The sequence below is a fragment of the Athene noctua genome, chromosome 4 (assembly GCF_965140245.1).
Source record: "Athene noctua chromosome 4, bAthNoc1.hap1.1, whole genome shotgun sequence".
Classification (NCBI taxonomy): Eukaryota; Metazoa; Chordata; class Aves; order Strigiformes; family Strigidae; genus Athene; species Athene noctua.
The window spans coordinates 72,146,749-72,435,106 of NC_134040.1; the positions used below are offsets into that span (position 1 = coordinate 72,146,749).

The 288,358-nt window shown below is 35.9% G+C and overlaps 1 protein-coding gene across 2 annotated transcripts; it reads right to left on the reverse strand.

Annotated features, from left to right (window-relative positions):
• Positions 1-7,849: 7,849 nt before the first annotated feature.
• Positions 7,850-221,508, reverse strand: SPOCK3 (SPARC (osteonectin), cwcv and kazal like domains proteoglycan 3). 2 transcript variants are annotated; one of them, XM_074905727.1, is made up of 12 exons: positions 221,399-221,508; positions 221,049-221,222; positions 146,347-146,355; positions 146,202-146,247; positions 128,807-128,921; positions 96,774-96,900; positions 75,459-75,573; positions 30,191-30,310; positions 18,959-19,180; positions 12,395-12,457; positions 11,019-11,156; positions 7,850-9,992 (listed from the first exon to the last, which is right to left on the reverse strand). In XM_074905727.1, exons 2-12 carry the CDS (start codon positions 221,220-221,222, stop codon positions 9,820-9,822), a joined length of 1,302 nt encoding a protein of 433 aa, XP_074761828.1. In that variant the 5' UTR covers positions 221,399-221,508; the 3' UTR covers positions 7,850-9,819. The 2 variants fall into 2 exon arrangements, with proteins under 2 accessions (XP_074761828.1, XP_074761827.1); XM_074905726.1 differs by lacking the exon at positions 146,347-146,355.
• Positions 221,509-288,358: the final 66,850 nt, after the last annotated feature.

Sequence of the window (288,358 nt, forward strand, 5' to 3'; positions counted from 1 at the left end):
GCACTGCTTAGGCATAAAACTTCTTACCAAATGGCAGCTGTAATGGTCTTTCATACAGTAAAGGCAAAGTCCAATGGACATCAGTGCCTTTGGTTCAGCGTGTCCCATTTTAGATGCGTTGGTATTCTTACACTGAGTTGACGAATATCTTTAATGGCATGTGAAATTGCTCCTCCAGAACTCAAGATTTGCATAACTGATATTCACTTTCTCTAAGGCACCTATGATTTCATCATAATCTATCATATCTCCAATTATCACCTTTATGCCAAGACTGAGCATCCCAACCTTCATCTTCATATGAATCAATCTTACCTTTGATTATCCTTGTCATCCTTTGCGGTAACATTTATACTCTTTGAAAACAGGGAAGACACAGAGGTTAGAACAGAGAAGGAGTAGCATTTACTTATACAGTGACATAAAAGATGTTCTTTGGGTTACGTTCTCTATTTCTTTCCATTCTTCCCCAAATAATTCTTCATGTAATTGGCTTTCTTTGACTGTCACTGAGCATTCAAGTGATGTTTTTAAAGAGCTTTGTGTATAAATCTATTCTAAGTCATTATCCATTTCTTAACTAGTACTATTTAATTTAGAAGTTGCCATGTATATAAAGTTAGTACCTAAACCTCATTTTATATTTCAGAGATGAGAAAAACACCTTCCAAACATCTATTGTTGAGTGGAAATTAGTAAAGCTACAAGAAGTCTGTGAGGTGGACTGTGAAAATCAGGAAAGGATTTCGACTCTGACAAGTAACTTAAACCAGGATGGAACACAACACTGGATCACATATCTCTGCCTAACTGTAGCTGATAATCTTACTAAATGTTTCTTAACTTTCAGTTGGGATGAGTTTAAATTTAAAGTTGCCTTGAAACTGCATAATTTACCTCATTTCTTAGTAACATAACTATGAAAAAAAAATCAGGGAGCTCTGGAAATTTCACTGCAGCGTTTTGATGCAGTAATCATCTGATGACACCAAGCTGAATGGTGCAGTTTACATGCCCAAGGGACAGGATGACATTTGTAGGGACCTGGACAAGATTAAGAAGTGGACCCATATGAATCTCATGAGGTTCAACAAGGTGAAGTACAAGGTTCTGCACATGGGTTGGGGTAACCCTTGATATGCATACAGGCTGGGCAATGAAGGGATTGAGATCAGCCCTGCAGAAAAGGACTTGGGAGTACTGGTGGGTGAACAGCTGGACATGATCGAGCAATGGGCACTCACAGCCCAGAAAGCCAACTGTATCCTGGGCTGCATCAAGAGAAGCATGGCCAGCAGGTCAAGGGAGATGATACTCTTCCTCTACCCCATTCTCGTGAGACCTCACCTGGAATACTGCGTCCAGCTCTGGGGCTCCCAACATAAGAAGGACATGGTCTGCTCAAGCAGGTCCAGAGGGCCATAAGTATAATCAGAGGACTGAAGCACCTCTCCTGTGAGGACAGGTTGAGAGAGTTGGGGTTGTTCAGCCTGGAGAAGGCTCTGGGGAGAGCGTATTGCAGTCTTTCAATACTTAAAGGGGGTTTATAAGAAAGCTTGGTTTTGGTAGGGCCTGTTAAAATAGGACATGGGGCAACGGTTTTAAACTAGAAGAGGGTAGATTCAGACTCCCTATAAGGAAGAAATTTTTCACAGTGAAGGTGGTGAGGCACTGGAACAGGCTGCCCAGAAAGGTGGTAGATATCCCCTCCCCGGCAGTGCTCAAGGCCAGGCTGGACGGGGCTCTGAGCAACCTGGTCTAGTTGAAGATGTCCTGGCTTATTTAGGGGGGGTTGGACTAGGTGACCTTTAAAGGTTCCTTCCAACCCAAAGCATTCTATGATTCTACAATCATTTCAAGTATCAACATTTTTGGTTCCTGGATTCAACTGAAGGAAATTATTGGAAGCCATTGCTTTCTAAGCAAAGTACCTGACATGCTCTAATGTCAGCATTCTTAACATGAAATTAAAAAAAGTGATACTTTGGTTTAAAACAGTGATTACAATACAGAACTCTCACCATGTGACTTTTTAAAGCGTTTTTATCACAAAAAGGGGTTACACAAAGGAAAACTGCAAATTTCGAATCTTTTTTTTTGTGTGTGTAAATATGCTGCAGTATTATTTCTTCCATCCTGAGGGAGAGTGGTTGGAATCTCTCCCCATGTGAAAAATATAGCTTTGGTAATTTACAGATGCTTGCTTCATGAGCAGGTATAATCACAGAAGTATGGGATAAAGCATTGGCTACAGACTTATACAGATAAAGATCACAACACTAACAGAGACTTTGGAAAAAGAAGCGGGGAGCAAGAGCAGTGTGACGCTTTCTAACCCTCACTAGGTTACTACTTTTCAGAACTCTGCCTTGGTATTTTACTATTTTTTTTAGACTTCTACGTTGTTTTTTTCTACCTTTTGCTATCATTTATTTTTCTAACAATAGCTGGACCAAGAACACTTGAAAAGTGAAGAAGAAAAATTAGAAACAAACCTCACAAACACAATATTTCTTTCTTTTTGAAAGAGATAAAATCGTAGGGAAAAGCAGCTAGCCATTCTGTGCTTATAGTCTAGCCAGGAGAAATGGAAAGTTGACACACCTGACAGAGCAAATTTCATTTATGAAGACAAAATACAGAGCCCAAAGAGGCCGCAGTTGTGGGACTATACAGTTTGCATAACCTCACTATGGAAAAATAGAAGAACCTTTCCCTTTCTTCCATCATGCTCAGGCAGGCAGCAGCAGCAGCAGCTCTACCATAAAGCCCTTAGGCTTATGCAATTGCCCTTCAGCAAACCTTTACTCTGTGGCAGAGCTGATCCCTCTGTGGTCAGATCTCAATATAACTACATCAGCTGCACAGGAGCACACAAAGAATAACATTGAGATGTGCCAGTAGAGGTTTCTGAAACCCTGTACTGATCATGATAGCGACATCCACTCTGTTGTGTCGAAGAAGATGGGGGATGATGGCAAGGTTACTGTCTGCACATAGAAAAAGACTTATCCCTGTACAGCAGCAAATAGTAGGAATTTTATGCAATTTTACTCCTGTTGAAGATTAATAGTTCTTTTTTTCTCATTATTATATAGTGGCATTCAAGGAGCAGTGAAGTGGGAGAGAGTTTAATAAATTGACCTCTAATTAACAGTAAAAGACATGTATTACAAACCTGAGAGGGAAAAAAAGAGCTGCTTTCACTCGCTTTCTCATAATAACTGAAATCTAAATATGGCCAGAGAACAGTTAACCAGGCAGCCAGTGCTTATGGTGTAAGCCAGATCTATGAATCATAGGAGTGAACTGTAAATGAAGGGATCTACTCATTACCTGTTTGGCATTAAGATGTACCTTCTGCCAGCACTGACATTTCTCTTATCTTTACAAAACTGATACAGGAAATTTACTTAGATGGCAGTGCTTTTTCTGCCAGTATTGATGTCTGAAACGAAAGCTACTATGCAGAGACATAAAACAGTAATGCAATTTCTACTACATAGAAATCAAACTATCTTAACAGAGAAGATATACAACTTTCAGTGGCATTATTCCATTTTTACATCAGAATCTAAGTAAATTACCATTTATATAAACAACAATTCTGGACAATTCCCTGCACTGAGTCAGGCAAGCATTTGTAATGGACGTGATAGATTACATCCTGGGCAAACATGTGCTATAAACTGCTTCTTCTGAGGAACTCTAATGTGCCAGTAACATCTTCTCAGCTTCTAGGCTGGTCAATGGTGTAATTGCTACAGATGCTTTGTGCCATGATGCCACTATGGGAGCTGAAGTCATCTCACCACTCAGATGTAATTTCTGATGTGAATGATACACTATAAAGCTACATAGCCTAATAAAAACATGTGGGATGGAAATTATGAGGGGAAAGAGCATTATGAGCAATGAACTTAAATTTCTCACACTTTTTTATTCAGTGACAGGATTACTCAGTTACTCAGATACATAGATGCTGCCCCAGTATTGTCTCATTTCAATTTTTCTCCTGTCTTTCTTTCCTTTGTGCTTGCCTTACTTGCAGCATTACTACTTTTTTTTTTTTTTTTTTTTTTTTTTTTTTTTTTTTTACTAATAAAGTTGTCTTTCCATGAGCAAAGATTATATTCGGGTACATTTTCAAGGTATAAATTAAAACTGTTGGAAGGCTTCCTTTATAAAATTATTAAGAGTCATCAGTCTTATTTAAACCATGCATTTTAAGCTGCTGTGTCTTCAAAGAAGCCTCCTTACTATGTTCTGGCAAGATTTCTAAGGACAGCTCCTAGAGATCTCAAAGCTGAAGAAAGCAGCCCTTCTCAACATTTGTTTTCCTCTTTTCATTGGAAACTAGTCAATGTTTCAGAACATGTGGGGGAATTGAGGGAAACAAGTTCACCTGCATGTGAAGAAACATGGACTGGTATCATCACCTTGTGCTGTTACAGTGTTATTTCACATTGTGTATCCTTTCATTTGAGTTACACTAACATATAAACTTGTGACATCCGTTTGATCACAATTAATTACAATGAAGACACAGCCCAGTGACATTAGCTTTGCACAATTTTTTCATCATACTGAGCAAACATGAAAACTACCCAACACAAAATAAACACATAAACTTCCATATAGATACAACTGTACTTTTCAGGTAGCTGTCACAGATGTTACAGCAGTAAGTATTCTTAAGACAGTTTTTAACCATTTCAACCTCAATTTTAAAATACATGCCTCATATGAACCAAGCATGTTTTTATAGTAGTTTTACTTTGAGGGATTTGGCTTGGATTTATATGGGTGACATTTAAAAAATCATCTCTAGATTGCGTTTTCTCCAAGAATGAAAGCTTACACTAGAAAACATAAACAATTTCACAACAGATTCTGAATTAAAGCGTGCTTCAGTTCCTTAACACTAATGCAGCACACTGGAATATACAGAAGTGTAACAAAACTGAGCAAGTTCCATAGGTGTTTTGCATAATGCTCAAAACCATCTGATTTTGAATTACAGTATTCTTTCAGATAACTGCATTATTCTTAAGAAACAAAGAAAAAGAATCACAGTATTATGGCTGCAAAATTGCACTCTTACTATAGACTGATGTTGCTTTTTTTTTTTTTTTTTTTTTAAAGAATAGAAAACTTCAGTAATCTTTGCTAGCTTTCAAACAAAAACAACCAAGTATTTTGTTAATCACTGGTCTCTTTTAACACCCCAAACTTGGTAAAGCCTGGTGTGGTCCTCCAGCCCCCTCAGGCACACAGAAATCAACCAGAAGCATTACAGTTACAGTAGAAGAGATCCAATCTCCTCTTCTTCACAGGGACTAAAGTCCGGCAGACAACTTAATCTCATCAAAACCTATTAGTACACAAGCCTGTGAGACAAATAAACTATGTAAAGGTAAAGGAATTTGAGTCTTTCTAAAAACAAGCATCTGACGTTAATAGCAAGACCTACAGAGCACACCCTCAGTGCCATGTGCTGGGTATAGCCAGCTCTTTTAAAACTGCACTTGCCTGATGAGCAGCATAACAACCTGTGATGGAGGGGTATTTTTTTAATTCAGCAGACTGCAGAATATTCTATGAGTTTACAAAGTAGCTGTGAATGTTATGGGCAGACAGGGACAACAGGCCCCTTCTCTGTCCATCTTGACTTTAACTGATAAAATTTCAACCATCTTGGCAAAAATAGCTACAGGCACGAGCACAAGTTTTGTGGATACCCTTGTCTGAAGTTTAAATAAAATTTTTCTATGGGGTCATGTGGAAAGCTGGAGAAGAGATGTAAAATGTTCTGCATTACTACTAACGCTGTAGCATGGAGATTCTTTTTAAAAATAGGCATGCACATTTCACTTGTAAAACTCACCTTCAAGAGGACCTACAGATACTGAGCAGTAGTCTCTTTTTCAGGGTTTGGCTCAATTAGCATCTGTAATGCAACAAAAAAATCAAGCAGAGGTGTCATATTTTAGGCTAGGCAACTCTGTTTCCCATTCTTGCTCTGGTTCCGTAACTTCCAAAAGTCACTTCTACTGCCATTTCACTGGATGAATTAACAAGTTAGCAAACTGCACCCATCCTGTACAGTGAGTACAATGACACTGTGTTAGCAGAGATCTACTCATGACAAAGGGCTCCCTATTACTTCAGCATGTCCAATATGGTGTTTGCCTTCAGGACTGAGTTGTTTTTTTTTTAAAAAAACTTTTGATATTTTAGTTTTAACTATTTACACAGTGATAACTAGTTAAGTTGGAGATTCTTCCAATGCATTATATTGTTCGTGTTTATTCCAACCTGTTTCTGCAAACAGAAACTTGGTAACAAACTACCTAGTGTCCACCAAACTATAGTGATTTGCTACTATTATATTTAGATTTATATTTTATTTTAGTAAAAAGGATTACTGTATTTCAAATAAATTTGTTCTGCCACAGGTCTATTTAAATCCAATTTTTAAAAGCTTCAGTATTAAGAAATTATATACAATATCCTAACAATATCCTAACAAAGAACCCCAGTAAATACAGGTATTTAAAAATTTCCTCTGAAGCATAAAATTAATCCACTTTCTGATAAACTTTTATTATTCCACCTAGCACTGGATTCTTTAATAAAATAAATCCTGTTCTTGTCCATGTTCATGAAACAAGTAAAAATGTTCCTACTATCATTATGGTCCATATTCCTCAGTCTTCTACAATAATACAATTTTGTACAAGCAAACTAATGATGCTAATTCATTTGCTTTTAAACTAAGCATATCTGTGTGTCCTGACCTGAAATATTCCCTTCAAAGATATAATTTAATTTATTTAACTTGGTATTCCTTACTTTTCAATGAAACAGAATTATTAATCCAGATTCTCAGAAGAGTACAAGGGTTAATCACCATATCTGAAAATGTCCAAATTTGTCAGTGTCTCTGCACATTTATAGTACATATGTATGTGCACAATTATAAGATCAAGAAAAAACAACAACAAATGACAGTGACACAGTAAAAATAATGAAGTTTTAAAATCAAGGGCTCCCTACTTCTTTCTGCCTGACTGTACCCATGAGGACATACCTCTGTGCAAATTTTTGGATATGACATAAAGAAGGAAAAAGTTTCTGAATGGTTTAGTTATTTAGTAATTTTGTATTATCAGTCTTTGCCTTTATTTATTCTACCTGCTCCTGATTTAATTGATTTCTTCAATGATGCAGTGAAGGAGTTTCCACTTCATTTGGTATCATGAAAGCAAATCAACACCATAATACTAAACCCTAGACAAATTTACCTATTTTTTTTATAAAGGATGTTTTCAAAGGAAGCCTCACACTATCAATCTCTTCTCTGGCTTTTCCTCACGAATGAAGAAACAATTCAAGTGTTTGCTGTTGCTGTTTGAGCTTTGGACCACAAAAATTCTCCAAAATCATCCTGAATCTCCATTGTTACTGTTCTTTAGTAAATTAGGTATCTTGACTTACTTCTGACTTTATGATAGGTAGCTTTGATACTCAGGGACTAAAATCCATGCATATTCCCTCCCTTTCCAGTTCAGTGGGGAATTTACAGGGAAGAAAGAATATAAACTTCTTCTGTGCTCTTCTGCATGACAGTTCATTTCAGAATGTTCTTCATACTGTAATCCCACTAGGCTAAACACATTATGAATTCTGTTTCCATACATTAATTCTCCTAATATCACAAATTTTAATGAAATCCATTTTTAGTTTGTCATCTAGTGACCATTTGTCACATAAGGTAAAAAAAACGCCACAACATTACTTGCTACATCAGCCAATAATGACAACATTTTTTCTTTAGCTTCTTTATTTAAAATCAATTTATATATCAGTTAATTTCAGCCATAAGAAACTGTTCTCTGATAAAATCCCACTATATTGTAATGGTAAACTCTTAACTGCTTTTATTTAAGAAAATAATACAACTATGCCCCACAAATTATGACAGAGTTTGAAAAGAAGTATCTCTTTACTATGTAATGAAGACAATGTCATAAAAGTACATAACAAAGCTATATAAAATTCAGGATAAAATACAGAAAAATAAAAGCTGCCTATGGGTTTTGCCTTAGTCAAAAATTCTTTACTGGAAATAAAACAATAAATGGCTTTATACAAATAAATATATATTTTAATAGGTGAAATGTATCTGAAACATGAATTCTTCCTGTTTCAAAATTTCAAACTATGCAAAAAAGTCAAAATGATGGGCTATACTGGCCAAAGGTTGGTTACAAGAGTCTTTATTTTGCAAACTATACAGAAACAGTAAAAAAGAAAATGCATTATACTTTTTAATATTACATAGGATAAACATTAAATTTAGTATTTAATGTGTAGAAATTAATTCAAATAAGATACTGGTTTTCCTTTTAATTAATGATGGGAAACCAGTGATCCAATTTTGAAATTATACAACCTGTAGTATTACATTGTACAGGTCACATCAATTTTAGTATGGGCAGAAAGCAATAGATATGATATGAACAAAGATGGTGGAGTCCCAAAATGTCTACACAATTAATTAACATGCTAACATAAATACAGTGATTAAAGTAATTTTGTCTACAGTCAAATCTTAAGTGCTACTCTACACAATAATTATAATCTAGTCCACATGGTAATTACATAACAATAGGAAAAAAATTAAAATAACCCATATTCTTCATTCCAGCACCAGTTCCTATACTGGTATTAATTTGGTAATTGGGTGTGCTTAGCTATTGCCTAACATCCTATACTGGTATGCATGCTAAAACCTCTCTATATCTATTTTGCAAGGCACCTTTACAATACGTTCTCTAAGTTTCTGCACTAGTAACAGAAAACAACGTGAATTAAGATAAAGATGCAAAACTATTTCCTGAATTAAGAAAATAAAAAGTATCATTATACATTTATTAAAAACTACTTTGGGGCAAGTGCCAATACTCCGAAATACAGTCATGTATAAAGGTAATATAATTTTAAGCAATTTTTTTCCCAGTGTAAAATATTTTATGCTAATCTGGTTAGAGAGATATATGGAGAAACAACAAAGGGTGAAGCAATGTTTGAGTAAATAATGATAAAGCCTATACGACCTTGACATGAAAGAAAAAAAAAAAAAAAGAAAAAGGAATTACAGAATTGGTGCTTGTCCATGCTACTGCTTTTGAAAAGTCCTTTCAATAACCTAGCCGTTTCCTAATAAAAACCATAAGTACAAATGCAAACACAAAGGAGAATTTTGCTTTATTTTTCTCTCCCAATAATTTTTCTCCATACCTTTGGTTAATTAAAGGCTGGTGAATTGCTACTTGTACACCAATGCTTTTGTACTGTAACACATTTTGATTTATTAACTGGACAATTTGCAAAGCCTGCAGGGCATAAAACACCAATGGAACTAAAGTTAAGTTATAGTATGTGTTCTGAAGAGGACATGCACAGTTCTAAGTAAGGGCAAATATCTTTTTACCGGAGTTTTAAAGAGACTGGTTGTTTTTATAGTATGCTTTGCACATTTATATTTTCAGTAGCACATAACATTTCTTTCTTCAGGCTAGCCTTCCAATGTGTTTTCTTCAGCGCAGAGGCATTTAAAAACTCAAAAGCACATAATATAATTATTCTTATTTAAACAAAAAAAGTCTATGACTCCAGCTGCAATGTTTGAAGTAATCATACAAAATATACATGTTTGTTAGAATCCTTTTGATCTTGGAGAGCAAAAGGGATTTTATGAAATGTCATCTTGTGAACTTTAGAAAGGTACAATTCATGGACCCGATAATATCATCAAATATATCCATCATGATCATCATCATCATCAACATCATCATCTCCTTCATCTTCATCATCATCTTCAATTTCATCTTCATCATTCATTATTTCATCTTCGTCATCTTCATCATCTGTCCATTCATGGAAATCACCAGAGGCAAAATCACCTGAAGTCTCTATATCAATAGCTAAAAAGGTATGATAGTTACAGAAAAGACACACAAGATAAACTACACATTTATAGTATAATATACATAAGCATACAAAACGCACACCAGAATATTTAGTTTCAGGACAATTACTTTTTTTAACTACACAGTGTGACACAGAAATAAAACATAAATAATATGGACTATAAAAGATAAAAATTCTTTTGTCTTGAAAGAAAACCACTTGAATAGGGATGAATTTCTCACTGTTAACAGGAGGAGACAAATACTATGGGTTTGTAGAACTATAATGAATGCCAGGAACAACTGGAAGAGATTTAAGTCCAACTTAAAAGATCACAGTAAAGACTACTGATTATTGTTCAGTTCTTGCATACTACCTTGGACTATCTAGAACTGTCTATTTATCTAGAAAGGATCCTGGATTTGATGGACAACAGGCCTGAGCTTTAATGTCAAATACTGTGTCAAATTTACCCTTTGTTTCACGCTATGTTCTTTTGTTGCAAATAAAGTGGAAAGGAGTAATGTAAGACATTTTTTTATAGAAAAGGAAAATATTTTATTGCCATTCTTTATATCTGGGACATCAAATAAAAGTGACAGGGGAATTCTTGGAAGAACTTGCACAGTGCTGCAGGGAAGTGAAAAATAAAAGATTTGGTGTGCTAGGAACTTCTGGCAATTACCTCAGACAAAGTGAAAAAAATGTCAAATTGAATTCAGTAGCATGCTGATTACCCAAAGGAATTTCATCAAGCATTTTGGGGCTTGTCCAACGGTGATCTAGATAATTAATTTTCCCTTGATTTATACACACTATATGCTAAGCACATATATGAGGGCTATTAATAGCTGACACAGTGATAGGAGTTGCAAAAAATAATGAAGTAATAACAATAACAATTTTTTTTTTTTTTTTTTTTTTTCAAAATCCATGTTGTTGGGTCCCACATCTGTTCTTACCAACCAAACTTGATCTGGTTGGTAATCAAAGGGAATAACACCTCTAAAACCAAATGCCACAAAGGATTCTCAACTTACCGCATTCTGCTGCACCGTTTGTTCTGGATCCTGTTACCTCATTGCCGTATCTGTCCACACACCAGCACTGCCCTACACTTCCATGGCACTGACTTGGTTTGTAATAACCATCTTCATCACATAAGGGGATATACTGCCCTGCGATAAATAAATATCAGAGTACTAAAAACTGCCTCTTGGACAATGTAACAATTATAGCCGAAAGTAACTACCTTTTGCTGTTTCCTCATTCCAGACTCTACACTGACTGGTTTAGTATTACTAAATTCAGTTAAGCAGAAAGTGACTGAATATATCAAATGTGAGAGGGAAAATAACACATATCAGTCTTGGACTGATTTCAAGAATAAGTGACCAAGCTTCCTTTAATTTTTTCATTGATCCTGTGATACATATTCCTTACTCCCTGAATGTCTCAGTCAAGATCTTCACTGTATTCTGGGGAAACAGCTCAAATGTAGCACCCAACCCTGAATGGTATGTTCTGTAATCTGTGGAGTACAAAAAAGTCTGAATGAGGGCCAGGCTTCCTGGATTAACAAATTATCTGCTACAAGGCTCAGAAATTACTTTTATTTAATATATATTTTACAATCCATTTAATTACCTACTAACATTTAATTATTCCACCACGGAAGACAAATGCAGTTCAACACACCAATTTTATCAATAACAAATGTAAAAAAAGAATGTTAAATTTGCATTTAGATACCTAGGCAAATTAGGCTCTAAGCCTAGTTCCCCACCAAGAGTACAAGAGACACAAGCAGGGACTTATTTTGTGGGGCAGTGACTTGCCCAAGGCCGAATAAACCACTGTTTTTCATCTGGAACAAATGGAGACTTTTTGAAAAAAACCATAAAATGTAGACAAGCCACAATAAACAAAACATTCCTATGAAAGCATTTTGAAGTGTACAGCTGTTTTTAGAAACCATCCTTAGCAGAAATACAGTTTTGACTACTTTGGGCCAAGCCTTTTATTGCAGCTTTTATACAGTGGCTAACAGTAAAATGAAGATTTTACATTTCAGTAATTTTGATACCGTATAAACTGATTCACAACAAAGATTTCAATTACTTAAAGAGTATTACAGGTAAAGGATCAGCAGAGATACTAATTCAGGAGTGCATTAGACTGTCCCCTTTATAACTGTAAAAACATACCTTCTATTGGGGTAATAAAACAGATGTAATATCTTTTGGTAGGTAAGGTAATAAAACTAAGTTTAATAGCTTTCAAAAATTTCATAAATTTTGTTGCTGGAATTTACTGTGGTCTATCTTTGTTGGATTAATATTGATTTTATGTTGCTGTTTCACTAGGGTTATTTATGTAAGCAATAAAACCTTCAAAAGAATGATCTATGGCTCACCTAGGAGCTTCTTTCCTCCTTGCTGCTTCTGAATGTTGCTGAGTTCTGTCTGGCAAGGTGGGTCTAAAATGACATAAAAAATGTTAAACAGATTACACTGTATCTAGGAGAGAAAGATGACTAAGTTTTCACAGTTTGCTACATTCTAAGGTAACTCTAACTACCCATCTTAAGAAACACAAGCATCCTGCATTAGTAGTCATGTTCTCAGCTCTGAAATAAAAGAATTATTGCATCTTCCTACAGCTCCAGAATTATGAATTAGAGAACCACCATGGATTTTTGCAGAAGGCCACTCCCAGTTAACCCAGGTGAAAGTGAGCATCTAGTCACTAGTCTGGAGGATTGAGGAATGCTAGACCATAATAGTAACTCAATCACACTCCATTTTATCAGTCTACAGAAATCAAGAGTGTGACTGTGAAGCTTGCCTCATGTGTTTGTTAGAAACAGGATGGCTCTTTTAATTATTTCTTTTTTTCGTCCTTGTTAGAAGTCATATTCAAGTTCTGTATTTCACGTACTACACTAAGAAAATAAGAATTTTCTCCACTGAATTCTACAAGATTGTGATTCTATTGCAACAATTTAGGACTGAATCCCATGGGTACAAAGCCCCATGTTCAGCAAACTTTCAGTTAAAAACAGTGGCCAAACTTATGACGGCTCTAAGAGGCAGAATAGGTATTAAAATTCAGTTTTCCATTCTTCAGAGTTATAATTTACTACAATTCTGAATAATTTAATTCTCTGCTGTCAATAAAAGCAAATCACAGCATGCCCAATGAATAGGAAGGAAGATGTGAACGTGTATACATTACTGTTGAATAAGTGAAAGAATCAAAGACAGCAAAGTACTAATCTCTGAATATTGATACTGCATATTACATTAGACCATTAGCACAAAGGCATTTCTCATTCTGAATCAGCAGTAGTACTGAGTTTACTCACCTGTCTTTAACTTATACCATTCCCAGACAATATTCTGATAACATCTCACTAAAATCCCACGTTCTATGAATATTAAATGCATTTTCCATTTTGGCAAACTCTGATTATTTAGAACACACATTTGCCATGCAATTAACTCAAGGCTCCCTTCTGAAATATAGTTAAACTCTAGTTTAAAGATGAGTAAGACTGGCTTAGCTTATTGATGAAGCGCACAATTCAACCAGAACCCAGTCATTTTGTAGGGCAACAGCTAGGCAAAAATCACTTGAGTGATGATAGTCCCAAGCAGCCTTTCCTGAATTCCTCCTAAAAGAAAACAAGAGTGCTCACCCTTTAGCCAGATGAGAGCAGCACAAGATGCACAAAGGAATGCAGGAATGGCAAGAATACATTATAATACATGTAAGTGCCTTTTTTGAGGAAATGCTCAGACTCTGGTGATAAATGCCTAGATGAACTGAGTATCAAAAAATATATTTCTGGTGAACACAGACCCTCTTGGCTGGCATAGCCTAGATATACCAATAGGCCTTATCTAACAGAGCTCTTATCTAACAGAATAAATAAAAACTAGAAGACAATAATAACCGCTTACTGAGAGCAGGCTGTTAATTTCTCTTGGCTTTACATTTTAAATGCTATTTGAATATCCAATACATTTAAAGAAGCTTATAAACGTTTAGAGTGGCCCCAACTCTGGTAGGCCAGGTTTTCACACTAAATCTATAATGGCTCTTTTTAGAATGAAGGCCTAAAAGGTAGGCTCTGCTTTTAAAATACTGTTCACATGAGTCTTAGTGCCATAAAAAATTTTCAAGAGATGTCTTCCCAAACAACCAAGCAATTTTGTGTTTGTGCTCTTGAAAACCACTGGGACTTGACATCATTGGATGGGTATCGGGTTTTAAGTTTTCAGTCTTTGAATATTTGCTGAGGCTAAATAAAGTTTTACATTTCTTGTTGTAAGAAGTACTTTGATGATGATCATGGTCACTATTTTGCCAGAGACGTTCACTACCTTTCAAAACTAAGGTGTCTGTCTTTCCTGATATTTAAAGAGTTAACATTCTGAGGATCAATTATTTATTGAACCAAAGGTATTTCCAATTAATCAGTAATCTAAAAAATGACCGCCATTTATGCACACAAGTACCACAGGCTAGAAGGATCTAGGACTGTGGCGGACTTGGCAGTATTAGATTAACAGTTGGACTCAATGAACTTAAAGGTCCTTTTTAACCTAAATGATTCTATTCTATTTTATTCTATCTTTTAAAGAAGATGCAAAGTATGCTGAAGGAGAAGAACTAGTCAAGTAGGAAAAATACAGGTATTTAGTTCTATGGAAAAAAATCCTAAATTTGCGCACATGATCATTAACATGTGGAAATGAAAAAATGATGGACTATGCCTAAAGAAAAAAAATCCTCATATAAGCTCTAAATCTTTGGTGGTATAATTACAAAAAGGAATACCACTAACCAAAAGGTAACAAGGCAATATGAGAAAGTTACTTACCCAAAACTCTCTTCTTCTCAGAAGCTACGTCTTCAAGATTCACACTTAAGCTTTTCCTCTCAGGATAAAAGCAGCAAAAACTCTTAACAATACTAAATCACTCTGGTGCTTAAAACTGTCAAAGAAAATGGCAGGCTAGAAGTTCAACCAATTCCTTTTGGTCCACAGCATATCCTTTTTCCTCTCTCCCCAAATCATAATGCTCCCCTCTTTATTTTCCAGTTAGTTCCTGAGTTTGGAAAAGCTTTCTTTAACTTATTCCGGTAAAAAAAGTCAGTGTCACTGGACAACTTTTGGTTGTCTTGAACCAAGGAGAAAAAATTCCTTTACAAAAATCAGTGTGGTGGCTTTCTTTGAAATAGAAATGAAGCAGACATCAGTCTTACTGATAATCTGAATACAAATAAGACACCTAATCATATTCATCCTTAATCTACTTCCATAGATGTGGCAGGAATTGTCTTTTTGAAAATATCACTGCATTGTTATGAGTGATTCACGAACCACTTAACAGCAGCCATCCACAGTTCTTCAGTGCTCAAAGTACTGATGTACACCAGAGTATCCCATGTTATTAATACTGGCCCTTGAGACATCAATATTCAGTTGTGTCAAGAGGTGCTGCAAGGCTAGTATGATTAGGCTTTGATTTACTAAAAAGAGGTATATTAACAGAGGAATCAGAGCAAAACTGGTAGATTTAACAAAGAACATCTAGGATTTTTAACAGATATGTCTCAAGGAGCTGCTACCCACACAGTGAGCCTCGAGCATTCACAGATTCTCCATCTTATTCAATTACAAACCAGTGATTTTCCATCTATCAAGTAGATAATATTTGGCAAAGCCCATAGCTTCTGGCATATGGTCCTCTGCAGATTAGGCTGCTGTGCTGCACCTTGACTGTGCTTGGGATCAAGTATTACATTTGATCTTGGTTGGAGACTTGAACTTTAGGGATTTAAAGCATCAATACTGCACTTCAAGAAATCTTTCTGGGGACCTTGATTACGTGTTAAGGCATGTCAAACCTCCCTTTAGAACCATCTATAAATATATTTGAAATCCTGCAATCTGAAGAGACTGATGTAACAAATACTAATTATGATAATTATAATTATTCTGTAAGACGAACTAGTTTTAACATCATAAAGATTTCTTCTATCCTTGACAGACAGAAGACCATGTAAGAAAAAGGCATTTAGAAAAGTGCTGGACTAATAGATCCATGCAGAGGCCTTAGGTGCTAAGCATTAATATTCCCAGCAAAATTGGCTGCTCTCCTACTCTGAAGCAGTGATGCAACAAAAACATGGCTGTAATAATGATGAAGTACTGGCAGAAAGAAATTCAACCTCCAAAAAGGCCAACACTGCAAATGCCTCAGCATTTAGATAAGCGCTAAAGTGTTAAGTTAGCATCAAACTAAGTTTTGAAGATGGGCATTGAAGCACTTTCATGAATTGTAGTTGAAACTAGACAGCAATAGTGACCAAAGCGTACAGGAAGACTTGTAAAGAACACTGGCAAAGTGCAAATTTTGAAGTACTGCAGAAATGAATTATAGTCTTTTGAATGTATCTCAGAAATACTGAACTACACTTAAAGCAGAATAAGGCCAAGAAAAAATGCAGTAAGCACCACTGAGCCATAGTTTAAGCATTAGTCAAGGTGGGACAGCTACTACAGAAAGATCTTTTTCCAAGCAAGAAGATCTGAATTAAGTATTCGTAAGAAGTTGTTATATTGACTAGAAGTTGTGAATAATGTGCAGTAATGGGTCTAGTGTACTGTAATGCATCATGACAGACCTCAAGTAGGAAGGAAGAATGAAGAAGAATTGCAAGTACTTGTCTGATCTTAACGGTCTTGAACTGTGGAGCTAAGATCAAAGAGCAAGAGGGCTTCTCAGATAATGACTCAAGCAAATGTTTGGCATTTTTAAAAAGTACAATGCAATTTCTATCCCAGTATGATACATATTGTTGACTAAATTTTGTATTCGCTTTGAACATTGTTAAGCAACAGCAGTGCTGTAAAACTGTAGATCTGCCTGGAAAGCACTTACTAAGCTCAATGAATAGAGATCTGTCTACATAGTGTGAAGCATTCTGTTAATACCAACTTATTTTAGCAAACATCAGAAGGAAGCCACTGAATTTCTCTACCTAGCCATCTCTTTGCTATTAATAGCAAAGGTTTAGTTAAAGGTTTTATTTAGATTGTTTGATCAAGTAAAACATAACCAAACATGAACTTATTACAAGGTTTGGCATAACACTGAAAATTATGAATAGAGAATTCAGTGGGTCACGAATACACTAGGGAGTTAGGATTCAGATAATTGTGCAAGAGCTAATAATAAGATGTGACAAAAGAAGACTACAACCTTCTTTTTCTCCTTACACCTTCAAAAAAGGAGAATACAGATTTTGTTGACATTGATCATTTGGAGGGATGGAGTGCATGCCTAATGTGCAAGGATTGCCAAAACTGAGATTTCATCTCATTTACAATGTTGAGGATACATATTTTCTACTATATACTGAATGGGGTTCTAGAGGTACGCTGAACAGAGATTTTAGACAAACTATTTATAGGCTACAGAATGCAAACCCACTTGAAACTAATCTGTAGAAGTGCTTTCTTAATGACTTGGTTATGCTGTACACACATTATATGAAATTGGTAGAAGAGCCAATTAGTGGAAGAACCTTGGACCATACTAGGCCACATGTTATGTGCTGTACTTTCTCTGACAACTGAAAAGAATTATGTTGCCCTCCAAAGACTGAGGGTGTTTATATATTAAGCTGAAATGATTGTGGTGGTGGTTTTTTAGTTTAAAGACAACTGAACAAAACACGTTATGTTCTTTACTTTAAGAACTACTTTACTTCTGGGATTACTTATTTTTCATTTACTAATTTTGTTAGATGTACATATATGCTTATAAAAATAAAAGTAAAAATATTGTTCTACTATAAAAAAAAAGGTGTCCTGAAAGATTAAATGTTAACTTTTTAACTACAAAGTTACCAAAGAAAATAAGTCTGCTATTTAGTATGTATCTACAGAAGTACAGCTTTATTTTGTTGAGACTTACAACTGACAGTTGTGGCATGATAAAAATCTTTATTTCCACAGAAATCAGCATCAAACCACAGATGCTGAGTGCCAATAGGAATTGATCATGAGAGTTTTAATGTCACAAGTGAGATTTAAAAACAGGTATTAAAATTTTCAAAAAGGTTGAACTGACTTTGCAAACTGTCCATCAAATCAGTCTTATGTCCTTTATTGACAGTAGAAATTTGGACCCTGGTTGTTATTTATCCCTTTGAAAATCTCCTTCATGTTAGTAAGAAAAATGAAAGGGCAATTCTGCCCAGTTTCAGACAATATTTAATAAGTAAATTATTTGATTCGTTACAACTTATCTAACTTATATGGTGTATCACCTAGATCTAAAATTGTTATATGATCCTCAGGGAAAATAATGCTTGTTTAGGTTGTGTTTATTTGTTTAATGAAATCACATTGGGATATTAACAAGAGATTCATCTAGGCAGTAAAAATCAATTGGTTTTAGGTCCAAATGACTGGAAATAACATTATCCATAATGTTCATTCAGATATTTTAATAGGCTCACAAAATAGAACATTAAGATGCCCTACTTTAGCAATAAAAAAGTTTATTTTATAATGTAGGCGAAGTAGATTGGGAAAGAAATAATTTAAGTCATTTTTTTCTTTATTTTGGTCTCTTTCCTCTACATACTTACTGGAATTTGGCAGGAGAAACAATATTGCTGTAAAAGCATTAGCCACTGTTTTGCACTTTATTTAGAATCCTTGAATTTCTAGCAAGCCTTTCCATTTAGCTTGGTGGGTTGTTTGGTTTGGTTTTTTTTTTTTTTTTTTTTTAACTTCTTTTTAGGGATTCATGACAGGTCAAGAACCTTAACGCAAATTCATGGTACAGCATTTAAAAGCTTGTAGTTCACTGTAATCTTCTTAATACATTAAAAAAAGATAAAACACTACAAAAAGGTCAGTCATATACATATGCAGGTTGTTCTCATCTTTTACCTTGCTGTCTTTGGAAGCAGTAGCACCACTCATTGTTAGATATCAAACTGTCCTTGTATGTGTCACAAGAATTGAAGAATGCCCTGGTGCATGGCTCATTCTTGTCAAGGTAAATGCTTCCAAGCTCTGACTGGTCCAACAACAGGTCATAGTTTGTATCAAGCCTGTTAAACATCCAGCCAAGGGAGTCTTTGCAAATGGGCAAAATGCTGGTATCAAATCCTAAGAAGCAAGAAAAATAAAAATAAAAATCATATAGCAGGAAAGATACAGTAGTTGCTGAGCTCAGCCACACGAAAGAATGCTACTTCATCAAAATTTCTCCAGTGGCACACAGATACAGTACATAAACAGTGTATACTATTGAAATATTATGTATAAATTATGTCAGCTTCATTTTAAAATATCCTTGAATTGACCTGCTAAAAAAATTAACCCTGCCATCAGTCTCAAAGCGTTTAGAAATGTAAGTTTTCTTGTCAAATGTTACACCTATAGCACACACATTATGTAAAGTAATAAATGATCTACAGTGATTTCCTGGAAAATAATTATGTTGAGGAATTTTAGTGATATTATAAATCAGGACAGTGAAGCTTAAGTGGTCTGCAATGTTTACAGAACTAAGACGATAATAAATTCCAGGTAACATGATGAAGGTGTTCATTTTTCCTTTGTATAATACATTTAATTCTGTAAAAGGAACACAATACTCAGCCTCAGCAATGCCCTGAAAGTTTTATTTTATCTGTACATGATGTACTCTACATCTTGGAGGAGGCCATGGAAAACATGACTGCTAAGAGCAGCCAGCTACCAGTATCAGACCTACTAATACAGCTTGCATCTTCCTAAATTATTGCTTGGAAAAAGGGCCATCAGGAACAGACTGAGATAATTGTTCCTGTAGGCAGAGCTCAGACTTCATGTTTGTTTTTCCCGCATCATCTGTAAAGTACATGCAGACTTGCATATCGACGTGGATGAGAAATTCAGAAACCACCAGATCTCTTGCCTAGGTAGAAGCTGCATTTGATATACACACACGTTTTTTCCTGTTCATGTGCTATGGGTCACACCACAGGCTTATGGTGCATGTGGCCAGGCAGCTGATTATACATCCTAATACAGAACAAGATTTAGTGCTACTAAATACTATTCTTCTGAAAACTGTTAAGCTAAAACTGAGCACTGGAAAAATGAGATTGGTGAATATGGCTGTAGAAAAGTTGACATGAGAGCACACAGGAATTCCCAGTTTCTACTGCTGTTAAAATCAAGCCTGCATGCCTTAGTTGTTCTGAAAACAATGAAGAAATCTGAAAAAAGTTCCCATACGGCTAAAACAGGTCAACTTGGACAACTCAGTAATCAGATTTAGAAAACAGTAGATTTTCTTTTAGATATGTATGTTTGGGGAAACGTCCATGCTATGGTAGCATGACCACTTTGGAAAGGCAAAGAAAAAAGCTGATAGCATCAAAAACTCCCTGTGGAAGTCAGACAACCACATAAACTCCCCCAGAAATCCTGAATCAACTATGACTTTTTATCAGGGCAGTCTCACTTTTTCTTGGTCCCTGATGATTGTTGCATTCATTATTTTTTCTGCTAGACAGAAAGAAGAAAGCAAAAATATAAAGCAAGCCATTTGATATTTATGATATTTTTGATGTGTTTAACACAATTAAAAAAACATAGCCAAGCATTCAACCAGCTCTTCCTTCCTCTCTAGTCCCAGATAAAACATCAAGACAATACAACTTCTATTTTTGTGGATTAGGAAGACCAGAGAGAGACAGGACCTGACTGAATGAATAAGGATATAGAACAGATGTATTATTCAACTTTATCTGTAAAAGATATCAAAATTATTTAACAGGTGTTTCCGATTTGAAAAATTCTGGAAGGTTCCTCCACCTTAAAACATTTTGTCTAAGAATGAATGTTCAGAATAACATTATTTACCTCTAAGGCTCTGTTCCTGAAGGCCTCTTAACATCTCCCAGACATTTCTCTTTTCTCTGCTAGTCCTGCTTTTAGCTAGAGATCCTCCTCAAGACCTTGGATTCAGAAAGGGGTCGATGTGAAACATACTGTTTCCTATCCTGCCTTTTGTGTACCTGCATGAAGGGAGGAATTCTTGTGTCCACAAAATTTTTCTGAGTTTGGCATTCTGGCCAGCTCACCAAACTGTAAGACAAGTTGCAGAAAAAGAGCAACCATGAGGAGACAGATTTTGATGAATAAAATGCCAGCTAGAAGGGAATATAATACAAAAGCCACTTTAAAGGTGTATTCAGGGACAAATCTTGTGGGCCAAAATAGATAATTGTAGACAGTATATCTGCATGTGAAATTTTAAGCATGGGTTTACTGAAAGGGGCATCACTTTCAAGCTTGTGATGAAATATTTTTAAATTGGCATTTGTGGTCCATGCTGTTAAAGGTCTCATCATTAAGCACTTTATATTTTAGGACACTAGAAGCTAGTGTTATGTATTTAATAAACTCTACTAAGAAAAAGGGGGAAAAAACCAAATGCCTGCTTATTTTATTTCTCTCAACCAGTTTCAAGTTTTACTCTAAAAAGAAATTATCTGAAAAACAGTGAAAAATCACTGAACATTTCAAAAGTTTTATGCATCACTAAATTAAGGTTGGAACGATATGTATCTGCAGAAGATTTTATCCCTATTCTTTTCTTGATTCCCTTAACTAGAATTAGACTGTGAATTGAGTTCATCTTCTATTCCCATTCCCCAATTTTTCTCTCTTCTTTCTATATAGCTTTTAGATTTGTTTAAAAAGTGTGTCTAATAGTGATGTCCCATTGGATTTTTATCTATTACATTTGTCCCAGTTAAGAACAGATCTTGAAACATTTGTATTAGTCAGAAACATTACTGAAAACCAGATTACTTTATTACAAATCACTGATATCAACAGGAAAGAACCACAAAAATGTCATTATCTTCTAATACTTTCTGTAAATCCAGTTAAAGTTCAACATAACTATAGTTTTATATTTAAATGTAGTGTTTGAAGTCTGATAGGTATGATATAAACTTTACAGTAAACAGGAATATAACTGGCACATCAGAATTAATGAACATACTTCAAAAAATAACATTTTATATAAGAAACTTTTGGGTTTTTTTGTTATTTCCAAGCCTGAAAAATAAAGTTTAAATATATTAAAGCTGTCATAACCTATCTATTAAATAGCATCATATACTGGGAAAAAAGCACTGTGGGTCATGGGGTATAGCTTTCTACTAAATAGTTGCTTGATGTAATAATTTCAAACACTAATCTTGCTTTACCTTGAAAGTAGTTTACGTTTCTTTTTTCAGAATTTGCTTCTGAAGTATTTTGCCTTTTTATTTACAGCCCAGATATATATTTGTTGTTGGTTTTACTATTTTTTTAGTTCTTTCTCTTTTCTGATATTGTTTTAAATAGAGAAAAATCACATCTCTTCTTAGTTTTCATTTGGCTTGTTTCACCAAGCCAAACTCTTTCACTACCATCAGTCACTGCAGTATGGCATAGAAATGTCTGAAATCTATGTCAAATATTAGTTTGAGTGAAATAAATAAAAACAGCTGAAGTATTTCAGACATAAACCAGGCACATGTTGACAGAGACAGAAGCAGATTTGTTTGATCTAAAATGGATCAGTCCACCTCCTCCAGAACTGCTACACCACATAAGGATCATCACCTCAGTTCCATACTCACATTATAAACCCTTAAGAGATTACTGTGGTAAAGTAAAATTCTTGATTCAATTTTAAAGATCCTTTACGGAACTGTCCAAATTTAAGATTATCAGAAGTACTTTCTCTCTGAAATTACTTTCTTCCTCTACCATAATATTGATAAAATAATACAAGTGTCACTCTTGAAGGTGATATACTTGAAGGTGATATACTTGAGAAAAAGTGTCAGCAAAGCACTTAAGTACATATATAGAGTTTACTAACATGGTTTGACACATGAAGGGGTCAGGTGCTAAGAACTAAGAACAGAACTAAGAACTGCAAAATCAGCAGGTGACCTAGAACTAGGAAATTAATTACCCAAATCAAAGACTACATATATTACCACTTTAAGCACCAACTGTAATGCTGTTCTTATTCATTTTTCACAGTTGTGACACAAAACAAAAAGCAGAAACTAAAGGGAGAAAATTAGTATAGCTGAAGGACAGTAATTTCTTCTTGATGATTAAGAACCAGGACATTATACTGAGGAGAGCAAAAACTGCTGCTCAGATGTGTAAATTATGAAAGAAGATTTTCTTTCTCCCATTTTAACCACTTAGTTGAAATCTATTTCCATATACCATAATGAAATAAGCTTTTATGCAGCTATTTCTGAACACTGTCTAGAAAAATGTGAAGTACCAGTTCAAGCTCAGTCAAAACAACCCCAAGGGATATATTATTGAGAAATATACCCCTTCTCCATGGTTTAGACACTAGCATCCAAAACATTCCCTCAAAATGAACAAATAGAAATGCTCCTGTGCTTCTGATTATTTATCAGGGAGAATTTTAACTCTTAGTAAATATAATCTGCTTTTCAGGGTAAAACTATTGTTTGCCTGCTTATTAAGCTCTTAAGTAATAAATCCTTGTGTACTTTGAGAGATATAGCTTTTGCCATTACATGGAAATGAAAACAGCATACATACATATGGCTCACATACTGCATTATATAAAAAATTGATTATCTAATATGCCAAGGGAAGTAAACTGCGTGATTCTTTCCAATAGCAGTACCCTGTCCAGTACAATAAAACCCACTGACAAGTCATACATGTGAGTAAACACACATGCACTCTGCTAGAATCCTGACTGCCATCTAGACCATTGGCTTTTACTTGTTCACCATGCAAGCTGTATAGCAAGAAGGTTTTCACTTGTGATGGATTTGTCTAATATTTTGGCTGTCAGAAAATATTCAGTTAACAGCATCTCACACCTGAGGCCTACTGTGCACAAGCTGGGAATAAGTTTTCCTTCCTAATGTACTTTTATCAGGACAGACCTGAGCAGGAAGGACTAAAGAGAGGACTCGGCAGACATGAATGCTTTCTGTCATATTTGCTGTTCACAAAAGTGACAATCTAGGTGAGACTCACCTGACTCCATATTAGCCCAGAAAGGAGATAGCATTAGGTATAACACTCTCTGTCACCTCTCTGAAGTTGTAATATATTCCCCCTTACTATGTTTACACAGGTAGGAGTGGAGCCTGTGTTAGGGCAAGACATGGGGAAAATACCAAAGGTCTTAGAATAAACCTAGGATAACTGACTCTCATTTTACAACAAAAGGTACATGGGAAAGAAATAAAGCAGTCCCTTAAATACCTGTGAAAGTGTGCATCCTGAAGTCTCTTTTTTTTTTCCAGAAAGTGTTAGAGAATTTTATGGGGGGGGAGGGGGGGGGCAGCGGCAGTAATCAAGATTGATTCTATTGCTGGAGGTTACCAGTTTGCTAATAGATTGACAGTTCAGATGAAATGTATTCTGTGAGACACCAGACTGACCATTTTACTAATAGAGGTGACTGTTAAAGAAAAATAGTAGATACCTGAGGAGGGAGAATTAAAATAAAATGTTACATCTATATGTTTCATTGTGTATAAGGATAATTCTGTACAAAAGATTTCGTCAGAAAAACCCCTTCAGTCAAAAATACTGATATAGTTCAATCAAAGTCTTATTTTTAAGGAAAGATGGATTAAGATTCCTGCTGAGAATTACTTCTAGGCTGGATTTCTTCTAGACTCTCCATTTAAGGATGCCTGGGCTTACACTAACCTGGCACATGCAGAAAGTCATTAGAAGAATCTTTTCTTTCTAGGAAACTAGAGTTATGGTTCAGGTTGTGAGCCTGTACAATTTTGCAGTACAGTTTACAGGCCATTTTCTCAGATAATCTCAGGAAGTCATCAAATTCTCGGGCAGTCAGCATTTTCAAGACATCAAAAATTAGGTTTAAAACTGCAAATCTTTTAATGTCTTGTAACTATACAATGACTGTATAGGAGAATCCTGACAGGGTAAGCAAAAACGTATTGTTCTGCTTATGAGTTCTGTCTGTACATCAGGGTTTCCAAATATACTTCAGCAGTGAAGATCACGGAACTTTAATTTATATCTGCATAAAGTCACCTCTGTCTCTTCATTGATAAGGAACTTAGCATAGCCAGAATGTAGTAAAAACCTTCAAGCAAAGATCTGAAATTGTTGATTTTATTTACACTTTTCTATACAAAATTGGTCTTTTTCTGCTGCAAGTCTCTAAGGGTATTTGGTAATTTTAGTGTGATAATATCTCTCCATGCTAGTTCCAGACAAGCCAATTGTAAGTAATTTTCTTTCAGACTTCTATTTTTCTGTTATTTTCAAAATTATTAGTGCATTATACTCGAAATAATCATATTATTCCCAAGCCGTAAGAAGATTTTCTATTACCTTTGGTCTCTGGTCTTTCATCTTCTAACATGACAAGGCACACAAGTATTCTTCAGAAATAGACTGCCTGTTAGCAGAAATATTTGCGGGACTACAGTATTTTTTGTGCTTTGCATTTGATGCACTAATTCCCTAGAGTTTTATCATACTAAATTAATACAGAAACAGAACAAATATTTTAAAAGACTTTAAAAAAGGTACTTAAAATCTCAATATTTCAACTCTTATTTCGCCATCCACAAGGGAATAATAATGGGAGTATTCCTGTAGTATCCTTTTCCCCTTTGTGTCATTTATTTAGACCATTAAGTGGCCTGAGAACAAGATTTAAGTGTTTATATAGCATTTCTAGTAGTGATACTTCTAGATATATGCGATCTGAATACATCTAGACACAAAAGGGATTTTGGAAATAAACCCCTATTAATTATTTGAAATATTCCAGTCATTACTAATAAGGCTCAGCTTTGGAAAAAAATAAGTGTCAGTTAAACAAAATTATGTAACTCTTGTAAAAACACAACAATGTAGGCACCTTACATTTTTAACTTGTTATCAGCATATTGATGGCTCTAGCAGAAAAACTTAAATGATATTGTTTGGTTTATTTAGAAATAATGATTGTAAAGATCAATGTGGACTATTTAATAGCTGGAACAACTCTGAAAAGCACTAGTACCAGCAAGGCACTATCAATTTGCACCATATCTACCTTGGTCAGAGGGACTGTGCCCAGACTGAAACATGAAAAATCCTAAATGCAAACACACAGTCAGAAAGGTTGTCACAAATTGCTTTTTTAAATGAAGAATGTTTTTTCAGTGAGGAAGGAACTCTATGACAAGAATAAAGGACATCCTGGAGGAAAAGGGTGCCAAAACAGATATTTAACTCGGCAAGGGTAATGAACAGCTGCAGGGATCTGCTGGAATAATTAGGACTCTGAAAGGGGAAGTTACATTTAGGTGGCTTTTTGTTGTAGCTGTTGTTCTGTACAGATCAAGTCGCGTGTGCTAAGCATAAGGTTGTTATACATGATTAAGAAGTTTTTCACAAGATTTACTTCTAGGTGTAGCTCTCAGACATCCTCAAAATAGAAGCTGGACTCCCTGTTATACTTAAAAATTAATGCACCTGATATCTTGGACCTGCTATGACTTTGGAGACTGACTTTGAGGGATTTCATTAGGGATACTACTCAAGAGCTTAGCTCTTGAAGAACAGTTGTAAGAATTTCTTGATGGTATCAGAAAGGACATTATCATGTTGAATGGTTATCATTATTTTTGTTTTTCTGTGTGTTTACAGGGACACAGTGACCTAATATCCTCTTCTAAACCTCAAACGTGTTAATTTCTCCTAAGATGCAGTATCTTTTGCTGCCTCAAATGAGAAATCTTGAAGTTCAGAAATGTACATACCAGAAAAAACATATAGTTGCATAATGAAACCAGTTTTTAAACTATTTTGAATCCACAAATCCACAAACAAAAGAAAACTAATACTGATAATATTTTAATTTGATCACTTTCTGTCTATAGATGGATGGCCTTTTTGCAGTAGCCTGTCAAATTAATTCAATCAATTAAATATTGGCTATTTATAAAATCAAGTAAAAATTGTGCAAATAGGATCTTTTATACTTGAAAGCAAATTTTTTTGACAATTAGATACATGCTATTTGAGTAACTGACTACAGTGCTAGAACACTAGACTCTAAACAGTTATTTTTCAAATGTTTTTGTGGGACACGGTGGGTTTTGTCGAAAAACTCTTTTTTAAAGAGAAAAAGAAGAAAAGGTAGGACAAAGTAATTGTATCACATGTAATCATTTTCTACAATTTGATTTGCTTTGTTTCAGTAAAAAGAAAATAAACATGCCAAAGCCTATCATCAAACTCCCATGTTTACATCCTAGCATGCCTATAACAAATAGCAAACTTTTCAACATTGTTGTAACACAACCTCTATTTTAAAGTTGATGAGGTCTAATTCTTTGAAAGAGAAAATCTAATTTAAAACCAGCATAGTAATCAATTAATATTTGCTACAAGATTAGTTTAGGATTAATTTCTGGTACCATGTTAAAAGTATAAGTCAAACATTTCTGACAGCACCGTGTTCACAGGGACTTTAGTCAGCAGTACAATGAAAACAGATTTTTCCTCAGAGATTATATTTCCTTACCTGTTGATGAAAAGAAGCCCTGGAAAGACTATTCTTAGACATCCAAATCAACACTTGATTCTGTCTCAAAAAACTGGTAGGGTAGGATCCAGGATAACTTGTGCCTAAAATTTCATATACCTCCTAAAGTACATGTAAATTCTTTATACCATCAAAGGAGAGAACTTTATGACTTTGAAGGCTTCCAAAAGGAAATTCTGAAAACTGGGACATAAACCCATTTTTTCCCCTCCATTGGAAAAAACTGTAATTGTAGAGAAGATCCTCACCTGAAGGCTTTTAAAGGCAAATACATCTCTAACTGCATTAGAAAGATTCCTTTACTAGCTCAGGTTAGGTGGGTTTAGGATCCCAGAGATCCTAAAACTTTGGAGGAAGCTAGTGAGAATGAGACCATAACATTTTCTGCAGAATATCTCCTCATGATCACAGACTAAAGTGCTTCATGCAATTGAACAACCTGTTCTAAGAATACCTACGTATCTCACAACTGATTTGGTCTAGATAATCAAAGCAGATGGCTATTATCTTATGCACTGTACGTGAAGGGCTAAACCATCAACATTTAGGATGTACTAGATGTAAAATCAACATTAGATAGACACCACTCAATCTTGCTGATGTTACAGTAAGTGACCACTGAAGTTTAAAAGCAAACCAATTGGTTTGGCTCACATAACATATTTCTAGGTCCAAAAAATGACAAGATCCAAAAATCCACAAGACACTTGCACTTTTAGTCACACATATTAAAATCCTAGATCTTAAGTCTAAACACAGTCTTTGATTGCTGTTGCAAAGTAAAAATTTGCAAACAAACAAACAAACAAGTGATAAAATAAATGTCAGTATAATATATCCACATACATGTGATGCAAACATGTGTCTCAAGTATAGAAACTAGGTCTTATCAGTGTCATCTGGGTGCTTAAGGAAATAGGCCAAGGAAAATGTCCAAGTAAAAAATCTCCCACTCCTAAGAACTTTGTGCTTGCACTATATTTCAATGTATTCAATGTATTAATTATGTTCTTTACATTCTCATATTACATAGAATCCAATTACTCGAAACACTGATTTTTTATTTATGTATGCCATAGTACTTAATAGCTCTACAGTTGCTTCATTTAACATTGCCCAAATTTCTTTTCGAACTTGTACTGTATTATCAGGCTTCTAAACAGCTGTGCTGCATTTCTGACCTTACCTATACACCCAACAAAGTTTGTATTCAGCAAAAAACAGGACTCTATGTAAAGTTTCAGCTGACCTTTAACTGAACAATATGCTAACACTAGCTACATTATTAGATACATTTTATTTATTATTATACAATAAATGCTTACTTAAGAGCTGCAAACTTTGTATTTCTGCTGTTTTCATTACTGGATGAGGAGCAGGTGACATGCCAGTTATGGGCACCAACCAGAATGTAAACTGGAAATAAATGTTTTTAAACGTGTTTTTCTCAGTCTCCATAAAAAGTGGTATTACTGTATTACCACCTGAGCTCAGAAACATTTTTTTCTCAATATTAAGAGAAGTATTCCCAGATAACAGAGAATCATCTTTAATTCATTGTGCTTTACAGAATTATTTGTATTTCCTTAGCATGAAAAAATCACACAAAAAAAATGAAATAAATGGATTTGTTGAAAAAAGTAATGCTACAAAATAACAATCAAATAAAAGCAAAAAAAAAAAAAAATCCCAAATACTCAGAAAGTTAATAATGAAGGAACTAAGGTAAGCAGCCAGTGGTGGCCAAGTTCTATGAAACATACTCTGGAGGAATTCATAGTTTGCTCTATGAAATCTGATTTGACTCTCTTTCACAGTAGGACATCACTCTCGAAACTATTATTGCACACTTCAGTTGCTATTTTAAATAAGCCATTTGATAAACACATTTTAAAACTTTATTACTTTCCACAACAAAAAACCTATTTAAATATTTGCGGGGGTTAAAAATAAATTATGCCCCTACTATTTGCACTTTATTAGTACTCTTGAGTATTTTCCAATTTGAAGCATATCCATGAAAATTCCTTTTCTCTTACAAACTTCTTTTTCACGTGTTCTTCTGTACCAGTACCTATAGTGGTATCAACTAGCAATGATGGGGTCACATGTAATTACAGCTCCTGTACATTATTCCTTAGGACTAGCCATTCAGCAACTCACTTTTCTCAACGAAAAAGTTGATCAGAATCCCTACTTGTTTATTCTGTCTCCTTATACAGCAGCTAATTATCAAGCTCTATCAAACAGACAATTTGATAGCATTCACAAATAAAAGCATTGTGAATGGTAGCTGCCATACATTCTTAGAAGCAAAAGTCATGCCAAATAATGTTGAAAATTTAAAGAGAACATCTTATATCAGTATTATGCCATAAATAAGAAATTAACTTTAGAAAAGCACTAAGTTATGGTTTCATACACATGCCTATTTAAAGCACATGAGGAGAAAGCAAGACTTAAAATGGAAATACAAAAGTACAGAAAAGTATCAAAGAGAACATCAAATAAGACAAGTAGAAATCTCTTACTGGTTCTTTCAGGCCTTTGAACAATCCTAGTCTTCTTATTCTGAATTCCACTTTCATGAAGTGCCTTAAACCAGTCTCTCAATCTGTTTGCAACCTCCCTGAATTCCAGGTCACTGCACACTGAAAACAAAATGCAGAGCAGTTTAATGTTTTTCTCCTGTGCGCTAAATAGAACTTTTCAAACCATGTTTAAAAAACCCAAACAAAACACCCCCCCCACACCCCCCCCTATATTTTCCACATCTTTCTTTAATTAATATAGTTCAGTTTCATTACTTAGGTATGCCTTGAAAATCCAATTAAGGTCCTCAGAAATAAATGCCTAATGTATAAAGCAATTATGCAATTATATATATCTAGAAATTAAAAACAACCTTTACAAACTACTATAAACAGTTCTAGCACAGGCATTTTCATATCTTACTGTAGACGATGCTGTATGGCAGACACCCATTACAGTCTGGGAGTTTCATTAAGACAATAATAATGAAACCCCTACCAGAACATGTCAGAGATGTGATTTAGGCAGATAATGCAGGAACATCCAGCTTTCTTTCCTACGCTAAAGAATGAAAAGAGGAAATAGGGTTGACAGAGGAAGTGCTTCATGAGCGTCCTGAAAGCTTATTTGGTTGAACGCAGTTTTACAAGCCAACATTTGTGAGCACCTTACTGCAAACAGGCAACCACACAGACACTTGGTGATGGAAAGGATGGCTTCTTTGACCAGAAACAGCAAAGCTAAAAAAGCATGCAAGACCAAAGAGAGAATCTGTAGCAGGCTGGCTGAAGTGCTGTACAGTACTTGATGGTACTGAAGCCAGCAGCAGAAGCAGATAATACAGATGTGCAGTGAGGAGGCCTATTCACCTTCACTACTAAGCTGCTGAAGAAGACAAAGAAAAGGTCTGCTTGGAGCAAGCAGATACCCCTTCCAGAACTCTGTTTTCCCATTTCGTGTGTTTGAGAGAAACTGGGAGAAGACAAAAGAAATAATACAATCTGAAAGATGACAATAGCAGGAAAGGCAATGGATGTATCCTTCCCTAGGTAACAAAATACCTTCCCCTGCCCTTGTTAACAGTTATTGCTTCCAAATCAGGATAAATTTCCAGGTCTACCAGTAACTGACTAAGCTACAATCTAAATAGCTCATACCCAAATTAGCAGAGCTTCAGAGTGATGCTCTTGAAAACAAATCTCCAGTTCAGCTTGTTATATAGCAATCCATAATACTTGGTGACATAGCCTTCAGCACACTTTATTAAATTGAACAACACTGTGAAATACCTATTTGTATTTTAGAGTAAGACTGAAATATGTCATTATGTCAACAACTATCAAAGCCTGTACCACAGCAGGCATCTGAGCATTTGTTTATTCATTCTTTGCTGAAGGCTCTCTTGAGACTTTGATTCTCTCCATGAAAGACTGAGGTGCAATCTATACATACATTTGCATACATTATGAACTGACATTTTTATAAAACTTGTATTGTGCTTTTCTCTTGTGTAATGGAACAAATTTTTTTCTGGTAATTTGATGGGGAACTGGGGAGAAAAACTCTTTTTAATGATATATGGGCATGTATGCTCAAAAATGTCATATCACAACAACTAGATGAAAATGGTCTCCTGAGCCAAGACTACACATCATAATTCAAACTTGTGGGATTTCTATGTTTGCTACAATGACACCTTCCTTTACCAATCCTTGCACCAGCTGACAGATCAGCATAAAGAATCAGATATTAACTTGGGACACCCTGCTCCTCTTTAATTTCCCCTCCCATTACAGGTGAAATAGAATAATATTGTTCCCTTCTCTAACTGCCCTCCCTTGGTTTAAGAGAAAGCTTTTTAGAATTGAATCAAAGGTTATGGAGCACAGCACAGTCATTAGGGGTGCCTGACCTGACATCTAACTGCTTTGATTTATCTACCCTGCACACTACTGCGTAATACCACCATAGGGCTCAGCAATAACATAGCTACATTTATGTGGTGCACTGACCTGGCTATTTTCATCTACTTCTAACTTGTCTATATGCAGTGCTACTCTCATTAACCTCTGATGCTGAGGTGACTTACTCAGAGCCAGCATATAAGCTCACAGGCACAGACACACATATATATCCATATATTTGTGTGTATATGTATATATATATATATATATAAAAATGGGAGAGCATGAGGAAGGGCAAGCTACAAGTAAAAGCTTAGCTTGAATAACATTAACAGAAAGATGCACATGGTTGCCCTTCTGTAGAAGCAGCTAAATAGACACAGTGAAGCTAATAATCTCCTAAACTCATTAAGGTGTAAAAACAAAGCACTAAGAAAAGGAGATAGTGCCTCTTTGGTTATTAGGTGTAAGAACAAAATAGACTGTTGTTTCAGCATCTAGTACTAGGCACTGTCATGCACAATATGACATAAAATGCCATTTTCTGTGCTCCTGTGAACTGCATTCCTTTCAAAATGGAAGGTACAAATGGAACATTTTGGGCATCAGACACATCCTATATCAGATCTCAGGTTAGAGGCATTCTTCAACTTCTTATACACCTTTGCCCAATGTCTGCTTGAACTATTCACTAAAAACAAAGAATGAGAAAACTGTAATAATTTTTGGTTCATTTTACTGATTTTGTTAACTTTATCATGGGAGTATATCACCTTAAAATCACGGCCATGCAAAACAAACTGATTAAAACTGTCATTTGCCTATTTTACACCCCATAGCTACTCGTGCTGGAGTCAGCTCTCAAACATGGCAGGTAATCACATTTACTGTATTATCAGTTTAAATGCACAGTGTATTTTCGGTTCATGACATTTCTAATATGCCTAGTAAAAGCAGATGTTTTCTGTATGTGAAATATGCACAGGAGATGTAGCAGAACTACACTAAACCACACACTTAATAATTTACATGGACAAATTGTGTTCTCAGTAAGGATTTAAAGCATGGGTTTATAACAATGTCTCGTATTTCAATATTTAAGTATAATTTTTTTATCAAAGAACATTTAGTTAATTTACTAGCAACTCAGAAAAAGATTTAAATGATAGAACCTGTCAGCAAATTACAATTCTTGCCATGAAACTTTTTACCAATTATTTCATTTCCACAGGATGCTTGAAATAGGTTAAAATTTTTAGTTGGTTAAATAACAGCTACTCATGCAATTTAATTTTGACTGCTGGAAAGTAAAATACACTGGATTTTTTTTTCCAATTCCCACTCCCCCCCCCCCCCCCCCCCCCTTTTTTTTTCTTCTCTATTTTGGAATTTTCTACTGAGAAATTAAATTTTCAGATTACAGTATACTTACCATTTTCCAGAATACCTTTCAAGATCTAGCTATCCAAACATTAAAATATCAGAATAATAATTAAAAAAAAAATTAAGAATGCAGTTTTGATTTTATGGTTCCTATTAAATGGTTTTGGTTGGAGCTACTTAAGGTTAATTCCCTACCATCTGATGCCAGTATTCATTCACTTCCATGGTTACTTTTGCATAATATTTTGTTACATTATATTGTTTGAAGAATTTCAGAAACAACAATCTGGTGAAACTTGGGTTTTTATATTGTGATTACTGCGAGAAAAAGCCGGTACTATCCTGACACAAGATTTAAAATATATTAGAAGAGACCTTATTACAACATGGTATTTTATACTGGAAAATGACAAAGCAGAAAACAGATTTACATAAGTATGTAAGAACATAGGTATTTAGTAGTGGCAAATATATCCTTAAATTAGTACAGATATTTCTATAGTTAGAGATTAGCATTTGAGTACCTTTCGACCAAGACCACTCATTTCCTAAATTATTAGGTACAAGGTGCTTGGACTACTTAAGCCATGACAGTGGAAGGAAAGCTGCACTCATTACCCCATCAAGTAACACAGAGAAACAGAGGACTAGTGGCTTGACAAAGAAATTTTCTCAAAGGAAAAGACTGCATCTTTTGACAGTTCCCAAAGGTAAATCAGGTAGTAAAAGTCCAGCTCGGTCCTATCTCAACATACATGTGTGCCAAAATGTGACAGAAAAGAAAAACCACATACACTTCTTTCTTCACACACAATGGTGCTTACAATATATTTTATATAAGTAGCAATTCAGGTGGCATCTTGAAAGTCAACTTCTTAACATTCAATTTGTGTAATATTTTCTTCATTAAAATTATATATTTGTATGAAATAGAAAAGCTCTAAAGTTTAGTATCTTCAGGTTCGGGGCTAAACTTTAACACATTTACTGCTTCAAATACACGATGATTGATATTTCAAAGATATTCCAAATAAATTGAATCAAATAAACACGTGAAACAATTCACTTCACATGAACATGTTTTCATATTGTTATGATACATACATATGTATCCACATATGTATATATCTACAGCAATCATATATATGCATTGCAAATTCCAAAACTGCCTATAACTCTAGTGCTATATCGTAGAAGTCAGATTTTACAATTTTCCATTAAATAGTTTTTCTATGGTATGCATGAATAGCTAAAAGCAAATTCTAGGACAGTTCAAGACCAATGTTATTCTTTAACAGCTTTTTATACTATTGTGCTTTACAACTATGGTTCAAAATTAATTCATAACAGTGGCTACCATTATGTAATACATCATGACTATTGCTTGTTTTAATGTTGATTTCAATGAATCACATAATCATCTAGGTTGGAAAAGAGCTTGAAGATCATCCAGTCCAACCATTAACCTCACACTGACAGTTCCCGACTACACCAGATCCTTCAGCCATATGTCGACCCGACTCTTAAACACCTCCAGGGATGGGGACTCCACCACCTCCTTGGGCAGCCCATTCCAACCCTAAGAACCTGTTCTGTAAAGAAATACTTCCTAATATCCAGTCTAAACCTTCCCTGGTGCAACTTGAGGCCATTCCCTCTTGTCCTACCGCTTGTTACTTGGATAAAGAGACTCATCCCCAGCTCTCTGCACCCTCCTTTCAGGTAGCTGTAGAGGGCGATGAGGTCTCCCCTCAGCCTCCTCTTCTCCAGACTAAACACCCCCAGTTCCCTCAGCCGCTCCTCGTACGACCTGTGCTCCAGACCCTGCACCAGCTCCGTTGCCCTTCTCTGGACACGCTCGAGTCATTCAATGTCCTTTTTGTAGTGAGGGGCCCAAAACTGAACACAGGAATCGAGGGGCGGCCTCACCAGTGCCGAGTACAGGGGTCAGATCCCTTCCCTGTCCCTGCTGGCCACGCTATTGCTGACACAAGCCAGGATGCCATTGGCCTTCTTGGACACCTGGGCACACTGCTGGCTCCTGTTCAGCCGGCTGTCAATCACACCCCCAGGTCCCTCTCTGACTGGCAGCTCTCCAGCCACTCCTCCCCAAGCCTGTAGCGCTGCTGGGGGTTGTTGTGGCCCAAGGGCAGCCCCTGGCATTTGGCCTTATTGAAACTCCTCCAGTTGGGCTCAGCCCATGGCTCCAGCCTGTCCAGGTCTCTCTGCAGAGCCTCCCTACCCTCGAGCAGATCAACACTCCCACCCAACTTGGGGTCATCTGCAAACTGACTGAGGGTGCACTCGATCCCCTCGTCTAGATCATCAATAAAGATGTTAAACAGGAGTGGCCCCAACACCGAGCCCTGGGGGACACCACTCGTGACCGGCCACCAACCAGATTTAACTCCGTTCACCACAACTCTTTGGGCCCGGCCATCCAGCCAGTTTTTTACAGCAAAGCGTGTGCCCATCCAAGCCATGAGTATCCAGTTTCACCAGGAGAATGCTGTGGGAAACCATGTCAAAGGCCTTACTAAAGTCGAGGTAAATAACATCCACAGCCTTTCCCCCTCATCCAGTAAGCAGATTGCCCTGTCATAGAAGGAGATGAGGGTTTTCAGGCAGGACCTGACTTTCATAAACCCATGCTGACTGGGCCTGATCCCCTGGTTGTCCATTATATGACTCTAAATGGCACCCGAGATGACCTGCTCCATGACCTTCCCTGGCACCGAGGTCAGACTGACAGGTCTATAGTTTCCTGGATCCTCCTTTCTGCCTCTCTTGTAGATGGGTGGCAAATGTGACATTTGGATGATCTAATGACTCCAGCCCAATGGCCCCTCCCCAGTTAGCCATGACTTCAGGCAAATTATGGACAGCGGCTTGGCAAGCACATCTGCCAACTCCCTCAGCACCCTTGGGTGTAACCCATCCGGTCCCACAGACTTGTGTGCATCCAAGTGGTGCAGCAGGTCTCTGACCACCTCCTCTCCAACTGTGCTGACCTCAATCTGCTTCCCCTCCCCATCTCCCAGCTCCTGAGGCTGGGTGTCCAGGGAACAGCCAGTTCCGCTGCTAAAGACTGAGGCAAAGTCGGCATTAAGCACCTCAGCCTTTTCCTCATCCTTAGTTACCATGTTTCCCTCTGCATCCAGTAAAGGAGGGAGATTTTCCCTAATCCTCCTTTTGCTATTAATGAATTTATACAAACATTTAAATCTTGACATTTCTTTTATTTGTATCAATCTGATCAGACTACTCACCACTCTTTAACAAGTGTAAGCGGCACATTGAGCAGTCACTCTTAAGTTATGAAAATAACATAATTTTTGGTTTACAGGGCAAGTACTGTACTTAGGGACAGTCTAGGGATAAATTTTGCCTTAAGATCTTATTTAAGTAGTCCAAACTTCAAATAGACTATTGAATAATAAATATGGCCTAAAATTATCTATGTTGTTCTGTCAATATCTGCTGAACAGATCTGTCTCAAGTCTTATCACGTTACAAAAGGTCCAATTTTTAGAAAATTTCTTTTCAGGAAGAAAATATTTTTGATAATAGAAGAAAAAAATTGGGGGAAAGAAAGTTCAGGAAGTAGCACAAGAACTTCAGGGAGGTGGTGATGGGCCTGTGAGCTTTAATGTTAAGCAAGGTTAAGTGAGAGATGTGCAGAGGATTCACTGTTTTGAGACTTTTGGATGAACTCTTCTTTCTTTTTCTCTCTCCTCCTAAAAAAATCCTGTGCTTTCTGCTTGTTCTCTCAATTTCCTATGCTTCATGCCCTGGAAAAGGAAGGGGCCAACACCTGGGTAACTGTAAGAAGTAGGTGTGGAACAGGATGTAGCAGCTTTCTGTTTCCATTCTTGTTCCTGTCTAAAATGCACAGATTACAGCTTCAGGAAAGTAGCTGTCACTGACACTGCTTCTGATTTACCACCTTATCTCTTCCACAGGAGTAGCAGAGACGTCTCTAGAGAAACTGTGGGATGGGCTATTTGGCCTAGGGTCCTGTTCCTGCTGCAGTCTGGCACCCATCTCTTCCTTCTTTCACCATCTCACCTTCTTTCACTAAGCTGGGCTTGCATAGTGGTAAACTGATCACAGCACATTGTGCATCAGCCTAGGGTAAGATTATTTACTCTATAAAATATCTTAACAGTTTCAGTGAACCAGGCAGCAGGTAATACAATTCATGTCTGAAATGATTTGAAAATTATTTGGAAATTAAAGTGTTCTCTGCTTAAACTTTAAAAAGTAGGAAGCACCCAATTTTCATAGCACAAAACAAAGACAAGACAATAAAATAAAGTTCAGATTACTTAACAGCCATTTTGTCGTCAAAAGAACATGTATTAAGTATTATTTAAGAAGCATAAAGCAAGCAGAGTTGATCAAAAGTTAGAGAAATCTACCTCCATTTTTTAATAGTTGTTTTTTTGTTAGTAAATTCATTTATGAAGAAACACATACTTAGAGCGAGACCCAGCAATGACTTAACTATATCCAAATCACTATGGACAGCCAGTTTTTTGGTAACAAGAGGTATTTCTGCCCACACAGAATGTGAGTATACACTAATTGCTCACACATTCAGTCCAGCAAAAAAAGAATGCTACATATATAGAAGTAATGCTAAAAAGTACATTGACTTTTGGCACATATATCAGTGCCCATGAACACATAAAATTAAACTTGCTGGAAAATAACAGAATTTTTTACATTATTCAAAGTATATAAAATGGTAGAGCTTAGATATTAGCTTCATTCATTATCAGCTCTTTGAGCATTTCTATATCAAATCAGTACACAGATTCCATATTACTTCTTATATAATATATTACTATGGAATTTTCCCTTTCTGTTTAATAATAAAGTTGTATTTCTATACTGTGGCCAAAATGACTAAGGCAATATTTGCACATTCTGAGTAAACTGAGGGCCTCAGACTAGAGAAAGAAGCCCACTTAATGTTCTATGTATCAAGGCAGCTATACATACCCAGACAAACTGAATATTCTTATCACAAGAGTTATTAAAAAAGAATAAAATCCTTTCTAACATCTTACATATGTTAAAGATACGATTTTGAATGTCAAATAACTTCAGCTAGAAGTGATTTTTCTTAAAGCATCACACTTCAGATTTTTCTTCCCATTCTGAGATGTAAGAAAAGAAGTAAAATAACCTCTAAAATAATAAACAATTTAAATCTCACTCACACAGAAACTTATCAGTAAGTTTTGTTCAACTTTCCAAGAACATTCAGATGAACACAGAACAGAGGTAAAAGACTTCAGTCTAAAAAGTAGCTTTCAGAAAGTCATGAGAAACAGACATTTTCACCACTACACACATGATATTTTTTCAGAGGACCTGAGCTGCAAAACATAACTCTAAGTTATGCTTAATTAAAATTTTTAAGTAACAAAAAAAAAAAAAAAAATCAGTTATATTTACAGAAAATGTCTACATTTGCCTTTGTTGTTGTTTCTGATCTGTATCCTGTCTCAGTACAGTATGTGCCTCAGCACTCCACCTTAATTCACAGGTTTATTCAAGGTGAATTATTATATCTTTGTATTCTGTAACAGAGAGGATCAGCCTAGCACTCCGTTCACTAGAACACTATTTGCCATTGAAATGTGCTTGCTCAGGGTTATGCTATACGCTGAAAAATTACATTAATTAATGAATTGATGCATTTCAGAGTATGTTTAGGGACTTTTTGTTCTGGTGATCAGCTTCTAAAGATACATGTTGCTGAAATTATTATATGCATTGGTCTGTACTCATTTAAATAAAATAGGTCAACATGAGGTAATTCAGATCTATTCAGACTATTATTTCACCTGATAGACTGGGAGATGAATCTCTAATGGAGAAAGACAGACAGTAAAGGTTGTAGAAGGTCAGACAGTAATCAAAAAATGCATATTAAATCACATGAATCCACTCAGGAACCTGCCAAGAAATACTTCTGCTTTTGTCTAATGCCAATGCAAGGCATTCCTGCTATTACAATAAATTCTAGTAGCCATTAAGAGAATTAGTATGGGGTAAAATTAAGTTACTAGCTCAAAGGTTACTGGAGTCTTTTGTCATCTGAAGTAATAAAAACTGACTGTCTTTTAAAACCAACATATACAGCTATGCAAAAAATGAAGGAATCTGAAAACTTATAGGTACTCAATCCAGAAATATCTTTACAATAAATATTATTTAAATGTTAGGTGGAACCAACTGTTCAATTTGTTTTCACATATAGTAAATGTTACAATTTGTGTTGGCATTTGAATATAATTTACTGATTGGAAGTAGAATATTTGAAAATGCTAATCAGTATGTGTTCTTTCAGTGCCTTTCAACTCAAGCTAATTGATGAAGAAGTAAAAATAGTGCTACTGAAAGCTATAAAGACATGCAGAACATATTTTGGGACTAACATAATGGATTGAATTCCCTAATATATTTAAACCAGTCTTAGTTTTCTGACATAACAAGTAAGTTATTTTAACAGTGTATAATTTTTATATAAACACACAGAGATATATATAAAATTATCTGTAGTTTCACGAGTGTATATCATTACCATATTGACATAATAAGCACACTGAAATACTGTTGTATTGAGTAGGTTTTGTTAAGTGAAGGGTCAAAAGGTGATTTAGAAAGAAAAAAAAGCAATGAAAAACACAACCCACAGTAGGTACCACCCTTCACAATAATATATGGGACCACAAGGTTGTAGATAGAACTTGTGTCTCTGTTTACTTTGGTAAGAGAGCTACTTCCACCTATTTTTTCAGCTACAGACCTCAGAACAATATCCAATTAGCACACAGTTTAACAGTAATTTAAATGTAGAACTCACCCACTGATCTGTCTTTTGTGCCCCACAGCCAGAATATTCCTGAAGTCATAACATTTCCATTCCTGAATCCACTAACGACCAGTTAGTGTGAAACCTATGATTTACTGATGATATGGCCAGTGAGATTCAGTTGTAGCAGAAGGACTGAGGCTTTGTTTCAGAGTGAGATATGAAGTACCTTGTCCTGTCAGAAGGCACACTTCCAAGAGTGTGGTACTCCACTATCACATCATGGGGTTGTGTGGCCACACAAGTCTAGCATGTGTTTCAAGATACATCCCCCCTTACAACCAGAACTGCAGATCATCCCCAGCACATACAATCTCATGCATGCAGTCTGGCAGAATTACATTCATAAATCCAGGTATATAATAGAATAACCACGAAGTAAATATACAGAGAGCATAGGGACAATTTGAAGAACAGGGTACACATCATCTACCTCCTACAGCAAACTAAGAATTACTCCACATGAGATGCGTAATTTAACAATCCGTGTGTGCTAACGCAAGACCTTCAATCATCCCAACTTCTTCTACGTATTGGAATCATTGCATGCAATTACAGAATAATTTATGTTGGAAGGGAACTCCAGAAGTCATTCAGTCTTAACCTCTGCTAAAACCAGATCTAATGACATCAGGTTTCTCAGGGCAATGTCCAGGCATTCATGTTCTCTGATCATCATGCCATTCACATGAAGATCCCTCACTTTATGGAAGACTACCGCTCTTTAAAAGAAACAATATACTACTATCTACTATCTTGCACCTCTATACTGTTTTCTCTGAAAAGTACAAGAGCATTTTCTCATGTTGTAACGTGAGGATTGCACCTATCTGTCCAGACATCCAGAAACCTGCAGCAGCAATTCTCACTACAACTGTGAGAAGGACTATTTACATTAGTCCACAGTTGATGCTTATGTAGTCCAATGACCTTTCAATGTATCACCTACCATTCAAGCACTACTATATGGCTACACAGTAAATCTCATATATCTGAGATGCACTGATGAACTGCACATCCAGTATGTGCGTTTAAATGTGTTTCTTTTCCAGAGAGCCCTGTGCAAAAATATGGTAACCCTATACTGCCATTAGAATTCAGTGCTGCCTTTAAAGACAGTATCTATTAAGGCAAACTGGAACACTATACAGAGCATACCTATTCAGTGTCATTACTCTGCAAGTCTGCATAACTTTATGAATTTAGTCTTAAGAAACTGATTGCTTAAACTGAAAATTCCTGGCTCCAGACTAAGGGCTAGTCCCCACTGGGCTAACTAAATGTCTAAGAACAGCAGAACGAGAATTGTATGCAAATGGACTTAAAATTCCTGCAATATATGGCAGCATTTCCAGCTCTGTATCATCTGTCACAAATGGGAAGGACAATGTATAGCAAAAAGAAATGTGGTTACAAAAAACAATAAATTTGATACAAAGACCAAAAGACCTTCAAGCTTTTAACTAAAGAACGGGACAGTCATTTCAGTAATCTTTTTACAGTCCCATATGCATAATCAGATATTTTTTTTAAAAAAAGGTCTGTAAATTGAAAAACTTCATATGTATATTTCTATTTTCATGAGCTCATGAAGTTTATTAGCCATCTGTTACCTCTAAGGCCAATGATTTTAGGAAGATACCTTGAAATTAACAAAAGCATTCTGATCTCCTTACTATTTAACTAAACATAATGAATTTTCTACTTCAGTTAGTCTATGTTACGAGATAATTAATATAAATGCTGCAGATACTGTATCAGGGAACTGCAGCTGCTTATTCTTACTGCCTCAAATTAATGTTCCATACAGACATTCTGCTCATGATTAATGTTTCATAAAATATAAAATTATTTCAATTAAATTACATTTTCATAAAATCTCTTTGTGTCCTCACAGTTTTAAAGACTTCATATTTAAATATAATGACCATTTCTGAGTGCAGGAAAAACAGTAGTAACCACAACATAAAGAATTTGTGTGCCAAGATACTATTTTCAACTTAAAATACCTAAGTGTACTAAAACACTGCAATTAAATAAGACAATAGTAATTCCTTAATCTGTCAGAAGTATCACAGACCTATTGTTGACTTTATTAATTTTTTTTCTTGAGGACAGCCAATATATATGGCTTCCTTTGCTAACTGCTGGTAACCTTTAGTGTTGGTTATCGTTTCTAAGCATGCTCTGTTATTCTGAATTTCTGAGGATAAAACTGATGTTATTATTCTGTAAATTGCATACTTATGAAGCTAGATAGTCAGCAAAAAAAGTTTGATAGCAAGGAGATGTTCTACTATAATGTGCTATACTCCAAGATCTTTTAATTCCCAGATATCTTTATATATTTGATGGAATCCAGTATTGCACATAATAGAGGATATGAAAAGTATCAAATAGGGATAGAACAGTAATTTTCCAGCCAACCATACCCCAAAGGTGAGGTAGTTTTCCAAATTCAGTTTCAAGGAATCCTGAAAGCAATACACAGCTCTGGTACAAAGTCAGGGTATTTTCATCCTTCCAAGGATAAGATTGACACGGTCCCACAAAGACTTTTTGAATTTGACATAAAACCTCTTGAACTCTAGTAGACAAGGATAGAAAGATCACTGAACAATGCTCTTTATAAGAAAACTTTTTGAAAAAAATGTCAGTATTCCAAATTATACATTTTCTGAAATCAGAAATGTTCTGTGCTGATAAGAGGCTTAAACAGTCTACCACACAAGGTAATTCTGTGCACAAAACCTGCACAGGACTGATGTAAGTCTGACTGATCTACTGTAAGAGAAAATTACCATTGTGCCTTGGTAGGACTGTCTGCAGCACGCAGTGTCTGCAGTCTTGGTAGGACTGGTTTGTACCTTTTCTCTTGCAGGGAAGGACAGCAGAATTGAACATTGGGCCAATTAACAGAAATCAACTAAACTCTCCAAGTGTCTGACATAAAGGAATTTTACATCACACTGGATCCATCTAAAGTCTGCAGATTTAAGGCTGGCATTGAAGCAGTTTTCTTCTTTTTGTATTTAGATTGTGATCTGATGTTTAAATCACTTTGTACTTACCCTTATTATTTGCTTATGTGTCCTTCTTCAATGTTTCATCACTCACATTGCTCTTAATCACTTATAACTGTGCATTAAAAAACACAGTTGTCTGCAGACCTCAGGGAGGACTGAGATAGTGGAATCACTCCAATTTAGCTAATTATTTGTGTCTTTCCTAAAGTGAGGCCATCAGAGGTAGACAAGCTCTTTCTCTACTGGTGAAGAAAACTATGGCATTCAATCCATCAAATCAGTAATATAACAGCAGGACCCACTCCCCCTGGCACAGGAATCACATGCACTGAGATGCAAACTCTACTACACTGTACCACAGCCTCACTAAAATCAGAACTCTAGTTAAGTAAATGTAATCTGCAGCTGTGTCTCCACACAAATTCACTAATCAAAAGTTGAAGAAGAAATGAAGAAAGTAATGATTTTAAAAAGAGATGATTAGGGTACAAATATCTGAAATGTTTACACGTGCACACAAGAAATATGTTAGCAAAGTGCAATTATGTTTTGCTAGTCTATGCACTGAACACCAAATGGATTGTTCATGAATGTCTGATGTAGATCGGAGAATTTTTATGAGATGTGTATGAATATTCATAGAAACAAGAATTTATTTAGCCTTGGTAATTTCTAATGTGGTTATTCCTATGCATCTTTTAAATCCAAAAATCCTGCATTACCAACAGTGATCCTACTGAATTACAATTACTATTTTTGGAGAGGAAGGGGAAACTTGTTCAAAGTGCCATTTTATAAATAAAGATATGAGAAGCATGCACTGGTGTGGCATGTGGGTGTGTGAAAATATTGGAGGGTACAGTGTCTGATACAATACCATTGGGAGACTTTGCAAGTTAAAGGACTATAAAGCTGCTGCTTTTTCATTCATATAGCCTGCATGAAGTCCATGGAGAAGACTACTGCCAGAGGTACATCTGAAAGGGGAACAGCTACTTTACCTCAGCAGAGAGTCTGGAAGTGAACCAATAGTGTGGATAATCAAGGCCAAGAGCCAAGGAGCAAACCAATGAGCTACATTATTTGACAGTGCAAATATAGCTTTATGTGCTCTCCCATACTCCTTCACTCCAAGTTTCTGGCCTAGAAATGGAGACCATATTGTGTTCAGTATAAGAAGAAATGGCTCCAGAGCAAGTTAATGGTTACTGAACTATTTTGGAAGGCATAACAACATTCAGAAAAGAAAAACATTTTGGGTGTTCTCTTAGTTTAAGGGACAGATTTAACACCTTTCTTCAGGGCAGATCTTGAAATGCAATGCTGAAGATGAACTGAGTATCCTAATAAACTGATTTATCATAAAGCAATTATTAAATAAATATGTCCAAGTTTACCCTTAGTAAAGCTTTCAACTTTCTACAGAAGAGAATATAAGACTTCCAGAGGCTGGCACCCTTCTTTCAGAATGAAAATGTCAAGACAGAATTAGTGAAAAAGGGAAAATTTTACACTAAGAATGCTTTCTTTTTCATCAAAATATTATTTTTTTTTCTTTTTTTTTTTTTTTTTTTCTTTTCAATCTGTTCTATTCACTGACATACTGAGATAATACAGGTTTTGTTTGAGCTGACTGGATTCTAACCCCAGGGCTGCTGTTTTCCCATTACAGATCAGGGTCCATGCACGTAGACACAATAGAGATATTGAGTTGAACCTAGCAACAGCATGCACTTTTTGGAAAGCTTAAACTATGTTTTTGTACTCTAATATATCCTGTCAGTAAGCAACAAAATATGAAGTTCTTCATCTATATAGCTTTTCCATTTAAATTGAACAAAGACTACAAGAGTTGAAATAGAAGACATTTGCCATTTGACCAGATGCATTGAATAACTACCCTAAACTCTTTAAAAGACCTCTTCTTAAACACAGTGATAAAAAAATTGTCACCTGAGACACCAAAAATAGAAAGTAAGTTATCTGAATTGGCAACAAAAGGCCCTGTATAAGTTTAACAAAATCAAAGCACTCAGTGAAGCTAATGTGCAAGGCCATCAGAGATTTTGTAGCTTCTGTCACTTGCAATAACACAAAATACAATGTTGAGGAAATCCACAATTATAACACTGCCACTTAAGATTCCAGCAATCTATAAACTTTCTCCAGAAGAATTGATGGCATTTCTTTTATTAAGATGAATAGTCTCCAAATGGCTCAGTTCATTCTTCTGATACCTATACCTCCAATGACATCTATGAAATGCATGGTGTTCCTTGGGAATACTATAGCAGCCGAACAAGAACCATGGTCTGTAATACAATTTGAGCCTGTCAGAGAGGAAAATCAGGCTTCAATGAAAAAATCTGCAAAAGAAAGAAAAAATAAGGAAAGAACTATAAAACTGCAAGTGAATGTACTCCATTAACCTCCTCTGCAGGGGGACAAGCTTACTAGACCAGGAGAGAGAATAAAATTCCGACTGCAGCAAATGAAGTGAAACAGTAACATCCCATAATTCAGTGGTTGCATGTGTAAGGGTGGCTGCTTACCATCAGACCAAACTCTATCGAATGTCTTATGTCTTGTCTCCAAGAGGTGCTATTCACAGGTGCTGTGGAGAGCAATATTTTCATGGTAAGTCTTCTCCTACTGCTTGTCCATGGCTCAGAGATGTCTTGTGTTCACAGAATTGAAATGGGTAAGTAATGCAGAACCTGATCCTTTCTGACTATCTGCAGATTTCATGTTTCAAGGAAAGAGAGACTTTATTTTCTATGAAAGGACAAGGCAATAAAATCTGCTTGATCAAGATCCTCCTGAAATCTATTCATTATCTATTTGTTAGCCCATAAGAGTAAACTTAAAAGTACAAGTGGCAAACCATATTAAGAAATTGCTCTGTAGCAAATACAAAAAGAACAGGGATAGAATTCTGTATTACTACTTATAAGACTACAGTTGCTTGAGCAGGTGGTGTCTCCAGTCATTTTCTTTTTCTAAAATGGATATGGCCTATAAATACTGGAATGAACTTCTCAAAATTTAGCCCCTGAAAAGACCTGGTCTGCGTGGGTTATGGAAGAATGTGACAGAGGTGTGTCAGAACAAAGATTCATCTAGCCCAGTACTCAATTACCAAGAATGGGAAAAAAACTGATGCATAGTGAAACAGAATCACAGAATCATCTAGGTTGGAAAAGAGCTTGAAGATCATCCAGTCCAACCATAAACCTCACACGGACACTTCCCATCTACACCATATCCCTCAGCGCTATGTCCACCCAACTCTTAAACACCTCCAGGGATGGGGATTCCACCACCTCCCTGGGCAGCCCATTCCAACCCTAACAATCTGTTCTGTAAAGAAATGCTTCCTAATATCCAGTCTAAACCTTCCCTGGTGCAACTTGAGGCCATTCCCTCTTGTCCTACCGCTTGTTACTGGGTTAAAGAGACTCATCCCCAGCTCTCTGCACCCTCCTTTCAGGGAGCTGTAGAGGGCGATGAGGTCTCCCCTCAGCCTCCTCTTCTCCAGACTAAACACCCCCAGTTCCCTCAGCCGCTCCTCGTACGACCTGTGCTCCAGACCCTGCACCAGCTTCATTGCCCTTCTCTGGACACGCTCGAGTCATTCAATGTCCTTTTTGTAGTGAGGGGCCCAAAACTGAACACAGGAATCGAGGGGCGGCCTCACCAGTGCCGAGTACAGGGCTCAGATCCCTTCCCTGTCCCTGCTGGCCACGCTATTGCTGACACAAGCCAGGATGCCATTGGCCTTCTTGGCCACCTGGGCACACTGCTGGCTCCTGTTCAGCCGGCTGTCAATCAACACCCCCAGGTCCCTCTCTGACTGGCAGCTCTCCAGCCACTCCTCCCCAAGCCTGTAGCACTGCTGGGGGTTGTTGTGGCCCAAGGGCAGCCCCTGGCATTTGGCCTTATTGAAACTCCTCCAGTTGGGCTCAGCCCATGGCTCCAGCCTGTCCAGGTCTCTCTGCAGAGCCTCCCTACCCTCGAGCAGATCAACACTCCCACCCAACTTGGGGTCATCTGCAAACTGACTGAGGGTGCACTCGATCCCCTCGTCTAGATCATCAATAAAGATGTTAAACAGGAGTGGCCCCAAAACCGAGCCCTGGGGGACACCACTCGTGACCAGTCGCCAACTGGATTTAACTCCGTTCACCACAACTCTCTGGGCCCGGCCATCCAGCCAGTTTTTTACCCAGCAAAGCGTGTGCCCATCCAAGCCTTGAGCAGCCAGTTTCACCAGGCGAATGCTGTGGGAAATGGTGTCAAAGGCCTTACTAAAGTCAAGGTAAACAGCATCCACAGCCTTTCCCTCATCCAATAAACAAGTCACCCTGTCATACATCAGGTTTGTCAGGCAGGACCTACCTTTCATAAACCCATGCTGACTGGGCCTGATCATCTGGTTGTCCCTCACATGTGGTGTGATGGTACTCAGGATGAGCTGCTCCGTCAGCTTCCTGGGCACCAAGGTCAAGCTGACAGGCCTGTGATTTCCCAGAGCATCCTTTCAACCCTTCACATATATGGTCATCACATTGGCCAACTTCCAATCTGTTGAGACTTCCCCAGTCAGCCAGGACTGCTGGTAAATGGTGGAAAGTGGCTTGGCGAGCACCCCAGCCAGCTCCTTCAGCACCCTCGGGTGTATCCCATCTGGTCCCATAGACTTTCGTGTGTCTGTGTGATGCAGCAGGTCACTGACTCTCTCCTCCTGGATTGGTGGGGGGTCATTCTCCCAGTCTCTGTCTTCTGGCTGAGGAGGCTGGGTTCCCTCAGTACAACTGGTCTTCTTATTAAAGACTGAGGCAAACAAGGCATTAAGCACATCAGCCTTTTTTTTTCTCATCACTTGTTACCATGTTTCCTCCTGCATCTAGCAGAGGATGGAGGCTCTCCCTGGTCTTTCTTTTGCTGTTGTGTCCTGGTTTTGACTAGGATGGAGTTAATTTTCATCAGAATATTTCATACCACGTGATGTCATGCCCAGGTGGGTGGGTCACTCTCTCCCACTCAGCTTTTTGCTGGGGGTTCCCATCACACTGTCTGCTCGTCAGGTGGTATTCGTTGCTGGGGGGGCAGTCGCTGTGTTGGGCAAGCCACTGTTGCATCTTACCCATTTTCTTTTTGAACTCACTATTGTTACTCTTGTTCTCTTGTTATATTTAGTAAATTATTTCTTTTTACTTAATCCACAAATTCTCTTCTTGTGTCCCACCCCTATCTTACCAGAGAGGGGAGGGGAAGGTGAACAGCCAGACACGTGGGGTCTGGCTGCCGCCCAAGTTCAAACCTCCACATGTTGACATATTATAGAAACATTTCTTCTTGTCCTTGATTGCTGAAATCAGATTAATTTCTAGCTGGGCTTTAGACCTCCTGATTTCCACCCTGCATAGCCTCACAGCATCTTTGTAATCATTGTGAGACATAACAATAGAAAAGTACACACCCGGTCTCCAATCACTTGTGTACAAGGGAATTCTAAAGCCAGATAGGAATCTACAGTTAGTAAAACTAATCTGTTTTCCCTCTTGGTGGCCTGTAATGTAATGTAGTAAAAAAAATCCACAAATTTTTAAATAAAATTTCAGGTCATGCTTTCAGATATAAAACTAGTATCAAAAGAGTACAAGTACACTGAATACAAAATACAATGCTAGTTTACCACTAACCAGCTGTTCTTAAATCCCCAAAACATTTCTAAGTCTTCACTTAGACACCCAACTTTTTGACTGATTCTTTCAGCTCTGAGAGATATTAATGTTATCTGTATAGCCATCAACTTATCTAGTGCAAACCACAGGTAAGAAATTATCATTCTCAGGGGACCTAGGTCCAAAGAAAAACATCAAGCCATCTTCATATGTTCGCAATCTTCATTTAAGATGGATGTGTTACAGAGAATCTTTAATACACAGAGTAAACTCAGGTGCTCTGTGACATTAAACAACTCCAGATCCAAAATAGCACCATGAGAGATCGGTCTCAGTATCATGATGTATTTTAGGAAATGCTTCTTTTAAAGCTGCAGTCTATCTGCATGGCTATTTTGGATGTACAAAAGTTTTTGAAATGACCTGCTTAGAGCAGGCACAAATCAGCACTGTTTGTACACAGAACACAACAAAGCTAATACTGCTAACAAAGACCACTATATGCTTAAGCAAATTTCTTATGATATTAGGGTATGTTGAGAATCCTGATGTATTTTCTGACATTTAGAGAAATTATCATCATATTGAAATTAGCAGTAAAATTCTTGCTGATTTCAGTACATCCAGATTTTCACCCCCATTTTGGAGCTGTCTAGACCAACTGCTTGGTCCTTTGAAGAGGAACGGAATGATAACACTCATCAGCAGATATCTTCGTGGCTGTTTAAACAGTTTTGTTGACATTTTTTGCAATGAAAAATGACATTTCCTATGTTAAAATTTATTGAAAGGAAAAAATATAAACTTTTTGCTTAAATATTACTTTTTTTTAAAAAAAAAAACCAACTATACAATAAAATTTACTGCATTGCAGACAAAATCTATACAGTAATAATGTACATTGCTTTTCCATATGGTGATTAAGGACCTTGCAAGACCAAAAGAGCATGGATAGTTAGAGCTGCCAGGCCATAATCTATTCAGTTATAATTTTGCTTGTTAATCATAAAGCATGAAAGGTATTTGAACTAACTGGATGTGCCGATTATTAGCACCACTGCCTACAGCTGAAAAGAACTGTCAGATACCATCAACTTGAACCTCTTCACCACTGCATCTGAGACTTCAAAACAACTACTACCCCTAATAATGGCATGACTGTTCTGTACTGTTTGCAAAATTAATTAAATTGTTTAAACTGTCAATGACATCGGTACTTGGTCAGAAAGAGTATGAAAATAATGCATCAGTAGCTGAGGCTTTAAAAGTAGAAAACAAAACAAGTATTTAATTATTTTAAGAAATAATCAATTATCTACTGATAATGGTTTTGAAGATATCCTAGTAAGAAATATTTATAGTGTGGAATTATGTCAATTTTTCACAGAGACACTTCTGTTCCCTGCCAGAAGATTTTAAACATAATTTTGTAGTTATTATTCAGATAGCACTATATATTATATTACTGAACTTCAATTTCATGCATGTTTCTTTTCTACCCTTTGCGGGCTATGCTTTGAAAAGTATTTTGTATTTCTGAACACACATCATTAACTGCAGAGAAATGTACAGAGATGTATCACAGTGATATCTGAATTTTGGTGGTCACACAAAAGTAGTAAAAATTATACTCTTGAGTCTTCCTTCAACAATGATCACCATTAAGATTAACATGGCACTATAGCGTCCTGAGAAACTATTACATTCTATCGGGCCAGCTGGATTACTAGGCTATTCAGGTAGTTTTTAAAAATACACACACTGACAGTCACACGTGAACCAAGTGCAGTATCACTGTGCTGAGCTCACAATGACGTTGCTTTCCTGTCTTCATGGCTCATTGCCTCGGTTTCAAGGTGCTGATACTGCACCTCAGCGACTTGCAGACTACAGCAGATTCCTGTTTAGCAAGGTGAAGCTAAGGCACAGCAAACATGTGCAGACAGAGATTAGGATTCAACAGCAGGTAACACCACCAAGAAAATTTACTTGCAGAGTAGCAGGTCCAAATTTAAGAGTTTCTTCATAGCTCTTACTTCATTAAACAAACATAAATCCTGGTTCCGGTTAGTGGGAGTTTTGTCACTGATTTCAGTAAGGCCAGTCTTCCCTTCAATGAATATGAAAAGCTCATTACTCTATGGCACTAAGCCCACCCTTCCTCCTGGTTTGACACTTGTATTTGAAGGCTATAGTGTGCTAGTGCTTTAATACCTGAGTGGACTTTATTCAGTTGTTGCTGTTTGCATGTATTACCAATAGACATCGTCAATATATGTTCCTACTTTAAGAGACAAGATGGCTATTATTTCTTAATATGCAATCTACTTATATTGAGAAATGCTGGTTTAGTCTCATTTTATATTGAACTCCTGTTTTAGCAAGAAAAAAAATTTCTATGGCTGATCATCGACTAATAAACAGTTGGTAACTATAAGGAAGAACAAATATAATCCTGTATATATATACACACAGTATATGTACACATAACCTACTGTACACAACACAGAGTACCTTTTTTATAATTTAAAGTCAATCCTGGAAGTCTAATTTATGGCTTTATTGTTTTAAAGTAGGGCTGGATGTAGTAAGTACTTTGAAAATGTCATTAAGTATAGAGAATAATTTTATTTAAAATACTACTATGCAGTAATTACTGAATTACAGTATTAGATCAGCAGGAAATTGCTTTAAGTAATATTTGACAACTGAAATGTGACCACTGTGGAGCTTTTTTGATTTAACTTGGTTTAACATCTGTGCAAACTTGACTTAGAAGCTTGGTTGTTTCCAAAGCTGCAAGTGTCTTAACGTTATAGGTTTTTGTGTGTTGGGTTTTTTTTTAACAGTTTCTTCTGTAACCCCTAGAATACAAATCCAAAATGGATTAAGGATTTGATTTTAATCACAGAGACAGAGAAGAGCAGGCCCTATACATGGTCCTTTGCCACAGTGCCACAGACTAGCACCTTAGCACATGTGGCAGAACAGGTTATGAGTGTTCTGGTCCTCTTCAATAGAAAACCTAATTAGTTTACATTTATTGATACTTTATGTTTAAATTTTATTAAAGTAAAGGTATCTGACTTTGTGCAGAACCAGTTGAAGAGCACAGCATTCATTCTGTTGGCTCAGCCCTGACAGCAGCAGCAATCAGCAAACCCATTCAAAGCATCACCACCAATTCTGCAGTGATTATAGGACTTTGGTGTATGCAAAAAGGTTACAGCGACTTTTAAGTTTTTTGCCACCGTTGACTAAAGACTTGTTAAAAAAATCAAAGACAGCTGAAAGTGTTGTCTACTGATAATTACACATGAGTAAGTGAAAAATGAGAATCTAAGAAGATTAAATAAATCTGTTGCAGGACATGATGTAGCAGTAGCAGTAGGACATAATGTAGCAGTACAACTTTAACTAGTAATTGCTGAAATTAGCCAATAACTTGATCTGCAGAAAGATTTATTTTTAAAAAAATTACATTGAAGCCTACCATTTCCAGGTTGATACAAGAAGTTACAATCAGAACAGATAGTCCACCAAACCCAAAGGCATTTCTTTTGCAATCTAAAAGGGTATCTATTGTAAGATCATTTTTTGAACCTCAGAACATAAAAATAGAACAGAAAACTCATTAAAGCCTTAAACTTTAGAAGAAACTTGTTTCCCTGTACAGGCTGAGAAGGAAAAAAAGAAGTATTTAAAACCCATAGAACAGAATTTGGTTTTATTATCTTCCAGATACTATAAAGTACATTTGTGAATTTTGCTGTTGATGCCTCAAGACATGTGATATTGTATTATAGGCAAATCTATTACGCAAGGAAGTGGACAGATTTATAAATAGAATCATAACTCAGATTAAAATAATGCCTACTGACTTAGAATAGAATAGACTATTTCAGATCAAAGGGAGCTACAATGATCATCGGGTCCAACTGCCTCCTGATCAATTTGGGGTTGAAGTTAAAGGATGGTACTAAGAGCACTGTCCAAATGTCTGTTAAACACTGGCAGGCTTGGGGCATTGACCACCTCTCTAGGAAGCCTGTTCCAGTGTTTGACCACCCTCTTGGTAAAGAAATGCTTCCTAATGCCCAATCTAAACTTCCCCTGGAGCTGCTTTGAACCATTCCCACACATCCTACCACTGGAGGGAGAAGAGCTCAGCACCTCCATCTGCATTTCCCCTCCTCAGGAAGCTGTAGAGAGCAGTGAGGTTGCCCCTCAGCCTCCTTTGCTCCAACCTAGAGTCCTTAGCAGCTCCTCACAGGACATACCTCCAGCCCTTTCACCAGCTTTGCTGCCCTCCTCTGGATGCATTCAAGGACCTGAACATCCTTCTTGAATCGTGGGGCCCAGAACTGCACACAGTACTCAAGGTGAGGCCGCACCAAGGCTGAATACAGCGGGACAATCACCTCCTCTGCCCGGCTGGTTGTGCTGTGTCTGATGCAGCCCAGGATGCGGTTTGCCCTCTGGGCTGCCAGGGCACACTGCTGACTGATACTGAGCCTGCTGTCAGCCAGCACCCCCAGAGCCCTTCCTGCAGGGCTGCTCGCCAGCCATTTATACCTGCGCCCAGCATTACTTAGCAATACTGTTTCTTTCAACATGAGTCAGCATGAGGGAGCCATGTGTAAGTAACAGCACTGTATAATGCCCGGTCCATTAAACTAAAAAATGCTCCTCCTACCACTATGACGTTGCTGTATAAAATATCTGACATAAGTGAATAACTTACCAGAATTAAATAAATAAATAAATACTGAATATCTAGTCACTGCTTTAAGCCCACATATGTCAGAGAGTTAGGTATCTTCGTAGAAATTAAACAAGGAAACAGAAACCATGACATTTTCAAAAGACACTGACATCTATCATCTGTGAAGAAGATGTAGGCAACAGCTCCGATTATTTAGTCACTCAACGGTGATGAAAATCAGGAAAAATTTGCTGAGAATACAGGCAGTGATAATGACCCATGGGGGAGAAATTCACACAAATTCTCCAAGAACTCTCTGAAAGGTGATCAACCAGGTACATTAGGTATCTATATTTTATTTATTTCTCATTTACCACACACACACAAAAATAGGTAAGTTCTTCAGCGGAAGTTAGGAACATAAATATATGATTGAATCTAGATAACAGAAAACCAGGGAGTTCCTCTCTTCTCTTTCTTCCACACAAGGCAGCCAAGCACCTGCCTGGTGGGCACAAAACTGTGCTCCTGAGCCAAAGGCATAATTAGAGAACTGTCATCATCTTGCTATTCACATTTTCTTTTTTTACCTTTCCTCCTTCCAAGCTGTTTCTTTCTTTAGTCACTCACATTGTGAAGTGTCAAAAGCTAATAAGAGACACTTTTTTTTTTATTATTTTCTTGCACAAAATGTAATACAGGTGTCCCATTTAATCACTTTGGTCTTGAAAAGTTTTCTGTGACATGAAATACTTGTCACTCTGCACGCATTTCTGTATCAAAAAAGCTTTTACAATTATCATAATGTTACTGAGTAAATTTTGTTCTGGAGCAAAATAATATGCATTCTTTTTTTAAAAAAAATGTAATACTTTTTTTACAGAATGTTAAGATGCTGAGCATTTTAATCTAAGTTAATTGATTGACATTTATGCAATTGCTACAAAGAAAACAAATGTAGGTATGCATAATTTTTGAGTCATGTGTAACCATTTTCCCTTATAGCAATGAAAGAAGAAAGAAAATAAGTCGCTAGGAAAATGGCCATTTCTGTATGATCTGATATTTCATGCATTAAGCATACTCAACATTTTAAAAAAATATCGTTTAACACTGAGAGTTTGATAGCAAAAAATAATAATATATAATAATCACTATTACAAAAACTAAAGACTCTTTACTTTGGATTCTCTTTTGTCTTAGAGTATTAATGTATATGTTACTTCCTTGAAAATCTTACACTCGGTATTTTCTGTCATACTACGAAGATCACAATAGGCAGATGCACTTTGCTTTCATAGTTACTCTGGCTTCCACTGCAAAAAAAACTTTTCATCATTCAGAATAATGTTGATGAGCAGTTATAATGTTTGGTAAGATTCTTTTATTCACTTTTTATTTTAACAGAATGACTCATGTCTACCTCCATGTGATACACTAGAACAAAGTGCTCAACTATATAGGACAAGGGTTACCATATTTCAGCTTTTTAGAATTCTGCTCTTTATCTACCCCAAAACTCTGGGAATAAAAAAGGAATTTCAGACCACATCAGAATAACAGCAGTAGCTCTGACCAGGCGATTTAATGTTCAGCTGTCCCAGAAGAGTGTACAAATCAAATCTTAAGTCATTAAGCTGTAAGCATCTGGGATACACCAAACTACTACATATGAAGTACAACTAACTGCATATATACACCAAGTATATGCTTAGTGCTTAAAAAAATGCATGTCAATGCCATCAACCTCTTTGCAAATGCCTTCTTAATAGATATATCCATTTCTATTTCTGTCACGGAAGTTCTAAATGGTGAAAGGGGCATTCTTCCAGTCTGAAGCAACCTTGCTTAGAGGTTGATCTTAAGTAACAAGGAATAGCAGATTCAGCAATCATCCAATGACCTCTGCAGTAATGAAATTCAGTATAACTTTATCCTTATGCCATGTATAGTCAACATTCTTATTTATATATATATATATATATATACGGCTAAGAATTTAAAAGTTACTTCCAAGGCTCCTTGTGTCCTTTGTCCAAATATCAAGAATAAATAATTACTCTATTAAAAGGCTTATGTCAGATTAAATTGAATGTTACATCACTGTGGCTAAACGGAAAGCAAAGGCTTGTTTTGCAGGTTTGATCATTTACAAACACTTTTTATGAGCTCATGTTCCAGAAAATACATTGTTTCTAGACTACTACTAATGACTGTACTTTTCAATATATCTTGTACCCTCCAAAGTAAATCGCAGTGCTCAGTTCCATGGAATAATGTCAATGTTCTTCTAACTACCAGAAAAGACCTCCTTGTGTTTGGCATATAAAGCTAACATTTATTTATTTTATATATATATATGTATGAAGCATTATAGACTTGCATTCTGTATGCATGTAACCAAACAATACACTTGTTTTCCAAGACATTATTCATAATCAGGAACTCTGACATAAGTTAACATATAAATCTAGAAGCACTGTAAATTTTATCAAGCTTTCTAGGAAATGTATGGATTTACACCATAATTTTAAAATGACAAAGAATTTTTTGTGATAAATATAATTTTATCTATAAATGACATTTTCACAATTACATTTCATATTTTATGCTAAGCTACACATTTTTCAATTTGTTTATTAACGTGAGATCAGATTGTATTTCTTTTTCTAGGTTTTGGCTGACGGAGAAGTATATATACACGTTTGCACATATATACACAGCAGCACAGTGAGCTAAGTTTAGTATTCATCAAATATAGATATATATCATAGTTCTCACACCATTTTTTTAAAGCTTTTTCTCTTTCACAGGTCATCACAGCTAACCAAAATTTTCTCACTAATCATCACTAATATGACAAAAACAGTCACAAGATTCTATTATGATAGTGAGACAACTTTGGCTAGCTAATAATAATGTGCATTTCCTGGTTTACTTTTTGTGGATCAATACTATCTACCATATGAAAAAATCCTGAGAACATTGGGACTGTTTACCCTGGAAAAGAAAAGTCAAGGGGATCTTATCAATGTATATAAACACCTAAAGGGCGGATCTAACAAAAATGGAGCCAGGCTCCTTGCAGTGGTGCCCAGTGACAGGACAAGAAGCAATGGGCACAAAGTGAAAACACAGGAGGTTCCCCCTGAACATCAGGAAACAGTCTTTTGCTGTGAGAACAAGCAAGCACTGGCACAGGTTGCCCACAAAGGTTTGTAGAGGCTCCCCTCTTAGAGATATTAAAAAGCTATCTGGACATGTTCCTGGGCAACCTGCTCTAGGTGGCTCTGTTTGAGCAGGGGTTTGGACCAGATGACCTGCATAGGTCCCTTACAACCTCAACCAGTCTTGTGATTCTGTAATATTGGTGTGTAGACTGATGAAAATATGGTAGCAAAAGCATTTCCTGATAATTTCAAACACCTCATCAAAGATCAAGTCAAGTGATGGTGTAGTTTAATTCCTCATTTACAGGATCTTTGTTCAGATTCTCTGTGTTGGTTGCACAAGTCATTTTTGGAAAAAAGGGTGTTCATACGAATCCTTGTTCCTTTCATACTAAGCAAAGCTTTCCATCTCTTTTGTATTGTTTTGTTTTCCCCCCAGCTTGCTTCTGTACTTGCTTCTGGTTTTGAGAAATGTAGCAAATCAGAAACCTGGCCCCATGGTCACATCAAAGTCTGTTGTTACAAAACACAACTGATTCTAAACCTCTCCCAATATTTTGGAAAAATTTAGAAATAGCTTAAATTAAAAAAACAAAAAATAAAAAGGAAACAACTTTTCTTTCAATTTTTATGACATTCAGATCAGTATTACAAATCTTTATGAGAAAGACTGAAGTTACTTCAAATAATATCAACAAACTAAAATAGCAAAACAAACAATTTAAGACAACTGAGTAACTTGATGCTTATAATTCAACCTCTCTTAATCTAATTTACAACAATTAATACCTTACACTTCTCACTTGCAGAGTCAGGTGTTACACAGTATGTGCAAAAATAGTAGAAAGTGGCCCACAAAATGGAAAAGGACAAGGAAAGTAGTAATGTATAGTTTGTCAACTTAAGAAAATTAGGATGTTCTCAGGAAAGGGGATTTACTAAAAGGAAGATGCATATTTTTCCTTTACTATATTTACTAAGTACTGACCACTAAACTTCTGCCAATATTGAGGACAAGAAATCAGTCCCATAGCATCACTCAGGTCAATGAACTTCTAAGAACCCCCGTGGTATATATTAAGAACATCCTGATAGTCTGGTTGAATAGGTAAGAGTGAACCGACCAAAGAAGGTGCTGTGCTGGATCTCCTCTTTGTGAGCAGAGGACTGGTGAATGATGTGGTGTTTGGAGGCCGACTAGGGCACAGCAATCATGAAATAACAGAGTTCTCTATTCTTTGATAGACCAGGAGCGGGGGCAGCAGAACTGCAATTCTGGACTTCCAAAGGGCTGACTTTGATTTGTTTAGGCACCTGCTTGACAGAATCCCTTAGGAGACGATCCTGAAGGGTATAGGGGTCCAGGAAGGTGGGAGACTCTTTAAGAAGGAAATGTTAATGGCACAGGAGCAGGCTGTCCCCAGGCACTGCAAGAGAAGCCAGCAGCAGAGAAGACCACCCTGGCTAAACAGGGAGCTTTGGCTGCAACTCAGGGAGAAAAGGAGAGTTTACAGCCTTTGGAAGAAGGGGCTAGTCAATCACAGTGATTACAAAGATGCAGGGAAGAAATCAGGTCTAAAGCCCAGCTAGAAAATAATCTGGCTTCAGCAGTCAAGGATAATAAGAAATGTTTCTATAAGTATGTCAACAGCAAAAGAAAGACCAGGGAGAGGCTCCATCCCCTGCTAGACGCAGGAGGAAACATGGCAATCAGTGATGAGGAAAAGGCTGAGGTGCTTAATGCCTTGCTTGCCTCAGTCTTTAATAACAAGACCAGTTGTACTGAGGGAATCCAGCCTCCTCAGCCAGAAGAAAGAAACTGGGAGAACAACTTCCCCACCAGTCAAGGAGGAGAGAGTCAGTGACCTACTACATCACACAGACACACACAAGTCTATGGGATCAGAATGGATACACCTGAGGGTGCTGAAGGAGCTGGCTGGGGTGCTCACCAAGCTGCTTTCCATCATTTATCAGCAGCCCTGGCTGACCAGGGATGTCCCAATAGATTGGAAGTTAGCCAATGTGATGCCCATATATGTGAAGGGTTGAAAGGATGATCTGTGAAATTACAGGCCTGTCAGCTTGACTGCAGTGCCCGGGAAGCTGATGGAGCAGCTCATCCTGAGTACCATCACACAACACACGTGGGACAACCAGATGATCAGACCCAGTCAGCACGGGTGTATGAAAGGCAGGTCCTGCCTGACAAACCTGATGTATGACAGGGCGACTGGCTTGTTGGATGAGGGAAAGACTGTGGATGTTGTCTACCTTGACTACACTTGCCCAGGGCAGTGGTGGAGTCCCCATCCCTGGAGGTGTTTAAGAGTCTGGTTGACATAGCACTGAGGGATATGGTGTAGTTGACAGTGGTCGGTGTTAAATTAATGGTTGGACTAGATGATCTTCATCTTTTCCAAACTAGATGATTCTGTGTTTCTGAGTGATCACTGCAGCCTACATGACAAGATTCACGTTGCCCACATATAAACACTACAAAGGTGATTACTGTAACAGGTTCAGACTGCTAATCCTTACTGTCAGTGACAGCTCTCACTAAAAACTGACTATCTGGATCAACTATGAACATGTTAAATCAATACTTATATTACAAAATCTACCCTTAACCCTAGAGAATGTAATTCTAGAAATGTGCAGAAAAACACACATGTACACAATAGTCTTGTGAACAACAGAATTGGTTTCTGGCTTGCTTCTTCTAAATAGCAAACTATCGCAGATGATGGTCTCTGACAACTGCCTGCATCCTCTAGCCTTGTCACACTTTAAGCTGTTGGCTAGTTTCAGCTTTTGACTCAGAAAAAAGTATTTCTATACTATTTCTCAGTAGACTTTAGAGCTAATAGACAATTCCTGAATTCAAGGAAGACAAACAATTCCAATCTGTAGTCATTTTATTTTTAACTTGTTTTCATGATGTTATGTATTCTTTTTTCTACAAAGTCAAGTTCTGATCCAATGACCAATTAAACTAACAGAAACAAAACAGCTAACTTGGACATACTCAAACGAGCTGGTTTTGTCTCTTGGATAGATTGGTGTATGGTGTATGGTGTAACAGAATAATTAAGGTCCTAGTCTTGTTTTTCCTATTACTGCATTTGACAGGTGTTAAGCGCAAGGTCTGTTGGTGTTTCTTGAATTTGCCATGGACAAAAACATTAGCAACAAGTTGTTCCTGTTTCACATTACTGAAACTTTACTCTGTTTCATTTTTCCATTGCTTTATCTGTTTCAAAAGAAAAGAGCAGAACAAGTAATTGTATTTTCTTTGTTTTTCTGAGCTGCAGCAGTAGCATGTTCACTTTGCTAAAACTATATGCTCTTGTACTCCTGCTTCTGAAGTTAAACCTTTGGAAGGAAGGTAACTAAAAAATACAGCGTATTAGTGGCCTCTGAGGTATCTTTTAATCCTCTTAAACTGTGCATACAGCAATACTACAGAGGGTGATCAACTTCAAAAACCGACCTTAAAAGAAAACTAGACAAAACCAAATCAGATTCCTATGAGACATAGTAAACTGTGTTATATACCTGCTTACAACTTTCATCTACACCTAAATTCAGACAGGGAGACAAACCTTCTAAAAAGACCAAACAGAACAAAGCCATCTTAATTACTTAAGTTTCCCCTAGTGTTGGGTTTACAACTCTTTTTTTAAATGTTTCATGCTCTCCTGCTATGAAGAATTTATAACAGACTTCTATTATAAACAGGATAAATAACGCAAACAATTTTGACAAGAATTGTTATTCAATATATATCAATTCTGGATTTCTTCTGACTTGTCTTGAACTCTTATCAATGGTAAATACAAAATTGGGCATTTTTTTCTACAAAAACACATTTCAGTACTAGCAAATCACGATACAAAACTGTTTTTCAAAGACATTTAATTTTAGGCACTAGTTTTGTTTTAAAGTTGAATGCTTTTCATTTAGCATTCAGACTATTATAAAGGTGCCACCCTGCTAATGAGCCAAAGCTTACAATTTGATACAACTGAACAACTGCTGATGCTTGCATGCAAGGTGGCTATAGCACTTGATCTTGCAGTATCAGCAGGAACAACAGTTAAAACAGATGCCACAGTTAATTTCATGGATCTTGGTGCCTTCAGGGAAAAAGCTTTTTTTTTCCTTTTCCATGAAGACTGTAATGTTTTATTTAGAGGATTTCTGACATGTCAAGTAGCCTGCATCTGGGATATAAAATTAAGATATCAAGAAAAAAAAAAAAAAATTAATATTGTGTTTGGTGAAGCACATAAAAAGCAACATAGTAGGGTAATTATGATAATTGGAGCCACAGAGTATCTACCTAATCTAATAATTTAATTAATATATTCATAATATATTTCATAAATCTGATTCATCAAGAGTACACAAAAAAAAATATTTTTTATTTACAAATAGAAGATCTGCCTTCTTGGTAGTGAAATGAGTGGAGATATAAAAATATATCACCTGAAACAGATTTAGATCATGCTGATACTAGTGCATATTTGTTCAACTTCTCTTACCAAAACTTTGAGTAAAGCTACAGTAACCTACATGAAGACTCAAAACTAGCAGGACTTGGAGAAAACTGTAAAATGACAATTAGGCATTGTGGGTTTTTTAAGCAAGAGGAAGATGTATTTTCAAAGACAAACATTCAGAAGCATGTAAGGATTGCCCTGGAGAGGAGTCACATTGTTAAATCTCTTTTTAGCATTGCATCATGTTTTCAAATTTTCAGAAATCATCAGTCTGAAATTAGGATTATCAGATTATATGAACATGGCCTACATGTAATCATACTTTCACTATACAGATAAATGTTTTCAGTGCATCAGTGAATATGCACAAGCCACAAACTGTTCCACTAGTGCCTCAAAACATTACACCAACCAGAAGAACAATGGTTCTCAATTATGAAAGATAGTTAAAATATATATACAAAGAAAGTAAAAGTGAAACAGTATATCAATATTGTTCTTCTGTCTGCATGCTCAGGAGATGTGAGCAAGTTTTTTTAGTGAATATTTGTACTTCTATGTGTGAGAAATTATTTTATTTTAAATATTGGAAGAAAGAGGAAATTGTGTAATCAAGTAAGGACATATATCTGACATGATCAAGAGAGATTATCTTCTTGCATAATAAATTATTGGTGTGTTTGCTTAAAGTTAGCTTAAGCAGAAATTAATTTTCATAACAAGGTCAGCTTAAAAAAAAAAATGTTTAAGTTTTGCCTCAGATCCAACATGCATCTTAAAAAAAAGTAACAGAAAACAATTCGGAAAGTGACATCATATCACCAGGATAACAACTCTGTAACTAGCACATTTTATTTCTGTCAGTTACAGTGTAGAAATTATAGAAACAATAGCTGCCACAGACAGATTTTTTAAACCCTGTTTTTTAAACGACTTTGATATTTTAAAGAAAATATCAAAATTCTACCAGCTATTAAAAAAGTCACTTCAGGAAAGTGATACTGCAACTATTTAACAGGGAGCATAGATATCAGAGTTGAAGTTGTTAAGTAAACAGGAACTTAAACTACTGAAGATTCAATTACTGTTACTGTCACAAAAAGGATATGACATGTTCTTTATATACCACTGGGTTTACATGCTACTTGAAGACAACCCAGTGAAACTCACTGATCCAACACTCTTTCAGAACACTACTGAACTGTCATCAATCCATTCCTCAATTTCCTAAGGATCTCAAGTAGCTCCACTATCCAATAAGCTCTGACAGAATTACAGGACAAAATAACTCGGCAGTAAGTTATACAACTGGCACTACATTTTACCTTCCAAAAATAAGTAGAGGGGGCAAATAAATACTTTAAAATAATTACCCAATAAAGTATTTTTCTAGCAGTTATCTCCCATTGCTGAGCACTGAAACGCTTTTAAATATAACTGCATATTGATGGTGTAAAAATAGTATCAGTAAAAAATATTACCATCACATCAGTAATTGAGACACAAACATAGCAGCATCCTGTTAGCTTATTCGTACGTTGCATGAACAGAAAGATAATGCTGATCCAGATACTTAGCATATGATCTGCATCTCTTTGGTTATTTATTCTCAATGGAACTACTGTGACACACTTCTAAAGCCTTTAATGTATCATAAGATTGGCAAGGACCCTTCATTTACATAATTAAGGCAATTATAGCCATTATAATCGAATGCAACACCATTTTAATGGTCTGGACTATATTTAAGCTTCCAGCTCTATAATCCACAAAAGCTGGCTGGCAGAGAGCAAAAAAAGATAATTAACATATCCTAAAAAAAGCATGCTCTCATGACTATCTAAAATAGTTTAATAGAGTTTGTTGTGCTACACAGACTAAACTTTCCTAACAATGTGGATGTTTTGGGGACTCTAGGACTGAAATTGTTCGTGAATTGTTTAATGACCCAGGTTAGAATTAATTATTATCAAGTATAAAATTAAACAGCATTAATTATCTTCTTTCATCATAACAGCTTGTCTAACTCTTAAAATTGCAGCAGCACACACAAAATCACAGGATGATACACTGAAGGTAACGTTTTAGCCTCTAAAAACGTATTTACCATGAGATTTAGGCGGGTTTTTTTCCCCTACTAAAAAACAAGGTGAAAAGAAAAATCCACCAAGCTAATCAAAACTTTCATAATAAATCCATTTAAAGCAATCTACTATATTTTCCTGAAAAGTATATGAATACTTTGCAATAGTAAGAAAGAAATCTGAATGACTAATTACATATCTTGTATATATTCTTTGCTTAAGAAGAAACAGTGTCTAAATGGCTGTCTGAACCGTTGCACAGGAAACAAGGACTAAAAAAAGATGCATCCTAAGTCTTAAGTGTCCATCCCATGTGTGTAAACTCACTCCCATGTACTAATTTGAAATGAACCAATTAGTTTTGCTTGAGATGAAGTTTAGGATGTTCATCCTGAAATTGCTCCCTATGCACAGTATGGACAAGGACACTAAGGAATTCCAGCTGTGCTCCTGTCCTTAAACATTCACACTGGTTTTCAAAGCCACAACTGGCACAGGACATACGTGCCCTTGGTGTCCTGTGACAAAAATAGTCACACAGTGAGCAGACATGCAGCACTCACATTATTTTAGACACTTGGAAATTAAAAACTGCATTATTCAAATACTTTTAACACAAGGTCAGATCTTCCACTTAAATGCCCATTTTGTGTAATAGAAGAAACGCAATAAGCAACTTCTCAAAGTGCAGCCCACCACAGCAGGCTAGAACTGCTTTTCACAGCCTTGACACCTGAGGAATTTTCCATTTAAATGTAAATTTGGGGATGTGATATACCTGGATTTGACAAAGCTGTGTAGATTTGAGTATCCAAGGTTGCCAAAAGCAGCTATAAAAAGTGGAAGGACTTAGAAATAACAAAACAGCCCAAAGGAAAAGCAAAGATGAAGAGGTTCTGTAGACGACTGCTGTTGCAGAAATGCTTGGAACTGTGAGATGTTTCCAGCAATAGGTATGTAATATTCCAGATTTCCCTTCAGTGTTATAGCTCTTTGTAATATTGACAACATGCACTTAGCTAACAATCCTTTCTAAGGATTTCACTTAAAACGCTCTTTTTCACAGCATTCTTGAATATGTTTTGCAGTGTTATGGGGGTTATTTTGCATAAACACAGCATAAACAGTTTCTTGCACTCTAGCCTTTTTTATATAAACTATACTATTATGGAATCGACAGTCTCCCATTAATCCTTCCTTTACTTCTTCCTTCTAACAGTCAAGTTCAATAAAATTTTAATTTGTTCTGCAATTACGACTTCATCACAGAGAATTAAAAAATTATAAATCACTGTTCAAACACATTCTACCATCTTAACTTTTTTATTTTTTTAACACTATCACCTGCACTGATTCCAATTCATAGTACATTTTTTACCAGAAAGTTTCGGCCTTGCTGCTCTACTTGCATTTGTGGTATCATTTATTTTCTGCAAGACATATATTTCTATCCCTTGTTCCCAAATACTTTAATAGCCCCTATAAGAACAGAAAGCAAAAGCAAAATTTTTTTTTTAGCCAAAGATATCTATTAATAACTAAGCAAATCTAGTTATCTTTTTTGAACTATAGAGGTGTTTAAAACAAAATGAATACACTCTGCTCCATGCAAGAGAAGTTTCAAATTACAGAAGAAACTCATACAACTGAAGCAAAACTGACGAGTGGACTCACCTCTACAGCCTAACAATAGGTTACACAGATGCATCTCCATTTTACCAGGCCCTTTGTATTTCTCATGCATTTTACCGTTTAGTCTCAGCCATCTGACTAAACTGTGCATGCGGTCTTCAAATCTTCCCATCTACCAAGTTCAGGTGTGCTTTTCCACATCACACATGGACAAGACCCAGCCTATATCTATCATTTCCAATGTTTCCCTGGGTTCCAGGGGAAGGAAGCCTGGATACATGGTGTGCTCTGGCTAAGACCCAGGCTAGATACAAGGGGACCAGGGGATTTTGGGCATGCAGGTCAGAAACATCTTCTCATTCCAAGCACAATCTCTGTCACTTTGCACCACCTTAGATTGCTACTAATCACACCACATTAGATTACTACTGATTATGATGCGAGAAGTCTCTTTTTAGAAAGTCTTAACATGGAGTTTGATTAATGAAAGAAAATATTGCTGACAATTTGCTTGGCTCAGCTTCACTCAAGCAAAAAAAAAAAATATTCTGTTTAAGAATCTAAAAAAGATTCATGAAGAAAATTTATCTTATCATTGAAAGAATAAACAATAAAATTGTCTCCATTAAGTTTCTGTTATTATACAAACACAGTTATGACACACAGTTATGAATATTAAATAAATGTCTTTTACAAAGACAATAATACAGTATTTTTGTGCTAGCAAATTCCCCATCATATCACAGATATGGAAATCATTTACAGATACAAATGAATTCTTGCTAAGATTATTAGTCTGTTATCTTAGGAAAAAACCCCAACATTTATAAAATATAAAGCAATAAAATCTGATTAAACAATAGTACTTTTAAAAATAAAATAAAAAATGGTCTATAATTCACCTTACATACAACAGAAAGAAAACCTGACATTCTTAACGGATTACTCTGACAGAATTTCAAAGCATAAAAATCTACAATGCATCAATTTTCACTTTACTGTCAAAGAGCTTCTACTCATATATAAAGTATACTTACAGCTCAACATTACTGTAAACATATATAATGATTAAACAAAGTAAAAAATAGTATTCTGACTTGTATGGCTGGACAAATATAGGTCTAAGATGAACAGGTTTGAGATTTAAAATTGAATACTATGTATTACAGTATAAAAAGCAATAAAAGCAAAATGGACATTTACTGCTAAATCAATACCCTCTAAAGAACTAAAATGGATATACAATAATACATTTTAGTTTTGCAGCAGTTTAAAATCACAAAACATTTCAAAAACATTAGTAGAGTTCAGATTAGAATAAGAAAGCTGACCTATAACAATGTCTTTTCCTCTAAGGAGGAAACTGAGTCACAGTGTTAGAGCCTATTTACATTTAAATCAGTGGCATGATTCACACTGATGCCAGTAGTAAAGGCAAGAGGAGAAATACTAGCCCAGATCTGATTTTGGTGGTCAGCCCACAGTGCCATCAATCTCAAACAGTACACACCCAAAACAGATGGGACTAATTCCTCAGTTTGAGTACTTCCACTGGTAGTTGTGCACTTGTATTTCACGGTTTATCTAAAGACCATTTTGAGGAAAATCAGCAAAGTTTTCTAATGAAAATTAAGCAACTAAAAAAGCATAGAGGTTTTCATTTAATGTTGCATTCTATAAAACTGCAGTAACAATTAGATAACAAAATATTTTATTGAATCATAAATATATGGCTGAGGAAAACAGTCAACTAGAAACCTGACAATTACCTAATGCAAATTTAACTCACATGTATGAGATGTTGCTACTGTCTATACTCCCAAACAATACTGAGACCACCTGCTTCCATTTACCATTCATATTCTTCAGAGAAAGTTAACAACTGAGTGTAGTTTCTCCGTGATGAAAACCAGCATGCCACTGTTCGAACTTCTTTTTATAGGCAAGTCACTTACATATATTTTCTGTAATAAGCATGTCAGTGTAAAATTAGATTCTATAATAAGATTTTTTGGGAAATATTTTAAAACATACTGACATATTTATAAATAAACCCCAAACAGCACTATAACATAACAGTAATTTTCTTCGGTGGGTTATTTTTGTCTTATTTGAAGTTTGAAAATTAAATTTTATCCTTGACCACACAACACAAATATCTTACAGATGGGAACTTTGCTCAGTCTCATATAAATGACTTCTCCTGGCTACCCTATAACTGATCACTGATAATATCAGGCCTAATTAATATAGTACATGTTGGCTTGGATACAGATTTTATTCTATTGATGTCCTGGAGTTAATCTTGCAAAAGAGAAAAAGGGAATTACAAGCCAGTACTATCTATCCTTGAAAGGTAATAATAAAAGGTAGAGCTTAAGGACTTACCACAAATGTTACTTTTGGCCCTAAATCTCCTTATTTGTGAAGTCTGGAAACCATTCAGTGTTCTCTTTGAATGCAAACAAAACAAAAGCTCTTTTCTGGCATCTATACCTGTACTATATGAAGAGTGGCTGGTCACGTATTGAGAAGATGCCACTATGTAAATCAAATAAGAGGATTTGGGAGAGTGCTGTTTTGCTATTTGCTTAAAAAGAGTACCTATATTTGTTTTTCAAGCACTGATGCACACAGAACGAAACAGAATCCACAGTGTCTTTAATCCTACTGTTACTTATCCTCATCTCTCCATAGCAATTAACAATTCAGCAGTATTCACAATAAAATAGGATGCAGCTGAGAGAGCAGCTATGTTCTGTGATTAAAGTCTTTCAGATATGCTAACTGAAAATGCTTTCAGCATGCAATGTTGCCTTTTCACTTCCTTCTGGCAAAAGCTTAGACTCAAAGAGTATGACATTTATAGCAGCTTTCCATGTTACCTATATAGTCCTCCTCAGATGATCAGATAAAGGTTTTTTTTTTCATTAATATAAATCTGTTATTTTAGTGCAAATATCAAGTGAGCTCTTACCATGGGATTTATTAGAAATTACCTTAAAAATTGCTGAGAGCAAATTCTATTTCAATAGCTAATGAAAATGGATACTTAATACTTTACCCACAATCTTAGAGCTTTTTCCATCTAAACTGCAGGACCTTCAACCGATTCTGAGCTTTTGGGTATGACTGTATGTCCCAGCTGCATCTTATCTCTATATAAGGGCAGCATCCAAACCTTGTTTCTATGAAGAAGCTATCCAAAAACCTAATCCAGGAGGATGTATCACACATCAGCCAAATCTTTGAAATAGACTGCTTGGGAGACCAGGATCCCGGCCATGTCATGGCACACATTTATCACAGTGTTAGCATAGCTTGACAGGGACATCAAACATAGGCACTCTGTCAAGCGTTTTGGATTAAAGGATAATTAAGCTATCCCAATGTATGTATCCTAGAGTAGAGCAAATTCAAGCCAACTGACAATGGAAGCTCTTCTTAGATACCTCTGAAAGGTTTAGAGTTGTCAGCTGTACACTCATCTGCCGCTGTGGCATTCAAAACATGTTTAGTGAGGATCTTCCTGTAAATGCAGAAATGACATGTATGTCTTCATTGAGCATATTGCTTCAGACTGACATACCCAGTTGGATTTTGTCATCTGCATTGCCAAATGTCTCATATTAGGGTGCTATGACAATGAAAAGAGTCATATCCCAGGTATTTAGTCCAGGCAAGAAAAAAACCCAACCAAACCAGACCAGCAACACCATCTTGTGTCTTGAAGGTTTTAGTTGTTATTAATATCTTACAGAATTTTAAAAAATTATTATTTAGTTGATAAGCCTCTATATAACCTATATAACAAGTAAATGAGAAACAGAAGAAAATGTCTGCAATGATGCAATGAGTGCAGTATCACTTAAGGCAGAGCGAATAAACACTTCATCTCATTTTCTGAATGGATGTGAAACAATTATTTCAGAGACTGATACATTCCTTCCTCTGCATCATTCCGCAGCTTTTGAGAAATGTTAAATGCTACAGCTGATCACAGAGTAAGCTGTTGTCTGGGACCTCCCAGACATTTTCTGGAAGGTGAGGTATAAAACTCCTCAGTCCACCAATCTCTGCAGTCCTACACTGCTTCCTCAACCAGTTTCTAATATTAGCCAGAACTGCTTTTTCAGTCAGTTAGAAAATGTAAAATATTACACTGTAAAAAAACCCCTATATTTAAGCCTCATATATATTAAATTATATGTAAGAAGTAAACACAGTTAAAATTTTATGTTCTTATTTCTAAGATAGAGATTCCACAGACTGACTTATTTATGTAGAAAAGCCAGACAACTTGGGTCTTGACCTATACCATGAGAGGTCATTAAGGAACAGTACAAAATGGCTTTCACTTGTCCATCTTTCTTTTCTTGTAACATTAAACTAATATTTTTAGGTTACTAAAAACTCTGAGGATTTTCCATTATACATCTAGAGGGTTTTGTTAAAAACATATTGCTAAGCATATCTTGATATTCATTAAAGGTTTTCATTACAACTTTTGAATTACATCACATATAATGCAAGGAATGAAGCAACATCTGGTATCTCTGGAGTGAGGACCGTTTCAATATAACCTCAAAAAATACAAAATGTAAGAAGTTTCAAGTCATGTTCAGTAAATGGATTGCAAACACTTACTTAAGAATATGAGTACACTGCTATAGATAGATACGTTCAAAATAGCAAAAGCAACACCAAATAAACCAAAAGCAAGTCAATGCTTCTGGGATCATGACAAAGTATCACTGAGTTTGTTAGGCAATTGCAATGGTCATTAATGATGTTCCTTAACATCAAAAGAAGCTCATATACCTATGTGTTTTGAATATATTAACCTGCAAAATAAACATTACTGTGAAGCAGAAAGTTCAGCTGTGACTATAGTTCATTCAACTTTTTGTTCTTGCTGTTTTTCTACCCATTATTAACTATTAATGAAATATGAAATATAAATAAAATATTATAAAATGAAATATTATAAAAATATTTTTAATATAAAATATTATAAAATGAAATGTTTTTATCTAACAGGATAGCAAAATTCTTATATCAAAGCTTTGAAATCAGTTAAGAATTTGAAAGAACTCTCCTTCAACCTCACTCTCAATCAGATTTTAAAACTCAAATTTTTATTTTCTTTGAGGAATGTTGGCAATATATATTTATGTTACACTAATTTGTCCATTTGAGTATTCATTCATAGCTTTCAAATCAATTCAGTACAAATCAAACATGAATCAGTACTGGACTAGAAAACTGGAAATTAAACTGAAATAAAATTTAGTTACTTAAATATTGACTGAGAAAAGATGCAGCTGAAAAAAGAGTAAGTTAAAAGTAGCGAAAAGTGCCAAATGACAGAAGAGCACTCAATAGAACTATTTTTATTCTAAAAAGCACACTTTTCTAAGGAAACAAATTACATTAAGTAAAATGAAAACCCTGTTAATGAGACAAGAGAACATTCTGATAGAAAAGGCTTATCTCCTACACCTCTACTTCTCTATTATTAAGTCGCTTAATTTTTCCCAAAGAATTTCTGCTGTTAGTATTTTAATCTCAAGTTGGCTGAAAGGAAACATGATTTAAATAAAGTCAATAGAGCCAACTGCCAAAAGCTTTGTAATAAATACACTTAACTGAAAGGGTAGATGTGGGTTGATGAATTGTACATTACTAAATAAATATAACAAAGCTTAAAATAAATGCACTATTGCAGTAGGTAAAAAAATAGTTTAAAATGTGAACAGTAGCAGGTAAGTCTGTATGTGTCTGTAAATGTCTAAAATTAAACTTTTGAACCCTCAAGTATAAGGCTGCTACTTGCTATCTGCAATTAGTATGGACTGGTGTAAATCTTGATAAAGCAAATTAAATAATTTAATTATAAATTTTAAATATACATATAATTTAAAAATAATTAAATTATTATCAATTAAAAGAATAATTAAAATATATAATTAAATACTAAATAAAGAGACATTGGATAGAACTAAAAATCAGGATACTGGTCATGCACTGTGCCTCTGCACATAGACTATTTAGATTGGGAAAATGGGGGCAGGGGTAGTAGGGACTGAAAGGATGGGTCCTGGAAGAAGAATGGCTTCCCAGAAAGAAGAAATGGTCCCTGAAATAAGACATTTAAGATCCTGGATGATGGAAAGATGCTGGAAGTGAGAAGAGATCCTGGAGATCAGTGAGATGCAATGGGACAAATGCTGGGGGACTCCCAGGGACCACGGCCAGTAACACCTGATACATAACTGCATGCAGCTGCACACCAGAAACCAACAGGATTTTCTGCCAGATTGTCCCAGGTCAGCAGTGACGTCCCTGCTTGGAAGGCAAGCTGAGATCTAGTGAAGGTAGCACTGCGTGGAAAGGTGAGAGAGTGTGTGTGAGATGAAAACAAGTTGAGTAAAGGCTGTCATTTCATCAGTTCTTAAAGAAATCCCAGCAATCAGATACACTACAGGTTCTTGCTTACTCTGTCTTGCCAGTGATAGTTATGCAATAGGCCAAACTTCCTTGCAGATGGTAGATTGGCAAGTTTCTATTCATTTTAGATAGCTGAGTATGAAAGCTTAGCAACTTCATACACAAAAGAGAAGCAGAAAAATTATTGATCTGGTGCTTTTTTTCTGGGAAGTTGGGGATGGGTGGGGAAATGGGTGATCTGAATTGCCAAAAGGTAAAGCAGATAAGGTGCGCAACAGTGATAAACGTTAACAAGACTTTGTACAACCTTAAAAATGAGAGCAACTTCTCCATTTACCCCATTGACTTGTCTCACTTCCTTATCCCAGTGATGCAGTTGGTAAGCCTACACTTTACACTGTGCATATTTGTTATTATCCATTAGACTGAAGAGTAAGACTAGCAAAAACATTGTCCTCTAAAACATGCAATGGACGGGCTCAGTATGTCTCAGAGAAAAAGGATCATAAACAGTATTTAGAAAAAATGGTGCCCAGACACTGTCAAGGGGACAAAAGTCTCCCCAGTCTTGTAAAATGTGCAGTGCAGAGAAGCCTTCCTAGTTTCTGGTTCCACATAGCCACTGGAAAAAAAAGACTTAAAAGAACTCAGGAAAATAAAGACCTACAGATTCCAGCTCAGTGAAATCCCTGCATTCACAACGGTGCATGTCAGCATGACCTGGATACCCCAAATCCTGGAACATACTTGAAAAGATTAGGGCGAAAATAGGATGTGAGGCAATGGCTATGCCTGAAAAGTAAGACAAAGTTTTATAAGTGCTTCCTCAGTTGTGTCTCAGTTAACAACTCTGTCAGTAGCGGAGGTGCTTTCCATTCATCCTGGTTTACCTTCCTCATTCTGCTTCTGTGCAACTCCCTAAGTCATCCCTCTCTTCCATACTGCCCATCTTCATTTATTTCTAACTTTACGTGATCCTCCCCTCTAACACTGCCTCCAAGTGCTCTTCCTGTTTTTCCTGTTTTATGGCAGTATACTGTTTTTCTTTCTCTTTTTAAAAATTACCAGACCACCTGCTATAGTTTAGATAATGCTCATTGCTTTCTCCAAAATATAAAACAAAAATATGACAAAGAGTAAGCTTTACTTTATTATGCCCTCTTTTGGTTGTTTGTTTTGTTTTCATTACGAACTTATACATCCAGTTCTAGAACACACTCTTAGCCCTTTCATTTTTGGATTGAAGGTGATAGCCCCTGCACATCAGTCAGGTTCAATGTTACTGAATGTATCAGTAAAATGAGCCAGCTCTCACAAAACCCAGGATGCCTTCACCTGCCTCATCCATTCATCAAAGAGATGGATTAGATGAACCTCAGAGTTTACTTCCAACTAAGAGCTTTCTATGATTTTATGATTAGGTTCACATATATCTTAAGAGGCAAATCTGTTTTTCTGAATACTGGTTTAATTTCAAAGTAGTAGAGTTCCACACCAAGACTATTTTGGCAAAGTTCATCGACATGCTTTGCTCCCTAGATACACCAAAAATTCAGTAGAATTTGTCAATCTGAAAAAATGAAGAATTGTCTTAGATAATGGCTATATTTTAGAAAACCCTCACTTAAGTTATTCCTGAAACTGGAGCACTCTACTACTTTGCCTCTTTAGCTTCATCAGATTTCTAAGCAACTGATGTGTTCATACAGCTTAGAACACCTAACAGAGTTCCATTTAAAGAAAATAATTGTATTCTTAGAACAAAAATTCTTGTAACAAAAGTTGTAACAAATTTTGCATGTTACAATGGCTGAAATTTCAGTAATGATACTCAGCTCACTTTCATATTTCTCACATCTCCTGGATTCTGGCCTTGTAAAGAAATAATATTCAGATTTCAATGTTGCAGTAAAATGTAGCAATTGGAAAAGCCCTGTAGTTTGCGTGCCTTGACAATCCGTCAAAACAGGATTAGTGTTAATTCCCATATTCATATAGGATATTTTTTCTTTCTTTTTTACATAACTAAGCACAAGTAATCTTGATCCCTTAGCAGTATAAATCTTCAAAAAAGAGTTCGTTCCTAGGAGTTAATTCCTAATTAAAAACAATTCAATTTTGTTGAAGCCAATAAAATTTGTCTATAGATTGTTTTCAGTATTTAAGTACAGGAGTACCAAAAATAGAATGTGCTTGAAAGAACACATACAAAGACAAAAATAACTGCATCAGGTGAAAACAGATTCCAGCAGAGAAAATGCTAATAAAAACTGAGGGCAATGATACGATATAAAAAAAAAAACTTACACTGGAGAATGGTAAGCCTACTAACCACAGAGAAATGCTTCTCAGGTCATTATCTTAATTTAATTTCATGCTCACTATTAAGCAAATATCCTCACATCTGTGCTTTGTTGCTAGTGAAAACTGCAACCCCATTAATAATATACTGTGTGTCTTATTAAAGGGGCCATATTAACCATATATGGCTGGGTCTTCCAGAGCTTTGCATTTGGGTTTGCAATGAGAGCAGATGACAAATTTATCTATTTATTTACATTACCACATGAAATTGTAAATTAATGCTTTAAAAAACCTCAAGGCTGTATCATTTTGTAGAGGGGTTATAGCACAGAAAATATTTAATTACACAGTCAATGATATTGCCAAAGACCAAAAAAGTGACATAAAGAAGTGTTTCAGAGCAGATTTTTAATTCACTTGTATGCCTGCACACAGCAAAATGTTTGCAGTGGTCATTTCTATTCATTATTAAAAACATTATTCCATTTTTTAAACTAGCAAAAAGGAATAGTTTTGGCAGCAGCTACAGCTTATCACGGAAATGGTAAGATTCTTTTGCAAAATAAATTTGGAATAGGTTATCAAACCATAATGAAATACCAACATTAACATAATCTAGGAATGTATTCGTTTTCTTTTGTCTTTACAAGGTTGCTACAGGAAAAAAAAATCTTCAAGAACTAATTTTGGTGTATTTCCAATGAGGATACAGGATATTTGTGCATAAAGATTTTAGCTTATGCATCAAAAGTGTGAATATACAGAAAGAAGAAAAAAAATACATCTAACAGATTAGTCTAAAGAAATAAAAAAATGCAGACCTCCAGTCATACTGTTCTTGGCAAATTCAAGTCCACGGTGGCCTGAAACCCATGCTATGACTCTCTACTCGAGAGCACCAACAATGGTATCCTGTTTTGTTTAACAACCTTTCAAAGTCACCTGGGAGTCACTGAAATACAAATACGCTTAACAAAATTTTTTTTTTCTCCACTTGCAGCGATGGCTAAGCAGCAGTGCAAAGCAACTGCATGTCCCAGCAGCCCAATCTCATGCATGGTCCAAAAGGAGCTGATTTATTCCTATCAAACGCTTTTCAAAAAACTCACTTTTATATGACAGCCTTTACTTATAGTGCCATAGTTTAAGTACAACTACTTTCTTCTATGAAACGCAACACAGACTTTTAAGTTTCTTTTTTTTCTGTAACAATTTTCTTCAATATTCAACTGAAAAAACTGAGGAGCAATGAATTAATTTTTCGATAAGTACAGCATCTTGAGGAATATTAAAGACTAAAAAAAGAACAACAGTCACTTATGCTACAATAGCTCCATTTGAAAAATACAGTGGTATTTTACTGTAGGCACAATTTCAAAACAGCAAAGAAAACAACCTTGAATAAAATAAAGCTGGTTTTATTCAAGAATAATCAGTGTTTGTGATCACTGTACCCTTCTGTGAGCAAAATCTTATTTCCTTCTAGAAACAAGCTGTTAAAAATACCATACAAATTACCATCACTCACCTCTCCTATCATTTCTGCCTCCATTTGTGGATTTGTCAGAAGGGCAAGGGCAACGTCCTTCACATTTCACTGAGATTTGTTTTCCTGAGACACAGGCTTGATAGTCTAATTTGCACTGTAAGGAGAGAGAATGACTATCATTAATATAAACATCTTTTATAATAAAAATTACAGCTCTAAGAATTTTGAAGCAATCTTTCATGAAGTGCTTAAACCTTTGCAGCCATAAGTGCTAGGAAAAATTTTCTGCAGTATATGCTACCTTTGTACTAAGAATTAGATTAGATAAAGGTAGAAAGTTTTTGTTCCGTAACCTGGCTACAGTTTCAGGCTCAATTTAAGCATGAATGTACTTGCGGCATTAAGACTGATTTGAATATTCATACTAAATGGAAGTAGACTGCGTTGGTTTTATTTGTAGTATATGAGCAAATAAGCAAGGCAACAATATTCATTACTGACAGGAAGCAATTAACAGTGAATTATTATAGAATTTATCACTCTATTTCTACCTTTAAGATGACAGTATACTGGTAAAAAACAATAAAAAATAAAAGGGAAAGCTGTGCTTGATGCAGTTCTGCAGAGTGACAGTCTTTTCCAATATGGAAACAGATTAATTTGCATGGGTCTGATCTGTAAACTTAGAGCTCTGATTCAGAAAGCATACAAAAATTAACTAAATCTAACCAGGAAAAAGAATTGTTGGTTCAAGCATATAAAAATAACATAGTTAAAGACCACATAGATAGAAAATAACGTTACTGTAAGCATTGTCGTTCTTACTGAAAAGCTGGACTTTTATTCCAAAAGAAAAGTTCTTAACATACAGATCATTCTATAGGACATTTTGCCAATGTAGTATCAGAAAAAACACAAACCAAAACAAAGGGAAAGAAAAGAAGTTAAGTATCTACAAAGAGCTTTTTCAAAAAAAGAAAGAAAGAAGATGGTTATGGAGAACACTTCATCTTTGAAGCAAAGGATGGAAGATGTCTCATCAATCAGGTAAAAGGGACATAGAACTTTAAAGTATAGGACTCAGAAAACTAGTTCAAGTAACAAATTAAAAATATGAAGTGTTTTCTCTACATCACAACACTTCAGAAGAACAATCTTATGAGAATTTGTGCCTTATATTCCCTGACTCATCTTCTGCTTGGGTATCTAACTTCAGATTAATGCAATTCCATTAGACAACTATCAATTGTATACATGTAATTTCTGGCAAACTCTAAAGTTGAAGTTCCTCTCTCTCCTAAAAATGAGTAAGCAGTGGGAGAACTGTAGCTATGTAAGAATAAAGGAGCCTCCTGAAAGACTGCACTTGAGGTTTGCACTAGTACACAGATATAAGCACTGTGAATTTACAGAACTTTATCATCCTTTCATGCAGTCAAACTTCTAACCATGCAGTTCTCTACCTAGCAAAAGCTGAACTACATCACCGTACGGAAATAATACCTTTTTGCACCACTGCCAATACCAAAAAGACGTATCAGAAGAGAAAGGAATACTTCAAATTTTGTGTATTTACATAAAATCGCCATTATAGTTCAGTTCTGAATGTGTTACCTTTTGCCAAAAAGGCATGGTTAAAGAACAATGAGGCTAAAAGAATCTATTCATTCTAACAAAAAAGAACAACGAGATCTGCTGCAATTGAAACCTGTATGAATAGCACCAGTGTCTCATAAAGGACCAGAAAACTGAAGCAAAGGAAACAGCTCTGCTTATGTTGACTATGAAACAACTGCATAACTTTTGTAACCCTGGCACAATTATCCTGGTTGTACAGGAGAGCACTTGCCTTGGCTGTGATGCCCACCAGACCTCTTTCCAGACTGTGCATGACCTAATTCATACCTGAAACGATCTTCAGTTAGTAGAACTGATCATAGCCCAAATTTAATACATGTTTCTGTTGACAAGAAACATCTCCCCTTTTTTAAGATCTGAGAATTTTGTTTAATCTTAGTAGTTTAAGGAGTCAAACCTAAAAATACCTGTGCTTTAGGCTTTGATTACTCGTATTGGTGACCGAACTTACTAAGACCACCGTTTAAAACTCTCAGATTTGTTTTACTGAGAATGAGAATATGAAGAGTGCAAAATAAAGGAATACTTTCGTGTTTTTTGAAGATTTCTTTGATCCTTTCCTTGAGAGATTATTTTTTACAGACTCCAGTGCTTCTATTTTGTTTCACTCAAATGTTGCTGAAGAAACTCGTAAAACTTCAAAGCTGCTTGAGTTAACATAATTAGTTGTGAGTGTAGTCCTTTTGATTTATTTTTCTTTAAAGATGTCTACTTGGTCCAATTTGCAAATAACGTTGTCCTTTTAAATGTTAAGAAAAACTTAATGCTTGACAGCTGCCACAGGCACTGATACCAGAGCTAGTGACTGCAAGGTCAGAACGTAACACTTCCACCAAATCAGCACTCCCATTCACAGGTATGCTAGAATTTTACACTCACTGACTCATTTTATGGACAGGCAGGCAGCAGAGGCGTATTCCTTGTCTCCATGTCGCGGATGAAAGTATTGACATGGTAAAGATTTAGAAAAATAATCTAGATTTATTAATAACTAACAACTATTTGTCAATACAAAATAACTCAAACAGAAAAGCGACTTATTCAGGTTCTAAAATGACAATATTCACTCTAACTTACTTAACGGTACCTTAATTTATACACATATGTACATGCGCATACACAAACCAGACATATACATACAGAAACAAAGGGGTTTGGGTTCGGTAAAATGAACACAAAAGGGACAAACACACAGGAACAAGGGTAAGGGTACGTACCCACACACACACACACACCAATAAACAGGTGAAATAGAAGCTAGCTCAAAGAAAATTTCCCTCTCGAGTTTAGAGCAAATACTCCCAATGCCTTGGCATTCCTCAACGGGCGATAATTGAGACTCGAGCGGGGGGACTTCGCCCTGGCCTTCCGTCTGGAGCAGACGACACCTTAAGGGTTTTGGTACCTGAGAGGCGTCCCAGCTCAGGGGAGATGCTGGTCACAGGCCGCTGCGATCCAGGAGAGCTCAAAGGGTCTCTCTGGTGGTCGCAGTTTATAGGATCCAAGGTAACTGACTTCTGTCAAATGCTATCTGGTGCCTTCTGGCAGTTGCACAAGAATCTGAATAACATGCAACCCTGTTATTGTTCCATCTGACCACATCCCAGGCACAGGTGTGTCAGGCCATCAGGAGATGATGGACCATTATAACCTTTTCCAAGCAATTGGGAGGGGCAGGAGCCAGGCTCCTCAAGGTTATCAGTCCTAATCTCCATAGATTGGTGTATGGCTTGAGGGGATGTGGATGGAATCACACCTGGCACCAAGCAGCCCAACAAGGACGGCAGGGAGGGGTAGGAATTGCACCACCACACTCCAGAAACAAAGCAAAATCACAGTGCTTGTGTAAGTCAGAAATGAATCAATATACTTTTCTGACAATTTCATATCAGCAGTTAATGACACCAGGAATGTAACTCTGGTTCAAACCTCTTGTCCTTGTTCCCCAAATAAAAAATGCACTGGGATACTGCAAAGGCAGCTCAGCTAAATAAAGGCACGTCAGATGTCCCTCAACATTACTCTCAAACTGGTAGAAGAGCAAGCAACATACCTGAAAAAAACTGCACAGAAAAATAAATCTGTGGCATACAGAATATGAGGACATGATGAGAAGTGGTACAAAGGAAAGGTAGTGTTGGGAACACTGATGAAATAATTTGTTTTGTGGGGAAAATATCTGAATGGTTTAAATAGCAGAAAAATACTTGAACTATTATGTTATGTATAGCAATAAAATAATTCCAATTTATTTGGCTTTATTAGTGACTTTTCAATATGGGTATATGTCATGAAATTTTCAAGAAACTCATCTGTTGGATTTCACAATATCCCTTATTTATATTGGTTTTACAAACAGTTAACTGCTTGTGCTACTTTCATCACAATCCGTTATATGCATGAAAAAATAACATTTTACTTCTGAATATATCTAGCTTTTTCTGATCTTCATTCCCCTTTCCTCTTAACATATCAGTTTTCTACACTGAAGTTTCACCATGTCTCATTTGTATGTTTGATTCTAAGAATGCTTCAACTGTTTGAATTTTCACACATTTTGTTTCAAAACAGAAGAAAAGGTATTTCTGTTTTCAGAGCTATATGCTGCACAGTGCATAAAAAAAAAAAATAATTCAATAGAGACAAAGAATATGTACCCTGTCAGGATCTCTTGGCGATATATTTCAGGATGAATAATTGTAATTTTTGTGCTGTCAAGTGTCCCATAGATAAATGCAATTTGTTTATTCATATTCTGCCTGTTTGAAAACCTGTTCAGTCTTAAATGGACTCAATACTCTTCAGCATTTGCCAAAAGTAGTTGTTTAGTGAACTACAGACAAGAAATTAAAATCTATGGGAAGAACATTAAACAATATATGTCACCTTGAGACATGACTCATGCAGCTTTACTGTTATTAAAGATAAGAATAGTTATATTTCTGGAATAACTACTATAAGTCTATGTTATTTTGATATAAAGGAGTCCTGCTCTTAGAACTACTATTATAGACTTGGAAAGATTAAATGACAATAATATATTTCATTAAGCTCTGCCACCTTCTATTCCAACACAGCTACCTGTCAAAGGCTGTCAAATGGATCTCTGTATATTGTACATATAAAGAGCATAGTTTTGCCCCCAAACGGAAAAAAACTCCACCTACTTTTCCATGGTAAAATAATGAAAAAATTAAAATACAAGGAAAAAACCCTGTTATCTTTTGTGCATTTGACTGATGTGAATACAAGGACAGGATACACTTTATTTATTATATTACATTCCAAACAATCCTAACTTCCCTTGCATTTGTAAATCAAGTTCCAGGCAAATATCATACACTTCCATGTACACGCTTACCTTTAGAAACCCCCAAAATCACCCTCCTGTGACTAACTGCCCTAATTTTTCAAGTGTGAATGACAGTATGCATGTAATTAATTTATGGGGAGAACACTGATAAAACCTGTGACTTGGGAAAACTTTTTGATGACTTCAAATACAAAGGAAGCCTCTACAGAAAGGAGTAATATGTCAGCATAAGTGTCACATATACAGAGATAAAATCTCCATGTTGAGTGAAAAAGAATACTCAGAGAGTATTTATACAGTCTATAAGTTTTCAAATTATTTGAATTTGATATTTACATCCTTGAACACCTTAACTGGCTGAGGAAACTTACAGCCATTGAGAAATTGTGAAGGATGTACTATTAGACTGGAAATGAATGATGAAGAAACTAAATAAGAAAGGAAAATATCATCTCAGAATTTATAGAAAAATCAGCTTTTAAGTTTCACTTCTGGGTACCTAGAAGAAGAAAGGAGATGGGACTATACTATAGGGTTTTATCAGGCAAATCGTAATAGATCTAGTTTCACTCTATGGCAGAGTTCCTATGAAACAGAGATACATTAGATTGTAAGTACCTTGATTTTACCAAGGCTTCTCACACTTTTACACTGCAACCTGGTAAGTCATATTGGGAAGTATGCTATTTGTGTGCTCATATTGTTAGAGGAGTACAGAACTAGTTGAAAGTGATCCTCAGAGAGTAGCAACCAGTGTCTCACTGCTAAAATGGAAGGCTGTACTGACTGGACTTTTTTTCACAACCTTTCATTAATGGCTTGGAAGATTAAATAAAATATATCCTATTAAACATGGAAGAGGCTGGAATATAGAATATAAATATAAAATACTCGTATTATTGAAATGGGCTAAAAATATAATGCAATTCAACATAGAAAACTGCTGTGTTTTACTCAAGTAGACATAATAATCATGTTTGAAATACAAGCTATGGAATAACTGGATAGACATCCATTCCAAAGGAAAAATAAAAATCTAGTGATCATTGTAAACAACTGAATGGTGTTTAAAAATATTACCATACCAGGATATATAAACAGGACTGCAACCTACAATACATGTAAAATAATTCCACACAGCTCTGGCAGCACTTAGATAGAGCACCCTGTCCAGCTTTGTGACAAGGTTTCAGACAAGACAGGAATTAACAGGAAAAAGCCCATAAAAAAGAGTAACCGGAATGATCAGAGGCCTAGAAAATAGTCACCAAGAAAGAGGCTCAAGGGGTGGGGATGTTCTGTGTTGAGAAAAGAGGACTCACACAACAGCTGTCAGATAGGTAAAAGGCATCTGAAAGATACCCGAAAAGAATACCATGACGAATGTTACAAGAAATAACTGGCTTAAGCTGCTGCAGAAAAGTTTCAGATTAGATACTAGGAAGACTTTCTAATAATAGGGATAGTGAAGTATTAAAATAAATTGTTGAAGTTTATTGACTCTTAATCATTGTCTTTACAATCAGGATTAGTTAAATCTGTCAGGAATGACACCTGTGTAGTTTATCTTGCTTAGAGAAAATGTGTGGACCAGATGGCATCAAGCTTATTCAGTGAGGAAGTACAGGATAGACCTGCTCTGTGAATGCACCAGTGTTAAAAGACTATTGCTTGCATAAATCTTGTTCATTTGCTGGGGAGATTGGAAGATGTGTAATGAACTAGGGAGACTGCATGAAAGAAAAGGAAAATAATGCTTATGCTGGTCCACAGATCTTAGATAACTTCATCAAAATCCTGCTTGGTACTGAGAGTATTTATGCTCTCCTGAGCTCTTGAAAACCCGAGATCTAATTTGGGAGCATGTTAAATATTTTTAGATAAACTAAACCTAAACTGAATTGAACATATAAATGCTCTGTAATGTGAAACATGAAAAAAAAAAATCCTTTAATTGGACATCCAAATCTCACAACAATTTGTTTGCTACCGTCAATTGCAGAATCACCTTCTACCTGTAAAACAAAACTCATGTCACACAGAGGGACTGTGTGTGAGACAGTAAATTAGTCACTATTTGCAGACTTCTCAAAATCTACAGGGAATAAAGACATATTAAAGCAGATGAGGAGTTTAGTTTAACTGTGTGTCTACTGTATAATATAAGACTGTACTGAACAGCGCAGAGAAAATGAATTACTGATTAGATAAAAGAGAGGTATGTCCATTCTGTGTGTTAAGTGAATGAAGAGCCCTGTGGAAAAAATGGGAACTGAATTAAGTTAAGATTGCATTATACGTCTACCCAAAAAGAAAGACAAACTGTGCTTGTGCAACATTAACTTTGGCATTTCCCAGCATTAATGTGCTTTTTCTCACAGACTTAATTCTGTTCCTTTTTGAGAAGGCTACTACCTCAAGTAGCAAGATAACATTTTTCCACCATAGTACTGTCTTGCCAGGAATATCTAGCGGCTTTTAAACTAACTAAAGCTAAGTAATGAGGATACAAATGATTTCTCTGGCAAGTGCCTTCAGGTGCAGTCTGCAGATGCTCCCTCCAGTTCCTCCTTTCTTTCACCTTAAACACACTAAACAGCCAGAAGCAGACCTGGTACACCCCTGCAGTATACAAATCAGCAGAAGTTAGCTGCCAGGGTATTCACCTGGACTTCAAGCCCTTGATACTAAAAGACTGAAGTTCAGCCAGATACACCAACACAACTTTTTTTACCATAAAAATATAACTTCATAGTATCAGGTTAAGTGTGAATTGGATGTGAATTAAAGTCTCTTAGAAATTTTAATGTGCTGAGGTATATGACACTTACAGAAATGCTTTCTAGAACACCATCACATTTAAAGCTGAGCATTTTGTAAATTACTTTTTAGACAACCAATAACCAATACTTACGCAACTGTAGAAAGTGTTTAATCTTTGAAAGGTAACTGTCACCTTTAATTGTACCTTATCTCAATAATGGGAGCTCTGTAGAAGTCCATGACGTTTTTTGCATTTAAAATTAAACAAGGCATGCTATCTAATTCTAAGAAAAAACAACACTGATAAATAATTAAATTCAGATTAACCTGAAAATTATTAGTCTGTATTGTACAAATACTTAATTTGAGCATATACTTCTATATAGGCAAAAGGTTAATAGAGTTTTTTTCTTATTATTACTGTGATCATGGATAATGATTCTGACACTAACCAGTGCGAAGAGAGTAAGAGGCCCAACTTCTGATTCAACTTTTCCACACCCTTGTTCACTGAACTCTGGCCAACCTCCCAGTGTACAAAAGAGGAGAATCTAGTGCAGGTAAAACTGGGGAAATTAGCAGGCATTAGAGAATTCAAAAATTTGACCGCCATATTCCACAAGTTGTACACCACAGCCTTCTGCACTGATACCTACCAAGTGAATATTCACAGGCCAAGCTGAGAAATCTAGCTGTTACAGTATAAAAAACCCAGAATGGCTGAATTTTGAAAATCCTCTCAAATTTATATGTTGCTACCAAAAAAGCTCACAATTATTCCTTCCTTAACTTCTAGATGATCAACAATGGGTGGTTAGGAGATTTTTGTATGATACAATCAACAGGATCTCTGAGAAAAGAGCTCTTTGCTAGATGTACTGGGTCTGGCTGAGTCGGAACTGGTTTTCCCTATAGCAGCCCTCATGGTGCTGTGTTTTATGTTGGGAGCTGGCAGGGTGTTGATAGAACACTTATGCATATCAGAGCCCCCTGCTTCCTGAGAAGGCCTGACATCGCCTGTTAATGGGAAGCAGAGAATAAATCCGCTTGCTTTTCTGCTTCTGCGCGCGGACCTTTGCTTCACTTTGCTTATATTAAAACTGCTTTTGTTTTACCCACAAGGGTTGGTCTATCTTATTTTCTTTCTCCTCTTTGCCCTGTTAAGAAAACAAGGAGAAAGGAGGGGAAGTGACACAGTAACTTGGTGGGTACCTGGCATTTAGCCAAAGTCAAACCACCACACTAGAGCACCATGAAGACAGATGCTGAAGAAGAGAAGGAAGTGTTGAATAATTTTTCCAATATCATCATGTGTCTTATTGGTAGAAATGCCTCCTGTAGAGCTCCACATTCATTCATCAATACAGATCTTTGTATTTTCTCTGTTTTTAGAACCTGGTATCTCTGACAGTTGAACAGATAATCTCTGATTACCAGTACGCAGTACTGTGTACTTTCAACTCCATTTCATACTATTTTGCTTACCGACATTCCCTGTTTTCTCATTTTACCCCTATTTCACAAAGCTTATATACATTCCCCTACTCAAAATCTGCTTTTTACCGTATTTTGTGCAAATGGCAAATTATGGACTCAAATTTGGGTCTCCTAAAGTAAAATATGTAAGAAACTACAATATGCTTTAACTGGGCTGGTGATTCCCGTCACCAATCATGGGAGCAGCGTGTGCAGAGTGAGTGTCGCTCAGGTTATGATCCAGGTCCAGTTCGAAGCGTAGCGTTACTTGATACAGAACATGGAAGAATGGCAAAGGACTGCTTGATGCAAGGGGCTGATTCCAGGCAATGGCTAGTACTGCTTCTTTGTGCAGTGGTGTCACTTTAGGTTCACTTAAAATGAAGGTGAAAATATGGCCACAGATAGTGACATTAATGTGGTAAATCTAACTTTGAAATTATGCCGGTTTATAATTTTTTACAAAAAGCAGCCAAAAAGGCACAGATTCAAGAAAAAATTTCAAACTTAAACCAGCTAAATGTAATGCTAAGATACCACATTTTCAACTAATTCAAGCTTTAGAAATTAAAAATTAATATGCAAATATATCCATGAAGTGTCATCCAGATCTACAGATGCCTTTTTGTCCCATCAGTAACCTGTTAATCATGTGTATTACTTACCTAAACAATAGGAGTTGGGGCAAAAAGCTTTTCAGCAAACATGTACTACTATTTAAAATGAAAATAACATTTAAAAATATTAACCATAAAGACATGCAACTAGCATTTTGACCAGAGAACAAAAGGAAACATGCCTATTGAAGCAAGACCCTGAGCAAAGAAAATTCTTTGTGGTTGAAAGAGAACTGATGATACATTGTTTATAAAGCTATGAACTAGAGAAAGCAATTTACATGACAAAATTAATATCTGACAATTTTCTTCCTGTTCACCTCTATAGCTCTTGCCTGTTTTCTTCAGCACTATGCAGTGCAACAGCATAAAAAGAAAAGCCTGAGATCAAGTCAACTATCTATTCAATCTTTTTTGGGCACCCTAGAAAACATATTAAGTCACAGAAAAATGCAGACAGATGCCTACTAGGATTAGTTAAATTAGGCACCTACCTGTCTTTGCTTTCATACTTGGAGGCTTTTAGAGACACAGGATGCTTAGGAGCTTCTAAAAATCCTTCTAAAGTTCTATCTGCTTTTTAAATCAACCATATGAATTTTTAGTCACCTCCTCAGTTTGGTAAATATATACCTCGCCATTGTATTCTACACATTTTGCAAACAGGCAAACTAATTATTTTATACCATCAAATGAGAATGTAAATCTTAATACCAAATGGCAAAAACCTGTGATATCCCTACTTCCAGTAAATTAAAATGTATTAATAATAACGCTTCGTTATTTTTTGTGTAAAAAAATTAATATATTACCTCATACACAAATTAATATTTCAGTATTCCTTGAAGACAGTAAGTTCTGTAAAAACCAAGATATTTCAAACATAAAAAAATATAAAAAATATTTAGAGAGTCCTTAAAAAAACCTGCTTAACAAAAGGGGTAAAAATTTATAATCATATTACTCCCACCTATATTATTCCTCTGATCTTGGCTTATTCCAAAAATTTATAAACACTGATGCAGTTTGAAAATACACTAACAACTTGAAAGCATGCTTAATATAAAAAAATATTCTCTTTCTGACATATACATGCATATACTTAAGCCTATAAATTCTGGCTCTTATTCAGAACTCTCTCCCACATAGTCCAAATTTCAGTACTTCATCAGGCTCCTTGTTTCAAACTTCATCATTTTTAGCAGACCCAAGCTACAGATGCACAGAATATCACTCAACACTGTATGTACATGAGATTCTTGGTACAACTTGTTGCTGGCATTCACCGTTTTGTAATTTGGAGAAAAATTCTCGAGAGATAGAAAAAGAAATATTGCTTAGACAAACCTAAGTTTACGCTTTTCAATTTCCCACTTCAAATTTTAAAATTAATATTCAAATAAAAATTTAAAATGTGAACAAAGCCATTTAATTCTCCTAAACGATTATCTTATAACGGTTGACTATTTTGGCTCAAAATCAGCTAAGAAAGATCTTTATTTCAGCTGCCATGCAAATTTCTGAGTTTATGAGTTTACCAATGGCAATGGTAAAATAAAAGTAATGGCAAAGCTATAAAGCCTTATATAAGACACAAATAGCTTGTAAAAGCATGGATTTCTTTGTTAAAAGAATTGCTTATTGCTTATTAAAATGCATTATCACCATATTTTTAATGTGATATGGCTTCCTAAGCCATGCTGGCTGATTGCATTACTAATTAAACAAGTTGAATTTATCTAATTATATCTAAGTTGAAATATTTATAAAGTTATATGTGAGCTAAAATAGCATCTAAAGGCCGTGCTCATTAGTCTGCTATTACAGAAAAAATAATGAAAGCAATAGAAGTGAACAGACCTAGTTGGTCCATGACGGGTTATCCTTTCCAGGTTTCTAAGACATTTTAACTATGCTATGTCAACTGGGGGGGGTGGGGGGTGGGGGTGGGGCAGGAAAGAGAGAAATAAAAAACTCCATATAGTTCCTTACATTTAGGTGAAACCTTAAACCACTGCACTAAAGAATCACTGTTTGGATCAGAAGTTAGACACACCTAGGCACTGTTTTCTTACCATCACATCACAGCTGCCTCTACAGCTCTCCACTTTGTTTTTTCACCCACCTACAATGGATGCTAAAATTCGTTTGACCTCAAAGCACTAGATTTTATTTATTAAACAGTCCAAAACAGAAGGCTACATGTGCTATCACTGAAGGAAATGTTTACGAAATTCCATGTGCATTATGGTTTTCACCCTGAAATATGCTGTTGTGCAAGTGGAGCTAATATTCCTAAGCATGGTTGATCTCAACACTTTGATCTCAAGATTAATGTAGAAAAACAGGCAAGCAGAGCAAGCAGCAGTGTCTTAGCTTGTGGAAGAAGGGTCTATTATTATTTGCTTCTTGTAAATTTAGCAGAAAGCAGGCAGCTTAAAATCATCGGACATGTAAACAAACAGGTTGGACAGTTCTTTTTGTTACAAATGACTGAAGTTGAGAAAGATCATAACCACACCCATGAAGAAAACTGATGAAGGTAGAAAGAAGACAGGCTTCCTGAAGGACTCCATATTCTCAGGAGAACCTTAAGGATTTTGTTTGAGCTGGCTAAACCATTCTGAACATTTCTGAGTATCAACTGTTCATTTCTTCAAGGCTTCTTCTCCAGGTTGGGGTTTGTTGTTTGTTTTTTTTCCCCCCCAAGAAGGAGGGTGGTAGGTGTATATTAATGCTTCAAAGAGTCCTGAAGTGAACAGGAACTTCAGAGCAACAACCAGTGTTGTGAAAGTCCCACAACCCAGAAACTTCTGGATGTGTGTTTCCATATGTGACTTTAGATAATTCAAAGTGACATGATTTTGGGAGGGAAGTGAATGCTGTTACCAGGCATCCCATTAGAAAATCGGAATCCCAGACAATTTTCTGTGGTTCGATTGAAGAACTGTATTATTTTACAGCCATAAACTTAATATACCTGAGCTGTGATAACATGTATTTGTTTAGTGTCACAATGTTGAATGCTAAATGTGTGTTACTAAAGCCTATTAGTAAGATTAATATGCATGTAACAAAAGACAACACAAGCATCATCCCCTTTTAATAATAATTTTAAAATTCTACAGATGTATTCTAAGCAGAGGCTCTTAAGTATATAAAAACACAGTATACTAGCATTAGAGCATCAGAAATACTGAAAAATTGAAGGAATGTTAGAACAATCATGATATATCTGAGTTTGTTTTCAGTGAAATACCTACATATTAACTGGTTCATTTTTACAAAATTTCATTGCAATCTTTTCAAAATTACAAATAAAATAGTGAGACTTGGAAGATTATTCTTTAATGTTACAGATATTTTACCTCATTGACATCTGCTAAATTACTAGGACTGAAGATTTTCTTTTTCTCTGAGACAGCTTAACTACTTTATAGCACTTCTGGTCTACATTTCTGTTATGGTGTATGATGTTACTTCTTTAAACTTCACAGTATTTCAGTTCCTTGCTAAGTGCAAATGTGACCTACATCAACAGTATGTAAAAATAGCCTTTCAGAAGCTAAACACTTTTTTCTGTTTGATTACTAAATTTAATTGCAAGTTCTATAAAATTTTGATTTGAATAAATAAATTTTTTCAAGCAATTTTCACTTCATTTCCAGTTATGCAGCTTTTCAAATGCTTATGGTTCTGTTAATTGCTAAAGAAAACCATAATGGCTAAGTAATGCTAAGTACATCTTCTTTTGTGCCTGCTACATCTATGATATTCTAAAACCCTTCTTAAACAGAATTAATTTTGAAGCAAATTAAAGAAAAAGGGAAAGAAATTAGAATCAATATACTTTTATTGTAACTGTCCACATCACATGGTACATGGAACAGGCTCTGTTTTAAAGCAACAAAATGAGCCATGGGTTCACTGCAAACTTGAAAAGCATATATTTATATTCCATTATGACTAAGAGGAGGCAAAGAGGTACATTCAAGTCGAAAACTGAACAAGGTCCCATGGTTCAGTGCAGTGAGAAGTAATGTCTGGTTTAAATACACATGTAAAAACAAATGGTGCATCAGCATTAAGAGAAAATAACAGAGGAAAAAACCAAAGCAGGTATTTAAGATTTTTGGCTTTTTTTTTTTTTTTTTTTTTTAACCATGGCATTGTGTAGCTATAAATTTTAAATTTTATCCTATGGGATAAATTTAAGAAAACGATCCCTTTAAAGGACCTAAACTGACTTACATGGCACACTGGTGATAGGGAGAAAGAGAGAGACTGTTTTCTGAAAAAAAAAAAGTGTAATAACCCCATTCATATATATGTAGCAAAACGAGAAATGTCTTTGTTGTTACATTTTTTTCCATTTCCTCACATATCTGGAGTGCCACCTTGTGTACAAGGACAATTTAGGTGGCCAGGGCTCTCCCTCACTTCTGGGACATGGGAAGGAATGCTCCAAGGAGAATGGAATGGGATGTAAGGCTCTCATAGACACAAGAAAAGAAATACACCACACACTCTTCTTCCTTTCTAATAAGTGCTTACATGCACTTTCCATACCATTTCCTACGCTGACACAGTCTTTAGGGTCTTTTTATTACTGTAATATTTGAATGTTTTCACTAAGCCAAGACCTGACCCAGTTTTCTTGTTTGCCATTTGCCACTTTCAACCTCGTCTTCTCTAATCCCATTCTTATCACAGATTGTACGCTACTAACTCTGAAAATGTTTCCTAGGTTGACATCACCTTACTTCACGCCCACTGTCTTTAACCACTCTCTCTCTTCTTTCCCATTTGGTTTCAAAAATAATGCCCAAACAAAAGCTTCCCAAGGTCATAAAATTTCTCTTATCCCACCTAACTACCTCTTTAACAACTACCCTCTTCATCCTCCACTCCACTGAAACCATGCTCACTAATGAGTTTCTGCTTGGTAAATCTGAGACAAGTCTTCCCTTTTGATCATCTTCATGCAACCAGCACAGCTCATCAGTATTATCTTCACTGTTTTCTCAGCTGCCTTACTGTCTCAAACAGCTACACAAATTAAAAAAGATTATTTACTGTCTCTTAATACTCCAGACCCATCTCTCTATTGGTTTCTCTTCAGAACTCCTTTCTGCTCCACACCATCACTCCCCAAGCATAACTATGCCACTGGCAACTCCTGTGTTCAGAATGTATGAATACATTCTCCTGGAAAAGAATTCTTGTGCCAAAATTATTCTCATTATTTTAGCTGTAATGTTACAACATTTTGAAGACTACTTTCAAAAGATTGACTTCTGCTGGTTAAAGCTATCATTCAGATAAAGACTGTTCTCCAGGTAAGTATGTGTGTCTCAAATTTAACCTAACAGTTTAAGAAATCTGAATCTTTAACTGTCTTCTCAACTTCACTTTAAACAATTTGATTTTTCTTGTGTTACTAGCTGTCCTGTTTGACAGTTAACATATAAATTTAGGTTTTCATGAATAGTTTCTGAATCCGAGTTCTTTCTACATTCATTATTTTGTATCAGAATACTGCTGCTGTGATAGAAGAGATACTTAATAAACACTGAACTTGTTTCACTTTTCCCTATTTGTCCTATTCTTTTATTGGTTCGTCCTCCCACAGCCTAGATTTTCTAGAGGAAACTTAATACTGTTTTAAAAAACATTACGTAGATGAAAACTGAAAAAAATAATTTCCAGTCCATAAAGTAGCATTTTTTAATTTTTACTGAACTATTAAAATTTATGTATATTTTAATGTAAATTGAATATATAATTTTATATTAAAAAACCACAGTATTCTGGAAAAGAAAAAAGGGAACCAAATTCAATTCTTCTTGGTATAATTATATCATCCCAGTATAAGAAATACCAAGCTGCTCAGAATTTCAAAATATTGAAGGTTCTATAACGTAATTTTTCATCTAAGCTACCATCTCCATTCTCTACAGCTTTAGCAGCTATTTATTTGAATGCAATTGATAAAAAAAGAGATCAGTCATATATAATTTGGAATTTTTAATCCAGTTTTCCAAACAGGCTGATGTACTAAGTAAAGTGAGTTACCCTTCTGTCACTTCTCCACCTTGTTTTGAATACCACATCCTATCATTTTAAAGGTTCCAGATAAAATTTCAGGCATTACTGGCAAAACCCACTGATGGAGGAACATGGAACACCAGACAATCTCATTTCCTGATGTTTTTCTTGTTAGCCTTTTTTAAGCATTTAAACAACAAACAAGGAGTTTCCGGTATTCTGTAACAATCAGTTTATCCTGAGAAAGCATACTCCATGGATCAATCAAGCCATATACATTTTATCTCACTGACTATGTCAGCCTCATTCAAGAAACCGGGCTTCTTGTTTGAGGAGAGATAGAGTGGGGGCAGGTGGTGCAGGGAAGGGGCTGAGTGCGAGACTAAGGGCCGAAGGAAGGCTGGTCATGATTTGCTGGTTTGGGGTTTTTCTTTCCATTTACCAACAAATTTATTTTATTTCTGAATGTATCTCAGCCACAAGCCCTTCACTGTAACAGTCCAATGTAGATTTGGTCTGTAGAAGGCCTTAAAGTTATCCACTTGAACAGGGTGATTTTGGCTATGCCTTGCTTGGGAGCTGGATAGACATACGAATTTTAATTTTGAGAGGCCCCTTTTGATAAAAACTACTTGGAAGAAGCCACATCTTCCACCTGTAAAAATATGGACCAACATGCCATCAAATAATTTATTTCAGAGAAATGATATTATTTTATTACTAAAGATGGCAGGCAATGGTTATTTTTTGGCTACAATTCAACTGACAATTAAGTCTACAGCAGTCTGCTCAGTAACAATGAAGATAAAAAAAAAACGGCATAGTGGGTTAGCCTGATTTAAAAAGTAAGACTGAGATACACTGAATCAGGTTTGTGAAAATTACTTTCATTTCAATTTCAAAATCTATTTCTAGCAATCTTTTCTGAAATAGAAAGGAACTGTCAACAGTTCAGGTATGTCATGTGACCTGAAAACTCACAACCAGTTTAACTTTTATAATAGGACTGTATTTAAAATAACATCAAATATTAAAAATATTACTTATTTTTATGCTTCCTCCAAATAAGCTGTTTTATACCTGAGATATACAGATTATTAAGTGAAAGACTTAAAAACACCTGAAATTAATAAAAGCAACAATGATTTTAAATCATTTTAGATATGGTATACCCTGAGAATAAAAGTGTAGGAATTCAGGTTTATCTAAAACTATAAACAAAATTTGGAGAAAGTAAGCAACCAGTACCAAAGTTCCCCATTCAAACACAGTGTGATTTTATCTGTTGGCTCTATTTCACCCTTCTAATGAGAAAGGAACCATAATTTGGGACACCAAAGAAAATATTTGAATATTAAATCTAAATCCACATACCTATCTATCTTTAAAGTATATCACGAATTCATATCCTCTTTTCTGATTGTTTGCTTTTATGTACCTTTTCCATCTTACTCTGAGAAGCTAGTTTAGACCCATTATTTTTGCAAAACATTATTTTTATCGTTATTTATACCTATAGGGATGTCATCAATCACATGAAGTTTTCTTAGGTAGAAAAAAAAATTAATAAAAAATTCATTGTCAATATGAAACCAACTTGAGCAAATTGTTGCTAACAATAAAACTGATCTAGGACTTACTGCCAAGATGATTCTAGAATACAATCATGGGACAATAGGCCCATTCTAAAGATTAATTTATTTCTGTGGTGTTTTCATTCCACAATACTCAGTTGTTTTTATTTAAGGTTAGATTTTGTTAGAGCAGAACTACTTGCCAACCATCTTCAATCTAAGAGAGAAAAAAACTTCAGCCTATTATACCAAACACCAGAGCTGTAGTTTAAATACGCAAAAAACACTCAAAAGACAGCTGATGTGTGATTATATTCTTTTTCCTTGTAGCTATTTTTCAGAAGACCCAGTTACAGCACAGTACGATATGGGAGAATTGTTTCAACAGAAGCATCCAAGCATGAGCACCATCATCTCATCCACAGTTACAACAGCTTTATTGTATGCATGCTGGACAGAAGCAAGTTCGATCCCTGGGTAAAACATCGGCAGAAGGTGGGTTGCTGCCACAATAAATCCTGTCTGGGGTGCACTCCATGTCCTTTTTATTTCCTCATTAATCCCAGGAAAGATGAAGCTAGAACCAGGTTGCAAAAGCTGTCCTGGTAGCGGTGATCATGTTTTTCCAGGAGAATGGCTGAGGTGCCAAATACGTAAGGGTACACCAAAGCCCTACGCTACAGCACTACTTGAGAATTCCTAGACTTAAAATGAACAGCGCACTTTCAAGTGCAAAAGAGAAAATACAGAAGGTAAAACCAGGCTAATGAAGTATAACACACATGCAGTATTATTTAAAGGCTATTAACTAAAAACACCACCCTGGTCAGGAAATGGCAGGATCTCTTTATACTGAATTGCTACTCACATAATAATTAATGTTTACTTTGATTACTCAACTTTTCAGCATGCAAAATCTTTATTTCAACATTCTTGTAATGCTACTAATAAATATCTTACACTTGCTACTTTTCCTTTACACTGACTGTACACGACTGAATTGTGGTCTGAGCACACTAGTAAACCTAACCCTGTCTGCTAAAATAAACAGGAAACAAAACATCCTTACCCGACTCTGGATACGCTCAATTTAGAAGTTAACCTTTCTACGTTGTCTACCCGTTGGTTTTGGGTTGTTTGTTGTTTTTTTTTGTTGTTTTTGGTTTTTTTTTTTTTTTTTAAGCAAAAACCACGTATGAAGTATTTATAGTTACATAATTTAAGACAAATATTTGCATGGGCTTGACCTGAAAAGGGAGGGCATATTCCCAAAGTAGTTTCCATCCAATAACTGCCAGCTGCCTGGCTGTGTTCTACAATACTCTTACTATTTACTGACTTATTTTCAGGAAATGTATTCTACAATTTGCCACAGTCATTAATAAATGCATTCTAAATACAAGAAAATTGCTATATAAACTCCTACTGGAGCCTGATGATACAATGAAACTAAACTTTGTAAAGGAACACAAATATTCATCTTTATGTCAATTTTTAAAACAGCTGCTTTTGAAATAACCTTGCAAAGACCTCTATCTTGATGCAACTGCACCATAGAATATGAAATCATAACATCACTGGAAAGAAATAAAAATAAATATTTATAGGCTAATACAGATCTTTTGTGGTCATTAGCATTTTTTTAGCATTTTGCTGCCATAAACTTAGACTTGAAATTTACCATTACAAGGTAGTGGAAGACAAAAGGAAAACCCTGCAAAAGCTCTCTGATGCTACATTACTTCTGCATTATATGCATGTACTGTTGCACTGACTGCAGCTCGGATAATGCACTGGAATGGAAGTAGAGTGTATCTATTTAATCCACTCATTTCTCATCATTCTATTTGAGAAGCACTCCATCACCTTTAACACATGAACTGATGTAAAAATATCTGCATCTCATCACTATTTATAGAATTCTGTACATCTACTTCAGACCAGACTATAAGAGGTGTAAAGGTCAATTCTGCCTCGGATTATTTAGAATACAGTATTCCTATATGATAAAATAGGAAATAAGCAACGAGGTTAAAACTGGCTGTGATGTTTATATTACATTAGGGAGAACAGAGAGAGAGAGTGTAATGGTTAAAGTATTCCACATTAAAAAAAAAAAAAGTTGCCTATTCAGTATTACCTATATCAAATTATCTACCTTGTCTACCTAAATTGTAAAATCATAGAGACTACTGTCTGGTTTATATCTATGTGCAGGCTAGGCTTAGGACTTAAGAGACTGACTGAACCCTCACATAGAACAGCAAAAACTTGTAAATGACAGCATCATCTAATGTCTAGTAAGATGTAAGCACATTTCAAGCTCTTGGTAAAACACAGACAGGAGATTACTGAGAATGAAAACAAGAATATTTTCAAACTCCTAAAATAAAAGTTTAAGTCATATCATCAGTAGAAAGGAATTATTTTTCTGCTAAGCCAAAGAGTCCAAAATTCATGTGCAGGGACTCAGATATCTTGGTTGTAAGAGTTAGAAATATTTTTTTTTTGTTTTTAAGAAAATTAAGATACTTGACCAGTTTCCTACAATTAAATATTCAGCTTGTAAGAAAAACATTTTCTAATGTAAGATTTATGATAAAAGTATATGAATTTTCAAGGTGGAGGAAGCACTAGTTATATTCTGATATTTTTATTTTACCAAGAAGAAAATATTCTTGGAGGGGATACTTAGTGTCCAAATCCAACAATGAGTCACTCCTGGAAACTCAAATCCTTTTTTGTAAAATTCAGACATAGTTTGTGATTGCAGTAAAAACCAAATGAAAATTCAATACAGCAAATGCTAACTCTTAAAATCTTTTAATATTGGGAAACATTCTAAAAATATTTTGCTTTAAATGCCATACGGAAAATTTTCTTCATAAGTAAAAAACACAAAGCTTCTCCATCTCTGTCAATTTAACCTAGAACAATCAGCATTATTATTATACTTCTCTTGAAGCACTGGATATTATCTATTATTAGAAACATTTTGTTAGTGAAATGACATGGTGTCAGAATGACAGAATAAGTTGCTTCTCTTGCACTAAATTGCACACCATTTCTGACAAAAATGGGTTCATCAAAAGCACACATTTGTTTCTCCTAGAGAGGATTCAGTTGTTAATACTGGCTGAATATTCTTCTTTTAAAAGTTTAAAGAGAGTATGCTAAACAAATTGAATCTGGTTTTAGCATTATGAAATCCCTTCATCTCACAAGTTTCACTTGAGCACTGTACTAATATAGTGCCATGGTTTCTGGACTTCAACATGATCAGCACAAAAGCTTTCTTCAAAAAAAAGACTGGGTAAACTGACAGGAACATTTTTTTAATTACTATTCTGTCTCCATATAAGTATGACAGAAAAGACAGGAAGGTTCGGGAATACAGAAGGAAGATTTTATTGTGGTCTTAAAATACATAAACTGCTGTTGCAAAAAGGAAAGCTATGCAACAATTATTTACATTATTACATTTTTTATCAGGGTATGTTACATCTATACCTAGGTGCTTAGAATGTGAAGCATCCCCTCAATGGTCAACTGGAAACTCTGACTTAACATGTTTATCCTACTCCAAACTGGGGACAATGCAACACTTTTTTCTGTACTCAAAATTCTGAAAATTCTGTCTTGGTGTCTGTCACAGATAGATTTAATCTGGAGCTCCATTATATGCTAGAGCACTATTATACTGTGCTTGTTTGGGTACTATTGTTTCATGCTGCTTAGGATTTGCTATCGTTTTGCTTTATGGTCCTATGATATAGTAGAGTTGCTGTAGGTTGCAGTCTGTGACATATATTTTAGTCATAACAAATAAATGCTGATTTGCATTACAATACGGTATCTTATTTTCCAAGAGCTGGAATTGACTGGAACAGTGAAAGAATAATTTAGGTCTTTATTTAATTCTTACCTGAGAAGAATATGTGTGACCATCTGATCCACAAACAGGATTGGTATAAACTACTGGACACTGCTTGCAGTTTGATGAAATGGGACCACCCCTCCACTGTTTATGGCCTAAACCAGCCTCTTTCATACTGTAAGTAAAAAAAAGTATGTAATTCTGATAAGCAGTAGTAAAAATAGAACATATTCAGGCTATTTTAATAAGCCTTTACAAACAGAAAGCCATACATAATTTCAGCCATCAAGTTTTCTTCTAAGTAAAGAGCTGCCACAGTCTTTAGTATACACTTGCTCACCTTTGCACATTATTCACTCTAGTGATACTTGATACCTGTGTATTATTTCACTTTCTAAGCCATCTTAGTAGAAAAAGATTATTAAAACGATGCGTTGGTGTCAGTTATACTTATTGATCAGTGAAAAATGTCTGACTCATGGTATTTACTTTGTTGTTATTAAACGGTATGAACGCAGCTGTTGTATTAATACTGGTGTTTAAGGAGGTAACATTTAAGCATTAGAAAACTGTATCGTAAATACTTCTATAGAAACAGGTAGGTGATCCTTCAGAGTACTGTCTGCTCCACTTTGACCACTGTCTTTCACAGCTTATATTTTGTAAAATTCAGATTCTGGCACCCACTGTAAAGTTCAAAGGGGGAGAAAAAAGGTAATCTACTGGAGCACAGAATTGATCACAGAATCATGAAATCATAGAATAGTTTGAGCTGGAAGGGACCTTAAAGATCCTCTAGTTCCAACCCCCCTTCCAAGGGCAGGGACACCTTTCACTAGATGAGGTGGATATGCTTCATCTGCCTAAGTGTGTATGTGTATGCTTATACAAACACACAGATACAGCCAGATGAATCATTTTAACCCAAAAAATACCGGTATCAGACTAAAAGTCTAAACTAAGTTACTGATGCTTCTTCACAATACTCTCCTACCCTTCCATATAAATAATAGAAAAACAATGCATGGTTTTTATATTGTGTTTTCTGCTTGAAATTTTAATGAGGAATCTAAAAATTATTATGGTTAGAATACAGTCATAACTTATCAGAATACACTCAAGTAGCAAATATTCAAACTTATAAAAACCTCAAATCAAATCTTCTTTAATTGAACATAATTCTTCAGAATCAAACCTTCTGCTTGGTTCACCTACAGATAATCAAGAACTATTTTGCTAATTATTCATGAATCACTCTTTGAGAAGAATTCCTCTGGAGTAATGGCTTTATGATGTGCAGAGTAAAAGGCTAAAAGCATGCACCTAACAGTAAACTGGTGATGATCAAAACCAAAACGCCATTTCTCAGCTATGCTAATTTATGCTGTTCGTAATTGTGTAAATGTGGTCTTCAAGAAGAAAAAAAAAAAAAAAAAAAAAAGAAGTTATGGAAGTTTACATTACACATGTGGAAAGATTTTAAACTGCACAGATTTTTTACAGCGTAAACATGAACCTAAACTGCTATACACAAAATTATCAGTTACTGCCAAAAAAGCCAGTAATAGCTTCAATTACATGTAGCATAATGAGTGGTAAAATATCTGTAGAGGAAGTTTTTATATCCATCAGGAAGTATAAAAAAAGGAAATAATTCAAACGTACCATCCTAATTAATAATAAATAACAATCCTTTCTGCTGAGTTGCATCATTTGAAGACCAAGTGCAAACCATTTCATTTCTATTATAGTAAAGAAAAGCTGAACTGTAGCTTTGCTTATGTATAGTAATAATATGTGTATTGCTGCTTCTCTTGTTTGACTCAGAGTTTTCCAGTCATCCACATGAGCTCCAGCGTAATGAGATTATTTAGATGGCTGCATCCTTCTCTTACTTCCTGTTACTTTTATAGCTCACAGTTTTCCAGAAGTGTACCAGTAGCCTGAGGTTACTGACAGGACCAGAGTCCCAACTATCTATCAATTTCTATTTATCTGAGATACAGTAACTTGAAAATGCTGCATAAATCAATTGAAAAAGTTCCAGACATCAAGAAGGAGAACCCCATTGATATCAGCAAAAAACAGAAACAGGAAGCAGGACTTGTGAGACACACAGGGCTGCTGGGTGTAGATGCTTAAAACATATCAAAGGAAGGTCTAGTGGTGATTACAGCATTTTAACGTATCTGCACCCTTGTACATGACCTCAGTGAAGTTTAAAGACAAGAAGAGATCGGGCCCTTTTAGATGGAAGAAAAACAGGTAAGTAATATCACCTAAAGGAAGAAAGAGAATGATGTATGTCAAGAAGGAACACAAGTGGGTAAGGGGCTGGACACTACAACAAGCCCAGGACACGGAAATTGTCTGTGACTGTGACAACCAGTGGAGAGGTATGAAGAAAATAGAAAGTATTTATGCAGTCAGACAGATTATCTTCTGTCAACTAGCTTTGTTAGGCTTTTAAATGCAGGCTGTCCCAGGGTACTCATTTAGGGTAAAGAGAGTGAAGTTTCCTGTTATACACAGAACTCACCTGGGACCTTCAGCAGATCACTCTCCTCAAAATCTTAGTTTCTATATAACAAATAATAATTTTCTACAAAACAGAAATATTTGTATTTTTCCAAAACTTGGAATGGAAAGTATAATGATAAATAAATTATAAATAATAATACTTCGAAGGTATCAATCCAGAGATACCTGGTCATGGAAATTTTGATCTTCAAGGTCTTTTCCAACCTAGATGATTCTGTGATTCTGTCACATCTGTTCAGAAACTTTAGTACAATGATGCAGAAAGTAGATTCTGTATTACCAGAGCTGATGAACCACTATTTTTGCTTGTCAGTCACTGAGATGACAGGCAAATATGAAAAGTCAATAAAGAACATATGTAATACTAGTTATGGTAGATGCATGCATTTCATAAAATACATTAATAATGTCTTTTACTTATGTAGTCAAACATTTCCTTTCACCATTAATTAATTGCATCAGATTTGTTCCTGTTGACTATTTGTTACAAGGTTTATTTTTTTTTTTACAGCTAGGCAATGAGCCCACATACAAACTATTGACATGGAAATAACTGAGAAACTACTGTGATGATATAAATCATCTTGAATTAAGATCATTGGTGTATGTCCACAATGTCAGGAAATAAGACACAGAAAGACTGCTTAACTACAATATAAATAATTTGCTACCATTTACTTTAGATGCGCAGATAAAGCAATATAGTTTTACATGTAAAAATGTTAGACAGGTAAACAAATAGTAAACAAAGAACTCAGTTACTTCAGTACAGGAGATAACTTTTTGTTTTCTCTTCCTTGTATTTATTATTTTTCAATTCAATATGCAAGAAGAAAACCCAGATCACTGCAACTTGCTGTTACTAAAATTCTGTCATTTAATTTTGCGATTGCACTACAATCACTATAAACGTTCTTATGCTTGTTAGTATTTTGCCACAATAAATATCTGATGCCATGTAAAAATCAACCTCTTCCACTGACAAATTTTATACTTCTAAATTTCCTGAAAAGGGCTTTGGGGTCTATCTAGTAACAAAATAACTATTACTGAATACACAAGCTCTGCCTTATCTGACACTGTTGACACCTAAAGAATAAGATTAAATATATGGGTTTAATTTATCAGCCATGCTTGTGATTGCATTAATTTGCATACACCAAATTGTGGATATGCTTTTAGACTGCATATGCAACTGCATGCCTAAAAACATAATTAGCCAATCTGCCCAATTACTCTAGCCTATGTACCTGTTTGCATACATAAACTTACCCTCCTGTATACACAGTGATCATGCCTGCAAATACTCTGAGAATGCTTAATGTAACCCATTGAAAATTTAACTGCAAGCAACTCTTTGGCAAAAGACTTAAAGATATCTATAAAATGCATGAGTGCCCAATTCACTTAAAAAAATATTTTATAGCTAGATTTGAGAATCTTAAAAACACAGGTCTTCAAATACAAACTGACAGAAACAAATCTGAGTTACTAAAAATCTTATCTTTCAAAGAAGTCTTGTAACTCCGATAACTCCATTTGATGTTTTTTTTTAGAGATTTTAGAATTATTCCAATTTAGAGACTGCCTGATAATGCTTTGCCATGGCCTCTGGGGGACACAGTCAGGCTGTGTCAGATTATCATAACCAGAAAAAAACCACTTGTATCGCAAAATCTAATTTGCTTTGATTAGAGTTGACTGGATTTTCTTCAAAGATCCCTTTTCAAGCATCCTGGAAGAAAACTATAGCTGTCAATACATTGTTGAGAACTTTCTTTCAAATGTCAAAAGAAACTAAGACATTATTGCCATTCTGTGTGTGTGTCTATATTATTATGATTTGTTTCATTATTTTGCACTGTTCCTAAGAAATAAAAGAAAAAATTGTCTTAAGAAACTAATAATAATTGAATAAAGCTGAGACAAATAAAGGTTAATAAAGTTAATATGGGTGTCAAAACACAATACCTTTTAGCAACTTTAAATTAACAGTGTTGGCAAGATGTTTTATCGATAGAACATCATAATGTTTAGCAGTTGCATGTGAGATTATATAAATTCAGCCATTTTTTTTCCCCAGCATCTGTACCCAAAACATTAGATTAGAAAATTATGTATGATCTATCATTTTTGTCAGGATCCCTAAGCATAAATACTCAGTATTATTTCAAAATTTAGAAGATTATTTCTTTCTGTGCATGTTAAAAGAAAATGTTATTTACTCATCTGCATTGGAGAATGAAAACAAGTAGGTATCTTTAAAGATACAAATCCTTACTACCTCCATCCACCTACATGTATTATTAAAAAAAATAAGTTTACACTTTAAGGTGGTTTCTTCCCTTGTTGTCATACAGCTCCATTATTTTCAGTACCATTCGGCCTGCTTTTGCCAAGCAAAGAAACCAGTATTTTATTCTAAATGTTTATACAGTAAACTAAAATCTAAAGAAAACAGGCATATGTATATAAAAAAGGTTATTTAATGCTGCTGAAATTTTCTGTAATAGTATTTGCTTCTTTTTGATTGAGTGAAATTAGTTAGTATAGCATTTTAGTGGAGACTGAAAAGCAAAGAGTGTACAGCAATATAGAAATTAGTTTTCCCATTATTTAACTTATCTGGAGTTGCTTGAGAGGTGAAAGGGACCCAATACACAAACAGGTGAATAATGTAAGAAAAACTTGGACAAAGCACACATTTGTGCATGGCAGAGTGATTCACCTATCACAGAAAGTTTGATTTGGCTCTTCAGCATAATTATTTCAGCCTCCAACATGAGATATGAAAAATTCTTCCAGAATGTGTAAAAACAACACTACCTCTAGAAGACAGTTAAAGTATGTATTGGTTGATCTCTAGAATATTCATATATTTTTCACTTCTTTGAATGTTGGCAGTTTTGTTACATCTTTAATTTCTTTCAGCAAAACAACAAAGTTTTATCTTATTTTATTTTTTTACAGTAAGGGATCTCATTTCCCTAGAGGCTGTTCTCTAAGCAGGCATCCATTTAACATCATATGAACATACAGGACATCCAAATCACTGTGCCATCTAGAGGACACACTAAGAAATACTCTTATCACAGATCATTACTTAGCAAAGATCATTACTTAATAGATATATACAATAAAAAAAAGGTTAAAAAAATTACATATCCTGGGAAACAAGCTAATTTCCTACATCCTTGAAAGCTGACATCATCAAACCCAAACCTCATGTTTTATGACTTCTACAGTACAATGGTCATTGAATTCTCATTGAGGAAAGTTAAGATACAACATTTTAAATTTGTATCAGTTTTGTGTGTAGGTTATGATTTGAAGATTGTAGACAAAATCCTGGTGCTGTTGAATTCAATAAGAAAACTACTGACTTCCAGTGGGTGATAGTTTTAGTCTGTTGTATTGGTCTTCCTGTATCAGAGCTACAGTTCAAGATGCTATGTTTCTACAGCAACAAGAGAATGACTCCTAAAGATTATAAAAGTCTTTAGGACTAATTCTTAAGTATTAGCCACAGACCTTGGATCACAGAACAACACAGAACTCTGCCAATGAACACAACTAGTGTATCTGCATTCGCAAACAGGTACTACAGGATTACACACAGAGTGAAATACCTGGTGCTGAAAACCTAATACCCATGCTTTTGGGAGAGAGTGGGGTGACGGGTTCTTTTTTTGTTTAGTTTTTTAACTTTGAACTCACTCTAGTCTGGCATGCTGGTACACATTAGGTAGGATAATAGAGCTCTTGTGATTTTTTTCACTGGAAATGAATCCATTTCATACACTCTGAGAGCCACTGCACTATTAAAACCAAAGCAAGGTAAGTGAGATGATCAGATTTCACAGTAGTACACTTCCAATTGAACCAAAACAGTAATGTAGACATACAGAGTTTTTGCTGTATTCGTTTTAAGCTTCAGTTTTCCCTTCTCCTCCTTTTTTAACCATCTGTTTTTTAAGGAAGAAAAACATTTCTTTCCAAAAGAACATTACATTACTCTTTTCATTAGCTTCATTGCATCCCAAATATACCAGTGCATAATATCGACAAATGAAAGAAGAGCTCACTGAAATACAGAAGACCAGGAAAATTGCCCCTATTCTTTTTTTTTTGTTTTCAGTGAGTACAACAATTTATCAAGTTTGTATCTTTGTAAATGACACCACCACTGTCAGAACCCTGTTTCTTCTGAGGACCAAACTGCCCTCCCAACGACACAAAAAATACCACCAGCTAACTAGTGCCAGCATGTCCCACAGTTTTTCTCCAGGCTCCATGGAGACTGAAGAAAGGTCCATGAATCTACAAAGGAAGAAAGAGTTGGACAGCAGACACATGGAAACCCGCTAAGACACAATGCACACCTCCACCCATACTTGACAACAATTCCTATAAATACATGGACAAACAGGGACTTTCACTTCTGTTTCCTCCCTTTTCATGGTGAAAATTATTTCTTTACCAAGTTGCCAGGGGTAGATAGAGCCAAAAGGGCTACAACAATAAAGTCAAAAAACCCCCCATGGCATTGGCAAGTAAAATCAAATTGCAGGAATACAAACTGCAGAAGAATCACAGGCTTTGAATCTAGACTCTGCAATATCCACATAGTTTAATGCAAAGTCTTTATCTCTTTCAGATATCTTATATAACAATGCAGAAAGCAATCTCTCTAACAGTTACTTGCTTATTCTAAACTGTTAGTTATGTGCAGAACAAAATTAAAACCAGTACAATGATCTGGGTCGACACCTAGTTTGGGTGTCTGGGTTTAACAGAGATAAATTACCATCGCAAATAATCATTTCTGACAAAATACATCATAAAATAATACAGCAAAGCTGAGGCCAAAAGAGTGAGTTACTAAAGATTCAAAAGACAGTAGGAACAACTACTATTAGAAGTTTTCAAGGATTAATGTTTTCAGAAACTGTACAAAACATAAGAAGACCCTTGTACATGAAAGAAGTGTACTATAATCAAAGCTCTGTGTATATTCAGTATGCAAAACAAAATGTCACTCAAGGGCTGATTTTTTCCCTCTCTAATGCAACATTTTGAAGAATTTATTTTGTAGGGATAAAAGTAAAATAAAATAAATAAAATAAGGTGGGGAAAAAACAGTGAAGTTACAGAAAGATATTTTAATTATCTTGCAATTATATGAAAACATATTGTCATCTAAATGATAAAAATGCTTCCTTTGCTAGGTATTATTTTTACATATCGTAGATGGCACAAAAACTATTACGTTTTCTCAAAACTGTTTTCATTTTGTAAAGCTGAAAAAATTATCAAACAGCTCTCAAACACATCATTTTCTATCTTGCAAAGACAGAACATTATATAGATTTTGTGCCAGCCTTGCATAGTTTCTGTCTTTGAATATAAATATATTCACTATATTCACTATAGGCTTTATTGGAAAAAGCCTAACAGAGATCAACTTGTCTTCCAAAAGAAAGCAAAGAGATTCTTCAACATGTTTTCCTATATAGATAACACAGAAGTTAAAATAATTTTCTTTTTCTTTTACACATTATTTAATAAAGCAGACTAATTTTATTTTTAAAGACAGAAACCAGCACTCTCAGTCAACGAAAATAATTTTAAGAATTAGATATAACAAGCAGAAGAACTTGTTGAACAGGAATCTAAAGAGTCCCTAGTAATAAGTGAAGTGCAATAATCAGACTTGGTTATTTAAATGTCATTTAAATGTGGGTCCTACGCATCAATATGTTTCATATTTGCAAAACTGCAGGGTTGGGTATTGGTTTTATTTTTTAATGATTATGTATCTGTTACTGAGACAGAGGTCAAAGTCTTTAATTCAGACCCCGCTTTGCATACTATGATGCTTTCTGTTACCTGCATTTGATAGTCCAATTACAGATATAGTTCTCATCAGAAAGCATCTTAATGGCCATGATTCATAAAAAATAGAGTGAAGAAAAATAACTGAAAAATAAAAAATAAATTAAAATATATGAAAGGTAATCAAATAAGTAATAATCACTTCTACAGCCCCAAAATAGTGGCAATATTTTGATTAATATTACTATTAGAATTGCCACTCATACAAGATTTAGTATTTTGCATTTAGTATAAATTACTGAAGTTTTCACTAGAAAATAGCTGATTTTCCTATGGGCTCAAAACACTGGCTGCCACAAAAAAGTTCTTTTACCATTATAAAAGTAAACTGATATCCCACCCATCACATCCAGAACTCTGTAGACAGAGTGATTCTCATGCAATTCATCTTTCTCATTGCCTTGCAAGTACAAGTTGCACTCTTGCTGCCCATGCTCCCAGCTTTCTTCCCTCACAGTGTCTGCTTGAAAATGAAGACAGAAAAGAAGGAAACGTCTATTTACAAGCATCACCGTAATCTATATCTGAAAGAAGGATTTCCATTTTGTTCCTTTAATATTATCATCATACATGCCTGCAATGTCAATCACATGAATTTGAAAGCCAGCAGGCAGCCTAAAACTTATCTCTTTGAGCACTTAAAAAGTTTATCTACATTCTTCAAAAACTTTATATTCAACTCTTTAAGTAGGCTTATAGGTAGAAAATACCAGTTAATGATCAATTTCAAAAGAACATGCCTTTTGAATAGTAAGTACATCCTTCTGAATAGTAAGTACAGAATATAACTAAAGAAATAGTTTCTCCAAAGTGACTGATGTAGTGTAGGAGTTAAAATAATGTACAGCTTGACCATTTAAGCTTCTCATTCTTTCTGTACTTGCTCATTTTTTCCCCAAAAATTCATCCATTTATTTTTTAAAAAGATCCATTTTATGTACCAAACTTATCTCCGATCTACTGGAAGGCATTCTCATATTCATATAACAATGCTAAAATTAATTCAAGATGATGGTATATGCTCATAAACAGCATTTGTGATATTGCAGAAAACACATCACCCTCCCAACAATGACATAACATAAATACTGAGATGATGCAACTCGCCTCAGGAGGGAAAAATACCAGAAATACCCACAAAGCAAAAAAGAACAAAAAACCCAAACCAAAAAATAAAACCCTCTCACTTACTTACACATTTATACACAGTATCTGGTAAAATCTTCTGATTCTAAAAAATCCATGAGTATTCCCTACTCATGCTCCTCGAAAGATTTTAAAACTGCTTAGCAGCTCTAATACCTTCTTTTTTCCTACAGGTTAAATAAAGGTGGTGGGTTTTTTTTCTCTCTCTCAGAAAAGTAACTTTTTTTTTTTCCCCCAAGAAAACTTCTTTGGACCTGTGTCCATTTATGTTGTTATCCTAAGACAGATGTTTCAGATTCTGTTTCCTCCGGTATACAAGAACTAAGAATACACAATACAGCTATAAGATTCAGGTTTACATTTAAATAAAGTGACAAATAGTGATAAAATTTGTACCAGTTCTTCTATATGATTGAAGAATCAATCTTTTTTTCAACTTTATGTAAACTACACATGAACTGTATCTTCAAAAAACAGTAAAATATATTCTTATGAGTCTTTTCCTATCAATTTCTACGGAATAGTTATTAACACAAATTATTCTCTTTGTAGTTTGGGATTTTTTTCCCCCACATACACCAATGATTGAAAAGCTCTCAACTAACTTTGAAGTGGTTATGAATACTTATGTGCTTTTACCATATATTACATATTAAAACACTAATAATCTCTTTAACTTAAAAATGAGATGGCATAGACAGAGCAGGCAATGTTTGGGACTGCCTAATAACAACAGCATGATCTTAGACCTGCTTTATTTTTCAGGTCATGGAATAAGGAAAGAGTCTAAGATCATCTTATTAAACTCTGTCATAAAATTCAGCTTTTTACAAGAAGATACAGAGTTCTGAGTGTTACACATTATTCTGACAGAGTAGTCAGAGAATAAAATGGTAAACATAAAATCATAGTAAACACTTGAGGAAATAAAATTTTAGCCTTCTCTTAGGACTTCTATTTCACATTTCTTAATTCTCTCAGACAAATATATTTGGTATTCTTTACTTTATAAGGTCAGTCCAATCAGTTTAAAAAATGTCGATTTCATTAAAAAGAGCTTCACTTGTCAGCACTGAAGTCAAATGTATTCTGATATGACCCAGGACACTTATCAGTGAAGATATGTAAAGAAACATGAGTCTCTACAAAATCAAACTGATATTTTTCAGCCTGAAGTGGACTGGGGTAGGGAGAAGAGAAACAAGCAGTTTTGAGGGCTTTTTTTACTTAAAATGAGCAAATACAGTTCAGGAATAATGTCATTACATGTCAGAATGGTTACTCATACTTCCCTACAGTGTTGTGATACTGAGGCAGACGAATGAGACAGCAATGTCATAAACTTTAGTAATATCGTCTTTTGTTATTTTGAGTAACACTGATAATCTTTGTATCCTCACTGTTCGTCAGGAATGTGAAATGTATGTACTAATATTGTCTCAGTCCTGTGATGCCTCTTCCCACACAGAAGCACTTGTAAGAATAAGGCTGTTGGCAGGGAACGTGAACATATATTTTCCGTTTACACAGAACTCATATGAAACTGTATTCACATCTTGTAATTTATATTCAGTAATTAATTTACCAACCCACTCATTTCCAAACTGCATATTGAAAAACACCTCTACAGCTTTTGCAAGAGGCAAGAGTTGATCTACAATAGCTACAAGACAAAGACCACTTTTTTGCACCTTTATACAAACATTGACTAATGCACTTTCTACAAACAAGACTTAATAATCAATTCTTATTTTTGAACTTGGTTATTTCTGGACTTACTAAAGTAATTGAAATTATTTTCTTGAATTTTTTATCCTTTCTTTGGGAAGACTTAAAACAACAAAGAGGCCTATGGTCCAATCAGCATTGCTGCTAAATTTATGTATGTGTTATTGAACTTATTTTTACTAGACAACTTCGTTGTGAAAAGAACATTAAAAATACCAAAGACTTAAGAATCACTAACACACTCAAGGGCAAAAGTCTAGCTCTCAATGAAAAGTGCTACAGTTAATTACAATTAAATAAATCACAGCAACTTATCATCAGAAGGATCTTGCTGATCACATTCAAGGACTTTGGCTGACCATCTTCCCGTATGGTAATCTTGTGGTCATGAATTTATTGTAAACTTCAAAGCACATGTGAACACTTTTCAAACATATTTAGACTTGAGATATCACCATTATCAATGTAAATCAGGCAGAAATAGCTGAATACAACGTACAAATAAATAAGCAGATCTGGTGATAAAGAATGAGGCCCTTACAAATACTTTTAGGATCTTGACTTCCATTTTACAGGGGTCTTTTCAGAAAAACTTAATTACGGTCATAGACATTAGTTTTTAAATTTTTTCTATTTGCAAAGCTTTTCAGAAGGGTTGAGTCATCTTCAGTTGTGTTCCATTTTATTAAAAAAAAAACCAACACCACACCCTGTATCTCTGGCTCAGCAAAACCTACATAAACAGGTACAATTACACGTTACTTTCTATTTTGTTGTTATCAAGTTTGCTGTCCATATGGTATTTGAACTACATGCCTATACACCTGTCTGAAAGAAAGCTTATACTGAATATATACTGAATTGCCAGCTGGTCAAACAATCATATGGCAATATTTATTTTAGAGTTCATGATTACTCTATGCATGTCTCATATCATGTATAAAAACTTGCTGATAAGTCTGGCAACATGCCCTGTTCAAAGCAAATACAAAAAAAAAAAAAAGGTATGACACTTATTTACAGAAGAGTACTTCTTGTCTGACAAAATTGATACCATTTCTGCTGTCGCTTTATAACAGTAGGCTTTGCATAACATATTAGGAAATCTATATGTTACAAAGTTAAAAGTTAGACTTTCTAATTTGGATTCCTCTGAAATCTAACACATTTTTGCTTCTTTGGGGAGCCTGTCAAAAAAATTCTGTCTCCAAATAAGTATTCCAACAGTAACCGCACAGCCTTCTTCCTCTTTCCCATTGCAAACAAATACATATGATGTTCCTGTTGTCTTTCATGATAAGGCATGTTTTCAGCTATTCTTGTGGCTCTTTTCTGAATACTCTCTAACTCTCAATATTCTTACTCAATTACAGGCATTCAGATGAAACAGTATTGTGGGAGCAGTTCCACTAGAATAGTTAGACCTATAACAACTGCTCTGCACCTAATTCAAGATTACACTGGTCATACTTATGTATATGCCCCTCAGAGGCTGCAAGACTGCTTAAAGGACCTGGGGACATTATGTTCCAAATACCATCAGGGTCCAGTCTACTACCTCTTGCTCCATACCATTAACATTACTCCCATGGTGTGCACTGACTGTAAATCATAGAGGAATAGAAAGCACAATGCTTGCATGTGTCTGCTAAACCACACTCTGCCATCCAGGGTTGGAGGCTGACTACTGCATCCTCCCACTATCTAGCAATCATTAAGGTCATAGCCAACTCAATGGTGTCTGTAGCACTTTAAGCACTATTACGAACATAAAAAGGTTACTATGTCAGTCCCATGATTCCTCACTTTCTCTGCTGGGGAAAAAGAAAATAAATATACAAAACTGCTTTCTCTCAAGTTGGAGCTCTAAAACACCCAGGTACTGCATCACTAGAACATGACTACATTAGTGTAACAACTCTTAAAATTATTACTATAGATTTTTACTAGTACTCACAAATCCCTAACTAATTCCAATTATTTATTCAACATTATCAGTTCAGATCCAAATGCCATACTACACATTTATTTAAATAGTTTTTCAACGCTTTTAAATGTGGTAGTTTGTCACTCTACTATAGCATGCTTCTTTCTTATCTTAACAATTTGACACCTTTGTACCAAAATGTATATTAATATTTACTGATATACACACACTTGGGTGCACAAATATATTGCAAATACACTCAAGTTCTTGGGTCTTGATTCCTTGGTGCACAGCTCATGACAATTTTTGCAATTATCAGCAGAACACACACTATCTCTGCTCATATACTTTGCTTAAATGACAAGTCACTGATTTATAATGAGCAAAGCAAAAGTTGACTCTTCTCCATCACATCCCAGGTTTAAGTGACAAAATCATGAGACTACAGGGGAAAACAAATGAAAACAAATACAGTATGCTTGAATTAATGGATGCAGCTGTTCCTTTGCCAGAAACTAGCAAAAAAATTCCTCAGTTGGCTTTCTTTATCTCCTCCTACATAAAGAGAAAACAAAGCATGCATTTTAATAATTGTTTAACTGGCAAATTGATTTGCTGCATTACTTATCTTTGAATGTTTTACTGTATTGAAACATTTTCATATGTTTATTGCTTTTAATTTATATCAGCTTTAGTTTTAGCACTTCAATAGGAAAAGGGTATGTCACAACATAACTTCTGGAAGTATCCCAAAATCAGCATGTTCCACTTGAGTCTCTTAGCTTTGAATTTAAAACAGATTTCTGTTGCATTCACTACAGTTGCCATTTGTCTCTCCTTTTCCACCTTATTTAAACTGATAACATTTCCACCATCATCATGTCTTTTCTTACATGAACTGAAACATGGGCAGAAGAAGAGAGAATAATCTGTTCTTTACAGGGCAAAATTTACCTGAAATTGTTTTCTAACACCACATATAGCAGTCTGTTTCAAGCTCAGTAGCTTATTTTCTTATGAATAAGAAAACAGGCAGCTATACATAACGTAGAACTATTTTAGGCCAAAATTGTGAATTCAAGGAGAGGCAAAAAGAAATATCTGCCTCTCCAGACTGTATTTAGCAATTTCAAGATCCTCATTATGCCTGTGAGGAGTAATAAGGCACTTTTACAAAGAATACATCCAAAGTATTCATGTTCAGGTATCTGAGTATCTCTTAATTGCGTAAGTGAATCAGGGTTCCTTCAGAGTCTCTCTATGGCACCTTGCAGCCATCCATTTTGATGGATGTTCTTTGCTCTGTATCACAGCTTTACAGTGAGCGCTACTTCCCCTGCTGGCTTTGACTTTTCATTCTACAGTACCTGATTCCATTCATGAGTGTGTTCTCCTGCATGGCTGATGCTGCTCCCACCACCTGACAGCTCAACTTCTTACACCCGCCAGTTTTAAAATCTTGTTCTCCCCACCTCCAGAAGTACCACAACTGTTTTGCTTGAACAGTGTAATTATTTTTTTTTTTTTTTTTACATTACTCCGCTGTATTACAGGTACTGTGTAATACAATTCTACCTACCCTGGACACCTGTTTTAATTAAATAACTTTGAACTGGACTCATACTAGTCTAAATCAAGAATAATTCTGCGGAACAAGAAAACCACATAATATTATAGAACCAAGCCTTTATATACTACCTATTGCCTGGTGCTGAGGAGCAATAAGGCCTGAAATGGGCCACCTGTCTTGATAATTCTAGTCCTAGTATTACTTGCCATTTATTCTACAGCCAAAAGGCATTATCTTCCTAAAATTATTTCAAAACCATCACAGTATCATGTCTGCAGTTATAGATTCTAAGGCATAGCACACACTTTGACAGAAAATTGTCTTATCCAATGGTGCTCAGGATTACAAGTAATCTCTATACAGCATTTAAAAATGAAGTAGTATTAACTTGAACTGCTTTTACTGTTGTGATTATATTAATTCTCTTGTGACAAGGGCTGTGATGTGTCAGATGATGATGCTGATCAGGTGTTAGAAGAGCATTTGCAAGCTGCAAACAACACTGCTTTACAGCTCCTGAGTTTTTAAGAGAATGTTGTATGTCTGTGTATCAGTGCCTCACAAAACTGAACTTCTGTATTCTGGCACTAATTAACATCTATGGCATTTCTAAAAAACTAGAATTTCTTTACATCATCTAGCCAACTGTCAACTTATTGTACTGTAATCTTCCAAGTGCTCTTTAGAGAGATGGAATAGCACATATCAGCACCACTTTTCTCACATCCCCAGAGGGAGGGGAAGAAGAGAAAAAAACCCAACCACACAAAAAAGAGACAGAAAGGCTTTCAACTTGGTATAACCTTTTTCTGTTGGAATGGTATCTTCTGAATTTATGAACAGTGTCTGATAACATCAAAACCCAGGAAGATAAAGCTCACAAATTGACATAGAGGTCTGCTCATAAAAAATATATACCAACAAGTTGAGAGACGACTTGTAGCTCCCTGAAAAAAGACTTGGTAAAGATATGGGATGGGAGGAAAGTAGAGGTCATCCAAGCTGAGGAATGTCTCAAACACTTGCAAGTAATGGAAGTACAGTCACAGGATGGATAATGTGGAGGCTGGACCTTATAAGGCTGCCTGTATATCACAGGATGCAGCTGGAGAAAGGACGGTTCTAGTGCATCTTGTAAAGTTTCAAGGGCCATCTGTCCAGTGAATGACCTTTGCTTCATTATCCACAAAAATTCATATTAAAGTTGACACCCCTGTATATGCTAATGAAGATTAACAAGATCATGGTAGTTTACATCATCCCATGAAGAACCTTACCCCTCCCCATACATGGGATACATTGATAGGTAGGTCGACCTAGGGGAGGGACTGAAGGAAAGTGTGTATAAATTGAGGGAAGGGCAAGGAGTGAAAAGAAAGATGTGAAGTGAAGCAAATAAGAAGAATGCATTCTTGAATCCCTGTTGGTAGGACTGCGGCAGGAACACGGACCAGTGATCTCTATTTCTACCTCTCTATATGTCTTCTTTGCTTTCTTCCCTTCTTCCTTACTATAATTTGTTAAATACTTAGTCAATTATCGTGTATCCAATTAATACATTGTTTAAAATTAATAAATGTCTGGACTTCGAGACTTGTCTCACCACTGTCTACTCTGTTGGGGATTTATGAATCTCATTTGGACGTGACACAAGTGTACAGTAAAATGATAGTTGAGCAAAAATGGGGGGTCAAACTACTCACAGATGATCATCTGCTCGATTGTACTATATTATTCTACTGATAATCTTTCACACTAAAAAAAATTTTCCTTTTTTTTTTTTCCCCCTCCTCTTTTGCTTACTCCTGAAGACAGGCTGTTTCTCATAAGTCAAGAGTGTTTCTCCTTAAATCTCAGCTAGCCAATTCATCTCAGAGTCAGCCTATGAAAGTAAATTCATTCATATGAATAGAAAACCCAAACCATCAAAGAGTACCATTTCTATTACACACTGACTGTGCAAAAGGTCTGTACACTATGGTAAGCCATATTGCTAAATATGCAGCAATTCACTGAATAAATATCAACACCTGTGTTGACAAACTTCATGGAAGGAGAGGAGGAAACTGATAAATATAAAACCCAATTCAAAAAAGCACTGCACCAGCTAAACATACTAGAAGAAACTGTAATGCTTACACACAACCTCCACTTTGGCCCCATATTGCCAAGTGTTTGTCCTTATTCTTTGAAACTTAATCCTATTTTGCAACAATACTGTTATCCTCCAAAAGCTAGTTTAATTTATAATATTGTTTTTTCTCTCTGATTAAATTCAAGGATCGTCAACTGGCTCATACTGGGGAAAAAATGTTGCCTTCATAGCTAGGAAATAATTTAGCATTTTTTATATATGGTAAATGTGGAATTCTACAGCTTGAAAAAGCTCCAATTTAAATTAATTCATATCTGTTTTTACTTCCTAGCCTGCTTTTGTCATAGATATATGAAACCCACACATATTGCTGTATTGGGGAAAAAAAAAAAGTTTAAAACAAGACCTTGCTATTTTCATTGGCATCTATAAATGAAGCTACTTTAAAAATATAAAGTATTATTTGTGCTGTTGCTTGAAGTGAGAAAATCAAATAGATTAAAAGTACAAAGTTTTCTTGGCTGCTAATTCACATATATAAATAAACCAGGTCATTTTTAAGGTGAAAATTTAATATAAAACAGATATCCATTATGAAATATCTATGACAGGATATGAAAGAGAAAGAAATTGTCAATAAGACTGCCAAAAGTATTTTTACTAACTACTGTCATGTTATCTCCCCTATTTAGTTTAGCATGACAGAAGCTCCCTTCTATGCATGTCAGCATTATATTCCCCATTATGTCTTTAAGAAAACCTCAACTTGATTCCACAAAATAACTTGGTAGACGAAAAGCAAGATATAACTTGTTCTTCTGTCATTAAGAAAGTTGGTAAGGTTCCTATTTTAATTTGATTTTTTTCTATTAATGTACACAAGCATCCTCAGACTAGCCTCTTCCTTCCTTTTTTTTCTTCCTTCCTTAATTACTCTAATGTGGGTTCCATAAAATGGTACCTACAGGATAATACATTATATATCCCTTCTCCATGCAAGCTCCCATAAAGCATGTCTTACCGGAGCTTATTTCAGGTTTGCAGGCGTGACTGTATTAACATTAAGCCACGCTGAATGAAAGCACAGTACTGTGGAAGAGCAAAGTAGTACCTAAAAATTGAGATGAGTTATTTGAAAAGAGAGAACAGTAAAAAAAAAAAACAAAACCAAAAAAACAAGAAAAATGTCAAGGGATCAAATCCTAAAGAAACAAAAAACATGCTATAAAAGGTAAAATAGCAATAATAAATATTTATATGATGGTAACATGAAGAGAATTATGGTTCACCTTCTAGGCTTTTGTTTAAACTCTGACCTCTTCATTCTGCATCATGCAGAATTCAGAAAATTCCCTGAATATCTTAAAAATTATTTCAAACTGTTCAGAAAAATGGAAAAATAATATACGTCAGGCCTCAGCTCTTGCTCTGCTTGGTTGCTCCTTAATAGGATTCCACCTCCATATAACTGGGGCCTTTTCTGGTGTCCCAGCTGGGCACCCCTTGTATGCCGCATACTAAAACACAACATCTATCCTAATTTAGCTGCCTAATTTCATCTTCAGAGTCATGACTCTGCAAAACAATGAATTCACCACTCTTAGTCTCAGAGCTGAACATGTTTCCAAATACTTTGCTTTAAAAGACCAACCACAAATCCAGCTTTAAAGTCCCAAAATTACACTGTAGTAAGTGTGACAAAAGGGCCATGGTTACATGGGGGAAGGAATAAAATAAGGTATACAGATATTTCCTGCCCCCACTGTAGGGCATAAAAAGCATCTCATAATTTGCACAAAAGAATTACTCTTTTGCTTTTAAAAACCCTGAGAGCAGACAGTGCTTCCAGCAGTACTTCCCTGTCTGTAGTTCATAGTTCAATTTTTATTTTTATTGCAGTCTTTATAGGTTCAAGCATATGTAAATAACTGCAATTTTAGGTATCTGAATAGCTTTGCAAGAAAGTAAATTGTGGTATCTAACTGGACTGGTGTCCAGTCTGCTGACCTCCTTTTAGACAGCAGCTGTACTAAAAACTCACCAGGAAAGTAAACACAGGCAAAACTTACACCTCTGCTGCCATCAACAGCTTTGCCACATGTCAAAAAAATTACTTGTCTTACCTGTATGCTAGCTTAGAGGACTGTTCTAGCACTCCATACAAATTTCTAAACCCTCCTAATCACAATGCTGATCAAAAGTTCTGTGGTGGTAGTGTCATGTCAAAATTAAGCAGGCTGCTAAAATTTGTTTTGAATTTGCTGCCTGATATATTATCTCTGTTCCTTCATTATGAGAGGGTAAATGGAACTATCTGAGCAACGATTCCAGAAATAAAACTCTGTCATAGTCTTTCTTACTAAATTATCTTGAAGTGTTCATTTTTCAGTGTCTTTTCATCCAGAAGTCTCTCTATGTCTTCAACCATATTTTTAACAGCTCTGCAGTGTTTCTGTTTCTGCCATGTGTCATATATCAAGGTGACCAGAGTTAACAGGGCTATTAAGAAACAAATTGTGAGACCTCACTCATAAAACAGTTTCGTATTTATAGACTATTCTCTTCACCATTCTTCAGAAATCTCAATGTTTTGTTTGCTTTTACCTACTGCACCTGCCTATCTTTTCCAAGTTCTCCATAACGGCACTTTGTGCTGGCTCCTCAGCAGAACATATAGAAAATATTCATTCTAACATAAATTACCTCAGTTTACAATTTGAAGATAGGAAAGGTGAATTAGAGCATGACAGAAATCTTACAGTGCCAGTAAAAAAACCTCCAGCATTTGTATTTCGTAGTAAATGGTTATATGATGTCAGTATAATTCTAGAATATGAAAGGAAGTGAAGTTTTCCAGAAGCCTCAAATCTGTGAGAGAGCTGAAGTCACCCTAGAAGTCTTGCTATTGTTGGTTCCCTATGAAGGAGAATTTTTGGGGTAGAACAGTCAAAAGTACATGGGTCTCCAGATTTGGCTGTAATAACTGAATAAGGATACAGCAAGCCCTCACATCCCACTTCATAACATGTGAGTTTTATGACATCTAAGAGCAAGGGCTTTAATTCTGACCCAGATCATCCTGGCTGTGCATTCATACCGTTTATTGACTCCAGCAGCACGTCCCAAAGATGAAAAATCTATGGTTCATAGCCTCAGGATATCCAGTTCCTGTAGTCATATGTTTACTGCTCTACTCCTCAGCTTAAATCTCCTCAGATAATCTTTCCTCATATTGACTCTTCCTTACACCTGAGTTTGGGGTTGGAAAGGAGATGATGTTTGGGGTTTTCTTTAAAGAGAAGGCCCAACAGCAAAAGCCTAGAACATGACTAATGTTGAATTTAGGGATCAAAACTTAAAATTAACTTTCACAAGCATGCAAATCTTGGTACTACAAACATTCATTGAAAATGCATGTGCAAGTGGTGAAGGCAAGATCAAGGAGAATTCATTTCTCAAGACATGCAAATGTTCTCAGAAATATTTATGTGTCCAGATCTTCAGCTGATGAAGAATGAAGTAATCCCACATTGAGAATAAAGTTAACTATTTAAAATTTTTACATATATGAAACTCTGACAAGAAAAAGCTCACCTAGGCAAATTCCTCGGTGAAACATCTTTCCCAGAGGCATTATTTCTAAGATTCAAACAGATGTAGTTTACAACAGTTTTTACTTTAGTCTCTGCATTACAATAATCTACAGTTAAGGTAGAAAGAATAATAATTAGAAAGTAGAATAGATAAATGATGTCACCATGTACAGTCATGTTTGAAAACATGAAGAATTAAATATTCTTAAACCACAGTAAAAAAATTAAGTGTTGATTACTGTATATTCTCTAAGATGATAACTCTGGATGGTTTGATCCATAGGTGCTATGAACTAGTTGAGCAGTTGGTTACTCTCTCTATTCCTTTAGTTAGTAGAGAAAAGCTGTCCTGAAGAGAAGAGAGAATTAAGACAACTTTTTTTTTTTTTTTTTTTTTAAATTGCTTTATGGAAGAGGCTAGGAATTGCAGATCTGTATCTATTGGTAAATATAAATTGTTTTACATTATAGGTAGTAACCTATTGCTATCATAACTGCAACTTCAGGTAACAGACAGTCTATAAAATTATTATATATCCTAAATTCTGTGCACTTTTGCAATGCTATAAAAAACAACACTCTACTACTACAAAATGCTTATATAAATTTTACCCCCAAAGTTACCCTTGGATGTTCAAATATATCACTGAAGGTCTGTATTTGAAAGAAGTCTCCCTCACAGGAACTAAACCAGAGCACACTGGAGTCACACCTACCATGAGTGCAGGTTTCCTCAGGTATAAACTCTTCCTTTCCTCACCCAGAAGCTTTGTCTAGGCAGAATTTGAGCACTTGTCTGAGATTTCCAGACATAGAATCTACAGTGGTATGCATCATGTGGATGGTCTGCACATGTGCAATAAACCCAAAGCATCCCTGAGACAACTGTACAGATACTGCCTGAATTAAGGCAGTGGATCCCACAGATTCAGGAAGCTTTAAATCTGACCTTAACTGTATTGTAATTATGAGAATTTATTATTAGTGCTACTACCACAGAAGTTGCATAAGGGTTTTAGGAAAAGTATTTTTATAGTGTAGGCGTTCTAATACTTAGGTTAAACCATAAAATAACAAAAAAAAATATTTTTTTTAGGCAGTAAGAATCTGATATTAGAATATACAGTAGTCTGTGGAAGAAGCCATACCTGTAAATATAATACTACTGTTCTCTTGGAGCAGACTACAGCATTTTATAAACTGAACTTACTTTTGACAATCTGAACACATGAAAAAGGTTTTGGTGTTTTATTTTAAATGAAATAGAAATATAAAACTACTACTAAACAGACAGAAAACACCCTAATATAACTGACCATGTAACAAAGATGAAGTGACTCCTGACATGCCTTTACAGTCATAAGTACGCTATTTGATTTTCAAAAGCAGCAGTACATTTTACTGTAAAGTACCAATATATGTACATACTTCACTCTACAATGACAAACATCTCCAGCTGCTACAATTAATCTATTTTTCAGCATTGGAAACCTTAAATGTATTGTTTTACACAAATGGAAATTAGTAGAATGATTCCTGTTCCCTGAACACTACTCCTACTCAATTTCACACACTTAACAGTTTTCTCACCACTGGTACATAAGCAAAACAACAGATGTATTCCGAGCCTATAAACACAACTTATGAAGCAAGACCTTCACATAATAATAATCAGATCCAGATTCACATGAAAATTTTAAACCCTTTAAAAGAACTGCTCACATAGAAGCATCCTGAGGTTTTATTCTGTTCCATTACCCAGTGTTAGAGTATTTCTGTAACACTGAAAGACAAAAAAAAAAAAAGCCACCAAAACACACAACCCACCAAATTCTAAATTAAGCACTAATTGATTACAAATGTTTGCATCTGCTATTTTACAATTGATAATGCATTCTAATAAAGTACACTGAAAACTGATTCTGACAGCTAATTTTTAAAGCACTACAAAAACAAACAGCAAGCTTTACGTTAGATAGGTGTTTATAAGAAGGGGTATTGAACTGTTCCTGAATTCATTTTGCATAGTTATTCTGATAAAGGAATATTCAAAGATTTTACGTTTATTATTTTGTATTATTTCAATGTTTACATAATAGTCCACAATGAATATTATTGCTATGGACTACAATTACAACTTCACAGTTAAGGACAGAGAAATCAATTATAAACACAATCTTAATTTTTTGAACAAAAAGGCAATCTTTTTAAGTAGTAGATTCTCAGGAATACTGTGAGGGAAAAGACCATTTTAAAGCAACAACAAAATAAAATCTCACAAACCCTTTTTATTGATGGGACAGCACATTAACATCCCTCAGGGTTAGTTGAAAGTTCCACACTCTAACAGAAATGCTTTCCTAGATCAGACGCCCCATTTCCTACAGGTGTTCTAGTTTTTGAACAGAAGTGTCCTAACCTACTGCCTTTTAGGAGGTGGTACAACTGAGTGTGCCTTCAACCATTGTCAGTCAGCAAGACAGAAAGAAAGACAGCAAGCTAGGATCCATTTTCCTGAAAAAAAAAAAAATTAAAAAAAATCCCAATCCTAATTTATAATTTCATTGCAATAGTGAAATGTCAGACACGCATGACCACTGAAAAACTCGTCATGCCAATTGATTATCCAGTGCACCCTCTTGCTTCTACAGGCCACTGAAAATCTAGACAAGATTACCAGAGCAGGTAAAACGTGAATAGGCCTAGGATTTAACAAATCAACTGAAGTCCATTTGCATTAGTCTAGAGCAGGACTCCATGTTTTCCTTAAAAATAGGTGTAGCATGAATTTTGAATGGGAAAAGTATAGTGGAAATACCTGTCCTGCTAATAAATAGAATAGGGAAGTTCCATTTAGGCCTCCTTTATTTCAAGGTTGCTTTGATTGCCTACCGAGGAGATAAACACATTAAAAGCCAAAAAATTTCTATTTTAGATTTTTACAGACACGGGTTGAGCATTTTGGTTTGGTTTTTTTTCTCCTTAAGGACAGCAATTTTTGAGTTTTGAAGTTTGGGTGAAAAAAAAAATAAATATTGCATGGCCAAGTTACCTTAACAAAGAACTGATATGTACAACATTGGTACTGCAATATGCATTCTTGCAATCTATACAAGTATCTTCAAGTAGTATTAGCAGAAGTTACTTATAGAGAGAGAATGAATTCCATTAGAGGATCCTTTTTTCCTCTAGCTGTGTATCCATAACTTGCACTAGAATGAATGGAAGAAACACATGCATATTAAGGAAAGAAGAGGCCCTCACAACATATGCAAAATGTATGATACATAGTGTGAGTCACCCTTTTTCCTTCCCAATGCAATGAAACAGCTAGTAAAAAAAGAAGCTTCCCTTTTTTCCTTTAATAAATTACATTGCATGGTATATAAAAATCTCCAAAATATTCACATTTTTCACCTCTCTTTTAAGCACATAAAAGTCCGAATTATTTTCTCAACAAGTTCAATTAAACTACGGCTAAGCCAATTTCCTTTTCAGTACTTTGTAGAGTGTAAGCACGATCACAAAGGCATAGTTACACAATAATTGGACTAATCAAAGCTATATAATGTTAGTATTGTGAAGGAAATAGTGTTGCTCATTAGCCTATTACAAAAGAATTACTGTAAATTCAGCCTACGTGCAGCATCACTTCCTGTGCAAACACAGATAATGCAACAAGCTTGAAACATTGCCAAGCTGGCAGACTGGCAGCACAAATTATGCAAAGAACCAGAAAGCCTTCAGTAGATTCAAAAGAGCTTGGAGCATAAGAATGATTAAGTGTTTCTGTGTACAACTACAAATCACAGTAATGAATCAGACTAAAATTTCCAATAAGGGACTTAACTGCACCAGCTGTCCTTCTTCAGCAGCATTATAATGTGAAATGATGACATCCTAAATAGTGGTGTTTGCAACCTTCACACAATCTGCCCAAATCAAACCTTTGTTTTGCTTCAGTTTTTTGGAAGTCTTTTTTTGCAATCGCAATAAAATGCTGGAGCACCTAAAGATACAGAAAAGCTATACTGTTCCCTCTCATTTAATTAGAAAAAAGGAAAAGAAGCAGAGAGTGAGGTGCTCTATTTGATTCTAATCAAATAGAACATCTTCCATATCAGTTCTAACAGACTGTCTTTCAAACTGATCGGACTACTTAATACAACTACAGATTTGCAATTACAGCTTTTGATTTATTTTTTTTTAAATCAAAAACTTAGTAGTAGGAAGTCTATATTGCAAACCCTCTTTTTTTCTACTGTAAAATAAAAGTGATAGTAAAATACCTCAAATTCAAAAGTATGACGTTTTGGAAAACTGGGGTAGATGTGTCTATATAATCTGAACAGAAAAAATACATATATATGTGTACATGCTTGTATGCATGTGCATTTTTCTTATTGAATGGGCCTCTCACGTACTTGGATTAGTCACTTTTATGCCTGGGAACATAATCTCAGCCACGCAGTACTACAGCATGGAAACAGAGGTGGTTTCAATTTGCTTTTGCAGTGAAATCAGAGTTACAGTTCTGCAGCACTTGAAATCTACTCAGAGCTTCTGTCACATCATCCATAACAGGAAAAGGTTAACCCATCTCATGCTTCAGGGCCCAACACTCATCACTTCAAAGCTGAGATGGAATATTTTCCTCATGTTATAATACTAAGGTGAACATACCCAGGGAAGAACTTCTGATAATCCTGCTCATATAAAAAAGTACTTAGACGGGTTTTCCACATTCTTCAAAAATGCTGTAAAATGGCAGGAGTTCAAGGCAAGATAATGGACTAGATGACCAATGATTTGAACCAAATGTCATTTCACTTAAAAGCCTAAAGGAAGTTGTAATAAGATTAAGTGCTAGCACAAAATCTATCAAACTATTCAATTACCCTACCTTAGTAAATTAGATTGATTCAGTGACATAACATTTTTACCACTATCAGCTTCGATGAGTCTATAATAACTCTTTAACATGCTTTAATAGTGAAATCATGGTAATTTGAAGATGGAACCTACAGGAAAAATATTAGAAAGCTTTTCTTAATCCCTAAATTCACGTCCTACTCCACACAATTTTAGGGGCAAGGAAGGATTCCTGCTAAACCTAACTTAATTTCATAGAATTCTTTAAGAAACAGCAGAGGAAACATTTTACCCAGATAGCATTGACCACTCTCCTTAATTCTTAAAATAGTGAATTCTGTATCATTAGGCCCTCTATACTGATCACCTCCTACCCAGCCTCATATTTTATAGAGGTCCAGTCTGCACACTTCACTGGAACCTGCCTTGTGAAGCCCAAATACAAAAAGAGCAATTGTAATTTTTTGTTTCTTTTAACTTAAACTTAGTTAATTGTTATGACTCTCTAATCCATGAGTAGTGAATTGTCATCATTTTCCAGGTAAATCATGATCTGTAACTAAAATGGTTTTACCGTGATTAAGTCACCTCTCATACCTTAACCTTTACTTTCACAAAAGGGGTTAATTTTTTTAGAATTGCTAGTATCATCAGAATCTATTGCTTAGTTAATATTTATTGGGAATCAGTTACTAGTAAAGATCCAAAAAGCAGTGCACCTCTATGACATGGCAGTTCTATTCCTCTTACGAACGCCTTCTCCATGTTATTAAAATAAGATATAGGTATAGGCTGCTACCATAAAGAAGAACAAAAAAACAGTACAAAAACAAGACAAAGAAGGGACCATAAATGACTGTAAGGCATAATCTGCAAAGAGAAAAAAAAGAAATCATAAATAAAAATATTTTCAACAAAAGGAATGATCCCTTATTTCTAAATAACTCCCTAAAGATTTCCTATATCTAATATGTGAAATAGAAACTGTACCTGGTATACCTGACTTGTGTTACAATTGCTTCCTACTCTGAAACCTAGGAATAAATGATTGGAGAGGGTAAGAAATCCAATAGAAATAAAACAAAAGTTCAAGGTCCTTACACAAGCAATAGCTGTCAGTTTTTAAACATTTCAATTCCATCTTAACATGCTATGGAAATAACATAGCAGAGACAAGAGCAATCTATTTCTCCCATAGCATGGAACTGTTGTGTTGATCTGCACATTTTCCATAAACAAACCCATAATAAGCATAGCAGGACCTTCACAGCAACAGCAGGGGGCATAATGTATGGTGGGGAATTCACAAAAGAAGCAGAACTACATTTACCTAGAAAAATTGCACCGGCATTTAATGCACTGAATAATTTAATGCATTCAAGCATTGACTGATTTAATGTATCCAATGTATGCAATCAGTTTTACGCAGTACGTTTGTTTTATTTATGGAAGAAGCAAAAGACTGTTTTATCAGATTCCACTAGGATCAATCAGTAAGTACAAGGTTAATCACTAGGTTCTAATTTATCAAAGATACTCAGATTTACTTGGAACATGATTTTTGGCTCAAAACTGTCTCTCAGTTTCCTCACTTTCAGAGCTTATACACGTAACATTTCTATATGTTACTGAGCAAGTCATCACTTCACCAGATCCTTATAGTAAGCAGCTGAATCTTGGAATGGACTGCATAGTGCCTGGTCTCAACTCAATCCCATCTGTACATTGTCTCCTGTAGATGATTTGAGTTAAAAGCAGAGAGAAACATTTAGAGGAGGTAGATGCTTTCTCCCTTCCACCCCTCTCCTTTATTCCACCTTTAAGTATTAGACTTAAATATTTTTGTTCTGGCAAACATGCAGTACCAAAAAAGAATTCCAGTAAAAGTAATCCAACCTAAACCACAGGCACTATCCTGTTTACTGTTACACTTACATGAAAATCCTCTGCTGGGTGGCAACCCTGCCCCATTTTTTCAAGTTTTCTCGAGTCCTGCTCTTCATGTGCAGTTAACCTACCTGCTTAGAAGTTCACCTATAGACCAGTTAGTTTAGCACCGTAGTTTTATGATTCACAGAATGTTGTTCTTAGAACAAACCACATGATGTGTCATTTCATATTATAATAGTCTGTTTCAAAACTAAGATGAAAATTGGTAGTTTCATATTAGATATAAGGAAGAAATCCTTTACTGTGAGGGTGGTGAGACACTGGCACAGGTTGCCCAGAGCAGCTGTGGCTGCCCCCTCCCTGGCAGTGTTCCAGGCCAGGTTGGACGGGGCTTTGAGCAACCTGGGCTAGTGGAAGGTGTCCCTGCCCATGGCAGGGGGCTTGAAACTAGATGATCTTTAAGTTATCTTCCAATCCAAAACATTCTATGATTCTGTGATTCTATAAATTAACAGACTATTTATCAGGACCCTCAAATCTATGACAGCTCATTGCTGGACTAACTTTTCAACTTTTCTGAGCCTGGTTAGCTACCAGCTTTCCATGGCCTTAATGAGTTACTACGTGTTGTGCTGCTACCACAAATTCTTTCTTTCTTTGCTCAAAGTAGCAACCACAATCATACGAAGATTTAAGAATTTTTCTTTACCACCCACTGCTCTGCATATACAAAGAGCCCACACTCCATTGCAGGTATTCTGAAATATCCATTACCACCTAACAGCCCTCCTGCTTTGACCCATCCCTTTTTATTTCCTGTCCAATTCTCTTCTGGCTGAACTTTCACATAACTTTTTTCCTCTTCCCTAAGATTACAGGGGTGAACGCAAGATTCCCAGAGATTCTCAGTACTGCAGATTAAAATGCTTAAAACTCCTGAAAGTTAAGTGATTGAAAACTAAAACGAGTAGACAAATTTCTATTAGCAAGACAAATATCCTGTTTGTCACCGTGACATTCACATCACTGTATTGGCAATACTGTGAGCTGATATTGTACAAGTTTTATTTGTAACTGAATGATGATATACTCCAAAGCATTTTATTATTGCATGTACAGACACTTTACAGGGTTGTTTTTTTCCCCATAAAGCCTATCACTTAACCAATAAAGATAAATTGGAAAGCACAATGGGATGGTAAAACAGTGTTTAGGCAAAAGGAAAAGTTAATGTCAATCTCCAGAGTTTCAAAGAATCAATTAAAAATTCTATTTTACATCAGACTTAGAATTATTTGTTTCTCATGCACTCTAGTACAGGCAGCTAATCACTTCCCACAGCAATTCACATGGAAGCACTCAGATAAATAACAATATATATCCTGCATGTTTTCTTAAAGTACTTCTTTCACTTCTTTTTCTATTCACTGCTAGGAGTATAGCACACAGAACACAACTTCCAAGACAGTTATAGCCAACAGAGATGCAAATGCGATTACCTGCTACCAACAAAATCTGGCACCTCTAACCATGCCCCCATACTTTCTAGAGCTCTGATACTCCAGACTACCCCCATGACCACTGATCTACAATACTTATTCACCCTTTTTGTCAAATACTGTTCCGTCTTTCCAGAACAGTCCATAAAGGAAGCTCTTGATTCAGGGTGCCATGGCACTGCAGAAGCATGCTAGAAGAGGACTTGGTATCTTGACAGTGTCCCAGAAAAGGAAATGAGCCTTGTGTGCAGCACCTCCTAACTGAGGGGAAACCATCATCCCTGCTGTCATGGAAACTGAAGAAATAGCAAAAGCACAGGCTTGTCCGACCCACAGAACCATGAAAAGAACACTGAGATGCAGTAGCTCGTTTTGAAACCATGCAAAAGCACACTGCAACAAGAGCACATTGCTGAGATCCCCAAGCTAATACAAATTTTAATACAAGTAGAATCATAACATCAGTAGAATGTACTATCATGTTAATTAACCCTGTTGGGAACATGTCATACCACGTCACCAACAGACTTACAGATGGCTGGGATATCACACTGATCATTGTCTGGTACTGAGCTATCCTCAGTAATCCATACAAGGCTACAATAGTTTGGAAATTGTACTGTACAGATAAGAACACCTGGTACAGCATGGACTGAATAAGAGAATGTCCATGTGTGATTTTTCTGCAAGTGAATTTCGAACAAAACAACAAAAGAAATTACTACTAATGTGATTTCTCCATTGGACACAATTATCAGCCTTTACTGATTAGCAACCTCTCTGTCTATGCTATTACCTCAAAGCGTGACAGAATTCACATACAGGAATTTATGAAAAAGGTAACAGGGCTACTTGGAAATGCTGCTTGTAATAACAGAGAATTTAACTGTAAATCTGAGAATTTCAGCTCGATGACACTACAGAATAATCTATATAGCTATAACTGTATTTCATGCTTCTTTCCCTGGAGTAACCCAAAGGTGCCCATAAACCTTTTATTTATCTTGGAGGTATGCAGTCTCCTCTTCCCTGACTTTCTCTTGAGGATAGTCTTTGCCACTGTGTCATTTCATACGCTTCAAACTACTTTTGCTGTGCAAGAGTCTTGGGAATAATCTCTGGAACATCTATGGATCTATACAGAAAATATGTTCAAATGGAAATCTGTGGGCTAGTTCTTTATGAAGACTTCCCAGCAACCCATGAAAAAGGCCTCAACTATTTTTCCAGAAGAAATCCCCCAACTTTCCTTTTCTAAAAAGTAAAAAAAAAAAAAAAAAAAAAAAAACACAGAAATAATTTATTCAAATTATCTAATCTCTGAAGAACACCACATGCACGCACACAGACAAAGCAGAAAGGGAAAATTACTGGGATGAAATTTTGTAAAGATTTATTCCCAATAAATTGAATACACACAACTGATATATTAGAAATGGATACATGTAGATAATATAACCTGACAGTTGATAATATAATCTTTCTCATTTAATTTTTATCAAGACTTATAAATGAATGGATTAGTCCTTTGGGAACTTGAAAAACAGATGGCTCTGTTGAAAATCAATATGCAAATTTTAGATATCAGTGAAGTAATAAAATCTTGGGCTAAAGAAATTAATAGTGGTAAAGAGACCAGCAGACATGACTGCTTGTGAATATCCTATTCATACTCTTATCTCACTATACAACAGAAAGGTCAGAGATTGCATGAAGAAAACATCTTTAGAAAGAAAGCACAAAGTAACTGATTTCTCCTTGAACCTGGTAATTTGGGGAAACAGGGAGAGCTCAACTTGGGAAATCCCTGTCCTGACTCAGGACAGGTATGTAGAGAACTGCTTCATTTAGCCTACAAGACCAGACTTGCAGTGCTTTTTACAATCACCAAGTTGCTGTCATTCCAAAGTTTTCCATTATGAGACTGTATTATATTCAGACAAGCTTTGGCTTTTAAAATATTACTTTTCTAAAAGGGTACCAGGGTCTGTGGGAGGAATAATACAGGTATGAAGGTAGATGCCAATACATTTATTAATTCAACCACTGTAAGGACCTTTATCTAGTCTAGAAGAGGTTTCAGGCCTTACCTGCTGCATGTATACTTAACTTGGAGATGTCATTTTTTCAGTTTTCAATGATTGTGTTGTCTTCTCACAGTTGACACTGACATATTCCCCTGAAAGCTCACATGCAGTTGAAATTAGACTATCTAGCTTTGTCTGACAGTAATTCTTGCACCTTATATAATACTTTAACGAAAATGTCTAGCTCTAGACTGAGATTGTTTGATACACAGAGTTTAGCTCTACAAATAATGTAGAGCTTTTGTGTTAATTAACTGCAGCTGCAGATCAAGAATAGTTTAAACTTTTTGTTTCACTATGCACTATCTTGCTTGTTGAAAAGCTACAGATGGGTGTATTTAACATAACCAGACTCGGAAGAACATTCTTTGTTATCATTCATAAAACTGTACTGGCTCTCTAAAAAGCTTGAAAAGATCCTCAGACAAGAAAGTCTCTTACTTTCCTTCACTCTTTTCAGCCTCTACTGAGCAAAGCACTTTAACGCACACTTATTTCAATCAAGTTATTGAAGTTTAGCCTTTCTACTATGCTCTGTTTCCCACAACTTAGTGCAAAAAAAGTGAACAATCCCAAACCAAAAATGCAACTGGACTCCCATCTCCTCAGCAAACAACAAATCTCATGACTCAACTAAGCGTAAGGTTCAGGCCCCTACACATTTACTTTCTGCCCCAGAAGTACATTAATATTTTGCCGCTCTAAGACCTACATAAATAGAGCATCTGGAACTGTTCTCCCAAAAAAAGGTAGGACTAAAAATCATCTACATTTGGATTCCAGAATAACTTTATCATATATTTGTTTCTTGTATTTAACCTGTCCAGAACGCAAGGAAAATTGGAATGCATAGAAGAAAAAAAAAGACCAAAAAAACTCTTTTTCACACTACATAAAACTGCCTGTTAGAGTGTAAATATGAGTTCTCTAGGTTCCTATACGAAGTGATGAAATCAAAGTAATGTACAGCAGCAGGACATTATCATAATACTCATTTGGTACCTGCACCATGTATTTGTATCAGCAGCTTGAGATAAATATGTATACCCTCTAGCCTATCAGCCTATCAAAACCCAAAAATATTAAACATTCCAATCAAATTATGCATACATAATTCCTTCTAAAATCCACTCCTCTGCTCACATGTTGTTCAACATCTAATTATAGTGTATTTAGGTTTACAGTCAGTCACGAACACTATAAAAAAGGTCTATAGGATTAACTTTTAAAGTATTTACCTGTGTGTAAGCCTTCGATGACTAACGCAAACAGCAGTTTGTTGATCCTGTGCAACACAGACCTTATGGCGACTACATTTCATCTTTAAACATGGATCTTTAGCCGGATCTAAAGCTAAAAATAATTTTAGAAAATTGTTAACAATTATCTAGAAACATGCAATTAAGATAAGAAACACACCACACACACAATCCACAAAGTATGTGGAGCAGGGTTGGCCTGCTGCTTGTTCAGCATGCTGGACTGACAGGCACGTATTTTCACCAGGATAAAATGCAGTACACTCCATAATAATGCAAAATGAAGTGATGCAAAATTCCTTACCAAGGAAAGCAGATCATCATGGAACATGAATACTTCTGTATATTCTCATACAATACCACTGGCTTTCATTTATCAAAATACTAAATGCCCTATCCAACTATCTCCTGGTCAATATTTGTAACAAAGGCAATAAAAGGCTGCTGGCTTTTACTGTAGTTAAAAACACTTTTTTAATATTAGAATTTGCTTAGGACTTTACGGAAGTTTGCATACCCATTATGTCATACAGAGCACCCAATTCCCAAAGAAAACAATTTTGAATTGGATTCTGTTGCCCACAGTTCTCCGTTTCAGCCATGTCACTTCTATTGTGATTTTTATAGCTCAGAAGTCACTGCATTTCTGAAATCACAATAAAGGTGTAAGCCAAAAAGTAATGAAAAAGAAGTCAGAAAGGCAAATGACATTTGATCAGGAGTTTAGAACATTTGTTTATTCAGATGTTGCCTGCTACATCTCCCAAATACAGTATCTTTTTAAAAGCTGTAAGCCAGGAAGCTAATAAAAAAAAAAAAACAACTTCCACTCAATCCATTTCTTGTCATTCCTACCATGAAACAGTAACATTTACTAAGCTACACTGCACAGTAATAATTCAATAAGACATAAATGGTGAAGTGCTGGTCCATAAGCAAATTAACCTAGAGAAGAGGAAAAGCAACCATTCGCTAAATTCTGCTATTGTGTAGCTAAGTACTCACCATAACATACTTTAAACAATTGCTACTTTCTCACTATAACCCCCAGATACTGCTATTTCTACCTCGAAAGTAGCTTTCCTTTCCTGCTTACTAAGACACAGCTGGGTTCTTCCAACTCAACATTAAGTGGTGAACAATGTCACTGTCTGAATTTAATAAGAAATTATAACTCAGATGAGATCTTAGTATAAGTATACAAAAATATGCAAGTGAGTGATTTGTATGACTCCATCCTGGTCCTTTAGTCATAAATCCATACTCATCTTTGAACTACAAATACTAATTCCTGGTCATAATACTAGAAGAGCCAAATGATACCATTTGTTCATTATTATTAAATTTGTATAGCATATTTATTGAGTAACCATGCCTACAGCATAATACAGGAAAGTTTCTGCCTATTTATGCTCTCACAAGAAACAATCAACTTCTCCCTTCTCTGATCTCCATGGTGTCTTTCAGGTAGATCTAAATATTCCAACACTATTTTTTTTTTTCAGCCCTATAGGCATGTGCTTTTTTTAAAAAAAAAAAGTTTAACAACCCTCCAAAAAAGAAAAAAAACACACCACCAAAACCCACCAAACAACCCACCCTAGTAAGTTAAATATCAAAGCCCACCTTGAAGAGACAGTACTGAAAATCCTAAATTGTAAAATCAAGCAAGAAAGATATGAACAAATAGAATTCAGTTTTCCATTGTTCATCTTCACTTTAGCATATTATTGTCCACTCTTCAGCAGTATTTCAGAAATGCTCTTTTCCTATTTTTCACATTTGCTTATAAAATATATATTTGCATACGTATTTTCTGAAAGTAAAGCTATATTTCTTCTGTTCTTCACGATCAAAAGCAAAGTTTTAACCACACCTCTATTTAAACTGCAAGGTGATATCAACATAAGCCTGACTAACTATGTACCCAAGAAAGAGGCACCAGGCTGATAATTAGTCGCTGTTGTAACATATAACTTTATGGTGCTAAGTATACCTAAATATAGTCTAAACAGTGACTTTTTCTGTTTTATTTCCTTCTTAACAATATATTCAGCTGTGCAAAATATATACATCATATTACCAACAAAGCAGAAAAATGATGAAATCATTAATACAATAATACTTCAAGCAGAAAATAAATATTTTATTAATTACAGCATAAAACATATGCAAAGATGCATTCCTCTTCCAGGTATTTTTATTTCTACAGCAAAACCAGCCATAAAACCACAATAAGTCATCCAAAGTAAGTCTGATTACAACAACTCTAAACAAATGGGAAGCAAGTGCAGCAAAAAATGACTGAACTAGGATATATTCAGCAATCTTCTCCAATACACTTAAGATTTTAGAATCCATGTCAAATACTTTCTCTGCTTAAAGTCGGGCAAAATGTAATGTCCACCCCTAATAAGCATGAACGGATTATCACTTAATGTACTGGTCCAAGTACCTCTTCCAAAATGCTCCCTGGTAGAGACACTAAGGTAGCAATAGTGGAATATGGTATTGGCACATCTTCAGAAACTGAATAGGTTATGGAACAAAAATACACAAGCAAGAAAAATCTGGATCACATAAGGATGCAGAGTTCAGTATCAAGTAGAAAATGTATTTCAGGAAAAGGGGTGAATGGAGGAGATGGTGTAATTTTTCACTGCCATTGAAATGGTTAATTCTTTTCCCAAGTTCTTGAGAATCTGAAGGTGTGTTTTGACAATTCCATCAAAATTTAGCAAGCCATAACATATCTTTTTGGCATTGTTACAAGGCAGAATCCAACTTTACAACTGAGAGATGGTACAATCACATTTTGCCTTTATGACAACATAAAGATGGGTATCAAACTAAGGAAGACACCTCGTTTATTGCTGGAATCAGAATGACTTTGCAGCAAAAAAAGAATGGCAGGGGCCAGAGTTAATGATTCTGTTAAAAAAAAAAAAAAAAAGGAGCTGCATACGCACACCCCACATATACCTTCAAAAAAAACCCACACATGTAAGTAAATGGAAATGCTTTAAGGTTTAAAAAACAACAACAAAATAATCAATGGAATCCAAAGAGATCTAATTAGGAAAACAAATTAGAAAATGTCTTTGAACACATAAATGATGACAGAAGTAAGTGCTGGATTTTGACAGCACTATCAGAAAGAAAACTGTTGGGAAGAAAACAATGCTTCATTAGGTTCCTTATGTATTTATCGGGCTTTTTGCACCAAATATAAACCAGATTGTTTAGAATTCCGTGTGGAAATATACATTTTTGTGCATCACCCATTCACAAATTGCATCTTTTAAATGAAAGGTAATGATAGGTGTTCACTGGTGAGAACTTAATATTAGAAATCAGTTGTGCAAGACAACAAGATATTTGCAAGGCAACACCTTCCTGGCCCTATGTTGATATCAGACTCATCTGTGTTCTGACCATACTTATCCTCTAAGAATTTTGTTTGAAGAAAGTCTAACAACTTACAAAACGGAAAGACCCATAAATGTGGCTAACTGATAACGCATTCTGCACGTACAGACATTGTTTGTTTCATTTGCTATGAAACAGAGAAGTTAAGGTTGATTGGCTGATTATTTTAGAGTCAGGGTTTGTTTTATAAATTAAAGCAAGTATTGAACAAAACTTGTGACTGTGTGCACACACCTGTGTATTTAAGATGTAAGACTTTGTATTGGCAGCTCTGTTCAGCGGCAGCGAAATGAAGAATTTCAAGTGATTTTTGACACTATCTCTACCAACTAGACATTGAAGAATATACCAGTGAGTTCATTAACTTCTCAAAGGTATTTATAGCTAATGGTTGACAGGAGAGTCTGGGTAAGAGAACTGTTTTGGAAACTTCCAAAGTGAATAATTTCCTGGGCAAGGCTGGGCTCTCTCCTACCAAAGGTTTACACACACCACATGGACTAGAAGTCAGGACACATACTCAGTTCTAGAGTATATCCAAACCTTAGAGTAGCAATGTAACCTTCCAGTATTTGCTGACTCTGTAGTTACCATGTCCTGCATGGAACTCTTCGTCACCTGAGGTGTGACATACATTCATTATACAGCAAGAATGGCTATGGGACTGTGTTAGTACAGAGGCTATGTAAGCAGAGCAAGTAAGCCAGCAGAGCCGTGAGTGCCAAAAACACAAGACCATGGTTCAGATTCAAAGGCACATTCAACACTCATGGTCTTGACATTAAATCACATTACCATTTAGTGACGAGCTGGACTTCTTGTTCTCTGTCAGCTATGAACCCCCTACAGAGGTCTTTTTTTCCTCATCTTACGTGTGATACATGGTTACACTTTTTCCAATACATTGTAAAAGTTTACTAGTTACTGAACCAGTTTTACTGATGCAGAAGTCACAGAAGAGTGTATGTCCTTGGACGAATTTTTTGCAAAGTTGCAGTTACAACAGCAAAGGAGAGACCAAATAAACAACTGATACAAAAATACGTATTTCTGGAATGTGAAAAAGTCAACTACCTGAAGGGTCATGTCTGCGTTGACTGACACTGTATCTTATCAAGCCAGAGGATAAAACACAGAAAGAAATGCTGCTAGAAACTGTGGAAAGCAGTGCAGTGTAAGTCTTTCTCTTTTATCTAACTTTTATGAATCTATTTTGCACAATCTCACATTCTTATTATTAAACTGCTTTTTTAAAATGGTAAACATGGGTTGCATTAGTGATCTTCCCAGCTTTGATAGGACAAAAAAAATTAGGTATTTATGAAAATATGTAAATGGATTGCCTTTTTTTTAAACCTGTTTTACTTCATATTTGGAACAGATAAATGGACAATTTTCAGGGTAAGTGTAGGCTAAACTAGAAGAAAAACATTTTTCAAAACCATAGTCTGAAATTCTTCATGCTGAGGGAGAACTGGACTCTCCTTACAATGCAGGGACATACCTGACTATGTCCAGTCTCTATATCGAGTCATCCTAAATATCTTAAATTACTATGAAAATGCATAAATTTATTCCAGGGAGAGTACATAACAGTTAACTCAGGAAATACATGCCATTGAGTCTTTAATTCTTCACTGCATCTTTCAGCAATCCTTGACAAAATGTGCCTGCTTTACCCCAGCTCAGAGTATGCGGACTTTATCTTACAACACACATTCCTTTCTGTTTCTGCTAAAATAAGCAGCTATGAAACAGTACAATGTTCACACTAAAAATATCACACGTGACAACTTACCACTGTGGAGCCATTTATCTCCCTCTCAGATATTTTCTTCAGCATGAAACACATCAATCTGAGTTGTTATCCAATTCACATTTACTAAAATATCTTCATAATTATGATAGCTAGAGGCATTTTTTTTCCATAATCAAAGTGAAAATGTAGATTGTACAGTACAATTATACTGTCATTAAAAATAGGTGATGGTTTCCACTATGGTGAGGAGACTCTAGACATAAGTAATATGTTTATTTAAGACTTGCCAAAAATAATTTCTTTATTAGTGGCTAAAATGAATCAGCTGACTTCCTAGAAAATCAGATACAACCAGTTTCTAGAGATGCAGGTCTGAGCTTTATTAATTTGATAATATTCAGCTTTATTTAGCTCCTACTATTTGAAAAGTGTGCTTGCTACAGGTTATTTGCCTATATGCCTACATTTGTCCATATATTTGCCTAAAATAATACCAAATGTCATGTTAATTAAATTTAAACAAGCAGAAAAATATAATTGTCACAGAAGTATGAAATGCTTTGCAACATCTACTATTTCTCTAAGAACTAATATTGTAAATGAAAAAGAATTTGCTCTCTGCTGTAAAATTATGGAACAGAATTAGGATCACTTGGTAACTTTTATAGATGGATATGGATTTGTTATTCTCACGTGCTAAGGAAGCAATTAATATTCAAAAATTGATTCAATTATTACTAATGGATCTATTTATTTATAATTCTAATTTGTAAGAGCAATTCAGCAAAGCTTCCCATCATCTCTTCTTTAAGTCAATTTATAGCTAGCACTTGCGGAAACTGACATTAGCCAGAACATCATTTTTATTGGGAATATAATAGGAAATCAAGATTCGCAAGACATAACATAGATATCATCTCAGTGGCAGAAACCACAGTAAATTAACATTATTTCACAACCTGCTGAGTGCATTCTGACATGTTCCTGATTTTCCATTCCCAGTAAAATGAAAGGGGAAAAAAGGTTAAGCACAAAGTTTTCAGACTTAAATTCTATTTCCCTCCTCCAACGTTTTGTGATTATTTTTTGATGTGCAAAATACGAACCAGGTAGATATTTTGCTTTACGACACTTACCAAAACTTAACTATGCTTTGTGTGTCCTGTGAGCGGTTTAATTCCTCTAGTTCAAAAGGCAGGTCTGACTTCTTTGCCCATAAAGTTTTCACATTTGACAATGTGGGGAGAAAAACATAAATTATCTAGAAGTTCTAACTAAAATATTTATAATTAGGTCAAATGCCTATGTTACAACTCTAGGCAGACAGACACCTAGAAGGGGATAACCCGTATTGCCTGCTTTGATAAATCACACAATTCCTGAAGATATCCAAGAGCACCAGTGTCTCTCCTTCTCTGTTTGGAAAGGTGGTTATTTCTCACCTCCTAATACAGAATTTCTCACTAGGAAATGTGTCAGTTATAGAGTGATGAGCAGAATTCTGACACTACAATTTCCAGAAACAGTAGGGAGGACAGCAAGGTAGTGCTCATAAATACTCAGTGGATACTGTTAGCTAACATGGAATCTAGATAAATGTTTAATTAGAGTTAACAGTAATAGAGGCTATTTTTTGCCTAAATTGCACAGTGATCAGCATCCAAAATTTACATTCGTGTATACAGGCCCTCCTCAGCTATAGATGGTTTGAATCCACACTGCTCTGGACTCATAGTAAGACATCCCTGTCTTGCTATGCAACATATCTACTGAGAATAAACACCTTTTAACTTCACCAAGAAAATGAATCATTGTGCAGCTAACAATATGAGATTCGTGAATAAAAATGAGAGAATCAACAAGAAATAGCCTACTTTAGTAACCTGGATAGGGATGTTCTGAAAAACAAGAATCTCAAATTTTTGTTTCTTCTCCCAGGGACTGTATTTGCCATTTAAGATTCCCTATATAACATGAAAAGCAGTACAGGTAGCTACAGCTGGATGTTCACAGGAGGCATCTTCATGTATATTTGTTTCATCTGAGCACATGAATCTACAACTTCAGTAAGAAGAACAGAGATAAGGTTTTTCTGTAGGTGGCCAAGCAAGTAATTAGGAGTTTAGATTGAAATCCCTGAATGTCATGAGCTGTCTAGAAGTCTAGTTTCTGACTGGTGAGCAAATACTTCAACAACGAAGCATGGAGGTTGCTTATGCTCTAGAAATACCCACTCTTGTGAGTGTTCAGAAGTCTCCATACTGATGTATTAGGGACAATTGTGTAAAGCCTTTTATCAGGCTTGTGTTCAGATGCATCGCTGTTCCTAGCATTTTATATTACTAAGCTCTGGAACATTAGCACTGAGTCAAGGAGCCCTTCAAAGGTTGAAGTTATGCTAGATAAAGTTCTGATTAGCAAAGAAACATCTAATAATGAGTTAGAGCCATCTGACATAAAATAAAGCACTGCCATATTTCCTTTTTGCTTACGGCTGCAATTGAAGTTTCAAAAAAAAGTACATAAAAATGCACTTATACTTGATTCATAATATGGTATCTGCTATTCTGGATACTGTTAATGTAAGTTAAAATAATTGATCAAAAAAATAAAATAAAAGCTGGCAGTCTCTGAAGCTTGACTAAAGCTTGACCTCTTTTTCACAATTTCAAAATACTTCACTCATTCTTTCTCCACTCACTTTAAAACAATCATCTTCATTGAGCCACACATTTTTAGCCACTCATGCAGAAGTGTAAACCTGATTTATATGTCCTAATCCACCCTCCCCATTCTAGCTCACAGAAAAGTAGGTATGTGTGTCCTGGAGAAGGGAAACTGCACAGGACATGTTGCACCAACAGCTTCTTTTCTAGTGTAGTCTCCAACTGAGAAACTTTATTCTCAGCAACCTCAACAACGTGACATGAGGGCTGAGCAAGTTTTTCAAGAGGGCAGATTCCAGGATGAAGAGCTATGAAAGATAATTTATACCATAAAAATATGTCTGTGTGGGTGCAAGTACCTGCATGACTAAAGATGTGTAAAACAACTAGCAAGCATCTGTGTCTCACGGGTTTTTTTAAACAGAACTGCTTACTGCTGATTGCCAAATAACTGGTATATCATTTAAGGATCTCGTTTAAGGATTTCTTCTAAATTTCTATTTTCTAAATCTCTAAAATCATCAAAAAGACAATCTCTTGGGACGACTTCTTCTCAAGTTCCACATTTCTAGCCTATATGCTTCATCTCAAATTCAAACTGTGTTCTTAGCAACATCCAACCAATGCACCCCAACATTTTTCACCAGTGGGGTAACCAATGTGCATTAGATTTCTCACCTACGAAACAGAGATGTTGCAATTCTTCATATACTGATGCTTATTAAATGTTTTGATATATTTACTATTAAACTCTCACTTGAAGTCTTTAGAAATTAACAGATATTACACTACCATAGGCTGTAGTTTTCCTAAGAGAGGTTTTTACCTGAACAAAGGTTATACTTAACTCTACTTATTTATTCAGGTTTCAGGCAAGGGTGTGAGTATGGCTGTGTGAATGGGGGAAAAATGAAATGTAAAACTTTCCTATCAAGATTGTAAGAAAAATTACTGACCCCAAATTTCTCAAACACTGAGTGCCTACCTTCAGACTTTCAAAAGACATTTAAGCGGCCTACTCTCCATTTAAAAAACAAAACAAAGACCCCCACCAATAATAAAATGAAACAAAAACAAAAACCAGTCACTCTTTTGGCTCTCAAGGGTCCCCAAATTCCCTAGTTACCTTTGACAATCTTTGCCCAGGCTCACAGCCTGAAGTGACTGCATTTTTCTTTTTCAATGGTTAGCAGTAATGGCTTTGTAAGTTCTAAATTATACGCAGTTCTCCCCCTCACAAATATCTGTGAGCTCTGCTTCAGAAACAGTCCTATAATTTTGACTTCTCTCTTTTGGGTATTCCTTCAAAGTTTACAGGAGAATAGCTTACTTATAGCTCAAAAGTTGATAAATGAGGAAGTCCATGAAGTGAAAGTCAAATGCCACCCTTACTTATAGCTGTGCAAACTCAGAAAAGCTCCTATTTACCTAAACTGCTAAAGAACAGTGTTACTTTGAATTCAGACTGGTGTAACTGACAACAAAATTAGGGCAGTTATATCCAGTTTCTTCTAAAAATACTAAGAAAGTCTCAAATTTTCTGAAAAAATACGCAAAACACGTATGACTAGTAGAAGTGCACATGCATACTTGGCTGACATCCTTTAAGATTTCAGCAGCTTTAGTGAAGCACTTTTTTAAAAATCACAATGTCCACTTCCTTGATTTGGTAAAAAGAAATAACACCTTAAGACTAATTGAAAGTTCACAATATTAATGTATCACTAGCAAACAGTTAAGCTTTACATTATCTTTTTCTAAATACACTAAATCATAATTTAGAGACATGGTGGCTGCATCAAAGTTGACTTCTTGGTTCTCCAACTCAACCAGGGGAAAGAAACGTTTGTATATCTGTAGCAGCAGAAAGGCATCTTCTTGAAACTTATCCCACATATTATCTCATTTGCCAAGATTATTAGTTTTGCAAACCAACATGCTATAAAGTGTATTATAATTATTGCAGTCTCTTGGAGAACTGGTTAATTTCTGTATTTAATTATGTATTTTTATGTTAAAGAGGGCATTTTAATATATTTTTTTTTCTGTAATCCACGTCAACTTTTAAATTTTTTAAACCAAATAAAAGATAATCTAGTAGACTATTCATACAAAGTATCTAATATATCTCATATACATATATGTATTTTGAAGAAGCTTAGCATAACTAAAAGAACCAGAAAAAGTACTTGCGATAAAACTGAATTAAGATCTTCACATAAAATCTATTCAAGTTAAAAAAGTTGAAATCACATCCTGCATCACAATATAGAGGGCACATTAACTTTTAAGTCAGTTAAGTTTTTGTATACATCTGAGCTCAGACAAACCACCTACAAGAAGTTCTTTGAGATTAAAATACTGAAATTAAAGGCAACTCTTTGGTTTTCTAGTATTTAAAGATGTTTCACTGTTACAAGCTAACAACCACAAATATACCAAACCTGTGTAAGTTCCAAGTAGATTTAAGTGACAATCAAATGAAAAAAAATTAAAACCAAAACTTAAGAGTTTATCTTCTGTAAAATTGTAAATGTAATAAAGAAATTGGACCAAGTCAAAATTTCACCTTCCAGGGTATCTCTTGGATCACTAGATTCATGTTTGCATGAAACACTCCTGGTGTCCAAACTGAGAGAAGCCTGTAGTTTGGAAATACAGGCAGAACTATAGGTGTTCTCCAGTTACTAGCTTGTAATAAAAAAATTTACAATTGTAGTCGCTATTGAGTATGTACCTGTGTCCTGACTCATAGCTAGCACACCTGATGTAGCACAGAAAAGGAAGAAGTTGTGTATTCCCTGTACATGGACAGGATGGAGTGGAGAGCAGCTTGGAAGGAAAACTGGAGATACAAAGTCAAATAAGGCGACTTCGGAGCAGCAAAGCGTGCAGTAGTTCAGACAGGGTGTTCCACAGCCAAACCTGGTCTCCAAAAGGCACCCCAACTCAATACAATAATTAGCTTAGACTTATTTTTTGTATTAGCAGATAAATTCAAAAAAGTGTCTAATGAATACCAGCGAGCATTTTACTAACAACCTGGGTTTATTATTACCACAAGTATTTTCTGTAGGACCAGTAATCATCTTTTATCTGACTACAGATAGTTTTTGCAGTTTTAGTTAAGTCCTGTTTTGAAATTTTTAAGGTTGTACCTCTCCATCTCTATATATATCCATCTCACAGGATCTTACTTTAATACATGAGGCAATCCATTTGTTTGCATCCATGAAGACATTTTTATGAATGAAATGCTAGTTTAAAGCTATCTACAGACATCCATCATGAGGGCATAAAGCAGGAGTGGCAGGGAAGCAGGAACAAGCGGTTAAACTGCTACTGAAGGCAAGCAACATCTCATATTATGGGCTGGATTTAGCCTCACTAAAAATCCTTTATATAGCCTTTCTTAAAATAGCTGTAAGAATTTAGAATCCATTCAATGATTCTACAGAAAATAAATACTAAAACAAGCAGAGATCCACAACTAGAAAAGTAGATGTGTACTACCCCATGTACCTGAGTTAGGAGTCAAGACTCTGAACTTTCATGGTGTTACCATAGTAAAGAAATTTATGAAAGAGAAATAGTAAAAGAACCACTAAAGCACAGCATCAGGTAATGAAGAAAAAGCACCATTAAAGCATTCCTCAGACATCCACAAAGTATTTTTTGAGGAGAGCTGGCTGAAAATAATACAAAGCAGTTGAAATCAGTTTAACACAGGATTTGGCATATGTTCTTGGTGAACAGGAATCCTAAATGTACCTAAATACCTGAAGCTGGAAACTGCCAGATAAAAATGTTGGCCGAGATAAAGAAGTGGTGTCTTTGTAGGAGGACACTATGAATTTCAAAACAAACAGGATAAAAATATGTTAAAAGTGCTTCATGCTTTTTTACTATTAATATTTATATTTAAAGTGACATGTGATACATTTTAATTGCAAAGTACTACAATTTATCTTGAAAGAGATGGATATATGTTTCTAGTTTAACAACATCAATAGCTGTGATATAAAAACTAGATCATGAGTGCACATATCAAATGTAGCAAAGTTAAATCTACATAACTGTTTTCACAGTCTTCAACTAATGCATCTACATTAAACTCCCTTATGACTTCCCAGGGCTTGCAAATGACTGAATCAAATTATTTTACTGAATATGACTAAGTGGGTTTCAGTTCACAGTACAAACGTATAAACGTATTCACAAATTAGAGGTGTTTGCATGTATTTGCATATCCTTAGTTACCCAAATTATTGCAGAACTAGGTAGAAGAAACAGAGCTAAAAGGCAAAGACTGAACTAAAATATACGTGTTTTAAATTGTTTCAAAATTTATTTCTGCTGTAAAATGGTATCTACAACATTTCTGCTGTAAACAGACATCTAATATAACCTGATACTATAAAAGCCAAAAATAATTCAGTGGAATGGTCTACAAGAAATGTTATAAATATCTCTACAAACCAACGATTCCTTCAGGGTGTTCATCGTCCATGGAAATGTCATTTCATATTTTTTCCATTACATGAAAATACTTCACTGTTCCTCCAAGATATTTCTATTGAGCAAGGGAAAGCACTCCTTCCACTTTAAAAAAATTATGCCAGTATCTTTGTGTATGCAATTTTACTCAGTATCTTCAACCTCCATGCTCTGCTACCATCTGTAGTCTAAAAATAAAATGTACCAAAAGTACCCTGAATATTTTTATGTGATGTAAAAGTGGTATCAGGAAAATGTATTAACAAGTTCTGTGTTTTTTTTGTTGTTTGGTTTTTTTTTTTTTTAATTTGAGAAAACAATGATAAAACATACATTAAAGCTACTAAAATATTCAACTTGGAATATTCCAAAAAAACCAAACATCCTAACTGCTTGTTTCTAACACCATTTAAAGGACAAAACCTGCCTTTTGGCAGTAACTAATTACGATTAATAGAACATTAAGGTTTATTCCAACAATAACACCTGCCCCACATGACGGTTTATTAAGAATTTACATTGTGATATTTATAGAAATACATAAACACTAAGTTTGTGTGTATATATCTATCATATACATCTATTTAAATACATTTTTCTATCTTCTATGTATATAAGCAAATAAGACTTCAATGGGAACAAGTACTCTTTGGACAAATGTCAGATGTTGCTTTAAGGAATGGCACTGGTGGATTGCAATCAGTATTTTTCCATCTTTCAAAATAACTTAGATTTTGCAGCCCAGGAGTAAATATCACTATACATTTTCATAGTAAGGGCTAGTGTCCTGGAATATTTAGACATCTATTTCCATATCACCACTCTCTAACCATTATTACCAATGAAATTACACAGATCTGTCTACCTAAGCAATCTGGACATGCTTAATCATATTCACATAAGAATGCCTTTCAAAATACACCACGTATAGAAGAGCAAATTAAGACTCTGTTAGGCACTCATTTTACTATCATATGCACAACTATTGACTCCTTGAACCAGATTTTTCAAATATGACAACAAAATATTAGCATTAAGAAATATAAAATATATATAATATATATAAGAATATGTATTATTCATATATCCATATACAGTAAATCTATTAAAATATCGCAAAATGCTTTACTAGTCATATAAATCTTAGGAAAATAATAACTATGTGTAGACCTCAAAGATATGCCTATATTGCAAGCACTGGTTCCTTAAAAATACCACCTGCAAATTACTGTTTACTATGTTGGCTAAAAATAATTTTTAAAATTTCCCCATATATTGCTGATTTCAAGCAGAATACAGATATACAAAATAATAAATGTAAACAAAACACCATTTGTCTGACTACTAGTGGTATCGGTAAGGAGTTACATGTGTACCAGGTCCCTATGCCACAGCCTAAAAGACAAAGGGGTGTAACAGAGATTGAGTATTTTTTAAAATGATAACTAATAATTTAAAAACACAGACATACAGCTAAATATTCCAGCACCACCTCTATTAGTTAGCTGGGGTTCACACAGTTTAAAAGTCTTCATATTTTGTTTATATATAGATTTTGGAACTTCAAATATCTATTTGTAACTTCATCATGTAAAGCTGCTGTAATTTAAATCAGAAAAAAATTCCTATAGCAGCACTAGTAATTGCTATAATCCATTATTTTCATAATAAATAGACAAAAATATCTAGGCCGGTCCTGGACTTCAGATCTTTTAATGCAAAAAAGATTTCTTGCATACTTTCATAAATTTATAAGTAAGTTTCCATACTTTCACAAATTTATAAGTAAGTTTCTGAAAAGCCAAATATTGATAAAACAAATAAAATTAAAATAAATAAAACACTGATAGTGATAAATTAGGGATATTATTTATTTCTCTCCTCAAAGAACTTATCTGCCTGTATCTTCAGGAGTATTATTACAAACTTTAACACAACAGACTTGTTTAAACACCACCTTTAGTGAGCAATTTTAGTCTTTTACTGCAAGTTTATCTCTACAATTTAAAAATGTGTGCTTCACTTAGGAGTTTCATGTTTTCATTTGGGAGAACATATTTTATGAAATGCTCTCCCTTGCGAGAGAAGCTGCTGCACAAACCAGAATGGCATTAACAGAAGGTTGAAGGGGAAACCCTTGTAAAGATTCTCTAACACAGACTGCTTGGCTTGCAACAAGTCCTAACAGATCACAGGACTCCACAGTCAGTCATTCACGATGTCCCTGTTTATTGTTTTGAACAGTTCACTTTGGTGAAAGAAAAAAAAAAATGCAAACCCCATAATTCTACATGTATGGTTACTGAAGTGAAGAGCTAATTAACAGTTAAACCTTACCTCTTTTAAACTTAGTAGTGAAGTGGCACACAACAGGAGCGGAATCAGCACTGGTGCAGTGCTTATGGCACACCCCTGGAACAACACTTAGAGAGACTATCAGAATGTAAACCTAAACCTTAGTTTTTATAGTCTACCAACTCTCACTTTTTCCTACATCATTAAATAATAAGAGGGGAAAAACAAATGTGCTGTATGTCTTTTATTATATTTCCCCAAACACAGGGAATCATAAAAGATGTGATTTCTTCAGTAAATCATGAACATTACACTGACTCCTAAGCAATCGACATTTGCAAGGTTAGCACACTTTTAAAGTATGAATGGCTCTTCCCACAAAATATCACCCATGATCACGTTTCCCATCTGATGAAAGAGACCTGAATGTACGAACCAGTACATGATACTTCCACAGCTATATTTTATTCTCAGGAATATTTTGCTATGTTTCAAAAAATCATTTCACATTATACCCAGAAGTAAGAGGAAGACAGTTCTGCAAACATGGAAAGCAAGATTTTGACTAGGAAATCTTCTTCTATCTTTTAGTGTATCTCCCAGATCTAGTCATTAATGTTATTTACAGACTTTCAAAAAAATAACAACAGCATGCCAGCCTCTGATTAATAAAGAATATCTGTATGTCAGAGACCAGAAAACATTTAATTCTTGATAAATTAAATCCATTCACATACAGCTCATTTCAATATCATTGCTAAATTCAATACAAAGACTGTAGTAGTTATTGAAGGAAAACTGAAAAGCAGTGTTTGCAGGTAAAAATACCTGATAGTCTTTAAATGTTAGACCGACAAATTAAAGACACTAGGAACATTTTTAAATAATAAAACTTCAGTGTAGTTTTTATGTAAAAGCGTTCCCAAGTAGCATTTCTTGTTTTTCAGATATAAATTACACAGTAAAATGTAGATAAAACTACTCACCAAATGCATTTATATCTTTTAATGCTAATTTTCAGTTAACAAGGATATGAAAACTCGGTAGGCATGCTTTTCAAATATTCACTACCCAATACACAGTTCATTTTGCAAACAAGGTAGGACAGATAACCTTAATATTGTTTTCTTAGTTGGGTTGTTTTTAAATTCAGAAAAGTATTCTACAAAGTAGAATCAGGATCCCCAAAGAACTCAGAGTAATAGAACAAGCCAGAGTGTGTACAAGTGTAAATCTGTTGGGGAAAAAGTAGTATTTCAGTGTATTTTCTGAAAAAATACCAACCAATTAAAAACAAACAAAAAACCCCAAACCCAAAACAGACCAAGTATGCAATAACAAAAAACCATGAGCAGAACTAGAGTGTATTCAATTCAATGTCTTCTGATGAAAGATTTTGCACCAGAAAGTCCTTAATTAATGTATAACCTATTCCAGTTCTCATACTAAAAATGTATTTGCAGACTATGCCCCTCTATAAAAAAACAACAACAAAAAAAGAAGGAATAGAATAAAGGTACTTTGCAGTGAAGTGATAAGGCTGCTTGTTTGATGAAGTACTTCATCAAAAGAAAGGAATCTTTGAGAAGTCAGAAGAACTCAAGTCAAGTACTTTTTCCTAATGTATTAGTATATAATGAGGTGAAACGCATGGTCTGTGAAATTGTCAGGTTCTAAAATATTCAGGCTACCATGGATCTAAATTAATGTTTACAAATTTCCAACAAACCTGCAGAAAATCACCACAATTCAAAGAGTAGTGATAATATAAATGTGACTTTTTTCCTCTCCCTCTGCTTTCTCCCACAAACTGCTAAAACAAGCCAGGTGCATTCATTTAAGAAATTGAGGCATTTCCTTTCACAGGCTTACTACAGTAATCCTGAATTAAAGTGAGAAAGGCATAGAAGATGGTGGAAAGTCCATCTCTAAGAGATGTGGTTGTAAAACAGAATTCATTATAAATCGCCATTAAAAGTTAGTATCCATTATGGAGAAGGTTCTTTAAATTAATAAACATTATTTTTGCAACATGTTTTTATCTCAGTCTGTTGTGTACAAGCCCCTACACTGTTTCTTTATTGCATTTGTGCCACTGGTCTCTGAAGCTCTCCTTGTAGCAATTAAAAAAGAAGTACCAAAATTGTCAGTAGTTTCACAAGAGTAGTCATACACTTTGAAACAATATACATGAGGTGGATTATATTGACAGTAAGTATTAAGTTCCAATGCCTGGGGAGGGAATGTTTAATGTGAAAATTTGCTGCATTTGCTCAAACTTCTCTAAGGCTGAAATTGTTCTACTGTAGCATTCTCAAAGCTCCATCTGTGTTTTGCCTCAAGACAGATCACTTGAACATGACAGAGACTTCCAGAACTGTTTTTTCTAGATCTTCTTTTATCAGCCAGATATAAAAATACTTTCAACATCTTAATGAAATGTTTTTAACTGCAAAAGACAAATATCAGATCGCACACCTGTTTTTCTTCAAATGTCCTACTGAAAACACAACAGTGCTAAAGTTAAATATATAAATAAAATTAAACTAAACCTCCCAAACCCCATGAACTTGCTTACATGAGGGAAACTTTAAGCTACTCTGGAGGTTCCTAATGCTCCCATCTCTGTCTCTAATCAATACAAACTTGGCAAAAATCACAGATATAAAATGATGATCATAAATACTTAAATTTTATCCCATACAAATAACTAGTAGCAGAATCTTACCTTGATCAAATGGTTTACCCGGACTCCATGTACGAAAATAATCATCCTGGAGAGGGAGAAACAACCTACTTTTAGTAAAATGTAACAAATCAATGTATACACAAAAAATTCACAGAATCATTAAATACAGAAGATGTATACCAACCTCTACTTCCTAGAAAAGGCAAGCAGTAAAAAACAAATGAGAAAAATATTACAGACATCATAATGGGACAAATTACTCATATAGAATAAAACAGTGTCATTCAGAGGCCATTTGCACTCATTAAGTAAAAATGCTATTCAATCAATGTTACTCTACTAGCATATAAAATAGAAAAAAAGTATTTCTCACACTACTTACACACTTAACGTTTTTAACACTGCTTTTAAAATGTTACAGTAGTTGTCCAGTACTTTAAGGTACTGAAAAGCTTAATTACATTTTCCATTAATGATTTGTCTAAATCAAAGCTCCAAAGTAGTCATCAATAAAATATAACTACATTTTAAAAATGATACATGAATTTTAGAAAAATATTCTGCTATGTAGTTTTCAACTGCATCAGTGAGATCTGTCATTAAATAAGACTAATTAACTTGTTTTTCTAAAAATCATCTTCCTAAACATAAAATAACCTCCTAATTATGTCATCAGCTGTATTAGGCTACAATTTCAAGAAAGAAAAACTTAAGTAGCTTTCAAGATTTTAGTAAATTTGTTTGTAACTTATAAATTCATACCTGAAACATGTAAATAAATTGATTCCCCCATCTCAGATAATGGAGCAGAAAAATGACTAGAATTATTTAGTAGGTCTTAATTTATCTCACTATTCTCTAAAACAAAACATTAGAAAGACTGTACCTAACATTTTAATGTCTCCATAAATCCAGGTTCACAAACTACAGTGAGTGTATTGTCATATCCAACAGTTCCATCCCACTTGCTAAAAGATCACCAAGACCACCATAAAGAAACCTCAATTCACAAAAAATTGAACTACTAGGAAAATGCACGTCTCATACAGTTGTCAAAGACACATAATCTCAATTTAAAATGGTCAAGCACGAAGCTCATCTTTACAGAAATAAAACATTCTTTGGGTTTTAATAGTTCATCAGAAAAGAAAAAAAAAAAAAAAAGTGGTTGCAGCCTAAACTGTATTTCACTGATGAAGTTTTATTAGTAAAAATGTTATGGCAATGCATGCTTTGAAAGAGGAAGACAGAAATGAGCAGAATCTGGAAGTGCAAAATAGAACCATAGTTCACTACCAATACTTATGCATTCCTTTAGTCTGATGCTGCCCAGGTTAACAATCTATGAATCAGTATACGTTATTTGCCCTTTTAATTAATATTTTTTGAAAGTAAATACATACAGACAGGCATATCAAATGATTAAAAAAAAATCATGGAAGACATAAGCAGAAATTATAATTATGATTATATTTTCCATTTATATCCCTCCTTATAGTAACTATGGAGATGATAATCTTAGAGTGGTGTTCTGATCAGGTTTGAGCCATCTTTAATGCAATGACGTTCCATAAATCACGCTGCCAAAACTTTCAATTCTTGAAAAAACATAAAAATGATAGATTCTCTTTTCATTTCTACTAAATCAGTAATGTTTACCTACAATGAACCCATTCGGACAATATGTTTATTATTAAAATGGTGAAAAAAGTTAGAATAACTAGAACATAAGGCTGTTAGAACAGAAGAGCAGTCTTGAGTGAGACCAAAATCCCTAAGGCAAAGCATCCTGCATTAGGCTTAAGGAAGAATACAGAAGTGGAGCTTGTATAAATTACACGTTCTCAAGTTGGCCTCAAACCAACCAGACAATAAATCATTTCTTGTTCATCTCTATACTGCAGACAACTTCACAGATCCCAAATATAACATCCCTCAGGCATTTCTAGAAATAAGAGCCTTGGCTGACTTACTTCTGTCTATAAAGCCACTCCATACCCTTCTCCGAATCTTTTCCAAGTCTTTTTTTTTTTTTATATGGTATGACTAGAACTGTGCAGAGCATTCAAGATGAAGCAGCACTATGTATCTATATGCAACACAATAACTCTATTTTGTTCTGTATTCTTCTAATTATGTCTATCCCTCCATTTTCTTTTTAGATTGGTGGGGGGCTGGTTTTGTTTCTTTGAACTGTACTATGGTTTGGATGGTGTTGCATTTAAGGTAATGAATTAATTTGTTATGATTTGGATGGATTGAAGATAGAAAATTCCAAACTATACGTACATATATACCTTATATACCTATACTGATTTTCCTAAAGACTTTATTTTTCAAATCACCTGTTAAAGTCCATTATTGGATATGTTAAACAAAATCTTTATGTGTCTCTAAACCCAAAATAAAATAGTTAATTGATTCACAGAGTAAGTAAAGAAATTGCTTCAATACATTGCAGTTCCACAATTTTACAAATATTCCTAAAGCTATTTAACCTATCACTTGAAGAACCTGGCTTTCTGTTACATTCAGACCTTTCCTGATTATCAGTCAGTAAGTTTAATTATTATAATATTCAACATCCTCTTCAGAATATCAAAATACTATATAATTTACAAAGTCTCATTTTTCAGAATTTGAATATAAAATTAAAACCAGAATGAACAAATACACAGTTTAAAGTTAAGGTTGAGTAGCATCACAGCGTCTCTAGCCAAAGTATGCTTTAACAATCTATAAATGCAAAAGACAATGTCTCAGGACAGAGCCTATGGCTTCTGATTTTCCTTCAGAAGCTTCCTTGCCTTTGTCCTGAGCATGCTAAAGAGCAGGCTGTAAAAGTATACAGAATAAAGTCACAAATTTGACACAATAACCATACCAACTTTTCAACATTTTCTAGCTAAAGGTATCCACACATTTTAAATAAAAATTCACCCTTACTGCTCTAGTTGAAACTATGTGAAATGTCAGTTATTCTTTCAAGTCTCTCTCTGTGTGAAAGACACATAAATAACTTCTAATAGACACGTATAATGGATTTCAATGAGTTTAATATCCATACCTTAAAATTATGCATGTTTAAGCATTATGCTCAATAAGGGTCATAGTGATGAAGAGTTTCTAAGAACTGAACTTCATGCTACAATTACATATGCAGTTTGAGACTAGGAGGTATTTTTTATTTTTCCTGAAAACGGCTTACCTTTAAAAAATTTCATGTATGCAGACTGAAAATATGACAGCCTAAAAAAAAGTACTCAGAATTATCAAAACCAGCTTAATCAAAAAAACTTTTTTTTTTTTTTAAAAAAAAGGCATTTTGCCTCAAACACTTTTATTGCTTCTTTTTGGACTTCTATATTCTTCTGTATGAACTCTCCTCATTCTTAAAAAAGCAGTTACTACATGAGTTCTAATAAATATCCATTTAAGTACAGTAAAAGAAAGCTCACTAGAAAAAAAATCGTACCTGAAAACGTAGTCATACAACAGAAATTTTCCGTTTTCAATAGGGATACAAAAATATGATCCTATTAATTTTCTTTCTTGTGTAGGGCATTTGTTAAATCATTTTATTGATCTCTCCTCTGCAACATTTTCTGTAGATGCTGCAATATATTGCTGACATCACTTGAATTATTATCCCTCAGAAATCTGGATCTCTAAAGATACATGGTAGATATGATGAATCTAACTCAGGTAACAACAGGTGCCTTTGAGCAAGGAGGACAGCTTCCTCACAAATATTTTCAGACCAAGGTTGACCTGAAAAAACGGATAAAGCAAATCCAGCCCTTGTTTCATGTTCACATTTTATCTCTAGTATGGCCTATGCATTAAAAGCCTATATATTAAAATCAAAGCTGGTTTATGTCAGAGAATCCACTGAAATTGAAGCAGTTTTCTGAATTCATATTTTATATAACATCACTGCTACAGCACAGGTTGTACAGCAGAGGTATTATTGTGCGACTTACAAACTACCATTTTAGGGAAAAGTTTAATAGGCAACTGTTTACCGTGAGGTACTGTTTCACATATAATGCCTTTTCAAGAAACAATACTTCTAACAGTTACCAAAGCAGGAAAGATACAAGATTTTCTGAATTTCATTCAATGTCAAACAAAATTCTACCCATACAAAATTCCACTCAAATTTTACACAACTTATCATAATGCAAAAATTACACTTTACTGCTGGCCTCTCTATTCTTATATAGCGGTTTGTTTTTGTCAAAGAACAGCTACATACTCCAATCTGTAGATGGACATGAAATCATATTTTGTCAATTTTGAAACCAAAGTTTTCCAGGCTGTGTATGTTCCCTAAATATAACTTTAAAGCTACAGTATCAGATTCAGATTTTTTCCTTGCTGTCATTAGCTATGAGACTATTTTGCTGGTTTTCATTTCAAGGAGTTCTTAATGGTTTTTCTATTCCATTTCTTATATCTGCATCTCAAGTACATACATCTGCTTCTCATCTAATCTGAAAGCTCTTTATGTCTTTTAGGCTAGGTCCTTGCTATTTGGTAGCTATGCTATTTTCAGACTCCATTTCAATGAGCCAACAGTCCCACATAGCAGCCCTCCACTTGCCTCAAGCTCAGTTCTGCAGCAGACTTGAGCTCACCAAATATCTCCCTTTCACATCTCCGCACCTCTCCAATAGCACAGGGTTTGACTCATTTGCACCAACCTTCCCAGTGACTACGTAACACATATTTATATTCTAAGACTCACTGAAAGAGCTGTGGTAGCGTTGTCACCTGATACCTCTGTCCCAATCTCTTTCCAGTGCTGGAAAAAATAAGTTAGCACCAACAGTGTGCAGATTTTTTTTTTTTCCACTTATGTCTTGCTCCAGGACCTTCAGTCTAATGTCAGTAAGACTGCCGTTACAATGTAAAGTCTTAAATTGCTGTTCATATGAGAAGTGTTACAGCAATAAAAAGATGAGACATGATCAAAGCTTCCATCATATGGAAAATCTACCACTCCTAAACACTGCAGTTTCCCCAAATAGATGAAGGCCACAGGCAGCATACACAGAGTAACTAAGATACTCCAACCTCATCTAAGGAGAGTACTACCCTAAAACATAAGCCATAACTGGGGAAGTATAAGTTGCACCATAAAAAATGTATGATGCTTCTGTACTGGGAAATTCTTCAACCTGAAATCTAAGCCAGCCTGGGATCCTCATCCAGGATACGGACATGCTCTTCAGCAGCATGTGAATACCTGCCTGCCTATCAGATGCTGCTTTTCCTCTCTGCTGACCTGCATAGACATCTCATAAGCCATGTGAGCACTGTTACATAAATGTGGAGCATTAGTTTAGCCAGTTAACTGCAGGCTAGTGCACTCAAGGGAATAAGGTAACTACCACACTCCCCTATTGCAGCATCTTATGTGTCCCAGAAAATCTGTGAGGGCAGGAAGTCTGGATGGACCACGTGCTCTTGAACACATTTTTACTAATTGTCCCAGATGTATTCAATAGGTTGCTTAATCTGTAGGACAATATGCACGTATCTTATGGATGCCACACTGCTAAGGACGTGCAGTATAACTAGGAACAGAACTAGTTCTAGGAGGGCAAGGACTGTTTGCCTACCTAATTTTTTGGCTCTATACTTTATTTTCAACTGGATCCACTGCTCACCTGCTGAGATACCTCTTATGCTTCCCCTGAGGCCACCTTTGAGGACTCCTTTCCAACACTCCAAAGAAGCACAGAGCACGAACCCTTCTTTAGTAAATCAAGGTTTAAAGAAAAACCAATTGGATGCATTACTTACTTGAAAAATAAGAAAAAAACAAAGTCTAGAAGATTTTTATAGCCTAGATGAGAGAAAGGTGACTACTGTCAGATTTGACTCCTGTCCTAGTTCAGCTAGGATAGGGTTAAGTTTCCCCAGCAGGGCAAAGGGATCTCCAGCCGGGTTACTTTCCTTTGTGGCTTTTGTTGTGGGAAGCACGCGTGGTGGGCTGGCTGTGTTCATTGTGGTATTTCTCTGTATATTTTTTGTCTTGTTTACTGTTATTACTGTTTATTGTTGTTATTATTGCTATTGTTGTTGTTCAGATTGTTTATTACACCGCCGTATTAAACTTCCCCTTATTTCAACCCTGGGGTTTGTGCATCATTTCCAGCCTGTCCAGCCTGAGGGTGAGGGAGGGACAACGGCAAGGTGGTCTCCGGTCCCGGCTGGGCTCAAACCACCACAACTCCTTTACCCCATATTAAGTCTTCCATTAGAAATACAGTTAGTTTAGCCAAAACCAGCAGAAGTAGTTCAGTGCTTCAAAGCACCTCAGACACAGATAAAGGCACTTCACATCCAGTACCTCTGGGAAACAGATAATCTTTTCAAGATCAGCTTAGTAAGTCAAAGAACTATATATGAAAAAATAAACTTCAACATAACGAACCACCACAGAGGTAATACCTGCTCCTCTAGTAGTGAAGGACCTAACATCTATAGACAAGATTGAGCCCTGCTGTAAAACTCCCTTCTTAGTTGTGCAGCACCCAGCCTCCTTGAGCAGGGTGCTGGAGCGAAATGATGCCAGTTTGTTGTTCAGTGCCAGCCTCCAGAGAGGCTCATGTCAGCTTCCTCTGCTGCTTGAGACTCCTGGGCCACACCGCTCCACAGAGGCCTGAACTCACTGGGGCTGGCAAAGCACAATTGAAAGCAATAGCTGCCTCCAGCAACTCTGGCACTCAGCTCCCCACACTCCATGTTTATCCCGCTCCCTTTCTTTGCCTAACGCTTCTAGTACCATTCATGAGGCTGGGCTAAGAGCCACTACTTTTCAGCTCTCTCTGTTTCACAGATCTCATTCAGTAAGATTTCTGTGGAGGCTGTCTATTTGGTACTAGCAGCATTACTGACAGCAGGTTTGATAGCACAGTGTTGAAATCATTTGCCAATAAATACCAAATGCTTGCTAAAGCTTATATTCAGAAATGCTGAGAAAATACTGAAAAAACTTTTTTTTAAAATGAAGGAATTAATATCAAAGCACAAACATTATAAGCTTCTAAAACCCAGTAAAATATAAAACATTTCTGTAAAAGTGAATCTCTTATTTCTCATCATGAATTAAAAAAAAAACAACCATCTTTTCACTACAAACACATACAAAAAGTTTTGGCCACGCACCTCCTTTTACGCTGTCAAGATTTAACTTGCAAGGAGAGCCTTAAAACAGGTTTGTTAGACTACAGGAGCTGTAACAGAGCTGAGAGGAGAGCTGAAACATATTGACACATGAAGTAGAAGGCCATCTGTGGGACTTCCACATGCCTGTTCAAAAGGGTCTCTCTGTTCCACAAATGACAGGAGCTCATGTAACTTGTCTGCCTTTTTTTACCCTCCTCTTGCCCCCTCACCCTCATCCTTTTTTTTTTTTTTTTGTAGAATGCAGCTAATAAAATTGTTGTATTGTGTTCAGGATGCAAAGGACACAGAGAGCACAAAGACGAACAGTGTAGCTTTTAAGGGTCTAGTGACTAAGAAAAGTATTTGCAAAGGCCTTGGCCCTTACTCAATTTCTAGAAAACTTTTTTTCAACTAGATCTGCAGACAGCAAGATTAAAGAAAAGTGCTACTCATCAGCTTTGTTTCAGGAAGCTCAAAGTTTTTGTATTTTTAGCATGTCAAGATGAAAAATCTGAAATAAGTTACAAAATAGATACTATACTTTTGCTGCTGATGCTTTTTTGTTTTTCAGTCTAGAGAAAATTTATTACAAAGATAATCATGAGGTCTGCCATATCATGCCAGTCACATGGACAGGATTTTGGTATATTTCTCCCAACAAATACTCTCTTATGCCAAGGCTCAGAACAATGTTCTGGTCTACCTCTCATTGCCATGGAGACAGAGAACACCATAGTGTGAAAATAGTACAAAATGGAAGAAATTAAGGAATACAAAAAATTATGAGAGACATTACAACATAATTATCATTACAAAGCAAATAAGACCAGATGCGGCAACAGAAAATGGGATGTAAGGAAAACCACAGGTCTACTAAGGACAATATATTTGCAACACAATAGAAGGAAGAAGTTAAAATTACTGGTCTCAGTTTAAGAAGAGTGCTGAACAGATTTCAAGAAGAAAGCTATGCTGAAAGAAATATTAACTATTTTTATATGATCTGTATGATTATTTTTGTTGAGAAAAATACCTCTTTTAAACAAGCTGAGGACTTCCGAAAATCAACAAATACCTGAACTTAGAATCTGTGAAGACGTAAGCTACTTTTCAAAATCTGTAATTAAACCAGTGATATTCAGTCAATGTTCTTTGTGAATATTAACACTGGATGATTATTTTTATATGTATTTATTATAGTCAAGCCTATGTGGCTTGTACCAGATTGGGGGGGGAACAGAAGACTGGAAATTGGGTAGATCCACAGACAGTGAAGACAGTAAAATTACAAAAATACCTATTGTTAAAATAATATGAAACAAATCTATATGCATATATATTAATTTTTTCTGAAATTCTATCATTATACAAGTACACCCTGGTAGACGTTATTTTTGTTAAAGCTACTCATAATGTAAGCAAACTATTATTCGATTCAAGATTTCTCAAGAGTTATGTTCTCAATGTGTTGATAAAAGACATCAAGTTCAATGCATTTTTATGCCCTCTTGCTCATAGTGGCCATATAGCAATTATGGAACTTACAGATATGGTGAGTAATATAGAAACTTAAAAACATCATATGAATCAGCAAACATCATGAATGCTGAGTTAAACAAAAATAAGAAACTGTAGAAAAAGGAGTCACTACAATTGCCTATGAAAAACAGTATGGACATTTTTAACATACACTGTCTTTTTATTGCCACAGTATATAATCATTTTTATACAAACAATAATACACAAAGAAATGCTGTAACTTCTGACACATACCACTAAAATGTTTTACTGATGCTGTTAGGCAAGGATAAGTTTGTAAATGTATAAGGGAACATAATTAAATGCTCATGGAAGTTCCTAGATAAAAGCTTAAGAAGGTACTTTAATTAACTGGAGAGATAGAGAAAAAAACAGTATGTGCAAGGGTACTTTGAATTTTAGCGAGATAACCAAATTCATATCAACAAGATCAAATACCTGACAATAAATTTTGGTCACTGATGTACCATAGCTGGATTTTAGTAGTTAACATACCTTTATAATCCTTAAATTATCTCATTCTCGTTATTGAGAAATACTTCCTTAGGTATCCTACAGGCCCATACTCTGATATATCTTGTTTAAATGTCAAATACCTTCTTCAAGTTTTTAGAGAAAAAACATTTTGTCTTCTAGCAAATAATGTGTAAGAAATTACCTAATCACTATAGCAGATAATGAGATAACTGATACATCTCATGATAATTTTTAACTTTTGCCACTACACTTGCTCAGGTCCCAGTGCTTCCATTATGGCTAATAAATTAAAAACAACTAAACATTGTTTGAAAATTTCTTATTCGCAATGTTTTACACCTTTTCACAGAACTTAGAAAGCAAAGGCTAGTGTTTCCCCCACAGTTTGGTATCTGTTTTATCTGAGGTGAAACTGTGCAGCCCTGTCTGCAGACCACTGCACATCCTTAAATGCTAGGGCAGAGGTCACATCCTTACTCAAGTGCCAAAATGAGTGAATTCCATTTCAATATCCCAGAAGTTGATATATGCATGCAAAAGGTAACTGAATACTATTAGGTTGTCTAGACAAGTACATACTTAAAGCAATTGGTAAACTGTGTCCAAGTCCTACATGAAATAAGTTCCCATACTGAAGGACAAACTAAGTTAGATTGTCTTCTATATTGTTTCTTCTCCCTTTAACAGAGCTTAGAAATCACAAATCTGACTACATAACATGAAACCAATGCGGAGTCATGTATGTGCTGCTTTATGCAGAGCATAAACATTTTTCATTGTCTGAAAATGTTTCTTTTTCTTAAAGAGAGAAAGGTATGAACACTGAGAGAACCAATTAAATACTTGTGATTCAAAATGCAGAAGGAAACCTATTTTGATTACTTTCTCTTGGGATATTATTGCTATCTTTGTCCTCTAAGGGAAAGCTCATATACTTGTAATGCAGCAGTTGGTAGCTCATAAATTTACGTAGCCTGCCACTAAGTTGTGAGGAATTTACAAATCTAGTAGTAAAGCATACAAAATACGTTATATGTCTGGATGAATGACTTGAATCAGTTACCACATATGGCTTTGGTCAGTCTTTCATAATAATAGGGGTAGACACACAAATTTTCCTAAGCACTTGCAACAGACAATATAACAAAGCATTAGACTGAAAATATTACTGGTTCACATAAAACCATTACATACTTTAAATGAGAAATAGAGCTAGTATATGGAAGTGTTCAAAACTTCACCACAAGACTGAGGAAAGATGTTAGGAATTACCTTTTATGCTGATGGCATGAAAAGCATTTTTCAACATAAGCAGTTATTTAGCTACAAAATCTGTAACTGGAAAATGATCCCGCAGGCTTCCTTGGGATATGCTCAGAAAGTCTTAAACCAATTTCCTGTATCTTCTATAACTCCCTCTGTGTGTCAGAGTACTGCATTGAAGACTGTTGTTTGGGGTGGTCTGCCTTAGCTTGACTGAGGAAAGTTGACAGATAAAAGATAATATGCAGCAGCTGAACAAAAAAAATTACAAAAAAAAAAAATACTTAGCAGTAATTGAACTCTTCTTTAAAAAAATAAAAGAGCTTTGCAGGCAATAAAGTCTCACCTTTACTGCTTTAACTCTCAAACATGTCTTGTGTGTTTGTGCTTATAGGGAAAAACTAGTCTTTCCTTCTACGGTCCCTCCCTCACTGAGTGGGACAAAAATCACTAGAAATGAGTCAGACTTATCTTGGGCTATAAGCCTCAAGTAAGCCAGCAGATCTTGTACTCTGAGCATGAAGTAGAAAAACTGACATACACACATTTATTCTTCCAAATCTTACTCACTCATATAGAGTCATATATATTTCATTAGCATAGGACTAAATTCTGAGTGGTTTTCTTCAGGGCTGAAAAGTAATTTTTCTCTGAGAAGCAGAATGGTGTTACCAAAATTAAGGCCAGAACAGGGAGGAGTAGATCCCATGTAATGAGCCATGAAACAAGGTTTAACATGATGAGCAACAACTGTATTCCAATAAGTAACAGCTATGATTCCCAGATGACCCAGAAGATTAAATGCATCAAGGAGAAAAGGGATGCCCTAAACAGTCTGAAAAACGGGTTAACACCTATAGCTATATCAATAATCAGTGTCAGCATTAAGATCTCCCCAAAGCCTATTCCCTCCAATCATTTATATAAGTCCACCAGCTCAAATCCCGAGTTCTTTTGAATTCTAAGAAGAGGAGCAAGGCTGCCTCCAAGGCATGCAACTCTGTGCTATATTGAAGAACTGACCTTGACACCTAGATCTCAAGCATAAAGCTCCTGGTTACTATTTGTTTTTACTGCAAAACAGTAAACACAAGCAGGCAGAAAAAAACAAAAACAAAAACAAACAAACAAAAAAAAAACCTTTTGCTTCCTTCCCTCTGCAAATATTTTCTTATGCTCATCTGAAAATCAACTCAATAGACTCACAGGAGTCACTTCTGGAACAGAAGTAGTAGAAGTTTGATCCAACTTTACATCTTCAACATTCTGGTTTAGACGTATCACGGTGAACTGTAAGACTATCATAGGACAATATTTCACACTCAAGAAAATTGATTGGCACTGGTTAGATAAATCTGAAAAACTAAGGACGTTTATATGCTTATGACAGAGTGAAAAAGCAACACACAACCAATTTAATACTGAGACTGAAATTATTTTAGAAACAAAAGTCCATAAAAGCTAAATAAAATTTAACAATTCCCATCTGTTAAGCAATTCTAATAACGTTATCAGTGATATCACCATAATTAAAAAGTTGTTACTAAAGCATTACACCTGTTACACCTCTAAGTATCTATAAATCTACGTATAGATGCATCTTCTAATAGAGCATTACTTTTGTAGAGTGAAATAATTACAGATACTAGAACAAGGCTACACACATGACTAAGCTGTGTCAATAAACATTAGTTCTGTTATCAAAAACACCCAACTTGACAGCTGTTGAAGAAAAACAGGAGACTGCAACAGGACCCCCAAAAGAACAAGACAACAATAATACAAGATGCCTTCAAAATACACGCACAGAATGATATCGAAGACTATAAAATCAAATAAAAATGACCAGTTAGTGATCACTAAAGAAATTCAATGCAAGAGTCAGGTAAAACTGGTTTTAGAAGACAAGCTGAACACGTATAGAATTACCCATAATTGACACAGGCTAAGATGTCTTTCGATAGCAAGTAATAATTAATTGCACTGGCACCAGACTTCAGAACTGAGAATACAAAACTGCTCACTGGATGTGTGGCAGTACATTGTAGAATATGATCATTAAAGTGAAGTATATATCCCAACTGCTTATAACAGTATCCCATCCTTGAGGCTTGGTTGCAATTCAGATGTAACACATTAAAATGTTATCCAATTTCTCTTACATTTTGAATTATAGCTTTTACATTACCTCAGCATTGTGAACTATTCAGGCAGTTATATGTTCTTATCATCTTTTCTAAATTGTGCATAGCAAGCTAAGAACTTGCACCATGAAGTATTTAAAATAATGCACACCCGTGACACACAAAACCGTAACACTTTTTCAAGAACAATAAGTCATTCAAATCTCTGATATGTTTTCATTGAATCCTTTTATAGATATGTCATTAACCTGCAGAAAAGAGATGCTATCTTGATTTAAATCCCTATTTAACTGTACCAATGAAACAACAGCAGTTACAGCCGTATCAAAAGAAGAAAAAATAAATTCAACTCCTAACCAGTAAAGATACTGTGATACAAAACTGTGCAAGAACTAAATAACAGTATTTGATGTTGATTACTCTTTTGCATATACTGGTAACTTAAATAAAATCCAAGAGAAGTCTTATCAAGCTTATATAAAGTAAGAGTCAAATATCCCCAAGAACAAATACAGAAGGAAAAAAATCAAAATGGTAATTAAGGGTTTGAGATAGTACATATGTGATCCAAAAACCCTACGCTAAATGTGTGAGTGTGTGTGTATATTCCTGAACTATTATAAACTCTTTTTTTTTTATAAAAGATCTCCTGTGAGGGTGCAGGTTACTGTCATAGTTCACTTAATCTGGAAGCATGGGAAAACATTGAATCTGGATGACTGGAGAGCCCTCTCTGCACCTCAGGCTTGCTAAAATTATATAGAACTACTGTGCAGGGGGGAAAAAAACAGTATCATTTTTTACTATAAACAACAGTCTCCAACACTAAAAAGTCACATGCTTTCTCTGTCCAATAGCAGTAAGTTTTCAGGCTGGCACCTTCTTGAAGATTTTACTCCTAAAATGGTGCTCAGGAAAGTGTTGTTTGGGCACAAGTGAGGGGTGGAGAGAGAGACTTCAGAGTTTTCTTCAGTCTTTGCCACTTCTAACATCAGGTTAGTAAATAGCACATGATTTGCTTATTGGAGCCAGGAAGAGGCTGATTAGCTTCTAGAAGTCTGCAGCTTAGATGCTTTTATGTATCTGAACTATATAAAGTAATTTTATTTCTACTTCAGGGTAATTGTTAAGAGGCATGAAACACGTTATGGGCTATCCAACTGCCAGAGTCAAAGGAAGTATTTTGATAAGGTGGGATACCTTGAGACCAAACAGATTTTCAGCCACCTTTTTAGCAGCGTTAACAACGTATTTCAAGACTGTGTTTGCTAGCTTCTGTTACTTGGGAATTCCTGAGCCATTTGTAGTGGTGGGTGAGACAGAGAAACTGTACTGAGGGTCTTCAAATGAAAACCATACGGGAGCAAATTGGCAAATATGGAATTGCGGCAAAGGACTACTTTTGCAGCACAGAATGATGAGTGGCAGATTAGTAGACTGAAATTTGAATAGAATGGGGGAACTCCTCAGACCTGTGTAAGCTTAGTGGTGTTCCTCATAAACCCCAGACTGAATTACCCTCATTGAAATCTAGGGTAACTTGTATTCACACATACATATGTATATGTGTGTTTATACACACATATAGTTATGAAGTTAGGTGTCATTCAGTCCCACCTCAATTATGATGTTATTACTTAGTGGATACAGTTAACATCCTTTCCTTGAGAGTGTGTTCATCACCTAGGTGACTTTTTTTTCCCCTTACTTTCCAAAGCTGCACTTTGCTCCCCTTCCCAGTATTTCCTGCTGCTGCAAGAAGCTAAACTTTATCCAAATGAGAACATACACACTGTGAAGTTTAAAAGAAATAATAAAAAAAAAAATCACCGTTTATTTTAGTACCTTCTATGCAGGATCCTAACCTAATCGAAGGTATTTGCAAGGATGATATAACTTGTCTCAAGTATTACATCACTTTTAATTTTTAATGAATACTTATCTTTATATTAATTACTTGTAAAATTTTATCTGTACACATACTATAGATATTATGCTGGTATTACAATAGCATAGTTTTAATTTTTAAAACAGCAGCAGTTTCATTAATAGATTTCAGAGTACTCTGAAAATACAATCATCATTCTGCATCTTCAGTTAAGAAAAGTAAATAAGGTGTCATATAGTTTAAGCCTGATTACAGGACAAGTATACAGACAGGAGAAAATAATGTTGATAAGAAAAAAATAACTATGTTCTAAATAAGTCAGTCATCCCTTTTGATTTGTGGGATTCAGAATAAAATCCCACACTTCTTGCCAACATTACAGAACCACAAATCTAGCAACTTGCAGAACACAATAGATAAAGTACACATAGATTTCATACGTTATTTAGTAGAGTAATAGTAACGTATCATGTGGCTTGAGAAAATAAAAATATTTCAGCGAGTAATACATATTTGAATTGGGTACCTTAATCAGATACATTTGGAGATCAGTTGCCTCACAGAAAAGAAACAGTTACTCTACAGATGAAAAGAATTTCACAGGTATGTCTTAGTCTGTTTAAAGAAAACCAAGTCAGCATTTATTTATTAGAAAAATATTTCCAAGCCCAATGTCCCTTGTGCTTAATAAGAAATACGGGCTTTAGCTAATCTCCTTAGGATATGTACCTCACTACAAACTTCTTTTCAAGAATGTGCCAGTCTGTAACAAGAACCAGAAAGGTTTGGGATCATTCAACCTATATTTAAAGTGAAAATTAGGTCTAAAATACAAAATACCACTAATTATTTCACCTACTCTAAACCTTGCCTAATCAAAACTAATGTTTTCTTTCCAAGAAAAATTCTGTGTTCCTTAACAGAGTTTAATATAGTACTATGATATTTTTGAGATAAATCAGCAGAGGTTTCCATCTCAAAAAGCTTTCTGATGTTCCAATTTCTCAAACATTAGTTCTAGCATGACCTTAATTTAAGTGTTTTTTACTCATCCCTTAAGAAACACTTGTCTTGTGACATTTTTCTTCATTCTACTTGTAAATATCAAATAAAAAAATGTTGACAACACTGTACATTCTAATTACTTTTTCCCTAGACAAAAGCTATGCTAAAATGGAGATAACACAAAAGAGTTTCCATAATTTCAAATAAAATACATTATGGTGATACCAAGTCTATAAACATGACAAGTTTAGGCTGAATACTACTGACATGGAAGTGAGAAAGAGTTTATGAAATCTTGATATCCAAAGAAAGGTCAATTAATTTTAAAAAGTTGCTGACATTCTCTTCCCTAACTCCACCCACCATGCAAGTGTTGAGAGTTAAGGTTGTTTGGATATCCTAAACATAGGTACAAAATCCCTATTCATATATGACAAATGTCACTAAAAAGAAAATAAGATATTCTCACATGAAGTAATATTGCCTATGACACTTTGTATCCTAAAACTACAAAAATGTATTAAAACTATTTTAATAAATATTTTCATAAAATACCAAGAAAATCCGTGTATGTTCCACTGAAACACAGAGTCAACAAAACACCCTACCCACTGTGCATCAGTAGAACCCACATCAGCTGAGACACAATGGCCTTCCTCTGTCTTTGGAATGGCAGGTGTAGGTTTCCTAACAGCAGAGGTGGTGGCAGAAAAGGGGTCTCAGAGAGGTTCAGCGTCCTCTATTAATATTTCTAGGTATAACATGCAATCTTTGTTGTATGGCACGCTTGCCTTCCCCTCCTTCCCATTCATTTTCAGAGTAGCTGATCTAGCCCCATTTCCAGTCCAAATGCTCGTGAGTTTCTCTAAGTCAGCTCCTACAGTCCTATTCTCTTAGGCATGCACATGCGCTAGACAGATATCCTTTCTGCACTTCCATTTTTCTGCTTATTTATATACCTTTTACCTTCATTTTCTTTTCCTCACTTGCTCAGCTGTCTCTTTCTCCTATATGCATATAAAGATCCTACCCTTAACTTCATCCTTAACTTCTCTATTAAGCAGAGGTGATAATATGTACAAAACCAAACTTTGGTACCATATAGTTTTTACAACTGTTTTTAATCACTAAATGTTATCTGGCAATTCTGCTGCTTAAGAACAGTCTTCTTCAGGGAAATTAATGAAGAATTGTTCTCCTCCAAAATGGCTATCTTTCATTGTTTCTAAAGAAAATAGAGCCATTAGTCATTTTTGTTAAGAGCAAAGACTGGCTTCACTCTTATTGCGAGTAACAGCAGCTATTCAGAAAAAAGAGTAATTCAACACGCAGGTCTTTGTAAGAGAACACTATTTGTCAGCCCCCACAGAAGTAACTTGAATTGATAAAGCTTAAAGAAAAAAAAGAAATAAAAGTGTTCAAAGACAACTCAGTGAAGGAATCTAGTGATTTTTAAGCACAAAAGAAAGTTTCAAATACCTGCATTATACTTTTATTAGACTCATCTAGGATAATGTACCAGTATGTCATCAAGTGCTGAATTTCCTAAAGAAATTATTCTTGCATGCAATTTAACTTTAACTCAAACTAATTGACCCATTCCTTGTAGATCATTAGTGACTGCATTATTCTGAAATAATATATGACATCTTCATATGCAGTATAACATGAAGTTCTTGCTTTATATGGAAAACTCCAATCAACTTTGGTCAGCAGTGCCATAAGATGCTTCACGATGCACCCCTTGTAGAACAGCAAAATGAGGAGCAAGCAGCAGCCCATTCCTAAATGGTTCCCTGAATGCTGGTATAGATTCTCTCTGACTACACACATCCTGAATGTAGAACAGGATAAACTTCTACAGTGAAAAATGTCAGCAAAGACCAAGCATGAGTAAAGAAAGTCTTTTCTGGGTTTTGGATAAGACTGATTGTGGAAAAATTACCCTGAACTTGAGAACAGAATCCATTTTTTTGAATGAAAAAAGCCAATTGGCTAGTATCCCTGATTCAGCAGCATCCTTCAGTTTGCACTAAGGGACATGATCATATTATCCACATTTCATTTACTAATCACTATCATAACTTACTCTTTCTATTTTGATTTTTTTTCTTGAAGTTTTTCAGCTTTTTTTTTCTTTAAGAAGTATTTTTTGCTTATTTCAGTCTTTTAACATATTATCCCATCTTCGTTGTATAGGGTTTGTGTGGCAAGGTTTTGGTAGCAGAGGGGCTACAGGGGGTGGCTTCTGTGAGAAGCTGTTAGAAGTTCCCCCTATGTTCCACAGAGCCAATGCCAGCCAGCTCCAAGATGGACCCACCACTGGCCAAGGCCCAGCCCATCAGCAACAGTGGTAGCACCTCTGGGATAAGATATCTGAGAAAAGGGGAAAAAGAACGTGGAAAACTGCAGCCAGAGAAGTGAGAATATGTAAGAGCAACAATTCTGAAGACACTGAGGCCAGTGAAGGAGGGGAGGAGGCACTCCAGGCACTGGAGCAGAGATTCCCCTGCAGGCCGTGGTGCAGCCCATGGTGAGGCAGCTGTGCCCTGCACCCGTGGAGGTTAAGGGTGGAGCAGTCACCTGCAGCCTGCGGAGGACCCCACGCCAGAGCAGGTGGATGCCTGAAGGAGGCTGTGACTCATGGAGAGTCTGTGCTGGAGCAGGCTCAGGGCAGGACCTGTGGACCCATGGAGAGAGGAGCCCATGCTGGAGCTCATTTGCTGGCAGGACTTGTGACCCCATGGGGGACACGCAATGAGACAGTCTTTTTCTGAAGGACCGCACCCTGTGGAAGGGACTAACACTGGAGCAGTTCATGAAGAGCTATAGCCAATGGGAAGTACTCGTGTTGGAGACGTTTGTGGAGGACGGTCTCTCATGGGAGTGACCCCACACTGGAGCAGAAGAGTGTGAGCACTCCTCCCCCTGAGGAGGAAGGAGCAACAGAGAATGTGTGATGAACTAACTGCAACTCCCATTCACCACCCCCTGCGCTGTGTGGGGGGGGAGAAGGTAGAGAAAATTGAGAGGGAAGTTATACCCAGGAAGAGGGAGGGGTGGGGGGAAGGTGTTTTTAAGATTGGGTTTTACATCTCATTATCCTACTCTGATTTGATTGGTAATAAATTAAACTAATTTTTCCCCAGTTTGAGTCTGTTTTGCCTGTGATGGTAATTGGTAAATCCTCTCTCCCTGTCCTTAGTTATCTTGATGCATGAGCCTTTCATTATATCTTCTCCCCCCACTCAGTTGAGGTGGGGGAGTGATGGAACAGCTTTGGTGGGCACCTGGTGTCCAACCAGGGTCAACCCACCACATTTGTTTTTCATAATCATGCCTTATGGTTTTTTCCCATATTCTTTGCTTTCCTGCTAAATTTTTTACATAAGAGCTGCAACCTTATGCTGATTATCTAAAACCTGATGCCTGAGAAATCTGGTGTCCCCCCAAAGAACTCAACAATGAGAACCACCACAGATCCAAAGATTACTGGGATCAGGAAATTTTCTGAAATACCAATTTTTCTGGCATAATTTTCAGTCTGTTTATCACAGCACTATAATCTAGCAAGTTTTATTCCAATAAAATGCAATGGTTTCTACTGGGAACTTTTAACAACACAGTAACTACTGTTATCTTAATTACTGTCTAATAGTCTCACTTACAAAATCTCATCCAAAAACCTGATTTGTTTAATGTTTATAATTAATTCCATAGATCCTATACTGAAGCAGAAAACTACATGTACGTCCCATAATAAAACAGTGCTAACTTAGGTGGAGTTGAAGAAGAAAAATGTGACTACTTAAATCAAGAGGTGCACAGTGGAGGAGAATTACAAGACAGGGGCTAGAAAGAGGGAGAATCCAGTGAGCCCCCGGGCCAAATCAATAAGAAGTCCCCTGGGTATCACTATGCCAAAATCATTACAGAGTAAATCTGTAAAACATACTGGTCTAATCCTACAGCCTTTAGGGTTTCTCCATACCTCAAGGACATCGGGGGATTATTTTCACTGACTTCAATAAAACATAGTAAATTTTCAAATGCCTAAATCCCATTCATTGATTCTACTAACAGATTAGCTTATTCACATGGAAATGAAAAGCTAGGTTTATTACAAAGCTTGGTTCTTACCTGCAAACTTCCAATATCAAATTTCTGCGAACACCTTTAAATTATTACAATAAAACACCAGAATCAACACAACTGCTTAGTCAACAGTTAAAAAAATTACATTGTCCTACTTTCACAACCTTACTGCACTCCTAACATCCTCCTCCTTTACAATCCACAAGAGCATTCTGTTATCTCAGTCCCTCAGGTCTTATGTCAGGTTATTATTGCCTTTAATCTCAAATCGAGCAGATTCAGACCTTTCCAGGATGACTGACAAAGGATAATCCCAGCTGCTGCAGGAAACCCTGCTGATGCTTCAGTACATGACACACAAAGTCAGCGCTGAACTCATGGAGGAGCAGTGTATTAGAAAGGACTGTGCTGCGAGAAGCACTTTTTCTTCTATAGGACTTAATACTGAAGACTTGACTATTTTCCTTTGACTAAATTCCTGGCAGCTGTAATTACAACTGACATGACTCTTTACACACACACACACACACACACAAAAATATTAGCCTTTTTAGTGTCCAATTAGGAAATTACATTCTGCATTCTTGAGATTTCCCTATGCTTCAAAAACAGTGAAAGCCTTCAATTTGCATTAAAATAGAATTATATTGCTGAGCACTAAAATCTGCTATATCCTGCCCCAAAATAAGATTAATTTCAGTATTACCAAATAGTTTGTACAGCATACAGTGCAATGTATTTTGGGATCTTTCCAAATAGAAGGCAATTTGTGAACTTCAGTCTCTTCCTACCTTCTTTCACTCTCTTAGTTTCTGAAGTAAGTCCTGATGCAGTGCTCTACTGAGAATGAAAAAAGTCACAACTGTCTACTCTTCCTCGCCAAACAGTGCTGTCTATTCTGTTCAGAATTTTTCTGTAGTACTTCACTGAAGCTTACTTTTGTTAAATGCCTAAAATGAGCTAAAAGGATAGAAAATCAAATTAAATGTGCTTTTTATAGTATCTATAAATCCCAGTCTATATATTCACCTCTATTCTATTCCTGCAAGAACCTCCACAGCATTACACTGAAAAATTATCAAAAATTACCTCATGCATTTTTCATTATACTATTCCAGGTTTCTAAGCCCAGCTTTCAGGAACATTTCCCCATAGACCTGACCCAAAATCCACATAAGCCAATAAAAGCTTTTCCAAAGATTTTCCTCACCTTGGGACCAGGCTTTACCATTAGTTTAATCACTATTAGGTAAAAAATAAAAAAATAATTAAAAAAAAAAGAATATGAACGAAGAGTCACACAATGTAGGCAGGAAAAGAGACTTCGAAAGTACAGCTAATTATAACAGTTTGCCAAAACACTACTTTGCACACATTCAGCATGTATCTAGTTTCATTTTTCGTACTATTTGAAACTGTAACACAAAAAAAAAAAGTTACTGATCTTTTAATAGCAGAAATAGGGTGGGTACTACTATTTACCACTTATTTTTATTTAATACAGACCATTTGTATTCAGAATTTATTTAATTAGGACATTCCAAGTAGCACAGTATTATTAAAAGACAAGTGGCATTAAATTATACTTATATGACTAATTAAACACATTCTCTTCTTTCCATTTTACAGTGATGTCACTATGGAAATGAAGTATTTTTATAACCAAGGTTTATTAAATATGGTATACCAAGTTAAACAAGATATCATGTGTGTCTGCCAGTACAAACCTAGATTCCCTGCCCAAGTAAAGCTTGGCACTGAGGAGACTGCTCTAGTAGAAAACAGCTGCGACCTCCCATTTCTAAATAGAGAAATTGGAGATTGCAAAGAAAACATCATAGATAACTCATTAGTTTCATTCTACTTTGATCAAAAAGAGGTACTTTATATATAAGTGGAAGAAGAATCAGACTTTCTCAGTCTGCGTGTCCTCTTTGCCTTTGACCTTTCCTTGAAAAGTAGACATTAATATTTGATTCTGATTTATCCTGTAAAGAGCACAGGTTTTGCAGCTATCAAGTAGACTGAAAGAACATAACAAATAAAACTAGAAGGACTTTAGTAGTAAAATGAGCTATACTTGTAGAGAATGATGGCTCATTGAAACAGATGCAATGCTAATCACATTTTAGAAAATCTTGATCTACCATAAAACTAACCCCTATACTGTGCATATTCCCTTTCTCTGTCACTGAAGTTCTGCAATAAAACACAGTTACATATCAAGACTGGGGATCAAATCCTTAGTGCCTTTAATGTGCATCTACCTACAAGCTCTGTATGTCAGGTTGTCTTAAGTTACGGTGACAAACAAATAGTAGAAGAATGTCATGGCTGTTGATGTGCTAGTTACAAAATGAAAACAAAACAACACACCAAATCTTTGCAGTGAATTCAATGCTAATAAGAACTATAGTTAACATTTAAGACTAGATTCCAACTCCCTTCTTCAGTCTACTAGAAATGTTCAGCAATAATGCACTTTATGTATAAATTGCAATCATAGCTGAAGGCTCATTTATTATCTCTAATGCCCTATATGTGCCACCTTCCTTCTGCTGAAAAGAAAAACAACAGCCTGAAAGGGCATTTGAGTACATTAACATTTGAGTTCATTTCTTTTCAGTCATACTTTAAAGACAGACTGAGTTCCCATTTTCAACTACTCATAATTTTGCCAGGATCAGCTGCAGTTCACTGTGGTGATAAAAGCAAAAAGAAAATGTCTTCCACGTCCACAGCTACAAACTACTGCACTGGAACAACAAAGTTCTCCATGAAATACTTCAGAGAACCTGTCTGCTTTGGACTATGAGGCCAGTTAGGATCTGAAGCCTTACTCCAAGACTCTGTATTCAGACTCCTGTTTTCTCTATAGACCTTACAGTATTGTAGGAAAACCATAGTGCCCATGAACACATTCTCCCAAATCCTTTACTGTAACATCTGTCCTGGCTTCAGCTAGGATAGTGCTATTTTTTTTTTTTTCTTCTTAGTAATTAGAATAGTGTTGTGTTTTGTATTCAGTATGGGATCTGATATTAAAAGAAGCGGTGATCAAGTACTAACATTTTTAGCTGTTGCTAGAAAATCAAGGCCTTTTCAATTTCCCATGTCCTGCTAGTGCACAAGAACTAAAACCTGCTAGGTACACAAGAAGCTGGGAGGGAGCACAGCCAAACAATAGACCCGAACTGGCCAATGAATATTCCATAGCATATCTTGTCATGCTCAGTATATAGATAAGGGTTGATCGGGAAGCTCACTCCAGCTTCTGGGATTGTGGTTTCAGGATTCTATCTTCTCTGGGATCACTAATCAGGAACAGGCTGGGCATCAGTCAGGGTGTGGTGAGCAATCACATACGTTATTCATTTGCATTTTCTATTATTACTATTATCATTGTTATTTTAATTTTATCTTAATTATCAAATTGTTTTTATCTCAACCTACAAGTCACCTTATCCCTCCAACTCTATCTATCCCCCATTCCCCAGGGGTAGGGGAGGGTGAGTGACCAGCTGCATGGTGTTTGGCTGCCGGCTGGATTCAAACCACAACAGCATCTCCCTCAGGTTTCAGGAGAGATGCTTCAACAACGCTGTTAGATCTAAAAGCAGATGACACTCTACCAGTCCTCCTCAAAAAAATCCTGGGCCTGAGATTGTGTTTTCCCTTCTCCATGTCACTATGAACTAAAAAAAAAAAAAAAAATCTCAGCTGCCTCAGCAGCAGCAAAGATAAAACAATTAATAGGCTCAAAAGAAAACTATGTCTCTAAGCGGCCCTGCCGGAGAAGTCCTAACAAAACATACTGATATAAGAAAAGTGGTAGACATAGTCTCTTTGCTATTATGATCAACACACACAAACAGATATATTTACTCTTATGAGACAGGGAAATTACTATACCAAAACCACTGTGCATACAGATAAAGGGAGACATTAAGACAGGCCATAAGAGATAAGGAAACTTGAGCCAAAATGTCCTGAACAAAAATTAAAGCAGAAACCTAGAAATGAAAAAAAATTTTTTTTCAATCAGTTTTTCTTGGTAACTGTAAAGAATGAAAATTATAGGTTTTCCACAAAAACTTAAAGTAACAATACTTACTGCTCCGAAATGGCATGAACAGAAAACTACTTTCAGAAGATATATCCATTTGCCTAACTTATGCTCCATATCTTTTTAACTAGAGGCTAAAAACAAGTTTCCTAGGGTTGATAGTGACACTTAGCAACAATTTCTGAGTTGTAAAACAGTACATGTATCTATGTGTGTAATGTACACATAAATACACATCATTTTTCTAAAAAATGTTCTGCAATTTAACTTCTACAAACTATATATCATTTGTGTTATATCCAAAAAGAAAATGAGTTATCTATTGTATCATTCACCCTCAAATATTTCCTATATTCTGCTAGTCAAACAAGCTAGGAAATAATGGATAATTGTAACATACATTTTGAATTAGGAAAGGTCAGAACATCCTGTAAATTTCCTGAGCAGAACATACCAGATCTAACACTTAAAAGATTCTGATTTACATTCACAGATTACATTAAATGCTTTAACAAACTGTTTAGTGAACTAAGATTTTATAGATTCCTTATACTTCATAAATATAACAGAGTCTCTTACTTGATACTAATTTTCATTATAACATAACCAAGATCTGCCTTCACTTTTTAAGGCTGAAACAACCCATTTCTCATTCTCATGCAAACACTTTTAAAGTACATTATAAACATTTCTTAATAGACAACAGGCAAAAATAAGTAAGTCCATTAATTTTTATTCTATTACACTGGACATTTGGTACTACAACAGATTTCCAAGCATTGGGTTAAAAAAATACACAGTGCATAAACTCAGATCACAATCTATAAATTTGTTATCTTTTGCCTATAATTTATAGACTTAAAAAAAAAAAATAATCTATTTTCTGCCTGTCAGGCCCTAGAATATACTCAAGCTAGCTGCTTTTCTACAGCACAGATTGAATACTGAAGCTGAGCCCATGAATATACTGCCTGAGTTGTTGCAGTGTATCAGCACTGATAACCCTAATTTCCAGCCACACATACATTTTCACGATCATTGCCCAATAATTTTTTTTAATAAAGTACTTTAAGATGTGGTATTTTAGTATGACAGTTATTGATTGTTCTTGCTTAGCTAATAATAAAATGACCTATGAAATACAGAAGCACAACAAATGCATCTGTAGCAATACGACAAGGGATAATGGTTTTAAAGAAGATAGATTCAGAGATATAAGGAACAATTTTTTTACAATGAGGGTGGTGAAACACTGGAACAGGCAGACACAGTAGATGCTCCATCCCTGGAAACATTCAAGGTCAGGTTGGAGAGGGATTTGAGCAACCTGATCCAGTGGAAGTTGTCTGTGCTCGTTGCAGGAGGGTTGGACTAGATAACCTTTTGAGAACCCTTCCAACACAAACCATTTTCTAATTCTATTAAATACTTTCAAACATATTAATGCCTTTTCTTATTTTCCAAAATACATTGGGCAAAACTGACCATCTATCTTGCTGAAGTATCTTACTCCAATGGTAATACTTAATTGAAAGAGCAAGACTAAGAGAAGAACTGTTCTATGATGTTAACTACATCTTTATTACAGATTTCTACTAAATCCATGGAAAGGTCTTGATTGCCTTTTATAATGAAATCTATTCAATAAAGCAAAGTATGTATATTTACTTGTCCTTTCTGGCTTGATAGCACTGCTTGCAGCCACGTCAGAACCAATAGCTGCATCCATTTGCAAACTTCTCTCTCAGTTCTCTTGTCACCTCCAGATCCTATTTCTATGCTTCTCCTGAAAGTGGAGAGCAATATATTTGAAATCAAATACAATACACAGCTGAGGAGACTCCTTCACTGCTAACACTCCTTTGGCATTTCACACCCAGCCCCTTTATACTAAGTCATATTTAATGGATTTATTATCTCAGAGCTAGTGTTCAGTTCCAAATTCTAAAGAACATATGGGGAAAAGTGATTTTCAGTTCCTATCCTCCCACTATTTATATCATTAGCCTCATTGCAGCTTTCCTACTTACACTGAAATATTGACTACTCCTGGAATATTTACAAATATCTGAATTTGGACAAGTACTTTTCATCAAGTTCTCCAAATTCACCCAAAAAAGTTAAATATTGAGAAATTCCTCTCTATAATATGACAACAGCAAGAAACAATTCTTCACTAAAGCACTGCAGTACTTACATTACAAATAAGGAACATATTTTGAAATAATATTTCATATCAATGTTATAATGGCATGTTTTGTTTTTCACTAGAAAGTAAAGACTGTGTCTGAAATGGCCAACAAAAACTACCATATTTGCTAAACAGTTTAATAGCTTAACATGTACGTGCACATACGTGGTGGTTTGACCTTGGCTATGTCAGGTACCCACCAAGTCGCTCAACCACTTCCCACTCCTTCCCCATTTTTTCTCAACAGGGCAAAGAGGGGAAAAAAGATAGGAAAAAAAAAACCAAAACCAACACAACCATTTTGGGTAAAACAAAAGCAGTTTTAATGCAAGCAAAGCAAAGCAAAGGTCCTCACTCAGAAGCAAAAGGAAAACAGACATTCTGTCCTTCCCATGAAGAGGCGATGTGGGGCCTTCTCAGGAAGCAGGGGGCTCCAATGCGCGTAGGGGTTGCCTCGGAGGACCAAGGGTGCCCCCCCCCGCCCTCCTCCTTTCTCCCAGCTTTATACTGAGCAGACGTCATATGGTCTGGAATATCCCTTTGGTCAGTTGGGGTCAGCTGTCCTGGCTGTGTCCCCTCCCAAGATCTTGCCCACCCCGTCCCACTGAGGGGGGGAATGTCAGAAAGAGCCTTGGTGCTGTGTAAGCCCTGCTCAGCAGTAGCCACAACACCAGGGTGCTATCAACACCCTGCCAGCTCCCAGCATGAAACACGGCACCGTGAGGGCTGCTATAGGGGAAACCAATTCCAGCTCAGCCAGACCCAGTACAACATACATAAAAATTTAAGAAACTGCTTTGTTATCTACCTGCTTATAAGGTATTAAGCCAATTATTTTTCAGAAGTATACCGAAACCACTGAAGTTCTGTTAAGAATTACATACTGAAATCCATACATGTCTTCATTACACTTTCACAAAGAAGCTTTTCTTTCAATCTGTTTACTTAATTCCACAGCAAAACATTACAAGATCGGACAGTTTTGTTATGTGTGTGTATATCTGTGTATGTCATATATTAGCAAGATTACTAATAGTAATTAAAAAAAAAATATTTTTATGTCCTTCTACACAGGTCACGTCATGTTTTATTTGTTTTTTAAAAAGCTGCATTTTAGTTTGTAAGCATTATACTTAACTAGAAAACATTCTCTAAGAACTGAAGAATATGAAAAAGAAGCAGAATAAGCATATTAAGGCTCACATTAAATCATAAACAACTGTCATCATCTAAAGGAAATTAATTTTAAGCATAATGAGCAAATGCTGCTTTGTAGGTAAGGCTAAATCAGCTATTCTATAACCTCTCTTCAGAAGAAAATACCACATTTTTACTTGAAACTCAGTAAATCTTCAAACTGGTGCATTACTACAACGTATTTCTAGTCAGATAATAATGTGCAGTTTAATCAAAATATATTAGGTTTCATGCTATTTTTCTGAAAGTATAAATTGATGCTATATAGATAACAAAAGACATATCAGAAATAGATTGTGCTTGCCACAACTTGAATTGCATTGTTACATGACATATACAGTACATATTTTTCAGCTATAAGAAAGATTGCACTAAACACACAGAAACAGAATGGCCAGAAGAAATACAAAGACAAGACAATGAACACAGTATTCAAGTCCTACAAAAACAAAATAACAAACTACTGTGGGAACAAAAATATCTAAATATAATCCTGAATAAAAACGAGGATGGCATTACTTCATCTTAAACAACATCAGTCTGCAAGAAACAAACATTGGACAGAACTGAAAGTATATTTTCTTACTCTTTACAATCAAAAATTCTTGTAGAACAATACAAAGCAGGTGTGTGTGTGTGTGTGTGTGTGCGCACATGTGTGCACATCCTATCCCTGTAGCTGGGACATGCCAAAATGTCTTTGCTAATAAAAACAACAAACCAACAGCAAAAAAACATCCAAACAAATCCAAACACAACATACCAAAAAAACCCTCACAATCTACCCAAAACCTTAACACAGAGGTCATGACAGGGCAGCCTACTGTAAAATGTAAACTTGAAAATAATGGCTGATAGATTCATCTGTTCATTCAGGGAACTATCAGAATCTGCATTTCACAGAATCTGAGAAAGACAAGTTCAAGTTGGCAGGAACTTCTGAAGACTGTGTAGGTCCACCCATGCTTCAAATCAGGGTCAACCAGAGCAGGCTGCTCAGGGCCATGTTATGTTTGATTTTTAATTCTGTAATTTACTTTGACAACCTGCAAGAAAGAAACTTTATCGGAACTTTACGTTTAGTCTCTGCAGTTTATTCTGCAGCAAAACATACTACATTAATCAGTTGCCTTATATTTTAAAGTAGCATCGGGTTTAAGAATTTAAACCAATATACAGGTATACCCACTCTGGGGATATGTAATCTTTCTTCAAATTTCACAGACACAAAGCCCATTTGGGATCTTCCTCAAAAAAAAAAAATCTTTGAGTCTGGCTTCCGAATGTAACATTCTCTTCATGTATGAGAACAAAGTGTATGTTCCACTAGACATGACAATGCTACATCCATCACTTCTGCTTCATGGAACATTTAATAGCTGCTTTTGTGCAAAACATTTACTTCAGCTAACTCAAGTTACACTCAGAACATTACTACTTCCTTAAAGTTAGAAAGCTTGACTAGTCAGAAAGTGAGGTGCTCACAAAGAAATAAACATAGAAACAAGAGGTTACATTTCAATACATGACTTCAAGTACCAACTACCTTTGCTGGAAGTTCTTCCTGCAGTTCTATGACTTATTCGGTACTTGTTCTGTACTCTAAAACAGGACTGAAACACAAGTATAATGACCCAAAGTCCTTCGAAAGACAAGCATGGTTCATCACCATTTCGTAGTAATCCCTTTCACTTAACAGGAAGAAGAGATGAGCATGCAGTTACAGCCTGTATCATACCGCATATCAACAAAAGGGCCAGTTCAGGTATCAGGTTGACAGTTTTAAGTATTTAGTAATTTCCAAATGCTTGACTTTATAACTTTCATATTCTACAGATCAGCCTGATATCTGTATATTAAACAGAGTATTAAGGAACTATTTATTTTTTCAGGGATTAGTAGTGAAATTACTTGTCCTATGTAACACAGAAAATTAAGAGTAAATAAATACTGATTTTTTTTTTTTTCCTGGCCTTAAAATTATAAATCAAGATCATTGCTCCCCATTCCTTTGAAGGTTCTCTGTTGGTCTACTTGCCATATTTCAGGAACAGCATATGGAAGATTAGAAACTGGCAAGTTTTAAAAAAGTTTATATTATTAGAAATACTTGACAAAATAATTTGACAAAACAAAATTTGGATAGACATTCTAAAGTAAATCACAAGTTATCTATATTCAGTGCACCTCAAGATGAAAACATTTAGTTACATTAGAAAGGGTTTTAAAAAAATAGCTACCTTAGACACTTTACTGCTATCTAAATTTTACTCATTTTCAGTACTCATTTTTGTTTGTTCATCATTTCCTAAGACACTTTGTAAACTGCATGGATTGCACTATACAAGTTCAAAAGTAAGACTCCGTAAACATAATGCTTCTTACTCATACTGTGTTTAAGAAGCATTATCTTTGCATGTACCATAAAAATGCATATTTAAAATTCCACTGACCTGACTCAGAACTGTTTTATTCCAGCTTTACCAGAGAAGGATCAGAATAATGCAAAAATAACGTTTTTATGGTTGATCTTACGGATCTTTCTCAACCTAAACAATTCTATGATTCTAAATAAGTCATCCAACATAGTCCTAAACACTCTACTCCCACTCCGTCTCCATTATGAGGCAAATTTAAGCAACAACTCTCCTACATACACCATCAAGAAGATATGAATCAAGAAGCCAAAATATTAAAGGATTTCCAGTCTTATTTCCATAAAATCCTCAAAGAGCATTTGAGAAGGAAAGGAGAAATTATGGCCATATATGGCCCAAGCTCATTCAAATTAAAAGGAACAAAACAAAGCAAAAGGAACAAAAACTAATTTAAAAAAAATCCAACAATATGCATCTTTATTATTATAAAACTATTGCTTGATATATTTCCTCTACAATCTACAAAAAACCCACACCAAAGAACTCAAAAAAAAAAAAAAACCCCCCCCCAAAAAAAAAAAAAAAACAAACAAACAAAAACCAAACAACAAAACACTTACTGTAGATTTGTTTTAGCTACAAACAGGCTTAGGATGTATTTGGTATCACTGAAATGACTGCCCAACAAAACAGTCATACATCCCATGTGCTCAGCTCCTCTGCCAGCCAACTTCTCTTTTGTGAATTCAGCTTACTCTCACATCTGAAAGTTTCAAGCATTTTAGGCCTTGAGTCAAATTTCCTCTGAACCTGGCCATATAATTTGTACAAGGACAAAACGTGCATGCTTTGACTGGCAAAGCCTATTACTCATTCAGTTATTTCATCTATTTCAAGCAAGTGTACCAGAAAGAAGTTAATTCTTTCAGCAATTTATATAACTTATGCTAAGTACCAGTTCTTCCATCCCTCTGCGATGACCTTCAATGATCATCGTTCAGACCCAGTTTTTGACAGTGCACTCAAATTTAGTTCTGCCATGATGACTTATCTGCCAGGCACAATGTTTCCTGGAAGAGTCTTTCTCCAGGATATTTCTGTTTTTCTCTTACTTGGATATCTTGTACAATCAATAACAGCAACAGGGTTTATAGGACCAGTGCAATATCCACTCCTCCGGTCATACTTTCCCAGAAAAAAAGAAAATAATCATCAGAAACTAAGAAAATAAATACAGCCAAAACAGAGTCTAAAAACTCCATTAATGAAATAAAAACAAACAACAAAAAAATCACATGTCAAACCCTACTCACACCATATTACGAGAGTCCTGAAAGATACTGAGATCTTCACAAGGTCAAAGCAATGTGAAATCACAAAAAGAGTCCTCCTTACCCTTATCAGTCACCAGCTGTTTTTTTCAACAGTTCCCCAAAGAAAAGCGAGTTCCCTGTCGCAGCAGTGAGATACTCCATACTTAAAGATTCCAGTCCTTCTCAATTACTAAAACCTACCACAACAGTTCTATTCATAGAAAGTAGAGGAATAAATATGAGAGACTGGAACTTCTCATAACAGCGCTAATGAATCCCATTTCATTAATGGAGGTGATAGTTGTCCTTACTGATCTGTAGATTAGGTTTTTTTTAACTTAACAAAATAGGTAAACCAGCATGAAAGGAAGTGAAGACAATAAAAGCTAAAGGGAAAAGTGTTTTTTTCTTAGTTTTGTTTGCTGGCTTTTTGTTGGGTTCTTTTGTTTGTTTTTTAATTGCAGTCTTGATTTTTCAGCAAGCGGCAAGGAAAATTACATTACGAACTACACATTTGTTTTGGTTTTAATGCACTGGAAACAGACCATGTTTCCACACAGGGTGATTGTTATTATAAAATAATGTACTTAACAATACACTTCAAAAACATGTCATGATATCACCACCTGTTTTCCAGAATTTGTTTTGATCATTAGCATTGACATTGAAATTGTATTACATAAAAAGAATCACGTGGCCATTCCTTCTCTATATAGGAGAGTCCTGAAGTATTAAGTAGCTTATGAGAATCTGCTCTTTTCCATACTGTTTATCACTTCTTTTGAATATTTCTTCTAATTCTACTATGGGGGAATGACAATATGGGGAATGACAATATACACCATGTGCCCCAAAGAATTATACAGAACCTAAACAATATCTTCTAATTTGTTTTCTATTTTTTTCTAATAGTTGCTAACATAATTTTAGGTTGGGTTTTTTTTTTGGGGGGGGGGGGGGTTTGTCTGTCAGCTGGCTCCTGTTAGTAATGGTAACATTCTGTAACTCATCACCTGAATTTTCAATGTATACTAAGTGGACTACTTGCAGAAGAAACACTTCTCAACAAAATTAAGTAGAAACTTTATTCATAAGTGGTTCCACTGTTTTGTGCTCTCTCCTTTATTCCATGTAATTATCCCACAAGATTACAACCAGAAGAAAGGAAAGAGTAAATGCAAAAGAATGCTTAAATATAACTTCAACAACATTGTGTTGCAATGACCATTATAATCAAAAGCCTTAGGTCTCAAGTGTTTTCAGTTGACTGACAAACAGCAATCAAGAAAAAAAATTGATCAATAGTGACACAAGAATCATAACAAACAACGAAAAAGGATAGTCTTCCATATTGCAATACTAAAAGGATCCTTGGCAGAGAATCAGGGTACATAGTACCCTTGATACATAAATACATGGTAAGGATGAATTCATGAAGCTGGTCAGGCACACGACTCTGCAACATATTATCCATTACAGTGAATGTTTTATAGCACAATTTCTGTAGCATCAAAACTCATGTAAAGCACGAATCTGCCAAGCACACCAAAGGACAAAGCTCCCTCTTACACTCTGAGGTGCAGTAATGAGTGTAAACATCTGACAGAACACATGCTACATGCTGACACATCTTACTTTTCAAAAAAACATTAAAACTGAAACTTACTAAAATCTTCGTGCATACCAGTGGCCTAATTTCAAAACCCCATGAAGAATTATGTCAACCATTCTCAATTCAACAATTTCAAAAATTCACCAAGATTCCAGAAAGAAATAATATATTTCATGGTATTTCTTAGATAGATTGGCTCAATAGGACTCCAAAATGTCTGAGTCATCATTTGTTTTGTCTGTTTGCCAAATCAAAGTACTTATTTTGCATTAGAGAAAGGACAATAATAATTTTTAAAGATAAAACTATAATTAAGTTCATCATAAACAAGTTTTACACAGGTATTTAAGTACATACATACAAAATTAAAGAAGCTATCTGCCTTGACTCAAGCTGATTTGGTCAAAAAGACAACATGTAGTGAAAGAAGAAAAAAAATAAAACAGTAATGCAAACTGAGTGGGACAGAACACTAAGAAAGTACTCAACTCAGTCAACACTGATGAAGTGGGTAACTGTCCTTTTAACAGAGAAATATATGTGGGGGAGTAATTCACCACTAATTCATGTAATACTTCTAAATTAGAAGCTAAACCGGACTCTGGAAGAAGTGGCTACCTCTGACTTCAACCATTTATTAGCAATGTGTGATTACAGCAGCAAATCAAAGTTTGAAAAGTGCTCTTATAGACAGAACGAAGGCAAATTATGTGAAGGTCTTGTCTCTCACAGCAGGCTTCATAGCAGGATAGTAGTGGAAGCAAACATGGAAGAGGCAGAACTCTGGCAAGACAGAAAAAAAGTACTCAAAACTTCAGAAATTTTATTTAGCTTTGATGGAAGCCATGCAAGATATGAACTGGCAACATGGAATACTGAGTCTGGCCAGGATGTAGTTCCTTTTCATCATAGCAGCATCATCTTTAGATTTATGACCAAGACAGTGCTGGTAACACACTAATGTTTTAGCTATTGCTGAACAGTGCTCGTACAGCATCAGTTAGTCTCAGAACTAATCCAAAACTAAAGCCTTCTCTGTTTCTCACTCCGCTGTCCCTGCAAGTTGGCTAGAGGTAGGCACGTGGATAGGAGGGGGGACAGCTGTGACCAGCTAAACCAAATTGACCAAAGTGGTATTCCATGCCACATAACATCATGGTCAGCAGTAAAAACCAGAAGACAGTCTTTCCAAGGTGACTGGTTCTCAGAGACTGACTGGGCATCAGGTCACTTTGTGGGAGATGGTGAGCGATTGGTTTTGTATCACTTAGTTCTTTTCTCTTTGTTTTTTTTTTACTTCACTTAGTGAACTATCTTTATCTTGATCGATGAGTTCTTCCTTTGCTTTTGGTCTTCCTGTTCTCTCCCAAATACTGCTGAGGGGGAAAGGAGGGCCCACACAGGAGTGAACAAGGAGCTGGTGGAGGTTTAGTTGCTGGCTGAGGTCAACACACCACATGGGCATCAGTAAAGCAGCTACAGCTGTTAAACATTTGCTTCCAGACTTAATACTGTTTGCTTATTTTTCTGGCATTATCTAGCTTGACAATAAAAGAAAAATTAAAGTTATTAGCATGTATCACTTCATTCTCCAAGTTCATGTTTGGAAGGTGCAAGTCTATTATCTGTATACTGCTATCAGTGCACATCACCAGCCTGTCAATATCAAGTAGAGGTAATTATTGCATGGGTAGGTACAATGTGCATTTTCTTCCTAACAAGATTTATGAAAATGATTTATTTTCTTTAAACTTAAGTCACTTGTTTCTTTAGAGTACAGAATGTATCTAAACTAAAACATCCATAACCCCAAATCCAGCATACATCTTAAAGGAAGAGGGGATCACAAACTGATTTCTTTATGGTTTAAATTTTTTTTTTGATGCTACAGTGCTATCATACACAGGTTATTACACCATAACCTAATTACCTACACAGTCTCGATGGTCCCTTACAGGAACAGGGATGAGGAAAAAGATAATTCACATACGAAGATGCCTTTGCCTTGCAAATGTTGCTCTTCTGTATATTGATAGGTGAAAGCAGCAGCAAGGGAAAGACACAACACCATAACCACACAGGTCTGTGGGAGGTCAAGAATACCTACTCTGACATTTGAGAGAAGAAACAATGATCTTCAGCCTGTGACTACAGAGAAACCTTGAAATTGGAAGATATAGTAGCTAGCTGCAACATTCAGCAGGAAAAGAGAAACTGACTCCTAGTGAACTTTTAGGGGTGTAAGGTTCAAGTAATGAAGAATACTTGGATGTTTCCTTTCAAAGATTCCTCACTGACAGGAGACCCACATAAGCTCTAGACCTCAAAAACTCAAACATATTGTCAAAGTATATGACAAGTAACAGTTTACTTCAATGACTGTATTTTAAGATTACGTCATTGTTTACTATTAATGTAGATTTATTGATTTAGATATACATATATAAAATGCAAACATTTTTGCACTAGATAAAAATATAACACAACATTATAAATCTAAAAACATGCACATGCTCACTCAAAAGTAACATAGCTCTGGTGTCTACACATTCTGTTTTGCCACCATTAATTGCCAAATTATATCCCTGGCCTTTTTTACCTCGTTAACTGACACAGCTCCATAATAATAGCTTCAATTACCTCCACAGCAAACCTAAATGAGCTATAAATTCAAAATTCTTGAACACCACATTCCAAAAAATAGACTTCATGTACTCATCTTCTGAATTACACTGGAGTTACTGAAAACTATATGCTGCCCTTTGTTTCAATTATTTAATGTTGTGCTTGAGAAAGAAAAACAAAGGAGCAAAAGTGGAGAATACTGATTTTGTAACTCTGCAGGTGATATGCAAAATATTAAAATTGTTTCTTGCCTCCTATCTGAAGACTATGTGTTCCAAAACTGGAGACACAAGGGCCTATTGTGAAGTTTAAGACTTTCATCCACCACCTTTCCACATTTCATAAACTCACTGTTTTGGAACATATAGCCACTGAGGACCCATTATATCTACTAAAGTTTTGTCAATGGCCTCATTATTTTTGTCAATAGCCTCATTAATTTAGATTCCTCTACAATGAATTTAATAGGCCATTTAACTATCACACTTCTAGTTTATTAATTTTGAAATTTTTCTCCTTACTTTCTTTATTGACTGTTCCTTACATTACCAAAAAATTTAATATTACTTTTTAATTTTTTGAAGATCGGTGATCTATGAAGAAAACAAACAATACTTAGTCAAAGTACATGGCTTAAAAATATAAGGCACTGTATAAAATTATTTCAACTCAATGTCTTGTGATAAAAGGAAACAGTGAAATTTGCCTTTAAATACAATGGACCAGCTCCTGTCACAATGTATTTCTAGAGATACTAATTGTCTTTCCAACATGAATTGTTGTATGTCTCTCCTGTTCATTGTAACAGCAATGTACCAGTTCACTCTAGTAAGCTTGACGCCAAGTACACAAGAGCCTACTTCATAAAAAAATACCTAAAGATAGCTAGTAAACTGTAAATTCAGTCATGACTACCACAATCCACAGGTTTCTTTCTCTGAAAAGAGATTAAAAAAAGGCAATTGAACTACCACAATACTAATTTACTAATTGAGAGCTAAGTTCAGGGTAAACTTGACAGTCATGTTGAAAATATGCACCATGATATTATACATAACTAAAGGTCAAAGATTAGAGGACAGAACATAGAATATATAGAAAATATAGAAACATAGTATATATTCTGTATCTATATATTCTATATCGAATATAGAATGATAGGAGGGTAGGGAATGAAGAACTATAGTATTCAGTTAAATTCTGTCAAAAATTGTTTTTTTTTCTTTTTATTTAATAAAAAAGCTGTACTGCTAAAATGTAAACACCTTCAGAATTTCTAAGTATCATAGCTGGTAACTTCCTAATTTGAAAGCACTGCATCTAATAAACTAAACAGTTGTTAACCAGAGATGAAGAAAAAATGCAGAACTGATTGTAGCTTGATCAGAAGTGTTGGAAACGTTTACTGGTACACAGCAAAACCCAAACAAGCAACGTAAGTGACAACTGAGATTTAAGAACATCACTGATTTCCAAATAGCAGTAAACCCACAGCCATTCATAACAGTTAAAAACCCCTTTAGCATAAGAGAAAAAGACGACTAATTTTTTTTTTTTTTTACATTTTCAAAGGTAGGAAAAGGGATCACTGACAGCCACAGATACAAATCAAGTGCTATGAAATCAAAAATAACTGAAGAGGAAAAAAGGAGAACTATATGGTCAGGTCACGTGGTGCAGGGTCTGGAGCACAGGTCGTACGAGGAGCGGCTGGGGGAACTGGGGGCGTTTAGTCTGGAGAAGAGGAGGCTGAGGGGAGACTCATTGCCCTCTGCAGCTCCCTGAAAGGAGGGTGCAGAGAGCTGGGGATGAGTCTCTTTAACCAATTAACGAGCAATAGCACAAGAGGGAATAGCCTCAAGTTGTACCAGGGAAGGTTTAGACTGGATATTAGGAAGCATTTCTTTACAGAAGGGGTTGTTAGGTGTTGGAATGGGCTGCCCAGGGAGGTGGTGGAGTCCCCATCCCCAGAGGTGTTTAAGAGTTGGGTTGACATAGTGCTTAGGGATATGGTGTAGTTGGGAACTGTCAGTGTTAGGTCAATAGTTGTACTAGATATCTTCAAGGTCTTTTCCAACCTAGATGATTCTGTGAAGCTAAAGATTGCTCCTGCTTTCCTTAAAAGTAATTTAAGCTGAAAACGTAACTCTAAAAATGTTTTTTCTTCATTATTAGATGGAAATATTTGTTGATTTACTATTGAAAATTCAAAGACAAACGTATCCAATATAATTTTTGATCTTTCTTTAGATAGAAGCCAAATCATGTAGCCATAGCTGGTGAAACCCCTTCTGTTCAAAAGTAGTAAGATATGTTGTTACTTTCAACAAGATAGAGCAACTGACATCATCTGCCTAAACTTGTGCAAATCATTTGACACTGTCCAACACAACATCCTTGTCTCTAAATTGGAGACATTGATTTGACAGATGGACCACTCAGTGGATAAGGAATTTGCTAAACAGTCGCACTTGAAGAGTTGCAATCAATGGCTCAATGTCCAAGTCGAGAGCAGTGACAAGTTGCATTCCTTGGGGGTTGGTGTTGGGACCAGTGCTGTTTAACATCTTTGTTGGCAACATGGACAGCAGGATTGAACGCACCCTCAGCAAGTCTGCCAAAAACACCAAGCTGTGTGGTGCAGTCAACACATGGGAGGGAAGGGACCCCATCGAGAGGAACCTGGACAGGTTCGAGAGGTAGGCCCATGCAAACATCATGGAGTTCAACCAGGCCAAGCGCAAGGTCATGCACATGGGTTAGGGCAATCCCAAGCAAAAATACAGGCTGGGTGAGGAGGTGATTTAGAGAAGCCCTGTGGAGAAGGACTTGGGAGTAGTAATAGATCCAAAAAATTACTATAAGCTAGCAATGTGCACTCACATCCCAGAAAGCCAACGGTATCCTGGGCTGCATCAAGAGAAGAGTGGCCAGCATGTCAAGGGAGGTAATTCTCCCCCTCTACTCCACTCTCATGAGACCCCACCTGCAGTACTGTGTCCAGCTCTAAGACAGACAAGTACCTGCTTAAGCAGCTCCAGAGGAGGGCCATGAAGATGATCAAGAGGCTGGAGCACAGGTTGTGAGGACAGGCTGAGAGAATTGGGGTTGTTCAGCCTGGGGAAGAGAAGGCTCTGGGGAGACCTTATAGTGGTCTTCCAGGAAAGATGGGGAGGGACTCTTTATCAGGGAGTGTAGTGAGAGGATGAGAGGTAACAGTTTTAAACTGAAAGAGGGAAGATTTAGATTAAATATTAGAAATTCTTTACTGTGGGGGTGGTCAGACACTGGAATAGGTTTCCCAGAAAGGTGGTAGATGACCCCTCCATGAAAACATTCAAGGCCAGGCTGGACGGGGTCTGAGGAACCTGGTCTAGTGGAAGGTGTCCCTGCCCATGGCAGGGGGGTTGGAACTAGATGGTCCCTTCCAACCCAAACGATTCTATGATATGATCTGTTTTAACCAGATGATCAAGTCAGCTCCTGGTTATATTCTATGGACTAAATATGGTTCATGTAATTGAGTTATGTGGACTGCTGTTCTTAATTTGTAAATGAGACAAGGATTGGAATATTAAATAAAAACAGTAAATTGCATTCAAGGCTGCAACTACAGCAATGAAAAGCAAAACAGAATACAAAAAAGGAGAGCAGCTGTATCACACTATGGAAGTATAGAAAGATACCATAGCAATACAGATTTTCAGAAAATAAATTAATATTTTTAAGAGGATGAAAAAGCAATTTCAGGAAGGATCTTTAACTGATTCTCTGCTTTTATTGCTGTCTTAAATGCCTGTTATTGGCAACTATCGAACATAGACTGCTGGGCTACATGGACATTGAACTCTACTTGTGCAATGTTCCAATACATATTTGATACAAATAAGTTGTTAATGTGTATGAATGAGATTTATTTCTGGTAGGATGTTATGAGCAATAGATTCCTGACCATATACAATTTTTATCTTTTCAATATTTCTATACTAGAAAATAGTAAGAGAAGAATATAGCCAAAATGAAAGAAAGAAAGAAAGAACACAAAAGGCAAGCCAATGGGTAGCTTAACACCTCTATGGCTTTTCATCACTGGCTTGCTTTCTGAAAGCAAACAGTGTATGTTTCAAACAAGTTTCACACAAAGCCACAAATCTATGAAGAAATACAGTTCAATTCAAACAGGATAGTTATTCCCAAATGTATTAAAAAGTGGAAGTTTAAATGGGAGTACAGGGGTCACAGTACAAACTTGCTCATCTATGATGTGGGCACCAGAACCAAGAACTGTATTGTAACAGCAATCTTGACAAGCAAGAGTTGATTGATAAACCACGATAATTTTCATAGGCAAGACAAAACAATAACCTAGGATTTATAATTTGCTTCATACCACGGATAACATTTTGGTGTGTAAAGGAAATCTGATTGCCGGCTACTAAGTGCTTCTGTAAACTTGGTAACTGACCAATAAAAGGTTACAAACTGGTCCAAATACTTACTTTTTATTACTCAACAGTGCCATCAAATCAGTCAGAATGTTTCAAGGAAAAGGTACTAAAGACTGTGTGAGGCTAACTCAGTCTCACTATTTGGTATTGCTTTCAGAAGCACAAATGATACACAGATTTCACACTGCAAACTAAAAATTGCTTTTCATACACTTTACCTACTCTTTACAGCTTTTTATTTGATTATGAGAGCAAAACTGAAGAGAACTAAAATACAGATATTTACATAGAATCTTATCAGAATCTATGTGTTACATAGATATCTAATGTTTGATATGTGGCTTTGAACATCTTGGTTCCAAGCAACCTTACTCTGGCACAACTTAAGGAAAAATTGATCTTGCTTCTTTTCTCTCAGTTACATTTTTAGAAAATATTCCAGAGACATTGATATAGTTACTTTAGATACTAAGGATCAGGACCAATTATATTTTAGGACCAATTATGTTTTATCAGAAGCTGCGATGGTTACTAAGTGACTCCTGAAAAACTCCAAATTCCATTCAAATGCAGAATTACAAACCAGACTGATAACAGCTAGCATCATAAAAAGCAATAGGCAACTTCGCACATGCGTGAGTTTGTCTACCAGTGAAGGAATTGGGTTTTTTCCTCTAGAAGACCTTAAATTTTAAATCTCCACAGTATTTACAATATCAAATAGACCAACTGGTTTATTTATAGAACCATCCACTTAAAAGACCCTAGAGAAGAGACACAAAAAGCTGAATGGGTGTAACTACAAATTTGATTGCATTAACAAGAAAAAAAAAACCAATTATAAAGTAGATGCAGACTCTTCTTGCCACAATAATTACTTCATTAAGGTGCAGTCTATAATTCACTAACTGCACATTAGTAGAACAATAATAATAAAAAACCTTGAAAGTAAAAGACAGTTTGTTAAAGAAGTAAAATTACAAAAATGCTGTATCACAGTTATACATACACAACATACGTTCATAATGATAGAACAATAAATTGGTTAGGATTATCTAAAAATACCAGGTTTTTAAAAAAAACTATTGCAAAGAAAAAACATGCTTCCTAAGTCATTAAGGTTCAAGCTGTTAACACCGTATATAATGCAGTTTTGACAATATAAGAGTAGTCATAAGGAATACAAATATTGTAGAAACATTTTTTTTCTTCTTTCCAATGTTCCATTCTTGAACCATCACCTACTTATCTCATGCAGAGGCAGCAAGAACTATTTGGAACAGAAAAAGCAGAGAAAGGAAAGTCATCTATGTTAGTTTTTCTGCTGGAAATCCCTTAGTTGATATATGGACAGAATATTTTGGGGAAGTCAGTCATCTCAATAATTCAGTTGATACATTATGAATCACCTCCCTTGGAGTTGTTCACCAAGCTCTGTTCATGAAATGCAAGTAGTACACTAAGAAATCCATCAGATTCCTATTTTCGCAGTTACCTTCCAAAACAGTTTTCCTCTGTAGGAGTCATTTGGAATAGATATTCCTGTATCTGTTCTAGGGAAAAGAAGGGAGAGGGGAAAGAAATGCTTATTATTAATACAGATGGGAGTACAAACAGGACAGGATTTGGTAGTAATGACATGAAAACAACAATTTCTAAATTAATTCTAAACCATGTTTCAATATTCATTCAGGAAAGAATCTTGTGTAACAGCACAGGTATGCCTCTTCCAATTATACACTCCAAAAACACCATTTCACTTTTAAAAAAAGAAATAGGAATATAATCAGACTAAATATTTTTTTAATTTTATAATGCCTTAATACAAAACTAGAAATTTTATCTCCACATTACTATTAAAAAGTTATGAAGAGTAATGCAGGCCATTGTTCCAACTGTAACATGGTCAATTCTTTCCTATAATGCAAGCTGCATGCTACAGAACATCTCAGAGGGATTTCATGGCAATTTAGTAGAAATTCTGAAACAATGCTGCCAAAAATTCATATTAAAACAAGATGTTCAAAGTTTTAAAAAATAAGCATATATATTGAATATAGAGTATCTTCATGTGCTCATTTGCTTTGAAAAAAAATGAACAAAATAGATATTGTTGTATGCCTCATCTTTAGAGCAACTGACCTAAATAACAAGAGGTTTTGACTGTTCTCATGCTTACTGTGTTTCAATTCAAAAACAAAAGAGAAGTCAGACAAATAGCAGCCATTATGAGTCACTGTGTATCAAAAACTTGGAAGCACTGCAGCTTATAAGGTGGAAATCAAGACATCCAGTGAAATATTTTTACCAGAGTAACTAAATCCTGAATAACAACACTGCATGTTTTTATTTCCACCTTATAAGCTGCAATGCAATTTCTAAAACAATCTGCGATTAAGATAACTTCTGTGCTTGCTGACATGATGGGTCTCCTCTTCCACAGACTTCAGAGATTGTTTCTTCCTGCAGCATTGAATTGCACTGCTTCAGAACAGCATCTAACCTCTGGAGTCACATGATAAAAAGGAAATTAAAAAATACTGCATCTGAAGTAGCCTTAGAATAAATTCTGTATGTGTGAGAATGTACATATTTTCTTTATGAAACAAATGTGTGAAGGTTGCCATTTTTTTGTTTTAAGAGTACTTCTAGTCTTTTGTTTGTTTTCTTGGATTTTTTTAATGACTCAGGGACACAGCTCCACACAATGACGTGTTCATCTTGCCCATTTGCTATTTCAAAAGAAAAGCTTTGTGAAGTGTAATGGATATGAGCAAGATGTTGTGGAAAATGTACCAAACTGTCACTAAAGAAAATGGTCCTTTGATTCATTTTAGCAGGTGTACATATACAGATGTAGAAGTTCAAAGTCTCTTTTTACCAGACAGAACAGGAACATAATTATGTTACAAAATGTCTACAAAACACATCCACTTAAAAGTTGTCAAATACTTAACAGTTGGAAAATGATCCTGACAGAGTAAATTAAGCAGACTCATTATAAAATGAGCAATTCTAAATGATCCCAGTACAAAATTTCTACCAGGACACATGAATCCCAATGAATAATTCAAAAAGTTGACAAAGAATGACAGATAAAATTTATGATAAACATTGGCCACGTTAATCATTCTCTTGCAAAAAGCGCTAAAATTCACGAGGGTTAATAAATCCACAATTTCTGCAAATCGAATTTACTCAGTATAGAAGCTGTCAAAGCATTTCTTTCTATCCTGCAATACCTTGTCTACCTTCACAGTGGTTTGATGCACGCCGTAATGAAGTTTTGATGAAATAAAAGTAACCATGGCCAAGAACTCAAGCCCGAACTCAAACAGAAACATACCAAATCATAGATTGGTATTGATAAACACTAGGAAGAAAGTACACAACTATATTCTAAAATCAGCATGTAAACTGACACCAAATTAAGTCACTGTAACATTCCATTTCAATAGAAAGGCATTTCATTACATAGATTATTTGATTTGACAGCCAGAAGATTGTATCAAATATGAAAGATATTCCTCAGAGGAAAGTCAAATTAAAATACATCTATCAGTACACAATGACAGAAAATGATCTCAATTTAAGCTACTAAATTCAATGACTATAATCCATTCTCCTCTTGTTCAACAGTTAAAAGGTTATTTCAGAGTGGATTTTTTATTTATTCTTAATACATATTAATTTGGTACATAATTCTTTAAATAAATACATTCTCTCTCTACTTTTACTGACCTAAAAAAAAAACCAAACGAACATTGAGATGTGTTATCTTTTATAAGCAAAACTGAGAACAAATTCAGTATAAACCTCAGCCAAAACTTTCCTAAAATTGTGTCTAGTAAACTAGTTTGATCTGAAGGGAATGTAAGTAACAAAGTTCTATTCAAGTATAAAGGAAACTCCTGGAACTATTTTGAATTACAGAACACCAACATTTTACCTTGTTTCAAACATATGGGAACTTCCCTTTGAATGCCAGTGTTTAGTATCAGGGAAAGGGACTTCAGAACAATTTATTCCAATCTTAAATGACTAAAAACTTCCTGTTGTATACAGAATAGCCTCTTTGACAGCCTCACACTGTTTACTACTATTGCAGATAGTGAGGAGAATCACAAGACTCACAGACTATCTTCTGCTCACAGGTGCCATCAAAACCCATCTAGCAGTAAGACATATAACTAGTTTTTCATGTTTTATATACTTCCTTCTGAACAGCTACTTGATGTTTCAGAGTTGGTATTTCAGGTTATTGTTACCACAAAATAAGCCAATACAACCTCTTCGGTGAAAAAGAATATTTTTTTGAAAAAATATTTACAACTACTGCCCAAAGAAAGCAAATTATATTGACATGAACAGCTGTAGCTGATTTTCAAGAACATATAGAATAAGAGGAGCACGTACGTTTAGTTTGCCCTCTGCTGGCCAATTCCAACCTTGGCTACGTTTAGAAGAGAGAAGAATGCATGCACATTAGCATCGGTATAATTAAAAGGCGGTAGGTATGATACAATTACTTTCTCAGCTCTTCATCTAACCCCTCATATATGTTTTAGCAGACAACTGTAGCTGTTAACCTGGTACTCCTCCTACAGTTTCTGGCTACATACCTATGAGTGTCTACTAAACCACTGGTACAGATCCACACTTTGGCCAGATTTAAGCTATTTTAAAAACTAAAAGAATGTTAATTTCTTTAACCTCCTGGAAAAAGAAAAAGGTGCAGAAGGAAAACAGACAGTTTTGGAGGACAGAAATAACAGGCTGATTTATGCCTCTAGACTTCAGCAATTCAGAGGATAAAAGCAGAGAACTCCAGAGAAAGTTACTAGTTCCTCAAAAGCCCTTGTGAAACTGTAGAGATGACAACTACCACTCAGAAGCAAACTGTTGCAACTATACACCTCAAAGTGTAGAGCATTTGATTCAGTAGAGTATTTGGGAACATTTCTTGGTAGAGTTTGATGAAGAAACTCATAGCAAAACAGAACAAAGCCGAAATAAACAGTGGCTACTGAATTGACAAATGAGAAGCCCTTTCATAACTCTGCAGGGATCAGGTCTGACTGTGCTGCACAGAAATATCACACTAACAGTTTCACAATTTTCATTCTAGATAGACACTCAGGTGAGTATTATTTGAGAATATGTGATTCTCTGTGATTCTGAACACCACATCAAGTTGACCACCATGCAACAGGACACCAAGTTGTTTACAAAAAAAATAATTCCTTTCCATTTTCTTCTCCCCAAATTGCAATGGTCTGAAACAAATATATGCATGAACTGTGTACTCCTCATCAAATCCAGGACTATTGTCATCCTTTTTTGAAGTCAGTTAGCTTGGTAGATTCTCAAAGGGGCTTTCTTTTGCACAGTTTCAAGAAAAGGAAAAAGGACTCAGAACTTCAAGAGTTGGCAAATAAAGGCTGCATTTTCAGCAAACAACATTAACAGTTTATCTCAATGAAGATTCTAGGCAAACCTGCAGCCCCATTATCGTCACATTCAAGAAAAATATTCTGATTGCAAACATTCAATAAACTGTCAATTCTACCTCACATACTAAATAAATACATAGAAGCAGCTACCTGAGCTTTTGGAAAGACCAAAAGCAAGCAAGATGAGAATATATGTTACCCTCTAATGACTGCCCATCATCTACAACAACAATTCTAACTACTTGATTGTTGTAGCCTGTATAATATACCAAGGAAAAGGACTTTTATGTGCAATTAAGTGAACAAAATAACAAGATTTCCAGTGACTTATGCATAAGACATACTATTGCACCTGAGCCAACTACTTAGTTTAAAACAGCCTGTAATGAGAATAGTGCCAAAATTACAAAGTTTTTCTGAATGTGTTTTAGAGATGAATTAGGGAATTGTGGGTGCAATGATAAAATAATTATCTTAAGTCACATCCATTTTAACTATACTGGAAATGAGTAGCATCTTTTGCCTTGTATCACTTTTGTCAAATACACAATTATTTTGATTTGTGTAGTAAAGGAGTTTATGGAGGAAAGAAGTGATGCAATGCTGATAAGGTCTGTAGTATTATTTGCTGCTCTGAAGTGCCTTTGTATCGTTTTGAAATGACAGCATTATGCATTTGCGGCTTCTGCATTTCTGTCTTGAGTAGTTTTGATACTTGAGTATACGCTGGAGTAAATGGACAGCCTTTTGTCACAGAACAAGAGATGTTTGGATACACAAGTTACACAAAGCCTTCCTTTAGCAGGTATATCTTTATTATATGCAAACAAGATTGCAAGCCAAACGCTTGCCAGCAATATAAGCTACTGAAAAGGAAGAGAGGAGAAATAGACACCTAAGAATATCTGCCTAGTTTCACAGAATTCTGTAATATAAAGATCAGTGGTTATCAGTGGAGATGCCATTTTACTAGTCCTGATGCAAGGTTTCTTTACCAGTGACATTAATTCTGGCATCAGAGTAACTTGTTTTTTAAAATACCTTCTGAACTTGTCCATCTATTTCCCTCCTTTCAGGAGAAATTAAGTACTGTTTTCCTTCCTTTTTATAGGAAATTGTGATGTTCTTCAAAAAAAAAAAAATCACGTTTTCTTCTTGATATACACTTTTCAGGAAAATCATACCTGCACACATAGTCAAAATCAAACTGTCCTTTTCTGTAGAGTTCAGATTCTTCTGCAATAATATAGAATAAGTAACAGGCCAATGACATGAGACACGAAAGTACTGGTTATAGTTTCAAGATGACTGCAATTTCCTATAAATTTTATAAAAACAGACAGAAGGTTGATAGGCTTTTATTTCATAAATTTCAAGTTTCTTCTTCCCAGAAATCTTCTCCAACATGCTTTAAGACAGTATAAAAAATAAATACGCTCATAGCCAGAGCACTCTTAATTCCGTTACCAAAAAGTAAATACAGTAAATTTACCAATAAACAAAGCTACTAAGCTCTTTCTTCAAACAGTAAGCCAATGTGTGTACATCAGGATTATTTTCATACCATAAATTTCAACACAATGAAATGCAACTGTAAATAATAAAGATGTGTACACTACCACCTTAATTGTTAAATTTACAATTTGTGTCAGTGAAATTGAAGACATTTCTTGTTTCTAGCTTTTAGAATGCCTTTCTCCTTTACGAGAAACAACAATTAAAACATTTACTGAAAAGATACATAATTTAATTCTGTACTTACCAAAGAGTAATTAAGCCTAAAATAACTAGGGAATTATTCCTGTTTATGATTACTTAGAAATTTAAGGCTGTCCTGTAATAGTTTCATAACACCCTAGTCATTAGCATACTTTCTGTATAGTTATATTGTCTTAAGCTAACAACAGAAAGGATCTCTAGAAAGGCCAAAAAAAAGCAAAACAGTATTAAGTAACTTAATTTCAACGAAACTTTTAAGATTAGTGAAGTAACCATACCAGATTCTAGGCTCTAAGGACACACTAGTTCTAATGAGGATACAAAATACAGCTTTTTTCTCCAAACCAGTGAAAACACACACCAGGAACTCCTAAAGACAGTTATGTATCATTCCATATACAAATAGAGATGAAGGCTTCCCGTCTAAAGTAATCTTTCTTTTCCGGATTTACTATTAGAGGATAGGAGCATTCTAAATAAAAAGGACTGCCAGGGCTCTTCAGAACAATAGTTCATTACTTTCAAAGGGATTAGAAAATATTTAGGTTCAGTGGACAAAGTATACTTCCAGGAAGAGAAATAAAACCTCTACTATCAGATGGTCACAGCTCTGTGTGACTAGAACTCTGCAAAAAGAGCTCAGGACCTGCCAAAAACTAGAGAACGCATCTTTAGGCTACCACAATACAGGTGAAGCCACAAGTCTAAGGCCTGAGGTACTTTCAGTTTGACTAAAGGGAGCCAGACTTAAAACTACTTTGCAGTAAAACTGCTTTGCCATATAACATCAGAACAATGTATACACACAAGAACTGTTTCCCTGTCCTCTGTGAGGACAACTGCAGCTTTAATTCCTTTAAATCAATATTGTGAAACTGCACTGGAGGGTTTAAACAAAATACAATTTCTGAAGGAAATACCCCATACAAATACCACATTTTATTCCAGTTTCAGTGAGAAAAATAGCAAGATGGGACTAAGCCTGCATGTTCCAAGAGCATCAGAAAAACTGGGAAGAGCATTAACTTTAACTGAACTTCATATAGACTGAAGGATCGGGATCTAGAATCAACACTTCATATCCCAATAGGACTTTTTTTAAAAGGTGGCTATAACACTCAAAAAACAGAAGATATGTAGCTAATCTAAAGGAAAACTGAAGAAGAAGAAAAAAAAAAAAAAACAAACTCTAATGTTTCCTTCCAGTATACAGTACCAGTTACCCTTTGCTTTTAAATGTGAAAGCAATTATGATCATGTCATCATTATCTTAATTCCTCTGCACAACAGACCAGCATTTTTAATTCTCGAGAATTTTTAAAAGCATTACTCTCTATTCAAAACCAGCACTTATTCCCAGCTGCTCATAATTTCTTTGCTCACTTTACTCCATTAAATAAAGGTTCCCTTTAATGCACTCAAATGACTTTTTAAAAGTATTTTACATAGCCCATTCATATAAAACAGTCTACTTTTGACTGCTTTCTTTCTTTCCAGAATGTTTTCCAGTCTTCTTTCCAGAATGTTTTACTGAGTATATCCTGTGGCCCAAAATCACTTTAATTCTACAGGCTGAAGAAAAGAGTTCTTATAGTCCGTAATAAAATACTTTTTGACTAGCTAAAAAAATAAATTCCATCATTGAACACTTATAAAAGAAATACCTGTAAACACCTACCGACAAATAGACTTGCCTCTTCTCTTTTGGCTAAAGGAGAAAGAATGCCTCTAGTCAGGATGTTTCAGGTGCTAATGCACCACCAAAATCCTTTCTTAGCCCTATGCCCTCACCTTCATCCCCACCCCCCTTTCTAAAACAAAGTCCCTTAGGCAAGACCCTACATTCAGAATACTTTTAACTTCGAACTCTCATTGCCTCTCAGGCTAAGGCTATGTAGGACAAGAAAAAAAAAACAAAAAAAACCCCACAAAAAACAAACAACTCGTTTATAGTAAAAGCTGTTTCATTTCAGAAAACATGCTGGAGATAGTCATCACATCAATTTTTTTCAATGTTCTTGCCATTTTGGCGTAAAATCCCAAGCTTTTATCTCTACACAGGCTATTTAATACATTACGTTATTCTCTTTTTCTTTACTTCAGGCTCAAAAACCAACAGTTGCAGTGCAAAGCTTAAAGGTTTCACAATTTTTCTTTGTATGTACAGTAGCAACTGCATAAACACTATATAAAGCATCCCTAGATAACCAGAGTATGACTTCTAGTATACAGAAAGCTGGTTTGTTTGCTTCATTTCTTGATTTCAGGTTTTTCTCCCTTTTTTGATGAATATTTTTCCTATGCACGGATGTATCTGTATATTATACATCATATTTGTGTCATTTTCACTTCATTTATGAAGTTGGGGGGTTTTTTTTAAATGTTAACCTCATCTGCTTTCATTTCCTTTTTTCCTACAGAATTTACCACTGATCCTTCAATTCATTACTGTGATCAGCAGCTTCTGAAGGTTCTCCCTGACACTGTTGAAAATAAGTGGTTGTGGTTAGTTGAGTGACAGAAGAGCAATTCACAGCTATACAGCTACACTTCCTTAACAACCTATAACCACACTAAGAATGTTCTTGCTGTATCTCCCTGAAGAAAGCAACACCTACTCTGCAGACTGCATCAATACTGCAAAAACAGAATTCTTGACAAAATATATATGCCTACACTTAGTTCAGAGAAAGTACTGTACCATATCACAGGCAGGGCAGGGCAAAAATGTGATACAAGACATTCATACCTACTGTGTGCATTAATCAGCACTTTTGCTTTCAAGGTCCAACCCACAGCACACCATGGTACTCAAAACACTTCCAAGAACTTCAGGACATGCTCTTTATCAGTCCTGCATCACAGAGAAAATACACTGCAATATTTCATATCTAAACAAGCTAATCTGAAAATCAGTCACTTCTGTGAAAAATCTGAGAATTAATTAATATTGATTAATATTGAGATACAATATATCCTCTCAAACATAGCTGTGCTCATAAAAGGGTATTTATTCATCAACAATTTTACTGAAATTAAAGGATAAAAAAGAAATAAAGATCCTGAAAAGTCCCTGTAGGGAATAACTCTGAAAGTCTATCTTATTCTTAAGGAATAATCTTAAACCTGATTGGAAGCAGAAGAATGTTGAGACAAAATAATTAATTTTCAGGCTTCCATAGATGTTTGGAATAATAGGTTTTAGAGAAAGGTCAGCTAACTACATAATAACTATACATACCAGGGCTAAATTTTAAAAAATTTTTTTAGCAGTATCATGCTTCACTGAAAAAAAAAATAGTTTATACATAAAGCAACTCTTTATCATGCAGGTTCTACACTTTCTTCTATCACAGGCTCAATTTACAGAAGAAAAAAGAACTGTCTTCCCATCCACTTGTACAAAACACCTATAATTTGGGTCTTGGTCTAATACAGGCTAACTGTATCTAATTTTAGTCATTTAAAAATTAGCTGTTTTCATCTGTACGGAGCATCCAGAAGAACTGGCCTTCCTCACAGAAAAAGGTGAACACTTTGAAAGGGTGATCCATCATACACAAAATTACAGCAAGAAGCTGTTTAAAGCAGACATCTGTCTCCACTTACCATAGAGGAAGCCTGAAAAAAGTGAGCTTATGTTAAACTTCTAAACTATTACAGTTAGGCAAGATAAGTCTCAGCTTTACCTTCTGAATACTTCAGTTTCACTTCCCAACAGTTACTCAGTTAAGTGAAGAAATATTATACAAGACATAAAAAAACAGTAATGCTTTACCTTGAATAATGAACAAGTTTTCTTTGTTTTTCAAAATTTACTCAAAGATAATTCAACTTTTATAAATGTGGCTATTCCAGGTCAGCGGTAGGTGCAGGGGGGAGGTTTTCCTTGGCACTTTTTTCTCTTCCAGACACAGCACTGTGCCATTTAAAATTTACACAGTAGTTTTAGGCTGTAACATTAAACACCTCCAAACAAAAAGCAACAATACATTGCTATCGTAGTTAATTCAACCTTCATGAGAATCAGCTTTCTGCAAGCTAGAAAAATAGCTCATTTACATTTCCTTTTTTCCATTAAACAAAAACTCCTAACTATTTTTAATGCTGATACCATTTTTCTAGACAAAAGGAATCAGTATCTCCACTTATAATATGGCAATATGTAATTTACATTCTCTACTACTAAGGAAAGACAATTTACATGTCTAGCCTCAAGTCTTGGTGAAAATAACTTTCATAATTTGGAAGACTGGAAGAAAAATAGCAGAAACATAATGACAAGAAATTAGGTCAAGGGAAATAAGGGGAAAGAGATTTCTGATGGTTTAAGGAACTGTTAATTGTCCTGGCAGTGAATGGCCTTCCTAGTTCAACACAAGCCATGGAAGTCATATTCTAATTTTATTTCTTGCCCAATAATAATTTTCACAGAAAAATGAATACATGAAGATACATGAACCATACAAAGCAGGTGTCTCCTTAACATTTTTCTACTTCTAGCTACCTGATTTTCAGGGTGATAGATATATCTAGCCATGAGAAACTGCACAATATCCTGACATCCCTGAGAAACAGCATTCTCATTATCAAAACTTTTTATGACCTTGTTCTTTTGGTTTTCTCATGTTCTAAAGACTTTGTATCCCAATGGCAAAGATACAAAATATGACAAAAGTAGATTTTGTAGAGCTTAGAAGAAGGGATGATGGGTTGCGGAAAATAGCAGCTTTTTTCTTCACTTATATTCCTACTACCAAAACTGTTCTGAAATAAAAATTAAAATCTCCTCTTGCCCTATCACAGGATGTTTTTGCCCTCCTAGCACAGAGAAATGCAATTGCAATTAAGTTGTGAGGTACTTATCATTTGGATTAAAGCAAAATTCCCTCCATGAAGACTATGTTCATAGCTATGAAGAAAGGCAACAAATACTAGTGCCATAAGTACCTATGTACAGTGGAACTGACCATAAGCAATCCTACCTAGGATTGGTTATTCAGTGCCAGAAGATTTCATACATGGAAGTGTTTTGGCCAACTGACTGTTGCCACATGTGATCAAGTAAATGACAAGAAAAAACTCAACATTCAAGAGATGGGGAGGGAAATGGGAAAGAAATACAAAACTGGGAAAGACAGCAATATTGGGCAAATCATTCCCTAGCAAATCTCATATCATGGTATAGCAGAAGCAAGTCAAGTATTTACTATTTGCAGCTGCAATAATGTGCACAGTTATCAGACCAGGATACTGGGGCTAGACCTTACACACACTACCCCTTCTGATTTTAAGGCAGAGATGCTAACAGCCAGTTAGCAAAATCAATGTGGTCATCTAAAGCTTGAAGGCTTTTCATTCCTCTGACAATCATTGTGGCAATTTACCTGGACTGTATTCTTAATGATTAGGACGGAGGGAAAAAGAAACTTAACACAAAGTTTTAAAGGGCTCATGCAAGGCAGGGAAAAAGGAGAAAGATCTCTGGAGAAGGAAACCCAGGCACTCAGGAAGCAGAATTTGTACTCATAGCAGATTTGCCCTTTTAATCAAGTGTAGTATCCATTAAGCTCACTCCCCTTTCAAACAACTCTTGCTTTTAATTACAACTCAAATTATATGGAAAAGGGATGACCTTTCAGGAGATGAAAATTTTTGCTAAATTTCTCCCTCTCCAACTGTCACACTAATCAGAATTGAAAGGCTTAAGATAAACGTCTAATAATTCCTCCATTTCCAGACAGTCTCACAATGAAAAGCAGAAAATAGTCTAATATACAGAAACACAGTTAACAAAGTAGAAAGGTTACTGTAATATTAATTCCTATTCTAATATCAATTCTGTCAAGACTATTATAAAAACACTTTAAAAATTTTAAGCTTATCTTAAATACTCTCATAATCATAAAGCTGTCATGGAACAGTGATAACAATATCCAATATCAATCATGTACTTTCCCACATGAGTATGATCTTTTATTTTGGTACTTCAGGATCGAGCTCCTACTCTGTCCTTACAGGAAAAGGGAAGATGTAATAGGGTAAATTAAATTACACCTCTAAAAGGCATTTGAGCCCTTATCTTTATTTCCCAAAGACTGGTTTATCTTTGAGAACGTTGGAGCAATACATTGATAGGAAGAGGCTTCTCTCATTTTGCTGCTAAACAGGTAAATTACTTAATTATTTTGTGCATGCATAGGAATGGACAAACATCTCAATGTTTTCACTCAGTTTCGTTGAAATTTTCTCCTCTCGACAACCACTGTCAGAAATATACAAGGAAAAACCCCATCTCTCCCTTCTATTGTAGAATTTTCAGTGTGTATACTCTTATTTTCCTCTCTCAATTCTTCTTTGCTCTTACTTCTTTCATTAAAAGCTGAGGTTAACGATGGCTGAAAAAAAATGCCTAAAGAATCTCCCCCATAATCTAAGGACGCTCTCCTCTCATACCTACTGCAGTTGCAACAACAAGAGGAATCAAAGAAAACATGTACCCTGAAAATCAAAAAATAGTCACTTCTAAACCTTTGGGGTCCTGAATTGAGTCTCAGATGAAATACCAGAAATGCTATAGCTGTTGATTTACAAATATTATTTGTTAACAGAGCCATCGATCTCCATGGGGTCTTTCTCTGGCACTCATAAGCGTCCGGACAGCTCTGAAGTATTACTGAAGGAGAAAGCAAAACTTCTGAAGTGTCTCAAATATGTTTTTTTAAAAACTAATACTTTTTCTTCTTAGTTTGCATTAAAATTCAGTTACCGACTCAGGAAATTAGGCACACCACAGCAGAAATATTTTTTCAAGTTTCAGGTTTAACAATTCATAAACTAAATATATTTGGAACCTTTCTGATAAGAGCAGTGATTTTCAGTTGCCTCCAAATCAGAGTACATCAGCAATCGACTTTTATAACATTGCCACTGACCTTTTTTTTGTTTCAGAAAACAACAGTAATACATATCCTGCTAGCTACATTTTTTTTCTGTGGCTGTTGTTCAGTAATAAGCTCAATGAACTAACTGCTGTGTACGAGCAAGACGACTAACTGTTCTGCAATATCTTTTCAACTAGAATTAGTAAAAATGAGTTTTGTATTAAGCTACTCCACACAAAGGCACTTACGTACTTTGTTGTATAACCATACATTTTGTTCAAAGTACCACATGTATATCCAAATCATCTCTGCACACCAAATTCAAACACCAAGATCAATAAAAGTGTGTGCATATATTGCTTTTTTTAGGCTTTACTCAGAAACAGGATAATTTTGCTTCCTTAATGACCTGCATTATTAGAGCTATACTACTTCTATATTACTACTATTACTTCCACATCCTCACTCATTACACGTATCTCAAGAACATTTTGCCATGTAGATGCATCTTAAGTCTCTCCACAGGGAGATATCAGAAGGAATAGCTACAACATTGCAGTTTGCTCACCATCCCTACGTATTCTACACTAATGATCATATACATGTGTTGGTTATTGATAGCAATTTTGTAATCAGGAATCAATTCAGCATATTATTCATGACTTCAGCAAAATATGACCTGGATTAGTAGCTTGTATCACTCTTCAAGATAAAACTCGAAGACTTATTTCCATCACTGCTAGAAAAAGTGTTCAGTAGAAATTAATACCCACAGGAGTGACTGATGTCCTGATGATCAATACTTTTTTCAACAAATGACAAAGGATTGTAGAAAGATCTTCCATTTTAATTTGGGGAGAAAACTCAAAGCTCCTCTCTGTGCTCACTAAAACTGAGATGGCAAGGATGATACACTGCCCATTTATTACAAACTGATTTGAGTTTTTCTAACCTTCCCAACTGAAATGGAAAACTTCTATTTCAGACCAAAAGTTTAACAAGTCTGTATTTTTGCAAGAGTCCTTTTAAAGTAAAATTGTAACAACCTATAATGGAAATTTTACCTGCAAGAGGAAATTAAAAAAAAAAAAAAAAAAAAAAAAATCAAAAAGCTTTTAATTTTCCTACAAACTTAATCTATGCCATACCATATATGGCAAGGAATCTAATAAAAAGAACCTAGAACATCTTTTCCTCAAGCTTAGCTCTGTAATTGGAATGAAAGAACAAGTAAAATGAACATCTGGTCTCATCTGTTTTTTCTTGCAGTCTAAAAAAAAGAGAGTCATTTTAATGTCTTAATCTATAGTTAATAGTCAAAGGACTTCTACACCCAAAAAATCCACCATGTGCATATATAGACACAAAAAAACACCCTGCTCCTGCTGTGAACAGCCACATATTTGTCCTCCTGTTTTGCTCCTATATAAATCTAAAACACATAACACTGACTTTAAAAATCCAGTTATGAAGAAATTACCATACTGTTGCTATAATTTCTGACATCACTGAATATCCTTCTAGTGCTTATGTTGCATAGTTATCAACATTTTATTTTGCTGTTTCCCCTAGAGAACCTCTCAGCTGCCTTTGTTCCATTAGTTACCTAATAAAGCAACAGGAAAGTAATCACAAGACACAACAATATGAAAAACGTGGTAGTGAAGCAATAAAAACAAATGGGAAAGTATATGAAAGCGTAGAGCACATGAAATTACCCTTAAAAATGGAAAGCAAATATTAAGCATAACTTCTCCCTTTAATTACACCAGGTATGCTAAAGAAATATTCACCAAACAAATCCATTAATACTAACTTACTAACCAGAAAATTTAGTTATATGCAGCAGTTTCTTTTTTCATTGTTTTGTTGAGGGTTTCTTTTTAAATACAAGCATAAGAACTACATATACCTCTACATACAGTCAATTGCCAAAATCCATCAAGAAATATGTCTATTGTGAAACCACACTGCAGTATCATGTTGTATGCTTTCACACTAAATCAGTGATATGGGGGCAGCGAGGGAAGAATACATACTGACAGAAACAACCAAGAAGCACATAGACTACAAATAAATTTTAGCATTGCTAAACAGCTTTAAGAACTGGGAGTGCATAATACCACTGCATTGTAAAATGCAATATATCATAAATCTAGTTTTCATTCAAGAGTTTTCATCAAATATTTTACATTTTTTCAACAGTCTGATAGCATGCATCTTTTGCATTCCTAGGTCACAGTTCTACATTGACTTCACCACAACCCATGAGACCCTTTCACATATAAACACCGACTATTTTTTTTTTTTCAGATTTGGTGTGTAATACTTAATACTACAAGCCTTTGAGCATGCAATGTTCCATACTAAGTTTCTTAAACAGTTGTCCCTTCATTTCCTACAAAAAAAAAAAAAAAAAGCCTTAATGAAGACAAATTGACTGTTTACAGTTTCAAATATTTCAGTGCAAATCATCAGATCTGATGAAACTAATTCATTTCACACAAAAAGTCTAAATTATCTTTTTCTTAAAATAATAAAAGAATTCTACAGAAATCCCACTGAATAAGGTTATTTTCCATCTAAAAAACAATTGCTTTCTACATGTGTTCAATTTAAAGTTACTTTTATCTTCTGCTGAATTCATCAATAGTCCCACAGAATCTAAAATATTTTTTACCAACACAAAACTTTCCCAGGGAAGTCAAAAACCACACAAATCTAGTTCAGAAGAGCATCTTCAGAGTAGCTGTAATGATAGCACAAAAAATACGGGATTTGATCACTAAAGGAAACCTGGCCCATAGTTCGTGATCTTCATATTATACTTCATATAGTAAGCATGCCCTTAGGATATAAAAAATTTAGGTCATGCCCTTGATTTCTGCTGTACTTGATTAGTTATTGCTTATGCTTCAGTAAATTACTGTGAAATATCTACAACAAAAACACATTTACAGAAGAACAAGTAGATTTACAATAACGCAAGTTCTAAAATCCATTTCTAAAAGCTAGAGTGCAAAATAAACTGTCAACTTGTGTATTGCAGACATGTTTAACTTTAGAGGAGGTAAGTCATGGGCGGGGGTGGGTGGGGTTTGTCCAGACATAAAGGAAATACAGGATTTCCAGGCACAACAAAAGTAAAAATCTAAAAAGATGGGATACATAGCTGAAGTTGAAGAAACTGAGTGACATCTTAAATTTAAAACCAATCTTCCTTTCAACTTTACGGTTAAACATAAAAATCTCAAAGTTGTCTCAAATAAAATAAACTATGTAAACTACTGAAAAGACTTTGGGTTGCTTGATGTATATTCCTCTTGAATAAAATTTAAAAATACTTAAAAGAACAGTGTTTACTAAAGATAGTTATACCTGCAAATAACTATCTAGGAAATAATCTACAGTTTTCTACACACCTGATCTGATATTAACTGGCAATAGTATCATTCGCTCCTGCACAGCAGATCCCTCCACAAATTCTATGTTTTGGATACTTACCTAGTAATGAGAAATTTAATTTAAAATAAGTTTGAAAGTTTCATTGGTCCACAGAAGAAGTGATATTAACATTTTCTAAAATAAGGACAAAAAAATTACAGTCACTACTTAAGTAGTTTGACAGTTTATAGTACGTCCTTTTTTGTGTCTAAAATGTGAACTAGACAGTCAAAGAAACTGCTGTCACAATTTCCAAATTTCCAAAGTAACAGAGTTTCACTTTCTGAAGTGTTGAAGTAATCTTCTTGTATCGATTGTTTTACACAGTAAAAATACTACACACACACCCCCCAAGTAGTGCAGAAAAACCTGCAGTTACTGCAGAATCAGGATAAAAACTTAATTCTGAATATTCGTGTTGGCTCTATTAAATTTAATATCTAATTTCCCACACAACTAACATTTATGGATATAAATTGCTGGTTTTCTATAGAGAAGTATCTGATAAAAGTCAAAAGAAGAAATGCAAACATTCTTTTAAATGCTTGTAAAAAGAAGCTGACCTCAGACAAGTGCATCAAAAAATCATAATAGTAGCATAATGGGACAGGTAGAGCAATACATGCATCTTTTCTCCCACCAAAATATAATGGCGCAGCTTGTTTGACCCCCCAGAATTTATGCCCCACCTTTTGCTTTCTTTCTGCTCTAAAATTAATGGAGACTGATATTTGTGTTTTGCTATTTAAGAAACATCAAACAGGAAATATGAATAATCCTACCAAATTCCTCACTCTTAAATATTTAAAGGAATTTCAGGCATAATAAAATTTCTGTCTTCACATTACTTCTTTCTGAATGGAGTTAAGTCATTACATGTTCCAGAGAGGTCTGCTAATCATTAGGCAAAGAAACAGATACACTTTTAAATTTTTTTAAAAATGGGATTTTAGTCAACGTAAAAGAACTTCAAAAAGAGCTTCAAAACTTTACATACCTTACTTTAAACGGTAGCGGCACCAAACCCCATTTTTGGTAGTTAGTAAAATAAAAGAACAAAAGTTAGTAAAATAAAATAAAAGAAAACCAATAAAGGAACCTTTGACTGTAAGGAGAAAATAACTTCTAAACTTAGGGAAAAGCAAAAAAACCTTTTAATTTTGTTTAATCCCTGGTAGCCTATGTAATATTACCTTCATTCTTGCTTTCACATTCCGTATTTTGCAATCGAGGTCTCAGGGAAAGTGCTTAGCAAAGCAACAAAGCCCCTAATAACACTGTAGCATATCTTTCTCCAATAGGATATACAACAATTCACAGAAATTCTCACACTTTCTTCAAGTGAAAAAGTTGTATCCGTAACTTTTTTTTTTTTTTCAGTAAATGGCATCTATTTTAGATCAAGTTAATTTTATTAAAAAGCTTAATGGGAAAAATATTTAATGACAAATTTCAAATCCTCCAATAATAGCATTATCTGTATCAAAAGCAAACAAACTCAACAATTATACCTATTAAAAGAACTATTGTAATGAACAGCAGAAAAAGAAACTGGCCAGATAGTAATGATCTTAACACAAACTAGGAGACTCACTTAACTGAAACATAGCAAGTGATTGCAAAGGAAGCCTACTCATAAGGCTTACAAAAACCACAGGCCTCAACTCGTTGCTGGACAGAGCACAAAACGCACAGGACAAGAGAAATTCAAATTCACCATGCTGAAATATCTACAATCCCATTAGTAACTAGGCATGACTACACTGTCAGTTTGATTCAACTTAGAAACCCAGCGTCAGACCCCCCTCTAAGATGGACGTCGATCATGCTGATCAATGGCACTGGACTAAAAATGAATCTTTACATTTAAATGCTATATCAACAGATCAGTCTGCTAGGCCATCCCACCATTCCTAGTTAAGGATGCAGTAAACTCCCGTATTCAAATATTAATGATCATTGTGAAAACTAAGACTTGGCACTCAGTCTTATTTTTATCACACAACTAAAAGATTTGAAGGAAATAAGCAAGTTAGTTTTCTAATGTAGTAAAGTACGAACTTCTAGAAATGAACTAGGAATTTGATACAGAAAAAGAATCAGTAAATTCCACCTTTCCAAATAAGTACATATAGTAGGTTGTCTAGCTAGGGTAACTAAACAGCATTGAGATAAGATGCCTCTGTATAAATATATTCTCACAAATCATGCAATTCCAGACTCACAAGAAATAATGACACAATATTCTGTTCTTTTCATTGTTTGGTTCTTTTATCATTGTTATGATAAAACTATGATTTTTTAAGAACCCTCTAAATTATTCTTAAGTTTTCTCCCTAGAGTGCTGATTTAATTGCTGTGTGTGAGAAATGGAGGGGAAACAACATAAACTGAATACGGACATTAAACTAGGAGAGAAACAATAAATCAAAGGACAACATGGAATAATTCTTTCATATTTGTGTAACCTATTTTTAACTGCAAAGCAAAGGTTACTGGGGTGGGGGTAATACTATTTTATATTTAACAACTAAAACACTCAGAGTATTTTTTTTTCTTCAAAAAGACTTCACACAAACTTTTCTTAGAAAGCTAATACATAGTGTTTGAAAGATTTTGGGATACTCCCATCCCAGAAATCCACATGGCAGCAGAGATACCAGTCAGTCATTACAACTACCTATTCCTAACAGCTCAAGTCAAAAATCACTCAAAGCAGCAATGCACAGCTAAATTACAATATAAGGTCCTTAACTAATTTTATGACATTGAAGTGAAGCCCTTAACCTCCTCTTAATAGCATATAACCGGACCATTTCTTAAACCCTTTTCCCAGTGCACAACCTACAATGTCTTCAGGATGTTTCCCCTGCCAAATTGCCCCAGTTTGTTATAGAAATAAGGGCCATCATAACTCCTAAATGAAGAACATAAAAATAGAACAGTATTTTGAAAAGCAGAAAGCGTTATCTAAGAGTCATAGTCAAATTCCATGGAATACACAAATAAAACTGATATTTGCTATAGATATTTAACTTAAGCCAACACACCTTTCACTTAAATCCTTCTTTAAGAAACTTAAAACTTTCAGAATGCAAGAAGGAAGACTTTCAGACTCATACAGTCCACTGTCAGAAAGGACAAAAATACTCCCAACTCTGAACTTTCAAAGTTTAAATCTCAAACAGAACGATAAAAAAATTCTTCCAAATTCATGGTATAAGTGATAAGATCTGGAATTCTGATCTGAAAACTCAAGTTTTGCCACATTAGATAAGAAGTTCTACTTCTGATACAACGCAACTATACTGAGCAGCTTTCTACTCATCTACATTCAAAAAACGCAGGGAGTTACACGCTTACTAACCCCCAAAGTGTTCAATGGCTGGTGCTGTTGGCTTTCAGAGTTTTCAGTCTCATATATTTAACTGATTAAAAGAGAAGAGATCTTGAAGATTTAGAACCAGGCTGAAAGAGAAAGGGGTTCTTCTTCAACCCTGCTTTTCCAGTTCATTCACACAAGAAACAGAAAAATAATTTTAACTGGTGTAAAGAAGTCATAAAATTACTGGTTCTTGTCTGGAGCTTCTGAGCGAGGACACCGCCACTTCTGAGCGAGGACACTGCCACTGAAATGTTTATGGTAATGACCAGGGACTTGAACCTGGTGTAGAAGCCGGACAGACAGGGACATTTAGGGCAACGAGGCCGGTGAAGGCTCTAGAGGACAGGTCTTACGAGAAGCGCCTGAGGGAACTGGGGTTGTTTAGTCTGGAGAAGAGGAGGCTGAGGGGAGACCTCATCACTCTCTACAACTACTTGAAAAGGAGGGTGCAGAGAGCTGGGGATGAGTCTCTTTAACAAAGCAATAAGCGATAGGACAAGAGGGAATGGCCTCAAGTTATGCCAGGGAAGGTTTATACTGGATATTAGGAAGCATTTCTTTACAGAAGGGGTTGTTAGGTGTTGGAATGGGCTGCCCAGGGAGGTGGTGGAATCCCCATCCCTGAAGGTGTTTAAGAGTAGAGTCGACATAGCGCTAAGGGATATGGTGCAGTTGGGAACTACTCAGTGCTAGGTTAACGGTTGGACTAGGTGATCTTCAAGGTCCTTTCCAACTTAGTTGATTCTGTGATTTATCAGCATGACCAGTATCAAAGAAATCTTCATAAAAAGAATGTACATGCTGCAAATCTCTATAGTTGACATAATGGCAATACAACCTCATGAAAGGAAAATTATGTAAAATGTTTGGGGTTTAGAGAAAATATTAATATTTAATATGATTAAATATTTAATATACAACACAATCTCTGTGCTGCCTTGGCAGAAGAGAGAAGTAACAAACAGATTAATAGATTTCTGAACAAAAATGAGAACAAATACAAAAGTTGGGAACATCAAGTGACCCAGTAACCTTTTAAGAAAAGAAAGCTGAGACAGGGGTAACAGAAAACTCTTAAGACAACTAAGAAAGCAGGATATACCATAATACAAATAAAGAATAAACTACAGATTTCAAAAAAGTTAGCTTGCAATATAATATGGTATATCTTACTTAAACCAGATTTTGATTTGCTCTAGATCCCTGGTTTCTTGGTACATTGCAGTTTGCTCATGCGAGATTTCTGACACAAAAAGAAACACCATATACTAGTCAAATCAAGATAAAGCACTGCCTTTAAACTTGCACTGCAGTTTAGACATCTAAGAATAACTATATTAGAAGATCAATCTACTCCAATATCAGATCCTGGAGAAGGGTAAGAAAAAAAAATAAATAAAATGCAATTCCAGGTAAAACAAACAAATACTAGGTAAATCCATCCCAACGCTTAGCTTTGCCATAAACTTTTATAATTTCCCACAGAATTAAGCCATGTAGCAGATGTTTTAATACCTCTCACAAACTATCTCGTATAGCTTTAGTTTTTAGTAGTATTATTATCTATATAAATGGTCTTCCCAATACAGGATGAAATCTTGCCTCAGTAATATTGCCTTGCTACACACTGCACAGCTTTATTATGCTTGTATGATCTTTTTTTCTACGTAATAATTGCCACCCTCTTACTTAACGGAATCTCTGCACTGTTTTACACAATTCAACATGGGATTCAGCTAGAGGGGAAAGCAGAGTGCATCATACAATATGCAATTCATCACAGAAGCCTGGCATGGAAGGCAGCACAGAAGAACCTACCTACAACTCCATGAAGCAAATGAATCAGACACAGACTATAAATACACAAACAGAACCCCTCTCAGATGAACTGGACAAAATGAAATGTTTTGATTCAGGTCAGTGAAACTGAAAGATTGTTTTCATGAATTGGGGGGGGGTGGAAGGGAGCAGAATTAAAAAAAAAAGTAACGATTTATGGAAATAAAGAATGTTTTGTTTTCACTGTGCTCCAAGAAGCAGCAACAAATTAAGAATTTCCTTATGTATGATAAAACAAAAAAAAAAAAGGGGGGGAAAAAACCACACAACAATTTTGATATGTATTCTATTTCAGACAACTAGATAGGATTTTTCTAAGGAAAAGAAGTTATCATTGGATGGATGACTGTTCTCCAGTTAAGTTTACTTTCTTTCAATTTTTCAAAGATGCAAAATATATTCAGAAGGTTTTTTTGTAGACTTACATGTTCAAATAATGATTTCTGATAAGAAGGCTGGCAAAATTAAAGATTTACTCCACCTCTTGCAAACATCAGTGAACATATTCTCAGTGACCTCGATTAGACAAGACCACAAACTGGAATGAGATCCAATCTCACATTATTCCAGTGAAATCCACAATGAAGGTTTGATAAAGGTGGAAAAAAAAACCTTCTGCTGAAGTGTTTCACCTCTTCCAAAACTCCTTATAAATACATTATTTGAAAGAATTCCTATAATTCCGGCATTAGTGTTAGTTGACCACACAATACTGAGGTTTTCCAAATTTTATGTTAATTCAGTATTATGAAGTTATTTTCCTTTTCTTTTTTCCTTCTTTTTCCTTCAATCAAGCCCTTTTCTTGATAAACACCAAGCATAAAATGGTAAATCATGATGTCTTCTGTTTCATCCCTATGCTTGATTACTCTTGGCAGGTTTTTTGGTCTAATGAGCAAACTGTTGGCTAAAGCTACCTAAGTTAAGCAACTGAAAAATTCAGTTGTCAAATCTGTAAGTACATCTACTTGATTTTCAAGCTTAATTTTGGTTTATTACAGTATAAGTAAATTATGAACATTGATACATTTTAAATCTGTTGTATAAATAATGTGTATAATTTCACACCTATAGAAATCTAACTTCAATTAGCACATTTATTCAGTAAAAAAATTTTTTTTTTCCTGATAAAACTAAGCAAGAGTAGGATCTATATATGTGGGAACTAAGCATGTGCAAATTACTAACCTTTATCTTCATTAGAATAAAAATTAAAAAGCAGAAATATCTGTGAAAAACAGTATTATACAGATGCTATTAATAAGCTAAACTTTTTATTATTAATAACGTTTGACAGTAACTTGCAACGTTTTAAGAGTAAGTTTCCTAACATTCATGCTGTTGAACAGTCCAACTACACTCAAACTGGGCTGGAAAGTCACAGTCCAACATTTTGTAAAAAAATTCTCAAGATTCCCTTACTTTTGAACTAAAGTAGTATCATTTTGACAAGAAACATATTTTTTTTAAATGTAAACTGTGAAAGATACTATCACATTTTACAACCAGACAGGCACTATTATATTCTAACTTCAGTTTTGCTTCACAGAATAATTTCACAAATTTTATTAAATTTTTTTTACTTCCTCCTACCTTTCTCGGGGAAACAGGAGTTCAACACAAACATTTTCTGAAAATCTCTAGACATATTTAGTCACACTTTTTCTCATGTGATAAAGATATGTAAAAAATTAGGTATTTCTTCCCAGACAATGAACTGCAACTATTGTAGACAACCGCCTCACATATCTGAGATATGAAATCAGAATTATTTTCTTCTGCACAGCACAAATATTGTTAAATCCATGTCACACACACTATATACCCAAAAATGATCTGCAATCAATGGGATAGCAAATTTGATAGTAAGATAAAATCTGCAGACATGAGAAGGCTGAAAATCCATGTCACACACACTATATACCCAAAAATGATCTGCAATCAATGGGACAGCAAATTTGATGGTAAGATAAAATCTGCAGACATGAGAAGGTTCAACCGATGAAATACTTCTAATATTCTGAGGTATTTTGTTCGCCAGCATGAGAGATAAACAGAGTAAAATCTCTTTAAATTGTTATTGATCTATCAGTCTGTGATTGTGCACACATGTACATGGCATGCATTCATATTTATTATAAAAACCACAACAGCTCAACTTTTCACTGTGCTGAACATTAAATACTCTGTGAGGTTAATAATTTAAAACCTTTGGGCAAAAAATGTTACTCATGTCTTTAACTTATAGAAGCTATGCTGCAATCCACATATAGAAAACCTGGAGGAAAAAAATTGAGAGTTTCAAATGCCCTAAGAAACTACCATTTTTACGGTGGGGGAAAAAAAAAAAAAAAAAAAAAGGAGGCATTGTAAACATTGAGTATATGAAAAAAGTAAGCAGAGACAGAAAGGTAGGGTAGTTTTCATTCAATCCAGACACAGAGGTCCCTGAAGATTATGGCTGTGTATTATCTAGTTTATAAATACATATTCAGTCCTTGTGAAGAACATCTAAATGTTTTCAGGTTTCACACATCTGTATTAGTTTAATCTGCAGCACAAAACTACATAGTTAAGTCTACTTCTGAATATCCCTCCTCCATCTTTATGAGGCTATACCTGTAGATCTCAAAGCAAATCCAATGATTCATCATCATATTACACTTAACTTTGTAACAGTAACCCCAAAGAAGTTTTGGCCATACATCCCTGCATTCTCTGAGAGGATATTTTCTTTTGAAAAGCCCATGAATATCACATCAGAGGTAGAACCAACTGCCTGTTTTCCTAACTGAGTCCTTTTTCTTACTAGTGTGAGGCAATTCTGTCCATTCATGCCCCAAGTACCAGAGTTCACTAAACCAGGACCTTGTAACTGCCTACCATGAATTAATGAGTAAAATCAGTTACATTCAACTTTAAAAGAAAATAAGCACATAGATGAAAAATTAAATGACTTAACAGATTTATTAAGATCTAGAAACATAGGCATGCACTTAGTGTGCTTGAATCCAGTTTATGTAAGAAATATTGCACACTATTTGTAGTACCCTATGCAATTCGATAGCCATTTGCTGGCTTTGGAATATATGAACCCACTGAGCTCTTCATGTCCATGATTTTCATTCCTGGGTGTTAGAAACAAGACTGCCTACCTAATCCTTAGTACATTTAAAAATTTACACTCCAGATTAAGACAACAAATAAATATATTGGTGAATATCTTAATGCAAATTCAGAAGCCATTTCTCCATCTTCCTTAAGATTTGAATTGGCTTGTATTCCAACATCAACTGTGATTTTTCACATAAAAGTAATTGGCCATAATTACTGACTACACGCAATGCTATGAAGGTGGCAGAACAGAATCCCTTTTAAACAGCAAATTAGTATAAGAAAGATTAGTCAAGCACCAGTCCTAGTCACATTTGGCCAACGAAGGAAACACTTCCAGATCAGATTAATATGAATTTAAATGGTATTCTTCCTTATTCTTCTGAAAAACAGCGTAAATTTGCCGCCAGAATCACGTGGGAATATTGCAGCTAATTAATTCCCTCACACTGCAGGCCTTAGAGATCAAGTCTTTATCTTAATCTGTGCCAGTGGCACACAATGCAGCCTCCTGAAACGCTTTTTCCCAGAATTTTTAGGTTTGATACAATCTGTCAGCATAAAAGTTAATGAACCACTATGCACAGGCAAGCATATTATCAAATCCAATGGTCTATTTTGGCTCTGAATTTTATGAATCCAAAGAGTTCTCAGTTTCACGTGGGCTCCCTAAATCCGACCAAACCAGTTAACTTAGTCTTCTGCAAAAGGCTGGAAGGGCACTTTATACAACGGATTCCTGGCATTACTGCTTTATGTATCAGCCAATTGATTCTGCCTGTAAGAATCATTGTTTAGGTCTTCTGCTGAAATGATGTTTCAGTCACCAACACAAGCACCATCAAATCCTTAAAGATACATGCATCATTGTGTATATATATATATATATATACACACATACATATACACACACACACACCCCCCCCAGTCTTCATATTAATAACTTCCCTCTATTTTAATAAATAGGTGTTAAAACACTGGTCATTTTTCATACTCAGAAGCATATACCAAGAACCAAGTTCCATACTTCTCATTGTTATGTTACACAGATTTGACAACTGGAATGAATTTCAACGTTGATGCAAGCTCAAAAATGTCAAATGAGTTTGTTTTCAGCTGTATGCAGGCCTCAGTATTAAGTGCACTGCACAGAATTATTTGATGACTTGCAGACTTTTTTTAGAGAGATGCTGAACAAGCTGCAAACTGACAGTCTCCTTTGAGCCAACAATTACACAGCACTTGAGAAAATAAAAAACTAGTTCATAAGAATTTCCTGCAGAAAAATGTCAAGCATTGGACAGTCTTTAGTAACAGCTTACCACAGAATCACAGAATCATCTAGGTTGGAAAAGACCTTGAAGATCATCCAGTCCAACCATCAACCTCACACTGACAGTTCCCAACTACACCATATCCCTCAGCACTATGTCAACGCAACTCAAACACCTCCAGGGATGGGGACTCCACCACCTTCCTGGGCAGCCCATTCCAACGCCTAACAACCCCTTCTGTAAAGAAATACTTCCTAATATCCAGTCTAAACCTTTCCTGGTCCAACTTGAGGCCATTCCCCTTGTCCTAGCGCTTGTTACTTGGTTAAGGAGACTCATCCCCAGCTCTCCGCAACCTCCTTTCAGGGAGCTGCAGAGGGCGATGAGGTCTCCCCTCAGCCTCCTCTTCTCCAGACTAAACACCCCCAGTTCCCTCAGCCGCTCCTCGTACGACCTGTGCTCCAGACCCTGCACCAGCTCCGTTGCCCTTCTCTGGACACGCTCGAGTCATTCAATGTCCTTTTTGTAGTGAGGGGCCTAAAACTGAACACAGGAATCGAGGGGCGGCCTCACCAGTGCCGAGTACAGGGCTCAGATCCCTTCCCTGTCCCTGCTGGCCACGCTATTGCTGACACAAGCCAGGATGCCATTGGCCTTCTTGGCCCCCTGGGCACACTGCTGGCTCCTGTTCAGCCGGCTGTCAGTCAACACACTCAGGTCCTTCTCTTTCTGGCAGCTTTCCAGTCACTCCTCCCCAATTATTAAAATAATCATCTCTGGAAGTGGAAAAATACCAGAAAGTTTGGACGATTCACATCTTTTAAACCCATTTTCTTACTGCGTTCTCTTAAAGCAGTCACTTGTGAAGATTAAAACAGAGCAATGAAGTCACATCCTCATTGTAATGTGAAAGCATTGTCATAAACTAGAGTTTCATACCAGCTCTCCTTGTGTCCTGTCCAAGCACTGCACCACATTTCTTAGGTAAATCATTAATTCCTACAGTAATTTTCACTAGTGTGAAATGAGGTGACAGGGGAAATCAAAAGTGAAAAATAATTTTAAAAAAAGAATCTGACAAATAACTAAAGATCATTCACATTAAGTAACAATGCCCAGTGAAACTTCAAACACTACATTACTAGCTACAAACTTCCCCCTTTCAGAAATTAAATTTCAAGAAATATGAAAATTACAAGAACTTTTAATATGATGTCCTATGTTAGCTTTTACTACCATTGTCTCAATATTTGTTTTCAATACAAACAAGGCATATTTTTAGCATTGAGCATATTCAAAGTGAGACTTAACATCAGATGTAGAAAAAGCAGCTGTTCATCTGTGGTTACTAATATATTCAAATATGTCAGATAAGACAAATACACAATAGGAAAAACACCACTGCAAAATCAATGTTACAACTTTTAAAGGTCTGCATTAGAAAAAAGTCCTCAAAGCAAAACTTAAGGTATTGTAAAAACAAGTACTTTTCATGTACTGATAGGAAATTCCTTGGTTAGAGTAAGTTTTGTTATGCTTGAAAACTCAAGAGTTGCTCTAAAGCTAGGTCCTGAAAAAATAACCAAATGGTCAAAGTTTTCCTTATTTCGTTCAGCATATGTCTTGAAAAGAGGGGGATGGGGGAGGGAACAGGACACGAACAGGATGGGACAACACGGACATGACACACAACTATTTACACTTAAGTGCCTACTTAGAGGAAAGAGATATGCTTTAAAATGGCCAAGACTTGCAAACACATTAAGCCAAGCTATTACATCTCCCTTCCGCAGCTAATTACTTCAAATGCTTCAATGATTATGAAGTAATCGAGATGGAGGAGATGGAAAAAAAAAAAACTGATGGTGTTAGTCTAAAAATACTGATATTCTAATTCCACTCATATTCTATTGGTTCTACATTCAGCTTCTCTTTATAATATACCTCTTGCTCCAGACATCTTTCCTTTCTGATTGTGAAACCAAGACAGCCTATGCAGTTTCTGTTACTCTTACCATCTATTGGTGTATTACAAAGCTATTTATACTACACTATAATAAGCACAGATGGCTAGAGTCAATCCCAATAAGATTTAATGGTAAGACAAGAGAAGACTGGGTATCCATATCCACTGAACAACCTACAGCAAATAAAATAAAGATTATTCTTCAGAGAAAGGAGATAAAGATAAGATGCAACAATGTTATCAGCTTTACTTTAGATTACAAGGGCAATCTAAGGAAAAGCACATTACAGTTTACTTAACTCCTGAACATTAGCTATATAAAGAGCTTCCAAACTAATGCCTTCCAAGAGACAGTTAAGAGTTCAATGTTAACAATAGTTTGAGATTAGTAGACTCTGCCTTTGCAGAAAAAAATACTTGTCACTAGAAACAAGCAACAAAAACAGACCAGAGGAAAAATAATCAGATTAAAGGAAAAAGGAATCCATACTTGAGAACAAACTAAAAGCACATATAAAAATCAGAAGCCTTTTTCTACAATACAGAATAAATATTTAAGATATCTATTACTCCTTCCTATTATAATTTGATAAATTATAATTTAGAAGTGCTGAATAACTAAACAGCTTCTTAAATTTCCTTAATTAATAAGAATTAATGCAAATTCGTAACTTTTCCCAATATTTCACAGTTTAAAAAAACAGTTAAGTCTTAGTTTCATTTCAAAGGTAACAATTATAGGTGTAGGTACAAAATACACATTCTATTGGATCTCCTAGGTTTCAAAATTTTTCCTCCACCATATTAATAAAACTGAGATCACACAGAATCACAAAATCACTCAGGTTGGAAAAAACCCTTGACATCATGGAGTCCAACCATCACCCCAACTCTACAAACTTCTCCCCTACACCATATCCCCCCAACATCTCATCTAAATGACTCTTAAACACATCCAGGGATGGTGATTCCACCACCTCCCTGGGCAGCCTATTCCACTGTCTGAGCACTCTTTCTATGAAAATTTTTTTCCTAATGTCTGATCTGAACGTCCTCTGTTGCAGTTTAATCATGGAGTTTAAGATCATACAAAATAAGTCACGAAAAAAAGAGTAAGACCGATACCACTTCATAATAGCTAGTAACAAGTTTCAAGTAACAAACTGGCACATGGAAAACAGATTCAGTGCCCTAACTGAAAAAGTAACTTTAACTTATTAGCGAGTTCTTGCTTTAACTTAGGCCGAGAACAACATAATGAAATTCACCTTTCCTGTTCAGTTATTCCATTTTTTCCTGATGTCATAATCGTAAATTTTTAGCAAAACATATGTATTACTAGAAGAGCTGCCCTACCCACCAATAAGGAAAGAGGTATGCTTTATTTAGGCTGAATCATAAAAAGTACAGGACAAATAAGCCTACTGGAGCTATTTTCTCAGCTAATGAGTTACCATTAGCACAGAAAGACTGATACGCACTGACTAGCCAATCCTGACTTCATTAAAGTACATTCACGTTGCTCCATAAACTAAAACTAGGAGGGATTTTAGTCTAATGCAAAAAACTTGTTAAGCAGAAGTCCTCCTCCTCTTCAAATAAGGACATCAGTACTCCACTCTGGGAACATGAAAACCTTCAAAACATTTACACATTCATCACACAAAGTGCAAAAAAACTTGTGATGAATCCTTTTTAAAACAACCTTTGGCTTTCTTAATTGCACAGAGATGCAGTTGTGTGGATGTTGGACAGAGATGTTCTGCTCACAACAGTAAAGAAACACCAGGTACACAGTTGGTGGGGAGCTTAGCTGGGATGCGGTGGGTGTTTCTGAGAAGCCTTAAACCTCCAAACAGACAAAAGAATAATGAATGCTGGCAATTACTGAACTGATATGGAGACCTAGTATTTGATTCATCTCCTTTCCAAAACACAGATGTTTAGATTTCTCTAATGTTGAAAACATGAATTCTTTAAATATCTTCAAAAGACTCATTTGGGAGAGCAACGTGAGCTGCCCAAACTTACCAAACATTTTAGAACGCAGTATTATTTGACAGTCAATGTAAGAACCTTCACAGTGAAGCAGAGTAACAGGTAGTATTACCAGTGCAAAATTTCCCTTCATAGCTGATAGCTTTTAAAGTCTGATACTTGAACTTTGTTCTACCTTCTTTAATTCTGATACCTGTATTAATATGGTAGGGTGATAGGTAACACTGTGGGATGATACAACTGATAACTGATCTTACTATTTCTCTACAATGCTACACCATAGTTGAGTTGTGCACAGTTTATTTATATACTAAAAGTATATTTTATGACAAAGTTCCTGATGCATCTTAAATTTGCAAACACAGGAATTACTTAAATTATGATGTCTGAAAAAGTAAAAATCACTAAGCAAGTTAAATCATAAATAACTCTCCTGAAGCATCAAGTAAAATTTACCATATAGAATACACTTATTATACAGTCCTTTTAACGTACACAAATGAAGAGGGCACTATTTGCAAACAGCAGCGACTAAAATGAGTTACTCAAAAGAATGTTTCTTCATGGAATTTTACAAAAATAAAAGTTAAAGTTTCTGAAAGGCTTTCAGATAGCAATACAACAGATAATTACAGTTGTATGAAATTTTGTCCAACAGGCTGCAGAGACACATAAAAAGACACAGTGATTATAAATGACAAAGCCATCATGTTTTGTTCTAGCATTAAAAATAACACCATTATTTGATATCAAGTCATAAAGAGAATAAAGAATTACTCCTATATTTGTTTTCCTCCACAGATTTACAGCATTATGAGTAATAAAGGTTTGATACATAGGATTTAGGATGTTCTAAGTAGGAGAGTATAAATGTAATGCCATTAACCGATTACATTTTTTAAAATGAATAATCTTCATCTCGGAAAAACTGCAGTTTACAGATACATTTTATCAAATGCCTGGTGCAGCCATCATAAACAAGAGCATTAGCACAAAGCACTATAAATAAAACAAAATATGAACAACGAAGATTCTCTTAACTTAGCATCTACTAAAGAACATCAATTCCCAAGCATGAATAAATAAAGAATATGTACACATGGGCTAGGACATCCCAGCATTATGACACCATTGGCTGCTGAAGCAACCTAACCAGGTAGCTTGAAAAACCTTAATAAACACATCAACCCTGAGCCTTATTTCAGTGACAGGCATAGGAGCTGCAGCTACTGAGCAACTAGACTGCAGCAGCACTAAGGCTGGGTTAAAAACCCTTCCCAGCTACTATACAGGCTAAAAGTACACATATCATTGTATATAACCCAAAGTGTTTGACTCTCACATGCAAGTTAAAGGAGTTGATATTTGACATATTTAGAATACACTTCCCTCCCCCATCTTTAAAATGTGAAGTCCCCTATTTAAGAAAGAGCCCATTCTCAATTTTCACACAAGAAAAAGATGTAAGAAGATAGTCTCTAACATGCCCCTAGCTTCCCACTTCTCCACATTTAGTCACAGTTCTTGCCTGGACCTATTTCATTATTTTCAACAGATCTGTCAGAATGATCAGGATCTTTTCAGAGAATTGAAGAGCCTGTTAACCGTTTTGCCTGTACAAAGTACTGAAAAGATCCTAGCTAATATTATCATGTTAACAATAATAATCTTTACTGACAAATCTGACAGTTTAGAGGATGTTAAGAGAGCTAGGGCTTGGGGTTTGGGGGTTTGGGTTGGGGGGGTGGTGGTGTAAACAAAAGATCATATCTGGTTTATCAGGGTTTTTAAGAGTTCCCTTTCTGAATGACTGCGTTCTTTCTGGCTGTGATCTAAAACTCTAAGAAACTGAGCCAATGAGCCAGAAGTCAGGGGTTTTATCTTCCACATTAATCAGTGCTGTCAGTTAAGACTTAAGTTAAGCCTTTAAATACTTATTTTCACACCAGAATTCCATCTCACCCTTAATCTGTAGTGTATTTAAAGCTCACAAAAAATAGGCTACTCTCTGACCAGAGAATTAAATTAAAACACAGGCCTTGCATACCTTTATTTTGATTTTAACTCTGACAGTTACCCCTGCATATGTTTAAAATGCAGTTGTGCTGTTCCTTAACAGGAGGCAACATCTGAATCACTAATTAAATTGCTAATCACAATTTCAAACCCAACAAATTACAGTCATACAAGAAAATTTACCAATTATACAAAACTAGGATGTTAATAAAACTTCTCCACCATGTTATATTTAAGGATGATAATTGATTGGTGCTTCTTAAAAGTAAGATATTTTTCTAATACATTCTTGTGTAGGTAGATTAACTCCTAATTTTTTATAATCATATCTTATGAGTTACTGAAAATCATCCATGCTTTAAAAGGAGAGCCTTGTGAAGTTTTAGGACCATCCATAAATATTCCAGATCAAGTACCAATCAGTAGCATAGAAGCATTCTGCACCAAAGAAAAAAAAAAAAAGCAGCAAAATCCTCACTGAAGTACCAGCCTTATAAAACATAAACAGTGTACAATAAATAAGCCAGCATATTTTTAAATTGCCTCAGAAGAATCAGTATGCAGTACTTCCTCAAAGCAGTCACTCTTAAAACCCTTGGGGACACCTACTTGTCACAGAATAAATTATCTGGCTAATATCCAGTATTACAGTATATGTCAGTGGGCACCCAGGAGACAGGCATTAGAGAGCACTTAGCTTCTTCAGCCTTGGAGGGCAGTCCTTACATAAATGACTTTGCCCAACTATAAAACATAACCGATGTACTTACTTTGAAGTTTTCTAGCAGCAGTCTTCCATCCTAAAACATTTATATAGCACTGCTTTTTTTTTTTTCCAAAAACACAGGTCCCAAAGTACAGTACACTGAAGAGGTTTTCTTCACATGAATGTAAGTTTTAAGATACTCAAAACAAACAAAAATATATGAACACTAATTCAACTGTCTTCAAATGCTAAAATTATGCTGTTTAATATAAACTATTGGGGAAAGAAGTTCTCCCACAACACTAACTAGCTCTTCTTTTCTAGTTACTAGCTCTTCTTTTCTAGTTACTAGCTCTTCTTTTCTAGTTACTAGCTCTTCTTTTCTAGTTACTAGCTCTTCTTTTCTAGTTACTAGCTCTTCTTTTCTAGTTACTAGACATAAATAGCCAAGTTTGCATCCCACATGCAACATATACATAAAGCTAGAAAACATATGCATCACAAGTATGCTACAGCTCTCAGAAACACAGAAGAGACTTCTAGGAGACATTTACCTCAGTTTGCTACAGCAAACCACAGCCACCGGCAAGTTGTAGCACAAGAAACCTGTTGACTCTGAAGTTGCAGACCAAATCAATGCTATACACCAAATCAAAGAAATCCAGTAAGCAACACAGAACGCAGAAAACTATTTCGTATGCTTGGGATTCAGATTTTTAAAAGCGACACCAAAGAATGCAAGACATTGGAAGATCAATGAAAAGGTTTTTCATTTGAAGAGATGTGAAGGACTTTTGAAAACTGGCTTTTATTCAACTTGCAACAGAGAACCAACTAAGCACAAAAGCGAAGCACTCTGGAGGACGGGAGCCACCTTACAGCAGCAGGTTTCGTAAGCGACGATATTGGGGTCAGACTGGGTCTGGTGTTCCCGTACTCCGTGCCTGGCACTCTGAACGCACCTTTATACAACTTACCGCCTTATTTATTTAGCGGACTTCCCTGCCACGAGCCGCGCTCCAACGCGGGGTTTGCGCGCAGCCCCCTCTCGCCCAGTCCGCCCTCCCGGCACTCCCGACAGCGCCAAGGTGAGAACGGGGGGGGCCCTCCCGGCACACGCTTCCAGGCGGCACTCGCAGAGCGGCGAGGCGGCGAGACCCCTGCCCGCCCCCCCCTCCCGGGGCCGGCTTCGGCCCCGCTTCGGTCGGGAGCGGGGCCAACGGCGGCACTGCGCGCCCCCACCGCCGCGGGGCGGGAAACGGGGAGGAGGAAGGACAAACGCAACACACACACACACACACACACACTCACAGACGCCCCCTCCCCGCTTCGCCGCCGCCTGTTAACGGCTAGCGACCTGCGGGGCGGAAAGCAGCTCCCGAGGTGCGGGCCGGGCGCCCAGCATGGCTCGGGGCACACCGGGCGGTCCTCGCCGCTCAGCGGCGGCAGCGCACCGGGAACTACCCGGTGGGACCTCCCTCCTGCCTCTGAGGTGCCGCCGGGAATCGAAATAAAAATCTAAATTCCGGGGGTAGTCGAGGCTGCACCCCAGCCCTGGCCGCCCACGGGATGCTCTCGGCGACGGGAGCCAGTCCGCCAGCCGCGGGGCTGCGGGGGGAGCGGGCCGGGCGCGGCTGCCGGTTTGCAGGGTGGAAGGGTTGAACTTACGTCTCGGAATTTGTTCCACTGCCCGACCTCCTTGTCGTACTGGGAGATGGTCGTGAGCCATTGTTTATCGTCCAGAAAATTGCCGCTGTCCGGTCTGCCCCCGGCCGCCGCCGCTGCCGCCGGGCTGCACCAGGCTGCTGCACACACGCACACGAAGGCTGCCACCCTCAGCATCTGGGCGAGAGGAGACACGAGCAGGGGGGTTACCCACGCCAGAGCCGAACCCCAGCCGGGGGCTGCGGCGGCGGAGCGGGACACTCGCCCGCGGCGGGCCCCCTCAGCCCACCCGGGAGGGGCAGGGGGTGCGGAGGGGGGTGGGAAAGGGGGGGGGAGGCCGCCCAGCCCGTCACCTTGCCGCAAGCCCCGCAACCGCGCTCCTGGCCGCGGCCGGAAAGGCGGCCCGCTCCCTCCCCGCACGCGCCGCCGTCTGCAGCCGGCCGCCCCGCGCCCCGCGCCGCCCGCGCGCTCCGCCCGCCCCTCGCCCCGCCCCGCCCCGCCCCCGTGCCGCTCCGCGCGCGGCCGCCGGCCACGCCGCGTCGGGGCTCACGGTCCCGGGAGGCGGCGGGGGGAGCCCCTGCCCGCAGGTGAGCACCGCAGGGCCGTGCCGGGGCCCGGCCTCCGCCCCCCTGCCTCCACCGGGAAGGGCTCCGGGACCGGTGACACGGGCCACCTTCGTCGCGCCCCTCATTCGCCGCCGGCACCTCCAGGTGGGGGCGAAAGCCGCTGGGACTCTGCTACAGCTGCGCTGGCGCCTCGTACCTCTCGTCAGGCGGGTACGAGCTTTAAAAGCTCCCCGTCATGTCAAGACGAAACTTCCAGTGCCTTAGGAGAAAGGAGACACACAAGCTGTCACGTCGCCTCTGAATGCTGATTTAGGTACATGCTGCCTTTGTAATGCCGCCCGTGTACTCCCTGTTGTAAGAATCATGCACACTCTTCCCCCTCTTTCTGGCTTTCCGTCTTTTCAACTGCAGCTGTATGTTAACTCAAAGCCTTCGGAGACATCCGGTGTCTCTCCCGAATTAGTTAAATTTAATTTAGAGATGAGCAAGGTGTATAAATAGTTCAATTACCTTTCCAGCATAGCTGACTCCATATTTAATTTTGAATTCTGTCTGCCATCATGTTGACCTAATTCGTCTAATTTTGTGATGTTAGTTTTATTCCCTCGACTCGAGTAACACTCTGCTTTTTAGGTTTCACTGGCTGCGTGTCACAAGGTTTTGGTAGGGGGAGCGGGACCGGGACTGCAGGGTGGCCTCTGTGGGGAGAGGTGTGGGGCTGCCCCACGTTGGGGACAGCTGGTTCCTGCCAGCTCCACAGCGGAGGCACTGCGGGCCACACCTGAGCCCAGCAGCAAAGCGGCTGGTGCCTGTGAAAGCTTAGCTAAGGCAGGGCAGAAAATGCTGTGTGGCAGGAGGAAATGGGAACAAAAAGAGTAAGAAACAAGGGGGACCACCAAGGTCAGAGAGAGGAGGAGGTGCTTCATGGCAGAGCACTGCAGCCCCCCGGAAAACCCATGCTGGAGCAAATGGGTGTAACTGTGGTGAGCCCCCACCAGAGCACGTTCTCCTGAAGGACTGCAGCCCATGGAGAAGCCATGCCAGGGCAGAGGAAAAGTGTGAGAAGGAAGGAGAAGAGAAACGGTTACATACTGACTCAAGTCCCCCTGTGCTGGTCAGGGAGAGGAGGCTGGAGTGAAGTTAAGTCTGGAAAGGTGTTGTTCTAACATGTGTCTCGTTTCCCACTACCCAAATCAACAATTACATTTTTATTTTAATTGGCAATAAATTAATCTTCTCAAAGTCAGGTCTGTTTTGTCTGCAACAGTGATTGGTAAGCAATATCCCTGCTTTTATCTTAATGCATGAGCTTTCTCATTCCTGTTCCTTCTATTTTCTCCCCCTGATCTACTGGTGAGGGGGCTGCAAGCAGCTGGGTGGAAGCCAAGGCTAACCCACCACAAGGTTGCAAAGTATGTTAAGAGAACACAACACTCCTAGTGTAGTATCTAAAAGTATTTTCCATGGTAAAAATTGAGAGTTACTTTCAAATTTTAGACTAGGGCCAAATCCATCAAGAGATTCTCAGATCTGATAAACAGAAAAATGCCACTTCATGCAAAAAGATGAGTGTGAGATTGCGACTGATCTTAGAAAGTTTTGAGTTTGGTTACAAACTGTAACTACAGACAGTGAAGTATGAATTAAATCCACTAACCTGCATCTTACACTACATAATACATGCCATTTTATTCTTAAACCTGTATCACTAAAATCAATGAGAATCTTGTCACCAGTCTGACAGGTACAGAGGATGATTGCCAGATTAGGATTTATGTGCCTGGCTCAGAAAATGCTACCTATCCAGAATATTATATTCTGTAATAAATGAATCATAAAATTCAAAGCAAAGGGATAGAGATACTGCACAGAGGCTAAGTAAGAATCAATAAAACAGTCATGTTATTCTCAGGGTGGGTTATAGAGTCAGTCCTTTCTACAATCATTCTCTGACAATCCAGTTTGTATTTGTCAGTCTTAATGTTAATTTCCTACAAATCACTTTGCCCTTTGGCAAAGAACAAATTTCACTATAAAGCTATTTGTTTAAAAAAAGAATAGCTGATTTAAACTTTTTTAAAAGCATCCCAATCCCAAAATTTGTGGTTTCACAATCAAGGTAATCTCTTTTGGTTTTGCTTCATGTGTGTTTCACACTTTCATCAAGATAATATTATTCAGCACTTACGGTGCATCTCCAAAGAGGAATAAAAGTGACTGGGATTTGCATTTTGTAAAATTCCTTAGAACAGTAAGCTCTGATATGGTTTGGATTTTACAAAAGTTGCACTGCGATTTATCTAAAAAGTCATCTTCCACACCTATGAATGCAGTTTCTACTGACAACACATACTAAATGATCAATTATATGTAATTTTGCCTGAACCAAGCTATTTGAAGCCTTTAATAATTCTAAATGTATTCCTTATAATTTTAAGCACTCTGATCTCCGCATAATTGGTTTAAGAGCCTCATTCTGATCAAGGACTTTACACAAGTTGATAATTCCATTTATTCAAGCACACAAAAAATGATACTTGATTGAAATGGCATTTTGAGGATCCAAAACTAAGAAATTTTCTTTTTTTCCTCAATAATTACACTGCTTTTCAAAGATTAAATTTATGTATCTTGAGAATTATTCTTCCCTTTATTTTAAATGTACATACATTTCTCAGAAAATATATCAGTATTGTTACATACAGATGTGTCTAACAATAGCATCCGTAAAATGTGACAGGGAATGGAGTACTTGCAGTAGTGATAAGAAAATAATACTAATGGTAACAGGTGCATAATATTAAACTGAGAGTTTAGAAACTAACATTTTTATCACTATCTGGTGAAAAACCATTGCTGTTATTAAGAAAAAATTGTCTTCTCAATTTCAAAATATGGTATCTTTTCCATGTTTTCAGCAATATAGATTTTTCAAATATTAAGACTTCCTAGTTTAAAATCTTAACTATTCAGGTTACTTTACCTCTGACTAGCTGATGGACCCTACATGGAGATAGCAAAGAAGATGGTGTAACTGGTAAATATAGTTGTAGAAGGTTACATGATTGTCATAAACAATATCGATGTTGCATAAGGAAAAGGATGGAGAGATGAAAGAAGTATACGTGAATATGTATTTCGTATACACATCTATGTTCTATAAAAGGGTGTTGGAATATGTAATAGCTGTGCCAAGAGATATATTGAAAGAAAAGTTTGTATGTATAGGTTAATGATGTAGGACATGCTGAGAAATAACTAGGAAATACAAAGAAATTTATGCCCTGAATGCTGTGTCTCAGAAGTGCTTTACCCGCTTCCTGCAAATGAAGCATGTGTTCATTTAAGGCACTAAAGCATGAAGTTTATTCAAATGTAATAACACAGGCTTGCAGTTAAAATAATTTTTAAAAATTATGCTGAAGGGAATCCCAAGGGAACAACTAGCTATCCCATTGCCCACAAGCAAAACCAGATATACCTTGGCAGATATACTCCTGACAGATGTCAATCTAAAACTATTTTTAGACCACAGAGCCACCAGCAGTGGAGTCTGTCAGTGATGGAAACTCCACACTAATCTATGTCAGTGATTTTTATCAGTCTAACTTCAAAAGAGGTTTCCAGTACCCGAAACAAGCATTTCTTGTTGCAGTTTAAGCTTATAATGATTCACCAAAACCAAAGAACAAATTACTATCTTCGTTCAGCAGCCTTTTCTGTATTGTAAACTACTGTAACCCCATTCCATGTTTCCTCCCTGTGATATTATTACCATATTTTTACCCTATTCTTTTAATGTTACACCATGGTTTTGAGACCTCCAATCACTTTATCTATTATCATTTGAATTTTTCAGATCAAGCTCCATTTTTTTCATCATCAGTGCCTAGAGGACTAGAATACCTTGTTTATGCCTTCTCACTGTTGAACAGAGCAGAAGGATTACTTCATAAACAGAAATTATTTTGGCTTGATATTTTTTGCTTTGTCAAATACATGTTGACTGCTATGTACCTTTTTGGTATCTTCCACTTAGAAATAGTGTAGTGAATTACCTGTCATTCTATTTTCTAGAAATTGAGAGTAGGACAACTGGAGTTTCATTTTCTGACCCTTTTCCAACTCACTCTTTTGAAGGTCCCGTTTTTAAAAGACCCTTTTGATTTGCTTTTTTAGTCATCTGGTACCCCACTTGTTCTTTACAGTTTCTCCAAAGCAACTACTAACAGTTCTGAGATCCTTTCAAACCATTTTGTATATATGCAGGGACAGAGTGCATAAGGTGATAAAAACAATCACATTTTTACAAAAATTACAAAATGGAGTTGTTAGAGTTGTTACAAAGTCTTATTGAAGCCCTTCCTTTTTGTTGTCATTGCTGTGATAGCTGAGTTAACCACTTACATGCCATTGGTACATGGGTTTTAAATGATTGTTTCTTCCATTTCTCTGCTTACTACATTCTCCTTCTGCAACAGGCCAATTCCCTTTCTTTTACCCTCTTTATTCTAATACATACTATGTTCATCATATTTCTCATTAACCTTGATGTCTTTTGCTAGTTGCATCTCAGCTTCCCCTTGGCTTTTGTACTTGTGTCTTGAACTGCTTTGAAATATTCATCTCTCATAATCTTCCTTGACATTCGTCATCTACTTCAAGCTGCTGCAGACTTCAAGATTTAATATATTTGGTCTTCTATGACTTTCCCTATTCTTCTGCTATTATTGCAATTTAATCCTTAATATTTTTTCCTGTGGCATAAATGCTTCAAGGTGCTCATAGTTCTCATTCTTCATGAATATGATTAGATTGCTCAACATCTGTGGATCTCTGCTGACACAACAACTGTCAAAAAGCCAGAAACCACAAAGATTCAGATAGCGTGGGAGCTCATGTGATCAGCAGTAACCATATATCCATCTGTGCTTATCAACAGTTTATATACCCTTTAGAATAAGGCATTGATGAATGGGCTTGTCCAAGATCAGGGGCAGAAGACCATCTCAAGACAGGTCTGAGCAAAGTCCTCACAAGCTTCGAACTGAAAGAGGGAACATCTTACTGGTGTGACATCTCTGCCTGACATCTCATGTAATCTTTTTCCCATTCTATATAGCCTCAACCATCACAGCAGATGCAACAGGAATTCATATAGATAAATCCTGGAACTCAAGCCTTCAAAACCAGGAGAATTTAATGGAGTTTGAGTTCTTCATCCAAAGCTTTTAAACACAGGATCTGGCCTTTCATATAATACAAGCTGCAGAACTTTGACATCCACACAGCCCCAGCAGGTCACGTTTGACCTAGCCTATTCACAAAAAATACCTTGTCTAGATATGAAATCTTCATTTTTCACTTTGCTGAATATTTTCAGTTGTTTTCATTGTCAAAGTTGAGGTTATACTTCTAGGAAACCATGCAGTGAAATTTGGTGTTTTCTGATGTTCAAAATTTCAAAACTCTCTTCATATCCAATGAACAATTCAAACTGTATGTTAAAATTTATAACACAATTATATGCAGTGTCTTGATGCCAAAGACAATCTTCTATGTCTGCATGTCGGATCTTTTAGATGCAGTTTGTTCATTATAAACTGAAAAGTCTTCTCATCTGTCAGTTCTCGGTAGTTCCATAAAAAGTCAGAATCTTTTCCTACTTGGGAATTTTGTCTGGCACACATCACAGCTTCCAGAAGGCAGCAGACATCTTCCTGTGCCCTAGTCCCAGACACACCCTTTGAAAACAAACATGCAGTAGATAGTCTGTGAATAAAGCAGTCATAACATCGTAAAATGGATGGACCCTTTAACTGAAGTAATGTTAAAACCTTCATGTGTTATTCACAATCTTCTTGAAAAAACACCTTCCTAGTTTAGGCATCTCCAGCTATTTTATATGTACCTTATATAGAAGTACTCGGCTTCCATAGCTGAGGTTGCATTTTCAGACTTGACTCCATTTAAGTACTAAAAAATGTTGGGCAGCCAGCAGAGTTTTGGGTGTTGGATGGTGACCTCTTTTAACCACCTCACACCATAACTTCTCAATAGAAGCAATTCAGAAGTTGGGTAGGACATAGGTACCCTTTGCGAACTTCGGCTTCTCTAATTTCTTTATTATTAGTAAGATAATCACATTTGTGTCTTCAGGTTCCCTTATGAACAGAGTGGTCTCCACTGCCACTTTATTCCCCTAATTCTATTCTGTTAATTTATCATTCGAGACATACTTTGGAAATTCGTATTTTTGGCTTTAGTGAACTTTTTCATTAGGAGCATACATATTACAAGCTGTATGATGTTTTCATTCAGTTGTGTGATTTTGTTCCTTCAAGTCCCAAGAGGAGAAAAACTGTTTACTCCACAATTTTCTATAATTAAGTATCCTAGAAGTTTAAGGAGAAGGTCAGCAGTTCTCTAATTCATACCTCCTATAATTTCTGTTTTCCAAAGTATATGACTGGAGAAGGTCTTTCACACGTTTGCCATTCTCAGGCAAAAATGAGAAATAACAATAAGCAGAGAGAATTTACTACTTCTGCTACTTTTACCCACTGAAAGTTTCCTGTTAGACCAAATTGATTGTTCAGAAATACAGAGGTACAATTGGAGTTATGCTCAACTGTGGTTATACTATGCTCTGAAAAGGATATTGTTGCTGGGTGATCTTTTTTCATTATGGATTTTCAGGTCTGAAATAAGTTATAAGAATCATTTTGCAAATCCACTCGTATAACTTATCTGAGCAAGTACTTCTAGTGTTGACAAAGCTGGAGGATCAAGTATGTAATGAAACTGTTTTTTACAAATCCCAACCCAGATAGTCACTATGCAGGTTAAGTCCTCATTCTTTTGAATAAAAATGAAAATAACATGAAAGAAATACATGCTACATATTTGCAGATTTTTTTTTTTTTTTTCAATCTCTCTCTGAAAGAAGCTCTCCTGGTTTTCCTTACTATGGAGATCACCAGCATCTCTTAAGAAATGTCTCTTCATCATACAGTTAGAAAAATCCATGAATTATTCTAATCATTGTGGTTGATTAAACAGGTAGGGGTCCTTTTTGGTTCTTCATTTACCACTTTTTCTTTCTTCCTGATAGTTCTGCACAGCTGGATTTTCAGTGCCATTGTAGCCTCTTCATCTTAGTAAATTTCTTTAGGCATGCTAATTAATCTCCTTTCTAATATTTACTCTCCCTGACCACTAGTCATTGTCTGCTTTTACATCTTACTTTGAAGAGACAGGGTTCTTAAAATTCTTGAATCTCTCTGTTAACTATAGCTCTAGACTATACACGTGGCAAGCAAGAAAACTATTTAATGACAAATAAAAGTTTAACATTAAGACATTTTTCATTGTTTCAGCATTCTACATGGCTCTGCTTACTTTTTTTTTTTTGTGCAAAACTGAGGGTTTTTTACTCTTTTACAAAAATACTAATCAAAATGGCAAATTTTACTGAAATAAACCAATTTTCAATCAAATTATCAAATACAGAAATATTCTTCTTTATATTAGTTCATATTTTAGGCTATTTTGAAAGCCCATTTATTGAGGAATTAATGCTTTCCATAAAATGTTTTATGTATGATATCCAAAGCACTGGATACAATACAACGTATATGGCTATTACATATTGGACACTGCTGTCTATTGAGCTGTATGCTCTAAATATAATACATATTATGACACTTCTAATTTATTCATTGACATATTATCGAGACTGTTACAGAGATTTCACAAAATCTGAGGAATTCTAATAATGTCTAAAAATGTTCATAATAGTGGCATTTATGAAAAAACTTATTACTTATCAATTGTCAACCATTGTTTATGTGAGAAATATAAGAAACTAGGCATATGTTTTCAGAGAGCAAAGATAGGTAGCTACAAAGTACTAACAGTTACTCATTTGGCCTAATCTCATATTTCTGAAAGATGGAAATCTTTCCAAATTCAGATATCATAGCTATTTAAGGGAACCAAAGACTTCACAAATGCAAAAGCTAAGCTGATCAAACATAAGAACCATCTTGCCCCTTTCTTCTGTCAGCAACTGGACAAAGGCCTTCCCCCACAAGTATCCTATATCTTACAGTGATGATAGGTTGACCTGCAATACTTTATTGACGAACTGTAAGCTGATAAATTAACCTATGGAATTAGCTAGCCACAGTGGTGCAATTCGTGAGAGTTTGGTTGTACCTACCATGCATCATCCACCTAAAATAACTCTTTACTTTGATGTAAATCTGAAGGACTGCACAATATTCGAGAGAGTTTTGCTATTAAAGTCACTGGGATTTGGGGAGCGTCTGTATGAAGATTTATTGATGGAACCATAATTAAAAAGCAAATTATGACTTTGTTTAGTTATCATGTTAGATCTCAGAGCAAAGTGTAAGAATTGAAGGAATCTGTATTACAACAGGGCAAGAAGAATCTTACAGTCCAATCACAAACCATATCTATGCCTTGTCTCTGTTTATATACCTATGTAACCCAGTTCAGAATTACACAGTTTTACTTTACTGGCATATTTTTCTTCTTCAAAACCACATGTTCTGTTGGAGCCAAGTCCATTTCTAATCAAATATGTAATTTGACAAGAGTACACATTTGTGCCCATTACATTAATTTGTTTGGGGCCTGTAGGCACTATTACACATGCTGTATATCTTACCTTGTTACCAAATCATTTAGAGGCAAGAGGAGGCTACACAATTATGTATAATTTCTTTACAAATAACCTTGATGTGTAGTCTAGGTCTTTGAAACAATCTCTTTTTTTATAAACCTGTGCAGTAATCGTCAAACTTTCTGTATAATTTAAAAGTAAATTAAAATCATCATGAATCTTGCAAAAATTAAGGTAGGATTTTTAGGATATAACTGAGAAGATGCTATGCACATTTCTATCCGATTTTGAAATATGAATATAGGAAGTTTTGCTGCAGGAAAAAACCTTTCAATGACACATTGCTTCACAGGCCCTGTTTACAGAAATTTCATTTATTAAAACCACCGATAACTTTTTCATCTTTCTGTGATTTGCCGTCTTTCAAAAATCACTTCCTTCTAAACATTTTCTTTTCTATGATTTTCAGAATACAAATACCTAGTTTCTCTTTTACTTACTCCTTTTCATCTTTATCTTCTCTCCCTCATCCTCTCACTTTCTCCAGTTGACTGCTTTGGCTTTATTTTTAATTTAATAAATAATCACATGTGGTCTATTGCAGAAGTGGAAAATTGATGTGGAACAAAAACACAACACAAAAACCACTGCTGTAGAGTACAGTTGGCCTTCCAGATTACTGGGGTTGATGAAGGTATTTGGAGTTGATTGGTACAAATTTATAAGTTATTGCAATGTCCACTCAAATCTCTCTACACTGAGTCCTTTTGAATTGACAGCAGTGTTTCACAATTGGCAGCTCGTCTTAATCAGTACATCTAGGAAGTAAATTAATATTTTGCTATATGTTTGTTCTTGTTACTATTCCAATATTTTCAGCACCTCTGATATATCAAAATTCAGAAAAAAGGTTCCAAAGCAAAAAGAAAAAAAAAAAAGACAGAAAATATATTTAAGAAACTCCAATTCCAGTTCCATGGTACTCCAGTTAACAGATAATCCAGTTAGACAATTAAAATGTGTTTCTGCAAAGGAATTTTTTCCTGTCAGATGCTAATTCTGCCTATACAGGGGACATTTTAACATAGCAAAATTAATCACTTTATTCAACCAAATTGAAGTATTTCATTTTGTAAAAAAAATAACTGAACACTAAGTTTCCAGGTTGGCCAGAATTAATTGGCTGCAATTTTTAGTTGCTGTATTTCAAAGATGGAGTTCCTCAGAGTCCCAGTCTCTGTGGGCCAGATGTGTGTCTAAACCTCAAAAGAGACCATGATGAATTCTACAAGATGTAGTTTTGCCACAGAGCCCAGTCAGAGACCTGGAAATTTCTAACCATCTGTCTTCTTGGGTACACCATATGAGAGAATAGGAACACAAAGTGTTTACACAATAAAGATGTAATTTAGAGATACCAGTAGATACAGTTTGACAGACTCTATTCTGAATATTCAGATAAAATTAAATTTAAATTAATGTTTCAATTCAGGACAGTCAAAACGCTGAAGTTAAATGAAAAAGGCATTTTTATATTCTGTATTCTACAGAAAGTTTTAGGACATTGACTTTTCATCTACATTTTACGTGAAAGAAAATGTGAAAGAATACAATTGTTTAAACATAGGGAGGAGTCTGGAAAGCAGTTTATAAATCTGTTGGAAACTTGTATACCCTCTACATAATGATGATTTTCCTTTAGGATGATCTGGCTCAAAGAGCACAAGATACCTCTGGGAGAATTGCCATAAATCCAATCTCAAATCTAAATCCCTATGAGATGGCAGGTTTTCCACACTCTTAGCAAAGTTTCTTCCTAACATAGACCCATACTATACCCAATTGTGCATATACAGGAAGCAGTGGGGGTAGAAGACATTGCTCAACCTGTTGTTTGCCCCTCCACACATGCTGATGAGCATAGGCCTTTAAAAATCTGTAGTTTGTCCAGACTTTAATCCAGCTAGGTTTGTCTAGATTAGTCAGGTCACAAGTTTAACATTTCTACTGAAGTTTTCTGGTCTTGAATGGGGATCACATGTTTTTCTACAGTGTATTTTGGTATTCTGTGGTGCCTCTACAAATAGAAGTGAGGATGCTAGCTAGCATCAGGTATCAGGTTGATGGTAACCCACTGAACTACACTCTAGATTCAGCAGATGGAACCCCACCAGTAAACCTCAGTTCCTCCAGAGACTCCTATACAGCTCAGCAGAAGTGCATAAATGCATTGACCCCACTGACGAAACTTCCGTCTTCCCTTTCTTCACATGTGGCTGTATACTAGACTATATTGACTCAATTAACAGCTCTTCAAAGAGTCCTTCTTTGGATATTTTATTAGCTTAAAACACTAGATGCTCAATAATTTCCCAAGTTATTAGAGTAAAATAATAGCATGTTAATACACAACATGGTACTTTCCATTTTTTTTTAGGATTTTCAAGACTGTGATTTTTCTATATGTCACCATAATCAATTATTATGATTTAGCCTTTTATTATATTAACATATATCACACCCATCTTAACTATACCAACCCGTAAGCGTACAACAGCAAGTAATTCTGATCTCTCACTATTAAACTTTTGGGTTTATTTTGGGGTTCGTTTCCCCTTCCCCCCCTCTTCTTCAGGTCATCAAGATAAACACCAAGGATCTCATACTTCTTTTACCTTCAAACATTGTGCAAGCTACATAACTTTCCTATATCACAGATTAAAATCAACAACCTAGAGTGCTTCTTCCAAGCTCCAGCATGCATCTCAAGGAGGCTGCATGTTTCAGAGAAGCCTCTTATAACCAGCATAGTCTCATCAAGTACCAAAATTATGTTATCACTGAAATACAAGAGAGAAAGAAGGCTGTGTCCTTCCAGGATTTTTTACTTATTTGTACAAGTGCAGCTCTGGACTCTATACAGGAATTTAATTTTCACATGCCACTTTGATTCATACACTCAATAGCAAAAGGGAGAGTTGAGAACATAGGAGCTGGTAATTGCCAGCATCTTTGAGAATCCAAACCCCAAATACAAATCCAGACAAATTCTAAGAAATCAATGTTACAGTTTTTCCAAAATACTACATAGCATCCAGGTTCATGTTTATCAGAACTCTATGAAAGAATCACCTGTTCCTAATAACAGGGTCCCTCAGAGATTCAAAGTCACAGAATAGGACAGTTTTAGCCACATGATAGAAGACCTTATTTTAATCAAGGGTGAGGAACACCCCCATTCTTCATCACTCTTTAATGTTTTATATTGCTGATCACATGACTAAATCCTTTCTTTGTGAGAGAGACTTACATTAAGCAGTTACATTTTCACAGAAAATACTCCTGGAAGAGGGAAGGAATCATGTGCCAAGAGAAGCTTGAAAACCAGCAGTGAGTGAATGACATGGAGCTTTCTGATATTTGACATCAACCTGTAACTATCTCAGTAGTATGAAAATTAGCTCCACCATTTTTGAATATACATTATTTCTCAGACCAAAATGGAAGCTATCATGATACGTAATATTTTGACAGACTTGGCACAGACATTTTTAGACAGTCATAGAACCTGTGCATTTGAAATTTTCATATGAAATTTTCATCCCAATGCCTCCTCTCAGCAATTGTTCTGAAAATGGTGCATAGTTAGAATGACAGAAGCAAGTTATATCTTCCACATAGAACATTAAGTGAATAGACTGAATTGATCGATATATACCAGGTCGTGTTATGTATGCCAGAAGCCTGCACTAATCACTAACATCTTGAAATTATGTTTGAATCTGATTACTCCTGATCCTAGGCCATGTACGCAGAGAATAAAAAAAGACTAGCAGTTATAGAGTATGCAATTAATGCTTTTCTCTTGATAATAAACTTGGTTTTTAAAATATAACTGTCCTTTCCATAACTTGTTTTTCCCAACCTGGAAAAGTATGTGTACATATTGATTAAAGTGCATGTTGTTCTAATCCTATTTTGGAGTGAGGTTTAAGAGGTTACAAAAAATAAAATAAAAGTAAATACTGAAATCTATGAGGTTTGATTTATAATTTTGTTTCGTATTTTATAGCACCACTACTCTTTTTTTTTTTTTTTTTTGAATGGCAGATCTTTCTCTTTTTCATTTTTCTGATCCTATTCAGATCTACTCCCTTACAAATTGCTTTATAGATTTGGAAACAAAGTTGTTTTGTCCTATATACAATGCCAGTGTACTCGTGGGGAATCAAATACACACTTGAGTTAAAGGTCTGAAGAATGCTAACCATTAACTTACATAAACTGAACATTTGGAAATCTTTTAACTTTTGTTCCTTTAAGTCAAAGGGTATTAAATTATAAATTTATTCAAAAGTGTATGGATAATGAATAGGGAAGTATTAACTAATGTTAAGTTAATGATTACAAACTGACAAGATCAAGAAAATAACAGACTTATGAGAGTATCTTTGAAATCTAAGCAGGATTAAGATATTTAATAATAACAATCACGAACTGACACAAATCAAGAAGAATACATTAGACATTCCAGTTCCTCAAGACACAATCATCTTTTTAAAATAGAAACCAAGATTTCCAAACTCAAATTGAATTTAGTCAAAGATGCACAAATTCAAGGAATGTGACAAAAGGTTAATTACCAACAAGTTCTTACCTTTTAGCATATACTTCTAGAAACAAAGAAAACTAAATAGACCCATGTGCATGTTGTTAATACCTCACCGGGAAAACCTATTTATAGGAACATACTCTTAGTGCTTTTTTTCTTAATGTATTTAGGAGAGGAGTGCCCCCTAGTGATAACTGAAAATCACTTTTATTTTTATTAACATCAGTCAAGATGTGTTTTAGAGACGCAAGCAGAGTTATTACAGTTCTCGTACTTGCACATCGTCCTAGCAATATTTTTTCCATTCTTCTTTTTATTTCCTCATTTTATTTTTAAATTAAAATATTTTATTTCCCTTTTTAATTATTTATTTAGATAAAATTGATATTACTTGTCAATGGCAGTGTTTCTGTTTGTCCCTTACACTATAACTAGTTATACCTATAAAAATTCTTGATCCTGGAAACCTTGCTTGCAGGTACTAGAACTCATGCTTTTATAGGTATCCTAAGATTTTCTTCCCCCCCCCAGTGTGATTGCATATGTGTTTTAAGACTTCTGTTCTTTGAGAAACTAATGCAAGAGTGTCAGGAAGAGGCGTGCACACTTACAGTTCTTATAATGACTAGCGTTTTAACATCAATAGAAGTTATTTGTATAGATCTGTCTTTAGAATCATTTGTATTTCCTCTCAGCATGTCATTTCCCTGCTGCAGCGCTGCAGCAAGAAAGCAAGTAGTGCTATTTCATTGCACTAACACTGTGCTCAACACCCAAGTCCCATAGACTTCCGTGCAAACGTGTGCCTCTTTACACAACAGAAGTTGGAATTAAAGTACTGTGACATGAGCAGCTTATCTTCTTATGATGATGCTTGAAAAGAATCTGCAATTGTTCCATGGATACCAAGGAAATCTGACAATTTTTCAAAGTGTAAGCCTGTCACAAATTAATAGATCTATGTATGTGTGCAGAGTAAACCAGATTACTTGTCAAGGGGAAGGCTGCCTCTTGTTAATGGTGAGAATATGTAGGTCATAATCAGACACTACTATGGATATTGTTAGCAATTTCATGCAAAATGGCTGAACATTTTTTACTATTATTTCCTACAGAAAATATATTGTGCAAAAGATTTAACCAAAAACAAATTCATTGTTCATCATACATCCACTTTCAGGAAAACAAAAGGAAAAATCTGTACAGGTCATAATTCTGACACAGTAAAGGAGCAAGATCAAAAGAAATGCTTCCTGGAGAAAATAGACCAGAGATGTAATGAGAAGTGCAACAGAATAGTATGTCATTTTCAGGCAGCAAACAGAAATGCTGCAAAAATACCACCAAACCTCCACATCTGTGGAAGTGTTTAGACTGAGCTGCCTAGGAAGTATATTTCAAAGCAGCAAAACCATCCATCCAAGCCAAGCCAACAGTCATATCGCTATCTCTGCCACTTAACAAACAGCGCTAACTTTCAGATATAGTAAAAGGTTAAGTTGAAAGCTCATGCTCAACTTATTTAAAATACAAAATTTAATTATGACTCTTCATAAGCTTTGAATGTTAGTGCATTAGATTTTTGTTAAAATGTTCTAACAGAGGTCTAATAATACACTGCCTCAGAGCCCTAATTTAAAATGGGCTTTTGCAGATCATTTACTATGTGTACTTGAGCCAGCTACAGCAAACAATTACAATAATTACCCATTTTTGACTCTGCTAGAACTGCATCACAATATATGATGGATGCCTGGCACTCTAAGGCATTCTTTTAAGTCTTCCTCAGACAAGCACACCAAATGAAAAGCTTTTATATCTTCTTCTGTCTAGCTGTTGAAGAAACAGCTTGCTTTCAACTTTTTCTTTCCCACTTGATATTTATTCTTTCTGCTTAACATTTCCATTTTTTTTTAAGTGTCATATTCCAGAATTAGGGAGCCACAGACATATTCCATAAAAACAGTATTACTATCAGAGAAATCTCCTAGTGATTCACTAGTACTCCCAAAGATACTTTGTACGTACAAGCAGCATTAGGGAATGACATGTTGAGGCTATGCGTCGAGTTCTAACATCTTGGGATGTGTTATCTCTTGCTTTCTGCATTGTTTAGAATCACCTTTCTGTAAGATTCAGTATCTCCATCTGCATAACTATCATCCCTGTTGTAAACCACTTGCACACTGACATATACCAGTAGGGAGCTGCATGTTTCCTTTATACTTTCAAAGAAGCTCTCATATTTTAGTGTTTTCCTTGCTGAGAGCCTCAGATAAGGCAAGCTCACTACCTGGAAATTTTGCGCATACACAGTTAATTATATTGTATCTATATCATAATACATCCAAACTGTTTTTCAGAAATTTAGAAGCACCAGTTCACAGGGTGCAGAACTAGTTGGCAAGCGTCTGATAGATCCTGAAACAATTGTGTGTTCCCATTACCTTCAAGTTTTTCATTTTCAAATAACACATAGTGTTTTAGTAGCTGAAATGCTATAGAAACCGTGTGGGTTTTTTTCTAAAACAGAGATGGGAACACTGTTAGCTGTACAGGATCTACCTCTGAGAGAAGAGTGAGAGCAAAGAGGAGCCTTGGAGGACCATGAGGCTGGGGGAGAAGCCCTAGATGATATGGGATAAGATCATAACAAGAACAGGAACTACAGTTCCTTAGATCTGAACACCTTGGAATTTCCAGGTGAAGTGTTTCTACTCTGCAACAAACTAGGTGAAGGTATGGGAAGCACAGGAGTATCCACCCATCTGCTGACAGAATTTCTTCTGTGGACATTTTTCACAAGAAGAGAAATCAAATATAGCATCTATAACAGCACATGGTGTTGTTACCTGTTTTAATGGCAAGATTCCCCAGTGTAGACATGGCCGTAAAAAGAAGTTTTAGAACCTGGGGGATATTTCCAGATTCCTGTTTGGTTTTCACTGGCTGAAGGACATAGGTTTTGGCAGAGATAAAATATCAATCTTGTATGTACTATATTCTGTTGTACTGCATGTGTGGTTTTTTTAAAAAAACTATAGGCTTTTTATCACAAGAAGCAGTTAGTATAACATAGACTTTGCTTAAATGTAAAATGACAGTCTAAAGCACTTAGTATTCATCCCCTTTGTATTAGCACTTTATTCTGTTCTTCAGGTTGCCAGAAGAGTATGAGACTTTTAGAAGTACCTTAATAGCAGAAAGAATCCTACCTGCCCATTAGTTTCCTTACACTAAATAAAGTCATACCTCTTCAACTGTTCCATGACGTTATTATCAGGGCATAGTTTTCCCAAGGATCATTGGACAGTAGTAGAGTGCAAAAACAGACAATGTGTCCTTTCTCACCCCTCTCCCCGCCCTTCTTTGTTTCAAGAATAGCATGATTCACAGAGTCTCTAAGATTGTAACAAAACATTCAAAAAGTTTTTACTACAAGTGCGCAATTTATTTTTGCTACATATTCTAAATTTTTGCCATTGGAAACAAATAACATTTTCGAGAAGCTCCACTAAATTGTTTATGAAATAAACTTTGACTCTACAAAACACAATACTATTTTTAAAGTATGTATTTTCAGCCCTCTATGTTTTTCTTTCTTGCCAGTAAAAAAGCACCAAACAACCCAAATCCAAGAGTTCAACAGGGCAATGCTAACTTTAGCTTCTGTGTATTCTGGATGCAGTATTAAGCACATAAATAACAAGCCCCATCCTCCCAGAACACAATACAGCTACTGGAAACAGTCCATAACTGACTAATCTTACCTTGTAGAAAGCCACTTGTAATGCAATCAGATTGACTGGATATGGGTTTCTCCACTGAGGCACAACAAAGTGTTGGCCTCTTGTTGAACTTTTGTCCAGCTATTGGTCTCAAGCAACTTCTGGAGAGTGGAAAAAATACATCAGCAGTACTAAGCTGCTTTTTGTCTCCCAGAGAAGCTGTGCTGTACATACTCCTCTCTTGTTCCCCTAATACCTTTAGTGTCCTCTTTAATTAAGTCATCATTGATTGAACTTTATAAACATTCCTTGCAAATGAAGATCAACAAAACTATGGAGGGCGCAGTTGTTTGTGAGCGATAAGACATTATCTCAGTCAGCTTTCCTGGAGCGAAAGTAGGTGAATTAAGGACTTTTGCAGAAATATCATTGAAATGTATTGGTGCCAAAGCACCAGATCTTCAAAACTTTCCATTAATCAAGACTAATGGTTGACCTAAAAGAACTGAAAAGCAGCAAATCTCCAGAAGTACTCATCCACTGCAAGAGCATTTAGTGTTCTTTCCACTAGCCTTCCTGTAAGATAAATTTCAGTACCCAAACACTTGGCCTTCAGTAGTTTCTTGCCCCCAGCTGTCAAATAAAGCACACCACATCAAGACTGTAAAAAAAGGGAAAAAAATAACTTGCAAAATTGTGACAATCCAGAGAAAGGCTATACTCTCTTATTTTTAATGATTACTCATAATTTCATCTTTCTCTCTTCTTTGTTACTGGCTTGCTTACTCTTTCCTTCATCTGAGAAACTTTCATTTTAAGATGAAGGAATTCCAGTTCTACCATCCAAGTAAGGAGGAGTGATCTTGCCTTTCAGAGACAGTCCCATGCATGCCATTGCTTAAGATAAAAGAGTCAATTGTAAGGCAAGGACAATGAAGTTATCTTTAAGAGACAGCAGATCTGAGATGGAAGAAGGGAAGTCTGAAAGCTGTCAGCAGAAATAAGACATCTGATTCTTTCTTTCTCTTACTGTAACTGAAAAAATTTTACTTATTCAAATAGTGACAGAGATTGAAACAGCATTACACTCTACAATTACTATTATCTAAATTTAATGACAATTTTTGTTCTCTGTGTTTTTCTGTACAGTGTTCGGAAATCACATAAAGCCAATATACACATAGTTAACCAGTTTGATTTCCTAGTTTGGTTAAATTTCCTCTTTTGATGTCAGTATATCATATTTCAAAACATATTGTGGCATCTATATTAACAACATGTAAACATCTCATAGTCAAGGTATAGATTTAGATGTTTGAAAGTTGTAACTTACTATGAGGTCAATAATGTATACAAAATATGCATATTATTAAAAAGATGCTCAGGTTTTCCAGATAACAACAATGCTGCTAAAATCCACGCTGCATGCTTTTTCCTGTCAAAATAGACTTTAAACATATAAAATAGTTTTGAGCATAAAATGAGTGGGATCTCACAATATACAAATTAATATTTTTCTCTTTTTTCATAACACTAATATTTTTTAATCTAGTATTTGCATATCTGTTTCAGATAATTTTATCACATCAGGTAGCTCTATAAAACATCTAATTTATGGTTGAGAACTAGGTATATGTTTTCTTATTCACACACTGTTAAACACAATGTATGATAAAAGCTGAAGAAATGTAATTATGTGGTTTGGCCATTCATCCAACCTGTTGTGTGATTAAAGGACACTTCATGAACATTGCTAGGTCAGATACACTCTTCAGGGTTTTATTGTTGTTCCACATCCAGTGGGATGTTTATGTGAGCAGTTACTTTTATAAGTACAGCAGCTCAAAATCTCAGAGTTCATTTCCATGGTAACAACCACCTTTTCACCAGAAATATCAGTTGGAAAAGTCATATATATCTATTTTCTCCTTCAGCAATTTTCCATATACATGTAATTAAGATGGAGGTATGAAAGCACATAATGTTGTTTTAATAGAATTAATATAGGGTGATATTATAGTGGTATGGAATTAATATACAATGATATTTTGAAAGACATTCGATAGGCAAGAGTAGCAGTAATTTTAAACTAAATCCTATTACTAAGGCTACTTGATTTCTGACTTAATGAGATAATTATTATTAAAGGATGCTTTTATGGCAATAGTCTTTTTGTGTGATTATTATTTCTTCTGGAAAGACTAGTTAATTACTGTATTTAGTCCTGGAAAAATGAATCAAATATTTCTCCAGTTAGCGGGCATATATTGATAGATAATTCATGCCCAAATGATCAGAATGGTACATTTTATTTGCTCTTTTCTTTAGTTACTTTAGAATCTAGGTTTTAAAATTAAAGATCCCTTATAAAATACTTCTAAAGACAATATTAATCTCCAAATGTGTATTAACTCTGGTGCAAGGTCTCTGTTTTTAATAAAACTTTTTTTTTTTCTTTTATGCCATATTTTCTTATTAATCACAGTATTATACTTCCTCCTCTGTCATTTTATTTGAAGTTTTACACAGGCAGGAGCTGGCAGTGGGCAACACAACGTCTCTTCCTGTACAGGTAGACCAAGTGATGAGTTTCAGTTCTCTAGCCACTGCATACACATCATCTCTCCTATTCAAGTTACAACTTTTCATTGTGACCTTAGTGGACATCATTTGGAAACTGTTTAACTGCCAGTTAAAGGATATTCATTCAAGGCACTTTGTTCAGCTAATTCTTTAAATTACATTCAATACATTTATTTTGTATTCTGCTATTTAGGTCTTGCAATTTTTCAGTAATCTTGCAATAAAGTTGTCAAGCGACCTTCAGCACTTAATATACTTTTTAAATCCTATAATTCTTAAAAGCACACTTGTGACAAGCAAAACAGTTTTAATTTTCAATGTGCCTTTTAGACTATTTTTTTGGTAAAAACAGTATAATGTTAACATATTTTTCCTTTAAAAAAATGTAGAAAGATAGTCAGTCTCTAAATGAAAGTCTTTTCCACTGACTTCAATCATCTCTGGCTATGACCTTGCATTCCTATAAAAGATATTTGTAAAACTGCTAGTTAGTTCCAAAGTGAAAAGTTTATTTAGCATTAACTTCACCTGTACTTTTTCACAAGATATATGTCTTCTGATACTCCATGTATACATGTACTCCATATATATACATAACAAAAAGGACTTACGAATGCTTGTGAAAGCCAAAATACAAGTTATTCTAAGATCCCATATCAACTCAGAAGAGATGATGAAGAAGGAAGGCAGGGCATAATCCAAAGTTAAAACTTGTATCAGTCATTAAAATAACAGAAACCCAGTTAAAATGACAAGAAACCCAACCACCACCACAAGACCAACTGAAAGGTCTCCAAGCAGTCATAAGAACTACTATGAGAGTCAGTCTTAAAATATGATTTATTAGCAAAAGTGAATCTACAAAATACTAGTGCAAGAAAAACACCAAAATAAGCAGGAGATGCATTATTCACAATTCAGAAAGAAAAAACCCGGAAGTTTAATCCATATTTTTCCCCTGCAATAGGCTCCTTGAAAAAGTTTATTGCATGTTGAGTATTTGAAGTACCAAATGAAATGTTCAGAATGTACAAAACAAACCTTCCCTACAACAAAACCAAATCAGAGAGAGAAGTGAAAATATTTCTGTGTAAATGAACTCTTAAGATGAAAGATGGGACAGCTGTGTAAAGAAATAGCACCACTTTGGAGAGAATCAGAATATTCTGAGAAAGTTAAAAAAAAAAGCTTCAGCATTTTACCTCATAGTGAGAGCATACGCTCTCAGATTTTCCCCCCAGTCTGTGGGGGATATAGGTCAGATCTTAATTCATGCTTCTAGCAAAACATTTCGTTTTACTGTTATGCAGGCTGTAATGATATCCCACGGTCAAATCAATTCTAGCATTGCTCTATGCCATATTTCTTTCTGCAGCTGAATGGCCATTAGCTCAACTCAAAATGGATTTTTCAATGCAGAGGCTGTGTATGGCAAACAACAAATACTGTTATCTGATGCACAACTGCAAATCTCATTTTGAGATAGTTCTTGGAATACCTGGTGGGTAGGTTATAGTCCCCTGAAAGTCTGAAGAAGAAAGCATGTGGAATTTTTCACCAAGGCAAACAAGCATTAAGTTTAGCCAAACAGAACAAACTAGCAGTTAGATCAGTAAATCACTCTGAATTGGTCCACTCAAGACATGGAGCCAGGCTAGACCCAAAGCAATTTACTTTCCTTCTGGGAACTAGAAAGCAGCTAGGGAGATAACTATGATTTGCTGAGTAAATAGTCCCATCTTTCTCCATTCATAATAGAATTTAAGCTAACAATTTGATCCTAAAGGTTTTGTTTAATAAATAGTTGTGGAATGATGTTCTATACAGGGATGTTATCACAAGGTTTGGAAATACGGTATGGAAAAGAGATATTGTATAGCACTTTCCAATATGGACAGTTACTTGGCTATGTACATGATCTCTTTATGAGCTATGATATTCTGGCTTTATTTGCTTTCTCCTTTTTCACAGCTTATTTTTCTTTGCTTTAGTTCCTTTTGTACAATGAAGCAGTAAGAAGATAATAGTGCATAGAGTGTTTAATATAATTCTAGTTTTATTTACTGCTTCTCCTTTTACTTTATCTTGCTCTACTTGGGAGTTGTTTTCATTGCCTTCAGTTAAAAAATAAGAAACCCACCCAAGACTGTCAAAGACAACATTTGACTCACAATTCTAATTTCCATACACTACCGTAAATCTAAGCAGAAGTGACTCCATCTGAATCAGTGAACCTATGCATGCTTTAGACTGAGGTATTTGAAAGATAAATCACATATACTGTTCCATCTCATTCTGATCCTAGCTCTCCATTTTAAGTGTCTCAAATTAGCAAATCCCTCTTGTAGCCCATGATCTAAGAGCATCTAACACACAGCACTGATGATAGTCTACAATCATCATTTACCCATACGCAGTTAATATCCATAAAAGCCAGTAAAACATCTTTTTCTTACAAATCTTCAATAGAAGGCTACACTGATGGGGAGGTGGGGGGTGGGGGTAAAGGTTACTTTCAGGAAGAAAAAAAAAATCTACATTTAATATGGTGAAATTAAACTTCCAAATTACTATTCATAAGCTCAAGAACAGCTGAGCATTTAATGTTCCTCCCTGACATAACAATTATCTATAAAAATGCTATAGCGGTGACCTCGCTTGTGAAAGCTACTGTATTCTGTATTTTTAAAAGTTCTTAAGACACTGATATTTCTAAAATTAAATTCATGTAGATTTTATCTGAAGTCTTTAACAACCATTCACTAACTTTGTTAGATAGCTGTATACAAATGAAATTGTGCCACTTTTCATGTTACATACACACCAGTGAATCAGGACTGAAAGTGAAAATTCATAGTGAAAAAATTACAATACTCACTAGTCTTATGCAGTTTGTTCTACCCTTTTGGCTGGGACATTAATTTCACAGGCTTTGTTGTTTAGTGTCATTTTTTCATTTTTTCAATGTTCTTTTCATGTTCCAAAAGAAAATTCATATTCCTCATTTATTTAGCCATTGAAATGTTTGGGGTTTATTTTCTTTGTAATGATGAGCATGTCTGGAAGCAAGCATGACTATAGGAACCACAGGAAGAGCTGACGTATCAGCAAAAGCAGCACAGGTTGTTTGAACACCAGGAACTTTTCCGGTGATGTGCTGATATTTTCCTGTTCTAGTGTTTGATCCGATTCTTCAGTTTGTTTCTTTCCTTCTCTCTCCATGGCAAAACTGGCTTTTTCTCTTCTCTGCTGGCTTCTGTGAGTAACTGGTGTTAACTGAGCCTTCGCACAGAAGAGAATGTGCATAAGACATTGACAATCCTATTTAGTTTTCTATTCCAAGTGAGTCAGATCATTTCTTGCTGTTGTGCATGTTAGAAGGAGATAAGGGACTCTTGGATGATTTGGAGACAAGATACAGAAGGTTTTGCTGGTTTTAGATGCTTCTGGAATCAGGTGGTGAGAGAATCAGAGGAAACAGGAAGAGGTTTAAAATCTTCATGTATAACTAAATGATTCCCAAGTAAATGGCATACATTTAATTAAAAGAAAATTTAAAGGGTAAAAATTAGTGTTTTACCCATTAGACTATGCCATGATTAGGAAAAATACCTGATTTGAAACCTGAAGTCTGTGGCTTAACTAGTCTCACTGACAACGTGGAAGGAAGCCTTTTCCTTTCTTCTATGCATCTAGAAGAAACTGAAAAGAATGAGGACGTACATGGACCTACACAAAATACCTGCTACTTCACAGATGTCACAGTGATGTTGTCACCTGGGGCACTGGCCCGTTAGCAATGATCACCATCAGAATAATGCCAAAGGGATAGTTCTGCCTGTTCTGATTCCCTTTGTTGGAAGGAAAATATCTAAGAAATTTGTATGCAGCCAATAACAATTGGTAGTCATTAAAATAAAAGGGTTCATGTATTCCCATCCAAATATCAGGCTGGCGGAGGGTGTGTGTGTGTAAATGTACGTACTCAATGCTAAAGGCAGAAGTCCATTTCAGAGAAGGATCTGATTCCCAGTAAATACTAATCAATTGCTGAAAAGACAAGTTATTGGGGGGGGGAGGGAAGTGAACAGGAAATCCCTTCTGAAAATGTAATTCTAGATTTTAACTTATGCCTTTCTCAGTCACCATTCTGTGGGTGAGTAATGCTAAAAAAATTTTTTTGCTCACCCACAACAAAAGTTTCAAGCTAACGTAGTTTGAGCACAGAAATACTCTTTACAGAGTAGAACATACTGTATTAGAATGGTTTGAGAAGCTGGAGAGATATTAAATCCAGACCAACAGATCATCTGAAAGGTATCTTCCAAGTGGAAATCATTCACAATGTTTCCTTGTGTTTATTACATCTTTTGTATTTATTTGCTTTAACAAGACTGTTATGGAGTAAAGAGATTGCAGATGAGGGAGAGAATGCCACACAATTGGACTGGTTTTGGGCTGTTTAGAAGTAAATTAAATAAATCCATAAACCTATAAATTTTCCACCAGTTTTAGAGAATTTCTTAGAAATTGCGTTATAGCTGTGGTAATGAATGGAAACTGAAAAAAATAGCACATTTAAGGATAAGTTCAGAATGGACAGGTAACACATTCCTGTTCGAGTTCTTCAAAGATGTAACTGTTAATATAGGTAAGGGGAACTAAGAAAAATAGGTCTTTGAAATATTCAGATAGCCTTTCACCATGTCCTTCCACATCAAAAGGAAAAATAATTGAAGTAGAATCACTGTGAGTTATATATGTAACAGCTATTGTGAAAAAAGACGAGCCAAAGTTGCAGAGGTGAATTTCTGTTAGTTCCACACTTAGAGTTGAACTCTGAAATATATATATATATTTATTCAAACACCAACAAAGCTTTATAAAACAAAAAAATCTTACATGTAAGTTAGGATCAAAATATAACATGAAGTTTGTTAACCTGTTATTTCCCTTGAAATAAGTGAACTGGTAGACAGACATCTTGTTGCCTTGTGTCCTGAGGAAATGAGTATGTCATTAGATTGTATCCCATTAGCAAATGGCCTGTGAGAATGGGACAACTCACCATATTTGTCACTAGGACATTGGCCTTGCTTGTCCTGGGTCAGTGTAAACCTAAGCTTTTTCATTCAAATCCAATTAATGTTTCACATGATTCCGATACCAAAGCTTTTCAACATCTCTACTCAAAAGATCCTGTTCAGAGTCAGTATCTGATATTTCTAGCCACTTATCATCATAACATTATATTATTGTAATGTGGTGCACTGCTTCTGTCACTCTGTTGAGGTAGGTGGCTCATCCCACCATTTAATACCTAGAAGGCACTGATGCATTTGTTTAATTTAAATTACATATGGCTCTCCTTCATCTAGGTTTATATCATCTGCCAAGAATTTATCCCAGAAATTGCCATAAAATTTGCTTTACCTTGCTTGCACTTTTCCGTCACTAAAGAAAGATTCTGAACCATAATCCTAAAATAAGAATTTTACCTCATTTCCTCAGGGGTTTTGTTTGTTATCTAATTTAATTATCCAATAAAATTTTATTTTTAAATTCTTTAATAATTTACCAGGTAAGTGGTTATTCTACCCAAATGTTTTTTACTTCTTTGATTTGTTTCTACATAGTTAGAGTGATTTGCTGTGTCCTACATGAATTAATTACATAAAGAGATTCTTGTTTTTCATCAGTGATGATCAGGCATTCAAGGACAGGTGGAAGTCTTAATACTAGATTGTATTACATTGAATTAGATTCAGTTCTGAATTTCTAAATTGTACAAGGATACTTGGACCTCTGATTTTATTCTAAATATTTGTATTTAGACATTAAAGGTTATATTTTAGATATGAAGGTTACAAAGTCGCTTTAACTAATATCCACCATCTCCCAAATGCTGGAGGAAAAATGAGTGCATACCCCTGTCTCTCTCATCTTCATGCGTACACACACACACCAGCCACTGACCTTACCTACACATTCCTTGCATGCTTAAAATGCTCATCTTGCTTTTTCCCTCACTTTCTCTGAAGAAAGAGCTTAATACCTTTATTCTATGGAGAGAGAAAAAAAAAAATATCTATTTTTATTTGTCACATAAATTAAAGAAACTCCATTTACCCTCATACACAAAACCAACTAGCTTCAAGGCTCCTCACTTTTCCGGCTTCCATGTGCTAATCACTCATGTCAAGCACTACACTCCTCTTACCTACTTCAGTTCCTTGGGGAGCAGTTCATACATCATTCACTCCCATTTAGCAATATGTTATTCTCCAGAGAAAGACCCCTTCTCATTTAATCCAGTCCACCTACTGAAGAGGCTGGAGAACACTGTATAACCCTTGTGAAGGTTATACAGTGGAAAGACCTACTGTTTAATGCAACACAATATCCTGAAGTACTAAAGCAACTAAAAGGTAATAGGAGGAAGGAATATAAATGGATGGAGAAGGCATGAAACTCTCCCTCATCTACTTCCTGCAGGCATTAGGAATGGAAAATATGGTCTTTCACTTTTTATTGCTGAATTTGGAAGATGTGATTCTAAATGAGTTGCTCTTGCTCCCCGTTGCTTTATGTAATAGATGGGGAAATTTTAATGGACTTACTGATGATGTCCCAAATTCATTTAGTCTCCTAGTGATCCATCTGAATGTATTTCCAAACTGTCAAGATAGCTTAAAAGTCAATTTTGATATCTCTCTAAGCTCTAGCAGTGTTTGATGAGTTCTTCTTTGCTCTCCCAAACCATCTGGGACACAGGTAGGACAGCAACCTTTCTCCCATCTGGATAGAGAAGGAGAAATTTCTCATAAAAATGCTTTCATTTGTGGATTTCTTCTTCTTTATTTCCTGTAGCATCTGTCTAGAATTCAGTGCCATCATTTAAAAAGCATAGGGCATAGTTCAGGGAACAAGTGATGCATTCAGAAATCACATACACGCTCTTCTCAACTTTGTTTTCTCTCGGAAACTGTTTTTAAGCCCTTGGTATCTACAACCAATGTGGTGGCAGATGAACACTTCCAACAGTGTGGCAGCATCACACGCATCACTTGCAGCTATTTCATGAGTCACCAGCACCAGTAAAAGGATGAAGGAAAAAATAATAATCATTTTACCTATCAAACTTAAAGAAAAAGTCTCTGGTACCTCAAATGCTGAATATAATTATGAAAAAAGATCAAAGATCACAGATCACAGAACAATATGGACATCTCCTTGCAAAGTAGGATCTTAAAGAAAAGCAAAATGAGTACTTAAGAACCCAAAAAGTAATAAAATGGCAAAAGCTTAGTCTTTCTACCCTCTTCCTATGCAATTTTGCAGGACCAAAGGAGGTTTCACTTTGCCTTCACTTAAAACTGCTTTATACTATAAATTCTTTAACATTGTGAAATGTATTGGTGATAAATCAGATTGCCTACAGTGTACAGGGGATACTGTTCTCTAGGTATATGCTCCTCAAATCCAATAGCAAATCTGGCCCCATATAAATATAAAAAAATATATGTATTAAAAGATATTTTCCCCTAGTCCAGATATTTCTAAGCCTAAATCTGTGGGTGACTTGTTTCATGAATCACCTTCCTAATACACCATGGGAACCCACAGAGAGCAAAATTACAGAGCTGTCAAACTCTTCTGATGATTAGTACTCTTACAGAGCTCTAAACTCTTAGATTACATCTCCAGAGGTCTTGCTACATGAAATTTCAGTATAAATAGCTGTTTTCTTCAAAATTATTTGCTGGATTATTTAGGGATATATTATCAGATCAGCTTTAAGTCACCGTATACTGCTTGAGACCATCTCTCTGAAGGAGGAAGCTAACTGTTCTTCAGAAAGTGCCCTTGAAATATAAAACAGGGTGGGTTACTATGCTAGTCAGCAGAACTGGTATAACTATTATTTCAGGTATAACTGCTCACATTTCATATCTGACAATAAAAATGAAAGTATAAAAAAGGTCCCATTCTGCATCTTCTGTGCTTTTACAGCATTGAACAAAACAAAGAGCTTACAGCAGTGTTTGATAAGACTAAACCCACAAGCCATTTTTTTCCTTTACATGTTAAAAGGTATTGAGTACAGAGAGTCTCCTGCCATGAGTGTTACATTGCACCATTGATAAGTTTCCTTGATGAGCAAGGAAGCATCTATCAGACTTGATGAATAGTACATACTCATTATTCTGAACTGCATTTATCATCATCTTTTTAAACTTCCTGTTTTTCTTTGCCATGGCCTGTTTTCTTTGAAGCCTCCTGTTGCTGCTGATTTCCTCACTCTGCTGCAGAACTCCATTTCTACGCAGGGAACAGTGCAGTTATAAAAACCTCAAGAGACTGTTGAATTGCTAAGCTTCCCCTTTTGCAGGAAAAAATCCTGAAATCAGTATGTATAAAACAAAGCGGGCAGTCTGTTCTCAGTTCCAGGCCACATATACTACCCCTATTATGCGTTGAGCAAATTCAAGGAGATCATTCTAGGGCAAAACAATGTATTAATTTTCTTTTTATTTCCAAGAGGAACACTATGACAAACAACATATTGACCCTTCTATATTTAATTTGGATTGTACAATCAGAGTATTGCTTTGCAGAACATTGAGAAAAAACATCAAAAAGAAAAAAAAAAAAGCAGAATGCAAACCCTCATCCTGACTGTGTTCTGCAAAGGCTGGATATGTCCCTGAGTAATGAAGTTACATTTACACATTCTTCCTGTACTACATGTAGTTTTTAGACATATCTCGAGTGAATCAGCCAATCACCATCACTAACCAAGATGCCCCTAGAAAACGGGGATGCCACAAGGTATCAAGATACCACCAGAGGAGGATGAATCACTGGGAGGAAGCTGGCATGCGAGTTAAGGCTTACAGCCAAGTCACTGTGCCCAACCCTAGCCTGGACTCTTGCTGTACAGTAACCAAGCACAGAAGCTCTCTGCACTTCCCTCTAGCCAGGCTTACGCATCTGAAGTCTGTCTCTAAAGGTCTAGCTTCATACAATTTATCAGTTTCTCAGTGTAACAAGAACACATTTCAGTTGGTAAGAAAATGTCAATTAAAAATATGAGAATGAAAAAATAGAGCGTTAATAATTTTTTCATTGATTAGCTGATTTTTGTTGGTTGATTGGTTTTGTTGGGTTTGTGATTTGGGGGTTTCTTTGTTTGCTTTTAGAGCAATGGGCTGATACTGTTAAGTAATTTGACTGTTGTTATTGTAAATCAGAATTTAAAATTGTGATGGATTTTTATGTACAAGATCTGGCCCAAATTCAGAGTTCACTTATATGGCTATGAATATGGAACACATCTGACTTAATGAATTAGCCTTGAGTTACACTAATGACAGATCTGAATCTCACCCTCCACGGCTGAAAGGTTCTTTTATGTGCTATCTTATTCTTGCTTCCAGCAGCATTGCCAGAAAAATCTTGAAATAGTTCCTAACTAAATCAAATTAGGTATATTATGCAGAAGTTAATTATAATCACTTTTCTCCCAACTTCTCATACAGTGTTTTTATTGTTGAAGTCTCAGGTACATTTCCATCAGCAGGAAATACCAAGATATTTTAAAAGCTTTGCATATAATTGCCTTTCTATACCATTCTGCATGCTTTGCCTAAACAGTGTAATTTTTTTTTTCCCCGATCTACTCTAAACCCCATGAAATGAAAAAAAATGTAAAACACAATTTCCCGTATGAATTATCACATTTCTTGTGATTAAATTTTGGGTAGTTATAATGTTATCTGTTTCTTTTGACAAGTACAATTATTGTTGGCATGTGCACCCAAATTGTATTTCATTTTCTGAAGCAGCAGCTCATTACGATCAGTGAAGTCTCTAGTAAAAGGAAGGCATAGAAGTACTTTATAAATATTGACTTACTCTTAGTACCTGTCAGCAAAAATGCAAATGGCCACAAATCACAGCTGCAAAGGAAATGCAATAAAACCCAGAAACAGATACTATATACACTGGCAAGGGTAAAGTGATTTCCAGACTCCCATATGTCTGAACTGGAAACAGACTAAACAAAACAAAGATGCTCCAGACAGACATTTTGGTCCACAATCAGTGTTACATCTATATGAATTCTATATCATTATAGGATACAGTATTGTACGTTAAAATTAGTAGATAGCTCAAAACCAGCATATGGTTCACAGTTATCCTATTCAGTTCCTTGCCTGGCCTATGGTATATTTGACTTAACACATTTGAACACAGTAATTTATCTACATTGTCTTCTGTGGTCCAGGATTTGATAATGGTCAAATGATAAGGACTAACCCACATCCATATATGTCTATACTACATATTGTCTGGAGTACACAATGACACAATAATAATTCTGTAGTGTTTGTTCCTTCAATACATACATAGCTGCAGCATGCAGTGTGCACTATGCTCACATCCGTTCTACCTTGGACAGCTAATACATGTTTTATTTATGGGGCCACACCATATATGAGTCAGCCTTTTCAAATCACTTATGACCTAAAGATACAGCCTGATTTCTGATCTGAACCCTCCTGCTGTTGCTGCTTGTCAAGAAGCAAAAACTCTGCAGGGATGACACTGAGCAGTTAGTAAGCAGATCGTGCCCCCTTGAAGATATAGTGCTCCTGGACCTTCAGGGGACCTCTGTGACAAATGTATTGCTTTCCTGAAGCCTTAGAAATGAACTTACTGTTCCAGCAATAAGATTGGTAATGAGGAATAAAATGTCTCCGAGGCCCCCGAGGAAGCAAATTATTTTTAAATGCAGAATTTGAATTTACCGCTATAGTATCCCTATAGTCACTACAAAAGTTTGTTTACATATATATAATATCCATTCACTGCTGCATTCCCTTCCTACAGAGTAAACTGATTTCTTGAATGTTTACTGTGATCACTATGTGTCATTAGTTGTAGTATCTTAGTACAGTTTTTATCAATTTCCCCACTCTCAGCTCAATGCATGTACCCAGGACAATTAGGAATGACTTCTGGCTCTTCAGGTGAAACCCTGTCTCTCTTGAAAACAGTGAAAGTTTAGCACTTGACTAGGATCACAGTTTTTCCATCCCTGATGAGCCTCTACTTGCAACGTTTTGCACTTGTGTAGCTATCAGTTAAAGCAAGCTAGAGGAAGATACATTTTGCACAACAATGTTCTCAAGTATATACAGTGGTAATTTCCATAGAAATCCCTGTATTAATTTATGATTCAAGTCTCAGGCTGGTTCATTGTTTTGTTTCTGTTACATGGTGGTTTGGGGTTTTTTTAAATAAAACAATTCTGATACAAAATTAAGTGGTTCATAGACATGTCATGTAGGAAAGAAAAATAATTCAAATTTCTACTTGATTCTTCTGTCTTCTGCCTCTAGATTTTTCCCCTCCTGAACACATGAGCCAACTGCTGACGCAAAACAATTAAAGTTTCTTCTTCCCAGAAATGGCTTTTGTTACCGGACAGAAAATAAAATGGTTCAATTTTATATTTGTTTTATTCACGGCATTTTCAGGCTTTTACTGTGGACTTCATTGCAGAAGCATAGCCATTAAAAACAGACCTCAGTTTTTATTTGGTGAAGTCGTTTGTGCTTTAGCTACAGATATAAAAGCCTTGATATGCAACTGTTACACAGATAGCAAAGACTGGCTTGGCTTTTTACCTCCATGAAGACATTTAGGAAACACCGAATCCTTTTTTAAAAAAAATAATTCACACATACACTTCTCCACATATCCTATCCCCTCAAATATATCAAAGGTTGACTGAAGGACAAACATCATATGGAACTAAAAATACCAAAAGGTACATTTTATCAAATGGGTACCAAAAAAACAGTGCAGGAAGAGGGTCAATGGTGATGGTAAAGAATGACAGAGGGTAAGAAATACAAGAAAGTTATCTAGGTGTTCATTTTACCTGTTAGATGTACAGTATGCTGCTGTACATCTGTAGAACAGCAGGAAATGTTTCATAAGACCTGTGAAAAATGCAGAGGTATTGTTTGGGGGAAGAACTGCAGCTCTGGAACATGGAGATATTTCTAGGGACCTCTACAGGAAGCCTCAATCCTCCTCCTAGGTAAATCAGAAGGATTTCTACCATTGGCTTTAAAAGGGACTGAGATTGATCCTTTTGATTTCCTGATGAGGCGATATGGAAAAAGACTACCCATGAATGTGTATGCTAAATGAGAAAAAGTGAAGCAGCTGAATTTGATATTAGAGAACAATTAGCTAAAGCATCGTCATTCAATATAAACACCAAGGAGTGTAAGTACTGTCACAAGAAACAAAGCTATTTTCTTTTAATATAACTAGCTTTGAAAGAATGTAAAATACTCTAAGGAAATGTGATCAAAATTTGACAGTGTAAAAGAAATGTAGCAAAGGAGAGTGCAAAAGGAATAAGAGATAACTAAAATTCATCCAGGTTGAAGCTAAAAGGAAATAGGGCAGCAGAGACCAATTTAATCAAGTAAGATTGAGTAATCAAGAACAATAGAAGCAATGACAATATTTTTGAAAACTGAATAGTCTGAAAAATGGAAAGGAATTTGAGATCCTGAGGTGAATCAGAATCAAACTGAAGAGTAAGAAAGAAGTTGTTCCTCTGTTATAGTAGAGGAGAAAAGTGAGATATACACACAGAGCAATATCACTACACTAAGATCTTTGATTATAGTTTGCATACTAGTTCTGTAAAAGACAATAAATTAATTCAAGCAGGACTTCTGTCATAAATCTGGATTAAGTGTTCTTGTAACTAGTTTTTAAGTAGTCTACAGTCTTAGAATCTGTCTTTACTCTGTACAGAATACATTTCTGTCTCTTGCTGTGCTTGCTTGTCAACATTGCAGTATTTTCTTTAAAGATCTAGGTAGCCTCCCCATTTGTATCCAGCTTGTGTTGGACCACATGCCACAAGAAACCTGATTCATGTCACATACTTGCTATTTGGTCCATTTTATGTCTGAAAAAGATTACGGTGAGATTCCATGAATAAATATTTGTCCAGCTTAATTAGGAAAGCTTTTTGCTTTGTATTTTTCCCATTATTTTGAAAATGTAAAATTTAAAGCACTAATTCTTCCACTGTATACTCCCTTATGTACCTCTGCTCCCTTAGAAATAAAACCTTGTCCTAAGTTCCCTGAAGCATAAGACTGGATCTGTGGGTCATACCATTGTGCTTACTTTCTCAAAACTGCTTAGTCCTCTTGCTTTGGCACTCGATTCAAAATAAATGAGGGATTTTATATCACTTTTGGATTTTGATATAGATTGTAACAATAGCAAGCAGCAGCATATTTTGACAGTTCTATGGAAGTCCTCCACAGGTTGCTTTAAATACTTTCTGGGTATTTATTTAAGCAAAATAACTAAATATCAACCATGTGTTTTCATTTATTAACAGTCCCTCAGGAGCACAGACAGTCAATGTCTTGATTTGGTGGGTTTTCTAGTTTGGCTTTTAAAGCTTTTTCTGTCTGTTGCTATGTATTTATTTTAGCAAGGGCATAGTTAAGGAGAGGAGAAGCTTGCAAGATTTGTGTTTGTCCAAAGTCCCAGTTTAGTCCACGGTCTCAAGCACAGCCTTAAGTGTTACCATCATCAGAAATGAGATATAATCCTCCATAGGAAGGGGCATCATGACAGTTTTCCAAAACAGGCTTTATGCTGCAATTCCTTAAAATCTTTTAGCTGTCTGAGGACTCATGCTATGGAGTTCCCTCAAGATGAAGATAGGGATCTTGAACTTGTTTTGACATTCTCACCTAAGCCTGAGGACTAGGAGGGGTAGGATGGATCAAATATGTTCACAAAAGCCTGTCTTGTTGATGAGATATGCTTTAGGAGTCTGCAGCAATCCATGCTTCCTAAGTGCTGAAAATTTTCACTATCAAATCTGAAGATCTGATCAACAGAAACTCCAGTTCAGAAATAGCAAGCAGTACAGATAAGCAAGACTAGTGATAAATGCTTGCAAATGCTCCCTGTCACACAGCTCAGACAGCAAGTTCAGAAGGCAAACTTCTGAACTTCAAATGTGTAGAAAATGAAACTTCAGTTAGGTAACGGAGTATTCTTAAGCTTATTTGATGCAGGACAGAAGTTGTAAAACAGAAGTATGATTAATAAACAAGCTGAAAGCCTTTGTGTTCTTCCTTTGTTTTTCTTAGCTAAAACTTTTAGATTTCATGGCAAACAGTTCTTGTCAATATAAATAAATAACTCGAATCACTAATAGTTTTAGTTACTTTCAGATTCTCTGCTAACCTGATATCTCTACTACTATAGCAGAAAGTAAGATCACACCTGATGCACTGGTCATTGCTTATTAAGAAATCAAAAAGAAATCCCTGTACCAATAATATGCCACTAATGTATCATTAAAAATATGGTAATCCTTTGGACAAAGAAGAGTTGCTGAAGAATATAGGAAAAGCTGATCTTGCTGGAATTCAGCCCTGAATTGGTTGTTGAATTATTGGTGTCGAAATGCAGGTAACTTCCTTGGGTTACAACCCTGAGACAAATGGAGACGTCACTATCCATCCCAGGTGCCCAAAACAAGTTCTGTGGGGGTTAGAGCTATGCATGACATTAACAATTCCATCAAGATTTTAGTACCCATTACTAATTAAAAAAAATATTAATTCACCATAGAATCTTATTGCTTTCTGTACTATAAAAGTTAGCTATTGTCCTGTCTTGGTTAGATGACCAGGCAGCCCTAAAGATAAAACTACTAAAAATGCAAATGGGGAATTGGGGACTGAGATAAAGAAATGGCAGATTTATTAAGCAATTACTATATATTTTCTGCTTTAAGATGAAGAAAGAGGATTGATGGACTGCTGCATACCATATTCCATGGTATAATACAGTTAGCAATTGTAGTGTACAGATAGCAATGGAAAAGATTAGTCATATATTAAAATAGACAAAGGACTATGTCTAGCAATATATTGCTAAGAGACTGAAAGGAAATGAAGATGGAAATGAAGAAAGTTTTTTGTCACACTAGTCAAAAGATTGAAAAATATTAGAACATTACAACTATTCAGAAAATAGCCATAGAAAAGACTCCAGTCACCCAGCCTGACACAAAACTATCATGACAACCTCTCAATTCACAGCCAAGAAAAAGAAAACACTTTTTGAAGAATAAGCCTCCTATCACTGTCTGAAATAGCACAATAGATGTGCATTTGCAATATACCTGATAGAGGACTGCAAAAATCAGAAGCCTCCTGTGCTATCATGACACAGACTAACTTACCCTGCTATTCAGGCAGGTTTTGGTGCATCAGTGCAGATCAGTGAGATCTGTAGCCTACGGCAACAAAACTTCTGGCTTCTGAAAGTCCTATGACTGCAGAACAGACACATTCAAACCATAGTTTGGCTTAAAGCAAAAATAGAACAAAGAAAGCTCTGTATCTATCTAGATTTTCTTTTGCTGTGAACCTTCAGTATTGATTTCTCCATACTACTTTGGATTTCTCCATCCACACTTTGACTGTGAAGTAAATGCAGGTTTGAGGCATTTAACAGTAGAAGCTCAAGTATAAAATTCTCTTTGTACAAAAAATAATGCCTCTCTCCCATAAATGGCAGAAGACAACACTTTTAAGAAAGCTTTCTTAGAAGGATAATGTCATTTTCACTGTACCCAAACAGACTCAGTGTATTTATAAAATAACTGAGCACTACTGAAGTAGTATGGACAGAATTATGGACAAGTTAATTTAATAGCATCTTTCAGCACAAAGGATATATGACAGACACTTCACAGTGAGCAGGGCTCATGGAAAATATGTTTTGAGAAAGACTCAACATGGATTTAAGAGATAAAGTCATAACTAGCTTGCTGGAGGCCTTTTAAGGTCCTACTGTTGCAGCAGGCGTGTGGAAATACTGTGTACTTGGGTTTTTCAGAAATAACTGGTAAGAGCATACCCTGAAGATCACCTAAAAAAAAATTAAGGCAAGGAAGCAAGCATGACAAATGAGCCCAGCACAAGCATACACCTGTGGGGTAAATGAAAAGCTGAAGCAAACAGAAGTCAGTGACTGAGTTGCAGGCTGAGCCACACAGAATCACAGAATCAACTAGGTTGGAAAGGACCTTGAAGATCATCTAGTCCAACCATAACCTAACACTGACAGTTCCCAACTACACCAGATCCCTAAATGCTCTGTCAACCCGACTCTTAAACACCTCCAGGGATGGGGACTCCACCACCTCCCTGGGAAGCCCATTCCAACCTAACAACCTATTCACATCCTCATGAGGAAGAAAATGAGATGTTCTGCTGAACTCCTCTGAGCACGAAATGCCAGATTCTCTGTATGTGAAGCAAAGAACTTCTGCAACAGACACATTATCACTTTTGCTCCCAGACAGGGAGGTGAAAGATGAGCTGACATGAATTAAGAAGGGAGACACAAGATACCCAGTGAATAAGAATGATAGAATTTACTTCCCTTCTGATGCTAAGCAATAACCGAGTTGTGATTCAGAGTCCCAGTCTGATCCCTGCTGTGTGCCGGGGCTATGCACCGTCCTCCCAGGGCTTGATGAGTTGTCAGTTCTGAACAGAGCTGCACCAGACTTGCCAAAGATGAGTTTACAGGATCAAATAAATTTCTTGGAGGGGAAGAAAAACCCAGCAAAACTACAAAACAAAACACAACTTGATGCTTGTGCTATAATTATTTTTAAAGTACAGTACTTTCAGTTAAAATGATTGTCAAAGTACGGAAATTTGTATTTCAAAGTGCATTGGAAAGGTATAATTTTTTCATCCTTTTAAAGAATCATCCTTGGATTTGTTTTAGCCTGTTAGGGGGTGGGGGCAACCTCTGGGCAAGAGACAGGATCACATAAGCAGCTTGCAAAGAGAAGACAGTGTGAGCAAGATGACATTGCCACAGTAAGCAAGAGAATAGGTAGACATTAGTAAGAAAAGGATCAAATAAAGAATAAACCAGGCAAGTGGTATCAGAATTTTGTGGGAGTGCATTTTCCTCTAGAAACCCCACCAAACAGAGTCAAGCTTTTCAAATCAAGAACCTTGCACAAATGCATGGAAGTAAAACCTTCCAACAGCTTATTTTGAACTGGTTTTCCCCACATGGTGTTAAATATACAGGTGGACCTGTTGTCTTTCAGACCTTACATTGCTTCAGGGGTTAGAATATGTGTAGTGAATAAAGACAAGGGCTTTCACAAAGACAGAAGCTACTCCTGTGAACAAGGGACTTAAATAGCATCATGTGGAGAAGAATTCTACTGCTGCATTTGATGGGACACATCTGCATAGCACGATGTGGTACTGTGCTGGCTCCACTGAGGCTAAACAAAGCAGTTCCTTATCAGCCAAAGTGGGAATGTAATACTAATGCAGATCTGCTGGTCTCAGTATTTAAGCATTGGTATAAATGTACAGCAATGCCAATATGAAATGTAATAGAATCATGGAATAACAGAATCATTTATGTTGGACAAGACCTTTAAGATCATCGAGTCCAACTGTAAACCTAACTCTGCCAAGTCCACCTCTAATCCATGACCCTAAGCATCACATCTACACATCTTTTAAATACCTCCAGGGATAGTGACTCCACAGCTTCCCTGGGCAACCTATTCCAATGATTTATAACCCTTTCAGTGAAGAAATTTTTCTTAATATCCAGTCTGAACCTGCCCTGGCACAACTTGAGGCCATTTCCTCTAGTTCTATCACTTGTTACTTGGGAGAAGAGACTGACACCCTCCTCACTACAATCTCCTTTCAGGTAGTTGTAGAGTGCAACAAGGTCTTCCCTCAGCCTTCTCTTTTCCAGGCTGAACAACCCCAGTTCCCTCAGCTGCTCCTCATAAGACATGTGCTCTAGACCCTTCACCAGCTTCATTGCTCTTCTTTGGACACACTCCAGCACCTCAATATCTTTCTTGTAGTGAGGGGCCTAAAACTGAACACAGGATTCAAGGTGCAACCTCACCAGTGCTGAGTACAGGGGAACAATCACTTCCCTGTCCTTGCTGGTCACGCTATTTCTGATACATTCTTGTCCTGGCTTTGGCCAAGATAGAGTTAACTTTCCTTGCACTGAGAGGGAGCACAGGTAGAGGGCCGGGCCTGGACTGGTCACTGGAATATTCCATATCCTGTGACATCATGCTCAGTATATAAAGGAGACAGGTGCTCTCTCTTTTCCAGTTTTCCGGTTGGCACAGTGGGATTTTTGGTGCAGTCAGAATTGCTGCTGGAGACGGGATGCATACCGGTCGCCAACTGGTGAGCAACTGCACTGTATATTACCCATTTGGACTTGCTATCGTTACTGTTGTTTTGTTACTATTACTAAATTTTTTTTATTCAACCTAAGAATTTCTTCTTTTTGTCCCTACCCTATTTCACCAGGGAAGGGGGGAGAAGCAAATGACTGGCGACGTGGTGATTGGCTACCAGCCAAGTTCAAACCACGACAATTGTGAGGTAGAATAGTAATTGAAATTAAACTCCACGGTTGATTACCAATAAATATTCTACTTATAAACACTCATCTTGAGACTGTGGAGTTTGAGTCACAACTGTGTCTAAAGCTGGCTAGAATTGTCCTTTCAAAGCATGAAATTTGCAGTTCTAGCTATTGCAAAGAAGAAATCCAGAAGCTGTTCCAGTATTGATGCTATTCAGTGTCCCAGATCTTTTATCTGGGAAATGGAACTGATGGAAAAATATCCCTTTTCTCAGTCTCAGGAAAATTATTTTAAGCACTTGGACAGGATACTGAAGATTTACAGAAAAGCCTATGAAGGAAATAATTCTATATATAGTAGGGTTAGAACAAGTTGAGAGCTATATACCGAGCAATAAGATTAAAAGGTAGTAAATAATGGATGTGAGCACTGCACATTCTGCACACTGAATAATCCAAGGATCTGGCAGTGGTAAGAGCAGTATGTGACCATGTTAAGACTGTTGCAACTCACATGCTCAAAATGGCAATGTTGAAATGATCCTGACATTAACCACTTCTGAGTGTTTGACTTTGCAATCCTAATAATTAATATTAAATTCTTTAAGAAGGCTCCAAATTAGGCCTTAACTAATGCAGAGAAGACGGTCTGATTCCTTATACAATTTTATGATGCTCTTTTCCTAATCCTGTACCCTTGCATTTTCCCAAAGGGCAGAGATTTCCCCTCAAGTCCAGAATATGTAAATAACCCAGATGCAATACTAACACCTTCCAGACATACAAAGGTCTAAAAAAAATGCATCAGAGAACCAATGCAGTAGCAGATCTATGGCTGACAGGAGAATGAAGATTATATCAGGACAAGATGCACAGAAGGGTGCATATTTCAGGGTCTCTGTTTTCCTTGTTTCCATCCAACTCCAATATAAAAATAAGTACGTAAATATACTGCTGTTCATGGTGATAACAGAACATATCATTAGTGCTCTGCTCCCTGCCCCTCACACCACTGCTACAGGTCCCCCCTTCTAGTCAAAACCATGAAGAAAGAGGCTCTGATGTTACATCAGATCCAGCTTTCACATGGACTAGCCCTGAGGTGGTTTTACTGCAACTGCTGAAAAAAGCAGTTTTGTTAGTATAACCACTACTTGTATATGCTTGGGAACATGTTAAAAAGACAAATCAATTTCTATCATACTTTCAGTCCAATAGATTTTCATTATGAACAGATAATAATGCAATTATACCATGACAATCAGATGAGTTTATGACCATCACTCAGTTATAATGTCAGGCTACCCTTACTCACCAACAGATTATGCTGCTTTTACAATCAGTTTAATCACAAGAAAATTGTCATCTTATCACCCATCAGTATCAATTGCACATGGTGTCAGTTCAGTTTGAAGAAATAATTAGTTTCTGTATTGGAATTCCCCAGATAGAACATATTAGCACACATATACATAGTTTTCATTTAAACACAAGCCGTGTAAAACCATAAACATATGGGAAGCAGAACTAAAGTGTACAAGATCCAGAAATAATTGAGCAGCTTTATATACCCAGATCTTTTTATTACCCTCCTGGCAACCTATGACAGAAAACACGTATTTTCTCCTCATTATTTTATTTTATTTTCTTTTTTTTTTTTCTTTTTTTTTTTTCTTTTTTTTTTTTTTTCTTCAGGGGAAGTGTCTATATTATCTGCTAAACTTTATTTCAGGATATGAGATCTTTGTAGATTTGTGTGTATGCTTTGTGAGAACACAGGCAAAGCTGCAAGTTAGGCTCCTAGGCACAACACCAGATACACAGAGAAGCCATCTTTTAATGTTTCTGGTCTTCCCAGTTGTCTATTTAAAAGCTCAAAATTATACCCTAACAAATAAATAGCTTTTTGGCACACTAACATACAGGTTGGAGTTCTTAAATGTAGGATTAAGATGTCCTGTTAATGAACCTACATTTATCCCAAAACACTTTCTATCTCACTGCGATATTAAAGAGATGAGGCCTTTTAAAAACACCTAAAAAAAAAATCAAAGTTCAGAATCAAGTCCTTTACTGATACAAATTAATGAAGCAGTGTAATTGATGTAAAGGAATGTTTTTTCAGCTTTTTCTGATGAAGGAATAGGTTCCTGTATAGTGAGCTGACACCAAATAACGGGTTTAGTTTACTACATTTCCTTTTTGAGACCCTTTAAAAAGAGTTCAGGAAGACTTGAAGAGCCCATAGATGGCAGATTGTAAGTAACTGTTACAGCACCCTCCCTTTGTTCCTTCATCATTACAAGCCAGAGAATGTATCTGAAGCTTGAGGTGCTCACTCCCAAAAGCAGCTCAGCTGTCTGACAGGGGAAAAAAAACCAACCTGTCTTACCTCCTACATAAAAATGTTACTGTACTTTAAAAAAAAAATTAAAAATATGCAAGGCTGTCATGCATAGCCAGTGTTTGAGTGCATGAAAGAGGACACATGGCTTATGAGAGCTTCTTCAAGAGCACATATATTCTTTGTAGGGAAATGTGTGGGCTCATAACTCAGTAGACTTTTTTTGGAAAAAAAAAAAAAAAAAAGGAATATACTTGCTGGAAAAATCAGTATACTAGAGATATAAAAGTTTGTCATTGGTCCATCTGGATAAAATTTTTAAACAATCCTATGTCCAGGAGAATTGGTTTCAATACAGGATTTCAGCAGTGCTCAACTTCTAGGTGAAGAGTCATTAGACAGAATCCAGGTGGTGATATCCATCCAGATCCCCATAGGAGTATCCTGTTATTTGGGCGAGTGCTCTGACTACAAGAGTACGATGTAAATAGCAAGCAACAACACCATCTTTTCATCAGCATCCTGTCACATATGGACAAGGGAGGAGGGCCACCATGGTCAACATTTTGAGGGGCATCCCTAGAGCAGAAGTGCCAGAAAAGTCCTCTGAAGGACCTAAGCATCACTTGATGTAATCTCTAGATCTTTGCAAAGCTTAGGTAAGACTCAGCTGGTCAGAATGAGGCAGCTGTGTGGCTACATCAAGCAAGAACCTATGGAAATGCCAGGTGACTGCTGAATGGAGCTTTTTTGAAACGCTCAGTGTCCTTCTGTATGACTTGATAAGACTTTTAGACGCCTGTGTATTATTGAAAGTCAATGAGAAGGAAGTCCTGAGTTACTGAAGTACTTTTTTCTTTATTGTTCTTTCCATTAGTCAGTGTGATGTAATTATTTATGCCAAATACCACAGAGAGATTTTTACAGCAGAGAGATCCAAGACTTTTGATATTGACATTATGTGAGTTAAAATACAATGTGACATGAGTTTTATAATCCTAGTTGAAAGAGGAGTTAAGTATTCTTCTGGACTCTTGTAGCCATCTAAGCTAAATGAGAATATTAAATTCAGTGATTAATCTGCAGTGTCTCTTTTTCTGTGTGTACATAATTACTTTTTGAAAGCAACAGAAGTGATTTTTAAAATTATTTTTTGCTATGCATCTTTTGTTCATTATTATTTGGCTGTACTTAGGAAAAAAAGGATTTGTAAATCACAATTGTTCTTTGAAGTACATCCAAGTTAATTACACAAGCAACAATATAAAAATAACATAATTTTTAACACACATTCCTTTTTTCTTTATAGGAACTTTCTTATTTGTATTCTGAGGACATAGTAGCAGTCCCTTTTCTTCTACAGACTTTATCTTAAATGGCATGTAAGTGTTGGCAGTACACACTTTGGAATGCAAATCAAGATGTGCAGCTAGCAACTGACAGTGCACAGATTGACTGTGTGATCTCCTCCACTGGTCGGAGATACCACTTAAGTGCTATAGCCCTGGTATTGCTAACTGCAGGAGTGCAGGCCATAAAGCTTAGAGATGCTACATTTCAGCTTGTTTTTCTTCTTTCTGACTCCAATTTGCTACTGGAGAACTGCAGCTTTGAATTGTTAACTCTCAAGCAGAGGGAAAAAGCAAAACACACATTGTGATAAGTATCAAACATTTTATAGTTTTGTGGTCAAATTTTGAAACAAAATAATTTTTAGACCCACTTCCTGAAACTGAATCTATGACAGAAAGCCAACTTTATTCTGCAATCATCAACAGACTTTGAGAGTCAGCAAGCAAGAGGTTCAGCTGCAGAATCAGAAAACAAAGGACCCATCATAGGGAGTTTTGTAGCACAGTGAAGAAAGAGTGAGGTCTGCTCAGAAAAACTTAGTGGATGTGAAAGAGTGTATGGGCAGGGATAATAGCAAAGGGAGAAAGAAAGTGGCCAGGTGGCTTGCCCAATTCAAATATCTCAGTCTCTGTCTGAACCCAGCCAGTGCGTGTACAGTGTACCACTTATTTTCCATTCTGTACAGAAAACGGATATCCTGCTTTTCCACTACAAACACTTAATGAACCATAAGCAGAATTGCCTCAGAATACAGCCCCTTCTGGGGTAATGCCACCACCCTAATTCACAGGAGGACACCCACTCACAAGCAGCTTCCTTGGAGGTGTTTTTTTCCCAGGAGCAAACTTCTACCAAAAATGCACAAGCCGCATATAGGCTCATCAGGCACACCTGTCCACCACATCTGCTACCTTGTTCTCGGGTCCTGCAACCCGACCTGACATCGAAGCCTCCTACATCAAGGTAAACTGAGCAGTCTGACAGGGACACACATCTCCATTCTAATAGCACTGCATTCAGCTTTCCAATGTACAGCAAAAGGCTCGGCCTAACAGCAGCAAAAATTAATGGATGAGTTGTATGCTCACCTTTGCAGGGGTGATCAGCTCTGCCTTAGTCTTTAACACATATTCTTTGGTAACTTTGTAGCAACTATCTCCCTTTTTGATTACCAGTCAAAACAAGAAGTAATCACAAATTAATATTCTTTCAGATAGAGGCAATCATATAGGATGTATTTCTTCAGCAGGAAAAAGGAGACAACGCAACAGCTGACATTGGTAAAGCGCTCTGCAGAGATACAGGTCGAGCTAGAAAATCAAGATGGCTTGGATGTACAGAAAGATTTGGCAGACCCTTCACATTTGTAAGTGTATCCCAGTGCTGACCTGCAGAAACTAAGCTATCGCTGTTTCACTGCAACAGCAGGTAGCGCAGAGACAACCACCTCTGCCAGCTTTCTGCACACTCCGTTTGTTACACGGCCATGGCTTCCCCAGCAGCGCGGAGGCAGCTTGACAGCTTAATAGACAAGTCAAGCTGAGAGATGAAGAGCAGTACATCCTCCACTAATGCATTAAGTATATCCTAAGGCTTAATGCACTCCATTTAGAGACTCTACAGGTGCTCCAGCACCTACCACAGCTGCCAGGCAACTGCAGAAATTGCCAGGCAGCTCTTCCCCCCCAAACATGCTAGATGTCAAGGTGGGGAGCTTCCATTTCTTCACCTTCTATCACTTTGAGCAAAGTCCACTCTGGCTTGGAATTAAGCAAACAATTTCCCTTTCCAATTGCAGGACACAATTTAAATGCATGTCTACCACTGAGAATTAAGTTCTTAAAAAGTGCCTGGAGGTCATTAGGTTTATTCTGTTTATAATTGCTTATTTTTGTTCTCTATCACCCATTTTTAGGCTTTAGTTTTATTGTTTGCTTCTGGTATCGAATTTTTGCCACTATTGTCCTTGTTACATAAACTATCTTCTTCGATAAAGAGCCTGAAACCAGAAACAAAGCACTTTGATTCATGGTATTGGAAAGTAAACCTGCTCTGTTTCATAGTCACACACTCAAGTTCAAAGACTAACATGTCCAGTTAAGCATCTAATTATATTGATCAGTGCCCTTGTCTATTTAAATACATGTGTCCAGAGTGAGATCAGTTGCTGTTTCTATGTACACAATTATTGCTTTTTATTTAAAAAAAAAAAAAAACCAAAAAACCAAAACCTTTATGACCATGAACTGCATGTTATATTTCTTTCCACTTTCTTATTCTCTATTAATATTTCTGCTTTCCCAAGTATCAGACATTGAGATCATTTAAATGCAGAGAATAATTGAGTGCTCAGTTAAGTGCACAACAACCCAGGCAAATATGCAGTTCCAGATATCTTTTAAAATTTGTATTTCTAAATAACATGCATAATGTTTACAAATTACTGGTCTAATAAAAATTACTTTGCTGGTGTATATTTACCTCTGTGTTTCCAGTCATTTCTAGCAGGCTCTTAGGAAGGTATGGATGACTAAGTTGACAAATTCCAAAATGCATAGATGTATATAAATGAAGAAGATGGCAAAACTACCACTGTTGCATCTTAATTTTGTAAAAGGACAGCAAATTATGACAAGTAACTTTTATTCTGATGAGATTTCCATGGCCTGTATTTATGTTGAAAGCTTAGTTTGTTGGTTTTTTAAAAGTGCTTTCATCTGATTCTGTAGAAACTCCTTATTTCAATAAGTGATATCTGTTGGATACAAACTTCAAAACAGAACTAATTTGAAAGTAGAAAAATATGCTAATCAACATTATTCCTAAATTCTTAGACCTGAAGTGAGATATCTTATATATAGAAGATAACACTTGGATTTATGAATCTGAATACACTTCACTTACTACCTTTACTGTAGCTTATCAGTTTCAGAAGACACCCATTCTATATGTTTTACATGTAAAAATAAAATTCTACATCACTCAAGCCAAAATATATGGATAATCCACACCATGGCTAATATCTACTAAATTCCTCAACAGTTTTATGGGTTCCTAATAATTTAAATAAAAGAAAACCATGTATTGTAGTAACCTCAAACAAATATTGAGCTAGCAATATTAAATTACTTTATAAGTCAGTTACTTAGGAAGTATTTCTTACTGCAAGCTTAATACATGTCACATCCTTTTTAACCCAATAAAACTGCATATTTTGCAGAGAAAGTGTTTCACTTTGGTCAGCAGGTTCTGTTGGTGTGTAAGAAATACTGGTTCAAATCTTTACTTGGCATAGTAATCCTCAGAGGAAAAATCTGTACCATTAAACTCCTACAAGAAACATGTATACATATACTAAAAGGAAGCCACATATGTATGTTGGATCCTAACCCTATGGAACACCATCTGTATGCACTAGATGATAATATGCAACAGAGCAATGGATGAGAAACAAAGCTAGTCATTAATTTAAAAAGAAATAGTTCAACACAGCCTTCTCTCATGACACATTAAATATGATAGGCAGAAGTGGCAGGGTGCTAATTACTCTAGTGATGTGATCCATTTTCTAAATAGTAAGAACATCAATAATTCATCAGAAGTGACTGTTAAAAAATTTAATGTCTGACAATCCAAGCCTGGCAAATAGGAAGATAATCTTTTGTGTCTACTAGTTGGCATTCAGAGGCTTTCTTTTCATTATAAAATATAAATGCATTGTTCCTACTTGAGGCAGTTTAGATTATGAAAGATGGCAGATGTATAATGCGTCTAGTTTGATTGTTTCAGGTAGGAAGGCAGAGCCCAGCAGACAGAAATGCAGATGTCACATATTTAATGAAAATGAGTTTTACAAATACGTTTAATAAAGTCTGAATGGTTTCTGCTAATAGTAGCAGCCCAATTACATGGAAGTGAGTATAGCTACATAAACATAAAAATATGGAGTAATCAGGTGGTTCTGCTGGCTGAATATTGCACTTCAGGTTATGGAAAATCCACTGCTTATTCAGAAGAGCTTAATTTGGCTGTTAATGTTGGCATCAAAATTTCATGAAGAGAGCATTAATGACTACAAAGTCAAAGTATATTTCAGAAATGGACTGGTAAAGTGTTATCATTGCTTATGTGAATTTCTACCTTTTGTATTTCTGCAGCAATGGAGACAAAAATAATAAATGATAAAAGCCTTTCTGTTTAGCCTTGACAGAGTGTAATTTGCAGATATGTATTGTTTGAACAGGAAAGGTTAAAAGGGTGTTTCTGTGTCTCCCAAAAAATTAGAACATAAATACCTCTATAAACTAGAGCTCCAAAGAAAAGCACAACAGCCCAGCTATTCAAAGGTATTTAGGCACTTAACTCCCATTCTGGCAAGTACATTCTCTCAAAATCAGTGACAATTAGTTGTTCAAATAAGAATTAGGTTTTAAAATGGCTTTGTGGATATGGGCCTATGTCCCAGACTGAAACAGGTTAAAAGCTTCAATTAGAATATAAGTGGATCATAATCTAATAGTCCAACTACAAGAAAATGGGTTTAGCAGTGCTATTTGTCTCCCTAACTACTCAAACAAAATTTTAATGAAGGTCTTATAAAACAATCTCACCATACACAAACTGCTTAAACCCTCAAATCCTTGAATCATCAATATTTCAGTCCTCAAGATTTTTCTCACCATAGACCAACAGAAAGAGCTTTATGTTGTTTTTTAAGTCCCAAATGTAATCCTTCATTAAAATTTAGATTGATCTCTAAAGAAGATACTTCACACATTCTTCCCTCTGAGAACTGATAATTGAATTTTATCATTTATATGAGTAAGGCGGATGCTAAGAGTGTGCTTGAACTACTTGCTACATAATGTGATGCACACAACATTTTCACTTCCTTTCTAAAATTTCTGTGACTTTAGCTGCAATCCTTGGATTCATCTAACACAAATTAATATAATTCATTTTAGTATCAGATTAATTTGTCTCACAAGTACAAGCTTCCCATAAGCAAAGAGTAACATTAGCCCAGGACTAACTAGTATCTACGGATACCAGTGATCTTAAATTATTCCATTTTAGGCTCTTGAAAGGGAACTTGTTTTCTCTTATTTATCTACCCAGACCACTTCCCAAGGTAGCTCAAGCTGAAATTCAAGACATCGTACAAGTAGCCGCTTCTCAAAAAATTGGAAAAAAGGGAAATTATTTGTTATTCTGAGAATGGGTCGATGCAAATCCAGTAGTGTTTTCTCAGAACAGATTTTGAGAGAAGATGGGGGATCCTGTAACATGTATCCACTGTAGAGCCAAGGTCTAAATGGGCTGCATGCACATCGGAAAAAATTATATCCGTGAACTCTACTGAAAGAACAGTTCTCAAGGAACTGTAAACTGGCAGAAAATCATGCCAGGAAAACCGTAGAAGAGAACATTCCAAACTCAGCTTGTATAAAGGGATAGGAAAAAGCTCATAAAAAAACTCTACAAAAACCCCACTAAAACTAATCTACTTAAATTATTCTAAGTAAACCTCTCTCAAAATCTTACAGCACATCTTAAATATTAGAAGAAATTAATCCATAACATTTGTACAGAGATGGTACTTTGCATGAACTCCTACCAGAAATGACCAGCCTCTGTAATTAAAGGATGACTTTAATGCTTTATCTTCTGTCTGGATTGTTTAAGGTTTATTAAATTCTGTGGTTGTTAACCAACTTTTATGATTGCTTTTTTAAAAAAAAAAAAAAAATTCCTGTCACTAAATCAGTGTCTGGGAAAAAATAAAGATACATTTTGATGCCTTTACATTTATTATTTATTTCTATTCTTGACAATTACAGGCATCCTCCCAGCATACTGTTTTGTTGACTGTCCACTCCCTAAGTATTAGAGATTTCTTTCTGAAGGCCAAGTCTTTATCCCAGTAGGACAAAACAAACAAACAAAAAACCCAAACCACAGAAACTCTGGAGATTATGGTGTCTCTTCACTAAGGAAATCAGTTCCATCTGAACAGGAAATAAAGAGGAGGAAAAACAAGAAGCAAAGGTATCCATTGAGCCATGTGCTGCAACACCGTAAGCAAGGTCACGGTAGCAGAGGTTGCCCAGAAATGGTGGTAGTTCAGCATGCAGTATCTTTTGAGACTTTACTTATGGTTCATCATGTTTTCAAGGCAAAATTAATCAGTGTCCCCAGCTAGCATTGGGAGAAAAGCATTTCTGCAGGTACAAACCTTTTCACTGAACCATGAGTTCTGACTGCAGCTGGCTTGAGCACTAGATTTCTAGGAAGAAGTCCAGTATGTCAGAAGTCAAAGATGAAAAACAATTAAACATGTAATTCAGTAGCAAAATAGAAATAAATTTCACAATAAAATGAATGATTCCATTATGACAGGTTTGTACTGCATTTTATGTGGATATATTATGTGGTATTGATATGGCTGCATAATATTATCTATGTCTAAATAAAACTGGATTTTAGTAGAAAAATATAACATCCTTAAAGTGAAATATTTTTATTTTTTCCCCTTGAAAAATTATACTGATATAGATTCAAAGCTTAGTAATCCACTGTTCTGAATACTAGGAACCCCAAACTCTATTCTGCACAGTATTTTATGGAAGACTTCTGTAAACATGGCTTCCAATTCCTGCATAACCTAGAAAATTTTTCAGAAGATATTTGCTAGGTTGCATCAGCCCAAATCACCGTCACCAAGTGTACTTCCAGCTGCTGCCCTGAGCCTACTCTACCACAGATTCCTTTTGGCTATACTGCAGTCATTACTTTACACTGCTTACCAGTCTTAGAACAGTTCCTTTAATATTTAATAAAGTTTTCTTTAATATTGTTCTTTTCCCATTTTGCAAATGAAGCACTGTGTGCCTGTTTAAAACCCTGTAGATTCGGTAAATTTTGAGGTATTCCTTTGTGTTGCTATTACCTACAGAATATCAATAGGAAATGTAACAAGTTAACTTCAAAGAAGTTCCTAGTGCCCAATTTCCAACTACCGTATCATTTGAAGACTTACCTAAAACATTTTTTTTATTATTTTTCCCTGCAGTAGTTAAAACATTTACTGTGTAAATATCTGCCATTTATTCCTCAGCAGGTGGTTAAAGCTTTGCTTTTGTGGTAACTCTAAAGGTCATCTTCGTCATGCAGCATTAAAGGAAATCATCTGTCACAGATGTTTGTTTCTATAGCAGACAACAGAGAAGCCATCAGAATGTTACTGTGATTTTGTTACCTTCAGGGAGCGTTTATTATTTAGCTGTCATCATTAAAAATTCAAAGAAGTGGATTGGCAAGGCAAGCTTAAACGGGGTTTCCCCCCGCGCCCCCCATTTGTGGCTAAACAGTTGTGAAAAGAGGGGTAAAATAACATCAAAGAGAGGATAGGTTGACCTTAGAAACAGTAACTTTAGGCACCCTAAGAGCTGCAAAATTTGATTTTAAAAAGCCACAGATTACAGTGATTTTGTTTCCAGAAACTTTACCCAACATAGACCTAGGTAATTATAAGAAATGGCACAGAGGCAATGATTTGAACAGCATATTAATTTGAACAGCAGCACTGAGATTTGGGAATGACTAAAACCTTTTGGTTTTTTACTTTAAAAACAACATTTTGCACTGGTGTTTCTCTTTGGTTTGGTATCAGATAACATATTTGGCATGATCAAGCCTTTTACTTTGGCTACAGAAGTACTGCAGGAATGGGTTAGGGACCTCAGGATAATTTCATTGGTTTGAAACTGAGATCATGTTCTGGAGATACACAGAATACAACCTGCTACATCTGTCCTTTTGCCAATATCCCAGCTGCTCAAAGAGGCTGAGAGGTGAAAGAACAAGGCAGCTCAGAACTGGTCCTCCATCACTGCCACATTTCCAGAAGGGACTCAACAGCCCTGTGCATGAGCTCCACATTTTAAAAGTTTTTTCAGGTTGTTTTCTTTTTACTCAAAACTGAATTTATAATTAATTTCCTATATCCTGCAAATTTTTAATAGGAAGCAGTCTAAAGCAGCCTATGAGAGATGCTAGAAAGAGGCCTGTATCTGACAGGTCGCCCTTTCCTAGGTTTAGAGACTGATTTATAGAATGTAGAGATTGCTCTTCTATGAGATCAGGCTTATCAGCACACATCTTTTGATCAAGGTATCTAAAAATACTCCTTACTAAGAGAAAAATAGAACAAGACAAAATATAAACCAAACAGCTTTATTCACCTACCTCACTGTTTTGTGTTCAGTGGTTAAAGAATTCACAGGAAAAACCAAGAAATCTGAATTGAATCAGGACTGAAACCTGCTGCTGGGGTCCTTAAACTAACCCATCAGCATAGGGGCACTCCTTCCACTGAAACCATAATATGGCACAGGAAAAAGCTTAAAGCCTGTAAATTTAAATTAGTTATACCTATTAACCAATTGGCACTTAGCTAATAATTTCCAACCCACATCTAATGAGCTGAGTTTAGCCACCCAGACTCCCTCTGTCATCAAAGAAACATGAACAACACCTAATTCTACAGGAGTCACTCACTGAGGGCTTCTGTCTGCATCACCATAGTGTGCAGAGGACAAGTTGTCTCTCAGCTTAAACATCTCCATTAGATATCTAAAGTTTGTAGTTATCACTAAGAATAGAGAAAGACAAAGTTTATTGGGCTAGCTGAGCCAACACCACCATTTGTCTCATATTATCCAGAAATGTGCCTACATAGTAGGTTGAGTTACATCCCTTCCTGAAGAGTTTGATGGTGTAAGTGAATTCCCCTGTCAGAAAAATTATGTAATCAGCCATCTAGTGAAAACTAGTGAATGACATAAAACATATATGTGTATGACATAAATCTTTCATTGTAACAACTGGTGGTTGTGTGACTGGTAATGCACTTACCAGTCTTGTACAGGATATTATATAACTCAGGCATCTCAAAAACAAGTGATCAGTTCTTCAGGTGATCAGGAAAGGACACCACCACAATCTTTATCTGTCTTGGAGTTTATCAAGAAACATGAAACTTATAAAACCTCCTTGCCTAAATTCGAGGATAGAATCAATTCCCAGGTCACTGACAAAGGAAATTAAAGTATTCTGCATATTCAAAGAAGTGTGATGTTTGAAGGCTTGAGGGTTTCTTGGTGCCACCTGGTATGTACTGTTAAAATCTTGGAGATACTAATCTCCAAATTCTTTTGCAGAGCCAGGAAATGATCTCTCATAAACTGTGTCAAAACAGAAGAGACTGAAAGTTATTTTTTCCTTTTCAGATGAATACTAAATGGTCAGCTTCATAGGTAGAAAATAAGGCTTCTTTTACAGACTGCATCGTGTGATCTATTTTTAAAAATTCATTCAATTTTTCACACCATTATTGAATGACCTGATACATGCTCTTTCTCAATTCAGCAGTCTTGAGAGAACCACATTATTCTGAAGGGCCCTAACTAATGCTGCTTTCCACCTGTAAAATCTGAGTCCCCTTCTTATTTTATTCTGCAGTCAGCTCTGCTGCGGGCTTATACAGAGATGCTCTGAAATCAGTCAGATTTCATGCAGGTCTCCCAACAGGCAGCAATAATGTGTGGCTTAACATGGGAGCATGTTTGTAGGCACAAGAGGCAACAGTGTGGGGCAATGAGTGGCTGAAACCTTACACATGTTTAATATTAATGTTTCTCATTATAACAGAGGCTTTCATTTCTCCTTACCACTTCTAGGCTCTTGACAACTTCACCTCAGTTTGGAGACTGTTCATGGCTCCTATCATCTGCCAAGAGAAAGCCTGCAAAGGAAATGACACATTTTGCTTAGGATCAGAAATACCCTCTGAAGGTGCTTATTTTCTCTCTTTTTTCTCTAGACACAGAGGCTAGAGCAACTCCTAATTTAGACAGCCCAATCAAGTGCTTAACATTAGCTCTGTGACAATCAGCCACATCAATTATCCTCTTTGCTTTTCAAGTTGTTATGAACTATAAACATACGCATTTGCTGAGGGAGCAGTGGTCATACCTGACAGATTGCCAAAAAACTAAGAAATGTCCAAAGTAATGGGTCTACAAAGCACAGCTATTTGAGATAATTGTATTGTTTAATTACAGTAATGGCATTTTAAAATACTGAAACACCAGTTGAAAAGTATCTGTATTTTTCTGTTCCTTCTTCTGCCTGCCCATGTTGTTGTAGTTATTGTCTGGTAATACTTTCAACAAAATACAGAGCACTGGAAAAAAATTAATCATTATTGTCTGACAAGTCTTGATAAGGGAAAATTCACCCTTTAAGAGACCGGAGCATCTCTCATATGGGCTGAGAATGCTGGGACAATTCAGCCTGGAGAAGAGCAGGCTCATGGGGGATCTCATCAATGTATATAAGTACCTGATGAGAGAAAATTAAGAACAGGGAGCCAGACTCTTCTCAGTAATGCCCAGTGACAAGACATGAGACAATGAGCACATGGAATGCTATCTGAAACTAAAAAAACCCACTACTGTGAGGGTGGTCAAACAATGGCACAGGTTACCCGGAGAGGTTGTTGACTCTCCACCCATAGAAATACCAAAACCCCAGTTGGACACAATCATGGGCAACCTGCTCTGGCTGATCCTTCTTGAGCAGGGAGGTTGGACTAGATGATCTCACAGGTCCCTTTCAACCTGAATGATTTTGCATTTCTATGGAAAATTAGTCAAGAAATCTCTGACTACTACTATTGTTAGAAAAGCTATTCCTCCTAAGATACAAACCTTTTATTTCAAACATATAAATAAAATGGGGTTCAGATATTAAATTCACTACAAATCTCCCTTGTGATTCCAGAAATGTTTATTCTCTTTTTACTTCAGCTTTTATATGTATAATTATCTAATCTATTTATATGTTTTAAACTAATTAATATATATTAATAATAAATGCTTCCCTAACTATTAATGTCATATGTAATTTTTTTTATCTGAAGAGCTTAAGTAAAACATGTGTCTCTAGACAAAATTCAACAGACAAAAATGAAACACTGTCCAGGGAGATAGATGAAGTGGAGCAGGGAGGCAGAATCAGCTGAGTGACAATAATTCAGACTAGCTAGGGATCTTGTGCCTTATCTTAAAAAACTTAAAGTCTTCTTTTGTGGATATGCACAGAAGAGCTAATACAGTTTATACAGAGGAAAAGGTTAAGGTAACAAAATAAGTGACATTCTATCACTAAATGACAAAAAACATGGAGCACCAAAACTCCCTGGGGACAGTAAATGCAGGGTCAGAATTGGGGTTTTGCTAGTGTAGCTCAAAAGGGGAGAGACAAAAATAGCACAAATATACAGCTGATAAATGGGATAAATTCCCTTAAGTCAGAATGTACCTTTTAAGCTGCCTGGAAAAGCACTTTCTCAAAATCTTGCATTCAAAATAGGTAAGACCTGTTGCCTCCAGACACTCTCTGTAAAAAAGTTCCTTTACCTTATATTCTCATCCTCATAAGAAAGAGTCTACTTAATCCATTCTCTACCAACTTCAGTGCTGCACCTGGAATTCACAACATTTTTGTCCTTCTGTAGAGGTCCCCCTTTCTCTACCTCAGTTTGTCATTTCTTACATGGGCAAAATCACATTTTAAAACTGGAATTTTGCTACTACCATATATTAAAAGTTGAGGCTTTTAGATATTATATTGGTACAGACTGAATATGGAAAGTACTTCTATTTTTGTAAACACTAATTTATAAATTTCATAAACACAGTAATGGAACTAATCATACAATTACCTTTGAATTCCACTTTCAGAAAACCATGGTGGTGTTTGTAATTTGTTTAATCTATTTCTGCAGAAAAATGGCATCTGTATTAAAAACTGCAGGAAAATAAACTAAAATGTTACCTTTCCTGTAGCACTCTCATTTCTTTCCTGTCTGCTCATACGCTGTATTTTTAAATTCCATTCATCCTATTTGCATTCTTTCTAACTCATCTTCTTCCTTCCAGGTTCTCCAGTTTCATTCTTTTATTTTTAAATAAATAACAGAAAATTAGATATTTTGGGGTTGGGGAGACTGAGGGGTTCTGTCTGCTAGCTGATATCATTGCTCTGTATTAGCATATGTTCTCAAAAATGTGGAAGCATGACTGAAGAACTTGAAAAAGTACTCCTAAAAAAATGCTACAAACCTAAAGCTGCAGCCATCTGGAGCAGGAGCGATGCCTGCCATGAACTTACATACCTCAAACTCTGAAAGGTTTTCAAGCTGAATGAATTCGCATCTGTCAGAGAAACAGGCAGACTTTTATGCAATGGAATGCAACATGGCAATTAGAGGCAATTAAAATTATAATTAGAGAGCCATATCTAGCGTGTTCACAGTAATCTGGGATCATTTTTTACTGGTACAGACAGAAATGAAGGCCCAGTCTAGAACGGAGGTTGATCTAATGCCTGCTGGTAGCTTCTCCTGGGGAACTTGTCCCTTCCTCAGGAATGGCTCTCCCTACCTGGCACGACCCCAGGCATGGCCAGCTGCTGTTGCTCCCAGAAAGTTATTTATGTTTTTGAGGCCCAAGAGCAATAGTTTGGGGTTCTTGGCTACATGTTCTTTACCAAATAAGATTATCTGCTTTCCAGCCTAAACTCCCTCTTAATATACAGGTTACATAAAAAGCAAGATGCATGCTGTTTGTGAATGCTGATACCCATGGAAATCCGAGTCAGTCACATATTCCATGCCTGCTTTGTGTGATTCAGAGTATAGGCAGACACTGCAGGCAGTGTAACCAAAACTTCCGTCTCGGAGTCTGGACCGAGATCTCACCCAAGCAAGGCAAAGCTACCCACTGCATGCATATTCAGCACGCAGACAGATTTGTCATGGGGGAGGCAGTGGGGTGAAGGGGACTCTACTCTCCCACCAGCAGCATCACGTGGTGTGCTGATCGCTCAGTAATGACACAGGGGACTGCATGGCCAGTGCTGTTATAGAGCCTGCACACCCTGCACACTGGCTCCATGCCCAAACATCCTCAACAAAAAATTATATTGCTTTTAGTATATCTTATCATCTATGATACTGTCTCTTCCTCAGAACTGTGATTTGTTGCCTTAAATCTTTGGATTTAACATACATATGAAAATGAATATGGTATAAAGTTCAAAGATTAAACTCAGTTAAAAAGGCATATTTTACATATTGTCTTTTCACAGTAAGGAAATTGACATTTATTTATGCCAATCTAAAAGAAACAGGTAAAATGTTTAACTCTGTTTTCTTTAGAAACTTTTAGAAATTATAACAATTGTGTTTCTACAGTTTAGATATTTAATTAAGGAGAAATTTTAACTATTTCAAAGAACCTGATCCAATTTATCTGCCTGCAAGAGACTTAATATCTTTATGAAAGCTTTGGCTTTAAAGATATGAATGCCACGGCACAGCCTTATTCATCTTGACAAGTTCAAGGCAATGATGGATGATTTCTGAGAGAAAAATCTGTCACTATGGTTTGTGTAGTATTAAAGGGAAGTTCCACTAAATAAGCCACTGAATAAGTGTTCAGAAACACAGTGGTATTATTTGCATTTGTTATATAAAATAATTTTTAATAACTGTCATCAAAGAACACTCAGCTCATCAGCTGTCATAATACAATTACAATATTTTATGCGCAAAGGTGTTGTCTTATAATTTTAGAACAGTCTTAGGTAGGAGAAAAGGCAGGAAATTAAAAGCAAATATTTCCTCTGAATTCACTTTTTGTTCCCAGGCAGATCTGCATGAGATAATTGCATGATAACAGAACCAGGATGCTATATAATACCTCTAACAGTTTAAAAAGAAACCAATTTGTTGCCACTATGTTTAAACGGTTTTCTAAGTGTTTCGGGCAAATTTATGTGATCTACTACTTTAGTTATTTGATTAGGAAGACTGGGATTCTCTTGTGGAGGGCAAATCTGAGGGAATAGACTTGGTACAAAAAGAATACTCTCTAAGTTGTTTTGATGTTAACAGAAGACTGCCAGGATGGCATGAGGAATGACTCATGGGATTCCCAAACTGAGTGGGAATACTGGTCTATGTCCTCTGAGCTTCTCTCCCAGCCTCCAAACTGGGAAGTAAAACACATTAGCTGATACTCCCTTCACTTGAATTTCAGATAGCTTGTTTCTCTCCGCAGCTGGGATAGGCTAAGAAGAAATGTGCTAGCTGTTCCTGTAGTCCAGCTGACAGACAGGACCTTGTCAGGCAGCAGTAACACACCCCGGATCTACCACATGTACCCTGCGTCATGCACAGGTTTACTTTTAGCTCACATATCCTGTCTGCTGCTGTCAGGGAGCACAAACTTCACTCATGGCAAGTGTAAATTAGCTGGCACCAACTGCTTTCTTTGGCTTGGGTCACAGACAGTTACAGTTTACTTTGAAACCCATCATTTTTTCCATTCAAGGATGATCTTGTACAATGCTGTAAGCTCTTTATTCTTTTTAATGAACACATGGCAAATTAAGGAGTTCAGAACGGTTATTGTTTTATGAAAAATGTGCTTGAGTGCATAGCTGGTACGCAGCTGGCATCATGAAGAACAGGATTTTTAAAGGCATCTTTGGAAGCTGCTCCATTAAGAACATGCAACGCTTTTAATCCATTAGCTCCTTACTTCTGACATGAATTCCTGACTGCTTAAAGCCAGTGGCAGAAGCTCCAGTCAATTCAGAGAGGCCCCATTTTCACTCCTGACACGGGTAAGCTTTTCCAGTTCTAATAACAATACTAACAACAAACAAAACCATGTAGTATTTACATATCATATTTTTCTACACTTGTCTCCTTGTGTCATCACTAATTTTAAAGAAATCATTACACAGTGTTTGTGGATTTTGCATCTCTATTTTAAGAATATCATCTTTCGGTCAAGTGCTTTACTCATGGCAAAGAACACAGTACCAATCTGAGTTACGTATGTACAAGTGCAAAGAGAATGATCTCACAGCCAAAAAAGATATTGAAAAGCTGAAAATGTATTGAAAAATACATTAATGATAAATATAATTCAGCATAAACGGTGCTTTTTCAAAAGTCATAAACTGATTTACAAGATGGGCCTAATGATTAGACACCTTAAATCAAAGATAATTATCAGATCAAATTTAAAGTGGCTGAAAAGCATATTTCACAATGCAATGTCCAACTCACAATAATAAAGCCTCAAAATGTATCTTTTCACTGATGCAGAGCTAAACCAGGATACAATTCCAACTCTAGTTTGAGCAAGTCTCCCCAGGTGCATCAGAGAGACTGCACTAAAGCTATTCAGTTATGTCCACTTACTGCTATTTTTGCACATTATCATTTAAATAAGCCACAAAATGTCTTGAAAAATTGCTTAATTTTATTTATTTTTTTTTTTAGTCTAGTTCTATACACATCCTTCTTCAGAATACTTCTCAGGCCATCTGTTACTCATATCCCAAAAGCTACAGGTACCAGCACCATGTTGTTTCACTAAATTATATAATGGGAGTGGCTGCAGCGCCACCAACTCAGGGCTCTGGAAGACAAATTTGGAAATATGCCTTCTGAATTGTTTTACTGAATATCAGTGTATGCTCTTCTGATCCATGCTAATGGCCACAATAAATCTCACAAACATGTTAGGAAAAAATGAACTATTACTCTGATACTAGGAAAAAATTCACTAACAGGCATATATTGGTTTTCATATCTAGTTCATACAAATTTAAAGACCAAAATTTGTCTTCAGTCCAAGCAAGGGGATCATTTGGCCAAAAGCTATAAAACTCATGTACTAACAATAAAAATGTGACTATCAATATTGTCTTTGTTATGTTTCTGGATCATGGGGAATGTTATATCAGCTGAACAGAAAACAATCATGAGAAAGAGATCAGAAAATTGCATGGGGAAAAAAATAATGCTGCAGAAAAAGAACCTACATCTAAAAAGTTTTTTGAAAATACATATTTACTTTAAATGTATTTTATCTATATTTATTTATATAATAACCATATACAAAATACAAGTATGGTAAATGGTACACACGTACTAAAATCAGCTGCATAGGGTATCCACATTCACTGAAGTCCCCTCTCAGTAAACCCTTACTTCTTGTTTCTGCCCAGGAGTCTGCTTGGTTTACAGCAGCTGCCAGGAGATCCTCACCTTGTTGACTCCACACAAAGTGGCCTGTGCGACAGATCAGGGATGCAAGCTGAGCCTTGAGTCAAGTGCAGCAAGCCTTCCAAAACACTGAGTTTAAAGGTTGCAACAACCAGTGAGGTGAAGTGCTTTAAAGCTGGGAGGTTTTCTTACTCTGCTGCCTTGAATCATTGTTGATGCAGAAGAGTCTAAGTCAGAAGCAAAGTATATTTGTATATTTTGAGTTCCATAAATGTAAAGTTACAAAGAATTACAAAGTCAGGTGTTTGAGAGATTAGACTACATATTGCAGACCACATCCAGAGATCTCCCACTTCCCTTCTGTCTCCAGCTGACAAACTCCAAGCATTCATGTCATATAGCTAAAGAGTTGGTCCCAAAGTATAGCCAGACTTTCAAGGATGCATTTTATGAAGAATGAATGTTAGGACCATGAGGTTCTTACAGACAACTCTTCTCATTTTTTTTACCCCTTCTCAGACCAGATGTCATCAGGAGGAAATTTGACCTTTGTTTTCTGAAAATGATTGTGCCGGTGTTTGGCTAAACCTTAAGCAGATTCTTAGCCGCTTCTGAAGATGAGTAGAATTTCTCACCTGCCTGTTCCTAAGAGAAAGTTTTCATGTAATATGCTACTAAATGTCTACTGAGCTCAGACATGAAGATAACCAGAAAATCTGATTATGGACTTGGAGATAATAAACCAAGGCCTTGCCTTTAAGGGGTAGAACAACAGACATGCTTAAGCATAACTGTTATTTTCAGTTGTTACAAAGATGATGCTTCCCTGCGGAAGTGCACAGACCACAAACGGAAAATATCTAGTTTGATTTTATTTAATAAAAAATATAAGAAAAAATATTATTTAAAGTGGAAGTTATATTGTATTTAGTCTGAGGATTTTAATTAAAAAAAGAGTACTCACTTCTTGGATTACAATTCTTGTGTGCTCAATAAAGATCTCATATATTAACCTAGAAATCCTGTAGGCAACTTGCAGATTTTAATAACCCAGAAGCAGGTTCCTATGGAGTGTTTTGGAGTGACACATCTCTGTATCGGATTATCCAAGCATTTATTATGTGAACTAGTGCTCCAAACTTTTTCAGGCTAAAACTTACTCCAGCAGAGTTTAAGCTTCAGCAGATCTACAGACCGGACTCATAAAAGACCTCCGTTCAAATTAACATAAAAATAGATCATATGACTAATTAGAACATATCACCTTTTGAAATACTCCCTTAGCTATCCAGCTAAATGAATTTTCATTATACTTTTCCCTGTAGTTTAAGAGAATTGTATTATTACCATTCCCCAGTGATTCCATTAAACTAAGTTGATCTTGTCTTTCAGACAAAAAAAAGAAGGAGGCCTGAGAAAATTTAAAAAATTATTTTTTTTTTTTTACCAACCAATTTTCACAACAGTTTTAGTACTCTCCTTATTCTTATATGGCCATGAAAGACAGAAGTAATGACAAGCTTTACAAAGCCCTGTAGCTCAATGTACCTTCAGAAAAGAGCTCCATAACCCATGCTCATTACCCACACACCCCAGCAAGATGAATGCGATCTGTAAGTAAAACGTAGATGTTAAGAAGCTTTGCTTTAACTACAGCTCTGTTTTTGCTCTGACAGCACTAGTTAATACCCCCTGATGAAAAAAGAAACACAGTTAGCAATTACCCCTGTATCCATTTAAGCTGTCAGCATTAACAGGCACAGCTCTTTGGACACCAGACACCCTAGTGGGCTGCTTGTTCGTTTTCTAATGAACCTGTCCACAAGTGTCTGAACAGTGATGTCCTTGAGACTAGCAGCTTCAATATGAACAAGTGATTCCTACTGATTTTTTATTTTTTTTTCCCCACCTGGCATTGAGTTTGTGTTTCAAAGAACAGTATACAATTACTGCACAATCTTTGGTGGTGCTTTATAGGTGTCTACTATATATTTCCCATTTCCTCACACTAAAACACTGGAAGAAAACCTTCATTTCTATTTTGTAATGTGTGTGCCTATCTCAGGATCAGGGCTGTTTAGCTATTCAACAACATTATAAACATTTTTAATAGGTTTTGCATAAGCTTATCAATATATCATCAAGGAAATTCTAGAGGATGCTTTATTGTACGTTTTGTGAAAATGGAAATGGAACAAAATTCAAGTCTTCAGAAAGGCAGAGGATGCTTTTTAATTGATATTTTTTCCAATAAAAAATATTGTGAAAGACTATTTCCATAGTTATTTTACTCTCCAAGTTATAATTCCATTTAATGTAAAGTTGCTATTGCCAGAAATCAATTGAATAGTTTTACTGTGAACTAATTCCATACAGGGAATTTGTTACCTTTCATGTTTGGAGAGACGCACTAAGATCTCCTGAAACAAACAATAAATACTTTTATTATTATTATTATTGGTAGGTTGTTGCTGGGGACTCTCATTGGCTAAATAGGTCTTCCTATGTCAACTATTCTTGAAAAAGAAAAACCTAGTAGGAAGTTGCTGAGGTGAAAAGTTTAGTCAAAAATGACAATGGTTTGGAAGAGAAAAAAAATAGATTCAGAAATTATTCTACATATATAAAGCATATTGTTGGGTACCATCAGAATAAAACATGAGGAAAACAGTATAACTAAAAAAAAAGTAACAAAATAATGTCAGTATCAACAGAAACGGCTGTATGCACTAAGCAAGCTGAAGAGCTACCTCATAGTTCATGTCAGCACCATGAAACATTGCTGGACCAGCAGTTCTCTTTTTATGGGTGTTTTCTTTTGACCTTATTAGTTTGGCTTTTACAAAGACACAGCTGTCAAATTCACAGTAAAAATGGAAAAAGTGTTGATCGTATCATATATTTCACTAGTGTAGGGTCTTTCTTTCCTATCTTTTACCATGTCAGCACTATTTTATATCAAATTAATCTTTTGGTATGATTTGTAGAACAACAAAAGTACTGCAAGGGGTAAAATCAATATAATAATGTAACTTAGCATGAATACTTGTACTTGAAAACCTCATGCTTTTAATTCAATATTGAGCTACTGTTTGCCTCATTCCCAGTTGTCTTACAAGATTTTCTACAAGATTCCAGAATTATTTCACATATATTTTTAGTTTTAGTTTTCAATGCTGTTATCAATAGTCACTACACTGCTCCAAATACTCTGTCTTTACCTGAACTAACCCAAACAAACAATAACAATTGTTATTAATAGTAATTATGAAGTGGGTTGATCCAAGGATGGATAACTGAAATCTCTAAAAGGCCTATTATGCTCCTGAAAGGAGATTTAAATTTGACATGTAGGATTTGGTGGGTGGGGGTGGGTCAGGGGTTAGTCAGCCTGCACTCCCACATTTTAATGTTTTTTCCTTTTCTCTAGTAAATTTTACATCTCTGTATTAGCATACTCACAGACTCTGTCCTAGTTATCAACTATTGCTCTAAAAGGATACTTTTGAATAATTTTCCTTAACACTTCTTCAGGAATAAATTTTTAATTATGTTGCTTGATGGTCTAAATTCACTTGTCCACATCCAGTGTAGACATTTTGATTATGATTAAGTTGCCCAGTCTGCTCTGATACATCCTTGGGGGACAATGACCCACATAGAGTTGGTGAATAGGGCAGAGGAGACCCACACTGCTCTTCAGTGGTGGCTCGAGGGCAGGCAGGATGCTTTAATATGTCTAAGCTGTCAATATATGTCAGTGTTTAGGGCAGCAGAATTTCACCTTTAGTAATGAAAGCAAAGATGGAAGAATAAAGGCACTTGACCTGCTCACTCACCTTTTAAAATTATCTTTTCCAAATGAGGTTAAGGAAGACAGAGTACTGAGTCCCTACTATGGCAAATAGAAACCTTGGCTGTGCATCTCTGGCAATAGCTGAAGGTAATTAGGAATGAGCCTCTGAGTATGTAGAGACAGATGTGCATCAAGGGCATGTATAATACAGTGGAGAAAAAAGTTAATGTGATGCAGGGACTGTAACCAAATACTATTAAGGCAGGACATAGTTAGAAACTATATTAGAAATACCTTCCTGACACTTATAAAAATGAAGTTGTCAAATAGCCTTTCACAAGCTGTCTTTGATTCCTATTGCTTGAGACTCCTGACTAGACAGAACAAAGAAGATTTTTAACAAATATGTTATGGAGAACAAACCCACACTAGAAGAACAGAGACCTCCTGACCCAATAGACCTTTTCCCATTTTTACCCTCTGTGTTATATTATATACAAGAACATCCACAGTCAGATTTGTTCCAACACCATACTTTGTTAAAAACATGATTCACTTTCACCTTCCAATTAAATTGTCCTCTGAATTTTGTTCACAGGTATTAAGATCAACGGGGTGTACATAAGGAGATGCTACTTTTCAAAGGGTACGAGCCAAGGGAGGAAAGCAATTAAACCACACTCCGTTTGGAAGGTATTTTTTACATTCTCCGTATTCCTATGAAAAGCTAGTGGTGAGAACAGTATCTCACAGGTCTGAACTGTTCGGTAGTCACAGTATCTTCGTGACAGATAAACTGGTTTATTAATGTGCTCTCTACTTAGTAAAATTATAACCCACAAAAACAGGCCAGACAGTGAACTCTGCTTCTCAGATTCACCCCAGTTTGCATGTAGGAATTTTTAGTAGCTGGAGGACAAGATTTCCCCACCTGTGAGGCACAACATCAAGTTAAATATGAAGTACACTGAGTTGCAGGTGATAAGCCTCAGCTCCTCATACAGGGGCAACCCAACTAAGAATCTATAGATTTTAGTGAGATCATTACTTGTCTACAACAGTCTGATCCATAGCCCACGCAGGAACACTCTCATGCAAAAGCTGATGTGCAGATGCATGACCAGTTGTCCTGGTGCCCTGTGATGTCTCTTAACTCTTACTGAATTTCTGCATTCAGCATGGAACTTCTACCACTGCTGTAATCAGCCATCGCATACTTGCCTCCAAAATCAGTGTCAAAGTATGGCTTTAAAAATGGCTATATTCTCATAACTAGTAAACTACACAGTGATGGGGCATATGATGGTCCATACCATTTAATTGTTAACATCCTCAATCACGTAATTTGTCTTCTTCAGTGTAAAACTCATTCCAGCAATGCTCAGGTGAGATAACAATGTCTCCCTCCTGGCAAAGAAAGCAAAGGCACTTCATTTTGGAGGAAAGGCAGGTTACCCATAAAGATGCAGGCCATGCTGTACTGCTTCCCTCAGCTACCTCTGTTAACTAACACATGTAGCTGACAGGATTAAGAGGAGCTGAAGAAACACTGAAGTCATGCGTCAGTCTTCTGACGCTCAGTAGTGACATTTTGGTATCTTCCACTGGAAATACTCCTAGAGTATAACACTCTGTTCTGTCACCGTAAGTGATTTACAAGCTTAAAACATGAAGAGTTCATCCTCAGTAACAGTAAACCTTGGGCTAACAAGTTAAAGACATTTAATTAGCTGAGACTGAGATTTAGATATGCAAGAAGACTAAAACTGAAAAGCAGAAGCTTATCTCTAATACTAGTAATTTAGTTATAATTTCTTCCACTGTGACCTTCTTGTGAAATCCTTCCAGTAGATGTTAGACCTTCACTAAGAGCATGACAATCACCTGATATAAACACTCTTCTCCAGCACAATTGAAACAGGAACTAATTAGCATAAAAATCAATACATGAATACTGCTTAATTACCATAAATAACTTGGCCAAGTCATTAATAGTGAAGGACTCTTCTTTTCTTACGCGAAGGTGAATCTTGGTTTAACATAGGAAAAAATTGCTTTGGGAATTCCTTTTCATATTTGTGTCACATTCTATTTGGCATAAACTCAGAAATTTCACTGTAATAGCAAAAAATAGCAACATTAAAAAAATATTACTACTAAAAAGGAAAGGAAAATTTCAAGGAAAATTTCCAAGAAAAAGGGGCTGAGTGAGCAAGAGAAAAAGAAAATTGCAGGAATAAATAACAGTTTTAGGAATGAGGAGAGATGTATATAAAATCATGCAAACTGTCAGTTTTAGATGAATCTTGTGGCTGTTCACTCAACTCCTGCTCAGGGTTTGGCCTAACACAATTCTCACGCTAAGGCCTGATGTTTGCTGGGAGCAGCGCCAGATAAAGTTTGATTCACTGAGTGTGTTGTCCTGTAAATTTGAGAGATAAAAATGAATAAATATTCAGTAAAAGTGAGCAAGAAATGCATATGAGCATGCTAGTGGAGAATATATTAACAAATGTGAACAAATATTTCCAAATGTAATTATATCAGGTCTTCATAATCCTCTAAAGCAGATGTTAACTGGGATAGTGTTACAACTGATTAGTTTTATGGTTCTGGTAGATAGGCATTCCTAGGAAGGCTTTGAATCATATAATGTAAACAAATGCACTTCATTTTTGTAAATAATAGTAAAAGCATTATTATTATCTCAATTTTCTTTCTCTGAGTTGTCTACTAACACTAGTTTAGGGTGAAATATCTCAGAATCTCAGCCCTGTGAACTGAAGAAATGGGACTACCATTGGTCAGACACGAGAGTGACAGCTTGCAGACAGCTGTAAGCATGGTAAATAACATAGTTTTCATGAATTAACATTATTAAGTTTGCAGGTCTGTGTCTGAAATTTGAACCTGATCCTATCCCAAAGTGTACATAAGCAATTGGAGCTGTGTACAGCTGAACGCAGAATCTGGTCTTCCACCATCTGAGTATTGTAACTTAATGGCTTCACAGTAATTTTCACAGGACATTACAGTCTTATCAAAATTAATGCTAAACTTTGCAGAGCAGTACTGAATCTCATGCTTCGGGGCTTGTGCTATTATAAACCCAACATGGAAGGATAATTAGCTCTGTGTACCAAGTCCTAATGCTTTCCTCTGAAGCCTTGGTGCTGGCCCAGACAATCGATTGAGTGTCTATTTTCAATTTAGGTATTTAGTTTTTCAAAAGTACACTTCCAAATTAAAGTGCTTGATACAGTTTCAACTGCAGTCCACTGTTCAGTATAACCATGATTTAAAACTGGATTTAATCCAAAACTATGACATGCTAGTTTTGTAGCAGCCAGCCTTTAAATGATTCAATATAATAAGAAAAGTACTTACTGTATAGCCAGGTAATTAACTATATGAATAACCAAGCAATTTTCCTACTATAGTTTAATTTGTGAAAGCATTTTAATCACCTTTAACTTGGTAGCCCCCATGCAAATACTGTTCATGTACTGTGAATTCTCAATTTCCTTTTCTTAATTTGCATCCTTTTTAATTGTCTCATCTAAATGCACATTTTTTTCATGAAAAATGGCTTGAGTAATGATGTAGGAATGATATTCTTCAGGGCTTTTTTATTTTCAATTCTAGTCACCTGTGAATTATATCTTCTTTAATACTTGAGTGAAGACCTGCCATTAAGAAGACCATAATAAATATGACTCATTATCAGAATACAAATGGAAAATAAACCTATACTTTAAAAATCATTAGACCTCTGGGAGGAGTTAGACCTTGATTTATATTAGGTCCCTGAAGACTATAAGGCTGTGACAAACAGTTCTCATTAACTATGCTCTGTCTACATTTTATCTATTGCAGACTTCAGGGCAGACACTTATACATTTACAATATGCTCATTACAAAACAAGAAAGATAGATAAATTTCCAATAAATATTCAAACAAGAGTTTGAATGGTCAGACTCTTATAAAATTTATCGTAAGTTCATTTACAAAACTGCTGATAATATTTTGGTTGGGAGAATATTACTGCAAACATCACTCCTAAGCACCTCTTATTTGGGGTGAAGCTGAGTGAAAAACATGAAAAACAGTCCTTCAGAAGGGGCTCAAGAGCAGTGATTCATGCAGAAATCTAAAGCAAGCTGGTGGTCAGGTACAGAGGGCTCCACCTGCAGCCATTCCTAAGGGCTGATGTGAGCTCTCCTATATCAAGGTTTCATCAGGTCTAGCAGACAATGACTCAAATGAGGAAAGGAACATGGATTAATAAAACAAGATCTAAACTGGAGGGCTTGTAGGGACATTTATTCATTGCCTGAGACACCCTATATATTTTCCATGGGTGGAAGGAACTTCAGAGTAGGTTGTCATTCACCCCAAAAGGTCACCCTTTTCTGAGGCACTTTCCTGCACTGTGAAGAGGCAGTGGTTTCAAAAGGCTTAAATGTATTATGCTGGTTTAGGCAGACAGTATTTTATTCTGTTTCTACATCACAAGAGATTGCATCTTAAGGGAATTTTCCTGAGCTATATAATAAACTCTCCTTGTATTTCTCTTTTTTCTTTTATTCTCTGCTATGTTTTCTAATATTTTACTATTCAATATAGAATAAGAATAGCAGAAAGGTAAAAATGGAAGGAAATCCTTACAATTCTAAATCCAATAAGATGCTGAGAAAAGTTATCACAGCTGAGCATGTGACTTGTAAATTGATCATTAATTGAACACAAGGTGAGTTGTTAAACTCTAAGCAACATGTGGTTCATGAGAATTTCTATGAGTTCTGTGTGCAGATCAAACAGAATGCATTTCCACAAAAAGGCAAGAAATTAAGAGTATTATATTTTTCATATATTGATGCACGTTTTTATTTCTAAAGAAAAAAATACCCGAGCATTTTGTTATCAGTCTCCCTTCCCTTTTTATCAAAATTCTGCATCACAACCTGTCCAGAAAACACTCCCCAGCCTCAAATCA

What these genes read in the sequence shown, in the direction of transcription:
- SPOCK3 (XM_074905727.1), bottom strand. Translation starts at nt 221,222, where the DNA reads ATGCTGAGGGTGGCAGCCTTCGTGTGCGTGTGTGCAGCAGCCTGGTGC. An exon ending in TCAAAGGCCTGAAAGAACCA is followed by an intron (nt 19,181 to 30,190) that starts GTAAGAGATTTC and finishes CTTGCTTCTTAG; the next exon opens with GATTTGATACCAGCATTTTG. An exon ending in CTGCTTCCAAAGACAGCAAG is followed by an intron (nt 12,458 to 18,958) that starts GTAAAAGATGAG and finishes ATGTCATTTTAG; the next exon opens with ACCCACCTTGCCAGACAGAA.